This window comes from Podarcis melisellensis (assembly GCF_964234715.1).
Source record: "Podarcis melisellensis genome assembly, chromosome: 10".
Lineage (NCBI taxonomy): Eukaryota > Metazoa > Chordata > Lepidosauria > Squamata > Lacertidae > Podarcis > Podarcis melisellensis.
The window spans coordinates 70,850,295-71,134,916 of NC_138542.1; the positions used below are offsets into that span (position 1 = coordinate 70,850,295).

General features: G+C 47.4%; 7 protein-coding genes and 2 long non-coding RNA genes across 12 annotated transcripts; 6 read left to right on the plus strand and 3 right to left on the minus strand.

Annotated features, from left to right (window-relative positions):
- Positions 1-5,442: 5,442 nt before the first annotated feature.
- Positions 5,443-19,186, minus strand: LOC309379804 (carboxypeptidase A2-like). The gene is made up of 9 exons (XM_081929257.1): positions 19,022-19,186; positions 17,630-17,711; positions 15,091-15,225; positions 14,187-14,285; positions 12,763-12,864; positions 11,417-11,546; positions 8,922-9,166; positions 6,724-6,808; positions 5,443-5,674 (listed from the first exon to the last, which is right to left on the minus strand). The coding sequence occupies exons 1-9, from the start codon at positions 19,084-19,086 to the stop codon at positions 5,487-5,489; spliced, it is 1,131 nt and encodes a 376-aa protein (XP_081785383.1). The 5' UTR covers positions 19,087-19,186; the 3' UTR covers positions 5,443-5,486.
- A 3,666-nt stretch (positions 19,187-22,852) lies between these two features.
- On the minus strand, positions 22,853-27,045 carry SSMEM1 (serine rich single-pass membrane protein 1). The gene is made up of 3 exons (XM_081928810.1): positions 26,716-27,045; positions 25,311-25,368; positions 22,853-23,450 (listed from the first exon to the last, which is right to left on the minus strand). Exons 1-3 carry the CDS (start codon positions 26,911-26,913, stop codon positions 23,023-23,025), a joined length of 684 nt encoding a protein of 227 aa, XP_081784936.1. The 5' UTR covers positions 26,914-27,045; the 3' UTR covers positions 22,853-23,022.
- Positions 27,046-29,968: 2,923 nt separating this feature from the next.
- Positions 29,969-53,221, plus strand: TMEM209 (transmembrane protein 209). 4 transcript variants are annotated; one of them, XM_081927115.1, is made up of 16 exons: positions 29,969-30,045; positions 32,415-32,527; positions 32,610-32,749; positions 33,355-33,413; positions 35,690-35,821; positions 37,619-37,860; positions 40,663-40,867; positions 41,620-41,795; positions 42,979-43,050; positions 43,271-43,367; positions 43,677-43,802; positions 44,874-44,971; positions 46,310-46,424; positions 47,282-47,379; positions 49,264-49,337; positions 51,265-53,221. In XM_081927115.1, the coding sequence occupies exons 3-16, from the start codon at positions 32,613-32,615 to the stop codon at positions 51,317-51,319; spliced, it is 1,686 nt and encodes a 561-aa protein (XP_081783241.1). In that variant the 5' UTR covers positions 29,969-30,045; positions 32,415-32,527; positions 32,610-32,612; the 3' UTR covers positions 51,320-53,221. The 4 variants fall into 4 exon arrangements, with proteins under 4 accessions (XP_081783241.1, XP_081783244.1, XP_081783242.1 ...); XM_081927116.1 differs by having other exon boundaries at positions 29,971-30,045; positions 32,418-32,527; XM_081927117.1 differs by having other exon boundaries at positions 30,040-30,106; positions 32,418-32,527.
- An 8,113-nt stretch (positions 53,222-61,334) lies between these two features.
- On the plus strand, positions 61,335-108,049 carry LOC309378599 (uncharacterized protein). Its single transcript, XM_081926965.1, has 20 exons — positions 61,335-61,457; positions 69,254-69,415; positions 70,861-70,988; positions 74,351-74,459; positions 79,405-79,521; positions 81,656-81,717; positions 84,098-84,232; positions 85,648-85,833; positions 87,889-87,991; positions 89,171-89,312; positions 90,821-91,004; positions 93,789-93,888; positions 94,875-94,993; positions 96,991-97,028; positions 98,150-98,262; positions 100,048-100,196; positions 102,741-102,835; positions 104,208-104,286; positions 105,671-105,779; positions 107,484-108,049. The coding sequence occupies exons 1-20, from the start codon at positions 61,403-61,405 to the stop codon at positions 107,555-107,557; spliced, it is 2,259 nt and encodes a 752-aa protein (XP_081783091.1). The 5' UTR covers positions 61,335-61,402; the 3' UTR covers positions 107,558-108,049.
- A 3,530-nt stretch (positions 108,050-111,579) lies between these two features.
- On the plus strand, positions 111,580-112,032 carry LOC309378918. Its single transcript, XR_014172289.1, has 2 exons — positions 111,580-111,642; positions 111,905-112,032. It is a non-coding gene; the product is annotated as an uncharacterized lncRNA (long non-coding RNA).
- Positions 112,033-113,054: 1,022 nt separating this feature from the next.
- KLHDC10 (kelch domain containing 10) lies at positions 113,055-133,680 on the minus strand. The gene is made up of 9 exons (XM_081927291.1): positions 133,488-133,680; positions 126,710-126,931; positions 124,913-125,067; positions 123,696-123,844; positions 122,551-122,635; positions 119,870-119,936; positions 117,929-117,976; positions 115,217-115,356; positions 113,055-113,560 (listed from the first exon to the last, which is right to left on the minus strand). The coding sequence occupies exons 1-9, from the start codon at positions 133,618-133,620 to the stop codon at positions 113,351-113,353; spliced, it is 1,209 nt and encodes a 402-aa protein (XP_081783417.1). The 5' UTR covers positions 133,621-133,680; the 3' UTR covers positions 113,055-113,350.
- Positions 133,681-146,948: 13,268 nt separating this feature from the next.
- ZC3HC1 (zinc finger C3HC-type containing 1) lies at positions 146,949-164,718 on the plus strand. Its single transcript, XM_081927153.1, has 10 exons — positions 146,949-147,122; positions 149,107-149,217; positions 150,817-150,968; positions 152,556-152,639; positions 154,013-154,140; positions 155,688-155,842; positions 158,040-158,283; positions 159,870-160,085; positions 161,337-161,531; positions 163,940-164,718. Exons 1-10 carry the CDS (start codon positions 146,968-146,970, stop codon positions 164,006-164,008), a joined length of 1,509 nt encoding a protein of 502 aa, XP_081783279.1. The 5' UTR covers positions 146,949-146,967; the 3' UTR covers positions 164,009-164,718.
- A 20,558-nt stretch (positions 164,719-185,276) lies between these two features.
- Positions 185,277-250,985, plus strand: UBE2H (ubiquitin conjugating enzyme E2 H). Its single transcript, XM_081927488.1, has 7 exons — positions 185,277-185,662; positions 222,303-222,379; positions 224,251-224,325; positions 238,928-238,967; positions 240,258-240,310; positions 241,551-241,679; positions 246,588-250,985. The coding sequence occupies exons 1-7, from the start codon at positions 185,610-185,612 to the stop codon at positions 246,710-246,712; spliced, it is 552 nt and encodes a 183-aa protein (XP_081783614.1). The 5' UTR covers positions 185,277-185,609; the 3' UTR covers positions 246,713-250,985.
- On the plus strand, positions 218,988-219,933 carry LOC309378879. The gene is made up of 2 exons (XR_014172241.1): positions 218,988-219,127; positions 219,486-219,933. It is a non-coding gene; the product is annotated as an uncharacterized lncRNA (long non-coding RNA).
- Positions 250,986-284,622: the final 33,637 nt, after the last annotated feature.

Consider the following 284,622-nt stretch of genomic DNA (forward strand, 5'->3'; position numbering starts at 1 on the left):
CGTTCATCAGTATGCAGATGATACCCAGCTCTACCTCTCTTTCAAATCAGAACCAGTGAAGGCGGTGAGGGTCCTGTGTGAGTGTCTGGAGGCGGTTGGAGGATGGATGGCGGCTAACAGATTGAGGTTGAATCCTGACAAGACAGAAGTACTGTTTTGGGGGGACAGGCGGGTGTGGAGGACTCCCTGGTCCTGAATGGGGTAACTGTGCCCCTGAAGGGCCAGGTGCGCAGCCTGGGAGTCATTTTGAACTCACAGCTGTCCATGGAGGCGCAGGTCAATTTTGTGTCCAGGGCAGCTCCATCTGGTATGCAGGATGAGACCCTACCTGCCCGCAGACTGTCTCGCCAGAGTGGTGCATGCTCTGGTTATCTCCTGCTTGGACTACTGCAATGCGCTCTACGTGGGGCTACCTTTGAAGGTGACTCGAAACTACAACTAATCCAGAATGCGGCAGCTAGACTGGGGACTGGGACAGCCGCCAAGACTACATAACACCGGTCCTGAAAGACCTACATTGGCTCTCAGTACGTTTCCGAGCACAATTCAAAGTGTTGGTGCTGACCTTTAAAGCCCTAAAAGGCCAAGTATACCTGAAGGAGCGTCTTCACCTCCATTGTTCTGCCCGGACGCTGAGGTCCAGCGCCGAGGGCCTTCTGGCGGTTCCCTCCCTGCGAGAAGCAAAGCTACAGGGAACCAGGCAGAGGGCCTTCTCGGTGGTGGCACCCGCCCTGTGAAACGCCCTCCCACCAGATGTCAAAGCGATAAACAACTACCTGACATTCAGAAGACATCTTAAGGCAGCCCGGTTCAGGGAAGTTTTTAATGTATGACATTTTAGTGTATTTTTTGTCTCTGTGGAAACCGCCCAGAGTGGCTGGGGAAACCCAGCCAGATGGACAGGGTACAAATAATAAATTATTATTATTACTACTACTACTACTACTACTACTACTATAGGTGCGTCTTATGGTCAGGTGCTTCTTATGGAGCGAAAAATACGGTATGTTGGACACTGTCAGGAGGACTGGGGAAACCCAGTCAGATGAGTGAGGTATAAATAATAGGGATATCATTATTATTTCCATCTGTCTCCACTGTGGAACGTAGACAAAGAATCATAATTTGGAAGGGACCCTGAATAATAAATAAAAATAGTTATTATAATATCATATCATATAATAATTAATATAATATAATGATATTATAATCGTATGTATAATATGTTGTTTTGTTGAATAGGACGTACTTATTTTCATCAGATGTTGGTCGGTATGCACCTTTGGTTGGGCAAAACACAGGACAGGTCAGGGGAAAATTCCACCAAGTACCGTATTTTTAGCTCTATAACACGCACTCGACCATAACACGCATGTAGTTTTTAGAGGAGGAAAATCCGTAGGCATGCCACCCGTAGGCATTCCCTCCATAACACGCACAGACATTTCCCCTTACTTTTTAGGAGGAAAAAAGTGAGTGTTATGGTGCAAAAAATACGGTAATTCCATTCTTCAAGAACTTCTTTCTCATTTTGTCCTGTAATTTAGTTTTGCCCTCTCAGCATATTCCATCATCTTCATAAACCAGTCTTCTTCTGTTGGGATTTTAATAGTCAAAGTGAATATCTGATGTCCTCCACAGATTACATTTTTTCGTGTTCTAGTGAGTAACTCAGCAGCTGTTGCAACCAGGGAAGGACACAGAGAGATTAGCCACTAACGCTATTTTTGCCACTGTGCCAGAAGAAATGTTAACCTTCGGGATTAGATGATATACACCACCTTGGACTCCCTTGAGAGAAAGTAATAATAATAATAATTAAAATTCCTACCAGGCCCCCAGTGGCGTAGCGTGGGTTGTCAGCAACCGGGGAAAGGCAAGTAATTTGCGCCCCCTAACCCATGGATTTGCGCCCCCTAACCCTAACCCCCAGATGTTGTGCCCGGTGCGGCCGGCCCCCCCTGCACCCCCCATGCTATGCCACTGCAGGCCCCTGCCCCAAAGGCAGACGACCCCATGACAGGCCTAGCAATGTCAACGTAGCATCCCTAAAATTAGGGAGGGTGGGCAGGCGATCTGATGCACGCAGCAGAAGAGATTGCTCCAAGCTGCATGCTAAGAATATATAACCTTTGGGCCAAGCCTCTAAATGGTAACATCAAAATCTCCCCAACAACCCAAATTAACCCAGTCACAGTCATGGCCATCCAAACAGTCCTGCCCAGCAACCAAGAGGGGGTATCCTGCTAGACCCCACCGCAAGGAGAACACACTTTATCTGCCTGGGGGGAGAGAGAAGCAGTTCCCCACAAGGCTTGTCTTGAGCTGGCCCTGAGCGCAGGGGTCCCACATCTTTGCACTAGACCAAAAGCTTCAGACACTGGATGTTTGAGGGACACCTCAAAACTTGCACCGCTTTTGAGAGACAAGATAGACCCTAAAATCTGGCATGGCTCCATGCTTTGTGAGGCCCTGGGAGCAAATTGTGGAGCAGCGCAGTTTGTTTTCTGTGTGTTCTTCTGCTTTGACTGCATTATAATTCTATTTGTTGCTTCATTATTAAATATGCCCTGCGACTGTCCTTCAGTAATGAACAGAGTGAAGGATTCTGAGTCATGGGGATGGAGAGTGTATGTGCTTCGTTTATTATTTTGTTCCAATTTTGCTCATACAGTGGGACCTCGGGTTAAGAACTTAATTCGTTCCGGAGGTCTGTTCTTAACCTGAAACTGTTCTTAACCTGAAGCACCACTTTAGCTAATGGGGCCTCCCGCTGCTGCCGCACCGCCAGAGCCCGATTTCTGTTCTCATCCTGAAGCAAAGTTCTTAACCCGAGGTACTATTTCTGGGTTAGCAGAGTTTGTGACCTGAAGCATCTGTAACCAGAAGCGTCTGTAACCCGAGGAACCACTGTATTGTTAATATTGTTTTACAGATTATAAACGTACTGATTTGTTAATCATATAATAGGACTTTTGCCGTAATTGTGAGGTTTAGCTTATTTTTTAGCTACTGTTTTGCTAACAATGTTTTACAGATTGTAATTGTTTCACTGATGATTTGTTAATTATTCTCTAGGCTGTATTTGTGATGATCCATTACGTTCTATCAGGTTACAGATACATGACAAAGCCATTTTTCACCTTCTCACCCCTTGCTTTTTCCTGTAAGACCTATTGCAGTCGTTAAGAGTCGTCAACAGGCTCATCACAGCTATCTGCCAATCACCCATTCCCACCACCCTTCTGAGTAATACCCCTCCCCACCTTCTCACTATATAGAAGGGTCTGGAAACTTCTGTTTCAGTGTATCTGAAGAAGTGTGCATGCACACGAAAGCTCATACCAAGAACTAACTTAGTTGGTCTTTAAGGTGCTACTGGAAGGAATTTTTTTTGTTCTATCAGGTTGTTGTTGTTTATTGTTTGCAAACCGCTTTGGGATTCAGCTGAAGGAAAAGCAGCCTAGAAATATAATTACCAATCAAATCAAATATTGCGTTTGAGTCCAAATGCAGACCTCAGCGCCCATAATATTGCATTCACTGGATTAATTTACAAGTCCCTTAACAGCTGGGGTCCAGGATACTTTAATAAATGTCTGCTTCCTTATATCCCTGAGGACTTTGGGGGGTCACTGTTAAAAATCCCCCAGAGCCCAGTTGCACAGAAGCCATTCATTCAGTACTGGGCGCCCAATTCTGTGGAACTCCATCCCACATGAGACAAGACAGGCAGCCCCACTCCCTGTTGAACCTGCAATACTCTGGCCCAAAAATGGAAGCAGGAAGAACTACCGACTCTTGAAGAATGGAGAATGAAGTTAACGGACTATGCAGAACTGGACAAACTAACTGGAAAAATAAGATATCAACGAGATCACAAGTTCATTGAGGATTGGGGAAAATTTTCTGAGTATTTGAAAAGTGTATGTGATGAGCAAACAACGCTAGTGGGTTTTAAAGAAGCTTTGTGAAAGAATAAGGAATATTGCAAGAATGCAAATAGGTTTGTAAAGGTATCTTAAAAGGCGATATTAATTTTGGGAATGTGTAGATAATAAATTCAAATACGGATGATTGTCAGAGAAGCTGAGGGAAGTCCAAAAGAGAAAAATATATTAATTGGGTATTGTTAATTGGAGATATTTGTGTAAAATGTAATAAAAACTTATTAAAAAAAAAAGAACCTGCAATACTCGCTTCTTTTTCTTTCAACAGGCGTTTTAAAAAGCTTTCTGATGTTGTGGTTAACTATTTTGTTTCTATCTATCGCAACTTTACAGTACCCTGCTTAGAAACTGTGGCTGTGTACACACCTATTGAAATATACTTGGAGTCGAGTGTGAATTTCATGCTCTTTATTCAGCTTATAGTAGCAATGAATGAGTCTTTTCCCCAAAACGTCTAGCTATGTATACATTATTTACACAATGGGCCCCATGTGATTGGCTAATTCCGGGCTGCTCCTGTAGGCCAATCAGGTTGCTGATTCACTTCCACCTGGAGCTGGATTGGGTGGCTCCTGCAGGCCAATCAGACTGCTGCATTCTAGATCCTATTGTTCTAGGATTCAGCTCAGTACATAACAAATATATTTAAAGTACCCCCCTGCTCCCAAGGAATCTTGGGAACTGTCATTTGTTACTGGGAACTCTAGTTTGAAGGGCTAAACTGTAATTTCCAGGGTTCTGGGAGGGCAGAGGAGTGCTTTAAATGTATGGTATGTTGTTGAACTTTTATTATTCACTCATTTATCCCATCCTTTCTCCCAAAGGAACCTAAGGCGATGATAAATGGCTGAAATAAATGGCTGAAATAAATATACAGTGGTACCTTGGTTCTCAAATGCCTGGGTTCCCAAATGCCGAAAACCCAGAAGTACGGTAAGTGTTCCAGTTTTCGAACTTTTTTCGGAAGCCAAACATCTGATGCGGCTGTCGGCTATTGTTTCCCGGGCGCCTGCACCAATCAGAAGCTGCGCCTTGGTTTTCAAACATTTCAGAAGTCAAACAGACTTCCGGAACGGGTTCAGTTCGACGCTTTTAAGGACTTTTAAATTGCTGTTTTAGGGGTGGCTTTTAAAAGTCCGGAATGGATTAATTCATTTTGCATTACTTTCCATGGGAAAGTGCGCCTTGGTTTTGGAATGCTTTGGTTTTGGAACGGACTTCCGGAACGGATTAAGTTTGAGAACTAAGGCACCATATCCAGTCTAAATTTGGGGCAGCAGTTCTGTGCAAAATGTTTCCTATGGAAATGACCTGGAAAACTTGAAAGTTCCCTTGCTATTTTCTGGTATTTCAAGCCGGTCCCATTTTAAAAATATCGCCCATCCGTGGCGTTTGGCTTTTCCCCACTGCACCCTTTTTCTTATGAGACAACACAGCTGCTTTGGTTGTTTTTTTGAAGACGTTTTTATTCATCTTTAAATTGAAGCGTGTGGCTGATTTCTCTCCCTGTCCCTCTAGTCTCCAAAATCCCTCTTCTCAGTATGGATGGTCCCTCACGTGCTCCATAATGGTTTTCAGAGCCAGCCAGGTCTCTTGCGCTGTCGGAATAATCTGGTTGGCGGGCAAGAGGAATCCGTACCGGCCGGTGTCTCTGAGTTCGAGACCAAAGGAGTATTTGATGCCTTGGTCGTAAGTCCAGTCAATGCTGCCTCCACTGGCTTGATCTGGAAGGAAGAAAAATACTCAGGATGGAACTCTGGCTTGACAATCTGTACGAATAATAATAATAATAATAATAATAATAATAATAATAATAATTTATTTTTATTTATACCCCGCCCTTCCCGGCCAATGCTGGGCTCAGGGCGGCTAACACCAGTAAAATTACAATAAAAACTTAATAGGGGGGAAAACAATTTAAAATACAGGTTAAAAATACAATTTAAAATGCAGCCTCATTTTTATAATAGCCCATACATCAGCAGTTCTCAACCTGTGGGTCCCCAGATGTTGTTGGACTACAACTCCCATCATCCCTGAGCTCTGGCCTATTCCACAAAGTATTTAACATTTGCCGTGTTAAGGTGTCAAATAATATTGCTAAGCCTGTAAGCAGTTTATTGTTCAACTGAAAAACTGAAATATTTATCAGTGCTGGTAGCGAAACTTTGTTGTTGTTGTTTAGTTGTTTAGTCGTGTCCGACTCTTTGTGACCCCCTGGACCAGAGCACGCCAGGCACTCCTGTCTTCCACTGCCTCCCGCAGTTTGGTCAAACTCATACTGGTAGCTTTGAGAACACTGTCCAACCATCTCGTCCTCTGTCGTCCCCTTCTCCTTGTGCCCTCCATCTTTCCCAATATCAGGGTCTTTTCCAGGGAGTCTTCTCTTCTCAGGAGGTGGCCAAAGTCTTGGAGCCTCAGCTTCAGGATCTGTCCTTCCAGTGAGCACTCAGGGCTGATTTCCTTCAGAATGGAGAGGTTGGATCTTCTTGCCGTCCATGGGACCCTCAAGAGCCTCCTGCAGCACCATAATTCAAAAGCATCCATTCTTCGGCGATCAGCCTTCTTTATGCTCCAGCTCTCACTTCCATACATCACTACTGGGAAAACCAGAGCTTTAACTATACGGACCTTGGTAGCGAAACTACAAAAAGCAATTGAGGTGGGTGTGGCCTCTGTGGCTCCACCCTCTTTCGCCTCGGGCTGAAAAGCCGCCCCCATGCTGAGCTGAGGAAGACCTCTGATGACCACAATATCAGGCATATATACTCACAGATAATGTTGCAAATGGGGCCAACTTTATATACGGTGCCGTAGAGAGAAGCAAGGGCATCGGCCGCCTTTTTTCCTAGCGCATCCTAGAAGGAAATCAAAAGTCAGTCGGCGGGAATCACAAAACTGTTAGGATATTTCCGTTCCACCTTAAAAGGGAGCAGGCTGTGTGAGTCAGAGACTGCGTGTTTCCTGTTTCTCAGGATGTTTTATGTCTGCTATTGCTTTCGTTTTCTCTCTCTGCGCCAGAACACGATAGCGGTCGGTCATGTTTTTCTTTGTTCTGACCAACACTGAATAAACATTCTAAATGATACTCTCCTGAGTGCAACTTTTGCTGTGTGAATTCTGCTGATAGAGTGTGCATCTCAGCCCAGGAATGTGGCAATCTGTTTCTGAGGCTTGGTGCCGCTAATTGCTGATACTGCGTGACTACGGGACATCAACAGATCGTCCGGAGACGACGTGGAAGGCAGTGATGGCTTTTGTCTCCCTGGCAGTATCCCAACAAAAACAACCTTTGGATCCCTGGAACATCTCCTACCAAAGGTTGGGTAAAACAAAGCTAGAGGTGTGTTTGGTTGCTTGAGTTTATTCTATGCATCGCTGGATGGTAAAACAACATTGACAGCAACAACAACCACCTCGCAGCAGTTTGCAAGAGATAAAAACAGGAAAATCCAGACAGATTTACAACCCTGCTTTAAAACATACAAAAGTAAGAAAGAATGGGGAAAGCTTATAATTTATTTAGAAGACTACTGTAAATAGATGAAAATATTAGCAGGGTTTTAATCTCACTCGTAATGTAATAAATGCCATGGGCAGTATGAACTGATATAACATATAGATTACGAAACAATATGCGGTTGAAAATGTTGACAATAGGATCCATCGAGGGAGATTATATTTGTAAAATCAAATAAAAACCATTTCAAAAAAGCAAAACAAAACAAAACATGCAAAGGTAATGTGCTAAAACAGTTTCAAATCGCCTCGACTTTCTACAGATCTATGACAGATTCCTTTGTCCATTGCTCAGAAACGATGATATTAACCGGGTGAGTAAAGTATTAAAACGAATGGATACTTAAAAGAAATAAAGAATATGATAAATAAATTCAAGTAGGTAGCCGTGACGCAGTAGAAATATAGAAATAAAAAATAAAAAAACTGTCCAGTAGCACCTTAGAGACCAACTACCGTATTTTTCGCTCTATAAGACGCACAGACCACAAGACGCACCTAGTTTTTGGAGGAGGAAAACAAGGGGAAAAAATCCCTCTTGCTGTTCTGGCTTCTGGGATAGCTGCGCAGCCTGCATTCGCTCCATAAGACGCACACACATTTCCCCTTACTTTTTAGGAGGGAAAAGTGAGTCTTATAGAGCAAAAAATATGGTAGGTTTGTTCTTGGTATGAGCTTTTGTGTGCAAGCACACTTCTTCAGATATTTCGTGCATGCACACAAAAGCTCATACCAAGAATAAACTTAGTTGGTCTCTAAGGTGCTACTGGAGAAATAAATTGGGACCTAAGAGGAGTCTGGCTGTGCTTATCTCTGAGCTGCAGGTCCAGCATCCTTTTCTCACTGTGGCCAACCAGATACCTATGGAAACCCAAAGCAGGACCTGGGTGCAAGGGCAAGACTCTTCCAGACCTGTGATTTGCAGCAACTGGCATACAGTGGCACAGTTGTCTCCACCAGCGGAAGCAAACACTGCCCTTGCGGCTAGGAGCATTCTCCTTTGTGATTTTCACCTAATCCTTTTTCTTTTTTTAGCCATCTGAGTTGGTGGCTGTCCTGTGGCAATGAGTTCCACCTCTGCCTCTGGCCACTGGAGACAAAACCTTCGCCGCTGTCATCGAGCGGCCGGCCAGCAGCGGGTGTTGTTAAGTTGTGGGTGAAGATATCAGATTCTTCAGACAGCTCTTGTTTATTCACAGAACAGAATAAACAGAACAGAACAGAACTGAACTGAAGGGTTCAGCCAACCTGCTTATATAGAGCTCAACTACATAGCAACAGTAACAACTTTCTGTATCTATCCAATCACTGAATGTCACTTTCAATTCCTTATTTGAATTTGCGGACCTGAGTGAAAACTATCTACAGTATCCCCCTGCTGGCCCAGGGTGAGAACTTCGGTACATAACAGGCGTCTCTGCTAGTCCAGCCAAGTCCAGCCTGGGGCCTTACCAGTTCTTCGTAATCCTTGATGGCGGCGGTGCAATTGTAGCCGTAGGGGAACATCAGGAGTTGGGAGTAGCTGTGGATGCTGATGAAAGCCTTGAGGTTTCCGTGGCTCCTCACGAAATCCACGACGGACCTCACTTCCACCTCGGAGTTGGCGCTGGGGCCATGGTAGGAGTCTGAGCAGGGCTTGTTGCTGGCTCCGGGTCCTGCAAAGGTGGGAAGCCCAAGGAACAAGGTCAAAACGAAAGCTCACCACGAGGCTGGGATTGAAGGCCCTCCGAGGGTCCCTATTTTCCAGGGACAGTCCCTGGAAAATCCCAGTTTCTAAATAGATCCCGGAATGCCCCACTTTTCCTTAGGACGTCCCTATTTTTGTTGGAGAAATGTTGGAGGTATGGTAAAAGTAAAGGAAAAGGGACCCCTGACCATTAGGTCCAGTGGTGGACGACTCTGGGGTTGTGGCGCTCATCTTGCTTCGCTGGCTGAGGGAGCCGGCGTACAGCTTCCGGGTCATGTGGCCAGCATGACTGAGCCGCTTCTGGCGAACCAGAGCAGCGCACGGAAACGCCGTTTACCTTCCCGCCAGAGCGGTACCTATTTATCTACTTGCACTTTGACGCTTTAGAACTTCTAGGTTGACAGGAGCAGGGACTGAGCAACGGGAGCACACACCGTCGCGGGGATTCGAACCGCCGACCTTCTGATCGGCGAGTCCTAGGCTCTGTGGTTTAACCCACAGTGCCACCCACGTCCCGCCCACTTTTCCTTAGGAAGTCCCTATTTTCATCGGAGAAATGTTGGAAGGAGTTATGTGATCCCTGAGCCAAAGAGATGAGTAACTACCGTATTTTTTGCTCTATAAGACTCACTTTTTCCCTCCTAAAAAGTAAGGGGAAATGTGTGTGCGTCTTATGGAGCGAATGCAGGCTGCGCAGCTATCCCAGAAGCCAGAACAGCAAGAGGGATTGCTGCTTTCACTGTGCATCGATCCCTCTTGCTGTTCTGGCTTCTGGGATTCAGACGTCCCTGTTTTCATCGGAGAAATGTCGGAGGGTATATGCTGCACTTAAGGTCTCTCCTTGCTCCCACAACAGCTGCCAATGGCCTAGTGGTTAGGGCAGAAAGCGACAGTTTTAATATGTTTTATATGTTCTATAAGCTGCCCAGAGTGGCTGGGGAAACCCAGCCAGGTGGGTGGGGTCTAAATAATAAAATTACTATTAGTAGTATTAAGGAGAACTAGAATCTTGGCACTACCGTGGAAAAGGGCTGGGAGCCAAACTGATGGTCTCATGGAGGATAAATAAGAGCAGAATCCTTTGGGAATTTTGAAAGGGATTTGCACATCAAATAGACACCGTCTTCGTGGACTATCGAGGACTATTTCAATAAGCCTTTCTTTCTGTTTGTATTGGAATTTGTTTTTAATTTTTGTAGGTGGGATTTGTCCTTATTTGATTTTCGCTCTATAGGACGCACTTTTCCCCCCTTCAAAAATTAAGGGGAAATGTGTGTGCATCCTATGGAGCGAATGTAGGCTCCTTGGCTCCAGCGAAAGCAATGCGAAGCCTCCAAAGCGCAGAGGGAGTGCTCCTCCCACGCTCCGGAGGCTACGCGTTGCTTTCGCTGAAGCCTGGAGAGCGAGAGGGGTCGGTGCATACTGACCCCTCTCAATCTCCAGGCTTCTCCAGCGCTCCCTCTAGCTATTCTGGCTTTTGGATGGCCCCGTGAAGCCTCCGTAGGGCATGGCTTCGCGCAAAGCTAGATCAGCTATCCCGGCCGCACACCGGCCGCAACATCTTGGGGGGAATATATGCACATATTCCCGTTTACTCTGCATGCAGCACACTCTCACGGCTGGTGTGGGAAGCGATGCAGACACAGTGTTAGCCACAGTCCATATTTATCCTGTCTCTCTCGTGTTGTATCTAACCCAAGGGATAGCTCAGTCGGTAGAGCACGAGACTTAATCTCAGGGTCATGAGTTCGAGTCTCACGTTGGGTGAAGAATTCCTACATTGCAGGGTGTTGGACTAGGTGACCCTTGGGTTTCCTTCCAACTTTGCAATTCTATAATTCTTACGGAAAACTTCACTTAGATGCATTTTCCTCCAAACCAGCTTTGAGCATAGGTGTCAACATTTCCCTTTTCTTGCGAGGAATCCTATTTGGAATAAGGGAATTTCCCTTAAAAAGGGGGGGGGGAGTTGACAGCTATGGCTTAGGGAGGAGGGAAAACAGCCGTTCTGTGTTTTCAGCTGGTAATCCTCTTCACCTACAGATGGCCAGCTTGAGTCGGACCTGAGTTTTGGTGGAACTCCAGGCCAAAAGGGCTGCAGTGGAACCTCTTTCTGAGAAATAGTTCTATTCCCTTTTATTCTCCAGCGATATGTTTATGAGCATAGGTCTCACTCATTTTGGCCATGCTCACTGCTGGCATGCGGCCCGCAGAGGCACGCCGAAGGCTCAATGCGGCCCTTAGGCGAAAAGGGATTTGCCATAGTTCAGTCGGAAAGAACAGCCCACCTTCTTCGCAGTCCAAAGGGCAGTAGCTTGCGTGACCCATTCTCGAGCGTGGATGCCGGCATCGATCCAGATCGCAGGACGGCCCCTTCCTCCGGTGCTGAACTATTGGACGGAAAGGGATGTTTAAGGGATGTTTACTTGCTGGATCTGCACCCTGCCTTTGCACCAAAATGTGTGCAGGGTGGCTAACAGGAGCAAAATACAGCCATCGAAACTGTTGAGATACTGCCAGGGAGACAGTCATCTCCCAACGATCCATCTGTCTCCCGGAGAACAACATCAGTCAGTTAGCGACACGAGCCTCAGACACATTCCAGGACTCATGCGCACCCTTGCAGCAGACTCCGCAAGACTCCGCAACAGAAGATGCACCCAGAAGAGCATATTTACAACATTATTCAGCGTTGGTCAGAACAAAGGAAAAACATGACTGCCTGCCTTCGTGTCGAGGCACCAGACAGAAACAAAAACTATATACAAACCGGAAGCATCCTGTGAGCAGGAAGTACGCAGGCTTGTGACACACAACAGCCTGCTCCCTTTTAAAGGAGGAACGGAAATATCCTAACATCTCCCCCCCTTTCCGTGTAACCTGTAGTACCTGTGGTACAACCTCTGTACATAAACCTTAAGTTGTTCTTTGTTAACAACCTTAGACAACAGATCAGCAGGAATTTCATTTCCTGGCATGTAGGACACCTGAATGAGTCCTTTCTGAATACACTCTCTTGCATGATGTAGCTTAATCTGCAAGTACTTGGTTCTTTGCTTGCAACTCTCTGAGTTCAGCAAAGCCAAACAGGATCTATTGTCTTGATACACTTGTATAGGACACTTCACAGAAACTCTGATGTCCTGAAACAGTTGCATCACCCATTCACAATCCATGAGTGAAAATGACAGAGCCGGTCTCCCTTGGAACAGCATCAATCAGCAACACGAGTCTCAGATACGTTTAGAGACTTGTGCACGCTCCATCAGCAGAGTGTGCAAATCTTCTCACAGTAGAAGAGGCGGACAAAGAGATGTGCAAGCATGATGTACAGCATTTTATTCAGCATAGTTCAGGAACAGAAGAAAACATGTCTGCTTCCCTTCGTCTCCAGCAAAACAGCAGTAACACAAAAGTTATATACAAACGGAAGTTCCCAGCGAGAGTCGGAAGTAAACAGGCATGTGACACACAACAGCCTGTTCCCTTTTAAGGTGGAACGGAACTATATCCTAACATAAGTAGGCAAGAAGCAGCTAGCTGGGGGAGAAATTGCACCATTTGCAGTTAGATAATGATGTAGTAGTTAACATGAAATTGGCATACCTTGAGGACGAAGAGGGGTCGTTTTTCATAAGACTCCCCAATCTGATGTTTGCTCACAAGCTGGGGGTATTCAGCCACAATATCATCCATAGCGCTGTAAATCTAAAATACAACATTGTGTGTTTTATACCGTCGTCAGAGAGAGGAATGTTTATGAGAGAGAGGGGGGGGAGAGGGAGAGAAGGAGAAGGAATGTTGTATCTGGGGACAAGTGTTGGGTGTAAAGTGACAACGCTTGCAGTAAGTATTTTGCCTGTGTTATCCTGGCTGCTGCATGGAACAATGCATGACTGAGACCTTGAATCTGTAAGTAAAGCATGTTTAACTTACTTCGCAGTATGTGGTCCGTTCCTTGCAAAAGAGGGGAGTGTTGTAATGGGATAAGAAAGGTCTAACAAATTATATTTCTAACTCTACACCATTGGGCAACTTTTATGAGTTTAATTCTCTACTACTGGGGCTCTCTGTGTGCTAGCCCTTTCGAATCCAGGTGCCCAGCCGTTTCCTTTTGCTGCTCATCCACCCACATAAGTCCATTCAATTATTTAATTCCCCAGAAATACCGACTTAGGCAGGGCAACAACATCTGGCTCAGCACGAGGCATCTCCCTAACGTCTCTTCATCTTACAGATGAGTGACAGCACATCACCCTCGCTGTAACAGCGCGGCAGATTTGGCACGCCAGGCCAGGGCACAGGACTGGCTCTCTGGGGGCCCCTGACTGCCAGGATCAACCATCTGCAGTTGAAATGGCCATTTGGTGCAAGGGCAGGTCCATAGGTCTCTGCCTGCGATGGCCCGGGAATCTGATTCAGAGACTGAACCTGAGGAATCCCAGCCTGCACAGGAGTCTCCGCCTCCAGTGACTTGAACCTGTGCTGGATCCTCAGGAGCTGGCACCAGCTGAATCCGCTCAGGCTCCGGAGCTAATGGAGGACCCATTGCCTGCAGGTGCTCCACTCTCAGCCCCGTGAGGCGAAGAGGAGGTTGCCTCTGGGTCCGCTAACCCTCCAGCCTCTCCTGAGCTGCAGAGGCTCAGGGCAGAGAGGCGGAGGGAACTAAGTTCCCGCAGGAGGAGGGCTCGCCTCCTAGTCAGGAGAGGCGAGTCACCTGAGGACCGAGGCCGCCCTATGCCTCGGGACACATAAAGGCCAGTCAGCCCAGACCCAGGTTGCGGGAGCAACATTGTTGGTAGCCTGTTCCTGTCTGCACCCTGTCCTGATCTTCTGCCAGAGTTCCTGACCTCACCCGACTCCCTGCCTTGGACCCCGCTTCAGCCTTGGACCAGACACGGACACACCGCACGGTAACTCCCCCCCCCCCAGGACCAGCACACTGCCTCTCCACCATCTCCATCTTGAGTTTGAAGAGAAAGACAAAAGCGGCGGGTTAGAGGAGGTGATCAAATCTTTATCCCACTTACAGATTCCAAGGGGTGATATGCGGCGTAGTTGAAACTGTTGCTGCCACGCTCCTTCCGCGCGTTGAGGTTCATCTCTCGGGCTTCTTCATCCACAATAGCCTAGGGCAAGAACCAGTTCTAGATTTACGTATAAGATAAACAAGCTATAGCTTAGGGCCCCACTCTCTTGGGGGCCCCAAAAAAAATTGGAGGAAAAACCCACTGGATGTACATTTCCAAGATATAAGATAAAAAAGAAATAAAATAAAATCTACATGTGTAGGCTCCTATTAGGTCCATCAGTCATCATATAGCATATATTCAACACAAAAAACAGTGACAATTTGTTGTTGACAAAGGACAGCTGGACATATCAAGGGCCCCATTATCTTCAGTAGCTTAGGGCCTCATCAAACCTAAATAAAACCTACATACAGCAACAGTGTTTTGTGTTGTGTATGGACCTAGGCTCCTGTGGCGCTGTGGGTTAAACCACAGAGCCTAGGACTTGCCGATCAGAAGGTCAGCGGTTCGAATCCCTGCAACAGGCTGAGCGCCCATTGCTCGGTCCTTGCTCCTGCCAACCTAGCAGTTCGAAAGCACGTCACAGTGCAAGTAGATAAATAGGTACCGCTCCAGCGGGAAGGTAAATGGAGTTTCCGTGCGCTGCTCTGGTTTGCCAGAAGCGGCTTAGTCATGCTGGCCACATGACCCGGAAGCTGTACTCCGGCTCCCTCGGCCAATAAAGCGAGATGAGTGCCGCAACCCCAGAGTCGGCCACGACTGGACTTAACTGTCAGGGGTCCTTTACCCTTTTTTAAAAAGGTCAAATCCACACCATACTTTTAAAGCATTCTCAACAGCCTTAACAGACATAAGGCTTCATGGTAGATTTCCTCCCAGCTCTCCCCCCCCCTTTTCCTACCTGGACATCCTCAATCAGGATGGAGTACTTGATTTGATGGGACTCCAGGAAGGCTTTGACATCTTGCAGGCAGGCAAAGGGGACCTGGACATCCGCCGGGCGACCAGGATATGAAGGGAAACGCCAGAAATCCAGCTGACAAGCGAAAAAAGAGAGTTAATGAATCGTCAAAAGAAACAGCATAGGCTCCGATGCTCCTGAAAATGCGGGGACCGTCGCAAAACCCTGAAGCCATTGCAGCTTCTCACGGCCATGGAAAGCCCCAAATTCCCATCTTTGCTGAGGTACGCTAGCCAGAAATGACGTCATAATGATGGAGAAGCATGGGGTGGGTGCTGGGAGAGAGTTGCCTCCTTTGCCGCCACTCCTGGGAGTCAGAGAAGCCAGTCAAGTCGAACCCAACATGGGAGGGACATTTGGACCTGCAGGGACTGTGTACCTTCTTGTAATAAACAGAAATCTGCCCATAGGAGGGACACAAGAGTCCTTACAGAGTCCTTTGCAGGTTCTCCATCGGTTGGAGAAAAGAACAGAGGCCAACCAGAGAATATTGAGAAGCAAAGCAGCTGGTAAGCCTGATCTTTATTGCTCCCCTCACACGTAGGAGAAGGAGGAGGAGCCCAGAACCCAGGTGTGTCCGCCCTTATATAGACATTTTAAATTGCCTGCCCTGGAGTCCAAGACCACCCCCAGACACATCATACCTACATCACAGAAAAGGCGGTCTACAACAGAAATCTGAGTGCGTTGTTTACCTCCTGTCTGGCAGGTTACCTGTTAATGCTCACTTGACTGGATACCCTGGGGAGCCTGGCCAGTCTTTTGTAATGATAAATACTTAGTTCCTCAGCCAGGTCACAGGCTCACCCTATTCAAACACAGACATACCCTTAAGATAGGATTTGTGAAGGAAAAGACAATGGGGAGGCTTTTGCATTTCCTTCGACCTTGCAGAGAAAACATTTGGTCAGTTTGGGAGTCAAAATGGTTTCATGGCTGTTTTCCTGTGCTGCTTCAGACATGTGGTTTGTATATTTATGTACGTGTTTGCTTGGTACATTTATGAACATTTATTTTTTATATATAAGACCTTGATTATTATTTTTTTTAATTTCATGCTGATTTCAGATCCAGTATAATCAGGACTCTGAGCAGGAACCGGGCGATCGGGACTGCCGTACGCACCTAAGCATCTCCCTAATTACAGCCTCCCTCTTTGCGTGAGCTTGTGAATGCCTTGGAGAAGCAGCCCAAGATAAAAATGAAGTATAACAAGCAAAGGAAGAAACAGACGCTCCTCTGTGGAAGCCGGTGCAATTATAGGCATTATTACTTGTGCAACTTTTAAAGAACTGCAGTTATGCAAAGCGTAGCCTGAGCTTCTGAGCTGAGCTTCCAGGGTATTCTTTTTCCAGAGGCTCTGTCAGTCTCCGAACAAGCTGTTTCCAAAGGGGTCTGAACTTCAATGTCTGGAACTCCTGGTAGAGGACAAGGATCTAGAGATCACGCTAAGGGTGGCCAAATTCTGTGCAACTGCCATAAAACTTAGGGAACAAGCTGTACTACCAAAATGATTAAGGTTTTAAATGACAATTTTAGGTTATATTTTAGTGATCAAGATTTATTTATTTTTTATATATATAATTTTTATTAAATTTTCCGTTTTAACAATCCAATCAAATCACGTTAAACACTCCAAACTATCCAAATACATATCATATAGTCCAAATATTCTGCCAAATTATAAATTTTTGTTGGGGCTTCCCATGCTTCAAGTTCAGTGGGGCTCTAATCATCTTATGTTTCTACTGCCTTGAGTTTCCAATAGTTCCTTCTTTAAATCTTCCTGTTGTTATCCTTCCTTCTGGTGATCAAGATTTAATATATATTTTTAACTGCCGCTATATCTGAATTGTCTCTGTTCTACCCAATTGCAATCCAATGTGTTCCTGTAGTGTTTTATGATTTTTCTGATATTGTAATTGAGCCGGAACTGGTCTGTGACTGTCAGGGAACTGCCATCGGAGACAAGAGGAGAGGTAAGGCTCCCTAACGATGCCGGAGAGGGAACTAGCAAGGAGAGAGGGAGAACTTCCGCTGGGGAAGGAAACCAAGGTGACACCAGGAAGAAAGGGGAGGCTGAGAGTACTTCGGAGGGAAGGCTCCAAGACTCTTCCAGTGAGGTCAGTGAGGAGAGTGCAGGACCACCGCTTGGCACGCCCACTCTGCGCAGAAGGCTTCCGCGCAGAGAAGCGAGGAGGAGGTTGGCGGTTAAGGAATTTTTATGTTGGAAGAAGTTCAGGAAAAGCCCATTGACGGATTCTGCCAGTGACTGAGACAGCCGAGTTGTAAGGGCTGTCAAGCCAGGGAAAGGTTTAGCCATCCAACCAGCTTGGAGCAGTTTGTGGCTTACGCACAAGCAACCCCGATTCCCATTACGGTGACCTTAGTAATAAAATTCAATTCAGCTGTCACTCCCCAACCATTCACATTCAGGACGGAGAATTAGCCAACACACCCAAGAGGAAAAACCACACACCTGGAGAAGTTCCAAAGCTTCAAGCTGCTTCAGGATGCGAACCTGTTCGTTGTTGCTTGGCTCCAGCCGAAGAACTTGATCACTACAAGATTTTAAAAATGGTACTTAACTCAGCTTTCTGCAGCACTGCAATTTTATCCAAGGTAGATTTACCACACAGGAAAGCCAACGTGAGCTTTGGGATGGGTGGAGACATTTTGATGTGAACCTACCAAGTTTGATACAGTGGTACCTCGGGTTACAGACGCTTCAGGTTACAGACTCCGCTAACCCAGAAATACTACCTCGGGTTAAGAACTTTGCTTCAGGATGGGAACAGAAATCGTGCGGCGGCAGCGGGAGGCCCCATTAGCTAAAGTGGTACCTCAGGTTAAGCACAGTTTCAGGTTAAGAAGGGATCTCCGGAACGAATTAAGTTCTTAACCTGAGGTACCACTGTATTCTCAAAACACGACCTGGACCAAAATTTCCCCAAAATTTGCAGTTCCGCGGAATTCTGACCAGACAACATGTACAAAAATGTCTGCGTGCCTGTGCTATTTTTCTAGAAAATGAGGTGCTGGAACTCAGTGTGAACGCCTCCCTTGCTCTCTTATAATGACACCTGAGAGGTGCCAGAACTGAGCTCTGGTGAGTTTTGGCTGAAAAAAAGCCCGGTTGTGTGGTGTGCTGAAAAATATGCGTGGCTGAGAAAATCACACAGACAAATGCATTATATTAGGGAACCTTCATCTAAACATGTTATGCTTGAGGAGAAATGCACGGAAAGACGCTGACCGATTTCCATGGGGCCATGTCAAAAAAACAGTCACAAACAACTTGCAAACTGGAATGCTTTTTAGAGTTTTTAGAGCACCCCCTCCTCTTTTTGCGAGTGTTGGGGAAATACCCCGGAAAGTGTGAGATGATATTTGCTAAGTCATCCCTGTAAACGAATCAGGACGGATGCTTGCCAAACTAAGAAGCAATCTTCCTGAGGGCATAGGATGGTATTTTGAGGTTGCCCCAAACACAAACATACCCCAATCTCGAGACGAACTACAAACCTGCCATCAGCCAGCGGGGTCACCCTGAGCCCCGAAGTCTGCTGGTATTGCAGTGTTTGAGAACCACATACCCTCCAACGTTCCCCTGATGAAAACTGGGAGGCACACCTTTTGGCGCTGCCCAAGTCAGCTGGCTTGCATGGAAGAGTGTGACCAAAAGACATGCGTTCCCACTTGCAAGCACCAGAGCCAAAGCTGGCTCATCTCAGGACATCGCAGGATCAGATCAGAAGCCGGGATGGCTTTTGTGATTCCAGGAATTTCCTGGGGAAATAGGGCCGGTTGGAGGATACGAAAGCAGCAAAGAAAGCGTTCCAGAAACAGTGGGGTCTAAAGGATAACTCACCCAGCAAATGTCTGCAGTCCTTGGGAAGCCCCAACAAGAGCTACAAGAAGCAGAAACAGCCTCATATTTGAAAGTTGTTCAGAAGCGGGAGAATGACGATTCGGCGAGGCTGTATTTAAGCTGCGTCTAAGCCTTTCCAAAGTGGCTGCATGTGTTTAAATTCCCATGTCATGTCTGAAAGGTTTGAAGCACCTTGTAGATAAGGGAGTATCTCTCCTTTGGAAAGTCTTGCTTGCCTTGATGTAATCATATAATTAATGGGTGGACCTTGATCAGCAAGGCTGGGACGCAGGAGCCCTCAGGGCACGGTAGTAAACAGGAAAATTGCAGAATTGTCCAAGCGACTGGACGTGGCCCAGATATTCCAGAGACAGCCTATTCACAGGTGAGTCAGAGTGCTGGGGCAGCTAACCCTGGCGCGGGGGATTCAAACGTTCCTGAACTACAACCAGCTCCATCTGGTACGCAGGATGAGACCCTCCCTGCCCGCAGACTGTCTCGCCAGAGTGGTGCATGCTCTGGTTATCTCCCACTTGGACTACTGCAAAGCACTCTACATGGGGCTACCTTTGAAGGTGACCCGGAAACTACAACTAATCCAGAATGTGGCAGCTAGACTAGTGACTGGGAGCAGCTGCCGAGACCATATAACACCAGTCCTTAAAGACCTACATTGGCTCCCAGTACGTTTCCAAGCACAATTGGTGTTGACCTTTAAAGCCCTATACCTGAAGGAGAGTCTCCAACCCCATCATGCTGCCCGGACACTGAGGTCCCCCTCCGAGGGCCTTCTGGTGGTTCCCTCCCTACGAGAAGTGAGGTTACAGGGAACCAGGCAGAGGGCCTTCTCGGTGGTGGCGCCCGCCCTGTGGAACGCCCTTCCATCAGATGTCAAAGAGAAAAACTATCTGACTTTTAGAAGACATCTGAAGGCAACCCTGTTTAGGGAAGTTTTTAATGTGTGACATTTTAATGTATTTTTAATCTTTGTTGGAAGCCGCCCAGAGTGGCTGGGGAAACCCAGCCAGATGGACGGGGTACAAATAATAAATTATTATTATGATTACAACGCCCATCATCCCTAGCCACTGGTCATTATTGCTGGGGCTGATGGGAGTTGTAGTTCTGCAACCTCTGGAGCGCCAAAGTTTCCCCACCCAGAGGTAGCTCCAAATTGTCTACACTGACTGGCAGCATCTCTCCAGGGCTTTGGGCAGAAATTTCTACCAGTCCTACCTGGCAATGCCAGGGATTTGAACCCGGGACCTTCTGCAGTCAAAATAGTGATGCTTTGTGCACCCATGTCTAGTCTTCTACCTATCTAAAATGTATTATTGGTGTGCGTTTTCCTTTCTGTAAATCTACCAAAGAATAAAATAAAATCAGAATTAAGGGGTTTTCTCAGGACGGTGGGGGCACTTGTCCTTATTCTGACAGGCGCCCTCCAGAACTTGCTGTCATGGCCTGGGATTCGGATTCAGATGCTGAACCTGAGGAATCCCAGCCTGCACAGGATTCCCTGCCTCCAGAACCAGCTGAGCCAGGGCTGGGGCCTGAGCCTGAAGGGTCCTCACCTGTACTGTATCCTCAGGTGCAGGCACCAGCTGAGTCTGCTCTGGCTCCGGAGGGGATGGAGGACCCATTGCCTACAGGTGCTCCACTCTCAGCCCCGTCAGGGGAAGAGGAGGTTGCCTCTGGGTCCGGTAACCCTCCAGCCTCTCCTGAGCTGCAGAGGCTCAGGGCAGAGAGGCGGAGGGAACTAAGCTTCCGCAGGAGGAGTGCTCTCCTCCAGGCCAGGAGAGGCGGGTCACCTGTGGACCGAGGCCGCCCTATGCCTCAGGACAGATAAAAGCCAGTCAGCCCCAGTTCCAAGTTGCGGGAGCAACGTTGGTGGTTGTCAGTCTCTGCTTGAACCCTGCCCTGCACCCAGCTTCGACGTTTACGGATTGCCTTCATGTTGCTTCATCGACCACAGACTGGACTTGGACCTTGACTCTTGATTAACCCCCAGGACCAGCACACTTGGTGCCACTCGCCTCTATCGGTAAGACGCCCCAGAGGGGACCCTCCCTCCCCAAGAACTAGGAGATCCGTCCGTATTAGAGAACAAAGAATGCAGAGAGGAGAAGGAACTTCCCTTTGGCGCCCAGGATGTGGCTGGAGACAGAAGGGGGAGGATTTAGAATAGCCAACTCTAAATGTGGAGAGATGTCGATTTTTGCTTGCAACCAGATGACTGAATCAGAAAGACTATTGTCAGGGAACTGCCATCAGAATAGGGGAGGGAGGTCTTAGTTTCTGTTTGACTGAGCAGTGCTTTGGAGTCACAAGGCTCTGTTTACATTCCAGAGACAGTCCAGGCTATTGGAAGTCTCACAGGAGACGGGAGACGGATGTGACGTACTGGTTTCCTGTTCTTTGTTCCTTTGTTTCAGTTGCTCTCTGCTCTCACAGGGAGAGGATATATTTTTCTGTCTGCCTAGCTTAGTAATAAAGCATAGCAATGATGTAGCCATAAATCTCATCACTTCTGCGTGCTGTTTGGATTCTCTGCTGCATGGGATCTGCCTGGAGCCTTATCAGAGGCTCAGGTTGTCAATCTCATCGGGGGCGGTTCCGAAGGACTCGGAGGCTGGAGGAAGATGAGCTTTATCAGCTTGGTCGAACACAGATCCCGACAGGAGGCAGGGAGATACAGAAAGCCTCCGGCGCTTCTGAGGAGCAGCGTCTAGTCCAGTGGTGGTGAAAGCCACACCTCCAGTGGAGTAGAGGGGGAAAGGCCAAGCGAGGGGAGGGTTTGAAGATGCTACTGAGAGCCCAAGCGCCTCACCTAGTCCGGCTGACCAGGAGGCAGACACGCTGTTTCCGTCACCCAGCTTACGCAGAGGGGTGAAACATAAGGAGGTTTGGGGTGTCTAAGTTCTTACGTTGGGGAAGAAACCGGAAGGGGCCACTCCCGGAGTCTGCAAGTGACTAAAACAGATGTGAACTTTGTGGTTCTGCACTGTAAATAGTTTGCACCAAATAAATCCTGTTAAAGACACGTCGGAGTCCTGCCTGGTTACTCACGAGCAACCACCACCAGCACCTGACAACTATAAAATATAAACCGCTCGTTAATTCTTGTCTGTGAAGTTACCGAAGCAAGGGGAGGACTCTCCACGCCTGACACAGCGCGGCTTCTCATGGACGCACCATTCAGTCGGCAAATGGTGTTCCAACAAGCCGGCAGCCTTCCCAGCACGTTGCAAAGAGGAGAACGCTATGTGGTATGTTGTTGTTGTTTAGTCATTTAGTCGTGTCCGATTCTTCGTGACCCCATGGACCAGAGCACGCCAGGCACTCCTGTCTTCCACTGCCTCCCGCAGTTTGGTCAGAATCATGTTGGTCTCTTCGAGAACACTGTCCAACCATCTCGTCCCCTTTGCCTTGTGCCCTCCATCTTTCCCAACATCAGGGTCTTTTCCAGGGAGTCTTCTCCTCCTATGAGGTGGCCAAAGTATTGGAGCCTCAGCTTCAGGATCTGTCCTTCCAGTGAGCACTCAGGGCTGATTTCCTTCAGAATGGATCGGTTTGATCTTCTTGCAGTCCATGGGACTCTCAAGAGTCTTCTCCAGCACCATAATTCAAAAGCATCAATTCTTCGGCCTTGCCGTGGTGAAGGGGCTTGAATAACTCAGAGAAGCTATGAGCTATGCCATGCAGGGCCACCCAAGATGGACAGGTCATAGTGGAGAGTTTTGACCAAACGATATCCACCTGGAGCAGGAACTGGCAAGCCACTCCAGTATCCCTGCCAAGAAAACTCCATGGACAAAGACAACAGGCATATGTGGTATAGGAGCTTTATTGACACAACTCAGCCCTCAGTCACCTCTCAGAGGTGCGAGTCGCCCATCTTACCCTCCTTGCCCAGGCCAACAACCCTTGAAGGAAGCCTGGGCAAAAGCGGGTTGCGTGTGGACATGGTCTCCCTTCCCCGGAAGGGACTCCCCTCAGGATCATTTGCGCTTTCCTGGAGAACACCATTCTGGGTCAAAGAAGTGCTGGGCCAGCCATTCTCTGGTCCTCTTGGCTTTGCAGCGGGGACACGGTTCCTCGGGCATCCAGGGCACTCGCCTGGGGCTCCTCTGCCTCACCGCCATCTTCCTCCCTTTCGTGCTCGAGGCGCTGCCGTCTGTATCACCTGTCTGGCTGCCTTTCCACGAGGACACCTGCGATTCCGAGGTGCCCACGGAGTCGCTGTCGCAGAAGGTTTGCTGGCTGAGCTTGGAGAGGCGCTCCTTTGTCTCCTTCCTGGGAGGAGGAGAGCTGGGGGACGCCTCCTCCTCAGTGACGTCCCTGTCACACTCTCCTGTAAACAGCTTCCTCAGGCACCCCAGGATGCCGCACGCACTGTCTTGACACCTGTCGGTGGGGTCCTGGCAACCTAGCAGGCATCAGGTGAGAGAGAGAGAGAGAGAGAGAGAGAGAGAGAGAGAGAGAGAGAGAGAGAGAGAGAGAGAGAGAGAGATATGAGGGGGTTATTTCTGCGGTGGGTGGAGAAATAGCGAGGCTGCCATCCACTTTCGCCTGAGCTCAGTGGTTCTCAAAGAGCATCGCAACCATGCTGCCATACCCTCCAACGTATCTCCAATGAAAAGAGGGACATCCTATATATTTACACAAAGGCATCCATTTACAACATACCATGTTATTATTTGTGGGGCAAAAATTGTTAAGAAAAATTATAGCCCCAAAGGGGGGATATCGTGATAGGAATTTAGAGGTCTTAGATATATGGTAATGTTCATAACCGCACGTACATAGATCAGCCCAGGAAGACCGACCTGAAGCCATTTTGATTCCTAAACTGAGCAAATGTTTTCTCTGCAAGGTCAAAGTGGAAAAGCCTCCCCATTGACTTTCCCTTCACAAATCCTGTCTTAAGGGTATGTCTGTGTTTGAATAGGGTGTGAGGCTGTGACCTGGCCCAGGAACTAAGTATTTATCGCTACAAAAGACTGGCCAGGCTCCCCAGGAAATCCAATCAAGTAACCTGCCAGACAGGAGATAAACAACAACAGGAGAAAAACAATATTCAAATTTCTGTTTTAGACCGCCTTTTCTGTGATATGCGTGTGATGTATCTGAGGGGTGGTCTTAGGTTACGCCCCTTCTGTGATGTATGTATGATGTTTCTGGGGGTGGTCTTGATCTACAGGGTGGCAATTTCAAAAGTCTATATAAGGCCTTGTGCGCCATTGTTCTGGGTTCTTCCTCCTTTCCTGCGTGTGAGGGGAGCACTCTGTTGCAACAGTTCAATAAAGATCAAGCTTACTAGCTCCTTTGCTTCTCAATATTCTCTGGTTGGCCTCTGTTATTCTCTCCTACCAATAAGGAACCTATGTAAGGACTCTATATGGGCTCTTGGATACCCCATAAGGGAAAAGGGCATTTTTTCTTTACAACACTAGCAGGCATCAGGTGAGAGAGAGAGAGAGAGGGGGGGAGGGGGTTATTTTTGTGGTGGAGAAATAGCAAGCTTGCCATCCACTTTCGCCTGAGCTCAGTGGCTCTCAAAGAGCATCGCGACCATGCTTCCATACCCTCCAACGTATCTCCAATGAAAAGAGGGACATCCTATTCCGTGCCCTCCTCCATTTCTCCGGTGAAAACAGGGACACCCCAGCGGGGGACGTTCCGGGATCAAAATAGAAACTGGTTCAATCAATCGACCGGTTGGACATCCCTAAAATAACTCTAAAACGTCAAACAACTTTGGCCTAAACTAAAAAAAAGTTCTAGAATTTTGGCAAAAAAATAAAAAACAAATCGGAACAGCTTTGCCCCCAAAAAAGTTCAACAACTTTTCTGTCTGGATATGGCAACCCCAGTTTAATCCGCCTATTAAATAGATCACTGTTTTGTACTTGATCCCTTGCCTATTATAAATTCACTGGGTGACAGTGGAGAGCGACGCTCTCTCAGTCATTGCCTCACAACTTGATCTATTCTTATTTAATATATTTCTTACAGCTTACACACCATTTGATGGTAAAAAAAAAAACGACCCTTAAAGCAGGTTACAAAAGAACAAAGCAATAATGGGTTAAAAGGATTATTTTGAACATTCAAGATAGGATTCTGTGATTCTGGGATGTCCTGCTTAAAACGGGACAGCTGGGTATGTGGCAATCGTCTCCTCCAAAGCAAACAGCAGGTTGTTTTTAAACTCTGAGTTCCTGCTTGATTTTTGCTTAATAAGAAATGCTTTCTTTTTTTTTGCAGCAAATGAATTAAATTTTACCTTTCGTATATCTAACCTTCTTGCATGGCTGAATTCCACCACCGCATTTCGGGACGATCTGTTCTCGGAAAATATGGGAAAGAATTCCATTTAGAACCCAATGCATATGATTGGGGCTAAGTTTACATGCACACCAAGCCATTTGTAGCACAAATACACAGCTTTTCTCAAAATGGAACCGTTTGTGCTTGTCCTCAATGTGCCGCTTTCAGTCTAGAATCATTCCATTCCCAAAGGGTTAGGCTTTACACCTCAGCCACCCCCTTCTATAGCCCCCGGACAGCTTGCTCCAATCCAAAATCCCTTTTAAAGGGAGGTGGGAGGTGCTTCATGTTGGAGTTGTAGCAAACCATGGTGCCTTAAGCCAGGGTTTCCCAAACTTGGGTCTCCAGCTGTTTTTGGACTACAGTTCCCATCATCCCTGACCACTGGTCCTGCTAGCTAGGGATGATGGGAGTTGTAGTCCAAAAACAGCCAGAGACCCAAGTTTGGGAAACACTGCCTTAAGCAAATGGTTTTTGCTTCGCAAAGCTACCATTTCCAGGAATCTTTGGGATAAGGCATCTCCCATTCTTCAGCCCGGTCACTGAGGTGCAGCTCTGAGGGCCTTCTGGCAGTTCCCTCACTGCGAGAAGCCAAGTTACAGGGAACCAGGCAGAGGGCCTTCTCAGTGGTAGCACCTGCCCTGTGGAATGCCCTCCCTCCAGATGTCAAGGAGATAAAGAACTACGTGACTTTTAGAAGACATCTGAAGGCAGCTCTGCATCAGGCGGTTTTTTATGTATTTTTAATCTTTGTTGGAAGCCGCCCAGAGTGGCTGGGAAACCCAGCCAGATGGGCGGGGTACGAATAATAAATTATTATTATTATTATTATTATTATTATTATTATTATTATTAAATGTTTGATGTTTTTATATGTCCTGGAAGCCGCCCAGAGTGGCTGGGGAAACCCGGCCAGATGTGCGGGGTGTAAAAAAAAATATTATTATTATTATTATTATTATTATTACGTGCTTTATTTGTGCAATGAATAGATGCTTTGAATACTCAGTTTTATCTGCTGGCTGTTATGGTGGTAATCGTTTGCTGTCGCTGGATCTGCTCTCCGTATGTGTTGGCATATATGTGTGTTTTGGCATGATGTTTTCATTGTTCGTGCCATCCTCTGCCAGGCCCCTCAGATATTTTGGGGTACAGCTCCCATCAGACTCAGCCAGCACATGTCTTGCTGTTTTTAATCATCAGCTGGTTTGGAGTCTGCTGAACCTTTACCTTTACCTAAAAGTTCTGGACATCCAGCTGGCCGCTGTTGGAAGTTAAAGGCTCAACAAGACAGCGCTTTGGGCTCCCCTTCTGTCCTCCAGCCGCACACAAGAGGAATACGGCTAATAAAAGACTATTACCCAGTCTGCACCAATGTAGATGATCCTTATAGCAGCCACAGCCAGGCAGTAATAAAGCAAGATTTCTCCCAGGGCCCAGCAGACATCGTCTTCCTCGGGTATCTCCTCCTCGCACTCAAATTCCTCCAGGGAGCCGGTCTCGACAGGGTCTCTGGTACGTGAATAAACCCACCACAGGAATGGGAAAGGGAATGCCATGGACCGCGAGGGGCCAAAATGTCAGGCGAGGAAGCGAAGAGTCTGAAGAGGCAGCGGCAACATGGTACCCTGGCAACTGATTGTTGACAGGAGTTTGCCTCACAAGCCGTGGGCCAGGACCCAACAGAACCTTTTTCTCGCATCGTTCTCAGAACCGTGGCGATAGGAAATGGGAGAAGGGTGCCGCTGCCCTGGACCATTTCTGTTAGCGCGCCATCAATATAATAATAATAATAATAATAATTTATTTATACCCCACCCATCTGGCTGAGTTTTCCCAGCCACTCCCAATCAAGTGTTAAAAACAATACAGCATTAAATACAGTGGTACCTCAGGTTAAGTACTTAATTCGTTCAGGAGGTCCTTTCTTAACCTGCAACTGTTCTTAACCTGAAGCACCACTTTAGCCTATGGGGCCTCCTGCTGCTGCCGCGCCACCGCAGCACGATTTCTGTTCTCATCCTGAAGCAAAGTTCTTAACCCGAGGTACTATTTCTGGGTTAGCGGAGTCTGTAACCTGAAGCGTCTGTAACCCGAGCTACCACTGTATTAAAAACTTCCCTAAGCAGGGCTGCCTTCAGATGTCTTTTAGAGATAAGATAGCTGCTTATTTCCTTCACATTTGACGGGAGGGCGTTCCACAGGGCGGGCGCCACCACCGAGAAGGCCCTCTTTCTGGTTCCCTGTAACCTCACTCCGCGCAATGAGGGAACCGCCAGAAGGCCCTCGGAGCTGGACCTCGGTGTCCGGGCAGAACGATGGGGGTGGAGACGCTTCTTCAGGTATACTGGGCTATTTAGGTCTTTCAAGGTCAGCACCAACACTTTGAATTGTGCTCGGAAACGTACTGGAAGCCAATGCAGATCTCTCAGGACCGGTGTTATGTGGTTTCGGCTGCCGCCCCCAGTCACCAGTCTAGCTGCCACATTCTGGATTAATTGCAGTTTCCGGGTCACCTTCAAAGGTAGCCCCACGTAGAGCGCATTGCAGTAGTCCAAGCGGGAGATAACCAGAGCATGCACCACTCTGGCAAGGCAGTCCGCGGCCAGGTAGGGTCTCATCCTGCATACCAGATGGACCTGGTAGACAGCTGCCCTGGACACAGAATTAACCTGCGCCTCCATGGACAGCGGTGAGTCCAGAATGACTCCCAGGCTGCGCACCTGGTCCTTCAGGGGCACAGTTCCCCCATTCAGGACCAGGGAGTCCCCCACACCCACCCGCCTCCTGTCCCCCCAAAACAGTACTTCTGTCTTGTCAGGATTCAACCTCAATCTGTTTGCCGTCATCCATCCTCCAACTGCCTCCAGGCACTCACAGGCTCGGGGAGCTCTTCAGATGTTGTTGGGCCCCCAAGTTCTAGCATGGCACGCGGTTAAGAATGATGGGAACCTTTTGTTTCTGTAAAATTAATGAATGTTAGAAGGATGCTGGAATGAATCTAAGTGGTTTTAGCAATAATGTCATTAAGGGGTATGTAAAAATGGATTGTCAACAGGCGAAAAAGCAAAGTCATTATATATTAAGATAAAATTTCAAGATAAAAGCAAAAAGGGTAAGAACTTGCTGAAACAACTATTGAACTAGAATACAAAAAGGGAGGTGTGAGGAGGTCAGGGAAACAAGCAAATGAAAGACAAGATATTGAAAGACTGATTTGTTTTTAATTGCTTTTTATTTTTCCTGTGTTTTCTTTTTTCTTTTCTTCTTTTTTCGCCTTTTTATTTTTGTAATTTCTTTGAAACTTTAATAAATATTACTATATAAAAAAAAATGACGGGGACCTTTTACCATATGTGGTGGGAATGTAGAGAAGTTAAAAAACTTTTGGGAAATGATATATAATGAATTGAAAAAAATGTTTAAATTGACATTTGTCAAAAACAAAACAAAACACAACCAGAAGCATTTTTGCTAGGGATTGTAGGACAAGACCTGCCAAGAAAAATAAGCTCTTTATTTATGTATGCGACAACAGCGGCAAGAGACTTGATGGCACAAGGTTGGAAGAATGAGAAAATCCCAATGAAAGAACAGCGGCAAGAAAAATTGATGAGTTATGCAGAACTGGCCAAATTGACATACAAACTGCGTGAAAAGGACAACTGTGACTTCAAGGAAGAATGGGAACTTTTTGCAAACGATCTCAAAAGACAACAAAATGAACTGGGCTCTTTGGCAGGTTTTGAATAAACATTCACAAATTTATTCATTGAACATATAATAGATGCAGCAAGGATATGTACCATTTTATAACATGCAGAGAACAAGATATGTAAAAAAAATCAGGGAGGGGAACTGAGGAAAGTCCTTGGTGGGGGGGGAGAGGGTTGGGGAGGAATAAAGGGGGGGGGAATAATGTAACTGATTATGAGGATTGATAGATTGCTACACTGAAATTGGTTAATAAAAATACTTTAAAAAAAAAAGAATGATGGGAGCAACCACAAGAGATTCCTGCATTTTCAGGGGGTTGTGGTCAGTCGGTGGAGTAGACGGGAACAATATTAAAGAATACAAAACTGCAAAAAAGGACAGTATAAACAGTACAATGAGAATGATTGGAAGACTCGTTTTGTCAGAAGTCTTTTTTATTTAAGTGTTTATTTAAGTATTAATTAGGAAGATTAAGGTTTTTTTATGCACTTAAATCTGCTTTTTCTTTCTTTTTTCTGTATTTTCTTCTTTTCTTAAATTTTCTTTTTGTAGTATGAGACTGTAAATTCTTTGCATATGTGTGTAATTTAAATTAATAAAGATTTATTTATTTTTTTTAAAAGTGATAATAATATAATGAGAGGCGCCTAGAGAGAACTTTGCTCCGCCTCAGCGGTTTCTCCCGCCAAAACTGGAAAGCGACCGACCGAGGGAGGGGAGGGGCCACGTCGTGACGAGAAAGAGGGCGGGGAGGGAAACAGATGCGACCCAATCGGAGCCGAGCGCGAGAGCAACCGCCAACCGTCGCCTTCACCCTTCCGTCGCCCCGGCGACAGCTCCCGCCTCCGCCATCTTCTCCCACCTCCAATTGGTGCGAGCCAATCCCCTTCTGGTTGGATTTTTTTTAAAAAAACGGAGCCTGCCCCGCTGCGCATGCGCGCTTTAAAAAGGAAGCCGCGCGAGGAGCCGCCGGGGTGAGTGAGGGGAGACGAGCGCGGGGAAGTTGAGGGGGTCGGTCTGCCTTTGAATTGGGGGGTGGGTGAGTGGTGCGCATGCGCTCCCTGGGGCCCCGTTTACCGTTGGGCCCCAGAGGCGGGGGCGGTTGACCCTGTGGCCCTAGAAGGCTGCCGGACTCCAACTCCCATGAGCCTCAGCCAGCAAGGCCAGTAGCGAGGCATGATGGGAGTTGTAGTCCAGCAGCGCCTGGAGGGCCTCAGGCTGCCCCTGCCCTAGGGGGAGCGCGTGGGGCGCCCCATTTCTCGCTGTGGGGCAGAGCAGCCGGTGTCAGGATCAGTCCCTGGCACCTCCTGGTAGCTGGGCCAGGAAGTGGGGGCCCGGCTGGCCCCCTGGCATTATGAGGCAGCCTTGGCTAATAAGGCTTAGTCTGCCTAAGGGACCGTGTTCCCCTCATGGGAATCTGCCCAGGGAAGGCCCTGGGCTCAATCCTGCCACCCTCCCAGGCACGTTCAGTGGGGACAAGGGAGAGGGCCTTTTCGGTGGTGGCTTCTCCCAAACAACTGTGGAACTCCCTGCCAAGAGAAGCCAGCCTGGCTCCCTCCTTGTCTTTTTTTTTAATAAAGATATTTATTAAAGTTTTCAATATTAATACAATAAAAAGTCCAAAATAAAAAATAGCAAAAATACAGAAATAAAAATAATTAAAAACACACAAAGTTTCCATAACTTATTTTCCATTAACTTATTTCCCAGACCTCCTCATACCTCCCTTTTTTGTATTCCAATTCAAATTGTTAGTTCAGCAAATCCTTATTAAAGCATTACAGCTGGAAACCGCCTAATTTCTATCCGACATCATTCTAACATTCATTAATTTTGCAATATTTCTGTAGATAGTCTGGCTCCCTCCTTGTCGTCCCTCCGCTGTGCAGGTGGAGGAGACCTTCCTGTTCCAATGTTCTTTTGGTACCCGACTGTTTTAATGAGGGGACTGGCGGCATGCTGTTTTTATTGTAATTATTTGAATCGTGGAAGGGACCCTGGGCGTCATCTAGTCCAACCCCCTGCAATGCAGGAATAGGCAGCTCTCCCACACGAGGACTGAACCTGCAACCTTGGTGCTATCAGCACCACGCTCTGACCAACTCAGCTATGTTTTAATAGAACTTGTGCATGTGTTTAATTGTATTTTAATTATTGACACCCCCCCATGTTTTTAACTGTTCTTATATGTAAATTTCCTGGGGGGGGGAGGAAGAGTATAAATAACTATATAATGATCACAAGAGTGTATGATTTACATGGAGCTGTGCCCCAAGATTCCAGTTGAAAGCACCTTTCTGTCTTTTAAAACTCTCCTGGTTTTAAATTGCTTGCAATTTTACTGTTCCATGGTGTTTCAATGCTTTTCCCCTTCTGTAAAGCAGCTAATAATAATAATACTTAATATGTTCATTAGCTGTCCAATAACTTAATGTTGTTATTGTTATTTATTAAATTTGCATGCCACCCTTCTGAAGATCACAGGGCGGTGTGGTGTTCACAAAATTTAATCCATGAATGTGTTTCTGTAAATGGCATTAAGACATTTGGGATAAGACAAAGGGACAAAATTAACATTGGGTGCAGAGCAGAGACCCTTGTAATGTTGGTGGGAAAAATTGCTTTGCAGCTATGCGGCCCAAAGGAAGGTCACTGGTGGGCTAAGGCCCTTTTAAGACCCTGACGACAAACAACTATAATGTGCACCTATAATGTTTGCTTACTGTGAAAAGGAGCTTCAGATATAGTTCGGTGTGTTCTCTTTACTACTTATTTATATGGCTTCATCAGCGTGCAGAATGCAAGGAGAGGAGCTTGCAATATAAAATTTGGTTCAAGGTAAAGGACGCAGGTGGTGCTGTGGTCTAAACCCCTGAGCCTAGGGCTTGCCGATCAGAAGGTTGGCGGTTTGAATCCCCGCGACGGGGTGAGCTCCCGTTGCTTGGTCCCTGCTCCTGCCAACCTAGCAGTTCGAAAGCACAAGTAGATAAATAGGTACCATTCCGGTGGGAAGGTAAACAGCGTTTCCATGCGCTGCTCTGGTTCACCAGAAGCGGCTTAGTCCTGCTGGCCACATGACCCAGAAGCTTTCTGCAGACAAACGCTGGCTCCCTCAGCCTGTAAAGTGAGATGAGCGCCTCAACCCCAGAGTCGTCCGTGACTGGACTTAACGGTCAGGGGTCCCTTTACCTTTACCTTTTAAAGGAAGCACAATTGATATCCCGCAGTTCCCATCTGCAATAGCTGTGATTCCTACATTGCAAGGGGTTGCACTAAGTGAGCCTTGGAGGTCTATGAAAGGAATTTCTGCTTGTATAGTCGGCCTTTCCCCTTCCTCTCCCAGCAGCCCCCATTGGCTCCCCCCATCTGCCGTAGAAGGCTGAGAGACCATCTTGAGAAGATTTCGAGGGAAGAAGGGGACATCCAGTCGCACAGCTTTGGGGTAAACAGGAGAAGGTGCACTTGAATTAGCATTGAAATTTCTTTCAATGTTAAGTAAATGTTCTCATATAACTAGCTGTCCCTCTGCTCTTTCCAGACAATGAAGGGGGAACAAGGTCCAGCTGCTTCCCTCATTGACAGGACCATCGAGATGAGGAAAGAAACTGAAGCAAAAAAAGTGGTCTTGGCATGGGGGCTTCTGAACTTGTCCATGGCTGGCATGATTTATACTGAAATGTAAGAGAGGCAAACACCCCAACTTCATTCTGCATCCTTGCTGATGGTTTCGGTCCCAGCTCCTGCCAACCTAGCAGTTCGAAAGCACGTGAAAGTGCACGTTTCTCAGTGAGATAAACATTTATCAGTGAGATAAATGTTCACTGCTTCTCCCATGAATTCATCATTCATCATCCCATGAATTCATCAAGGATTTCAAGTCACTTTCCCTTGGTGTCAGCCATACAGGGGATGGTGATAATTGAGCTGCTGTATTTGGCAGTTTTAAAAATGACAGAGAGAATGTTTGTGGAAGTGCTTTCTGACGCTCTAAAATGCTATTAAATTTTAAAGGTGCTAGTAATGAGTAAACGTGTCTGCTCTGCTTTGGCAGATGACTGTTGGGTGGAAGACACAAATTTCTCATAGCTCAGATTTGGAGGAGGGAATCAGGGAGGCCACTGTGAGGTGCTGGAAATCCAGCCATAAAGTTCATTCTGGGGGAAATTGTTGTATCTTAATCATGGGGAGTGAGCTATTTATTGTGAACCACTGAAAAGTAGTTGGTGATTCCATGCTGTGGGGCTATGAATGACCTTTGTCTCCCTCTTCCCTCCGGCCCCCAGGTCTGGAAAACTAATCAGTTCCTATTATAACATTTCATGCTGGTTACTGTGGTATGTTGGTAAGTACTTTGAAACTCCAGAAGAATGTAGAAGTTGGTTGAATGGACTGGGAATGTCTCTGTATTTATGCCTTTAGGGAGAAAAAAAGGAAGTGAGGAGGTGATCCTCTGGGTTTTGTTTTTTCACAGAATTTATACCCCCCCACCCCACTCTGGATGACTTTCAGCAAAATATTAAAATACCGTAATGCATCAAACATTAAAAGCTTGCCTAAACAGGGCTGCCTTCAGATGTCTTCTAAAAGTCTAGTAGTTCTCTTTGCCTGGTTCCCTGTAACTTGGCTTCTCGCAGTGAGGGAACCGCCAGAAGGCCTTCGGTGCTGGACCTCAGTGTCCGGGTAGAATGATGGGAGTGGAGACGCTCCTTCAGATATACTGGACTGAGACCGTTTAGGGCTTTAAAGGTCAGCACCAACACTTTGAATTGTGCTTGGAAATGTACTGGGAGCCAGTGTAGGTCTTTCAAGACTGTGTTATGTGGTCTCGGCGGCCGCTCCCAGTCCCCAGTCTAGCTGCCACATTCTGGATTAGTTGTAGTTTCTCGGTCACCTTCAAAGGTAGCCCCACGTAGAGTGCATTGCAGTAGTCCAAGCAGGAGATAACCAGCACATGCACCACTCTGGCGAGACAGTCCGCAGGCTGATAGCATCTCAGCCTGCGTACCAGATGTAGCTGGTAAACAACTGCCCTCCACACAGAATTGACATGTGCCTCCATGGACAGCTGTGAGTCCAAAATGACTCCCAGGCTGCACACCTGGTCCTTCAGGGGTACAGTTACCCTATTCAGGACCAGGGAATCCTCCACACCTGCCCGCCTCCTGTCCCCCCAAAACAGTACTTCTGTCTTCTCAGGATTCAACCTCAATCCATTAGCCGCCATCCATCCTCCAACAGCCTCCAGGCACTCACACAGGACCTTCACCGCCTTCACTGGTTCTGATTTAAAAGAGAGGTAGAGCTGGGTATCATCTGCATATTGATGGACACCCAGCCCAAACCCCCTGATGATCTCTCCCAGCGGCTGCTTGTAGATGTTGAAAAGTTTTTCCTAATGTTTAGTTGAAACCTTTCTTGTAGTTTGAGTCCACTGGTTTGAGTCCTCCTCTCTGGAGGAGGAGAAAAGCTTGCTTCATTTGACATCCCTGCAGATAAAGATGGGCTTCTATTACCTCTCAGTCTTCTCTTCTCCAAGCCAAACATGCCCAGTTCCCTCAACCATCCCTCATAAGGGTATAAAGCCGTATTGTAGGATTTAAAGCCACCTTGCTGTCCCCATGCTTGCTTATCCCTCCGTCTAGGTTCCATCCATACTGGGTAAACATGGTCAGGTGCAGACGCAACACTAGCTTCCTGCAAACTCTGGTCTGTGTTTCAGGAGTTAGCTTCAGGGCTGCACCTCTCCTCCCTCCAGCCTCCCCCCGCCACCACACCTCGGTGGTGCAGATTTCTTGCCCTTTGTTCCCTTAAGAATAGTTCAGCATTACAAGTGCCATCATCTGTGACTGGTGCTACCTCTGGTTAGACCATTTCTCTGAGTTGCTAAGTGCATATATACAGTGGTGCCTCGCAAGACAAAAAGAATCCGTTCCGCGAGTCTCTTCGTCTTGCGGTTTTTTCGTCTTGCGAAGCAAGCCCATTAGCGGATTAGCGCTATTAGCGGCTTAGCGGGCGTAGCGGATCAGCTGATAAGCGGCTTAGCGGATCAGCTGATAAGCGGCTTAGTGGATCAGCTGTTAAGCGGCTTAGCGGATCAGCTGATAAGCGGCTTAGCGGCTTGGGAAAAAGGGGGGGAGGGGAAAAAACCCGCAGGAACTCGCAAGACATTTTCGTCTTGCGAAGCAAGCCCATAGGAAATTTGTTTTGTGAAGCACCTCCAAAACGGAAAACCCTTTCGTCTAGCGGGTTTTCTGTCTTGCGAGGCATTCGTCTTGCGGGGCACCACTGTATGTGACAAATTATAAAGTATGAATTGGCCTTGACTGCTCTGGTTGCCAGGCAACTGCATAAATTCAGTGAGATTGGAATTTCTATGTACCTGTGGCTTGCCGTATGTCTGTTAAGAATTGTCTGAATTCTGCCCTCCCCCCCTTTTCTGCTACAGACCGACACTTTTCATACTAAATTTCTTGATTGTTCAAATATTTTGATAATCCCCATTACCTGGTGAAACCAGCATCTTTCGTACGATAAAATCAATGAGTGGCTGGCTGTTTAAATTGTTATCCGTCTCATGCTGTTCACAAACTCTTAATGTAATCTTCTGTTTTGTTCTAGAACTTGCATTTGCGTCTTTGTTCAGCCTTAATGCCTTATTTGACTTCTGGAGGTATTTTAAATATACTATGGCCCCAACCAGTTTGGTGATGAGCCCTGGACAGCAAACCCTCCTGGGGTTGCAGAATGCAGGTAGGAATGCAGATTTAAAAACAACAACTCTGCAATTCAAGTAACTTATTCCAAACATTTAGAGCACCCATGCAAATACTGACACAATGGAAGTGGTGTGTAGTTGATATTTTCTACGGGGAAAGTCATGTATTTGACAGATCATCTTGTCGAGGAGGGCAAGGGGGAGGCAATAGGGTGGGTGTACCTGATCTTACGGAACGCGGGTGGCGCTGTGGGTTAAACCACAGAGCCTAGGACTTGCCGATCAGAAGGTCGGCGGTTCGAATCCCCACGACTGAGAGAGCTCCCGTTGCTTGGTCCCTGCTTCTGCTAACCTAGCAGTTCGAAAGCATGCCAGTGCAAGTAGATAAATAGGTACTGCTCCAGCGGGAAGGTAAACGGCGTTTCCGTGTGCTGCTCTGGTTCTCCAGAAGCGGTTTAGCCATGCTGGCCGCATGACCCGGAAGCTGTACGCCGGCTCCCTCGGCCAATAAAGCAAGATGAGCGCCACAGCAGAAAATTTAAAAAGCAAATAAAATGGCTGAATTCCTTGGCATATATACGATCCTGTGGGATGTGCAGAAACTTTCTTTCTTTTCTTTTTTCATTAGGTTTTATAAATAAGAATAACGTTATACAAGTAAACATACCAAGTTTTCTCATGTTATTTTATATCACAAAAATAGCATAATAAACGTGGGAAAATATCTACAACATATATTTCGTTATTAGTGGTGAGTGTATAAGTTCTTGGTTTATGAATTGGTTTAAATAATTAGCAAAAAGAAGAAGGAAGGGAAGAGGGCGAGTGGGGTGGTTATCCTATTATTCTACTTAGTGTGCGTGAGGGGTTGTGTCAGCGTCACTTGTATGGGTTCTCTTACGGTTCACTTGTTGTACAGTGGTGCCTCGCAAGACGAAATTAATTCGTTCCGCAAGTCTTTTCGTCTTGCGAGTTTTTCGTCTTGTGAAGCACGGTTTCCCATAGGAATGCATTGAAAATCAATCAATGCGTTCCTATGGAAACCGCCTTCAGACCAGGTCCAGGGACAGTCTGTCCCCCGACCTCTTCTGAAGGCTGGGGGGGGGGACAAGGGCTTTTCTTCCCACCCCCAGCATTTTAAAAAAACCCCGGGACAGCAGAGGACTTCTCCGCTGTCCCGAGGTTTTTTTAAATGCTGGCGGGCGGTCTCCGCTGTCCTGGGGCGATTTAAAAGCCCCCGGGAAGGCAGGCAGGGGGGACAAAGACTTTCGCCCCCCGCCAGCCTTCAGAAGAGGTCCAGGACCTCTTCTGAAGGCCGGCGGGGGGCGAAAGTCTTTGCTCCCCCCTGCCTGCCTTCCCGGGAGAGCGGAAAAACGCGCTGCGATTCTCCGCTCTCCCCGACGGCTTTTGAAGGCAGGCGGGGGGGAGCAAAGACTTTCGCCCCCCGCCAGCCTTCAGAAGAGGTCCAGGACGAAGCAAGCCCATAGGGAAAATCGTCTAGTGAAGCGACGCAAAAACCGAAAAACCCTTTCGTCTTGCGGGTTTTTCGTCTTGCGAGGCATTTGTCTTGCGGGGCACCACTGTATTTCCTCGGTGGTGAGAGAGGTTGGGAATGGCTTAGGGTGTGATTGGTTGTCTTTGGTTGGCTGTAGTGAGAATTGTATTTGTGTGTGAGCGGGGTGTGAGTGTGTATTTTTGAATCAGGTTAGCCAGATTGATTCGTATGCTGTCGGGCGATTCTTGTTGTTTTCCTGTTGGGCTGTGTAAAGTGATAAAGGTGCAGAAACTTTCTAAGGCTTAAAAATATATATATTTTAAAATTTCAATTTCAGCTGTCCAGACTACTCCACCCCGTGAGCTGACGCCAAAGAAAACTCCTCCTTCGACGCCTTCTCCTCCCATCCAGGGGCAGAGTGTGCTGAGTTACAGCCCTTCCCGCTCGCCGAGTGCCAGCCCAAAATTTGCCTCCAGCTGCATGTCTGGCTACAGCCCTCAGCTCCAGGCTCTGTCGGGCAGCAGCTCTGGTTCTTACAGTGCTGCTATGAGCTACTCCCCAGGCAGCTGCTACAGTAAGGTACAGAGCTTTCTCATTAGTCTTTCCTCCTATAATACTTTTGTTGTTGTTTAGTCGTGTCCGCCTCTTCGTGACCCCCTGGACCAGGGCACGCCAGGCACTCCTGTCTTCCACTGCCCCCAGCAGTTTGGACAAACTCATGCTGGTAGCTTCGAGAACACTGTCCCACCATCTCGTCCTCTGTCATCCCCTTCTCCTTGTGCCCACCATCTTTCCCAATGTTACGGTCTTTTCCAAGCAGTTGTCTCTTCTCATGAGGTGGCCAAAGTCTTGGAGCCTCAGCTTCACGATCTGTCCTTCCAGTGAGCACCCAGGGCTGATTCCCTTCAGAATGGAGAGGTTTGATCTTCTTGCAGTCCATGGGACTCTCCAGAGTCTCCTCCAGACCAGAATTCAAAAGCGTCCATTCTTCGGCGATCAGCCTTCTTTATGGTCCAGCTCTCACTTCCATACATCACTACTGGGAAAATCATAGCTTGAACTATATGGACCTTTGTTGGCAAGGTGATGTCTCTGCTTTTTAAGATGCTGTCTAGGTTTGTCATTGCTTTTTTCCCAAGAAACAGGCGTTTTTAAATTTTGTCACTGCTGTCACCATCTGCAGTGATCATGGAGCCCAAGAAAGTAAAATCTCTCACTGCCTCCATTTCTTCCCCTTCTATTTGCCAGGAGGTGATGGGACCAGTGGCCATGATCTTTGGTTTTTTTGATGTTGAGCTTCGGACCATATTTTGCGCTCTCCTCTTTCACCCTCATTAAGAGGTTCTTTAATTCCTCCTCACTTTCTGCCATCAAGGTTGTGTCATCTGCATATCTGAGGTTGTTGATATAATACCAACAAGTATTTATAAAAATGTTTTTTCATTTAGTGCTCAAAGCACTCTGTGTGGGCACTCATGCACACACATGCATGTTGCAGTTATTTTGCTGCATTTATATTTTTCCTCCAAGCAGCTCAAGGTGAAGAGCATGGCTCTCCTCACTCCTCATTAAAATGCTCACAACAAATTAGCCAAAATGTATAAAACAAGTAATAAATGTTGGAAATGTAAAGAAAAAGAAGGATCTTTTTATCACATGTGGTGGGAATGTATGAAAGTGAAAAGCTTATGGGAAATGATATATAATGAGATGAAAAAGATGTTGAAATATACATTTATAAAAAAACCAGAAGCATTTTTACTTGGCATTGTAGGGGAGGATATTAATAGACAGGGTAGTAAATTATTTTTATAATAATAATAATAATTTATTATTTATACCCCGCCCATCTGGCTGGGCCCCCCCAGCCACTCTGGGCGGCTTCCATAGAAACCAAAAATACAGTAAAATATCACACGTTAAAAACTTCCCTGCAAACTTTATATGCAACAATGGCCCCAAGAGTATTATTGGCATAGAAATGGAAACAAGAAGAATTACTGATGAAAGAAGAATGGCAGACGAAATTAATGGACTATGCAGAATTAGATAAGATGACAGGAAGGATCCGAAACCTGCGGGACCAGAGATTCTCAGAGGACTGGAATAACTATTTGAACTATTTGAAAAGCAATTGTAATAAACAGGTTATGCTAGTAGGACTGCAAGAAGTTTTGTAAGCAGGATTATGTAAAATATTGCAGAGAAGATTATGAAGAGAGTTATTAGTGAAGGACAATTAAAGGTAATAGGGAAATTAAGAAATATAGATTAAGTGATAAAGATTGAAAAATCTTCAGATGTGGTTGATGGAAGTCCAGAACATTGTATTCTTGGCATGATAGTGTAGGTCCAGCAGGCCCCCGGTGGGGGTCGCCAGCTGGCTTAGCCCTCCGTGGCCCAGGGTAAGTGTACATGGCTTGCATGGCCCACTTGCATGGGCCTGACAACAAACCTGTAAGGTGGGTTGAACTGAGAGGCAGCGACTGGCCCAGTGTGTTTCATGGCTGAGTGGGGATTTGAACTCTGGTCTCTTCCAGTTCAGCAGTAACCACTACACCACACTGTCTCTTCCCATTTTACAGTTGTGGATAGGGAGGCTGAGGCTGGAAGTGTGGATGTGTTCACTGATGAGGTCTGTTGCACCTCCTCCCCTTGACCGCTTCCCTGCTCCAACATGGCTTTGATTTCAACCGCCTCAGATGACATGAGCTTATCCTGTTGCAATGCAGAGCTGGAATCCTTTCCAGATTTTTCCCACCCTTTGGGCCAAGTGCCAGAGGCATGAATAAAAGTTAGTGTTTCTTTAAAAAAAAACCCCAAAAAACTTTGCAGCTCTCTGATGGAAAATAAACGGGGAGAGATCACTCATCCACGTGTTGGAATTCCCAGTATATTCCAGGGAGATAGGAAGCCCAGAGCACTTGTTCTTTAGATGTCCCTTTTATGAATAGTAAGACCATTGATTCCGTACTGGTGAGGCTTGCTGACCTCCCAGAAAAGCAAAAATTTGACCTTTTCCTGTTTGGCAAAGATCAGAAGACGACCCGGATGGTCGCCAGACATCTGTACAGATCTGTAGGCGCAGACCATCTCCCGACTCAAACTAGTTCGTTAAGAAAATCCCCAAACATTGTTCCATGGGTAACTCTGGGTCAGCTCTCTGCGGTAGTTTATCTTAAAGTTTATCACATTTATAAATTTTAAACTTATTGTTGTACATTGTTTTGTTTCTTTGTTTTCCTTCTGGGACTGTACCCCCAAGTGTGTTTTATAAGCTGGTCTCCGGCCGTAAGAAACTATCATCTATCTATCATCTATCTATCTATCTATCTATCTATCTATCTAATCTATCAGTATATTCCATTTTGTTTTGCCTAGGTCCCCCCTTTTAGCCCTTCCCCAAGCACTTCACCATACCCCACCAGCATCGGCCCAATGGATAGCAGTGGAATGAGGTCACGGTATCGCTCTTCGCCAACTGTATACAATTCCCCTACTGGCAAGGAAGACTATATGACGGACCTCAGGTCTCTGGACAACTTCCTTCGAATCGAGGAGGAGAAGCTGCACAGAGTTCAGCTGGGTAAGCAATTCTCCGCGTAAACAATGTCTTTGGCCCCACCTGATGGAGTATTTGTGTATGTTCATAGCTATGAAAGCCTTGCCAGCCAGTTCCCGTAGATTTGTAGATTCCCGTAGCCAGTAGATTTGTAATCTGGGGGACTGAGTTCGCTTCCCTACACCTCCACATGCAGCTGCTGGGTGACCTTGGGCCAGTCACACTTCTCTGAAGTCTCTCAGCCCCACTCACCTCACAGAGTGTTTGTTGGGGGGAGGAAGGGAAAGGAGAATGTTAGCTGCTTTGAGACTCCTTTGGGTAGTGATAAAGTGGGATATCAAATCCAAACTCTTCTTCTTCCCATAATTTCTTTTGCATGCTTGTGGTTGGATAATTACAGGGAGCACACGGTGGCGCTGTGGTCTAAACCACTGAGCCTCTTGGGCTTGCCGATCAGAAGGTTGGTGATTCGAATCCCCGTGACGGAGTGAGCTCCTGTTGCTCTGTCCCAGCTTCTGCCAACCTAGCAGTTCAAAAGCACACCAGTGCAAGTAGATAAATAGGTACCGATGCAGCGGGAAGGTAAAAACAACATTTCTGGTTTCCGTCATGGGGTTCCATTGTGCCAGAAACGGTTTAGTCATACTGGCCACTGACTCGGAAAGCTGTCTGTGGACAAAAGCCAGCTCCCTCGGCCCAAAAGCCAGATGAGCGCCGCAACCCCAAAGTCGCCTTTGACTGGGCTTAACTGTCCAGGGGTCCTTTACCTTTTACAGGGAGCACAGATTCCAGTTCTCCTTCTAGCAGCCCAACCTTTTGGAACTACAGCCGGTCCATGGCAGACTATGCCCAGATGCTCAGGAAATTCCAGTACCAACCTGCCTGCCGGTCCCAAGCCCCATCGGCCCACAAAGACGAAGCTGAGTTAAGCTCCAAGCAGGTCGCTGAAGAGGTAAATGGAAGATTGGCATTGGGGCAGTAGGGGATTGTTTCCTTCTGAATGGCATCTCTAGAGCATCAGTCTTCAACCTTTTCACACCCAGACCCACATTTAACCCAAACATGCTTTTGGGGAACCCCCCACCTCCCCCGATATATTTATATGGTGGTAGTGCTATGCGGGTGGCGCTGTGGGTTAAACCACAGAGCCTAGGACTTGCTGATCAGAAGGTCGGCGGTTCGAATCCCTGCGACGGGGTGAGCTCCCGTTGCTCAGTCCCTGCTCCTGCCAACCTAGCAGTTCGAAAGCATGTCAAAGTGCAAGTAGATAAATAGGTACCACTCCGGCGGGAAGGTAAGCGGCGATTCCGTGCGCTGCTCTGGTTCGCCAGAAGCGGCTTAGTCATGCTGGCCACATGACGCGGAAGCTGTACGCCGGCTCCTTCGGCCAACAAAGTGAGATGAGCGCCCAGAGTTGGCCACGACTGGACCTAATGGTCAGGGGTCCCTTTACCTTTAGTGCTACTCACCTTAGTTCAGGTCCCAATCCACCAGCTGAAGACCAGTGCTCTAGAGCCATTACAGTGGTACCTCGGGTTAAGTACTTAATTCGTTCCGGAGGTCCGTTCTTAACCTGAAACTGTTCTTAACCTGAAGCACCACTTTAGCTAATGGGGACTGCCGCACTGCCGCTGCATAATTTCTGTTCTATTCTGAAGCAAAGTTTTTAACCCAAGGCACTATTTCTGGGTTAGCGGCGTATGTAACCTGAAGCGTATGTAACCCGAGGTACCACTGTACACGTTAGTGGCAAATCACTACAAGTGCATGTACTTAATAGTGAACCGCATTGGGACTGGAAGACTGAATTCAGAGTAAAATTGCATTGGAGCGTGCATTTGGGAGTAGTAATAGTTGTTTACTATTAGACTCTAATGGGTTATTGATACTGCTTTGTTTGATTTAAGTTGTTTATTTTAAAGCTATTCTGACTTTTTTGTATTTGATCTGGTTGTTATTATTGTTTGATGGTTTATTATGTTTTTAAATTGGAGGGGTATAGATAAAATAAAAAGTTTAAAAGACTTGCGACTTTATAACTTGCTTACTATGTTTCAAGGAGGATGTAAATAATAATAATCATACAATGACTGGACTGAGTTGACGTACTGAGACCATCTGGTTTTCTCATTCAGGTTTGGGCAAGAGTGTCAATGAGTAGGCAACTGCTGGATCACATGGACTCCTGGACTGCTAAATTTAGAAATGTGAGTTCTGCCACTGGCCTTTGAAATCAAACAGGTGACTTCTTGTTTGATTTGGGGGTAAATAGTCAAATTAAGCTAAGAAGGGATGGCTGATAGATTGCTTTGTGGGACAAACAGAAATGGCTTGAAAGCCCAAGACGCAGTTCAGCTAACCTTTCTTTCTTTCTTTCTTTCTTTCTTTCTTTCTTTCTTTCTTTCTTTCTTTCTTTCTGCCATTTAGTGGATCAATGAAACAATTTTAGTGCCCCTCGTTCAGGAGATTGAGTCCGTGAGCACTCAGATGCGGAGAATGGGGTGTCCAGAGTTGCAAATTGGAGGTACGTTGACTTACATAAAACTTGTGGTCTGTTATCTCCTGTTGAAGGGGAAATAGCCCACTATATTTACCATTTGGTAATACCTGGGAACACCCTTTGGACGCCACATTTGTTTATATTTAGAGGGAGAGTCGGATCAGGTTGTTTTGATCTACCGGGACACTGTACAGATAAATTTGCATGTTTGTGGGTAGCAGAACATAACCTTGCAGATTAAATAAAAGGAAGCGAGCAGCCCTTGTCATGACTTATCTTAGAACTTTTGGGGCTTTTCCTGTCTGGTGGGCTCATGGCCTTTTGTTTTTGCAGATGCCAGCATCAGCAGTCTGAAGCAAGCAGCCCTGGTTAAAGCTCCACTCATTCCCACACTGAACACAATAGTGCAGTACCTGGACCTTACACCAAACCAGGAATATTTGGTTGAAAGGATCAAAGGTAAAGAGTCAAAGTGCTGGTGTTCATTTTGGGCCTTTTTTACGCTAGGTATAATTAGCACTGGTTTTCAGCAAGCTGCTGTTGCATCAGCAAGGCCTCTGCACTTTGGCCTCTGCTAAAGCAGAGCTGTGGTAGTGGAAGGAGGGTCTGAGTTTCAAACAACAATACAGTGGTACCTCAGGTTGCATACGCTTCAGGTTACAGACTCTGCTAACCCAGAAATAGTGCTTCAGGTTAAGAACTTTGCTTCAGGATGAGAACAGAAATTGGGCTCCGGCAGCGCGGCAGCAGGAGGAGGCCCCATTAGCTAAAGTGGTGCTTCAGGTTAAGAACAGTTTCAGGTTAAGTGCGGACCTCCAGAACGAATTAAGTACTTAACCTGAGGTACCACTGTGTTACAGATTGGCAGTGTAGCACTTAATGGTGATCCCGATGAAGTTTTCCCCAGGCTGAAACCAAATGTTGTAATAATAATAATAATAATAATAATAATAATAATAATAATAATAATAATATATTTATTTATTTATTTATACATACATACATACCCTGCCCATCTGACTCTGGGCGGCTTCCAACAGAATATTAAAAGCTTCCCTGAACAGGGCTGTCTTAAGATGTCTTCTGAATGTCAGGTAGTTATTTATTGCTTTGACATCTGATGGGAGGGTGTTCCACAGGGCAGGCGCCACTACTGAGAAGGCCCTCTGCCTGGTACCCTGTAGCTTTGCTTCTCACAATGAGGGAACCGCCAGAAGGCCCTCGGCGCTGGACCTCAGTGTCCGGGCAGAATGATGGGGGTGGAGATGCTCCTTCAGGTATATCATTCTAAACCAGCTTTTGCCAACTTGGCTCCCTACAACTCCCGTCAGCACCATCATCCAAAACATCTGGAGGGCACCAGGTTGATGAAGTCTGGTCAAACAGGTCTTGAAGGGAACAGCCCTCTTTTAGATCTGCCTCTTTCAGTCACTGAATGGTACTGAAGCTCCAGGAAGAGAATCTCTTTCGTTAAACCTTCCTCCAGTTCTATCCCCAAATAACGTACTGTACAATTCTGCCAACCCACAGAGCTTTCTCAAGGAGGGTGCATGAGCTCTTTCCGGTGGAATCGGGGCGGAGACTTCAAAGCACGGAAATGGGATACTGATTTGCCCACAGACTCTGCCGTAAGTCTCGTGTGTTGTCTGCCCTGAATATATTCCATTAAGGTTCCGTGGCTCAGCAACAGCACTAAGAATTAGATGGGAGCATAGATTGCAGTACTCAGAAGCAGGGGTTATACGCCATTAATTTTAGTCCTCTTGTACTTAAACGAGGTTACATGAAACGAATCACATTTGTATCTGAGCTGATTGCTAGGTTGCCTGTATTGGACTGACCTTGAAATTTTTTAACTAGTTCTACACTTTCTCAAAGCACTAGAATAAAATTGTTTTGAAGTGACGCAAACACATTAAGTTGTTAGCAGACATTAAGGAGTATGTTTGGCTCTGTCCCAGCTTGGTTGAATATGGATTGCATTTCCCTCCACCTCCTTCAGTGCATCCCAGCAAGCTGAGAGAGAGAGAGAGAGAGATGCACTTACCGTATTTTTTGGTGTATAAGACACACTTTTCCCCTCCTAAAAAGTAAGGGGAAATGTGTGCGCGTCTTATGGAGCGAATGCAGGCTGCGCAGCTATCCCAAAAGCCAGAACGGGCAAGAGGGATTGCTGCTTTCACTGCACAGCGATCCCTCTTGCTGTTCTGGCTTCTGAGATTCAGTATATTTTTTTTCTTGTTTTCCTCCTCCAAAAACTAGGTGCATCTTGTGGTCTGGTGCGTCTTATAAAGCGAAAAATACGGTAATTGCTTAGTATACTTTTGCTTCTATATACCGTATTTTTCGGCCCATAGGATGCACCAAGTTTTTTTGGGGGGAAATAAAGGGAAAAAAATTATTTCCCCCCCAGGCGCTTGTGGGGCCGGCAGCGGGGAGAAGTTCTCTTCTCCCCGCCGCCCGCCTGCAGACCAGGTCCGGGGACAGCGGGAAGATGCGCTGCGCTTCCCTGCTGTCCCCGGAGCTTGCAGGGCAGCAGCGGGGAGAAGCGCTCTTCTCCTTGCCGCCCACCTGCAGACCAGGTCCGGGGAGAGCGGGAAGACGCGCTGCGCCTCCCAGCTGTCCCCGGAGCTTGCGGGGCTGGCACTGTGGCTCTCCTGAAGCCTGGAGAGCGAGAGGTGCGCACCGACCCCTCTCGCTCTCCAGGCTTCAGCGAAAGCCTGCATTCGCCCCATAGGACGCACACACATTTCCCCTTCATTTTTGGAGGGGGAAAAGTGCGTCCTATAGGGCGGAAAATACGGTAAGTATTTGCTAGTAAGGGTCATATTCATGTCATTCTTTATTCAGTTGTCTGGGAACAGGGTTGTGTTTTGTATTAAGAAGAAGAGTGATTTTATGGCTTATTCTTGGGATATTTTCTTGCCAATGATGGTGAGGAAATGCATTTCTTTCCCTTTCTTCAGATTATCATGCACGTGTTCTGCACATACCTTGACTCCAGGCTACCACCTCATCCAAAATATCCCGATGGCAAAACATTCACCTCCCAACATTTCATCCAAATGCCTGATAAGCCAGGTAATGGGGCTCTTATAGCATTTTATGAACTGGGTGGGGCGGTGTTTTACCCTCACTCATCGGTGATGGTTGATCACGAGAGCAGAGGAAGCTCCACGCAAGCAGGGATGCCTCTGTGTACATGGAGCTCTGTATGCATATTGGAGCCTCATAAAACTTTTTGAGTATGGCCTTTAGATACATCCAGCAGTCTCCCACAAGCTATGGGTTGAGTAGCATTATCTTACTTTATATAAACAAACACAGGGTTGTATCAAGTGGTGATTCTCAACTGACAGTAAGGCCTCCATCAGTGGACTGGGGAGAGAAGGAATTTTCAGCGATTCTTCCCCCCCCCCCCCCGAAGCCCGCCCCCATCTGCTCCTGAGGTTTTGCAGAGTTGTTTCGGGGAGGCGAAGGGGAAATGGCTGGGTATTATTTCCCTCCCTCTACCACTTGTCATCAAGGGACGTGGGTGGCGCTGTGGGTTAAACCACAGAGCCTAGGACTTGCCGATCAGAAGGTCGGCGGTTCAGATCCCCGCGACGGAGTGACCTCCCGTTGTTCAGTCCCTGCTCCTGCCAATCTAGCAGTTCAAAAACACATCAAAGTGCAAGTAGATAAATAGGTACCACTCTGGCGGGAAGGTGAACGGCATTTCCGTGCGCTGCTCTGCTTTGCCAGAAGCGGCTTAGTCATGCTGGCCACATGACCCGGAAGCTGTACGCCGGCTCCCTCAGCCAATAAAGCGAGATGAGCGCCACAACCCCAGAGTCGGCCATGACTAGACCTAATGGTCAGGGGTCCCTTTGCCTTTTACCACTTGTCATCAGCCAAATAACTCCATTAATCAAGGCAAAATCTGAACTTGTTCACAGACGTCTCCAACGAGAACTTGTTTTGCATCTACCAGAGTAGCGTCAACCCTCCACACTATGAACTTATTTACCAGCGACAAGTCTACAGTCTACCAAAGGTAGGAATGCAGCAACTTTCCCATTGATGCCTCCAGGACAGTGGAGCAGCACAGAAGAAATTGGGTGGTGTTCCAAAACTGCTAGGGGTGGGGATATGAGCCGTCTGCTGTACAGGTATTTCCATGGCATGGGTCTCCACACACCTGTTGAGCCATCACCTGTCTTCCTCGCAGCAGGGTGGTGCATCTGTGGCTGGGAGAAGGGAGCAAAGTACAGTGGTAACTCAGGTTAAGTACTTAATTCGTTCCGGAGGTCCGTTCTTAACCTGAAGCACCACTTTAGCTAATGGGGCCTCCTGCTGCCGCCACGTCGCCGGAGCACAATTTCTGTTCTTATCCTGAAGCAAAGTTCTTAACCTGAAGCACTATTTCTGGGTTAGTGGAGTCTGTAACCTGAAGCGTATGTAACCCGAGGTACTACTGTACTGGTCGTCTCCATTAACGAGGCTTGCCAGTTACCCTTCATTATAAGCGACAATCCCTGCAACAAAATGTTGTGGTATGAAGTACTGCTGTTCAGGATTCCCTTTTCTAAAGCTTCTACATGACATTTCCCGCTCCCTTCCTGAATTTTCTGCTTCTTTCCCCTAATTGTCATGCAGTCACTGAGTTTGCTTAGTCCCCATCGGTGTGTTTTCAGCCTCATCGGTCTGTTTTCAGCTTTTTGGCGTTTTGGAGGTAGTTTCCCCCTGAAGATTTTTTGGTTACTTCTGCAACCCTTGGGGCTTCCCTGAGGGAACCTGCTGACCCCTCTCTCTTGGGTGTGGATGGTACAGCCTCAACTGCATAAGGACCCACAGTCCTGGGAACGAGCTCACATTTAATGTATAGGATACTTAGGAAGCTTCAGGGGGGAAGAAACAGTTCACTCTTGAGCTATCCAAAAGTGTAATGGGAATTGGGGTTGCTTGTGCGTAAATTCCAAACTGCTCCGAGCTGGCTACGTAGCTGGACCTTTTCCCGGTTTGACAGCCCTAAAAACGCGACTGTCTCAGTCACTGGCAGAATCCGTCATTGGGCGTTTCCTATTCCTCCAACATAAGAATTCCTTAACAGATAATCTCCTCCTCGCTTCTCTGCGCGGAAGCCTTCTGCGCAGGGTGGGTGTACCAAGGGGTGGTCCTGCACTTTCCTCACTGACCTCACTGGAAGAACAAAAAAAATTCCTTCCGGTAGCACCTTAAAGACCAACTAAGTTAGTTCTTGGTATGAGCTTTCGTGTGCATGCACATTTCTTCAGATACGTATACTGGAAGGAATTTTTTTTGTTTTGACTATGGCAGACCAACACGGCTACCTATCTGTAACTGGAACTATGGAAGGCACCACATTGAACCGCATGAAATGGAAGTCCATCGTATCTGAAGAAGTGTGCATGCACACGAAAGCTCATACCAAGAACTAACTTAGTTGGTCTTTAAGGTGCTACTGGAAGGAATTTTTTTTGTTTTGACTATGGCAGACCAACACGGCTACCTATCTGTAACTCACTGGAAGAGTCTCGGAGCCTCCCCTCCAAAGTACTCTCAGCCCTTTCCTTTCTTCCTGGTGTCACCTTGGTTTCCTTCCCCAGCGGAAGCTCTCTCTCTCCTTGCTGGTTCCCTCTCCGGCATCATTAGGGAGCCTTGCCTCTCCACTCGGCTCCGATGTCAGTTCCCTGACAAAAAGTATAGCTGCTTTTGGGTCTGGGAGATGCTGTGTTGTGCACTAGATTCTCAGTTGACCCAACCAGGTGTGTACATAGTGGTCTTACAGAGGTGCAAGCAATTCCAGTATTGCAATGTGACAATATACAAAGGGCAACAGCCCCTCATGCTTAGTCTAAGTCTTTGTCACGTGACTCCCCTCCTGTTCACTCGGACCCCCTTTTGTCTTTCAATTTAGGGCAGAAACAACTTGTTCCACACCTTGCTAATGTTCCTGTACATCATAAAGACGAAAGAATCTGGGATGCTTGGGTAGGTATGGCGTTCTGCGCATTGCTGAACCCAACACTAGGCTGGGAATGTCCACTGAAGAGCTTCTCTCTCGGTCAGTGTGGACAGTACCAAGATAGAGGAACCCGACAGTCTGGCAGCAATGACATAAGGCATCTTCCTGTGTCCCTAAACAAGGAGAAGTGATCTGCTCAGAAGAGAGCTTATCCCATCACATTGAGGGTGGAGGGGAGAGTGGTGGAAGAGAACAGATACTAGCCAATAGAGTGGGGAGGGATGGCAGGTGGAAATATTTAGCAAGAAGGACTGAAAATGAGCTGGAGTGGCCCCCATTGATTATTATTATTGCTGGCATGTGCATGTATTGGGGTGGAGGCTTGACGAACAAAACACCCTATTTTACCGTATTTTTCGCCCCATAGGACGCACTTTTCCCCCTCCAAAAATGAAGGGGAAATGTGTGTGCGTCCTATGGGGCGAATGCAGGCTTTCGCTGACCCCTCTCGCTCTCCAGGCTTCAGGAAGCTATCCGCAAGCCTTGCAAGCCCGGCAGGAGGGTCCCGCCGAGCGCGCGAGGCTTGGGGCGGCAGCCGCAGCTGGGGGGGGGAATATATTTTTTTTATTCATTCCCCCCCCAAAAAAACCCGAGGTGCGTCCTATGGGCCGGTGCACCCTATAGGACGAAAAATACGGTATCGTATTTTTCCCTCTGTAAGACGCACCATACCATAACACGCACCTAGTTTTTGGAAGAGGAAAACGGGGGGGGGGGGATTCTGAATCCCAGAAGCGATCCCGCTGGCTGTCCTGGCTTATGGGATAGCTGCGCGCAGCCTCTCGTGGGCAAGGGGAGCCTTCATCCCCTGCTCGGGAGAGGCTGCGCAGCTAAGCCAGAAGCCAGGACAGGCAGCAGAATTGCTGTGCAGCAATGCTGCGCTGTGCTGTGATCCTGCTGGCTGTTCTGGCTTTGCCGTGCGCAGCCTCTCCCGGGCAAGGGGAGCCTTCATCCCCTGCCCAGGAGAGGCTGCGCACGGCTAAGGCTCCCCCAAGAGCCACACTCCCTTTAAAGAGTGTGCGGAGTCTCCCTCCTCGGGGAAAAGCCCCCAAGAGCTGCACACACGCTCCACGCAGCTCTTTAAAGGGAGAGCTGAGCAGAGTCTCCCACCTGCATTCCCTCCATAAGACGCACACACGTTTCCCCTTACTTTTTAGGAGGGGGAAAGTGCGTCTTATAGAGCGAAAGATATGGTAAGTGGGAGTAGGAGAATGAAGCCCAGTTAATCAAATAAATAAATACGGACATTAGAATTGGCTTCTGTGTATCAGTAGCAATATACACAGAAATATATATACCTCCTCTCCTGGTATGTCCCACAGAGAAATTTACGGTCTGCAAATAAAAACATCCTGAAGATCCCAGGCCAGAGAGAGGTTAGGCTGGCCTCAACTAGAGCCAGGGCCTTCTCGGCCGCGGCTCCAATCTGGTGGAACGCTCTGTCACAAGAGACTAGGGCCCTGCGGGACCTGACATCTTTCCGCAGGGCCTGCAAGACAGAGCTGTTCCACCAGGCCTTTGGTCAGGGCGCAGCCCGACCCCCTCCTCTGACAATCTGCACAAAATTTTGCTTAATGGTTGCCATCAAATTGATTTTAATTTGATTTTAATTAATTTTATAATAAATGTTTTTAGAATGTTGGATTGTTTTGGCTGTTGTTAGCCGCCCTGAGCCCGGCTTCGGCTGGGGAGGACGGGATATAAATAAAATTTATTATTATTATTATTTCTATAGAGAGTCCTGAATGCAGTTATCGAATGGAGGGATTTAACTTAACCCTGCTCCTGATGCACTAGCTTCAAATGAGACTTTAACATTTTAAATTTCTTATTTAATGATGAATGCTATGACTTGCATGCCTTGATATGAAATGCATCAACTATTTTTTGCAGGCGGGTCAATCTTGGCTTATCTGGTGTGAACGTTTTGTGGATTTTTGGAGACTAGCTGCCAGTCCCTGTCGCAGGACACGTGGGGAATAAACACCCCGACTTGTTTTGGGAAGAGAACTCAGCAGCTTGCTGAACTTACTGCCTTGAAAGCATGGTTTGGATATATAAAGCAAGACTTTGTTTTTTAAAAACTGTATTTGGAATCATAATGAGAAACTTTCAGCATCAAAACCAAATGGTTTCTGTGAATGACTTGACTTGAGGATCACAGTGGGAAAGTGACGTCGTTTCTAGATGGACTGAATTACCTTTTTGGATATCATTCTATTGAATGTGACTGCTGCTTTTAGACGACAACAGGAGGGCTGTTTGCCACACAAACCATCTGCCTCTGGAGATCATGTAAGCATGACACCAAGTCGATAATGCATTGCTGAATTGGATCCAAACTATTCAAGTGAGGCTGTGTATTCTTGGAGGCTGCTCCCATTTTGCCACGTCAGAAAAAGAGGTCACATCAGTATATCTTAAGTACAAGGCCCCAAACCACAGAAATAGATCAAATCAGGTTTCATTTGAGTCTTGGTTACAAAGGTATGTGCCTTTCATCTCTAGAGCACGAGTGACTTTGTATGATCTACGTTGCCTTTTTTTCTTTTTTGAAGTGACAGTACCCCAAGCTCCTCTACCAACAGCACAGAACAGCAGGCAAACTTCATATGGACACGACCTTTTCTCAGGGACCTTGGGAGATGTAGTATTTTGGGTTGGGGGGGTTCAAATTTCATGTTTCTACGGGAACTGCATCTAAAGCATAGGGGTTTCCAATAGTTCATGGCATGGAAATGCTGCTGTCTTTCTTCCCCAACACAGTCTGATGAGCAGAGAGCTACAAGAGTGGAACATCACCCTGCCATTCCAGCAAAACTGCCCCATGAATCCTGTTGCCAAATAAACCAGTACAGTGGTACCTCTACTTATGAGCACCTCTGGTTACGTATCCTTCGGGATACGCATGCAGCAAACCCGGAAGTATTTTTCCGGGTTTCACCGCATGCGCAGAACAGGCACCTCCGGTTGCGAAAACCTCAGGATCCGACCGCAGCTCCGGAACGGATCCCGTCCGCAACCAGAGGTACCACTGTAGTTTATTTTCCCTCCTAGGTTAAGACTGTGTGGTGGGCGGGAGAAGGATTGGCATGGATTGGATGTCGCATGTCTTTGGATAATTTGGTATATATATATGTATTTTAATGAGCGAATTCTGCTTCCAGTCACATCATTGGGGCCTTTCCAGTCTGCAAACATCTTGGCTGCAGTTCTACTTCTCTTTCCTTTCAAGGGAACAATTTTGCTGCTCTGTGTGCCTGATGGTTTTGGAAAGGAAGTAGCGGCTGGAACAATTGCCGCACCTTTTTAAAATTAGGCTTCCCCTGCAAAAAGCTCCCCAGCCTTAGCACGTACATCTTGGTGCCCAGGCATTTGACAAACAAAGCTATTTCAGAAAACTGCACCCTCTTTTATAGAATAGGGTGTTCCAAAACAAACTCTCAGCATAAAATATAATTCATTTGCCTTGCAACCACAGCACGCAGGACAATTTGTAGGTCTAATTTAATTAATTTACCGCTAGAGGTCTGCAGCCCTGCATCTCTTAATTCAGTTCTGTGAAACCCTAACCCTCAACAGATCTTGTTGTGACCCAGAGCGGCATATTTTGTAAGCAAAGCTTCTTTTGTTGCCTTGACAAAGTGTGTTTGTGCTGGATTTTGCAGGAGGGAACAGGCTGGTGAGATGGAAGGGGGTGGCTGCTTCTGCTTCCGTAGCCACTGGTCTTAAGACCTATTGCTGTGACAGCAGCTTGTGTGTTACGTTTTTCTGATCCGAGTCATTCCTCAGGGAGCTGAAACCTTTGTTGACACCTGTTTTGGTGCTGCCATTAAAACGTCTGTTTTGATTTGTCTCTGTGTGACTCCTTTCTGGGTCCTTTCTCTTCCCTCTTTTTTGCCTGTCCTCTCACATCACAAAACCTGTGGTTCTTCGGATACTGTTGTACTACAGTTCCCATCATCACATTGACCATTGGTAGTGCTGGCCAGAACGGATGGCAGCTGCATCCCAGAAATCCCATTCCTGCCTTATACCTTTAGCTTCTTAGGTAGCCATTCTATTTAAGGTATCAATAGAATCCTTTTACAGCCTTCAGCTAGCTAGCTAGCTAACAGTCTCCCATCATTCTCTCTTTCTGCATAATTCCGTGTTACTAAGCAGTTTATGGGATGCGGGTGGCGCTGTGGGTTAAACCACAGAGCCTAGGTCTTGCCGATCAGAAGGTCGGCGGTTCGATTCCCCGCAACGGGGTGAGCTCCCGTCGCTCGGTCCCTGCTCCTGCCAACCTAGCAGTTCAAAAGCACATCACAGTGCAAGTAGATAAATAGGTACCACTCCGGCAGGAAGGTAAACGGCGTCTCTGTGCACTGCTCTGGTTCGCCAGAAGCGGCTTAGTCATGCTGGCCACATGACCTGGAAGCTGTATGCCGGCTCCCTCGGCCAATAAAGCGAGATGAGCCCCGCAACCCCAGAGTTGGCCACGATTGGACCTAATGGTCAGGGGTCCCTTTACCTTTTACCCTTTAAGCAGTTTATATCTATTGCACAGCCATTAAAAACACAAGAGCCCTGTGGGATCAAAGGCTCATTTAGCTGGTGGCATAGGCGCCGACTCCATGGGGCCTGAGGGGGCCTGAGCCCCCTCAAAAATTCGTTTGGGGGGGCTCTGCCCCCCCAATAATTTAAGAAAATTATTAATTATATTATGCTTTGTAAAATCACAAAATTATGTTGGTATTTTTTATTTTCCTTGTTTGACGATAGTTACCTTTTAAAATACATTCAGTAATGAGTTAAAACAAAGCCACTCCCGATCTAGAGAGGGGGTGGGGTTGCGGGCTCTCGACCCATCAACAATCTCGCGGGGCTGGCGTCAGCCCCGCGAGAAGCGGGGATTCCCCCTAGCTCATTAATATTTACCAACCACGGCGGCAGCCAATCGGCTGCCGCAAAGGGCGGGCCCTCACAGGTTCACTTAAGGTGGGGCAGCCCGGGGCTCGCCCCTTTCGTTCCCCCAGCAGCAGCGGTTTGGAGGTCTTGGGCCCCCCCCAATATTTTTTATAAGTCGGCGCCCCTGGCTGGTGGTCATCACTGCCTCTTATGGCAATAAACTCCAGAGTTCCTTCTGAACCCTACACAAAGTCGCTAGCTGCAGGGATGACTGGACAACTACCAGTTTTACTGTTTTACTGTACAGTGGTACCTTGGTTCTCAAATGCCTTGGTACTCAAGCAACTTGGAACCCAAACACTGCAAACCCAGAAGTAAGTGTTCCAGTTTGTGAACTTTTTTTGGAAGCCGAATGTGCTCCATTTTGAGTGTTACACTTCCGATTTGAGTGCCACGCTTCTATTTTGAATCTGTTTTTGCTATTTATTTTGTGGTTTTGTGGCTCTTTTTGTTTTGTTTTTGTAACCGTGGGGAACCCAGTTCAGCTACAGATTGACTGATTGTGTGACTGCAGTACATTGTTTATTGCTTTCATTTTATGGATCAATGGTCTCGTTAGATAGTAAAATTCATGTTAAATCGCTGTTTTAGGGGTTGTTTTTAAAAGTCTGGAACGGATTGATCCATTTTGCATTCCTTTCTATGGGAAAGTGCACATTGGTTTTGGAACGGACTTCCGGAACGGATTAAGTTTGAGAACCAAGTTACCACTGTACTCTGAGAAGACGACTGTTAACTTCAGCCTCCTCAAGCACAGCTTGTCTAGATCGTAGCCCACATGATATGCCCACCAATTGAGTAGACCCTAGGCAGCTGATTTTGGCAGGGGCCTCTGTGATTCTTGGTCCCTCCTAGTGGCTGCCCAGTTCCTTTGGGCCATTAGTTTTATAATATGACAGATGTTCTGAGGGGCTGAAAGCTAAATTTGAATGCTCTTCATATACACCTATGAATATATGTCAAGGGTTGATTTGAGACTTTAAAATAATAATAATAATAATTGCAGGATGGAAACCCTACGTAAAGTGCAGCCTTTCTCGGTGTAATTTGCCAGCCTCGATCTTGGTAAAAATGAACCCCTGACTGACCCTTAAGAGAAAAATGTGCTCCTCTTCTCCGGCTTAAAACAAATATTCCCTCTGCCTTTTCCTGCTTCAATACATTACGTGCTGCCTTTTTAAAGGCTGCTACCTGCCCGCAAAACGTTTGAAAATCATCCAGGATTTCTCTTTGGGAACTGCAGAGAAAAATGACCATTCAGTCTGGCTGCCAGAGTCTTTTGTCTCTCTGTTTTGGTATCCTGGTATAGATTTGTACAGGGTTGTCAGCCCTTGAAAGCTCAGCCCCTGGCAGATACAGTCTTGCTGGCTATACAGAAGAAGGAATTATGTCACTGGTGAGCTCTTGGGACGTATTCTATTTTGATGATTTTTCACATCAACTTAAGATTTAGAACATGTTAGCGAGACCTACATGTAGCAGCAACAACCAAAATGGGAGATAAGTGTATGAGTTTGGACAAATACAGAAATTGGAAAACTACAGAAGCGGAAAACACACTGAGGCCGAAAGTGTCTGTATAGCAGGGCCCACATACTGGTAGATTTATTGTTGGTCTCAGTACATCATGAGTTTGCACAGAGTGAGGCGGTCTTTGGTTCACTGACCGTGTCTGTACAAGATTTTTGGTGTCCACTGTTGTGAGCCAGATCCATTTTTATTGCCCAGGTGTGAGATTCCATCTAGTAGGAATCTAGCTCAGTAAGAGATTCACACCTGTAAAAGTGTGGTGATACTTCATTTTCCTAAATTAATGTGAGCTCAAAACCTGAACTAGCAGAAGACCTGTGGCTTATGCCAACACAGCATAGATGCCCACAAAGTGACGATATCGACAACGTAAACTTTTATTTGCTCATATGGTTTTGACCAACTTTCAGTGCTTATTACTCTTCCCCTGTGTATGAATGTCCAACACATATCAGTGTTCAGTTTGTGGGTTATGGGAAACACTTGTTTTATACCCCAAAAGGAATTGCTGATGGGACCAGAGGACATGGGTCTCCCCAGTTTGTGAGGAACTTGAAAGCTTGCTTGCTATTTTCTGGCACCTCAGCTGGCCCTAATAAAAAAAATAAATACTACTCTGCTGTGGTTTTTGAACTCTCGTTTTGTGTGTTCCCAAAAGCCGAAATGTGCCCCAGCCCTATGGAGGTGTGGGGTGACTTGATAACATGGATTTTGCCCACAGTTCTAGCTTCAGCCAAAGGGGTCGTCATAGTTTACAGTATAAAACAACACACAATACCCTACTAAAAACCCAGCCGAAACATCACTCCCCATTTTGAAGTTTAGCATTAGCAAGGAGAAGCATGTTCACAGTGGAAAATTTTCTTGCAACGCTTGCAGGGGCTCCGGGTGTCTCTGTAGGAAGTATAAAAGAGAGCCTTGTAGAGACTTAACGGATTTAAAAGGAGATAAGCTTTAGCTGATTAGTCCACATTTCATCAGCTGCATGAAATGTTATCCCTGAAGCGCAGATATACATACTTTAAAAAAAAACACACACACACATGGTGGACAGCTATCTGAAGAAGTGTGCATGCACACGAAAGCTCATACCAAGAACTGACTTAGTTGGTCTTTAAGGTGCTACTGGAAGGAATTTTTTTGTTTTGATGGTGGACAGCGGTATGAAATGGGTGAGGAGCAGCCTGTGACAATGCCAGGTCAGTTGTGACCATTGAGAATAACTGGGTGGTAAATGCAACTTTGAATACATCATGCAAAAGGCTGGCCTGGATGAATCCCTAGCCGGAATTAAGATTGCCGGAAGAAATATCAACAACCTCAGATATGCAGATGACACAACCTTGATGGCAGAAAGCGAGGAGGAATTAAAGAACCTTTTAATGAGGGTGAAAGAGGAGAGCGCAAAATATGTTCTGAAGCTTAACATCAAAAAAACTAAGATGATGGCCACTGGTCCCATCACCTCCTGGCAAATAGAAGGGGAAGAAATGGAGGCAGTGAGAGATTTTACTTTCTTGGCTCCATGATCACTGCCACGAAATTAAAAGACGCCTGCTTCTTGGGAGAAAAGCAATGACAAACCTAGACAGCATCTTAAAAAGCAGAGACATCACCTTGCCGACAAAGGTCCATATAGTTCAAGCTATGGTTTTCCCAGTAGTGATGTATGGAATGAGAGCTGGACCATAAAGAAGACTGATCGCCGAAGAATGGATGCTTTTGGATTATGGTGCTGGAGGAGACTCTTGAGAGTCCCATGGACTGCAAGAAGATCCAACCTCTCCATTCTGAAGGAAATCAGCCCTGAGTGCTCACTGGAAGGACAGATCCTGAAGCTGAGGCTCCAAGACTTTGGCCACCTCATGAGAAGAGAAGACTCCCTGGAAAAGACCCTGATGTTGGGAAAGATGGAGGGCACAAGGAGAAGGGGACGACAGAGGAGGAGATGGTGGGACAGTGTTCTCGAAGCTACAAACATGAGTTTGACCAAACTGCGGGAGGCAGTGGAAGACAGAAGTGCCTGGCGTGCTCTGGTCCAGGGGGTCATGAAGAGTCGGACACGACTAAACGACTAAACAACAACAACAAAATGCAACCTTCCTAGCTTTGCAGCCCTAACTGCGCCTATAGCAGGAGAGAAAATCGCAGTCTGGAGAGAGGGAGTCCTAAATGGATATAGCATCAGACTTGCTGATACACTTGATTGCAATGCTGGAGTCTCCCTTTGTGGAAGAATTGTGACTTTTGTGTTAGTAGCAGAACGCTCCGGCTTGCTATCCTGACATCATTGCTACACAGAACTATAAAGCCCCACCAACAGTCAAAGGTATAAAGCGAGAACATAAATAGCTGGTTCCCTTATCCAGTACAGCGTATCTTGCCAGACCTAATCAGATTCAATAAATCATTCGCCGTCAATTGGATTTGCACTACTGGCTAATCAGTTCAGAATTATCTCTTTGCTACAAACCTAGCTGAGGCCTAGTTCTGAGAGTTAACTATTGCAGCTTGAATTTAACTATTGCAGAAGTAAACAATAAAATAACACAGCACTGACAAGATCATTTCTGGTGAACAAAAAACAAAACAAAACAAAATTCATCTGTTACGAAATGGAGCGGAACCCCTATTATATATCACAGCGGGGGTTGGAGAATAAGTATGAAAATATAAATGTCAGAGCATCCTTGGAATTGAAACAGGCTTGGAAGCAGCAGGATACCAAGCATGTCTACTCAAAAGTAAGTCCCATTAAGTTAAACGGGATTGCTGCCAAAGATCGTATCCGCTGCAGAAGGAGCAGTTTGGGATCTGCTTATAGATCTCTGGGATTTGCTTGTAGTTCTACCTGGGGCACTTTTCTGCACCTGGCTATAGTTGGGATGAGAGTGGCACTGTGGGTTAATCCACAGAGTGTAGGATTTGCTGATCAGAAGGTGGGCGGTTCGAATCCCCGCAACGGGGTGAGCTCCCGTTGCTCGGTCCCTGCTCCTGCCCACCTAGCAGTTCAAAAGCAAGTCAAAGTGCAAGTAGATAAATAGGTACCACTCCGGTGGGAAGGTAAATGGTGTTTCCATGCACTGCTCTGGTTCGCCAGAAGTGGCTTAGTCATGCTGGCCACATGACCCGGAAGCTGTACGCCGGCTCCCTCGGCCTGAAAGCGAGATGAGCGCCGCAACCCCAGAGTCGGCCACGACTGGACCCAATGGTCAGGGGTCCCTTTACCTTTACTATAGTTGGGGATGTTGGGAAAGATGGAGGGCACAAGGAGAAGGGGATGACAGAGGACAAGATGGTTGGACAGTGTTCTCGAAGCTACTAACATGAGTTTGACCAAACTGCGGGAGGCAGTGGAAGACAGGAGTGCCTGGCGTGCTCTGGTCCATGGGGTCACCAAGAGTCAGACACGACTAAACGACTAAACAACAACAACAATAGTTGGGGAATATTGGGGAGCTAGTAAAATAAATGCCCAAAAGTAGATCCTGTAAGCCTGAAATCTGCACACCCCTACAGGAAGGAAACCTTGTTTGTTCCATTGTTGCTATTTAATGCCATGCAGAATGCTGCCATTCCTTAAAAAGTTAAAGGGACCCCTGCCCATTAGGTCCAGTGGCGGCGCTCATCTCGCTTTACTGGCTGAGGGAGTCGGCGTCATGTGGCCAGCAGGACTAAGCCGCTTCTGGCGAACCAGAGCAGCGCACGGAAATGCTGTTTATCTTCCCGCCAGAGTACCTATTTATCTACTTGCACTTTGATGTGCTTTCAAACTGCTAGGTTGGCAGGAGCAGAGACCGAGCAACGGGAGCTCACACCGTCACGGGCATTCGAACCACTGACCTTCTGATTGGCAAGTCCTAGGCTCTGTGGTTTAACCCACAGCGCCACCTGCATACCTTAGACCAGCCATATTGCCCAGGAAATTCATAAATAACTGCCAGTAACAGAAATGGGCTTAGGATATCAGACCAGGACTAGAGAGAAGGAATGAGGATATGTTATTATTATTTATTACATTTATATAGTGCCAATCAACTGAAGATCCTAGGGCAGTTTACAAAATAAAAAACAGGATAAAATCTGCATACACGTATATCTCTGCAGAAAAAGTGGGCAGGGGAACAATGCACCTTTGTACCATGAGTTGCATTCTAGCCACGCAAAAATCAAAACGAGTTTTTATTTTATTGCAGTTTTATCATGGGTAGCTCAGTTGGTGAGACCATGGTGCTGAGAACGCCAAGGTTGCAGGTTCGATCCTCATACGGGACAGCTGCATATTCCTGCATTGCAGGGGGTTAGATGACCCTCAGGGTCCCTTCCAACTCTCAGATTCTATGACCCCCCCCAGCAGCTCAAGGTGGGGTACATGGTTCTCCCCACTCCTCATCTAGCCCCTACAACGACCCTGTCAGGTCAAGAGAGGAGTGTTCCTGCACCCACACGCCTCTCCATCCTTTATTCAGGCAAGCGAGAGAAACTATATCACAGTTTGAGGTTTCTTTCTAGCCGGGCTAAAGCACTTGAGAAGGGGGCGGAGCACAGCCAGCGAGGGGTGTGGCCTAAGAGAGAGGGTGTGGCCTAGGGGAAGGTCCCAAGGGCCACCAAGGAAGGCCTAGGGGGCCGCCTATGGCATCCGTGCCTGAAGTTCCTCACCGCTGCTGGAAAGGGTGAGAAACAACAGTGTTTATGGCCGTGTGCAGAATGCATTCCCCTCCTCACTAGAACACAGTTAATTCTTGCCTTTCCTTAACCTGATTATAGATTACTTAATTTCCATACCGCTTAATATATTTAAAATATCTCTTAAGTGGTGCAAAGAGAACTAAAGCGACTACAGACAACTTTAACAAAACATTGCATAATAATAATAATAATAATAATAATAATAAATTATTTGTACCCCAGCCAGTCTGGGCGGCTTCCAACAAAGATTTAAAATACATTAAAATGTCACACATTAAAAACTTCCCTGAAAAATAGTGTTAGGTATAAAAATGTTCGTTTTGGGGACCTTTCAGAGTGACCAACACTCCAAAACAACTGCGCCCTAAAAGCACCCACATAGGCACGCCTGCTGCGCTTGGCCCCATTCACACGTTCCTCGTACACGGGTCCCTTTGCGCGCGCAACCCACCGCGCTCCGCTCCTTTGCAGCAACTCCCTCCTCCCCGGGAAGCTTCGCGGCCCCTTCGGCCAGGTCGCGGCGGCGGCGCTCGCTCCCGCGCGTAAAAGCCGCCCTGAGGACTGGCGCCTTTAAAAAGCCAAGCGCGCGCCGAGGAAAGCGCACGCTTTGCGCAGCGAGAGAGAGGAAAGGCGGCGCTCGCTGCCCCACCGCGCCGCTTGCCTGCCTTCCTGCTTTGCTGCCCCTCCCGACCCCCCCGACCCCCAGCCCCACCTCCTCCTTGGGGCTGGACCCAGACCCACCCCCGGCACGTGCTGGACTCGCCCGGGGAAGCGGAGCTTGGAGAGGCGCCCGCGGTCAGTTGCGCGCCGGAGCGCAGCGCTGGAGGCGGTGGCGAACCCGGAGCCGGTTTGCGCGGCGATGTCGGCGGACGCGGATCACGCGCGCAGGCGGAGGCACACGCACGACAACTGCGGTGAGGGGTCGCTTATCTTCCGTGGGGAAGGGGGCGAAGTAGGGGCCGGGCAGGAGCATCTCCCCTAGAGGAGGAGGAGAAACAGCTCTTCAGATTTTTTAAATAGTTATCCTTTATTACGCATAGCTCTCCAGATTTTCATGGGGATTTTTTGGAGAGGTCTGTTTTCCAGCCCCACCCTGGGATCGAACCGGCGACCTTCTCAGGCAGAGCCAGAGCTTGCACACTGCTGGAGCGATGGCCCTCGAGTCGCAGAGCTGTGGATAATATAGAATTGGAAGGCACTCCGAAGCTCATCTAGTCCAACCCCTTGCAACGCAGGAATCTTTTGCCCAAAGTCGGGTTCGAACCCACAACCCTGAGATTAATATTGTGCACGTGTGTACGCCTATATTGCTGGTTTAGGTTTCGCAGAGCACCTTGAGAAGGTGTATAGCTTTAAAGGTGGTATAAAAATATTTTTAAAGTCATCTTCTTCTTTGGCGATCACTCGTAGCCGAGTAAGATTGTCTTCCATAAACATGGTTTTAACAATGAGTCCATAAGTGGCTGTGGAGGCCAATTCTGGATCCACACATCCTTCCACAGTGGGGACATAGGTTTCCGGGCCGGAGTTGATCACAGTGTGGATTTGCCAAGCGTGCCTTCCTCTTAGCACGTTTCTGCCTTGTGTCCTGAGTTCAAGTGTCTTCAAAGCCCATGACACCTTTGGCAAAGGCTTTTCTCCAACTGGAGCACTCGCAGGCCAGTGTTTCCCAGTTGTCGGTGTTTATACTACATTTTTTTAGATTTGCCTTAAGACAGTCTTTGAATCACTTTTGTTGACCACCAGCATTACGCTTTCCATTTTTAAGTTTGGAAGAGAGTAGTGTAATGATTCTAAATTCAGCTTTTAAAATAAATTTGCACCGTGAAGCTAGAACGAACTCCCTCTGGAGATTGTGGACTCTCCTTCCTTGGCGGTTTTAAAGTAGAGTTTGGATGGGAACCTATCATCAATGCTTTAGCCAAGATTCCTGCATTGCCCTTGTAAGGTTAGCAGATTTTTTTCTATGAACATGGAGACACTTTAAATAAATAAATAGATAGATAGTTCGGGATGTTGATGCTGCAGCGATGGCAGTGGCAGAGGGGTGGCCATCGCCTTGACCTCAACCACCACATTCCCCCTTCCTCCGAGGCTTCTGTCTCCTTTCTCCATGAGCCTGGGCAGCCCCTGAGTTGTGGGTTTTTTGGCAGTGGTGGTGTGGAAGTGATGCGCTGTGGGTCATGCATGGAAGGCGGAGAAGGAGGGCCAAGAGCGGGAGCGGCGAGGCTCGGGCAATGTGATGCCTCCCTTCCCATCAGAGCAGCCCCGATCCCATTCCTACTTGCGTGCAAGCAGGAGGGGCCAGGGATCCCTCAGCCGGGAAGCAAGACTTCACACTGCCTTTTGGAGCTGAGGGCCTCATCAAACCGAAATCCGGCCCTGCCTTTATCCCATCTTAAAATGGGGCATGCGAGTGTCAAACGATGTTCATCTCTGGGTCTCGCCGGAGAGCGAGGGTCCTCTTAAATCAGGCTTCCTCAACCTCAGCCCTCCAGATGTTTTGAGACTACAATTCCCATCATTCCTAGAATCATAGAGTTGGAAGAGACCCCCAAGGGCCATCGAGTCCAACCCCCTGCCAAGCAGGAAACACCATCAGAGCACTCCTGACATATGGTTGTCAAGCCTCTGCTTAAAGACCTCCAAAGAAGGAGACTCCACCACACTCCTTGGCAGCAAATTCCACTGTCAAACAGCTCTTACTGTCAGGAAGTTCTTCCTAATGTTTAGGTGGAATCTTCTTTCTTGTAGTTTGGATCCATTGCTCCGTGTCCGCTTCTCTGGAGCAGCAGAAAACAATCTTTCTCCCTCCTCTATGTGACATCCTTTTATATATTTGAACATGGCTATCATATCACCCCTTCACCTCCTCTTCTCCAGGCTAAACATGCCCAGCTCCCTTAGCCGTTCCTCATAAGGCATCGTTTCCAGGCCTTTGACCATTTTGGTTGCCCTCCTCTGGACACCTTCCAGTTTGTCAGTGTCCTTCTTGAACTGTGGTGCCCAGAACTGGACACAGTACTCCAGGTGAGGTCTGACCAGAGCAGAATACAGTGGCACTATTACTTCCCTTGATCTAGATGCTATACTCCTATTGATGCAGCCCAGAATTGCATTGGCTTTTTCCTGACCATTGGTCCTGCTAGCTAGGGATCATGGGAATTGTAGGCCAAAAACATTTGGAGGGCTGAGGTTGAGGAAGCCTGTCTTAAGGGATGGATTCGCAAACTAAGGCCCAGGGGCCTTCTAAATCCAGGCCGTGGACGGTCCGGGAATCAGTGTGTTTTTGCATGAATAGAATGTGTCTTTTATTTCAAATGCATCTCTGGGTTATTTGTGGGGCCTGCCTGGTTTTTTTACATGAGTAGAACTGTGTCCTTCTCTTTAAAATGCACCTCTAGGTTATTTGTGGGGCATAGGAATTCATTCATTATTTTCCCCCCAAAATATAGTCCGGCTCCCTACGAGGTCTGAGGGACAGCGGACCGGCCCCCTGCTGAAAAAGTTTGCTGACCCCTGTCTTAAGGCACTTTGTACAAAGTCCCTCACCTGCTCATAGTGGTCCGGAGGATTGAAGGGTAATTAAGATTTCAGATTTGAAATGCTGGAAAGATGAGATCACCCTGCTGCCCATTGATCCAGCCAATCGCCCTGAATTCTTGGGGATTAGCGGACCTTGGCATTTCAAAGAGGGCAAGATAAATGCATGGAGGATAACGCTATCGCTGTGGCTACTGGCCACAGGGCGTACGGCTCTGAAAAATACTATTTGCTGGGAATTCCTAGTGGGGCAAGCGAGCTGTTATGGTCAGATCCTGCCCTTTGAGGCATCTGGTTGGCTGCAGTGAGAACAGGATGCTGGCCTAGACAGGCCTGATCCAGCTTGTAGGATTCTTCTTCTGTTCTTATTTAAAACAGAGCATCCATGAGGTTTAGCTCTGTCGACAGAGCACGAGACTCTTAACTTGTGGGTTGTGGGTTCGAATCCCATATTGGGCAAAAGATTCCTGTGTCGCAGGGGGTTGGGCCAGTCTACCATTCTGTGATTCTGTATCCTGCTTCTAGAAGCCAGACACCACAGGGAATTAAGGGAGAAGTTGCATTCGTTGCTTCACAACAGCGCCCAAGTTCTTGGAGCCAAAAGCACTCGTTTTTTCCCCATCTTCCAGAGTTGCCAGATAAAATCAGGTTTTATCTTGATAGCCTTTGACCCTAAATTCTTCCATTGTCTTGTCTCCTCTTGCACCTCCTTAAAAAGAAAATTCTGGGTCACCAACAGGGCCTCTTTCACGGCCTTGGTGGATAAGATCGTGTTTGCGTTGCGATTGCGTGGGGCTCTGCACGTCTCTGCTTCAAACCCTCACTTTGCGGGGGAAGCGAGTTCCCACCCATTTTCAGCTGGAACTACAACTCATTGGGCAGAAAACTCGGAGGCTGACAGTAGGGGGGGCTAAAGCCAATGGCACCATCTACGTCCGGCATAGGCAAACTCGGCCCTCCAGATGTTTGGGGACTACAGTTCCCATCATCCCTGACCACTGGTCCTGTTAGCTAGGGACGATGGGAGTTGTAGTCCCAAAACATCTGGAGGGCCGAGTTTGCCTATGCCTGATCTATGTTGTGCATTGAAACAGCATCTTACCACTTTAAACAGCCATGGCTCTCCCCGCAAGCATTCTGGGAACGGTAGTTTTCTAAGAGTGGTTAGGAGAACCCATTTTCTCCCTCTTAGCAGAACTGAGATTTCCAGAGTGCTTTAACAACTAATCCCTCTTCCCAGGGCGCTCTGGGAATTGTAGTTCTGCGAAGGGAGTAGGGGTCTCGTGGTAACGCTCGGCAGCTTTTGAACAAACTACAGCTCCCAGGATTCCTTGGGGGAAGCCATGGCAGTGATGGGGTGATTCTTTCAATATATGGTTCAGATGGGGCCTTAGTTGTGTTCATTCATTTCAGCGCTCCTACTCCTAGTGAAAAAGGGTGGTGCTGTGGGTTAAACCACAGAGCCTAGGGCTTGTTGATCAGAAGGTCAGCGGTTCGAATCCCTGCGACGGGGTGAGCTCTTGTTGCTTCGTCCCTGCTCCTGCCAGCCTAGCATTTCAAAAGCACACCAGTGCAAGTAGATAAGTAGGTACCACTCTGGCAGGAAGGTAAAAGGCGTTTCCATGTGCTGCTCTGGTTTGCCAGAAGTGGCTTGGTCATGCCGGCCACATGACCCGGAAGCTGTACACCGGCTCCCTCGGCCAATAAAACGAGATGAGTGCCGCAACCCCAGAATCGTCCGCAACCAGACCTAATGGTCAGGGGTCCCTTTACCTTACTCCTAGTGAAACTTAGTTAAATATGACCTGATGTTTTCATTTCTGTTCCTTGGATGTGCTTTTTTATTCTCTGCACTGGCTGGCAGCAGCTGTCCTGGGTTCCAGACAAGGGTCTCTCTCCCAGACCTACCCTTTGATCGAAGCTGGGGCCTTCTGCATGTGGGGCACACACTCTGGGTCAGGAGCGAGCCCCACCCCTGCTGCAGACCAGGGATAAGGCCTTCCAGGTTGCTGTGGGACTCCCAACTCCCAGCATCCTCGTTTCACGCGGCCGATGGCCACGGATGCTGTGAGCTGTAGCGCAACCACTTCTGGAGGGTGCCATGTGGGATAGTTGCTGCTCTAGGCTTCGGGGCAGGGCTAATGCATGGATAGGCAAACTTGTTGTTGTTTAGTCATTTAGTTGTGTCCGACTCTTCGTGACCCCCTGGACCAGAGCACGCCAGGCCCTCCTGTCTTCCACTGCCTCCTGCAGTTTGGTCAAACTCATGCTGGTAGCTTTGAGAACACTGTCCCACCATCTCGTCCTCTGTCGTCCACTTCTCCTTGTGCCCTCCATCTTTCCCAACATCAGGGTCTTTTCCAGGGAGTCTTCTCTTCTCATGAGGTGGCCAAAGTCTTGGAGCCTCAGCTTCAGCATCTGTCCTTCCAGTGAGCACTCAGGGCTGATTTCCTTCAGAATGGAGAGGTTGGATATTCTTGCAGTCCATGGGACTTTCAAGAGTCTCCTCCAGCACCAGAATTCAAAAGCATCCATTCTTTGGCGATCAGCCTTCTTGATGGTCCAGCTCTCACTTCCATACATCACTACTGGGAAAACCAGAGCTTGAACTGTATAGACCTTTGTCGGCAAGGTGATGTCTTTGCTTTTAAAGATGCTGTCTAGGTAAGCAAACTAAGGCCTTCTAAATCCAGCTTGCGGACAGTCTGGGAATCAGCGTGTTTTTACATGAGTAGAATGTGTCCTTTTATTTCAAATGCATCTCTGGGTCATTTGTGGGGCATAGGAATTGGTTCATTTCCAGCCCAAAATTAGAGTCTGGCCCCCCACAAGGTCTGAGGGACAATGGACAGGCCCCCTGCTGAAAATGTTTGCTGACCCCTGAGCTAACACATTGCGTCCCTTGGTTTCCCTGTGGGGAGGTGGTGGTGATGATTCCCTCTCTTCTCCCTCCTTCCTTTGTTGATGTTCATCCCAAGACGTCTTAAGGCTCTGAGACGAGACGGTTAAGCTGCCCTTAATCTCTCAGTGGTGTCTAATTGATTGCCTTGGTGCGCATCATGTGAGCCCCACACCCTACGGCCTGCGCATAATTCTCCTCGCCATCATCTGATGCTTGCGCCGGTCCCTTGGTGTCAGGTGGCAAGTCTGTCGGCTTTCTGTGGGGCTGTGATTTCACGGCTACAAGCCTTACAGCTCCCTGGTCCTGAATGGGGCAACTGTGCCCCTGAAGGACCAGGTGTGCAGCCTGGGAGTCATTTTGGACTCACAGCTGTCCATGGAGGCGCAGGTCAGTTCTGTGTCCAGGGCAGCTGTCTACCAGCTCCATCTGGTACGCAGGATGAGACCCTCCCTGCCCGCGGACTGTCTCATCAGAGTGGTGCCTGCTCTAGTTATCTCCTGCTTGGACTACTGCAATGCGCTCTTCGTGGGGCTACCTTTGAAGGAGACCCGGAAACTACAACTAATCCAGAATGTGGCAGCTGGACTGATGACTGGGAGCAGCCGCTGAGACCATATAACACCGGTCTTGAAAGACCTACACTGGCTCCCAGTACATTTCCGAGCACAATTCAAAGTGTTGATACTGTCCTTGAAAGCTCTAAAAGGCGTTTTTTTTCCCCGAGGCTTTTTTGAGGTTAATTTGTTTTTTGTGACTGTGTGGAACCCAGTTCAGCTACTGATTGATTGTGTGACAGCAGTATATTGTTTATTGCTTTCATTTTATGGATCAGTGGTCTCGTTAGATTCATGTTAAATTGCTGTTTTAGGGGTTTGTTTTTAAAAGTCTGGAACGGATTAATCCGTTTTGCATTGCTTTCCGTGGGAAAGCGCACCTTGGTTTTGGAACGCTTTGGTTTTGGAACCGACTTCCGGAATGGATTAAGTTTGAGAACCAAGGTACCACTGTATATCTAACGTCCGAAAGGTATCTTTTTAAAGGACAGGGCCAGTCCTTCGTTGCAACCTGGGAAACTGCGATTTCCCAAAGCTCTCTGTTCTTGTGTACACACAGCAGTGCAGAGAAACATCTGTGGAGCTATTCTGATCCCTTTGGAAACAGCCTGAGGAATGTTCTGTACATAGCAGAGTGGTGTCAAATTCCTAGGGGCTCACCATATTAGCAGATTTTTAATTCCGCCCCCCCCCCCCCGAGTACTGGACCACTTTCAAGGCTGGCTGACTTACCGGCACAAGGTTATAAAGACTAGGACTAGCCACCTGAGAAATAGTTTCTCTCCAAATGCGATTTTGGTTTTAAACGCAATGTAAGGAGTCTCTATGGGAGTATATTGTAAAGTGGTACCTCGGGTTACATACGCTTCAGGTTACAGACTCCGCTAACCCAGAAATAGTGCTTCAGGTTAAGAACTTTGCTTCAGGATGAGAACAGAAATCGTGCTCCGGCGGTGCAGCGGCAGCACGAGGCCCCATTAGCTAAAGTGGTGCTTCAGGTTAAGAACAGTTTCAGGTTAAGAACGGACCTCCGGAACGAATGAAGTACTTAACCCGAGGTACCACTGTATTTTAAAAAAGGGGTATCAGAGTTTTTAGGGGGCTAACCAGGTTGGGATAGCAGGCTTATTGGTTTTGAAGGTCTTATGTATATATTTTTTTTCCAGTTTCGTTGTTCTGTATGGGACAATGACAATAAAGATTATCTCTTTTTTCCCATTTTTTTTTATTAATTTCCAAATTTTTAACAACTACAACATAACATAAAAACAAAACATATAAAAATCAAACAAACACAGAAAAATTCTTCCAATCAAAATCCAAGCTGATTTCCATTGTTAAGTGACTTCCTCAAATCTTTACTCACAGATTTTCATTAAATCTCAGTTTAGCAATTTTCCAATATTCATTTTCTAATATAATTAACTAGTTCAAATCACCCACTTCTTTTCTTTCCATCGTAGTCTCAATGACAATAAAGATTATCGTATCATATCGTATTTTTCCATGTATAAGACTAGGTTTCCCCCCTTAAAAACAATGTCAAAAATGTGGGGGCGTCTTATACACGGAGGTCATATCCCCCCCCCCATTTTCTTAAACCAGAGTCCCCCCAAAATAGGAGGCGTCTTATACATGGGGGCGTCTTATAGATGGAAAATTACGGTAACTTCCAGCGTTTATCTGACAGCCATTCTGTCTCCCCTTCCAGACTTCCCCAAAGAACTGGAGCCCAAGGCTGACCCACATCGGAGGGGGTCTCTCTGCGACCGGCACTGCGCTGCCGTCAACAACACCCATGGGGACATGGGGGACCTCCATTCGGGGTCCCACCAACTCATGCATGGCATCCTAACCCCCAGGATTCTGCCAGGTAAGGTGTGGGGGGAAAGGGGGAGCTTCCATTGTAAAAGGTAAAGGTAAAGGGACCCCTGACCATTAGGTCCAGTCGTGGCCGACTCTGGGGTTGCGGCGCTCATCTCGCTTTACTGGCCGAGGGAGCCGGCGTACAGCTTCCGGGTCATGTGGCCAGCAGGACTAAGCCGCTTCTGGCAAACCAGAGCAGTGCACGGAAACGCCGTTTACCTTCCCACCGGAGTGGTACCTATTTATCTACTTGCACTTTGACGTGCTTTCGAACTGCTAGGTTGGCAGGAGCAGGGACCGAGCAACGGGAGCTTACCCCGTCACAGGGATTCGAACCGCCAACCTTCTGATCGGTAAGCCCTGGGCTCTGTTGTGGATTTCATGCTCTTTATTCAGCTCATCGTAGTGAGGAATGGAAGTTTCCCCAAAATGTCTACTTTATATACATTATTTACGCAATGGGCCCCACGTGATTGGCTAATTCTGGGATTCTTCTGTAGGCCAATCAGGTTGTGGATTCACTTCCACTTGGAATTGGATTGGGTGGCTCCTGTGGACCAATCAGATTGCTGCATTCTGGATCCCATTGTTCTGGGACCAATCAGAATGCTGCATTCTGGATCCTATCGTTCTAGGACCAACCAGACTGCTGCATTCTGGATCCCATTGTTCTGGGACCAATCAGACTGCTGCATTCTGAATCCTATTGTTCTAGAACCAACCAGACTGCTGCATTCAGGATCCTTTTGTTCTAGGACCAATCAGACCGCTGCATTCTGGATCCTATTGTTCTAGAACCAACCAGGCTGCTGCATTCTGGATCCTTTTGTTCTAGGACCAACCAGACTGCTGCATTCTGGATCCTATTGTTCTTGGACCAATCAGGCTGCTGCATTCTGGATCCTTTTGTTCTAGGACCAACCAGACTGCTGCATTCAGGATCCTTTTTGTTCTAGGACCAATCAGACTGCTGCATTCTGGATCCTTTTGTTCTAGGTCCAATCAGACTGCTGCATTCTGGATCCTATTGTTCTAGGACCAATCAGACTGCTGCATTCTGGATCCTTTCATTCTAGGACCAATCAGGCTGCTGCATTCTGGATCCTTTTGTTCTAGGACCAACCAGACTGCTGCATTCTGGATCCTATTGTTCTAGGACCAACCAGACTGCTGCATTCAGGATCCTTTTTGTTCTAGGACCAATCAGAATGCTGCATTCTGGATCCTTTTGTTCTAGGACCAACCAGACTGCTGCATTCTGGATCCTATTGTTCTTGGACCAATCAGGCTGCTGCATTCTGGATCCTTTTGTTCTAGGACCAACCAGACTGCTGCATTCTGGATCCTTTTTGTTCTAGGACCAATCAGACTGTTGCATTCTGGATCCTATTCAACTCAGTACATAACAATACCCCTGACGTGTCCTGATGCCTCTGCCCGCTTCCTCCCTAGTGTTTTCGAACCCTTCCTGCTGCCCCCACCACTCTGAGGAAGTGCCGACATGCGATGGCTGCCTGGTCAAGACCACCCTCACCGCAGAGAACGAGGTCGAGGCGCACAAGCTCTCCAACAATTACAAGGTGTGTTCCTGGCAGGGAGAGGAGGGCGGGCGATGGCAGACGGAGCCTGATTTGCCCATTTAGATTCCTGGGAATGGAGTTGAGAGATTCCCTAACCTGGGGAGAAAACAGCAAAGACCTGGTGAAGAGAGCACAGCATATTTTCTGAGAATCCTCCAGGAAAACAATCTCTCAAAGGACCTGTTGATGGCATTTTACCATTGTACTGTGGAGAGTGTATTAACTTAGGGTCTGTGTGTGTGGTTTGGGAGTTGCACGGTCGGGGAAAAAACAATGCTGTCCAGGGTTGTAAAGACTGCGGAGAGAATAATTGGGTGCACTCTTCCCACCTTGGATCAAATCTATGCTTCTAGGTGTCATAAGAAAGCTGCAGAGATAGCGCAGGATAGTTCGCACCCCAGAAATTATCTCTTTCAGCTTCTGCCTTCTGGAAGAAGGTCCAGGGTTATAAAGACTAGGACTAGCCGCCTGAGAAACAGTTTCTACCCAAATGCGATTTTGGTTTTAAACACAGTGTAAGGTAGTCTCTATGGGAGTATATTGTATTTAATTATGGGGTATCAGAGTTTCGTAGGGGGTTAACCAGGCTGGGATAGCAGGCTTGTTGGTTTTTGAATGTCTTAGGTAGATTTTTCAATTTCGCTGTTCTGTATGGGACAATGACAATAAAGATTATTGTATGGTATCAATTTTCGTATTGTAGAGCCGGCACAACCGTGAGGTGAGGCGAGGCGGTTGCCTCAGGCAGCAGATCCAGTGTGGCATTTTTTGTTTTGGCTCCAGCGGCAAAACGTCCTTGCTGCCATCGTTGCTGTCCGATCCCGCAGGCTCTTCTTATTCAATTATTTCTCAAAATATACACACTGCTTGGTTGCAAACAGCAACAGCAATCCTCAAAGTGGTTTGCAAAAAGATCAAGCAGGAAGGTTGAGGGAAAATGGCAACAGCATAATAAGAATAATAATTTTATTATTTATAGCCCTGCCCATCTGGCTGGGTTTCCCCAGGCACTCTGGACAGCTTACAGCACATATAAAAAATGTTAAAACTGCAAGCATTAAAAACTTTCCGATACAGGGCTGCCTTCAGATGTCTACTAAAAGTCAGATACAGTGGTACTTCAGGATGTGAACAGGATCCATTCTGGAGCCCCATTCACATCCTGAATAGAACGTAAGACGCGTCTGCGGGTCATGTTTTGCAGCTTCCATGCATGCGCGGGACGTCATTTTGAGCGTCTGTGCATGCTCGAGCAGCAAAACCTGGAAGCAACGCACTCTGTTACGTCCGGGTTGCCGCAGAGCGTAACTTGAAAATGCTCAACCTGAAGCACATTCAACCCGAGGTATGACTGTAGTTGTTTATTTCCTTGACATCTGGTGGGAGGGCGTTCCACAGGGCGGGTGCCATCACCAAGAAGGCCCTCTTTCTGGTTCCCTGAAACCTCACTTCTCGCAGGGAGGGAACCGCCAGACGGCCCTTGGCCTGGACCTCAGTGTCCGGGCTGAATGATGGGGGTGGAGACGCTCCTTCAGATATACTGGACTGAGGCCGTTTAGGGCTTTAGAGGTCAGCACCAACACTTTGAATTGTGCTCGGAAACGTACTGGGAGCCAATGTAGGTCTTTCGGGACCAGTGTTATATGGTCTCGGCTGCCACTCCCAGTCCCCAGTCTAGTTGCCGCATTCTGGATTAGTTGTAGTTTCCAGGTCACCTTCAAAGGTAGCCTCACAAAGAGCACATTGCAGTGGTCCAAGCAAGAGATAACCAGAGCATGCACCACTCTGGCGAGACAGGTGGGGTCTCAGCCTACTTACCACATGGAGCTGCTAGACAAACACGGACTAAAATGACCTCAACCTTTCTGCGCAGCGGGGTAGGTTTTTGGTTTTCTGTTCTTTCCTGTAGGCCCCACCCAAGTCTGCTGAGTGGTCCAGGGTCCAGTTTGAGTACATTGAGAATAATGGGGTGCAATTTAAGAAAGGCGAAAGCTGAGGGGGACTAGAGACCCAGATAATTGAGTTTTTGGATTCTGTAGGTCAGCAGTGGGGAACCAGCTCATGTACCTGGTAACTTTGAGGCTGGATTACTGCAATGCGCTCTATGTGGGGCTGCCCTTGGGTCTGGTTCAGACGCTCCAGCTGGCGCAGAATGCTGCGTCCAAAGTGCTGACAGGAGCTTCTGGTTGAGAACAGCTGACACGGTTGTTAAAACAGCTGCATTGACTGACCATCTGCTACCCAGCTGGAGTCAAGGTTCATGTATTAATTCAGGGACTGCCAGAACCCTTATATTATCTGCAGGAGTGTCTTGGGTTATTCCCCTACATTGGTGAGGCTCGTTTGACAACAGCAACAACAACCCGAGCCTTTAGTGCCACTGGCTCGGCCCTGTGGAACTCTCTGCCACTGGAGATTAGCATACGCCGTCTGTGCCGACTTTTAAACGCCCGCTGAACCTTTTCTGTTTCTCAAGGCCTACGTAGGCAATTAAGAGCGCGCACACCGCAGTCATCTTACTGCTGTTTGCTTCTGCTTTTAACTTGCTTTTAATCTTTTACGCTGTCGTAAACAACGGTGATATATTTCTCTGATACGGTGGTACATAAATATTTTTTATAAATAAATAAATGAGTTTGCGGGGATGGGGGGAGCAGGTTAGTTTCCCTCACTTGCCTCATATCTTGGGTTCTACAAATGCTAGAAACTTATCTCTTTATTTGAAAAAAAATAAGCCGGGGTTCTCGAGATCACAATTCATCAACCAGGGGGCAGTATCTCCCTTTGCCTTCCTGCAGACATTCATGGGAACATCACATTCATGGGAACAGCCATGGCTTCCCTGCTCAAGAGTCCCAGAAATTGTAGTTTGACAACCTAGAACCTCTGTCCTAGAACTTTGGTTCCCAAAAAGGGCTTGGTGATGCAACGTAGCTTTAAAAAGTAAAGGTAAAGGGACCCCTGACCATTAGGTCCAGTCGTGACCAACTCTGGGGTTGCGGCGCTCATCTCGCTTTACTGGCCGAGGGAGCTGGCGTACAGCTTCCGGGTCATGTGGCCAGCAGGACTAAGCCGCTTCTGGCGAACCAGAGCAGCGCACGGAAACGCCGTTTACCTTCCTGCCGGAGTGGTACCTATTTATCTACTTGCACTTTGACGTGCTTTTGAACTTCTAGGTTGGCAGGAGCAGGGACCGAGCAACGGGAGCTCACCCCATTGCGGGGATTCGAACCGCTGACCTTCTGATCGGCAAGTCCTAGGCTGAGTGGTTTAGCCCACAGCGCCACCCGCATCCCTAACGGAGCTTTAAGTAGCTTTAATAGATGTCCCTGTAACAGACGACCTCTTTCTCTCTCCTGCAGTTTGGCTTTAAGAAATGGAAGAGCCACGTGACAGCCAGACCCTGGGAAGACCGCTCGGAAATCGTGAAGGAGCTGTACTCTGACCTGAACATAATTAAAAGCCCTGCAGGTAAAAAATAGAAATAAATACCCGGTTAGTTTCCTACTGCTGTTCTTGCCTAACAATCACCTGGTCATAAACATCAGGACGGGCTTGTATTTTTTAAGAGGCCAAACCTCCTGAATCTTGCGGAAGGACAGACTTGTTTGATGAAACCTTTACCCCACTTTATCCATTAAACGCCCCCATTAAAAAAAAAAAGTGGAAAAAGTGCATATACAACTCTATTGAAAGATCTCAAATACTAGTAGAATTGTGAAGTTACAACAACAAGAACAATAATATTTATACACCGCTCATCTGGCTAGGTTTCCCCAGCCACTCTGGGTGGCTTCCAGCAAAATATTAAAATACAATAATTCATCAAATATTAAAAGCTTCCCTAAACAGAACAGGCTTCAGATGTCTTCTAAAAGTCAGATAGTTGTTTATTTCCTTGACATCTGATTGGAGGGCGTTCCACAGGGCAGGCGCCACCACCGAGAAGGCCCTCTGGCTGGTTCCCTGCAGCCTCACTTCTCGTAGGGAGGGAACCGCCAGAAGGCCCTCGGCGCTGGACCTCAGTGTCTGGGCTGAACGATGGGGGTGGAGACGCTTCTTCAGGTCTACTGGGTCGAGACCGTTTAGGGCTTTCAAGGTCAGCACCAACACTTTGAATTGTCCTTGCAACGTACTGTGAGCTAATGTAGGTCTTTCAGGAATGGTGTTATGTGGTCTCAGCGACCGCTCCCAGCCACCAGTCTAGCTGCCGCATTCTGGATTAATTGTAGTTTCTGGGTCACCTTCAAAGGTAGCCCCATGTAGAGCGCATTGCAGTAGTCCAAGCGGGAGATAACTAGAGCATGCACCACTCTGGTGAGACGGTCTGTGGGCAGGGAGGGTCTCATCCTGCATACCAAATGGAGCTGGTAGACAGCTGCCCTGGACACAGAATTAACCTGTGCCTCCATGGACAGCTGTGAGTCCAAAGATCATCCACTCTGCCCCTCTGCCAATGCAGAGAATCCACGGCTACAGCTTCCCTCATAGGTTGGCTGTCCAGCCTTCTTCAAAACCTTGACTGATGAAGAGTCCACCTCGTTCCAAGGCAACCTCTTCCACCAAACTGCTAGGAAGCTCTTCCTAGTTCTTAGTTGAAATCCTCAAACATGAGTTAGGCATCGGGCAAATGTTATCTGGAGAGTTTTAATTATTTGAGGGCCAGCACTGGAAAATTCCACTGCCCTGTAGCAACCCAAAAAGGTCTCTACCTACACTGACAAACTGGAACGTGTCCAGAGGAGGGCAACCAAAATGGTCAAAGGCCTGGAAACGATGCCTTATGAGGAACGGCTAAGGGAGCTGGGCATGTTTAGCCTGGAGAAGAGGAGGTGAAGGGGTGATATGATAGCCATGTTCAAATATATAAAAGGATGTCACATAGAGGAGGGAGAAAGGTTGTTTTCTGCTGCTCCAGAGAAGCGGACACGGAGCAATGGATCCAAACTACAAGAAAGAAGATTCCACCCAAACATTAGGAAGAACGTCCTGACAGTAAGAGCTGTTTGACAGTGGAATTTGCTGCCAAGGAGTGTGGTGGAGTCTCCTTCTTTGGAGGTCTTTAAGCAGAGGCTTGACAACCATATGTCAGGAGTGCTCTGATGGTGTTTCCTGCTTGGCAGGGGGTTGGACTCGATGGCCCTTGGGGTCTCTTCCAACTCTAGGATTCTATGATTCTACATCATATAGTTAAAAGTAGTATCCTACAACTTTAAAAAGTCATGGTTTCCCCGAAAAAACCCAGGGAACTGTTCGTTCTGAGAGTTGCCTTGAAGACCCTATTCTGCCCACAGAATTACAATTGCTGTAATAACAGATATGACAAATATGAGAAAGTATTTCACCAATATTAGTCTAAGTGGTATATAGCTCAAGTAATCTCTTTTTTCAAAAAACAAAACAAAGCACACACAGAGATGAATACTTACAGAGATTTACCAAAGAATCAGACTCTCAGAGACAAATAATGAACGACCCTGTAATTATGTGATGCCATCAAAAAGCTAAGAAATGAAAGGTACTGGGCTAGAAGGACTGTTGGCTTCTTACATCAAGTCTTTTGAAGATGTACTTTTACAACCCTTTCAATGGACAATGAACAATATTTTACAGAGCAGTAAGATTCCAGATAGAGAGAGGCCAACATGCAGCCACTGGGAGAGATCATCAGGGTGTTTGGGCTGGGTGTTCATCAGTATGCAGATGATACCCAGCTCTACCTCTCTTTAAATCAGAACCAGTGAAGGTCCTGTGTGAGTGCCTGGAGGCGGTTGGAGGATGGATGGCGGCTAACAGATTGAGGTTGAATCCTGACAAGACAGAAGTACTGTTCTTGGGGGACAGGAGGCGGGCAGGTGTGGAGGACTCCCTGGTCCTGAATGGGGTAACTGTACCCCTGAAGGACCAGGTGCGCAGCCTGGGAGTCATTTTGGACTCACAGCTGTCCATAGAGGCGCAGGTCAACTTTGTGTCCAGGACAGCTGTCTCCCACCTCCACCTGGTACGCAGGATGAGACCCTACCTGCCTGCAGACTGTCTCGCCAGGGTGATGTATGCTCTGGCTATCTCCCGCTTGGACTACTGCAATGCTCTCTATGTGGGGCTACCTTCTCGGTAGCAGCGCCCGTCCTGTGGAACTCCCTCCCACCAGATGTCAAAGAGAACAACAACTACCAGAGTTTTAGCAGACATCTGAAGGCAGCCCTGTTTAGGGAAGCTTTTAATGTTTGATGTATTACAGTATTTTAATAACTTTTTGGAAGCCGCCCAGAGTGGCTGGGGAAGCCCAGCCAGATGGGTGGGATATAAATAATAAATTATTATTATATTATTATAATTATTATTACACTTATACCTATAGAAGCTCAGGACTTGACTTTGGTGAAAAACCATCGACCAATTTCCTTACTGAACAATGATTATAAGTTACTTACATCAGTTTTGTCAGAAAGGTTAAAAAAGATTTTGCAGGATTCAATTCATCATGATCACTGTGAATTCCTGCCTAAAAGACAGTTAAGAGATAATGTCAGAAATATATTAGATACTTTGGAATAATTATTATTATTATTATTATTATTATTATTATTATTTATTATGTATACCCCGCCCATCTGGCTGAGTTTCCCCAGCCACTCTGGGCGGCTCCCAATCAACTGTTAAAAACAGTACAGCGTTAAATATTAAAAACTTCCCTGAACAGGGCTGCCTTCAGATGTCTTTTAAAGATAGGATAGCTGCTTATTTCCTTCACATCTGGTGGGAGGGCGTTCCACAGGGTGGGTGCCACTACCGAAAAGGCCCTCTGTCTGGTTCCCTGTAACCTCACTTCACGCAGGGAGGGAACCGCCCGAAGGCCTTCGGTGCTGGATCTCAGTGTCCAGGCTGAACAATGGGGGTGGAGACGCTCCTTCAGGTATATCTGAATTGCCACCAGAAACGAGCTGCTTTGATTTTTTTGGATGCAGAAAAAGCCTTTGACAAGGTGAATTGGGTATTTTTGTTTAAAGCACTGCAAGAAACAAACTTTGGAGATAACTTTATTAAATGGGTAAAAATGATTTACAAATCAGACAGCCCAGATATTTGTTAATGGGAAATTGACAAAACCCTGTGAGATAACAGAAGGGGACAAAGCAAAAGTGTCCATTGACCCCATTAGCTTTCATTCTGGTCTTGCTTAGAGATATTAGACAAAATGTGAGAATTATGGGAATAAAGATTGAAAAAGAAAGTTATGAGCCTTTGCTGATGACCTGATATTAGTTCTGGGAAATTTGCTGCAGTGAGTGGAGATTGTTATGAACAAAGTAAATGATTTTGGTATGTTAGCAGGCTTTAAGATTAATGACCAGAAAACAGAAATATTAACAAAGAATATGACAACAGAAGATCAGAACGTTTTGATGGAGAAAACAGGGTTTCCAAATCACAAAGAATTAAAATACTATGACAAGTACGAATTGTATGTTGTTTCAAAATAGCTATGTTAAGACACAGGCCGAAATAAAAAAAAGAGACGTCAAGATGGGAGATGCTAAAATTATCATTGTTGGGTAGAATCTCAGTGATAAAGATGAATGTTCTGCCTAGAATGACGTTTTTATTTCAAATACCGTATTTTTTGCTCTATAAGACTCACTTTTTCCCTCCTAAAAGGTAAGGGGAAATGTGTGTGCGTCTTATGGAGCAAATGCAGGCTGCGCAGCTATCCCAGAAGCGAGAAGAGCAAGAGGGATTGCAGCTTTCACTGCGCAGCGATCCCTCTTGCTGTTCTGGCTTCTGAGATTCAGAATATTTTTTTTCTTGTTTTCCTCCACCAAAAACTAGGTGCGTCTTGTGGTCTGGTGCGTCTTATAGAGCGAAAAATACGGTAGTTCCTTTTTCGACTAATGATTCACCGTTTCAACAATGACAAAAAGATTTATCTAAAATTCTATGGCAGAGGGGGATGACTGAGAGTCAAAATAAAAGCATTGCAGGATTCAAAGTCAAAACTGATGTGAATTTCAAAAACCATCTGATTAAGAATTTGGAACAGATATGAACCTCAATTATGTCCAAAGACACACGAGTGGATTTCACCACAAGAAGATTTTCGTGGAAAAGAGGAGGTTGCCAAAGAGAAACCACTAACTTATCAAGAGTTATTAGAGTGGAGTCAAGAAGGTCGTAAAATTAAAACAAAGGGAATGTTAACAGTGGAAGGTTATCGTTCCCAGCGGTTTTCTCATTTACGACTAGCGAGAGAGATTTAAGTTGGATAAAAAGACTTTTTGGTTAAGGTCCCCTCCTCTCTCCTGCGCGTCCTTGAGGCCTTAACCTCCAAGGTCCTCTGTGTCTAAAGGAAGGGGACGTGGGAAATGCGAGTCTGCGATAGACTTTGTGTGTTTTAAAAAGCGAATCTTCTACCTAGGCTCTATGCTGACATGTGGAAACCTTTTCTACCTCCTCTGTTTCGGATGGTGGCTGTCCTTGCTCTACGTCCTGGTCTCCGTCCTGATGTTCCTCACCATCCTGGGGGTGCCCTACGGTGAGTTCAGGGGCCTTAGCATAGAATCGTAAAATTGGGACCCCAGGGTCATCTAGTCCAACCCCAGGAATCTCAGAGCATACGAAAAGCAGTTGTTACTGCGCTCATGTTCAAGATCCAGTTTCGGGGAGGAGGGAGGGACTGAAGAGGCAAAAACAATGGATGAGTGGAAGATTCGGGACAGGTATGTTTGTAAGAACTCGATCGTTTAGTGTGGTAGCGTTTGGACTTTGGAACTACCTGCCAGTTGATACAAAGCAGGCACATATGTTGGATGTTGATGTCTGTTTTAACCGGTTTGAATATTTTAACATTTTGGCCAATAATTGTACAGTGGTACCTCTCGTTGCGGACACGATCTGTTCCGGGGTGCCGTTCGCACCCCGAAAAGTCCGCAACTAGAGTGGCGCTTCTGCGCAAGCGCGGAGCACAATTGAGCACTTCTGCGCATGTGCAAAGTGCACAGAACTTCCGGGTTTGCCGCGTTCGCAAGCCGAAAAGACGCAACGTGAACCTAACGCAACACGAGGCATGACTGTATTCTTTTATTCTTTTTCTAAACCGCTTCGAGGGGTTTTTTAATTTTAAAAAATAGCAATCAAGAAGTGCATACATTTTATGAAATAGGTAATTTTTTAAAAAAGGAAATCTGCCCCAGAAAGCCAGAGCTAATGTAACTAGTAGCCTAATTTTCGCCTTAGTGGCTGGGAATAGTCAGGCTAACCTAATGTGATGTAGCTGATTTTTCTGTGAGGAAAAGCCTGAGACTTTCATATACCACGCCCATTATCCCAGATGGGATCTTGCCAGTGGCGGCTAGTGGCTGTTGGGAGTCGTAGTATGCAAGGCAGAGCGCCCGGTCAGGGACAGATCTACTGTGAAACAAATCAAGCTGAACTGTCTGGTCGACCCAATTTGAATCACACGACTCAAACGGATTAATTTCTGGTGGTATAAATTCTGACAATCCCGGAGTATGAGATTGTCGGAATATTTTGTAAAACGTGCTTTGCGTAGTAGGTGTTTCAGCTGAAAGATTCTATCGACTGTGGTCTTTTCTCGGTTTCATTTCATCTTTCTAGGATGCATCCTGCATGTCTAGAACATTCCCCACATTTTCATCCCACCAACATAACTCAAAAACTATAAATCACAGGACGTTTTTATTCAACCCAGTGACTTCGGCACATGGGATAATTCAGTACAGTGGATGCTTGGGTTGCGAACGTGATCCGTGCGGGAGGCACGTTCGCAACCCGCAGCGCACGTGTGGGTTGCGATTCAGCGCTTCTGCACATGCGCAAAGCATGATTTAGCGCTTATGCGCATGCGCAAGCGCCAAAACCGGGAAGTAACCCGTTCCAGTACTTCCGGATTTGGTGCCGTGCGCAACCCGAAATCGCGCAACCGAAGCGTCTGTAACCCGAGGTATGAATGTACAACCATTTTAATTAAAATCTGAGATGTAGTTGTTAATTTTTTGAAAAATAAACGTGCCGATCCCTTGTGGGGCAACCCCAGTGAAGAAGGTCAAAGAGTTGCCCAGACCACGTTGCTGGTGAGAAGGGGGGCGGGTCATGACAGTTGGAGCTCCAGGGCCCAGTGGCGTAGCGTGGGTTGTCAGCACCCGGGGCAAGGCAAGTAATTTGTGCCCCCTAACCCGTGGATTTGCGCCCCCTAACCCTAACCCAGATGTTGTGCCCGGTGCGGCCGGCCCCCCCTGCAACCCCACACTACGCCACTGCCAGGGCCCCCCCAAAAAACTTAGAATAATAGGCGGAGCCAGCAAATTCTGATTTTTGTCCCTGTCCTCTTCCTTGACGAGTTCTGCAAGGGGCAACCCTGAGATTTAAGGAGAAGAGGGAGATAGCAACAAGAACCACCCCCTGGGCTGGTTTAAATTAAGAAGGAAGTGGGGGGCAGGGGGGGTGCTGGCTGAAGGCAGAGGACCGAGGTTGCTGGCGCAGTGCCCTATTTGCCTAATGGATCTTGCCCCAGCCTACAGAAAGGGGTAGCTTCGGCTGGGGAGGGCGGGATATAAATAAAATTTATTATTTATTATTCTTCTTCTTATTCTTCTTATTATTATTACTTATTTGCTCCGGGACCTCACCCGTCTTTCTCCCCTCCGCAGGTAAGCTGTGTTGGAAACTTGCGGGATATTTCCTCTGGCCGTTTGGGAAAGTCATTCAAAAGGTAGGAGACCCAAACGGAAGCTGGCAGCCGTCTGTCCAGGACACAGCCTGCAGCCGTTGATTTTTGCAGAACAGTGACTTCGGGCGTTTTTGAGAGATGCCGGCCAAAAATGGCGGCTGAGGAAGCTGCGTGACTTTAGGGCAGAGGGAGGGAATAAGGGGGTCGTGGTTTGTGAGGTGAAACCTGCCTGCTCCTCTGGGGTGGGGGGTGATTTCGGTCCTCACCTTACGGTCACTTCTGGAAATAATATGCAGGCCAAAACACAGCTGGCCTTTGAATAATAATAATAATAATAATAATAATAATAATAATAATTTATTATTTATACCCACCCATCTGGCTGAGTTTCCCCAGCCACTCTGGGCGGCTTCCAATCAAGTGTTAAAAACAATACAGCATTAAATATTAAAAACTTCCCTCAACAGGGCTGCCTTCAGATGTCTTTTAAAAAGAAGATAGCTGCTTATTTCCTTCACATCTGAAGGGAGGGCTTTCCACAGGGAGGTGCCACCACCGCGAAGGCCCTCTGTCTGGTTCCCTGTAACCTCACTTCTCGCAATGAGGGAACTGCCAGAAGGCCCTCAGTTCTGGACCTCAGTGTCCGGGCTGAATGATGGGGGTGGAGACGCTCCTTCAGGTATACAGGACTGAGGCCATTTGAAATGATGTTCACTTCTCCGAATTCTGTACTGCTGTTTAAAAAATTGCTTAGCCATGTGAAGATAGCAGTGCGAAAATACATTGGGGGGGTGGGAGAGAATTGCTTGCAAAAATACCGTATGTTCCGGCGTACAAGACGACTTTTTAGCCCTGGAAAATCACCCCAAAAGTCGGGGGTCGTCTTATACACCGGGAATACACATTGGGAAGGAGGAGAAGGAGCCGGTGAGCAGAGGTGCCCCTTCTGCTGTCGCTCCTCCTCCCTCCCCACAGAAGGGGACACAGAAGACCCTCGCCCGCCCGCCCGCCCGCCCGCCCACCAAACGCCTTGCCTTGGGCTGCTGCGACAGCAGAGGCAGCGGAGGGGTGTGCGCTCTGCCCCTGGCGGCTCTCAAACTCTATAACTCTAAAACTCTAAAATTGAACAGCAAATGTTGGGGGTCGTCTTATACTCCCCGTCATCTAATACGCCGGAATCTATGGTATGTTTATTAGAAGAAATGTGCAATGATAACACATCTTTGTGAGGATTCTACCACCTCCAGCACAGACCACCTCGAATGCGGTTTTAAAACCTATACAGCCGTACCTTGGGAGTCGAACAGAATCCGTTCCGGAAGGCTGTTCAACTTCCAAAGGGTTCGGAAACAAAAGCGTGGCTTACGATTGGCCGCAGGAAGCTCCTGCAGCCAATCAGAAGCCCCTTCGGAAGTTCGGCTTCCAAAAGAATGTTCGGAAGCAGGAACACTCACTTCCGGGTTTGCGGCGTATGGGAGCCAAAACGTTTGAGAGCTAAGTTGTCCGAAAACAAAGGTACGGCTGTGTTTAGTTTTGTTGTGTGTTGGCAAATCGCCTTAAGTCTACAGCGGATGCTTGGGTTGTGAACGTGATCCATACGGGATGCATGTTCGCAACCCGCAGCGGTGCGTCTGCGCACGCGCAGGTTGCGATTCGGCACTTCTGCGCATGCGCGACCGCCAAAACCCGGAAGTAACCCGTTCCAGTACTTCCGGGTTTCGGCGCATTCGTAACCCCCCCAAAAAAACGCAACCTGAAGCATCTGTAACCCAAGGTATGACTGTACAGTGGTACCTCGGGTTACATACGCTTCAGGTTACATATGCTTCAGGTTACAGACTCCGCTAACCCAGAAATAGTGCTTCAGGTTAAGAACTTTGCTTCAGGATGAGAACAGAAATCGTGCGGTGGCGGCAGGAGGCCCCATTAGCTAAAGTGGTGCTTCAAGTTAAGAACAATTTCAGGTTAAGTACGAACCTCCGAAACGAATTAATTACTTAACCCAAGGTACCACTGTAATGTGAAAGGTGATTCATAATCTATTTACAGATAGGTAGCCGTGTTGGTCTGCCATAGTCAAAACAAAAAAAATTCCTTCCAGTAGCACCTTAAAGACCAACTAAGTTAGTTCTTGGTATGAGCTTTCGTGTGCATGCACACTTCTTCAGATATATGTGTATCTGAAGAAGTGTGCATGCACACGAAAGCTCATACCAAGAACTAACTTAGTTGGTCTTTAAGGTGCTACTGGAAGGAATTTTTTTTCATAATCTATTGTTGTTGTTATTTTATTATTATAATATTTTGCCTAATGTACACATTTTTTGCAAACCGTTTCCCGCAGTAAAATAATGTCTTGGCTTTGATTTGGGAAACCCCCTTTCCCTCCCCTGACTTCTTTCTCAACTCCTGCATCTTGCAGACGAAATCTTACCACCGGAACTGCAACATGAAGTTCAGCAAATACGACGCCATCGCGGAAGTGAACGAGGTGAAGGAGACGACTCCCCTCGTCGCCCGCCAGGACTCGGCTTGCGAGGACAGTGGAGCGCACTGGGTAAGGTGGGGTGCTGCCTTCCTAGAATCATAGAATAGTAGAGTTCGAAGGGAACCCCAAAGGCCATCTACTCCAGCCCCCTGGAATCACAGCTCAAGAATCCTTAAAGGAGAGGGGGCAGACTCTCCCCCCCCCCACTAGAGGTTTTAAAACAGAGTTTGGAGAAAACAAGCGAGGTCCCAATTAAAGAAGAATGGCAAGTGAAGCTGACGGAATATGTGCAGCTTGCAGACTTAACGTATAGAATCAGAGAACAAAAAGAAGATAGGTTTAAAGAGGATTGGAAAACGTTTGTTGAATATATAGGGGAGAATTGTTTAAAGTGGAGCCTATGGATATGAATTTTATTCGTTCCGGGGGTCCGTGTGCACCCTGAAAAATCATTATCCAGAGGCGCCGCGTTTCTGCGCAAGCGGATGTGCGAGTGGCGAAAGCCGGAAGAAATACTTCTGGGTTTGCCGCTTTCGCAACCCAAAGTTTACATTAATCGAGAGTAACGTAACCCGAGGGTCTACCGTACATTTGAAAACGTTGGTAGCGTTAAGATACATTCAACAGTGTAAACAAGTTTGGATGGATGTAGTAATGGAATACAGTGGTACCTCTGGTTACGAACTTAATTCATTCTGGAGGCCCGTTCTTAACCTGAAACTGTTCTTAACCTGAAGCACCACTTTAGCTAATAGGGCCTCCTGCCGAGGTGCTGTTTCTGGGTTAGCAGAGTCTGTAACCTGAAGCATCTGTAACCTGAGGTACCACCCGAAGTACCACTGTACTGAATGGTTTAATTTACCTAAAATATGCAGGGATTTATGATATGTGTGCTCAGTACATCGATTCCATAAATCATATTTTGTTGCATTGTGCAAAATATGAGCAGGCCTGGGCTGAACTGATACTACCCTTGCTGGTGCCTTTCCCGGGAAAATCAGAGGCTCGCTATGTCAGGTTCCTACTGGAAGACCGGACAAAAGCTAGAACGTTAGCAGTGGCAAAGTGGTTGCAAGAACAAATGAGCCCTATATTCTAAACAAAATGCTTGATTAACCTGGAGGTAGTCAAATCAACTGTGTATTGATTTGTAACGATTTGTTGGGTCTCTGGACCGTAATAAAGATTGTTGTTGTTGATATGTAAGTCATTGATATTTTAAGGATGTTTAGGTAAGCGTTCTAAATTGTAAAACAGAAAATCTAATAGAATTATATTAAAAAAAAATAAAACAGAGGTTGGGTGCCCCTCTGCCAAGGAGTCTTTAGCGGTGATTCCTGTCATGTGTGAGGGCTGGACTAGATGGCCCTTGGCGGCCCCTTCCGCCTCTACAGTTCTGTAGTTCGGCCCCTGTGTGTTTCTGATCTGCCGTGGGGAAGCTCTCCCCCCTGACTGATCCCTCCCATTCCCCATTTCTCCCCCAGCGGCGTCCCAGCACCTACGTCTGGCTCCTTTTGGGCTACCCGCTCCTCTCTCTGGCCCACGGGCTGATCTGCTTCATCTCCTGGCTCCTCGTTTTCATCATCCCCGTGGCCAAGATGAATGGCCGCACCGTCACCAAGGTCCTCCTCCTGCCCCCGGAGCAGGTCCACGTCCAGCGGCTGCGGAAGGTAAAGGGGTTGGCAGGGCAGGGGCCACGGACATCGCAGAGGGCAGGGCCCCCGTGGAGAAAGGCTTGTGGCTTTTTAGCGTAAAGTCAGGCGAGCAAAAGACAGCACGGGTAGAACAGATTAACAAAGATATTTTGTCACACGGTTCGTTGAGAGCCAGTGTGGTGTAGTGGTTAAGAGCGGTGGACTCGTAATCTGGGGAACCGGGTTCGCGTCTCCGCTCCTCCACGTGCAGCTTCTGGGTGACCATGGGCCAGTCACACTTCTCTGAAGTCTCTCAGCCCCACTCACCTCACAGAGTGTTTGTTGTGGAGGAGGAAGGGAAAGGAGAATGTTAGCCGCTTTGAGACTCCTTAAAGGGAGTGAAAGGCGGGATATCAAATCCAAACTCCTCCTCCTACTCCTCCTCCTCCTCTTCTTCTTCTGTTAGCCTGTGGAACTCCCTGCCACAGGAGGCAGGCATGACCACCAGCTGGGATGGATTTAGAAGAGGATCACAGATGAGGAGAGGGCAATGTTTCTTGATCCCACTTGTAGGAAACCCGAGAAGAAGAGAGTTGCTCTCATGCTCGGATCCTGTTGCATATTTCCCTTCGGTTCGGCCCCTGTGAGAACAGGATGCTGGACTGTATGGGCTATTGCCCTGATCCAGCTGGCTTTTTTTTGTGTGTGCTTATGTTGCAACGCGGGTGGCGCTGTGGGTTAAACCACAGAGCCTAGGACTTGCTGATCAGAAGGTCGGTGGTTCAAATCCCCGCGACGGGGTGAGCTCCCATTGCTCTGTCCCTGCTCCTGCCAACCTAGCAGTTCGAAAGCACCTCAAAGTGCAAGTAGATAAGTAGGTACCGCTCCAGCGGGAAGGTAAAGGGCGTTTCCATGCGCTGCTTTGGTTCGCCAGAAGCGGCTTAGTCCTGCTGGCCACATGACCCGGAAGCTGTACGCCGGCTCCCTCAGCCAATAAAGCGAGATGAGTGCCGCAACCCCAGAGTCGGCCACGACTAGACCTAATGGTCAGGGGTCCCTTTATCTTTTTATGTTATAACACACACAATTCACACAGTTCCTACCCCGGAACTGAAGCTTTAGCACAGGCGTCCGCAACGTTTTTGTGGCTTGGGCCGGTTCACGGTCCCGCAGACGCCGCAATGGGCCGGTGCGCGCACGCATGCATAAAGGCTATTTCCGGCGTGGAGGAGGCGTGCGCAGCTTCTCATGGGCTGCAGGAGCTTCCCGCAGCCCATGGGAAGCCGGCCAGCGTCGCGGAAGGCGGTCCCCGCTCTGCTCTGCACCGGTTTAGCACGGCGCACGGGAGCCAACTGACCGAGCGGGTGGTGAGGGTCCATGCGCCGGTTAAACGACCCCCATGGGCTGCTTGCATAGCTGTCAACTTACAGATTTGAAAATAAGGGACCTGCAGCCAAAATAAGGGACCTGCAGCCTCACCTGCTCCAGGCACTCCAGTCTTCCTGTCCTCCTGCAGTCTGGTCAAACTCATGCTGGGAGCTTCGAGAACACTGTCCAAACAACTTTGCAACCAGAGGTTCAACTGACCAGAATCTGAATCACATGCACCACAAGGCCTATGCAGCCTCAACTTAAGATGGCTCCCCCGCCTGGCTTTGCACTGCAAAGTTTGCAGCAGCACGTGCAACAAAATGGCGTCCAGCATTCAAAAAACCCCTCAGCTTGCATTAACTAGCCACACACAAGGCATGCATGCTCCACCCCCCAGTCGTTCTTAGACTTCTTATTGGGTGAGCAACACAGCCAAGCAACACAGTTGGAGCCTCTCTCCTCCCTGGCCGGCAGGGAGGGAGGGAGAGGAGCTGCTTCCTTTGAAATTTAAGGGACATCATTTAAGGGATATTTAAGGGACATCTATCAATAAGGGACAGCAGCGGGACATGGCGCTGGAATAAGGGACTGTCTCTTCAAATAAGGGACACTTGACAGCTATGCACTTGTGGCCCATGGGCCTTCGGTTGCTGACCCGTTTTAGCAGCCTTGTGCATTAACTGGCGTCAGCTGATGGTCTCTTGTCTCTGTCGTCTGCAGACAGAAGTTCCCCTCGACGCTGAAGTGCTCCTTTGCTGCTACCGGGCTGTGAACGCTTATTACTACAAATACGCCGTGGATGGGATCAATGTGTTTGCCGTCAGTATCCTTTCGGTGTTGCTGCTTTGGGTTTTGCCTCCTTGATAGCCGGATTTGCGCGAGAGCTTTGGATCTGGATCTCTCTTAGCAGAGTAGGATCTCTTGAATGCAGCGATGCCCCTCCTTGATTTAGAAACCTCCATTGCGTTGCATTAAAAATAAAAAATTGAGCAGACTGAATCGGTTAAGCAAAACAGATGGGTTTTCTGCACGGAGTTGCTTCTGCAAATGTAGCAAGAGCTGAGGAGCAAAACCTGGACAGAGCTGAACACAGCTACTTGTCCAAGGTTGTAAAGACTGTGGAGAGAATAATTGGGTGCCCTCTTCCCATCTTGGATCAAATCTATGCTTCCAGGTGCCATAAGAAAGCTGCAGAGATAGCACAGGATAGTGCGCACTCCGGAAATGATCTCTTTCAGCTTCTGTCTTCTGGAAGAAGGTACAAGGTTATAAAGACTAGGACTAGCCACCTGAGAAACAGTTTCTACCCAAATGCAATTCTGGTTTTAAATGCAGTGTAAGGAGTCTCTATGGGAGTATATTGTATTTAATTATGGGGTATCAGAGTTTTTAGGGCTAACCAGGCTGGGATAGCAGGCTTGTTGGTTTTTGAATGCCTGATGTAGATTTTTTCAATTTCGTTGTTCTGTATGGGACAATGACAATAAAGATTATCGTAGCGTATCAACCGTTCTGAAAAACCTCCTTGCCCATCTTTAAACAAAGAGGTTGCACACTCTGCACATGCTTAAGAGAACTCTTGACTTTGCAACGGGCCTCCAGAGGAGCCTTGGCTCAGATCAGGCCCCAGGTGCAGCCCCAAGGTTTTGAAGTTTTAATGTCGTCCATAAGGACTAGAAACCTGTTTTGGTTAAAGCAGGAGCGTTGATAGGGAGAGTGTCAAAACTCTGGCTCTCCTGTCTAATTCAACGCTTGCACACTGCAGCTCAGCCTCAGCCAGTCATTGTATTCCTAGCATCTTCCCAGGAGGAATAGTAGTAGTAGTAGTAGTAGTAGTAGTAATAATAATAATAATAATAATAATAATTCATTATTTGTACCTCACCCATCTGGCTGGGTTTCCCCAGCCACTCTGGGCGGCGCTTCTCAGCGAAACCTCCTGCGCAGTTGATGCCACTCAAAAGAAAATACGCACGTTTTTCCTTTCAATACCTCTTGTCAGATCTGCTCCCTTTGGTTATTGTGACTCTAGTTCTGGGCTACGCGGATAAGCACAACCATTACACCAGCTCTGTGGTGAAGTTTACCTTGGCGCTGCTCTCCATCATGCCCCTCTCGTACTACATAGGCATGGCAATTGCCAGGTAAGAGGCGTTAAGAAAGAATTAACCGTGAGATCTAGAATCATGGAATCATGTAATGTGTGACCAGAAAGTTCGGTGAACATCCGCAGAAATCGGACGGCGAGAAATATTCGAACGTACAACCTTACAGGCCTTCAAAGTAGACCCCCTCTGATACAACACGCCGTTGACAACATTCGTAGAACTGTTGGAAACTTCTGGAGAAGTCCTCTTTTCGTACTGCTTTCAGTTCCCTCGTCACAGCACATTGGACATGTGAAATGTTGGGAAATCTGTGCCCTTTCAGTGCAGATTTCAGTTTTGGAAAAAGAAAGAAATCCGGTGGGAGAATATGGAGGGTGGGACAACTCAGTAACCTCAGTAACGATTTCGCACGGAATATGCAATTCTTCCACCATCATTCAGACAAACGCCGATCCCTCATCAATAACTCACAATCTCGTATTGACATTTGCTGCCGTTCTGCTCGCCGGCGGTCTGCCAGACTCAGGGTCATCTTTGATGGTTTGCCGCCCTTCACAAAACCGCTTCAACCACTCACACACTGTCTTTTGAGTTACAGCTTCGTCTCTGTACACAATTGTGAGCATTTTGTGTGTTTCTGATGCCGATTGTGTGTTCGAATACAGTGGACGCTTGGGTTGCGAACGTGATCCGTGCGGGATGCACATTTGTAACTCGCAGTGGTGTGTCTATGCATGCGCGGATTGTGATTCGGTGCTTCTGTGCATGCGCGACCTCTGAAACCCGGAAGTAACCCTTTCCGGTACTTCCGGGTTTCGGAGCGTCCATAACTTGAAAAAACACAACCTGAAGCTTCTGTAACCCGAGGTATGATTGTATTTCTCACTGTCCGATTTCTGTGACCATTCCATAGCTGTCAACTTACAGATTTGAAAATAAGGGACCAGCAGCCTTGAAAATAAGGGATCAGCAGCCAAAATAAGGGAATTTCTGGGCACAGGTATGTTTGACTTCTGAGCCCCTCTGAGCCAAAGGCAGAAAGCCCAGCCAGCAGCCAAACGAAGCCTCAAGCGGTGGTTCCCACAGCGCAGCAACCCAGCAAAGGGGATGCAGCAAGGAAAACCACCATCACCTCTCTGCTGGGAAGCGCTGAGCAAAGGCGAGTCCCTAGGCGATGCGGCCGATTTGATTGGCACAAGGCATGCAAACTCCACCCCCCAGTTGTTCTCAGACTCCTTATTGGGTGAGCAACGCAGCCAAGCAACGCAGTTGGAGCCTCCCTCCTCCCTGGCTGGCAGGGAGGGAGGGAGGGAGAGGAGCTGCTTCCTTTGAAACCCGGGAAATTTAAGGGACAGCAGCAGGACACGGCGCTGGGATAAGGGACTTTCCCGCCAAATAAGGGACGGTTGACAGCTGTGGACCATTCGCCGAACTTTCTGGTCACACCTTGTAGAATGGCTGAGTTGTGAGGGACCCCAAGGCTCTTCTGATGATTCTAAGGGCCAGCGACTTCACCTCATGGACCTTCTCTGTTTCTCCTACAGCATCTCAGCCCAGAGCAACTTTGCGGTGGGGGCCGTGGTCAACGCCACGTTTGGCTCCATCACGGAGCTCACTTTCTACATCACGGCCCTCATCAAAGGCGCCCGAGAAAAGAACAAGTGCTACGAGGAAATCGTCAAGTCCGCTTTGACGGGGACCCTGCTGGGCTGTGTCCTTTTCATCCCGGTGAGTCCAGCCCTCAAGTGCCCATCCAGACACTTGAAATAAACAACTACCTGACTTTTAGAAAACATCTGAAGGCAGCCCTGTTTAGGGGAGTTTTTAATGTTTGATGTATTTATCGTGTTTTGAATGTTCTATTGGGAGCCACCCAGAGTAGCTGGGGAAACCCAGCCAGATGAGCGGGGTATAAATAAATCAACCAGTAACAATTATCTATCTATCTATCTATCTATCTATCTATCTATCTATCTATCATCTATCTATCTATCTATCTATCTATCTATCTATCATCATCATCTTCCCTCTTGGAATTTGTGGCTTCTCTGTCCCGTCCCCTGCTTCCCAATCCCCTCGTATCTGTCGGGACTGTTCCTTCTGGCCTGAAATTCTGAATTCTGCAACTGAAATCTGCAAGCGGAACAGGGGAGCTTTCGGCCGCGGGAAGGGATTTTTTTTTTTTTTACTTTATTGGTTTCGTAACATTTGCATGCCCCTTTGATTTACAGTGGTACCTCTGGATGCGAACAGGATCCATTCCGGAGCCCCGTTCGCATCCTGAAAGGAACGTAAGACATGACTGCGCGTGCGCGGGTCGCGTTTCGCTACTTCCGGGCATGCGTGTGACATCATTTTGAGCATCGGCGCAAGCAGCAAAACCCGGAAGTAACGCGTTCCGTTACTTCCGGGTCGCTGCGGAGCGCAACCCAAAAACGCTCAGCCTGAAGCGTATTCATCCCGAGGTATGACTGTAATTAATCAATTGGTGAATTTACTAGACTCCTCCTCTCCGCATTAGCTTGGGGAAGGCTGTGCTAGAATAAGGCTCCCCTTTTCTGCATGCCGAATGGAGTTCCCAGCCTGGTTCCACAGTGGTCCCGTTCCCCGACCTCGCGACACGTTATTCCCCGACCATAACGGATCGGCAAAACAGCAACAGGCTTGCGGCGAAGTCGCACAGTGAAATATCGGAGGGGAGGTGCTCTGCCGTTGCGCCGAGTTCTGCTGCGTTACTGCAATGTGCTCTGCACGGGGCTTCCCTTGCGCTTGATCCAGAGGCTGCATTGAGTGAAGAATGCTGCAACACGATTGCTGACAGTAATGAGGCCTTCTCAGCATGTGACGCCTCTGCTCAGAGATCTGCACGGCTACGGGGCCAAGTTCATTGGCAACGCAGATCGGGGATGGTGGCATTTGGGACTCCCAGCAAGAGGTTTTTTTTTTGCCAGGGGTGGGCAGTTTGTTTGTTTTACTTAAAAAATAATTTCTATTAAATTTTACAATTTTATATTAATCACAATCATTATTCTCACAGTAACAATGTATAAATCCCTACCCCGCTCCCCTTGACTTCCCTCAATTTCCTCTTCTGGTTCATCATATATTTACTTCTCATGCCTGTTTTGTTCTACTTTAATTTACAAACTTCTAATTAAATATTGCTATAATCTTATCAATTATAACAATAACAAACAATAACAATACCATATCTCCACATTGCATCTTACCCTTTGTTATTTTCCCATTATTACATCTTAATTTTTTACACGTTTTCTTAATTGTAAGTGTTTAAAGAAGTGCTAGTAAGTCCACTTCTTTACAATAATTCTTTAGATATAACATAAACAGTTCCCAGTCCTTCTTAAAATCTCTATTGCCCTTGTCTCTTAGTTTTCCAGTTAGTTTCGCCACTCCAGCATATTCCATCAGCTTTTCTTGCCATTCTTCTTTCATTGGTATCTTGTCGTCCTTCCATCTAACATCCTAGCCGCCGTTGTGGCATACATAAATAGTTTTTTACATCCTTTTGGCAAGTCTCGCCCTGTAATACCTAACAGAAATAATACTAATAATAATTTTATTATTTCGGTTACAGACCAGTTCCAGCTCACGTACAATATCAGGGAAGTCATAAAACACGATAGGGATACATTTGAATTTACAGTTGAGTATAACAGGGACAATACAGATATAGCAGCAGTTAGAAATATATAATTTAAATCACTAAAATACAACCTGAAATTGTCATTCAAGGCCTTAGGGAACAAGCTGTGCTACCATATAGCTGCCAACGTTTCCCTTTTTGAAAGGGAAATTCCCTTATTCCAAATAGGATTCCTCACAAGAAAAGGGAAACGTTGACAGCTATGATAATGACTGAGTTTTATGGCAGTTGCACAGAATTTGGCCAACCTAACAGAAAAGCTTCTGGTCTTTTAACAAAAGATGCCTTAAATATTCTGTTCATTTTAGTTATTTTGCAATCCTGCCAATAACAACAACAACAACAACAACAACAACAACAACAACAACAACAAATACCGCAGCCACTCTGGGCGGCTTCCAACAAAATATTAAAATACATTAAAAGCTTCCTAAACAGACCCCCCCTTCTCTTTGCATTTCCAACACTTATTAGAGCTTGTCCTATCCATTTTTGCCATTTTCACAGGGGTAATGTACCATCTCTCAGGGGTGGGCAGTTTGGAGAATTCTGAGCTAGATCTTCCTGCTCTTTGGTTTTCTTTCATCAGGTTTTAATTGAACTTGCTGGATCTGTAAAAACTAATCTGTAGTGGTTTTTAGTTAAATGCAATAAATGACTGGAAGTTGGGTAAGGCTATCAATGGCTCCCTCCTACATAGCTGTCAACTGTCCCTTGTTTGGCGGGACACTCCCTTATCCAGTGCCGTGTCCCGCTGCTGTCCTGCTCGCTCACTGCCTCTTCCAAAGTCAGGCTGGCGGACGCAGGGATAGAGCCAATATCCTTCTCTCTCTTTCTCCTTCTAGGGGCTGTGCATGGTGATTGGCGGCATTCGGCACCAAGAGCAGAGATTCAACAGCAGGTCAGCCGGGGTCAGCTCCGCCCTCCTCTTCCTCTCTGTGGGAGGTAAGTTGCGGAGGTAGGTAGGTAGGAGGGCATAGCTGTCAACTTACAGATTTTAAAATAAGGGACCAGCAGCCTTGGAAATAAGGGATCAGCAGCCAAAATAAGGGATTTTCAGAGCACAGGTAGGTTCGACTTCTGAGCCCCTCCGAGCCAAAGGCACAGAGCCCAGCCAGCAGCCAAACCAAGCCTCAAGCGGTGGTTCCCACAGCGCAGCAACCCGGCAAAGGGGATGCAGCAAGGAAAACCACCGTCACCTCTCCGCTGGGAAGCGCTGAGCAAAGGCGAGTCCCCAGGCAACGCGGCTGATTTGATCGGCAGCCAGAATTGCCTTAACTCTCCACAATAAGCCTGAACATCCATATTAAAATGTGCTAGAAAATGATCCCATTAAAACAACACAGTACAGTGGTACCTTGGTTCTCAAACACCCTGGAACCCAAACACTGCAAACGGGGAAGTAAGTGTTCCAGTTGGCAAACTTTTTTCGGAAGCCGAACATCCTCCGTTTTGAGTATTACACTTCCAATTTGAGTGCCACACTTCCGTTTTGAGTGTTACGCTGAGGTCTGTTTTTGCCATTTATTTTGCACTTTTCTTTTCGCAGCCCTTTTTGTTTTGTGACTTTGTGGAACCCAGTTCAGCTCCTGACTGATTGATTGTGTGACTGCCGTACATTGTTTATTGCTTTCCTTTTATGGATCAACGGTCTCGTTAGATAGCAAAATTCATTTTAAATTGCTGTTTTAGAGATTATTTTTTTTTAAGTCTGGAACGGATTAATCCGTTTTGCGTTACTTTCTGTGGGAAAGCGCGCCTTGGTTTTGCAACGCTTTGGTTACGGAACAGACTTCCGGAACGGATTAAGTTTGAAAACCAAGGCACCACCGTAATGAAAATGGGAAACTCGGGTCAGGGGGAAAGATGTGGGCTGGAGGGATCCTGGGAGGCGATGGGGCTGATCTCCTCTTGCTCTCCTTTCCCCCCAGGTGTGTTCGCTCCAACCCTCTTCTCCAAAGTCTACGGGAGGCTGGTCTGCGGGGAATGCCAGAACGTCACCCAAGAGCCACCAGGGCACTATGTCTGCCAGAGCTGCCACTTCGACTTGGTGAGCAGCAGCTTCTGGGCCCCACATGGGGCTGGGATTTCACCAACCAGTCCCAGACGCATTGGCTATAAATCAGGCATAATCTCTTTGCTGCTCTGCAGTGGATATCAGCGGCGAAAACCAGCCTAGATGCATTCTGAGTTGCTGGTTACTTCAGATGCCACACGGGATTTTGGCTTTTTAAAGTTCCGAGTTGTTGACGATTAAACTTCTATACCACTTAAAGCCAAAATAACTTGCTGAGCTGTTTACCAAGTATAAAAACAGTTGCTTTTATGATCAATTAACATTTCTATATCGCCCTTCATCCAGAGACCTCAGGATAGTTTACATCTTAAATCGCAAAATTGTGCAGGGGTCATAAGGTAAATACCCCTAATTAAATTATTATTATTTATTCATTAAAATTACAGTGGTACCTCAGGTTAAGTACTTAATTCATTCCGGAGGTCTGTTCTTAACCTGAAACTGTTCTTAACCTGAAGCACCACTTTAGCTAATGGGGGCCTCCTGCTGCTGCCGCGCCTCCGGAGCACAATTTCTCTTCTCATCATGAAGCAAAGTTCTTAACCTGAGGTACTATTTCTGGGTTAGCGGAGTCTGTAACCTGAAGCATATGTAACCTGAAGCGTATGTAACCAGAGGTACCACTGTATTAGTTGCTTTTTTTTTTGCAATAGCAACTCAAAGCAGCTTCGCGACTTACAATAAAAGAACAACATCCAGTCATACCTCGGGTTGAAGTAGCTTCAAGTTAATTATTTTCCGGTTGTGCTCCGCGGCAACCCAGAAGTAACGGAGCGCGTTATTTCCAGGTTTCGCCGCTCATGCATGTGCAGATGCTCAAAATGATGTCATACGCATGCGCGGAAGCAGCGAAATGCGACCTGTGCACACGCAGTCACGTGTTACATTTACTTCAGGATGCGAACGGGGCTCCGGAACGGATCCTGTTCGTATCCAGAGGTACCACTGTATATTAAAACAACCCGTCTGCTCTAAAAGGTTGTAGATGGTTCAATCAGCCTTGTTAAATAGGAAGTTTAAATGAAGGCGTCAGGCAAGCATTCCACAAACAGGGAGCCGATGCAGAAAAGGCCCCGTCCTTGTTTTGCCACCATCTGGACGTCCCACGAAGATGATCTCAGGGTCTGGTGCTTTACCAACTGCACTGGCTCCCGGTGGAGTACAGGATCAGGTTTAAGGTGCTGGTTTTGACCTTTGTGGCCCTATGCGGCCTAGGACCCACGTACCTACAGGACCGCCTCTCCCAGTATGCCCCACGGAGGACCTTAAGGTCCACAAATGACAACACTTTGGAGGTCCCAAGTCGCAAGGGGGTTAGATTGGTCTCAACTAGGGCCAGGGCCTTTTCAGTACTGGCCCCGACGTGGTGGAACGCTCTGTCCCAAGAGACTAGAGCCCTGCGGGACTTGACATCTTTCCACAGAGCCTGCAAGACAGAGCTGTTCCGCCTGGCCTTTGGTGTGGACTCAGTCTGACCCTTATGTTTCCCCTCCCCTTATGGTTTTGACTTTTAAAACGAGGCTGCATTTTAACCTGTATTTTAAATTGGTTCCCTCCTCCCCCCATTATGTTTTTACTGTAGTTTTACTGGTGTTAGCCGCCCTGAGCCCGGCTCTTGTGTGGGGGTATAAATAATTTTTTTTTTTATTATTATTATTATTATTATTATTATTATTATTATTATTATTATTATTTTCAGTTCATATGGAGAGAGGCTGGCCTTGAGGTTCTGCGGTCTTAAAACTTTATAGGTCAAACCCAGCTCTTTGAACTGGGCCCAGAAATGAATCGACAACCTATTGAGCCAGGGTTGGTCTTATGTTCCAAAGACAGTCTTGCCTCGGTGAGCAAACTGGCTGCCAAACTCTGCTGAAGGTTCCGTCTTCAAAGGCAGCCCCACGAATAACAATATTTGCCAATGGATCACTTCTGGCACTGCAGGGTCTGATAATTCTATTATCTCTTGGTAGATGGAGAACAATGGGACCCTTTACTACAGCCATGTTGAGTAAGTACCTTATCGTTCATCCTTTTTAATTGCCTGTCCTGTTTAACTGCTTCTGGTCACGGGAAGCCTCGCTGGCTGGAGCTGTTGGGAGCCGCAAAATTCCACTCCGTCATGTGCCAGAGGCGCATAACATGCTCTCTGTCTTCCTCATCCTTGACTGTGGCAGATCGATTTTTCTAACGCAGCCCCATGCATGAGTCGTTCATCATCTGATCGGATCACCAGTTCCCTGGTAGCTTCTCTCCATGAGGCTTGCGACTCAAAGGAGCTTCTCAAAGAAACCTGTTTATTGAGCTATATAATCAAATTTAAAAATTATCCAGTAGCACCTTAGAGACCAACTCAGTTTGTTCTTGGTATAAGCTTTCGTGTGCATGCACACTTCTTCAGATAAGTTGATGGACTTCCATTTCATGAAGCTCAATGTGGTGGCTTTCATGGTTCTAGATTCAGGTAGGTAGTCAGGTGTTGGTCTGACGCAATCGAAATATTTATAAAAATTTAACAAAAAAGTCCAGTAGCACCTTAGAGACCAACTAAGTTTGTTCTTGGTATAAGCTTCCGTGTGCATGCACACTTCTTCAGATACCAGCGTTTATCCTGATTCGCTTGCACAAAGCTTACGGGGAGGTTAAATGGTATTTGGACTTTAATGAGCTTTTGCTCTGATTTGTTTGTGAGGAGGCTGAGTGATGATGAGCATTCGTTCTTCCCATTAATCATACCTCGTATCTCTTCACCCAGTATAACCAGTAAGAAGGCTTCTGGTTTTTTTAACAAAAGTGTTTTTAAACGTTGTCTTTAACTCATTACATATCATTTCCCAGAAAGCCTTTACCATTTTACAGGTCCACCACATAAAAGATACCTTCCTTTTCTTTACATTTCAAACACTCGTTAGATCTTGTCTTACACATTTCAGCAAGTTTTGATGGTGCAAAATACCATCTGTACATCGTTTTCATCACATTTTCTTTAAGTGCACTGTATGCATAGATCAGCTTCTCTACGCTCATCTCTGCCTCTTAAGGTTTGGTCCTGGGGTTGCCCTGGCAGGTGGGCCAGGTGTAAAGGGTAGAAACTTCCCCCACCTGCATATTTTAACCCTTTGTGTGTGGCAGGCCCCTGGTGTATACGGTGTCCCTGTTGCTCCCTGCGGCGTACATCATCGGTCTGCTCTTCACCCTGAAGACTCACTCGCACATCTACGACATCCATGTCAGCGACTGCCACAGTAAGTACCTTCCTGAGCTTTGCTTTTGGCAGGTGGGGAATAATTTATTATTTATACCCCCACCCATCTGGCTGGGTTTCCCCAGCCACTCTGGGCAGCTTCCAGCAAAATATTGAATGAATTTATTAATATGGTCACAGACCAGCGTCAACACACACAATATCACAGATCATAAAAATATCAGAAATACAAGGGACAATATAAATATAACAAGGCTTTAAATATAAAAATTAAAATTAATTGTTAGCGTGTCCCCTGTAATTAGCATTTAGGGGTTTGAACGTTATGGGATACCACTTGCTTCCTGCGATTGATTGCAGACGCACAGAATTTAGCTACATTTAATGTAGTCTTGGGATTCTTGTCCTCTAGCAGCAGTTTTAAACTATGGTATTCCAATTCTTTCCTGGACTTTTGCAAAACAGGTGTGATAAAAGTCAAATGTATATCCTCATAAAGATGACAATGTAATAGTACATGTGAAGCAGTTTCAACTTCCAGCGAACCACAAGGACTGTGTATGGTTTACCCTCAAATCTGCCCTGAAGTAAGGCAGAAGGAAGAACGTTAAATCTGGCGAGGGTAAAAGACCGTCTGTATTTGGGTACCTGAAGACCTGACAGATAGTTAGCTGGAGAGAAACCTCTCCCACGGTCCCTTATTGCTGGATGTTTGATCATTTCGCTCATGTGGCATTGTAATTCTACGTCCCAGATACGCTGGCGGATTGTAGTCCTAGCTTTCTCGAAGGCTGTTGCTATCAGGGTCCCAGCAAAATATTAAAATACAACAATTCATCAAATATCAAAAGCTTCCCTAAACAGGTCTGCCTTCAGATGTCTTCTAAGAGTCAGATAGTTCTTTATTTCCTTGACATCTGATGGGAGGGTGTTAATAATAAACAAATAAACACTCCTAGTAGTTTAAGGGTGAATTCTGGATGCCGTGGAGAAGTAAAAGATTTGGATCATCGTCACCAGGAGGAAATGTTTAATATAATAGGAGCCACAAAGGGGAGGATGGAAGTCCAGGAGATTCCTTGGAATCTTGTTTATGTTGAAAAACCAATTAAATAAATAAAAAATAAAATAATTATAGTTACCTGCAAAAAAGAAAAAGACATTTAATAAATAACAACTATGGTAATGTTGCTGGAAGTTTTGCTGTGTTCTTTATATTCTGTTGGAAGCCGCCCAGAGTGGCTGGGGCAACGCAGTTGAATGGGCAGAGGGGTGCAAGTAATTTTTTTCCCATTTTTTTTTTAAAAAATAATATTTAACATAATTGTTACAAAATATAAGCAAAATATTGCAAATAATAATAATAATAATTTTTTATTTATACCCCGCCCTCCCCAGCCAAGGCTGGGCTCAGAGCGGCTTACAAGCAATAATAAAAACAAGATGAATGGTTACAACTTAAAAACAAGAATAAAATACAACATTAAAATAATGGAACATTAATTTAAATACATACATACATATATATTTCAAATAAGCACATATATATATGAAAAAAGGAACAAAAGGAAAGAGAAAAGAAAAAATAAAGAGAAAAGAAGAAGAAAAGTTGGAAGTTTATTCTACAATTATCTCAATATGAAAATAATAATAATTCATTGATTGATTTCCATGGCTTACACTGCACTTCCTATATACATTTTAAGCAAGATTGTTACTCCGTATTTTCCCCATACAATCTCGCACAAATATTCTAATCAATAAATCTTTCATAAATCTATTCTAAACTAGTAATACGGATGTACGTTTCTCTCCCGTTCTCTAGTGCCCGGTCACCATCACAGCGCGGTGGTCCACTGGTCTCGCTGGAGAGCTTTGCTCATCTTACTGGTCGCCACTCTGGGCATGTCCGCCTGCGCAGACCTGGCCACGGAGCACATCAGCCCCATCTTGAACAACTCGGCGGTGTCTCAGGTGAGGAGGAGGCAGGGCCAGGGCTGGCGCAGGTGGGGGCCGCAGTGGGACGATGCTATCCTGGGCATGAAGACCTGATCATCTTCTCCATGTCCCCCACTCCATCTAAGGAGGTGGTTTCTACCGGGGCCTTTTTGGTGGTGGCGCCCCAACCGTGGCTTGCAGTGTCCAGAGGTTCTCTCCTGGCCATCAGAGGCGCATCTCTTAAACCTCTCTGTTCTCCCAAGCCTTTCAATGTGATTTTTAGTTTTTAGGATTATTTTTGTTAAATTTCTTTTTAAAGTTATGTGAGATGCCGTTGAGGGCAACGGCCCATAACATGGATTCGGAATAAAGTACAGATTCATACAGACAACTCCCCAGGGAAGGGAATTTACATGAATAGAATGTGTGCTTTTATTTAAAATGCATCTCTGGGTTATTTGTGGAGCATAGGAATTTGTTCATTATTATTTTTCCTTTTTAAAAAAACTTCTTTTTATTCATTTTCTATAACCAAACAACAACAAAGAGAGAAAAAGAAAAATAGCCAACACATACCAAAGAAAAAAGGAAACATCAACCAAAACACCTAAACCAACCAAAAAACAAACATTAATTAACAATAAATAACGATTGACTTCCCTCCATCTCGGTTTTGGGTTATGTGAATATTAAATCCATTCTGCAGTTTTTCATTTTTTAATGTAAACACGTCGCAAGGGTTATATTAAACCTACTGTGATTTTTATAACTCTAGAATTTGTTTCCATATATGTTATGAATTTAGACCAATCGTCAATAAACTTTGTACCTTTTTGCTGTCTAATGTTCTGCGTCATTTTTGCCAAATCCATATACTCAAATAATTTAATTTGCCAATCTTTAACGGTCGGGGTATTTGGGGTTTTCCAATTTTGTGCTAACAGAATCCTGGCAGCTATTATTTTTCCAAAATATAGTCTGGCCCTTCACAAGGTCTGAGGGACAATGGACCGGCCCCCTGCTGAAAAAGTTTGCTGAGCCCTGGTGTGGGTGAACCCTATTTTAGTCGCGCTGTGTGTATATATCAGTGTTTCCCAACCTTTTTTGGGCAAAGGCACACTTGTTTGATGAAAAAAATCTCAAGGCACACCACCATTACAGCCCCGTGACGTCAGCGCGCAGCGTCGCGCCGGGAGGGACACACGAAAGTGTAAGTTTCAATTTTTTTCCCTCCCCTCCTGTGTAAAGGGGAATGCACTCTGCTAAGTAAAGGCACTTGCCACAGCAGCGTCAACGTCACAGCACCCACCGGCACCCAAGAGAGAAGGGGTCTCAGCAGCCCTTTTGCCAGGAAGAGGAGCAAGAACGAGAGGAGGAGGAGGAAGAGGAAGAGAGTCCCCCCCCAAAAAACATTCTCCTTTTGATCTTCCTTATTTGCAATTCCTCATTGCAAAACAGCGGTTGATATAGAGCTGATTTTTTTGTTATTACAGTCCCCACCCCCTCACCTAGAAAAACACCCCCTGTCAATTTTATTATTATCATTATTATTATTATTCTCCGCCACTCTGGGAGGCTGAAGCCCTTTAAGGCTTCCTTCTGTCCACTCTCTGTGAATTACCTGCCCGGAGCGGGTTTCTGGGGGGGGGGGGCGCTGCTGCCGGTGTCCTCCCCGTCGAGTCTCGCCTTGCCCGGCGCGTGGCGGCCGCCCTTTCCCACACTCTGCCGGCTGCGCTGCCAAGCGGCTCGGCCTGTCAGCGTTACCGGGCTCGGCGGGCGGTAATTCCTGAAGAAAGCCGGCGGCGCTTGAAGAGCTGGCAAGCCCCCATTTGCATGTCTGTTTTCCGCAGCCCTTGGAGAGGATTAAGTTCCCTCCTTCCTGCTGGGGAACCTCCAAGCTTTGGGGGTGTGGGGGGGAGGAGGCAGCAAAGCGAGGCAGGAAGGAGAGCGCGGCTTGGCTGGGTGAGCTTTGGCAGGGGCAGGGAATGAGAGCCGCGAGGCGGGCGCTGCGGGCGGAAGCGCTGCCCGCCGAGCTCGCAGGCAGCCAGGCAGGCAGACGGCGAGAGCCCCGCGCTGGGCGACCTCTCCTCGCCGCCGCCGCCCCGCCTCTCGCCGCCCGACTCGCCCGCCTCCCTCCCACGGAGGTAGGCTGGTGTGCCGTGGGAGGGAGGCGGGCGAGTCGGGCGGCGAGCACACGCGGGGCGGCGAGCGAGCTCCCTCCCACATCCCATCGCCGCTCGCTTCGACCGGCCTACTGGGCTGTCGCAGGCGGAAGGCCTGCGCATGCGCGAGGTTTTCGCGCCTTCCTCCAGTAGGCCGGCCGAAGCGAGCGGCGATGGGATGTGGGAGGGAGCTTGCTCGCCGCCCCGCGTGTGCTCGCCGCCGCCGCCCCGCCTCTCGCCGCCCGACTCACCCGCCTCCCTCCCACGGAACACAAGGCAACGTTCCGCGGCACACTAGTGTGCCGCGGAACACCGGTTGGGAAACACTGGTATATATTGAAGCTCTGCACTGCTCGAAGCGAGTAGCTTATAATTTGGCTAAAGAACTAAATAACCAGGCTGCCTCTCCTTCCCTCAGCACTTCATTGGCGTGACCATCCTTGCCATGGTGCCAGAGCTCCCCGAGATCGTCAACGGGATCCAGTTTGCCCTGCAGAACAACCTCAGCCTGAGGTGAGTCTGTGGAAGCCTAGCCTGGAGGGTTTCCCAAGAAATATTCCTTAAATATGCCATCCTTCTGTGTTCCCCACCTCTTTAGACCAGGCTGCAGGTCGCAGCGGATGTGAAGAAGGAAAACCTTTTTCCAGCCCAATATATATAAATCTCAAAACAGTTTACAGCAATAAAAGCATGCAACAAAGACCGTTTAAAAGGTTAAAAACATTTTCAGCTGAAACTACAACTAATTGGAACCGATAGGGCAGAAAACTCGGAGGCTGACAGTAGAGGGCGCTAAAGCCAATGGCACCATCTATGTCAAGCATAGGCAAACTCAACCCTCCAGATGTTTTGGGACTACAGTTCCCATCATCCCTGACCACAGGTCCTGCTAGCTAGGCATGATGGGAGTTGTAGTCCCAAAACATCTGGAGGACCGAGTTCATAGCTGTCAACCGTCCTTTATTTGGAGGGACAGTCCCTTATCCCAGCACCGTGTCCCACTGCGGTCCCTTACTGATGATGTCCCTTAAATTTCCCGGGTTTCAAAGGAAGCAGCTCCTCTCCCTCCCTCCCTGCCAGCCAATAAGAACGACTGGGGGGTGGAGCTTGCATGCCTTGTGCCGATCAAATCGGCCGCGTTGCCTGGGGACTCACCTTTGCTCAGCGCTTCCCAGCGGAGAGGTGACAGTGGTTTTCCTTGCTGCGTCCCCTTTGCCGGGTTGCTGCGCTGTGGGAACCACCGATTGAGGCTTTGTTTGGCTGTTGGCTGGGCTTTCTGCCTTTGGCTCGGAGGGGCTCAGAAGTCGAACCTACCTGCGCTCTGAAAATCCCTTATTTTGGCTGCTGATCCCTTATTTTTGAGGCTGCTGGTCCCTTATTTTAAAATCTGTAAGTTGACAGCTATGGCCGAGTTTGCCTATGCCTGAATTAACCATTTTGGAAGGATGGAGTTGTCTTGAGTCAGCTCCCAGTGGAGCGGGAAAGCTTTCAGGAGGCATTTAAAAGCCAGTGGCATAGAGTTCCACAGGACTGTTCCGACGACATCAGTTTTCCGTTTTGCCAATTTGGTGCGTGTGTGACCAGCAACACTCCTGCAGATGATCTCGTCGACCAAGCTAGGATAGTATAAGGTGTTCAGGTGATCCCTGAGGTACCCTGGAACCGTGTATGGATTGTGCGATGTAAACATGACCGCCTCCTGCATTGTGGCAGGTGCCCTTGCCATCCTGTCAGAGAGGGACCTTTGGAACTCTCTGCTACAAGAGGCGATTTCTAACCAGGTAGTGGGAAACAGGAAGGCGGTGATGGTCCTTCTGTATGCGGGGAGGGAAACTTTGAGGGCAGCATTCACCTCCGCTCCCTCCTGTCTCTTTCTCTCTTCTAGCATTGAGATTGGGAACTGCATCGCGGTCCAGGTCTGCATGCTGCAAATACCCATCCTGGTGCTTTTCACAGTCTTCTATGTAAGTCATGGGCTCCACAACCACCTTGTATCGTCATACCGCCTCTCCCGGTCTGCCCCACGGAGGACCTTAAGGTCCATAAATAGCAACACTCTAGTGGTCCTGAGCCCTAAGGAAGTCAGATTAACTTCAACCAGAGCCCAGGGCCTTTTCAACACTGGCTCCGGCCTGGTGGAACGCTCTGTCTCCTGAGACCAGGGCCCTGCGGGATCTGATTTCTTTCCGCAGGGCCTGTAAGACAGCTGTTCCACCTGGCCTTTGGCTCAGAATCAGTTTGATTCCCTTCCCCTCTTTCTTTTTCCTTTCTCTTCCTGTGAAGAAATTGCTCCCTAATTGTTTTAATGTTGTATCTTAATCTTTTAAATTGTATTTTAATCAACTTGTTTTTATTATTGGTTGTTAGCCGCCCTGAGCCCGGTCTTGGCTGGGGAGGGTGGGGTATAAATAATAATAATAATAAATAATAATAATAAGCTAAATCTGGCCCTGTTTGGGGGTCCCTTTCAACACTATAATATAAATAATAATAATAATAATTGTTATTATTATTTATTATATCATAGTGTTGAAAGGGACCCCCAAACAGGGCCAGATTTAGGTTAATAATAATAATAATAATAATAATAATAATATTTTTTTATTTATACCCTGCCCATCTCGCTGGGTTTCCCCAGCCACTCTGGGCAGCTTCCAACAAAGATTAAAAATACATTAAATGATGAGGCCCTCAGCTACTGAAGGTAATGGGCCCCTTTCTATGTCCAGCTGTCCTTTGTCAACAACAATTGGTCGCTGTTTTTTGTGTGGAGTATGTGCTATATGGTAATTGATGGACCTCATAGGTATCTCAAGCCATTGGCACGTGTTGCCATGCAACCAGTCCATGCAGAATGTAGGCACTCTATATATAGAAATGAGCAAACCAGGGCCTTTTCAACACTGGCCCCGACTTGGTGGAATGCTCTGTCTCATGAGACCAGGGCCCTACAGGATTCAATTTCTTTCTGCAGGGCCTGTAAGACAGAGCTGTTCCGCCTGGCCTTTGGCTTGGAATCAACTTGATCCCTTCCCCCTCTTTCCTTTTTCCTTTCTCCTTCTGCGATGGAACTCCTATTTGGGGACTTCCCTGGCTTTTTTTCTGGCCCACGTAGGACCAGTCTGGATAGTTGGCCTGGGTGAAGACTTGACGTTTTCATCCCCAAAAAGTTTTTGAGGTTCCACTGAAATGAGGCTGCATTTTAATGTTTTAATGTTGTATTTTAATTTTGTTTTTAAGCTGTATTTCAAATCAATTGTTTTTATATTTGATGTTAGCTGCCCTGAGCCTGGTCTTAGCTGAGGAGGAGGGGGTATAAATAAAACTTATTATTCTTATTCTTTCCAGCCCACGGACTTCATCCTGGTCTTCAGTGACCTTCATGTTTATGCAAGCATGTTCAGCGTGGTCTTGATGAATTACATCTTTATGGATGGCAAGTGTGACTACTTCCAAGGTAAAGGTGGCTTATGAGCTGCGAGTTCCAGTCCTGCCTGCTGGGGGGGGGGATACTCGGACCCAGAAGACCACCGCCTCTGATCTAAGTTGGGCTGTGTACTTGCTGTAACCTTTAAAGGACATTCAAAAGGTAATCTCCACGCCACCTGTCTCCAGGTGCTGGGAATCGTAGATTTAAGCAATCTTAAGGGTATGTTCAGAAGGGACGCTGGTGGCGCTGTGGGTTGAACGATCAGAAGGTCAGCAGTTTGAATCCCCGCGACAGGGTGAGCTCCCGTTGCTCGGTCCCAGCTCCTGCCAACCTAGCAGTTTGGAAGCACATCGAGTGCAAGTAGATAAGTAGGTACCGCTCTGGCGGGAAGGTAAACAGCGTTTCCTTGTGCTGCTCTGGTTCGCCAGAAGCGGCTTAGTCCTGCTGGCCACCAGACCCAGAAGGAAGCTGTACGCCGGCTCCCTCGGCCAGTAAAGCGAGATGAGCGCCGCAACCCCAGAGTCAGCCACGACTGGACCTAATGGTCAGGGGTCCCTTTACCTTTAAGGGTATGTTCACATCAGCAGCTTAAAACGCAGCGAAGTCATTTCAGGTTTTTCACCATCTGAGTGCGAAGTTTGTCACCTCCCAAGGGATGCCTTCGCCAATGCACAGGACCTTTTGGGTTTCCTCTGGCCATGAACCTGTCATCTGCGCAGGTGTGCTCATCTGCGCATGCGCAGCGGCCGTCTCAAATGTTCACACAGTAGAAAGTGAATATGGCTTAAGTTTTCTAGTTGGATTGAAGTTGGGTTTTTTTGGGGGGGGGTGGAATCATCCAACAGCAGGATAGATCGTGGGTCATGCATCGTGTGTGCGGCTTTAAAAAATAATCTAGCACACTGGATGCAGAATAAGCAGTGGGTTGTCAGCACCCGGGGCAAGGCAAGTAATTTGCACCCCCTAACCCGTGGATTTGCATCCCCTAACCCTAGTTCTCCAGTTCTGCTGGATCTCTCAGCGGCGTTTGATACCATCAACCATAACATCTTTCTGGACCGTTTGGAGGAGTTGGGAGCTGGGGGCACTGTCCTACAGTGGTTCTGCTCCTTTCTCCTGGGCCATGTCCAGAAAGTGGAGGCTCTCACTTGTGGGGTGCCTCAGGGTTCCGTCCTCTCCCCCATGCTTTTTAATATCTATATGAAGCCGCTGGGGGTTTGGGCTGGGTGTTCACCCTGTGGAACTCTGAGATAATTTATTGCTCAGAGAGATAAGGTCTGGCACGCTTCTGTCGCGGCAGACTTCCGTTGCGCAGCACGCGTTCCAAAAGCTCTGAGCAAAAGCAGAGTCTCACAGCGGTCAGAAATAAAGCCTTCTATCTTCTGTGCGTCGGTGTGCATAAATGAAGCCCTCACGCAGAGTTACTAAAACTAAAAGCACTTTATTTACAGCTCAAACTATCCTCACAGGAACGCCCTCCCTTCAGATGTGAAGGAAATAAGCAGCTATCTTATCTTTAAAAGACATCTGAAGGCAGCCCTGTTTAGGGAAGTTTTTAATATTTAATTCTGTATTGTTTTTAACACTCGATTGGGAGCCACCCAGAGTGGCTGGGGAAACTCAGCCAGATGGGAGGGGTATAAATAATAAATTATTATTATTATTATTATTATTATTATTATTATTGGACCTGCCAACCTTTCCATGCTGACCTGCTCTCTCCCCCCGCAGGCACTGTGCTGGTGATGGTTTACTTCATCCTCCTCGCAGTGTACTTCTTCGCCCCTTCTCCTGCCGGCTGCTGATTCCTCGCACCGCGCTGGACCCCATCCTCCCGCCGCAGAATGTGCCTTTCTCTCAGGGACTTTAAAAACTGCCACCACCACCAAGGAAGGTCTCCTGCTGCATCTTGTCAAGGTGGTGGTGGTGGGAAGCCTCTCTGAGATTCCTGCCAGCTTAAAAGCTTGTTCCCCAACACGTTGGGTGTTTTTAAATTGAAGAGGCTGAGCCGGGAACGGCAGAAGGATGTTGTCGGACGTTGGATGGATGGGAGCAAGCAAGCAAGCTCCTTGCTCCTTTCCACACTCCCAAAAACTGTCCGGGATTCCCGACAGCTCCGATGTCTGCTGTTTTCTCGAAGGCTCTCGCGTTTGTGACTTTCTGGGGTTGTGTTTGCTCACAACGGCTAGCTACCTTGTGTCCCGGTGGCAGTGGCCGAGGTGGTGATGGCAGGGTGCTCCCAAGCAAAGCTGCCTCTGGCCTTGACTCCGAGCTCAATAAAGGAAGCCTCTTCTGAATGCGTCTCCCAGTTGGCCCTTGAACTTTTTTTGCAGTAGCCCTGAGTCGCCATCTTGTCTCAAGGGGGAGGCTGTGTGGTCATGAAATACCGTATTTTTCGCTCCATAAGACACACCTTTTTCCTCTGAAAAAGTAAGGGGAAATGTCTGTGCATCTTATGGAGCGAATGCATGGTCCCTGGAGCCAAATTGCCCGGGGCAAAAAGCAGATTGTGCTTTTTTTTAGAGAGAGAGAGGGAAGGGGGTGTTGAAACAAAGCCGCTAATCGGCAAGCAATCGGGAGGGGGATAAGGGACTCTAGCGATAAAGGAGGCTGCCTGGGAGGGAGGAGGTAAAGACAGCGAACTTGCAAGGAGAGGAGACAGGAATACTAAAACAAGCAATGAGGAGAGAAATTAGAAGAAAAGGAGGAGCAAAAATTTGCTCCAGCTAAGGAAAAGACACTAAGGCAAACAAGAGGGAAGGGAGTGTTGAAAGGAAGCAGCTGATTGGCAAGTGATTGGGAGATAAGGGAGGCAATAAAGAAGGCTGCCTGGGAGGGGGAGGTACAAGCTCATGGATCCTCAGGATTTTTGCATTGGGTCACCCCAAATTCTCCATCAGATCACATAGCATGTCCATGGCTACAGCCGGCCCCCCAAAAACACACATCCACTGTTTTGTGGGGCCGCAATGGCGCAAACACGTGGTTACAAAGAACAGATCCACATGGATCTTCAGGATTTTTGCATTGGGCTACCCCAAGCTCACAGTCAAATCACATGACTGTGGCCACAGCATGAACCACAAAAATCATACATCCACTGTTTCATTCAGAATATTTTTTTCTTGTTTTCCTCTAAAAACTAGGTGCGTCTTATGGTCAGGTGCGTCTTTTGGAGCGAAAAGGTCTTATGATACTTTCCCCCCCCCCCTCGGCTGGTCCACCCAACCTCTGAGAGAGGAAAAAAGTTGTGTGGGGCGTTTTTTTTTTTTGGGGGGGGGGCGTGTTTTGTGAAGGATCATGGAAAGTCTAGTGCAGTTTCCCAAACTTAATACAGGACCATCAGAAACAACCACTGGGCAGCCGCTTTGTTCATCAATCTCGTCCGCCGTTACTTGACATTGGCTTGCAGGATTTCGGACATTTGCAGCCCTAACTGCATATGAGTTTGGTTTTTACCGTATTGGCCTGAATATAAGCCACACTTTTTTCCAAATTCCAACTGTGAGAAGTTATAAGTGCGGCTTAAATTTACAACCTTACAAAAATTGGCTTTTACAGTATCACTGCTGAAACAGACATACGGTAAAATGGAAGGGGTGTGAGTGCCTGCAGAATTTTAAGGGAGCGGCTTATATTCGGGTGTTGTCTCCCACCCCCCTTGAATTTTAAAGGTGCGGGTTATGTGTGGGTGCGGCTTATATTCGGGCCAATACGGTATTTGTTTTATTTATATCCCTCTTTCCTCCCCAAGGAGCCCAATGTAGCAAACGGATATGCAATATAACCACAGAAAAGAAAGCGAAAACATTTTGAAATGGATTAAAGCATTCTAGAAGCTGTTAAAAGAGCATTATCCCATTCAGTGATCTCAGGGTGGCCAGGAAATGTATTTTTCAGAGACCCAATTGCCTGGCTAAACAGGAATGTGTTCAAACTCCTCCTAAATGTTAGTAATGATGGAGACAGGCACGCCTCTCTGGATCTGAATGACTGGCTTACGTTACTTGTTAGCGGCTCCCAATGGGTGGTTCGTGGACCACTTGGGGGTCTGCGTAACCCACCCAGGAGGTCTGCGACACATACCCATCAGCTGTCCCAGACTTCACATTTCGGGGGGCTGTGCTCCCACAAAGGTCACATGACTGGTGTCGGAGTGCGGCGCTGAAGATGTGCACCCCATTTTTGTGCTGGGACAAGTTGGAGGGTACGGTGGCACCATTCGCAAGAGGAAAACTGCCACAGAGGTGTCAATGTTCTCAAAAGTAGGAGATCTACGGCTTGGCTTTTGAAAAATGGGGGGTCCACGGTACTTAAGAACATATATTCATCAGAATTCCACCTGTGGGTCCTGCCAGGAAGGTAAGACAGTAAAATAAAATAAAAAAAACCTTTTCCCTGCCACTGGGTTAGACTTCCTCTAGCTAGGGTTTCTCTCTCAGCACCTGAGGAAGTACAGATTGAAAGCCATGCTGCTTCTCAGCTGAGCTTGCATCCTGCATGTCTGAATGACGCCAGAACACAGCCATTTGATAGAGGCAGTAGAGTCACGGGATAACTTCCTGCCCCTTCAGGGGGTTCCACACTTGAATGTTGTTGTTGTTTAGTCGTGTCCGACTCTTCGTGACCCCCTGGACCTGAGCACGCCAGGCACTCCTGTCTTCCACTGCCTCCCGCAGTTTGGTCAAACTCATGTTTGTCTCTTCGAGAGCACTGTCCAACCATCTCATTCTCTGTCGTCCCCTTCTCCTTGTGCCCTCCATCTTCCCCAACATCAGGGTCTTTTCCAGGGAGTCTTCTCTTCTCCTGAGGTGGCCAAAGTCTTGGAGCCTCAGCTTCAGGATCTGTCCTTCCAGTGAGCGCTCAGGGCTGATTTCCTTCAGAATGGATCGGTTTGATCTTCTTGCCGTCCATGGGACTCTCAAGAGTCTCCTCCAGCACCATAATTCAAAAGCATCAATTCTTTGTCGATCAGCCTTCTTTCTGGTCCAGCTCTCACTTCCATACATCACTACTGGGAAAACCAGAGCTTTTACTATACGGACCTTTGTCGGCAAGGTGATGTCTCTGCTTTTACTCCAGCATAAAGAACACAAACCTTCATGTAAGAAACAGCAAAGCAAAGGTACATGCTATTTGCCTTGATCACAGAGGACTATTCAAACATGTCAGGCGGGGTTTGGAAAACAAGTGGCTATCCAGACATCGTTGGAATCGCATCTCTCATAAATCCTAGGCAGCACGATCAAGAATGATGGGAACCGTTATCCAGCGGTTACGTTGTTTTGTTTTCATTATTTACTTGCTTTTGCTCTGTATTTTATTCTCTGAACCACCCTGAGATCTTAAGATGGGAGGACAGTATATAAATTTAATAAATTGATAACAGAGCCCCACACCCCACACCGGTCTGTCTCAGTGTCCCAACAGCCAAGAATGACTTACGTCTGCTAACCTAGAAAATCATGGTTTGGCGGGAACGGCAAACCATGGTCCCAGCTACTCAAATGTTGAGACACAATGAAAGCTTGCTGCTAAATCAGAATTGGAAATCCTGGATCATGAGGAGGGGGGACAGGGAATGAGATCCATGGTTTGATGCTACATGGGAATACTGTACAGCAGGGATTGCCAACCTGCGGCCCACAGAGGCCGCTTAACCGGCCCACGAGCCACCACAGAACTGACGCCCGCTTGGTGAGTCCCGGTGCGCTGCACTAAACTGGCGCAGCATGGCACGGGGACTCGCTTTTGCAGTGCCGGAAATCGTGTCTGTGCATGCACAGATGCTGGAAATTGTGTCTGCGCAGACGCCGGAAATTTCAGCCGCACACGCAATCCAGCCCACGGAGGAATCTTCGCAGGACCGATCCAGCCCAGGCAAGGTATCGTATTTTTTGCTCTATAAGACTCACTTTTTCCCTCCTAAAAAGTAAGGGGAAATGTGTGTGCGTCTTATGGAGCAAATGCAGGCTTCGCAGCTATCCCAGAAGCCAGAATAGCAAGAGGGATCGCTGCTTTCACTGCACAGCGATCCCTCTTGCTGTTCTGGCTTCTGAGATTCGGAATATTTTTTTTCTTGTTTTCCTCCTCCAAAAACTAGGTGCGTCTTGTGGTCTGGTGCATCTTATAGAGCGAAAAAATACGGAAAGCTTGTCGACCCCTGCTGTACAGCATTGAGCTTCTATCCACTTTCAAAGAAAGCTGTGATACTCCCACCAGAATTTTAAAGAAGACAACTTGACAAGGACTACCAATAATATTTCATGTACAGTTGTTTGTTTTTTAAAAAAACAAAAATTAAAAAGCCAGTTTCTCAGGCTAGGTATGACGCTTGGTTTGACGGCTGTTTTGGTATACATTCTACAGGACATTTCCGCAGCCATTTGGAACACAACAGTTAAGACACAGACATGGTTTCCTTTTCCAGCATTCTTTTTTAAAAGGCAAATACTGTCCACAGCAAAATGTCAGGCATTTTGCCTATGCTAAAGAAGAAGAACAGAAACGCAGCGGTGACAACATGGCATTTCCTGCAAATGAAGGAGCAGTTAATACGAAGGTTTTTGTTTCGGAGGAAGAAGACAGGCCGTAGAATGGGGTTTTAAAACAAACCAACTTGCAGGGGGTGGAAGCAAGAAGTGGGGAGGCCAGCAGAGGCCGGCCCCCTATCTACGTAAGAAAAACTAGCGGATAATAACAGCTATTGCACAGAGCATGAATTTCCAAATCCTCCTTCACTTACACACTCTCTCATGCACACAAACACACATAAACACACCTGCGACAGGAGAAAGAAAAAATAGCATCAGCTTATTCACGGTTCTCTTTCTCCGTTAACTCCTTCATTGTCAGGAATAACAGAAATGGTACTTGGGCAGCTCTCTATATCCCTTTCCTGCCACCATTCAGGATAAACTCTTGTGCTGAAGCCAGCCAGCCACATGGAAGTAAACCAGTCTTGGACCGGGCAGTTCAATATGAAAAGGCAATAAATGACACGCGTTTCAGAAAGTCACAACACAAGGCGCCAGTCTTTCCAAACTGTAGCATCTGTAAGAAGACAGATCAGAGAAAGCCAGCCCCCATTTAGGCCTTTTCTTTTTTTAGAGAGGCAGGGGATGTGGCAAGAGCTACTACGATGGGTTCCCGAGTGAGTGAGCAGCCAGCCTTCCCCTTTCGAAACTGCTGCAAGTTACGGCCATTTTACAGAACAGTAACTAGGAGAGACTGCGTCACGCCGTCCGCTTTGACTACAAAGCATGCAGCAAAAGCAGTACAAATCAGCTGAGCGACAGCGTCTTTCGTTCATGATGTATTTATAGGTATCCATAAATTAAAAACAAAAAAAGCTTGACTTCCATAAACTTTAAAATAAAAATTCACAGAAGGAAAAAAAAAGGCATCTGATGTATATTTGCCGAGTAAGGCTTTGGAGTCGGGCGTTGTCCCATCTCCTAGCAGCAGTCCTCCGCAGTGCTCATAAATAGAGAGAGAGAAAAGGAGAGGGGGAGAGAGAGAGAGAGAGGAGAGGGGGAGAAAAGAGGGGCGAGAGGAGTCGCTTTTTTAAAAGTAGTGTTTGAAGAGCAGGTGCTTTCTCATTTCAAGCGCTCGATGAGTCCCTGTGTGAGTCCAAGGTGCAAAAGCTGCGATCTGGTGAGGTTTGCTAAGTGGGGGAAAAACCCCAGAAGCTTCTCCCAAGACAGTTCCAAGAGGCTGGGCACTACCAGCCACATCTTAAAGAGAGAGCCAGTCCGTTTGTTCCTTTGGATGTCCACCACGCCTCCGTGGACGTACATGCAGCCGGCCTGCGTGGAAACAAGGGGGGAAAGGAAGATCACTGCTGGGTTTTCTTTTGAGCGGAACGGCAAGCACCTGGATTGCTTGCGAAGGAGAGATGCCATCCAGCCCCAAATATCTGTGGTCAGCTTGACATCGAGGTGGCATTCTGTTTGCAACCACAGGAAGCAGAGAGCAGTGGGGCTACAAGCCTGCCAGCCAGGTTGCCCAGTGCTTAATGACCTCAAGATCCTCAAGGGCAACTCATTTTGTAACTTGCTCTACGTGGGGCTGCCATTGAGACTGACCCAGAAACTCCAGCGGGTGCAGACTGCCATGGCGAGACTAGTCCTTGCCGATGCTTTTCCAGCTGCACTGGCTCCCGGTGGAGTACAAGGTCAGGTTTAAGGTGCTGGTTTTGACCTTTAAAGCCCTATATGGCCTAGGGCCCTCGTACCTACGGAACCCCCTCCTGGTATGTCCCACAGAGGAACTTACGGTCTTCAAACAAAAACATATTGGAGGTCCCGGGCCACAGGGAGGTTAGGCTGGCCTCAACCAGAGCCAGGGCCTTTTCAGTGCTGGCCCCAACTTGGTGGAATGCTCTGTCACAAGAGACTAGGGCCCTGCGGGACTTGACATCTTTCCGCAGGGCCTGCAAGACAGAGCTGTTCCACCAGGCCTTTGGCCTAGGCGCAGTCTGACCCCCTCCTTTGGTAATCCTCAAAGCACTCTAGCCCAATGGTTGCCATTAATTTGATTTTGAATTGATTTTAGAATGCTGTGTTACTTTTATTGTTGTTAGCCGCTCTGAGCCCGGCTTCAGCTGGGGAGGGCAGGATATTAATAAAAAAAATACTATAATTATAATTATAATTTCCTGGGCAACAGCTGATGGGCCTGACGTGCTTGCAGAGAAAGGCCCTTTGCCCCCACCCTCTGCCCCTCTTCCTCAGCCTGAGTAGCACTGAGGACATGAGGCAGAACAGGGGTAGAGAACCTCTGACCCGCAGGGCATCCAATTTGGCCATTTCCCATCAAGCAAATGCCCACCTTCCTGCCCATCAGCTGACATCGTTGGTCTAATCCTGCAGTGCCTGAGTGTTTGTGTTCCCAGCAGCGGGATTTCATCTCCAGCATCTGAAGGTGGCTGTTCCAGGGCCATTGTCCACCACCCCAATGATGGTCTTAGGGAAGCGGGTGGCGCTGTGGGTTAAACCACAGAGCCTAGGGCTTGCCAATCAGAAGGTCGGCAGTTCGAATCCCTGCGACGGGGTGAGCTCCCGTTGCTTTGTCCCAGCTCCTGCCAACCTAGCAGTTCGAAAGCACATCAAAGTGCAAGTAGATAAATAGGTACCATTCTGGCGGAAAGGTAAACAGCATTTCCGTGAGCTGCTCTGGTTCGCCAGAAGCGGCTTAGTCATGCTGGCCACATGACCCGGAAGCTGTACGCCGGCTCCCTCGGCCAATAAAGCAAGATGAGCGCCGTAGCCCCAGAGTCGTCTGCAACTGGACCTAATGGTCAGGGGTCCCTTTACCTTTACCTAATGACGATCTAGGTTGACAGAACTCCAGTATTTTCAAATACCTCCCACAGCTGGTTAATTCAGCCCCCCCCCTTCTTGCTGGCCATTTCTGTACCACGTAGGACCTTGCAGAGAGGCTGGGCGCTGGCAGCCGCTTACCGGAGTCACAGCAGCACAGTGGAAATAAACTGGCTCTGGCATGACGGCCGGTAGTTTCACCCACTGGAAGGTCTGCAAGCTCAGTTTCCAGATGTCTCCCAGGATCACTTCTCCATTGTATCCTCCGCAGATGAAGACATCTGAATCGACAAACGGCACAGGGCATTAGGCGTTGTTTTTTCACAATAAAGGGGCACACAAGGAAGGTTTGCGCAGTTCTTCACCTGGTGCGGAGAGAAACTGCCGTTTCCACAACTGTTTCTCTCACCAGACTTCCTCTGAGATCAATATGCTCCCCCACCTCCATCTTTTCAAGGAAATAACCGTACTTTTCCGTCTATAAGACACCCCCCTGTATAAGACTACCCCTATTTTGGGGGACTCAAAGAAAATGGGGGAAGATGGCACAGAGTTGCTGAGGATTTTTTGCAGAGGACTGCCAAAAAACGCTCGCCTGCAGGCATCACAAAATCCGCCTCCTGTCTGTCCCATTGCCTGCAGAAGCTGCCAATCGCCCGCCCAACTGCGGAAGCGTCAGCCAATCTACACCACCCATTGACGCGGCAACCAATAAGACGCACAACAGCCACGGCAGCAACCAATCAAATGCCCACCCTATGCACTACCCAGGTATAAGACGACCTCCACTTTTCAGCATGATTTTTAAAGGAAAAAACATCTTCTACATGGAAAAGTACAGTAACTTTTAATCTTGCCTGGGAACCTAGGAACAGTACCCCACCGTCAAGGAACGCCTCTCCCCATATGAACCGACCCAGACCCTGCCACCATCATCTGAGGCCCCTCTTGATGTGCCCTCTCCCTGAGAAGCAACGCAAGAATGAACCTTTTCTGCGGTGGCTCCCTGTTCGTGGAATGCTCTCCAGGTAGCCTCATCTGGCACCTTTATTACATATACTTAGGTGCCAGGTGAAAAAGTTTCTCTGCAACCAGGTGTTTGGCTGAGAAACACCCTGTGGCTTTTAAAATGTGTTTGTGGAAGGAGTTTGTTTTTGTCTGTGATTTATTATGTAGCTTGCATTCTTCTTTTGTGTTTTTCTGATGTGAAACGCCCCGGGATCGTCAGATGAAGGGCAGGATACAAATTTTAAAAATAACCCAGTGTATGCAGCGAGGAAGGCCCGGGTTCAAGTCTCCACTCAATCATTATAGCCTACCTTAGAAGGCTGTTGAGATGATGAATTGTTGAGGAGCGGGTTGTAATATGTATGCTTCCCTGAGCTCTTTGGGCTCAAGTAATAGTTAAATAACTAAGTAATAACCAAAAGCATTCTTAATTTTCCCACATCCACATCTCCTGGTATGTCCCACAGAGGAACTTACAGTCTTCAGACAAAAACATCTTGGAGGTCCCGGGCCACAGGGAGGTTAGGCTGGCCTCAACCAGAGCCAGGGCTTTTTCAGCTGCAGCTCCAATCTGGTGGAACGCTCTGTCCCAAGAGACTAGGGCCCTGCGGGACTTGACATCTTTCCGCAGGGCCTGCAAGACAGAGCTGTTCCACCAGGCCTCTGGCCAAGGCGCAGTCTGACCCCTCCTTCTGTAATCCTCATAGAACTCTAGCCCACTGGTTGCCATTAATTTGATTCTGAACTGATTTTAGAATGAAATGATTTTAGAATGTTTTATCGTTTTACTGTTGTTAGCTGCTCTGAGCCCGGCTTCGGCTGGGGAGGGCGCGATATAAATAAATTTTTTTTTTATTATTATTATTATTATTATTATTATTATTATTATTATCCTTCCTTCCCACTCACCACTCCAGGAGCACCCTATTTATGGAACACTCTTCACAGGAATACCCTCTTGACACTGCCAGACAAAGAAGTTTTTGTTTTTCCATTATTATTTTTCACTTTGGTTGTAAATAATAATATAATAATAATAAATTTTATTTATATCCTGCCCTCCCCAGCCGAAGCTGGGCTCAGGGCAGCTAACAACAATAAAACAGTAGAAAAGTACAGCACAAACAACATTCTAAAATCATTCATTATAAAATTAATTAAATTCAAGCCACTGGCACTGGGATACTCTTTTTTAAGCGGGAAGTGACGTGGACATTTGACAAGCCAGAGTCCATTTGGAGGAAGTGGCCCCGAGGTTACGATAATAATAATAATAGTAATAAATGTTATTTATATCCCGCCCTCCCCAGCCAAAGCCGGGCTCAGGGCGGCTAACAACAATAAAGTAGTACAGGATTCTAAAAACATTTCATTATAAAAATTAATTAAAATCAAATTGTTGGCAACCATTAAGCTAAAATTCTGTGGAGATTGCCAAAGGAAGGAGTCAGGCTGCACCCTGACCAAAAGCCTGGTGGAACAGCTCTGTCTTGCAGGCCCTGCGGAAAGATGTTAAGTCCCGCAGGGCCCTAATCTCTTGTGACAGAGCGTTCCACCAGATTGGAGCCGCAGCCGAAAAAGCCCTGACTCTAGTTGATGTTTTCCCCCTCAAGTCAAACCAGCCTTCCGTTTCTCTTGTGACAGGCTTTCCAACAATATGGCTGACGCTTCCACCTTCTGCTGTTAGAATGTTTCTGAACATGCTGAGGCACTGCAGCACCTCAAAGATGGACTGTTGTGTGCATACAGAAGTAGGCTCAAACCCTTCATCCCAGTTGGGATTTCACATGCCACAAACAGGAGCCTCTGCAGCTGAACGTGCCAAAGCGAGCCAGTGATTCTTACCATTTTTTATCTGTACACAACTGTGACATCTCCTGGCCGCCGGGAAATCTGTGGAACGAAAACCTGAGGGTGAGTGAGTGTAACGGAAGAGAAGACTGTTCAGTAAAAGCGGGTTTCTCATTACTGGGAAGGGGCCGGCCAGCCCGAAAAGGGGCTTAACATGAATTGCACAGAATTCTCCTTGTGCCTGGCCGTGAAGTACTCATAAAGGTAAAGGTACCCCTGCCCGTACGGGCCAGTTGTGTCCAACTCTAGGGTTGTCCGCCCATCTCACTTAAGAGGCCGGGGGCCAGCGCTGTCCGGAGACACTTCTGGGTCACGTGGCCAGCGTGACGAAGCTGCTCTGGCGAGCCGGCACCAGCGCAGCACACGGAAACGCCATTTACCTTCCCGCTATAAAGCGGTACCTATTTATCTACTTGCACTTAAGGGTGCTTTCGAACTGCTAGGCGGGCAGGAGCTGGGACTGAACGACGGGAGCTCACCCTGTCGCGGGGATTCGAACCGCCGACCTTCTGATCGGCAAGTCCTAGGCACTGAGGTTTTACCCACAGCGCCACCCGTGTCCCGAAGCACTCATAAGATCATTCAATACCAACTGACCTTTAGCCATCTTTTCCATGTGAAGAGGTGAAGTCAAAACAGGGAGGGAGGAAACTGCCTACTCCTAAAGCATATTTTAGCTTGTGTGTGGATAAAGATGAAAAGCCCAAGAACAAAAAAATAGTCCACTAGCACCTTAGAGACCAACTAAGTTTGTTTTAGGTCTAAGCTTTTGTGTGCATGCACACTTCCTCAGTGTGTATCTGAAGAAGTCTGCATGCACACGAAAGCTTAGACCTAGAACAAACTAACTTAGTCTCTAAGGTGCTACTGGACTATTTTTTAATTTTTTATTTTGACTGAGTCAGACCAACATGGCTACCTATCTGAAGCCTAAGAACAGTTTGTGCTCGCTTTACAAGCGCTCTGGAACACCCATTGAAGAGAGGGTTGTGAGAGCAAACCAATAAAAATGACCAGGGGAAAATAATCTGAACTGAAGTATGTTGAATGGCCACCTGGAGGAGGGAGACTTCATATCAAGAAAGGTTACAAGATCCTAACTATGAGCGTTGATTAGAACCCAAGTCAGGTGGAATCACTAAATCTGAGCTCTACATGACTACAGTAAGCCCACAATGTATGTGCATATAATTTGTGTGCATTTAAGTGCTTGGCTAAATAGATAATTAGGGGACAGGCATCTGGGGGGAAAGTCACTGGCAATCCCACCCACCACAGAACCCACGGTGTTTTGACTATATGCGATTTTGGTTTTAGGCATGATTTCTGGAACGTAACCCTTCTTGAAAGTTTACTGTACATTTTAAAAAGTGTTTCTGAGATGTCAGATTTCCACAAGGCACCAGAATCCAAAGAGAAATACTGTGGTACCTTGGGTTAAGACCTTAATTCGTTCTGGAGGTCCGTTCTTAACCTGAAACTGTTCTTAACCTGAGATACTATTTTAGATAATGGGGCCTCCCGCTGCCACCGTGCTGCCGCCATGCGATTTCTGTTCTCATCCTGAAGCAAAGTTCTTAACCCAAGGTACTATTTCTGGGTTAGCGGAGTCTGTAACCTGAAGCACCTGTAACCTGAAGCACCTGTAACCCAAGATACCACTGTATCTAGTTATTTAAAAAATTAATCTGGAACCAACTACTATACAGGAGACCTGGAATTATGCAACATTTTTGGTGTATATTTCAGATCAATCTATGGGTTTAATTTGGATTTTTAACAAAGAGTAAAGTGCAAAGGTTTTGAGAAGACTGACTTGTTTGCAAACTTCCTTTGAATCTCTCCCTGGGGCCCCCCACCAACATTTTATTTCTGGCTACAAATAGTTTTGTCTTTTCAACCCCTGCCAATATATGCTATTTCTCAAAAGCCTACCTTTTTTCTTATGAGGCTTTGTTGCAATTTCTTCCCAGGTGTTTGTTTCAAGGTTGTAGGCATGGATCTGAAGCAACAGAAATAATACAATTATATATATTTTTTTTAATGACAGAAATGGAACAAGGCAAAGGCTGAATTCAAGGCCTCTGGGAAACTTGGTTTTCAGAAGGAGAGGTCAAAGTTAGAAACAGAATTGTTAGAATCCAATACCAAAAATCTATCTAAAATGTATAATTTGCTGCTGAAATGGAATACATAGGATGAAACAGTGAAATCAGCTATGATTAAATGGGCACAGGATATTGGTCATGACATTATGTTTGACGACTGGGAACAGTTATGGACCACCGGTGTTAAATTTACGGCATGTAATGCCCTGAAAGAGAATATAATGAAAATGATCTATAGGTGGTACATGGCCCCAGTCAAACTTGCAAAGATCTACCATCTGCCCAATAACAAATGTTGGAAATGTAATGAGGCTGAAGGTACTTTTTATCATCTTTGGTGGACTTGCCCAAAGATTAAAGCCTACTGGGAAATGATCTATAATGAAATTAAGAAAGTCCTTAAGTGGACATTTGTAAAGAAACCGGAGGCTTTTCTCTTGGGCATGGTCGGCCAATTGGTACCAAAGAAGGATAAGACATTTTTTATGTATGCAACCACAGCAGCAAGAATCCTGTTGGCAAAGTATTGGAAGATGCAAGAACTACCTACTCTGGAAGAATGGCAATCGAAGGTGATGGAATATATGGGACTGGTAGAGATGACCGGCAGAATCCGTGACCAGAGGAAAGAGACAGTGGAAGAGGACTGGGGGAAATTTAAAACATATCTAAAAAACTACTGTAAAATTGTGGACTGATAAGATGTTAAGGGGTAGGAAACAAAGAATTACAGCTGTAAATCATAAACTTTAAGAAAACTCAAAAGGGACCTGACTAAAGACTGATCGATGAGTTGCTCGAAAAAATGGTAAAACAAGGATGTGGTGAAGGGAAGGCATGGGGAAGTCAATTTTTGTCGTTTGTTTTTAATGTTTATGTTTGTTTTGTTTGTTCTTATTATGTGTAAAAACCAATAAAAATATTTAAAAAAAAAATGAATTCAAGGCCTCTGCCAGCAAATTCACCCGTCAAGCCCACTCCATCACCCCACAAGAGATTTCCAAGTTAAATAGCTAAGCGCTGGAAATTAGGCAAGAGGCTGACATGACACTTGATTCATGATATCCGGGGGTATGGATTGTTGGGTTTGCAGAAAAATTGCCATGTCATCTGCCTGCTCCCGAAGGGAAACTTGAGCTGTTATAATTCTGTGCGCCTTGGCAACCTGTCAAATGGCTCTTACTGTCAGAAAGTTCTTCCTGGTGTTTTAAGTCAAAAACTGCTTTCTTATAACTTCAGTAATAATAATAATAATTTTTTATTTATACCCCGCCCTTCCCGGTTCAAAAACCAGGCTCAGGGCGGCTAACAACAAATTTAAAACACTTAATTATAAAAGCAGCATAAATACAGTATAAAGACATGAATAACAATAAAAATCAAAAATCAATTTAGGGGAAATAAGCATTAGATTATCCCCAGGGCTAGGTGGCTGAATTGGTCCTACTTGGGCCAGCGAGGAGGACAGGGGAGAATTAGCTGTGGGGTCTCAGAGCGGGTGATCTTCATAAAAGGGGAGGGGGAGGGAAGAGAAGGGAAATAAAAGATCAGGCTGAATTCAAATTAAACGCCAGGCAGAATAGCTCTGTCTTACAGGCCCAGCGGAAGGAGGTTAAATCCTGAAGGGCCCTAGTCTCATGAGACAGAGCATTCCACCAGGTCGGAGCCATTACTGAAAAGGCCCTGGCCCTGGGGGAGGATAGTCTGATTTCCTTAGGGCCCGGGACCTCTAAACCATGGTTATTCATTGACCTTTTCTGCGGGACATACCAGGAGAGGCGGTCCCGTAGATACGAGGGCCCTAAGCCACAAAGGGCTTTAAAGGTCAAGACCAGCACCTTGAAATCTTTCCGCAGGGCCTGCAAGACAGAGCTACACAGTCTGACCCCCTCCTTCTGTAAACCTCATAGAACTCTAGCCCAGTGGTTGCCATTAATTTGATTCTGAATTGATTTTAGAATTGATTTCAATTAATTGATTGTGATTTTATGTAAACTGTGTTAATTTTATTGTTATTAGCTGCTCTGAGCCCGGCTTCGGCTGGGGAGGGCAGGATATAAATAATTTTTTATATTATTATTATGTCAATTAACTCAACAGGAACTGTGCAAAAGTGTGCCATCTGTGTCAAAGGGGGCTTGCACAGGATAAATTCATCCCAGGTTGTGCCCTATTAGAGATCCAGGTGAAACATACTGGGATTCCTCGTGTGCAAATCTTTGCAAATTTTGTCTTCATGGCACTCTGGTGGATGTTCCCCTTTGCAAGAGATGGAAAAAAGGGTGACCTGCCACACAATCAATCAGAGCAGTGACTGGAACCCAGTTCTCCCAAACCAAACCCAATTCCATTCACTAGATCACTCACCAATCTGCATTAGGTGCCAAATACTCAAGACCTCAACATTCTGCTATTAAAATTCACCAGCTCTGGTCATGGGCTTACTTTCTGATCTCACTAGCGAGAAATCAAACTAATAAAAAGTATTTTGGTGGTTGATCCTATTACCTTGTCCAAGGAATAGGCTGTCCAAGAGGTTCCCCCTCCTAAGATGTAAATCCTCTGCCCGTCATGTGCAATTTCATGTCTGTATCTGGAAAGACAAAGTCAAAATTATTTGTAGTAGCTTCATCTGCCTGCTCATTCGTGTGTGTGTGTGTGCGTGTGTATGTGTGTGTGTGTGTGTGTGTGTATACACACACACACACACACACACACATGTGCAAGTTTCTAGCCCCTGTGGTGCATTCAGTTTTCTCAGTCTGTCAGCCAAGAATGCCATGCTATATAATAATAATAATAATAATAATAATAATAATAATAATAATGATGATGAAAATATTTATACCCCGGCCATCTGGCCGGGCCTCCCCAACCACTCTGGGTGGCTTTCAACCAAATATTAAAATACAATAATACATCAAACATTAAAAGCTTCCCTAAACAGGGCTGCCTTCAGATGTCTGCTAAAACTCTGGTAGTTGTTCTCTTTGACATCTGGTGGAGGGCGATCCACAGAGCGGGTGCCACTACCGAGAAGGCCTTTTGCCTGGTTCCCTGTATAACTTGGCTTCTCGCAGTGAGGGAACCGCCAGAAGGCCCTCGGTGCTGGACCTCAGTGTCCGGGTAGAACGATGGGGGAGGAGACGCTCCTTCAGATATACTCGACCGAGGCCATTTAAGGTTTTAAAGGTCAGCACCAACACTTTGAATTGTGCTAAGAAATGTACTGGGAGCCAATGTTGGTCTTTCAAGACCGGTGTTATGCGGTCCCAGTCCCCACATTCTGGATTAGTTGTAGTTTCTGGGTCACCTTCAAAGGTAGCCCCACGTAGAGTGCATTGCAGTAGTCCAAGTGGGAGTTAACCAGAGCATGCACCACTCTGGTGAGGCAGTCTGCCAGACATGCTAGTATTTTCATAGCAAATGTTTCCAAATTTAGGCATCCCATCTAAACCACACAAGCCCTACTAATATCTGGAGGGCAGGGGGAGGTGGCTGAAGAGACAGCCAAAATTTTTGAATTGGAATTGACATTTTAATCAGAACTTGTCTATCAAGAGACTATCATTTTGAATGAGGAAGACTTGAGGCTGGTCACCTTGCAGCCAGTTTTACGCAGCGGGCGCCACTGAGCAAGAGGCCAAGCTCACCTTTCCTCCGGCATGTCACAGTGCATGTTGTTTGGCTTCAGCTGGGTCCACTCCCTGGTGTTCAGGTCCAGCTTGTGCAGGTCTGTGCTGTAAATGTATCCTGTCGTGCCTCCGAATACGTACAAGGAGCCATTTATGATCGCCATCGCCTGGTAAGGGAGAAGAGGGGAGAGCTGCAGGGGAACTGAAGGGGCACCATAGGGAGGCAGCCGAAAGGCAGATATCCTCTGAAGAGCATCCATCTCCCCCTTCCCTGGATCCCCTTTGTCACACCACTTTCAAGGGAGCAGAGCCAGGAGTGACAGGATGCCACGGACAGCACTTGATATTGCCAGGGCAATGAAATCTGCCTGTAAGTCCGATCTCATTTTCGTGAACTGATTGAGCTTATGGTTGAAGTGTGGTACTGAAACACCGCAATGTGTACAGGCACAGGGTAGGGTAAGGGAACGGCCTCTAGCCTTGGATGTATGGAAGATGGTTGTGGTACCTATAATCGAAAAACACTCTCTACATGCTCCAGCATATTCTATTTTTCTCTTTTATAGGGCTACGCCATGGGTAGGCAAACTAAGGCCCAGGGGCCGGATCTGGCCCAATCGCCTTCTAAATCTGGCCCGCGGACGGTCTGGGAATCAGTGTGTTTTTACATGAGTAGAATGTGTCCTTTTATTTAAAATGCATCTCTGGGTTATTTGTGGGGCATAGGAATTCGTTCATTTCCGCCCCCCAAAAAATATAATCCGGCCCCCCACAAGGTCTGAGGGACAGTGGACTGGCCCCCTGCTGGAAAAGTTTGCTAACCCCTGGGCTAAGCCATCAAGACCTCGGGCTCAAATTAAATTCTTATCTCTTTGACTTTGTACAATGCAATCCCCCAAAGGTGCTCCAGTATACTTCATGCTCAGGAACTTGAGAACTGCTCCCCATTTTTAGACCCGAGGAGATAAGTGAGACCTGAATTAATAGCACAAGCCTCTCAGGAATATGGAACCACTCTCTGTCCTTGAAGAGTCTAATAATAATAATAATAATAATAATAATAATAATAATAATAATAATAATATTTACACCCTGACCATCTGAACAGGTTTGCCCCAGCCACTCTGGGTGCCTCCCAACAAAATATTAAAAACACAATAAAACATCAACCATTAAAAACTTCCCTGTAGAGTAGAATAGGGGCAGCAGTGGATGACACTCCCCCCCCCCAGTACCTGTCCATAGATGCGGTTGGGCTTCTTCCCTCGACAGTTGAAGAGGGCCCAGCGCTTGTACTTGACGTTGCAGACGTGGACGTCATTGCCATTGCTCTCGCCAAAGGGGATCCCGGTGCCGCCAAAGACCAAGAGGTTATTCCCATGCAACACAACTGGCAGAAAACAAGAAAGCAGAACAAAACCTTTGACATGCAGATTTGGTAGCCCTCAACTGCACCGTGGAACAGTTGTCTTCTCTGCTGAGCTCTTCACCAGTAACTAAAAGTCTAACGAAGGGATGGAGAGAGCTCTCTTGCCAGCGACACAGAACTAACAAGTTAAAGGTAAAGGGTAAAGGACCCCTGACCATTAGGTCCAGTCATGGCCGACTCTGGGGTTGCTTTATTGGCCGAGGGAGCCGGCATACAGCTTCCGGTCATGTGGCCAGCAGGACTAAGCCGCTTCTGGCAAACCAGAGTAGCGCACAAAAACGCCGTTTACCTTCCCACCGGAGTGGTACCTATTTATCTACTTGCACTACGTGCTTTCGAACTGCTAGGTTGGCAGGAGCAGAGACTGAGCAACGGGAGATCACCCGTCATGGGGATCTGAACCGCCGACCTTCTGATCGGCAAGTCCTAGGCTCAGTGGTTTAACCTACAGCGCCACCTGCGTTAGCGCTGGGTAAATGGGGCCTGTGCAGGTAGAGCATGAGCAGCAGACAGGTACATGTGCATACAATGGGCATGCAAATGAACAAAGCATACTAAAGGAACCGGAGCAACTCATATTGCTTTTCAGTCAAGCACTCACACAGCAGGAAAAGGCAATAGAAGTTGCTGACACTTCCCTGCTGACCTGAATTTCACAACAGAAAGTGGACTGCACTAATGGAAAAAAAAACCTGCCTGCAGAGCTGTGGATGAATCATGCAAAGTACATCCACCATGAAGACTTTCCAGGGTGCGGGGGAGAGAAGCAAAGAGAAAGGACAGAGCTCCAGCATTCAACACCTCCAGTGTCCCAAACTGTAAAGGTAAAGGTACCCCTGCGCGTATGGGCCAGACCGACTCTGGGGTTGTGCGCCCATCTCGCTTAAGAGGCAGGGGGCCAGCGCTGTCCGGAGACACTTCCGGGTCACGTGGCCAGTGTGACGAAGCTGCTCTGGCGAGCCAGCACCAGCGCAGCACACGGAAACGCCGTTTACCTTCCCGCTATAAAGCGGTACCTATTTATCTACTTGCACTTAGGGGTGCTTTTGAACTGCTCGGTGGGCAGGAGCTGGGACCAAAAGACGGGAGCTCACCCCGCTGTGAGGATTCAAACTGCCGACCATACGATCGGCAAGTCCTAAGCGCTGAGGTTTTACCCACAGCGCCACCCGCGTCCCTTGTCCCAAACTGTAGCAGTTCCTAAAGAAAAGGAATGGGAGGAAGCCCTGCAAAAACCAACCCCATGGCCACTGCTGGGTGATGGTGGCGGTAGTGCCACACCTCTTAAGACTCTTGGTAGCCACAACTGTGTAACATGAATTTATCCACAGTGCAGATCTGGCCAGCAACAATACGAAGCCAAGTCCTTCTTGGCATCTAAGCCTGGACTTTTATAAGACCCTATTTTAAGTACAGGAGTTACAAAACGGATCTCAAAATAGCTCACTCTAATCTTACTCAATTACTATCCTTATACAGATGGGACAGCTGATTATTATTAAATTTGTATACCACCCTTTCAGGGCAGTTCACAACAAGAATGCTATTAAGGCAAGGAGTTCCATTTATGCTTTACTACCGCAATAATTCATTCTCTACTCACGTGACATAGATGCTAACTCTCGAGGCATGTAACCCTCTGTGCCCATTTGATGCCAGGTGCCAGTAGCAAAGTTATATCGCCAAAGCTCCCTGAAGAGTGGGTAGTCTTCATTCTCTGGCCCTCCGGACTCATCATAGTCAGGATTGTATCCTCCGAACACGTACAAGTTGGCATTGTCTGCCACACAACGGTGGCCGCTTCTGGCTGGTGGGACTCTGTGGCCTAAAGCAGAGAGACAAAAGATTTTCATGAACTAAGGCGGGACAGAATATATTTTGCAAAGCTGGGTGGAGCAGCATAGAAAGATGACAAAGGAGGGAGAGAGGTGGGCATCACAGTGGATAAAGTCTCAGCACCAAGAAAGGAAGTTGCTCCAGTTCCATCTTGGATAAATTTCCAAGAACCAGTTTTCATTGGCAGGCATGGGAGCAGATAAGTCATGAAAGGTGTGGGCACACAGTTTGGGTAAAAAGCTACACAAGGAGATGTGGTGTTGTGAATGGTTACAGCTGATCTTCCAAACATTTCTGGCTTTCAGTCATACAGTGGTACCTCGAGTTACATACGCTTCAGGTTACAGACTCCGCTAACCCAGAAATAGTGCTTCAGGTTAAGAACTTTGCTTCAGGATGAGAACAGAAATTGTGCTTCGGCGGCGTGGCAGCAGCAGGAGGCCCCATTAGCTAAAGTGGTGCTTCAGGTTAAGAACAGTTTCAGGTTAAGAACGGACCTCCGGAACGAATTAAGTTCTTAACCCAAGGTACGACTGTATTGGCTTGTGGGCTTCTCATATGTATCTCGTTGGCCACTGTGAGAACAGGACTGGACGGATTATTAACTTGATCCAGGAGGCTCTTATGAACTCTCAACATTATCTCAGAGGGGTTTTTCCTGTGGTTTTAGTCCCTCCTAGAAGTTGGTTTACCAAACGTTGGTGGTAGAGGTCGTCTGCTCAACATTTTTTTCCCCATCTGGGATTCTATTTTGGCCCTTATGCTGTTTACCATCTACATGAAAATGCTGGGAGAGGTTTTCTGCACATACAAGGTACAGTGCCACCGGTACAGAAATAACACCGCCGCTCCTCGCTTTTCATCCCAATTCCAAAAAGGCTGCAGAGGTGCTGAATAAATGCCTGAGCTTGATAAGCGACTGCATCCTTACGGGTTAACAAACTAAAGCTTAACCTTGATGGAACTGGAGCCCTTTTCAGATGCCTCCTCGCCCAGTCTGATGAACCCTGTGGCAAGGGGACAAGATCACACTAGCTGGCCTGATTCACGGTCTCCGTGCACTCCCTAGACATGCACCCAGCAGTAACATGAAAAGGGGTTGAAGTACCTTGTTCGGATGTGGTTTAGCTACATGCACATAAACCAGTATGCATTCAGGCGCCCTGTCACATTAACAACAACAAAAAGGGTGGCCTCGCTAACAAAGAACATTAACAAAGAGTTAGATGTGCTGCTGGTCAAGAGGACCAATGATGCAGGGATGTAGGCACAGTGCTGTCTCAATAATAATAATAATAATTTATTTATACCCTGCCCATATGGCTGGGCTTCCCCGGCCACTCTGGGCAGCTTCCAACAAAATATTAAAATACAGTAATACATCAAACATTAAAAGCTGGATCAGGTTGATGGCCCATGTAATCCAGCATCATGTAATAAGAATAATAATTTATGATTTATACCCCGCCCATCTGGCTGGACTTCCCCAGCCACTCTGAGCAGCTTCCAAAAAAATATTAAAATACAGTAATACATCAAACATTAAAAGCTTCCCTAAACAGGGCTGCCTTCAGATGTCTGCTAAAAGTCTGGTAGTTGTTGTTCTCTTTGACATCTGGTGGGAGGGCGTTCCACAGGGCGGGTGCCACTACCGAGAAGGCCCTCTGCCTGGTTCCCTGTAACTTGGCTTCTCGTAGTGAGGGAACTGCCAGAAGGCCCTCAGCGCTGGACCCCAGTTTCCAGGTAGAACGATGGGGGTGGGGACCCTCCTTCAGATATACTGGACCGAGGCCGTTTAGGGCTTTAAAGGTCAGCACCAACAATTGTGCTTGGAAACATACTGGGAGCCAATAAGGTTGTTTATGGTGTGACTGTGTTCTTAGATAGCCAGTATAGGTGATAACTGTTTCCAGGAAGGAGCGCTTTTGCACATCTTAAACTAACACGCCAACTGCAACCAAACCTAGAGAGAGCAGATCCAGCTGCAGTTATGTACGCCCTTGTTACACCTGGATTTGCATTACAGTAACAAGCCTTGCATCAGACTCTCTTTGAAGGATATAACAGGACTCTAAGTGTGTTCAGTTGATGCAGCAAGAAGGAGTCAAGAGTTCTGACCAGCAACAAGTTCCTGAAGTTTGTTGCTCCACTGCCATACCACCTGCACTGATTTTCTGATTTCTTTTCAGACCCAACCCAAAGTGCTGAGTACCATTTTTAAAGCACTGTGCGGCTTGGAACTCTGATACTTAAAAGACTGTCTCCTCCAAAGTGAGTTCACCTGACTACTCAGGTGATACTGACAGACTGCCCTGGGCATTCCACCATCAGAAGACTGGTTGGTAGTGGAACATGAGGGAAAAGCATTCTCTGTGGCACACACCTTACGGGACTTCCTATCCTGGCTGTGTTTCAACAGCACCTGAAAAACTGCCGGTATCAGCAAGCTGGTCAATGTCCAGGTTTCTTTACATTTCCCCTCTTATATACTGCACCTGATTCTTTTAAAAGTTTTAGTTGCCCTTTTGACAGTTAATGTAAGCAGGAAACAGGAAGTATATAAACATTGTAGTAACCGAAAGTGCAACTCTATGCATTCTTGGGGTAAATACCAGTGAGCACCATGGGATTTATATCCAAGAAGCATGCAAGGGTTCAAGCAGCACGTTTCCAATGTAATGAACTTGGCACTGTTTTATGGGGTGGAAATAGTCACGAACGACGGGAAAGGTGCCAAAAGCTTGTGTGGCATACTGGCTAAAGCTATGAGTCAGGAAGTCCTGGTCTCACCTGTCAGGAACTCATTAGGGGGCCTTAAGCAAGCTGCTTGACCTCTCCCTTCACCCCACACCAGCAAACCCCAGAAGCAGCAACTCCAGGCTACCTTGCTGTTCAGGATCGGCCAAGGGGCTGTACACAAGTTGCAACGTACTGTACAGTGGTACCTTGATTCTCAAATTTAATCCGTTCCTGAAGTCCGTTCCAAAACCAAAGCGTTCCAAAACCAAGGCACGCTTTCCCATAGAAAGTAATGCAAAATGGATTAATCCACTCCCGACTTTTAAAAACAACCCCTAAAACAGCAATTTAACATGGACTTTACTATCTAACAAGACCATTGATCCATAAAATGAAAGCAAGAAACAATGTACCGCAGTCACACAATCAACCCATCAGGGGCTGAACTGGGTTCTACATAGTCACAAAAACAAAACAAAAAGAGCTGCAAAAACAAAAACGCAAAATAGATAGCAAAGACAGACAGACCTCAGCGTAACACTCAAAACATTGCACGTTCAGCTTCTGGAAAAAGTTCGCAAACCGGAACACATACTTCCAGGTTTGCAGTGTTTGGGTTCCAAGTTGTTTGAGCACCAAGGCATTTGAGAACCAAAGTGCCACTGTATATACACCCACGAAGCTCACCCCAAGGCAGTGACAGCGGCACCAGGCAACCTTGCAGGGCTGCTGTTCCGGATTTACACACAGGGCTCCCTGCATTGTGCACGCGCGGGGCAAATGTCACCTGAGGTGACTCCCCAAATGTCCCTCCGTAAAGCCCTTATCAGGCCAACATGGCCCCAGCGAGCTGCTTCCAACGGCGGTCAGCCGGAAGCCCCCAATCAAGCACAAAACATTCAGATTCAGCAGCCCCTTCTCCATATATATACTTGGGGAGAGCGCAAAATATGGTCTGAAGCTCAACATCAAAATACGAAGATCATGGCCACTGGGCCCATCACCTCCTGGCAAATAGAAGGGCAAGAAATGGAGGCAGTGAGACATTTTACTTTCGTGGGCTCCATGATCACTGCAGATGGTGACAGCAGCCACGAAATTAAAAGACGCCTGCTTCTTGGGAGAAAGGCGATGGCAAACCTAGACAGCATCTTAAAAAGCAGAGACATCACATTGCCAACAAAGGTCCGTATAGTTCAAGCTATGATTTCCCCAGCAGTGATGTATGGAACTGGACCATAAAGAAGGCTGATCACCAAAGAATGGATGCTTTTGAATTCTGGTGCTGGAGGAGACTCTTGAGAGTCCCATGGACTGCAAGAAGATCAAACCTCTCCATTCTGAAGGAAATCAGCCCTGAGTGCTCACTGGAAGGACAGATCCTGAAGCTGAGGCTCCAAGACTTTGGCCACCTCATGAGAAGAGAAGACTCCCTGGAAAAGACCCTGATGTTGGGGAAGATGGAGGGCACAAGGAGAAGGGGACGACAGAGGACGAGATGGGTGGACAGTGTTCTCGAAGCGACCAGCATGAGTTTGACCAAACTGCGGGAGGCAGTGGAAGACAGGAGTGCCTGGCGTGCTCTGGTCCAGGGGGTCACAAAGAGTCGGACACGACTAAACAACAACAACTTAAATGAAGAAAGTGGTTTTGCAGAAATGACATTAGAATGATGGAAATAAATGACTGAGAAATGGTGTGTGCATAGATGAACGATCTCTTCCTGGCTCCTTGGGCCTAAATCATGTTCTAGTATGGCTAGAACATTGTTAGCTATCACCACTTTTTAGGTGTATACAAATATCTTCAATTATCTGAAGGGCTGTCACATGGAAGATGGAACAAGCTTGTTTTCTGCCGCTTCAGAGGCTAGGACCCGAACCAAATTACAAAGAAAGGTGATTGTAAATAAACTTTAGGAAGAACTTTCTGGGGGCAAGAGTTGTTTGACAGTGGCATGAATGCCCTCAGAAGGTACAGCGGTACCTTGGGTTAAGTACTTAATTCCTTCCGGAGGTCCATACTGTTCTTAACCTGAAACTGTTCTTAACCTGAAGCACCACTTTAGCTAACGGGGCTTCCTGCTGCTGCGCCGCCAGAGCACAGTTTCTGTTCTCATCCTGAAGCAAAGTTCTTAACCTGAAGCACTATTTCTGGGTTAGTGGAGTGCAAATGCCATCCTTAGATTATTCAGAAGGAAAGGAGCTGGCTTTCTACCGATGGCCCTAAAAGTTTTTCAGGCAAAATCTTTAGCCCAACTCCTATATGGCACTCAAATTAGCCCCTCTGTCAACCTTAAGACCCTTGAAACAGTACAATCAAAATTCTTAAGATCACTATTTGCCACCCCAAAGTGTACACCTAATGCAGTCTTAAGGCAAGAGGCAGGACTACCCAGAGTGGAATTAAAAGTCTGGGAGCAAGCAATATCCCTCTGGCTGAAAATCCATTACAATCCTAAGGGACTGTTACCTTGCTTCCTGGCCGCAGTTCCCTATCCTCCTTGGCTTATGCAAATAACTAACAAGATCAAACAAATTGGCCTAAACCCCGAAAATCTCTTTCTTGGAACTCAGAACAAGGCAAAGGCAATTATCACTCAGAGACTTTACGATGTCGAATTACAACAAGAAGACGCCCTACTCCCGGAGACATATAGATGTTTAAAAGCTTGGCCTAACTTTGCAGCTGCCCCTTATTTAACTAACATCACTAACGAAGCTTATAGATGGGCTTTCTCCAGAGCCCGCTTTGAGACAATGCCCTCAGCAGTGCTGTACGGCAAATTCACGCGGGTACCGATGCATGCACGTCTCTGCCCCTGCATGTCTGATAGGGTAGAATCTGTTACACACATCCTTCTGTCCTGCAGATTTTATAGTGAAGAGCGAGCTCGACTTATCTTGCCGCTTTTGTCAAAATTCGTACCCCTACGGCATTATTTGGAATCCTCCCCCAAAATTCTAAGAAAATACCTTCTAGAAGATTCCTCGGGCTCAATATCATATGAGGTGGCCAAATTTTGCGCCTTAGCAATCAGGAAGCGTAGATTTCTGCTGTTGAATGGCACATAGCGAAGTTCCCTTGTGTAATCTTTTTTCTTCTTCTTCTTGATGTTCTTGTGGATCTCCTTTTTGTTTGACCTTGTGATGTTTGGTGTCGCTGGCTTTTGCCGCAACAAAACTTGGTAAACTTGGTAAACCTGGACTTCTGAAGCCCACCCCATATTGCTGTGTTAACCGATCTTTTAATTTTTCTTATAAATTTTTACTCACCCATTATCTATGCCTAATTAAGTATTCTATGTATATGTTTGGTTCTTGCTCTTATTTATTTAATAATTATTCACTTAGATTCATACTGTTATGCTACTTATTTAGATGTTTTGCTTATGCTGGTCTATGACCGTAATAAAGAACTTGACTTGACTTGACTTGTTAGTGGAGTCTGTAACCTGAAGCAAATGTAACCTGAAGCGTATGTAACCCGAGCTACCACTGTAGTGGACTGTCCTTTGTTGGAGGTATTTATGCAGAGGTTGGGCGGCCATCTCTCAGCTGTGAATTCTGCGTTGAAGGGGGTTGGACTAGATGGCCCTTGGGGTCCTTTACAGTTCTGTGGTTCTAAGACCGGCAACATTAAATGCCCGGCTTCTGGTTTCAACAGCAGTGGAGGACGTGCTCTGGTCCAGGGGGTCACGAAGAGGCGGACACGACTAAACAACCACCACTGGTGGTGGGCAGCGGGGCTCTGGCTGTGGCGGCGGCGCAGGCGCAGACGCTCCCTCCCTCCCCCCCCCCACTCACCGCCACGGCCCGGGCCCGGCGGGAGCCTGACGAAGCGGTTGAGGAGCCCCCCGCGCGGAGCTTGAGCCGCGGGCCCGTTCCCGCCGCCGCGCTGCCGGTTGCCGTCCCAGCCCTCTCCGTTCCCCGCCGACATCTTGGCCCTCCTTCCTCTTCTCGGCTCCCTCACAGTCGCCCAAACGGAGCGCGACGTGAGGGGCTGGAGGAGGGAGGGGGCAAACAAGAGTTTCCCGCTGCCACAGCCAATAAGCGCCGGCCTTGCACAGCGCCGGCCAATCGGAGGCGCGGTTGTTGGAGAAGAGGCTTGTGCGTCCCTGCGCGAGGAGTGTGTGTGGGGGGGAAACAGGAGTTTCCCGCTGCCATAGCCAATAGGCGCCGGCCTTGCACAGCGCCGGCCAATCGGAGCGCGATGTGAGGGGCTGGAGGAGGGACTTGTGCCTGCCTGCGCGAGGAGCGGTGGGGGGGAACAAGAGTTTTCCCGCTACCACAGCCAATAGGCGCCGGACTTGCACAGCGCCGGCCAATCGGAGGCGCGGTTGTTGGGTCGGCTTGGAGGAGGAGAGGCGAAAGGTGTGGGCGACGTCGTCATGGAAAGGAGAGGGAGGCGGAGGTAGCCAGGCCAGAGCAATCGCTCGCAAGATTAAGGCCTTTCTGCACAAAACGGGGAAGAGACGGGGAGGCAAGAGCAATCGAAATAGGAAATAGCGGATCGACAGGCGGAAGAGACGGTGGTTCTTCGCCAGGAACCTTGGGAGTTGTAGTTCCGCGAGGGGGGTCGCCCTCCCAGGAGTTCTGACGAGGCCGTGACAGTTTTAAGGGCTGCAGATGATGATGATGATGATGATGATGATGATAATAATAATAATAATAATTTTTAATTCATATCCCGCCCATCTGGCTGGGTTTCCCTAGCCACTCTGGGCAGCTTACAACATATAAAACACAACAAAGCATCAAACATTTAAAAAAACCAAGATATCCTATACAAGCAACATATAAACCAATAAATCAGTGAAAAGAGCAACAATAAATAGTTTATAGTTATACCCACATCAAGATGATGGATTGTTCGGAGCTAGCCGACCTAACTGGAAGAGTCTGCAACCAGAAGGAGGAGGAGTATCAGGAAGAGTGGATTAAATTTAATGATTACTTAGTTAAATATGTTACGTTATTTAACTGAAAACAGCTTGCAGATACTTAATTGGCTTAGGATTTTATTTATGTTACGGGATGAATTAATATGTTTAATTTCATAATGTCAAGATCTAAGGATGTTAATGTTTAAGTTAAATTTTATAAGAACTGTGATTTGGAAAACCGTTAAAAGGATATGCAATGAAATTCAACCAAGGGGAATCGAGGAAGTCACTTAACAAGTGTAATTTTCAATAAGGCTATGATATAGGTTTGTTTGTCTTATGTGTTTGTTTGTTTATAATGTTGAAGGCTGAACCTTGTCCTTGCCAGGGAATCGTTTGCCCGCGTCCCCAGTGCCGAAGAGAGAGCAAAAAGCACCAGGAAAGTTTCTTCTTTGGAGAAAAGAGTTTATTGCAAACTGCGCACAGTGACAACCAGCAGGATCGCTCCTGCAAACTGGCTGTAGAGAAATACATTTCAGCAAGCCTTCTTATACCTTTTGAGCATTTCCCCCCCTCCCATTCCTTCCTCAAATTTTCCCAAATCAGCTGGCAAATGTTCAACTTATTCCCTTATATGGCACATCTATTTTGCTTACTAAACATTCCTTATTATGTGTCTTCCTGCTAGCTAAGCACTTAACCTTTGCTTATACACGTCTTTCTTATCTTTGCATTCCTAGGCAGGAAGCGTACGGCAGGAAACATGGTGATGATTCACCGTGCTAGAGAAGAAACTAAAAATCTTTAAAAATCAGTTTCTTCCATTAGATTCACAAAATGTTTAGGGGTATGTGTCCCCCTAGAAACCACCTTTTTGCCAAGGTGCCCAAACATGGTTTGTAGTTTTGAAATATGAAAACAAATGCATGTTATAAAAGACAGAGTGAGTCCTCTTTTAGCAGGCTGGCTTAGATTTGCAAACAGCTGCAATTTCTGGCTAGCTGGTAAGGCAGGAAGATGGACTCTTGACCTGCCTGAGTTTAGCAAACACCCATTGTTTGCTAACTGCCACAACTGCAAAAACAGGATTAGTAAAGGAATTTGCTGCAGGAAATATTTGAGAGCAACCCTTACAAGGTACAATGGTACAGAGAAGGCAGAGAGAAATCCTTCCCATCTCCCTTCACTCCCTCCTCTTCTTATGAACAATCTATTACTTAGATTCGTTCTGGGGTAAGGGTCTATATTCTCTCATAAAAGCAATTACACGAGGTCCCATCGTGCGGGATATCATCTTTTCCATCATATGTTGCACACATTGCATCAAGCAGGGAATACAGAAGCAGAAAAGCAAAAGGATTATAAGCGGCCCTGCTATCAATACCATAATATGCCTAATCCAACCACCATCGGGGAGCCAAGAATATAACCAATTCCATGGATCACCTTCTGTAGTTTTTAACGGGTTTTCAGCTATCATTGTCTCCATGTGGTCGATTGTGGCCGAAATGCTGACATTATTATCTGGGATAAACACGCAGCAATGAGAATGAACTAACGCACAAACTCCTCCCTTTGAAGCCAACATTACATCTAAAGCATAACGGTTTTGCAAAACGACCTCCCTCATAGCAGACACCTCTTGATTGAGGTCCTTTAGTGCCTTAATGGTATCATTAAATACCCCTTCTGTCCAATTGGCGAGCAAATGAAGATCTCTATAATTCATGGCTGCCCCTAAGGAAGGTAGTAGGCCCCGCGATACCTGGGTCCCAACATAGTGGTTAATAGGTGTATTCACTGCCCTGCGGTTACGCAGTCTGAGAGATGTTGGTAACTCTCCTATCTTATATAAAAGGGGAACCACCACTCCTAGGGTACAAACTCCAGTAAGATCTCGGGGAATATATTTGAATGCTGCATCGCCACAAATTAGCCAGAGTTCTTCCGGAAGAAGGTGACTGGTGTTTCGTTGTTGCTCCGACCATTTGAAAGCTTGTGAAAACAGGAGGCTTACGTGCCATAACTCCTGGGTGAAATTTAATAGGGGCTGAACAGAAGAATTAGATCTAGAGCTTTTGTGGAGGTGGTGCATATCAGTCATTAACTTGGCGCTAGTGTCGGATTGATAACACCGTGAGGTATTTCCATAATTAACAAAGGCAGAGCAGGTCCTATTAAATACAAAATTCAATACATATAAGCAATCAGGATAAATCCCTCGTGGGGTTGACCCTTCAGAGAATTTTAAACAAATAAAAGCTGGCTCGGACAGGGCCAATTTTACGGGTGGCCACTGAGCTTCTTCAGGGTTTTTTCTATTTTTTACATTGTAGATATCATCAATGGGAATTCCATGTAGCATCAAACCTGGGCGTTGAGCATAAGGTGGTATATGCATACACAGCCAACAATTGGAGAGATTTAACATTGTGGTGAACTTAAACATATCCTTGATATAAATATTGTCTTTCCACATCTTATGATAATTTTCTCCTCGTGATGTTTTATTCAATAATCTAGTCCCCATCTGCCCATTTTCACCAGGTGCAGCACCTTCCTTGTCTCCTACAACTATGAGAACGAGGAATACTAGGAGGATCATCAAGGGGGTGGAAGGATTTGGCCGTTGCCTCCCGCAGAACCTGTGACGTTCATGCCAGCAAAAGAAAAGGCACATCCATATGGCAAGGGCGGTTGAGATAACTCCCACCCACCAACCCCAAGAATGCCAGGGCTCTTCCCACCAGCATTCGGGGGTCATTTCTAGCTTTTTCTCTTATCGCTGAAGGGCCCACTGATATTCGTATTCAATTATTCTCCGGACCTCAGGGGTGGCTTTCCACTTTTCTGCTGAGGCACCCACTATATGGAGCAATTTCCCTATAATCCCTTGTTGATGGGCTGGGCCCTCGTGCTGTCTTTCCAAAATATTATATCCAAAAGGGGCCTCTCCCTCTTCATATATTAACATGCACCCACAGGAATATATCCACCCCTGCAACAGCCTAACACATGGGGTGACTATATCAAGGGGTTCTGGTCCTAATACCAAAAGACCTATTGGTGCCTCTAAATTTGCTGGAGAGCAAGTTTCTACGTTGGGGACGCTGCCCGCGGGCGCCCCTCCCATCCAATTCTTCAGCTGTGCGTAGAGATATCAGCTTCCGGTGTGATATCAGCAGAGCGGTCGTCTGTCAGGCGTCTGGAGATAGTCAGCCGAAGGGAGTTCTCTAGATCTGGTGTAACTGTCCAGTCTGAAATGGCTTTCTTTACTCGAGTATGGTGGACCCACGGGGTGATGCCAGCAACCTTCACAGCAGTAGGTGTAGAAAGTAGCACAGTGTATGGTCCCCTCCAACAAGGCTGTAGGGGAGCTCGCTGCCAGTCTTTCACCCACACTTCGTCACCTGGCTCGAACTGATGAAGCGGTTCAGTTAACACACATGGGGTGCGAGCCTGGGTCCACCTGTGGAAACAGGAGAGAACTTGGGAGAGTGACTGCACATAGTTATTCAATTGCATATCTTGGCTAGCATATGGAGTTAACATTCTAACATATGGGACTGGTCTCCCAAACAAAACCTCAAATGGTGACAAGTGGGTCCGCTTTGAAGGGAGACTGCGGACCCTAAGCAATGCTAAGGGCAACATGGCCACCCAATTAGACCCGGTCTCCTGCGTCAGCTTGGACAGCTGATTCTTTAGAGTTCTATTCATTCTCTCTACCTTTCCAGAACTCTGGGGTCTATAAGCAGTATGCAGCTTCCAGTTGATCTGGAGCGCTTTTGCCAGTCCCTGTAGGACTGCATGAACAAATGCTGGTCCATTATCAGATCCTATGGACCTTGGCAATCCATAGCGAGGGATGATTTCCCTAAGCAGGCACCTGGTTACTTCAAGTGCCTTTTCAGTCTTGGTGGGCCATGCTTCGACCCACCCGGTGTAGGTGCACACTGCCACCAGCAGGTAGCGGTACAGTCCACAACGGGGTAATTCAGTAAAGTCCACGACAAGATCTTCCATAGGTGCAGTTCCACTGTGCTGAATCCCTGGGGGAGCCAGTGGTCCGGCTCTGGGATTATTCTTTTGACATAGCAGGCATTTCCTGGAGATCTGGGCTGCCAGTTGGTAGAGGTGAGCTATATAGAAGCACTTCCCTAGCTGCTTGGTTGTAGCATCTGGTCCTATGTGGGTTGAATAATGTACCTCTGAATTATCTGCCGAGAAAGAGACTCTGGAATCCATATCCTGTCATCAGGGATAAGGTACCATCCTTCTTTGGACAATGTCAGTTCCTGGGCGTCTGCAGTGTCCTTTTCCTGCTTTGTGTAAGCTGGCTTGTCAGCAGTGCTTAAAATCTCTTCTGGGACCAGTGCTCCGATAACCAAGGTGGGGGCCAGTTCCCGGGCTGTTTCCTTGGCCACTCTGTCTGCCAATCGATTTCCTCTGGCCACTTCCCCTGGTCCAGTCTTGTGGCCATAGCAATGGATAACTGCCACTGCCTCGGGCTCCCATACAGCATCCAGAAGGTTCAATAGAGCTTGTGGGTGGGCCACCTGGTTTCCTCTGGAGGTAAGCAAACCTCTTTCTTTCCATAAGGCTCCATGGGCATGTAAAGTCAGGAATGCATACTTAGAATCTGTGTAAATGTTTATTTTCTGTCCCTTTGCCAGGCTCAGGGCTCTGGTAAGCGCAGTTAGTTCTGCCAGCTGGGCCGATGTTCCAGGCGGGAGTGACTTTGCTTCGATCACCTGGTCCTCCAGGGCCACCACGGCATAGCCCGCCTTCCGCTGCCCAGCCTCAACAAAACTACTTCCATCTACAAACCATGAAGGCCAATGGGGGTTTGCTTCATCTTTGAGATCAGGTCTGCTGGAATATACCTCGTCCATTACTTCGATGCAATCGTGCGTCTGCTCCTCACCTTCTCCTACCGGCAACAGGGTAGCTGGGTTGAGGGCGGTGGTAACCTGGAACTTCAAGCGCGGGTGCAACAACAGCATCTGACACTTTCTCATCCTTGCTTGGGAGAAGAAATAGGTACCCTTCATGTCGAGCAGAGCTGGGACTGCATGCGGGGTCACGCAAACAGTGTCTTGGCCAAAAGTAAATTTGTCTGCCTTGTTCAGTAGGGTAGCTACTGCCACAACTGCTCTCATGCATGGCGGTAAACCTTGTTCTGTAGGTGTCAGGCGCTCAGATAGGTATGCCACAGGCTGTTGCCAGCTTCCCAGTTTCTGGCATAGTACTCCCTTTGCTGTTCCCTGGTCTTCATCCACAAACAGGGAGAAAGGCTTTTCTGGATTTGGGATACCCAGCGCTGGTGCTTGCTGCAATGCCATTTTCAAATCCTGGAAGGCATGTTGCTGCTCTTCTCCCCACACAAAGGGGTCCTTTTCCGTCCCTCTGGTTGATTCATGCAGAGGCTTGGCAATTGTGCTGTAATCTGGTATCCATATTCTGCAGAATCCTGCCGATCCCAGAAAGCCGCGAAGTTCTCTGCGATTCTTTGGTTCTGGGATCTGGATAATGGCTTGCTTCCTTTCTTCCCTTAGGGTTCGTCGCTGATAGGATATATCAAATCCAAGATATTTCACAGTAGGTTGGCATATTTGGGCTTTTTTCTTAGATACTCGGTATCCAGCTTCACCCAGATGGTTCAGCAAGTCCTTGGTGGCTTCCATACACGTGTCTTTGTCTGAACAAGCCAAAAGAAGATCATCCACGTACTGCAACAAGACTTTGCGTGGGCTGGTGGGGAAGCTAGACAGGTCCGATGCCAATGCTACCCCAAAAAGGGTTGGAGAATTCTTGAAGCCTTGTGGAAGCCTCGTCCACGTATATTGCACCTTGGTGCCTGTTCCTGGATCTGTCCATTGAAATGCAAACAGGGGCTGGCTTTCCTCTGCCAGGCGGCAGCAGAAGAATGCATCCTTCAAGTCCAATACTGTGAAACAACATGCAGTAGGAGGTATTAGACTAAGCAGCGTGTAAGGATTGGGCACATTGGGGTGGAGGGTTTCCACGGCCTGGTTGACCAATCGAAGGTCTTGGACCGGACGGTACGTGCCATCTTCCTTCTTCACCGGCAAGAGTGGGGTGTTCCACTGAGATTGACACTGTCTCAGGATGCCATGGCGAAGTAACCGTTCCAAATGTACCCATACTCCCTCTGCAGCTCTTCGGGGGATAGGATATTGGTTTACAGCCACAGGGTTGGCGAATGGTTTGGGCTTGACTATTATAGGTGGGATGTTCTTTGCCATTCCGGGCGGGTTGCCTTCTGCCCACACATCAGGGATAACTTCTTGCAGGAGGTCCTCTGAAATAATCCCCTCCTCTTCTTTTACCATCATTAAGCGCCAGTGTTCCCTTAAGGGTACCTCTAAGGAGAATTCCCCTGCTGGCCCTGTGGTCATTGTTACTTCTCCTGTTGGTTGGAAAGAAATCTGGGCTTGCAATTTTGATAGCAGGTCTCGGCCCAATAATGGGATGGGACACTCCGGTATATACAAAAACTTATGTTGGACCACTTGGCCGCCCAAGCGACAGGCAACAGATTGCAGGAATGGGGCTCTTTGTGATTTGCCTGTAGCTCCTACTATATTAATTGTTTGCTTGGTGGGCTTGGATACTGGTACTGGCAAAACAGAGTGGGCCGCTCCTGTGTCCACCATGAAGGGGATGGTTCGGTTCCCTGTTTGTATTTTGACCATGGGCTCACGGGAACCTAAATCAGCTGGGCCCGGTCTGTCCTAATATTCTTCCTCTTCCTCTCTCAGGCTCATTGCGCCGGACTGCCTTTGGGCTGGGGGGTGCCAGGGGGGTCCCTGTCCACGTCCTCTACCCCTGCCGACATTCGCCGATGTCCAGGGTCTCAGTTCCTGTCCAGGTCCCACGGGGGTTGGCCCTGGGATTCGTTCTCCTCGTCCTCTTCCACCTGAATGAGCCTGTGGGCATTCTCTTTTCCAGTGCCCTTCCTGCCTGCAGATGGCGCACTGGTTCCTCCCCAGACGGCCTCTCCCTCCTCCCCGGGCGCTTCCTCTTTCATGAGGGGTGGGTGTGGTAACCTGTAATGCCATCAACTTTTTTGCTTGATATTTCTCCTTCTTCTTTTGTGCCTCTTCCTCCCTCTGATTATAAGTGGTTTGAGCCAATTCTAACATCCACTCAAGGGTGTGGCCCATGAAAGCCTCGTGCTTCTGGATTTTTCGGCGGACATCGGGTGCTGCCTGAGCTACAAAGGCAGTTTTTATGATCGGGGCATTGGCAGCCTCATCTGGGTCCACAGGGGTATACTGGCGGTAAGCTTCCTTTAGTCTTTCCAGATAGGCGCCTGGGGGCTCCTCACTCCCTTGCATTATTTCCCTGATCTTGGCAAAATTAGTAGGCTTCCTGGCTGCCCTTCTCATGCCATTTAAGACATTCTGGCGATAGGTAATGAGGGAGTTCTGACCATTGGTAGTTTGGTAATCCCAACCTGGGGTTTCTGCTGGGTATAAAATGACAATGTTGGGCTCCTGTACTTGTTGTTGTCTCAGATGAGTTCTGGCTTCAGTATGAATTCGCCTAACCTCCTCTGTAGTTAGCAGGGCATCCATCAAATACTGTACATCATCATAGGTGGGATTGTAGGTTTTGAAAATTCCCTCAAACAGTTTAATTATTTTTGCTGGGTTTTCCTCAAATGAAGGGTTTTGGTTCCTCCAATTACAAACATCTGCACTAGAGAAGGGGACATGTTGAACTGTATAAGTTCTATTGGGCACCACTCCGTTAGGTCCCGCGGGGGCCGGAGGATCATATACTCTACGTAGAGGCATCATTCCAGCCCCACCCTTTTTCTGCACCTCATGGGACTTATGGAGGGCCGCCCTGGTTGCTGCTTCTATCCATTCCTTCTGCCATTTCTTCCCTTGTGTTGGGAGGCATTCTGCTGCGGCCAACAAGTGGGGACTAACATCTACTTCTTCTGCATAAGGTTGTACATACCGTTGCAATCTTATCGACTGGTACTGAGTCCACCCCTTTCCTTTCTTTGCTAGTTCAAGTAATCCCTTTAAAAATTCCTCATCATCTTCTTCTTCATCTGATTCATCAGCCTTGGAGGGTTCAGGCTGGGGGCTAGCTCTTCCCAGTGCCTGGGGACCTGGGTCTGATGGATTTGCCTGAGGGGCAGTTGGTGGAGCATAGGGTGGAGGTGGTTTAATAATTCCTCCCTCCTCTTCTTCTGGGTCTGGTATCACTGGGGGCCTTTCTGACTTCCCTGCCGGTCGAACTGTACAAACTGTACTTTGTGGGGCGTTGCCTCGGCAGGCTTTCAACCATGATGGGTTTTTCTCTACATTGGTTTTCCAAGTAGAAATATAAGGGATCTGGTCTGGGTGGACATTCAAGATGTTCTGATATAATGGGCTGATTAGCTGCAAATCAAAGCTTCCTTCTGAAGGCCAAGTAACTCCTTGTAAGGGCCAATCAACTTCACACAATGTCTTCATTCTCTGTCTTCTTAATTTAATTCCCCAGTCATCATTTTTTGCGGCTGCTTTCCAATTGTTTAAAAAGCACTCCAGGGGACTACATTGGCTTGCCCCAGACCCCATTTTTTTTTCTCTCTCTTTTTTTTTTTTTTCCTCAGATGCTCCGCTTCTAACCGGGTTATAAATTCTTTCACACACCAAATAATACAGATTGTGGCCTGCACGAGGTCGCCCTGGCAGAAAACGCACAACCCTGCAATCGCTCGGCCAAGGGGCACTAATACCCCGGCCCACACTTGACAATTCAATCACCGGAGCATCTGACATGCAACACACCACATACAAATCACATCAATATAATTTCCCCTCCTTCTTCTGTTCCAAAAACCAGTCCCCTTATTCCTGGTGGCTGGCAAGCTGCTGCACAACCAATCCCCTTATTCCTGGTGGCCCTTATTGCCTGTGACACCCTGCCACAACCAGGGGAGGTAGATCAAGCCTCCTGCCCTTTCCCTTGGGCTTTCCTGCCCTTTCCCTTGGGCTTACCTTGCTTCCGCTGCGGACCTGTCCCTCCTGGCCAGTTCTCTTTTCTCCCTCGACCGGTGTCTCCACTCTGGAACGGTGTGGCTGGTTCCCCCCACGAATTTTGCAGGGTGCGCGCTGGAGCCTGCGATCGTCGATCCAAGCTGTTCACCGCGGTCGAGCCTGGCCCTCCCCGGCCCTCTGGGGTGGGGCAGAAATTCCCGGCCAATGCACCAAACTGAAGGCTGAACCTTGTCCTTGCCAGGGAATCGTTTGCCCGCGTCCCCAGTGCCGAAGAGAGAGCAAAAAGCACCAGGAAAGTTTCTTCTTTGGAGAAAAGAGTTTATTGCAAACTGCGCACAGTGACAACCAGCAGGATCGCTCCTGCAAACTGGCTGTAGAGAAATACATTTCAGCAAGCCTTCTTATACCTTTTGAGCATTTCCCCCCCTCCCATTCCTTCCTCAAATTTTCCCAAATCAGCTGGCAAATGTTCAACTTATTCCCTTATATGGTACATCTATTTTGCTTACTAAACATTCCTTATTATGTGTCTTCCTGCTAGCTAAGCACTTAACCTTTGCTTATACACGTCTTTCTTATCTTTGCATTTCTAGGCAGGAAGCGTATGGCAGGAAACATGGTGATGATTCACCGTGCTAGAGAATAAACTAAAAATCTTTAAAAATCAGTTTCTTCCATTAGATTCACAAAATGTTTAGGGGTATGTGTCCCCCTAGAAACCACCTTTTTGCCAAGGTGCCCAAACATGGTTTGTAGTTTTGAAATATGAAAACAAATGCATGTTATAAAAGACAGAGTGAGTCCTCTTTTAGCAGGCTGGCTTAGATTTGCAAACAGCTGCAATTTCTGGCTAGCTGGTAAGGCAGGAAGATGGACTCTTGACCTGCCTGAGTTTAGCAAACACCCATTGTTTGCTAACTGCCTCAACTGCAAAAACAGGATTAGTACAGGAATTTACTGCAGGAAATATTTGAGAGCAACCCTTACAAGGTACAATGGTACAGAGAAGGCAGAGAGAAATCCTTCCCATCTCCCTTCAATGTTGTGAAAACTAATAAAAAAAAATTTGGGGAAAAATATTGTAATACCCAAATCAAAGTAACTGCCAACCCCAACTGAACATTTAACCGACAAAAATGAAACAAGAGGAACCAAAATTAGGGAGGGAAAAGACTGCTGTACTTCTAGCATTAGTAACTACTTGCATCTTGCCTTTCCTTCGAGGAAATAAAGGCAGCAATATGAGGGTCTCCTCTCCACCGCCGTTTTGGCCGCACAACAACCCTGTGAGGTAGGCCAGGCTGGCTGGACAGACAAATGTCTGCGCTCAAGCTCAGCCAATGAAACTCATGGCCAAGTGGCGACTTGAAGCTGGGATCCCCCTGCTTAGCTTAACACTCTAACCACTACACCACACTGCCTTGCAGCACAGAAAGTTTGATGCGAAGTTTTGCTTCTGCACGTGACTCTGGCAAAACCGTTCCAAGCTGAAACATTCCTTCTTCACCCTAGAATGTTCAGTTCACATTGAGTTCATGAAAACATTGTACCCTGACCTGTTCTTAATGCATGGTTGACTACATCTACGGATGAAGGCTATATCAATCACTAGTAATAGTTTAAGTCTTGCTATATTAATCACTAGTAATAGTTTAACAAGAAGGTTTTCACGCCTGTCCAATTCTGTGTTCCCTTTAATCTATTCATGATTAATGCTTATATGCAACCTTTGCATTGTATTTGTGTTAACCAATCAGCAACAAGCACATATGTGGCAATGCTGTAATATTCAATAAAAGGGGCTCCCCGAGACGTGCTCAGGAGATGCCTCCCATATGACACTCCTCACTCGTCTGTCGTTTATTTCAACTCCTTTTCTGACAGTAAGAGCTCTCCGACCATGGAACGGTGGTGGACTCTCCTTCCTTGGAGGTTTTTTAAGCAGAGGTTTGGTGGCCAGTTGTCATGGATACTTTAGCTGAGATTCCTGCTTTGAAGGGGGTTGAACTACATGACCTTCCAACTCTACGATTCTCTGATGGGCTACGCTGGGGCTGATGGGAGTTGGAGTCCATCAGCATCTGAAGGGCTGCAGGGTCCCTGTGTCCCATTTAGAATGTATCATTTTACTGTTGTTAGCCGCTCTGAGCCCGGCTTCAGCTGGGGAGGGCGGGATATAAAGAAAATATTTTTATTATTAAAGGTAAAGGGACCCCTGTCCATTAGGTCCAGTCGTGGCTGACTCTGGGGTTGCGGCGCTCATCTCGCTTTACTGGCCGAGGGAGCCGGCGTACAGCTTCCGGGTCATGTGGCGAGCATGACTAAGCCGCTTCTGGCGAACCACAGCAGCGCACGGAAATGCCGTTTACCTTCCCGCCAGAGCAGTACCTATTTATCTACTTGTACTCTGACATGCTTTCAAACTGCTAGGTTGGCAGGAGCAGGGACCGAGGAACGGGAGCTCACCCCGTCGTGGGGATTCGAACCACCGACCTTCTGATCGGCAAGTCCTAGGCTCTGTGGTTTAACCCACAGCGCCACCCGCGTCCCCATATTATTATTATTATTATTATTATTATTATTATTATTATTATTCCCCGTTTTTTGTCCCGCTGCGCTTTCTCAGCGGAGGATGGCTGCTAACCAGGGGAGAAGGCGATTGCTGCCATCCTTTGCCGTCCACTCCCTTCAAGACCAGCCTTGTGCAGAAGTCCCAGCAAAGGAAAAATGGATGCAAAAGTTATGGAATATGCAGAAAATGTCAAAACTTACCGGAAGAATGAGAAATCAAGATAAAAAACTTTTTATAAAAGAATGGAAATGGTTTATTGAGTAATTGTAAACAGATAAAAACCATTACCAGGATTATTGTAATAACCTGCAGTTTTATAAGAGTAGATAATTTAATTTATTACGGTCAAAGACCAGCTTGCATAACACAATAAAAACAGCATTCATAAGAGTATATATTTAAAGTAGATGAATAAATGAGCAAGCTAAGTTCATTTGGATATGCAGAAGATATTAACAATAAATTTAAGGAACCGCAGAAAAGAGGGGGAAGGAAGTTCGATTTTTTGAAATGTTAAAATGATTGTAAAATCAGTGAAATGTATAAAGCTGAAAAGGAGAGAGAGAGAGAGAGAGAGAGAGAGAGAGAGAGAGAGAGAGAGAGAGAGAGAGAGAGAGAGAGAGAGAGAGAGAGAGAGAGAGAGAGAGAGAGAGAGAGAGAGAGAGAGAGAGAGAGAGAGAGAAAATATGAATGAATGAGATCAGCCTTGCGGGTAGTGATGGGCGCGGAACCGAATTTCCCCGGAACCAATGTTGCTTTGGTGAGGAGGCGCGGCGGAAGGTTTATACCGAGGGACCAAGATGGCGGCGCCCAGCGCTACGGCAGCTGCTGCTGCTGCCTCGGAGAAGGAGGATGGCGATTCGGGGGGCAAGACGAAGTCTCCGGCCATCACGCCGCAGAAGATACGGGAGCTGATCGATGAGGGGATCGCTCCGGAGGAGAGCAGCCCGGAAGGGTGAGCGGGGAGGGGAGACGAGCAGCCGAAGCCCGACCGCCCCATCCGCACCTAGAAACGGCCTGCGCGGCGTCCGAGGCGGTTTTGGTGCCGGAGAACCTCGCCTTCCCCTCGGTGCTGCTTCAGGCCAGACGATGACGGGCAAGCGGGATCCCAGGGCTGAGAAGAAGCAAGGGGTCCGGGATTGCACAGGATATAGAAACCTGGATTTGATCAATACCTTCATGCATCCTGCCCCCTTTCCTCCCTGGTTCTCTCCTTCTTCCTCCCCATTTTTATCCTTGCAACAATTCTGCCAGGCGGGGTTAAAGATGAGTCGTACTGTAGGAAAAATAATATAATAATAATTTATTATTTATACCCCGCCCATCTGGCTGGGTTTCCCCCAGCCACTCTGGGTGGCTTCCAACAGAATACAGTGGTACCTCAGGTTACAGACGCTTCAGGTTACAGACTCCGCTAACCCAGAAATAGTACCTCGGGTTAAGAACTTTGCTTCAGGATGAGAACAGAAATCGTGCTCCGGCGGCGCAGCAGCAGCAGGAGGCCCCATTAGCTAAAGCGGTGCTTCAGGTTAAGAACAGTTTCAGGTTAAGAACGGACCTCCGGAACGAATTAAGTACTTAACCTGAGGTACCACTGTATTAAACTACAATAACCTATTAAACATTAAAAGCTTCCGTAAACTAAGGCTGTCTTCAGATCATAGCTGTCAGCCTTCCCTTTTTTTGTGGGAAATTCCCTTATTCCAGCGCTGTTTCCCGTTGCTTCCCACTGCTATCCTGGACTGTTAGATATCCCGTAAACTGTCCTCAGGACAGGTGAGGCTGCTGATCCCTTATTTTCAAATCTGAAAGTTGACAGCTATGCTTCAGATGTCTTCTAAAAGTCTAGTAGTTGTTTTTCTCTGACATCTGATGTGAGGACATTCCACAGGGTGGGCGCCACCACCGAGAAGGCCCTCTGCCTGGATCCCTGTAACTTGGCTTCTCACAGGGAGGGAACCGCCAGAAGGCCCTCGGAGCTGGACCTCACTGGGAAGAACTGCGCCGCTTTATCAAAGGGAAAACAGGAACATCCTGGGCATTATTCTGTTTCCAGCTGCCAACCTAGGGGATGCCCCCAAAGCAGGGCAGGTGTCCCCCGTTTTCTGCTCCCAGGACAGCTGTGGACTTAACATGTGGCTGATAATGCTTTAGTTTGTATCAGGAGTGGGGAACCTTTTGCAGGCTGAAGGCAGCATTCCCTTCTAGGCCAGGTGTGCTGGCGTGGATGCCTGTTCCAGCAGTTGCCACCAAAGCAGCAGCTGTCTGTAAAAAGTAGTGTTCCAAGCTGCTACAATGCTACCTTACCTCAGTTCCCAACTGCTTTCTACTTCTGCTCATGCTAATATACACTATTGTCATAAGTGTGAGGAAATAAATGAGAATAATTTTTTATTTTTTAAAAAAACCCTGTGCATGACCATGTTAATCGTGTGCCATTTGGTATGTTTGTATGGAAATTGAAAGCTATTCTGAGTACTGACTGTGAAGATTGAATGGTTTTAACACATTTGATCCTGTGCTTTGCACTGTCATTGAGCTACAGTGGTACCTTGGTTTGCATACGTTTTGGATTACAAACACGTCAAACCCGGAAGTGCGTGTCCTGGTTTGCAAACTTTTTTTGGATTACAACCCTTTTTTTATTATTACGAATAATTTTTTTTGGAGGCCCCATTGGCGAAAGCGCGCCTTGAGTTACAATCTGTTTTTGTTTACAAACGGACCTCCAGAACGGATTATGGTTGTAAACCAAGGTACCACTGTATATTGGTTCAGTGGGCCAAGTTTGCTGGTCTTCAACTGTTCAATTGTAGAAGCTTTATTTTGGTCTGGGTGGAGACATATTTGTGCTGATGAAAGATAGGAGTGAAATCGGTTCTTGCTGCCACCATGAACAGAAAATTGTCTTACTTTACTATCTCTTCCCTGCATTTCAGAAAGGATTCGTCCGCTTTCACTGAAGTATCAAATGGATCTCCCCAGATCGATGAGCTGCCTTTTGAGGCCACCAGTAAAGAAGCCTACTTTAGCAGAGTGGAAACATTTACCATATCCTTTTTCCCTTGTTTCTGAGACAACTATATCAAGCAACTCCCCAGTAGTCAAGAGTAATATCAGCCACTGGGAATTTCCCCATTTTGTAATTTGGAAACTGCCAAATACAGTGGTGCCTCGCAAGACGAAATTAATTCGTTCCGCAAGTCTCTTCGTCTTGCGAGTTTTTCGTCTTGCGATGCACGGTTTTCCATAGGAATGCATTGAAAATCAATTAATGCGTTCCTATGGAAACCGCCTTCCCCCGACCTCTTCTGGCGGGCGGCATTTTAAAATCGCCTGGGACAGCGGAGGACTTCTCCGCTGTCCGGGGCGATTTAAATGCCCCTGGGAAGGCGGGAAATCCTCCCTCCGCCGCCCGGCATCGGGACGATGCCCCGAAGCCGGGCGGTGGGGGGAGGCGTTCCCGCCCCGAAGCCGGGCGGCGGGGGGAGGCGTTCCCACCCCGCCGCCCGGCATCGGGGCATCGTCCCGATGCCGGGCGGCGGGGGGAGGCTTTCCCGCCCCGCCGCCCAGCTTCGGGACATCGTTCCGATGCCGGGCGGCGGGGGAAGCGTTCCCGCCCCGCCGCCCGGCATCGGGACGATGCCCCGAAGCCGGGCGGTGGGGGGAGGCGTTCCCGCCCCGAAGCCGGGCGGCGGGGGGAGGCGTTCCCGCCCCGCCGCCCAGCTTCGGGACGATGCCCCGATGCCGGGCGGCGGGGGGAGGCTTTCCCGCCCCGCCGCCCAGCTTCGGGACATCGTTCCGATGCCGGGCGGCGGGGGGAGGCGTTCCCGCCCCGAAGCCGGGCGGCGGGGGGAGGCGTTCCCGGCATCGGCTGCGCTTCCCCACTGTCCCGGAGATTTCCCTATGGGCTGTCGTCTTGCGAAGCAAGCCCATAGGGAAATTCGTCTTGCGAAGCGCCTCCAAAACGGAAAACCCTTTCGTCTAGCGGGTTTTTCGTCTTGCGAGGCGTTCGTCTTGCGGGGCACCACTGTAGTGGGGATTCGTAACAAGTCACAGTTGGGCATGTTCTGTAGGTTAGGTGAGTGAAGGTCTAAGTGAGAAGACTGTTCAGCAGTAGGGTAAGAATTGGGCACAGAAAGGCAGAGCCGGGGCTGGAAAACATACTTCTAATGGGGAAGTGCTGGCATTTCATATGCATAGATGGAACTAGGATTGGTCCCACCTGAAAAAAAATAGCTTAAGTAGATTGGTTCTTCTGACTTGCAGACAATTTTATTTATCCCCGGCTAAGACCGGGCTCAGGGCGGCTGACATCAGGTATAAAAACAATTGATTAAAATACAACTTAAAAACAAGATTAAAATACTACTTAAAATGCAGCCTCATTTCAGTGGAAGCCCAGATCAAAAACTCTTTGCTGGGAGAAAACGTCAAATCTTCACCAAGGCCAACTATCCAGACTGGTCCTACGTGGGCCAGAAAAGCCAGGGAAGTCCCCCAATAGGGGTTCCATCACAGAAGGAAAGGGACCTGGAGGTGCTTTAGACAGCTGGGAAAGTTGGACATAGTTTTAGATGCCATGGTAGGCCCTCGGAAGATGAAACCTTTATCCTAAGCATAAAAAGTTGAGCTCCTTAACGCAAACACTCCCTCAAGTGGGCAGGCAAACCCCACGAGTTGTCCCCTCTGATTTGTGCCAAGTATGGATGGACCAATATCGAGTGCGATATGTTGAAGTGTGCCAGCTGCCAGGCCTACCTCTGTGCCAGTCTACAGCTGGCTTTCGACTTCAGCAAGTGTAAGTGCCGCAGAGCCTCAAATCCTGACAGGGCCCAGTCTGTTAAAATCCAAAGGCAACCCTTTGTAACAATTTGCACAATTCTGTGATTTTCTTGGGCAAGTGTGGAATGTGGACAGCTGTGGGGGGGAAAGGCAAATTCAATGCTAGAGATCATTAGGAAATGAATTCTGGGGAGGGGCACACATTGCTTCCAGGATGAGGGACTGGAATGCTGGAAACCGGATGAAAAGAGTCCTACCAGCATCTCGTTGGCTGCTCTTAGAACATCCAGTATATCTGAAGGAGCGTCTCCACCCCCATCGTTCTACCCGGACACTGAGGTCCAGCACCGAGGGCCTTCTGGCAGTTCCCTCCCTGTGAGAAGCCAAGTTACAGGGAACCAGGCAGAGGGCCTTCTCAGTGGTGGCCCCCGCCCTGTGGAGTGCCCTGCCACCAGATGTCAAAGAGAACAACTACTACCAGACTTTTAGAAGACATCTGAAGGCAGCCCTGTTTAGGGAAGCTTTTAATGTTTGATGTATTACTGTATTTTAATATTTTTTTGGAAGCCGCCCAGAGTGGCTGGGGAAGTCCAGCCAGATGGGCGGGGTATAAATCATAAATTATTATTCTTATTACATGATGCTGGATTACATGGGCCATCAACATGATCCAGCATGCTCTTCTTATGTTTAAGAACTCCCATCAGTCTTAAACAGCATGATCATCATGGTCAGTGATCAGAGATTATTGGAGCTATAGTGCAACAACATCTGGAAGTCCAAAGGTTCCCAGTCTGTGATTTATAGCATTTTTTTTAACCCCTGCACCTCTCATACTGCTCTGCCCTGTTGGAATGGCTTCAGCTAGGTGATAGCTGGAGTCCCTAGTGAATTCATGATGTGGGCAAGATTTGAAGTGGGAGACTCCCAGTTCACCGCTCAGTCTCTTAGCCACCACCTTGCACCAGTTCCTGTGTGTCCCTAGCGATTAATAATAATAATAATTTTTTATTTATATCCCGCCCTTCCTGGTTCAGAAAACAGGGCTCAGGGTGGCTAGCAACAAATTTTAAACACTTAATTGACGCAACAAAAAAGAGCATAAAATACAGTATAAAACGTGAATAACAATAAATTCAGAATCCAAAAATCAATTTAGGGGGGGGGGGTAAATCCATCCAATAAACATTAGATGATCACCAGGGCTAGCTGGCTAAATTAGTCCTATTTGGGCCAGCGAGGAGACCAGGGGAGAATTAGCTGTGGGATCCCAGAGCGGGTGATCTTCATAAAAGGGGAGGGAAGGGGTTAGTCTAGAAGCACCTGCTGTTGTGGCAATGATGGCACTGAGTGAATATGGACTTGGTCACCCCCTCAGAGACAGTTCCATGTAAGAGCAGGTTATCAGCATAAAAAGCATTTGAACAAAACACTGAGTTTGCCTGATGTGAACTGTTGTCATAAACAGCTGGGGAGGTGCCAGGCTCAGGAGAGCTATTGAATGGGCATGGTTTCTTTGTCACTTAACCAGTTTTAAAGGATTTTTCAAGGGAGCTCCTTTCCTGGGGAGACCTGGCATTCAGGAGGTCTGTTTGCTTTCCAGACAAAGAGAGGTGCGTGGAGCTGAGGAAGGCTTTGTCAGCGGCTCACGAGAAGTTCTGCTTCTGGCCTGACAGCCCCTGCCCAGGTAAGCAGCGCAGCGCTTTGCTGATGGTGGGAAAAAGGAGCTAGATCATGCTAACAGGCGAAAACGTGTTTATTCTCCCAGGCATTTGGACCATCGATAATGGTCTGCATTTGGGGGGATGCTTTTTGGTGTTCTGTCTTAAGCTGGTAAAGGTAAAGGGACCCCTGACCATTAGGTCCAGTCATGGCCGACTCTGGGGTTGCGGCGCTCATCTCGCTTTACTGGCCGAGGGAGCTGGCGTACAACTTCTGGGTCATGTGGCCAGCAGGACTAAGCCGCTTCTGGCAAACCAGAGCAGTACATGGAAACGCTCGGTCCCTGCTCCTGCCAACCTAGCAGTTCAAAAGCACGTCAAAGTGCAATAATAATAATAATAATAATAATAATAATAATAATAATAATAAAGTTTATTTATATCCCGCCCTCCCCAGCCGAAGCTGGGCTCAGGGTGGCTAACAACAAACAAAATAGTTCAACATTCTAAAAACATTCATTATAAAATTAATTAAAATCAAATTAATGGCAACCATCAAGCAAAATTCTATGCAGGTTGCCAGAGGAGGGGGTCAGGCTGCGCCCTGACCAAAGGCCTGGTGGAACAGCTCTGTCTTGCAGGCCCTGTGGAAAGATGTCAAGTCCCGCAGGGTCCTAGTCTCTTCGGACAGAGCGTTCCACCAGATTGGAGCTGCGGCCGAGAAAGCCCTGGCTCTAGTTGAGGCCAGCCTAACCTCTCTGTGGCCTGGGATCTTTAGGATGTTTTTATTTGCAGACAGTAAATTTCTCTGTGGGACATACCAGGAGAGGCGGTCCCGTAGGTACGAGGGTCCTAGGCCGTATAGGGCTTTAAAGATTAAAACCAGCACCTTAAACCTGATCCTGTACTCCACCGGGAGCCAGTGCAGCTTGTATAGTACTGGATGAATATGATCTCACAGTAGATAAATAGGTACCACTCCGGTGGGAAGGTAAACGGTTTTTCCGTGCACTGCTCTGGTTTGCCAGAAGCAGCTTAGTCATGCTGGCCACATGACCCGGAAGCTGTACGCCGGCTCCCTTGGCCAGTAAAGCGAGATGAGCGCCGCAACCCCAGAGTCAGCCACGACTAGACCTAACGGTCAGGGGTCCCTTTACCTTTACCTTTTATGTGTGGCATGACTAAAAGCCTGAAAGGGAGCCAAGGGGAAATGGCCAAAGATTTCCCCATGGCTTTTGAGCATGCTGGAAGAAGTCATGAGAGGAGAAGGGTGGTGTCTGATCTGAAACTTGATTAAATGAGTCGCCACTGGCAAGCATTTTTGTTGACTGCTCTGCCTGCCCCACTGTGTGTTGGCCAACTGTTCTTAAGACTGCTATTTCTTCCGCCTTTTGATTAGATCGCTTTTCTGTCTTGCTGGTCGACGAGCCCCTTGCCCTTTTCAGTGACTTCCTGGAGCGCTTTCAGAACCTCTGCCAGTTAGAACTTCAGCTGCCTACTCTGAAATCAGAAGATCTCAAAAGCATGGTAAGAGTTCTCAAGCGGCCTGCGACCCTGCCGGGGTAAGTGAGACAAGCGGAGGGGAGAGTCCATGGATTAAAGGACTCGAGCATCAATCTGAATTTTTAAATGAGGGACACTTGACCTGTAACTCACCAGCTGCAACTCTCAGACAGGGTTTTAAATAGGAGCCAAGACGTAGCCATGCCTTGATTGTCTGAGCTCAGTCCAGGAAGTATGAATTGTTGTTGTTGTTGTTGTTTAGTCGTTTAGTCGTGTCCGACTCTTCGTGACCCCATGGACCAGAGCACGCCAGGCCCTCCTGTCTTCCACTGCCTCCCACAGTTTGGTCAAACTCAGGCTGAAGGGGTTATATCCAACATAGTGCCAAGGAACACATTCCATTTGTGCAAAGATTTCCACCTATGCAATGAAACTTGCACACCTACTAAATCTGGGGGGTCGTCTTACCCTCTGTAGCAGATTTGGGAAGAGTGCAAGTTGCAGGCGAGTTCCATGTGCGAATGGAAAACCTTGCACTTGGGTGTTTGTCAGGTGCCACCCAAGGTCTCAAAATCTCATGGAACACTGAAATAATAATAATAATAATAATAATAATAATAAATAATAATAATATATTATTTGTACCCCGCCCATCTGGCTGGGTTTCCCCAGCCACTCTGGGCAGCTTCCACAGAGACCAAAAATACACTAAAATGTCACACATTAAAAACTTCCCTGAACAGGGCTGCCTTAAGATGTCTTCTGAATGTCAGGTAGTTGTTTATCACTTTGACATCTGATGGGAGGGCGTTCCACAGGGCGGGTGCCACCACCGAGAAGGCCCTCTGTACCTTGGCTTCTCGCAGGGAGGGAACCGCCAGAAGGCCCTTGGAGTTGGACCTCAGCGTCCAGGCAGAACGACGGGGAGGAGACGCTCCTTCAGGTATACAGGACCAAGGCCATTTAGGGCTTTCAAGGTCAGCACCAACACTTTGAATTGTGCTTGGAAACATACTGGGAGCCAATGTAGGTATTTCAGGACCGGTGTTATATGGTCTTGGTGGCCGCTCCCAGTCCCCAGTCTAGCTGCCGCATTCTGGATTTGTTGCAGTTTCCGGGTCACCTTCAAAGGTAGCCCCACGTAGAGCACATTGCAGTAGTCCAAGCGGGAGATAACTAGAGCATGAACCACTCTGGTGAGACAGTCTGCGGGCAGGTAGGGTCTCAGCCTGTGTACCAGGTGGAGTTTGTGAAAGCTGCCTTCTACCAGGTCAGTCTCTTTGCTCTCCCAGCCTTGGATTTTCCACCTGGGGGGAGAGAGGCTGCCATTGGGGACTAAAGGAGAGTGGCGTCTCTCTGACCCAAGCTCTTTTCCATGAAGGCCCGTTGGCATTTTCTCTTCCTTCCTTTCTGGTGCTCCTGCAGGAAACTGGAGAGATCTCTGCTCCCCAGCTCACTTTGGGAAGAATGGGAGCTTTTCAGGTACAGAATCCCAAGTTTTCTAGGTAACCTGCAGAAAGCAGGCAGTTCCCTTTAGGGGGTGTGTTAACATGGTTCGTTTGGCTTCCCAGGGTTTGACCGAAGAGAAGATCAGCCACGTCTTGCAGCTGATTGAGGAGGAAGCCGACTGCAAAACAGAGAGTGAGAAGACACCAGTCAAACGTGCCTCAGACCTTCAGATCCATGTCCCGGCCTGCATCTTGGCCCTCTGTGGATGGACTAGTAGGTATGTAGGCAACCGGAATCATGGAATTGTAGAATTGGAAGGCGACTGAGAGAGTCAGCTAACCCGACCGCCTGCAGTGCAGGAAGCACAGCAAAAGAAATGGGACGCAGGTGGTGCTGTGAGTTCAACCACAGAGCCTAGGACTTGCGGATCAGAAGGTCGGCGGTTCGAATCCCTGTGACGGGGTGAGCTCCCATTGCTCGGTTCCTGCTCCTGCCCACCTAGCAGTTCGAAAGCACATCAAAGTGCAAGTAGATAAGTAGGTACCACTCCAGCAGGAAGGTAAACGGCGTTTCCGTGTGCTGCTCTGGTTCGCCAGAAGCGGCTTAGTCCTGCTGGCTACATGACCCGGAAGCAGTACGCCGGCTCCCTTGGCCAGTAAAGCGAGATGAGCGCCGCAACCCCAGAGTCGTCCACGACTGGACCTAATGGTCAGGGGTCCCTCTACCTTTTTTTAATCTCTTGTTTAAAAACCTCCAGTGAAGTGACATTCCACTGTCAAACAGCTCTTACCACCAGAAGGTTCTCCCTGGTGTTTAGTCGGAATCTACTGTCTTGTAATTTGAATCCAGCGGAAAACATGCTTGCTCCACCTTTCAGGGGATAGCCCTTCACATATATGAAGATGGCTATCACACCATCTCGGAGTCTTCTCTTCTGCAGGCTAAACATACCCAATCGAAAGATGTCTTTCTTTTTTAAAAAATTCGTCTTTATTAATTTAAAATGTCATCTTACATATATATTACAAATAGTTACATCAAAATTAAACACAAAAATATAATAGAGAGAAGGTACAGTAGTACCTCGCAAGACGAATGCCTCGCAAGATGAAAAACGCGCAAGACGAAAGAGTTTTCCGTTTTTTGAGTCGTTCCACAAGACGAATTTCCCTATGGGCTTGCTTCGCAAGACGAAACGTCTTGCGAGTTCTTGCGAGTTTGTTTCCTTTTTCTTAAAGCTTCTAAGCACCGCTAAGCCGTTAATAGCTGCTAAGCCGCTAATAGCCGTGCTTCGCAATACGAAAAAACCGCAAGACGAAGAGACTCGCGGAACGGATTAATTTCGTGTTGCGAGGCACCACTGTAAAGGAAATAAAAAAAAAAGAGTTAACAATTAGAAATGAAGATTGGTTATAACATCCTGTCTTTTCTAATACAGTGGTACCTCGGGTTAAGTACTTAATTCGTTCTGGAGGTCTATTCTTAACCTGAAACTGTTCTTAACCTGAAGCACCACTTTAGCTAATGGGGCCTCCTGCTGCTGCCGTGCCGCTGGAGCACGATTTCTGTTCTCATCCTGAAGCAAAGTTCTTAACCCGAGGTACTGTTTCTGGCTTAGCAGAGTCTTTAACCTGAAGCGTCTGTAACCTGAAGTGTATGTAACCTGAAGCGTATGTATCCCGAGGTACTACTGTAAAGTCTTCTGAAAGAAACTTCCAATCGATCTCGTTGTACTTTTTCTATTGTCTTAATTTTATCGTGCAGTTTGTTTTATAACTTTTCCTGTATATTCATCTAGTATATTTATTCCATTTGTTACCGTATTTTTTGCTCTATAAGACTCACTTTTCCCTCCTAAAAAGTAAGGGGAAATGTGTGTGTGTCTTATGGAGCGAATGCAGGCTGTGCAGCTATCCCAGAAGCCAGAACAGCAAGAGGGATCGCTGCTTTCACTGCGCAGCAATCCCTCTTGCTGTTCTGGCTTCTGAGATTCAGAATATTTTTTCTCTCGTTTTCCTCCTCCAAAAACTAGGTGCGTCTTCTGGTCTGGTGCGTCTTATAGAGCGAAAAATGTGTATATACAAGTACCATTCAGTTCTGCTAGGATAGCATCATTATTATAATAATAATATAACCTTATATATTCTTTGAATAGTTTCCGTTCTCTGAATTTTTTTTTAAAGATGCCAGGCACATTCATACATTCCCACATTCCAGTCCCGTCTCCCCTGCTCCTTCTGTACTGGCCAAGTTGTCCCGCAGCTGCCCTTGTAATCACCATCTGTCGCAGGACGGGGAAGCTGTGGCTCTCCAGATGTTGCTGGGGTTCCAAACATCTGGAGGCACTAGCTTGGGAAAGGTGAGCCTGGAGGAGCTTGGAAACCCCAGGGCTTTCCAGATAGGGCTAGGTTGATGTATTGGTATGGATCGCATTTCCTCTATCTCCTGATTTTAATTTTTGCGTCTTCCCTCAGCCCTTCCTCTGCATCCGTCCATCTCCCCTTGATCACCTGCTGTCGCTGCATGAGGAAGGTGGGCCTATGGGGTTTCCACCAGATCGAGTCGGCCATCCCTGAGATGGAGCCTCCCTCCAGCCTCACCAGCACTCCTCTCCCTTTTTCGGACGGGCGCACGGACAGAGTCCCCGCGGTGCCCACGTCCCCACGCCGGATGATGACCCGTAGCCGGGACACGAGCTTCCCTCTGGGCTCTGAGCAGGTCAGTCTTGGGGGGGGGGCAAGTTATAGGTCTAAGCTGGAAGGGGCTTCCTTTCACATTGGGGCCGGGGCTCCTCTTTCAAATCCCTGCCCTGCATTTGTTGTTGTTGTTGAGTCGTTTAGTCGTGTCCGACTCTTCGTGACCCCCTGGACCAGAGCACGCGAGGCACTCCTGTATTCCACTGCCTCCCGCAGTTTGGTCAAACTCATGCTGGTCTCTTCGAGAACACTGTCCCACCATCTCGTCCTATATCGTCCCCTTCTTGTGCCCTCCATCTTTCCCAACATCAGGGTCTTTTCCAGGGAGTCTTCTCTTCTCATGAGGTGACCAAAGTCTTCAGGATCTGTCCTTCCAGTGAGCACTCAGGGCTGATTTCCTTCAGAATGGAGAGGTTTGATCTTCTTGCAGTCCATGGGACTCTCAAGAGTCTCCTCCAGCACCAGAATTCAAAATTTGTACATTTTGTGCCACCTGCATTTGTACCACCAGCAAAAAAATTTATTTGCCTTCTTGGGCTCTGTTTAGATTTTCTGGATCTCCTCCTGTGAGTTTTAGAGCGTAATAAGATGCCATAAGAAAGCTGCAGAGATAGCGCAGGATAGTGCGCACCCCAGAAATTATCTCTTTCAGCTTCTGCCTTCTGGAAGAAGGTACATGGTTATCAAGACTAAGACCAGCCACCTGAGAAACAGTTTTATTCAAATGCAATTTTGGTTTTAAACGCAGTGTTAGGTTGTTTCATTGTTCTGTATGGGACAATGACAATAAAGAATATTGTATCGTATCGATTATCGTATCGTAAGGGTGTGTGTTTACCCTATCATAGAGTTGGAAGGGACTACAGTGGTACCTTGGTTAGCAACCATAATCGGTTCCAGAGGTCTGTTTGTAAACCAAAACAGATTGTAACCCAAGGCGCGCGTTCGCCAATGGGGGTCTCCAAAAAAAATTGTTCATAATCCCCCCCAAAATGGGTTGTAATTCAAAAAAAGTTTGCAAACTGGGACACACACTTCTGGGTTTGACGTGTTTGTAATCCAAAACGAATGCAAACCAAGACATACGCAAACCAAGGTACCGCGGTACGAGGGTTGTCCAGTTGAACCCGCTGCCATGCAGGAAGCACAGCTGAAAAATTCTGGCCTCTGTTTAAATACCTCCAATGGCCTCTGTTTATATACCTCCAATGAAGCAGAGCCCGCTACCTTTAACAAAAGAATGCTGCTTGCTAAAGTAACCCATAAAGGAAATCTGTGATCCGTATAAATTAGGTAAGGTGGGCATATTCTGCCGGTATGGGCTTATTTCTACTGCTCTCATCTTTTCATTTCCCTTACTGCAAATCTACTGACCCTGTGTCTTTTTTAACTTGGTCTTCATCTGTTGTCTCTGTCTTCATTGTCTCTGTCTTCATCTCTGTCTTCATTGTCTCTGTCTTCACCTCTCTCTGTCACTCGCTGCCTCTGTGTAGGAGTGGGATGGAGGGAGAATAGTTCCTGCCCCTCTGGGACCTCTTCTGAGTCCCACTGCTTGCTTTAATGCAGGGGGACGGCACACCCAGCTAATGCCTCCTTTCCCTTGCGCAGCACGAGAAGAGCCTGTCCCCCGTGATCAGCCGCATGCGCAGCTGGGACAGCTCCAGCTCCAGCGAACGAGCCGAGGCGGAAGCAGCGAGCCCCACCACCCGCAGCCGTCCCGTCACCCGCAGCATGGGGCAAAGCGATGGCAGCCTGGGGGCAGAGGTCTCCTGCAGCCCTCACCGGAGGACCAAGCGGGCGCGACTGTGCTCCACCAGCAGCTCGGTGTGTGCTTGGCAGGGGGAATGGAGGAGGAGAAGGAAGAATAAGCCAATCCTTCAAGAGACAGAAGATTTCAGGAAGGAGAAAGCATAAATTAGAACAGGGGCCAGCAAACTTTTTCAGCAGGGGGCTGGTCCACTGTCCCTCAGACCTTGTGGGGGGGCAGACTATATTGGGGGGGGTGAACGAGTTCCTATGCCCCACAAATAACCCAGAGATGCCTTTTAAATAAGAGCACACGTTCTACTCATGTAAAAACACCAGGCAGACCCCACAAATAACCCAGAGATGCCTTTTAAATAAGGGGACACATTCTACTCATGTAAAAACACACTGATTCCCGGTTTCTCTTCTCTGCCATGGCTTTGAACGCCTGCTTTCTTTTGTCCTCCTCCCATTGAAATTCCCGACTCCTCTCGATAAATTAACAGGAAGAATTTGAAACCTGCGGAATCAGAGATTCTTAGAAGGCTGGGGCAAATATATGAGCTACTGTATTTTTCGTTCCATAAGACGCACTTTTCCCCTCCTAAAAAGTAAGGAGAGATGTGTGTGCGTCTTATGGAGCAAATGCAGGGGGGGGGGAGGCAGGCAGGAAAAGCCCCCAAAAGCCGCACACAAGCTTCGCACGGCTCTTGCGGGCTTTTCCCCAGGAGGGAGAAGGGACTGACGCGGCCAGTCAGTCCCTTCTCCCTCCTCGTAGAAAAGCCCGCAGGAGCCGCGCGCTCCTTAAAGGGTGCATGGCTCCTGTGGGCTTTTGCGGGAGGTGGGGGTATTGCCATAGCCGCGCGCAGCCCCTCCCGGTCGGAAGCCATCCCACTTGAAGTCTTGGCTTCTTTGCTCTTTGGGGCTTGGGGGGGGGGGATAAGATTTTTTTTCTTGATTTCCCCCTCTAAAAACTAGGTGCACTTTATGGAGTGAAAAATACGGGTATTTGAAAAGTAATTGCAGTGAACAGATTATGCTAGTAAGACTGCAAGAAGTTTTGTAAGGTGAACTACTCAAAATATTGTAAGAAAGACTACGGGAAAAATTATTAGTTCAGGATAATTAAATGTAATAGTAAATTGAGAAATGCAGATTAAGCGATAAAGAACGGAAAATCATCAGAGGTGTTGACGGAAGTCAAAAATCTTGTATAAGATGTGAAGATATGTTGTATGACTGTTGGAACTGATATGTTAAAAAATTAATTAAAATGTATATATCAAAAATAATAATAATAAATTCCCGACTCCTCTCTCTCTCTCTCAGGATTCATCTATCCGGAGCTTCTTTGACCCCATTTCCCAGCATCGCGACTGGTGCCCATGGGTCAATGTGATGAAGGAGCCTGTGAGCTCTGGAGGGACCCAACAGGAGGAAAAGGAAGACCTTGGCTGGCAGGTCACCTTGAAGGCCCTCCTGGCTTCTAGGCAGTCTGACCGGCCTGTGGATTTGGAGTCAGAGGTGAGAACCCGTCTCCCAGTGCCCGTGGCGTGCTAGGTGCTGTACAGAACAAGGAAAGCCCTTTTCCGCACAGCGTGTGGTTAGCCTGTGGAACTCCCTAACACAGGAGGCAGGGATGGGCACAAGCCTAGATGGCATGCGCAGAAGTGGCAAATTGCGACCCGCGGACGCGCAGATGCAGGTCCGTTCTGCTCGTGTTACGAACGGGGCTCCGGAACAGATCCCGGTCACAACCAGACATACCACCGTATATGATCAGCATTTTTCCATCATTACTAGGAATCATAAAATGTAAAAAAAAGAAGAAAAAGGAATACCCTTCTCTGAAAATACCTTGTTACATACAGATGTTCCTCATGTGCTTGGGTAGTGCACTCTGTACATTAATTTTATTAGTAAATTAATTGCGGCATTTACCGTATTTTTTGCTCTATAAGACTCACTTTTTCCCTCCTAAAAAGTAAGGGGAAATGTGTGTGCGTCTTATGGAGCGAGTGCAGGCTGCGCAGCTATCCCAGAAGCCGGAACAGCAAGAGGGATTGCTGCTTTCACTGCGCAGCGATCCCTCTTGCTGTTCTGGCTTCTGAGATTCAGAATATTTTTTTTCTTGTTTTCCTCCTCCAAAAACTAGATGTGTCTTGTGGTCTGGTGCGTCTTATAGAGCGAAAAATACGGTACATCCCGCCTTTTCCTCCAAGGAGCTCAAGGTGGTGTGAATGGTTCTCCCCCTCCTCATTTAATCACCACAACAACCCTGTGAGGTAGGTTAGGCCGAGAGGCAAGGACTGGCCCAAGGCCACCCAGGGAGCTTCATGCCCATGCCTTTGATTTCTGATGCCCATCGTTCCAAATTAAATTCATGCAATGCACCTCATAATCTTTTCCACCCCTATAGAGCCCCATCAACCTCAGGAGGGGTCAGTATCCACCTCTTTGAGAAACCCAGGGGACTGCTTCCATTGTGGAACTGCTCTGATCATTGAGTTTCTCTTGGTGTTCACCCAGAATCTGTCCCCCTGGAACTTCAGCCTGTTAGTTCTGGTCCTTTGCTCTGTGGAGCGGCAGAGAACAAAGTCTTTGCCCTGTTCTTTCTGCAGGGATTTGAGGAAGGTTTCATGTGTCCATCCTTCCCCAACACACCTCAGCCTTCCGGTAAAATGTACAGTGGTACCTCGGGTTAAATACTTAATTCGTTCTGGAGGTCCTTTCTTAACCTGAAACTGTTCTTAACCTGAAGCACCACTTTAGCTAATGGGGCCTCCTGCTGCTGCTGCAGCGTAATTTCTGTTCTCATCCTGAAGCAAAGTTCTTAACCCGAGGTACTATTTCTGGGTTAACGGAGTCTGTAATCTGAAGCGTCTGTAACCCGAAGCGTCTGTAACCCGAGGTACCACTGTATCTGACTTCTATAAGACACCTGAAGGCAGCCCTGTTTAGAGAAGTTTTTAAAATTTGATGAATTATTGTACAGTGGTACCTCGGGTTAAGTACTTAATTCGTTCCGGAGGTTCGTTCTTAACCTGAAACTGTTCTTAACCTGAAGCACTACTTTAGCTAATGGGGCCTCCTGCTGCTACCGCACCACTGGAGCACAATTTCTGTTCTCATCCTGAAGCAAAGTTCTTTACCTGAAGCACTATTTCTGGGTTAGCGGAGTCTGTAACCTGAAGTGTATGTAACCCGAGGTACCACTGTAGTCCTTTCCTACATCCTTCCCTTCTTTGATTTGTTCCCCACACCCCAGCCAATCTTTATTATCATCTTCTGAAACCATTCAAAGTTGTCTACAAGAGCATCCGCCAACCTGATTTTTTGACTACAACTCCCGGATGTGATGGTTGGGACTGCCAGGAGCTGTAGTTTCTACTTGCGAGATGGAACGATTCCCCCCCAAACGACCCCCTGCTCACCATTCTGGGGGTTCCTCTGACACACACCCCCAAGATCTAATTTGGGGGGTAGGGGAAAGCCTCATTGCTCCAGGGCTTTTGCTGACAGAGAGCCAGTGTGGTGTAGTGGTTAAGAGCGGTGGACTCGTAATCTGGTGAACCGGGTTCGCGTCTCCACATGCAGCTGCTGGGTAACCTTGGGCCAGTCACACTTCTTTGAAGTCTCTCAGCCCCACTCACCTCACAGTTTGTTGTGGGGGAGGAAGGGAAAGGAGAATGTTAGCCGCTTTGAGACTCCTGAAGGGGAGTGAAAGGCGGGGTATCAAATCCAAACTCTTCTTCTTCTTCTGACAGGGTTTGTTCAGGGAAATCCCACCTGTGGAAACTACTAGTAATGCAGCCTGAAATTGCATTGTCCATTTCTGCTGCAGCATCACACTGCTGCCTCCAGAGATAACACTACACGTTTTTGCCTGCGCTCGTGTGAATGCTTAAGTTTGTCTCTCCTTCCTGCTACAGAACCTCTCTGTGAAATCCCGCAAGGTCTTCCGGATCTTCCGGCAATGGGAAGCTCCCTGTTCCTCCTGAGAACTTCCGGCCTTTGACAGCATTGTGGAAAGGAACCTGCTAAGCATAATGGATGGAATTCTCTCTCTCTCTCTCTTTGTTATCAATGGAAAAAGACTTTATTATTTGCACTGGTGGCAAGGCTGTCCCAGGAAAACTTGCCTTTGCTCCAAACTTGTAAGCTGGAGTAATCCTCAAGGGCAGCAACCAGCTAACAATGGGAAGAAGACGCGTCAGTTGCAGCCACGGGGAGCCATCTTTTTCTATGCCTTCTTAGGGTTTACATTATGGTTTCCTGAGTCCTTTGCACTGGTTCCCAACTGCCATGGGCGATTCTCCATCTTAGGTGGAGCTGAATTCCCCTGATGTGCCCCTGGCTTGAATTGAACTGAGAGAAGATGGGTGAGACGGCCCACTTTGCATGTGGCAGATTTGGGTACATCTCAGCTTCAGAATTCAATTGGTTTTGCAGTTGAGGCTCACTGCCTTCCTGCTGCAAGGGATCCTGGGAACTGTAGTTCTGCAAGGGGCCTAGGGCTATCTGACAAACCGTTCTCAGCCCCTGCACAAAAACTACAACTTCCTGCCATCTTTTTTTGGGGCGGGGGAGAGCCATGCTATTTAAATGACTTTAAAACCAATTTATGTTTGCAACGTCAATGTGGCTCTCGTGTTGAGTTTTGTACTGAGGTCTGGAGAACTTGACATTAATAAAACATTTTGCTGTCTTTTTTTTTATTATCATAACTTCGTCAGATTTCCATTTGCGTGTGAGACTGCCAGGAGCCATAGGCATTCTCTACCAAATAGCTTTTTGTTCCTTAGCAGCCTACCGTATTTTTTGCTCTATAAGACTCACTTTTTCCCTCCTAAAAAGTAAGGGGAAATGTGTGTGCGTCTTATGGAGCGAATGCAGGCTGCACAGCTATCACAGAAGCCAGAACAGCAAGAGGGAATTCTGCTTTCACTGCGCAGCGATCCCTCTTGCTGTTCTGGCTTCTGAGATTCAGAATATTTTTTTTTCTCGTTTTCCTCCTCCAAGGACTAGGTGTGTCTTGTGGTCTGGTGCGTCTTATAGAGCGAAAAATACGGTAAGTTGTACAATCTGGACAGCCAAAGAATTGATTTTGAGTAGGATGCACTTATGAAGATCATGCGTTCCTGTCTAGTAAGGGTGAGGAACTCAGCTTGGCTCCGTGGGCCAGATTTTTATCTCCCTCAAACAGCTGAGCCAGAAGGCTTTGGTTCTACCGCCAAAGCCTGGTTTCTCTTGTCAACATAGTCACCAGGCTCCCGATCGTGCATTGGCAGCAGTGTCGCCTACACCTGATATCCCCAAAGCACTGAGCAACTTGGATCCAGGATACCTGAGCACTTATATCCCAGCCTGATCACTGAGATCATTCAGAGGAGTGTTCTTAGTTGCTCACCTGTGTTACAGAGGCCTGAGCGGCTTCAGCAGGAAGTTGGGAATTTAGTCCAGAACTGGAGGGTTGGAAGGGATCGTCAAGGGTCATCTAGTCTGTCCCCCGGCAATGCAGCAATAGCAGCTAAAGAATCTCTGACAGGTGGCCATCAAACCTCCACTTAAAATCTTCCAAGGAAGCCTGGTAATAACAAATATAAGCAACACCTCTAACAAATATGCAAATTTGTTTTGCGTGTGTAATTGGATTGCAGAATCCCGTTTTGAATTGCAGGGTGCTGATTTTTTAATTCCCTTCTCCTTAGACAAAGTGCAGGATCTGCCCCTCGCCGTCCAACTGCGTTCATCTCCATGTGCTACCCAGTTTGACACTCGGCTGTCTTGTTCCTTGCTTTAAAAAGTTCCAGATTTTCTGAAAACCCGAATCTTGGAGAATTCTTGGAGAATTCACCGTGAAGATTGAGGGCATTTGGTGCTCGACTTGCCTAATACCATATTGCAGCTGTTGCTTGAGGAGCGTTACTTGACACACAGTGCAGAAGGGTAAAGGCATCTTTCAGTGGGAAAGCCATCTGCTTTACATGCAAACCGTCCCGCATTCGACCCCCAATGGCATCTGCCTTGCCTAAAACTCCAGACAGTTGCTGCAAGTCAAGAGGAGACAATAAAATCCCCCCCCCCAAATTGATTTTTGAATTCTGAATTTATTGTTATTCACGTTTTATACTGTACTTTATGCTGTTTTTTGTTGCATCAATTAAGTGTTTTAAATTTGTTGTTAGCCCATTGAAGCCCGGGGTATAAATAAAAAAAGTATTTTATTTATTTATTGTAATACTGAGCTAGATGGAGCCTGCGGGGTCCGTCCAGTGGACCATCTAGTCCAGGATCCTGTTCTCACAGTGGCTAGCCAGATGCCTGTGGAAACCCGCAAGCAGGATTCGAACACAAGAGCAACTCTCCCTGCTGTTTCCAGCAACCGGTGCAGTGGTCCCTTGGTTCTCAAACTTAATCCGTTCCAGAAGTCCGTTCCAAAACCAAAGCGTTCCAAAACCAAGGCGCGCTTTCCCATAGAATGTAATGCAAAACAGATTAATCCGTTCCAAACTTTAAAAAACCCCTAAAACAGCAATTTAAGATGAATTTTACTCTTTAACGAGACCGTTGATCCGTAAAATAAAAGCAATAATGCACTGTACTATAAAATAAATAATACAGTATTGAAGATGATAAAAATTAAAATTATTATTTTTTCCTTACCTGCACTGATGAGAGTCATTGTTTGGATGGGGGGGTTTTATCCATTTCCGCAGTCGCACAATCAATCAGTAGCCGAACTGGGTTCCACACAGTCACAAAAACAAATTAACCGAAAAAGCCTCAAAAACCAAAGCACAAAATAAATAGCAAAAACAAAAGCACCAAATACAGTATTCAGAAAGGGACGCAGGTGGCGCTGTGGGTTAAACCACAGAGCTTGGACTTGCCGATCAGAAGGTTGGTGGCTTGAATCCCCGCAACAGGGTAAGCTCCCGTTGCTCAGTCCCTGCTCCTGCCAACCTAGAAGTTCGAAAGCATGTCAAAGTGCAAGTAGATAAATAGTTACCGCTCCAGCAGGAAGGTAAACGGCGTTTCCGTGTGCTGTTCTGGTTCGCCAGAAGCGGCTTAGTCATGCTGGCCACATGACCCAGAAGCTGTACGCCAGCTCCCTCGGCCAATAAAGCAAGATGAGCGCCGCAACCCCAGAGTCGGCCACGACTGGACCTTATGGTCAGGGGTCCCTTTACCTTTAGGAGAGGTATATCAGCTATATAAAAGCAGGACAGAATGGAAATCTATCCTCTGTGTTTTTTTTATTGTAGTTTAAATCTGTATCTAAAAGAGTCTGGTGCCCTCCAGATGTTTTGGACCGCAACTCCCATCTGCCTCTGGAGGGCACCAGGTTGGGGAGCGCTGGCCTGATCTGTTGGCCGGGAGCAGAGAGTGCGAGCCTTTGCCGGAAAAGCCATCTGGACGTAAGGTGGGTGGGGGACTTTGCTGGTCTGCTATCTGAAGTAGTCCCATGCCATAGCTGGGCTGGCTGCATTTTGGTAGATAGTTGGTTGGGAGGGGCTTAGTGTGGGGGTTTTGCACAGTTGTCAAGGAAAAACAGCTGTTTGCTTTCCAGACCTCAGCCGGTTTCATAAGACGCCGCTGCTGACGTTGCAAGGTTTTATCAGTCCTCTCCAACATCTGCTGAGGAACGCTCCCCGTCATTTGTTGATTCCCTGGGAAGTACCAGGCGCTCAGCGCTGAATGTTGGCAAGAAAAAAATGCAGGCTAGGGAAGGATCCAGTAGCTGAGGGGTGGATATGTTTATTTCTGTGCATTTAGTACCCAGATGGGCAGCCTGTGGCTGAGGAGCTGCATGTGGACCCCAGACTCATTTTACGTCATGGGTAGGCAAAGTAAGGCCTGGGGGCTGGATCCGGCCCAATCGCCTTCTAAATCTGGCCCAGGGACGGTCCAGGAATCAGCATGTTTTTACATGAGTAGAATGTGTGCTTCTATTTAAAATGCATCTCTGGGTGATTTGTGGGGCATAGGAATTCGTTAATTTTTTTCTCTCCAAAATGTGGACTGGCCCCCTGCTGAAAAAGGTTGCTGGCCCCTGTTTTATGTAGTCCCTGTTTTATGTGCACTGATGATAGTCATTGCTTGGATAGTGGGCTTTTATCCATTTCTGCAGTCACACAATCAATCATTAGCTGAACTGGGTTCCACACAGTCACAAAAACATTCACCGAAAAAGCCTCAAAAATGCAAAATAAATAGCAAAAACAAAAGTGCCAAACTTAATCTGTTTTGGAAGACTGTTTGACTTCCGAAATGTTCAAAAACCAAGGCGCAACTTCTGATTGGTGCAGGTGCCCTAGAAACAATAGCCGACAACCGCATTGGACGTTTGGCTTCCGAAAAACGTTCAAAAACCGGAACACTTACTTCCAGGTTTTCAGCGTTTGAGTACCAAGGCATTTGAGAACCAAGGTACCACTGCAGTTGAGTTGGACTATGAAAAGGAAAACAAAACTCTTCGTATGCTCATTTAAGAGTAACCCCACTAAACTTGGAGGGCCTTGCTTCCAAGAAGGCCTGCATGGGCTTGGGAATTTCAATCTGGCATAGCAATAGTGAAAATTGAAGCATAGTGGTCTTTATTCCAGATTAGTGAATCCAGAATGTTTGTGTTTTGGGCTCCACCTTCCCTTGGGGAAGGTCACGTTCTTTTCATGCAGAAGGGCCTGGTTTCAACCCATAGCTGTCAACTTTCAGATTTGAAAATAAGGGATCAGCAGCCTCACCTGTCCTGGGGACAGTCTACAGAATATCTAACAATCTGGGATAGCAGCGGGAAGCAGCAGGAAACGGTGCTGGAATAAGGGAATTTCCCGTAAAAAAAGGGAAGGTTGACAGCTATGGTTCAACCGTCCACATCTCCAGGTAGGTATAATGGGCTGGTTGGACGCAGAGGAATGGTGGGAGAGACCCAAGATCTACCCACTCTGGAAGAATGGCAGATGCAAGTAATGGACTACATGGAAATGGCGGAAATGACTGGCAGAATCCGAGATCAGGGAGAAGAGTTGGTGGAAGAAGATTGGAGGAAATTTAAAATTTGCTTACAGAAACATGGTAAAATTTCTGAATGTTGATGACATTGAAATGAACTGAAGGGGTTCTAGCAACAAGGGAAAAAAATAAGATTGGATTGATAATAAATTGGATAAATTAATTGGATATGAATTTGCTGAATTAATTTTTAAAAGGGATACAAAAAAGGGAGGCGTGAGGAAGTAAGGAAAATAAGTGAATCAAAGATGAGAAATTAAAAAGAGGGATTTTTGTTTCTTTTTTGTGTGCTTTTTGTTTTTCTTGTTTTCCTATGTTAAATGATTGTTTTTTTTGTATTTTGTAATTTTGTATTTTTGTGTCTTTATATTTTTCTTGTGCCTTTTCTTTTTTCTCTTTGTTGTTATTCTTAAAACTTAATAAAATATTATTATATATATATAAAAAGGAATGGTGGGAGGAACCAGCTGGGGAAAGCACCGAGGGAAGAAGGCTCAGAGCCTGGGGAGTGGTAGTAGGACGACCATGAAAGAAGGTGAAGACTGGGAAGAGGTAACAGGGCTTAGTGAGCGAGGGGAGTCTGTGGCAGACAGAAGTCCATAATTAGAGACAGAAGCTGAAGCGGGAGAGGGGAAACTGGGAAAAGGTGGGGTAGCAGAAAAAGAAAAGGCAGCTGTCAGATCAGGAGGTATCAGAGAGATTAAAAGGGGTGACAGAGCGGGGGTGGGTGGGCTCCCATTAGGTAAATTGAGGCAGCCACCCTTAGGCAGCTAGCTTGGGGTGGGTGGCAAATTGGGAATTATTTAATAGGTTCTGTTTTTTCTACGCAGACAGTAATGTTGACATCAAGGCTGACATTTTCCCCCCTTTTTAAATTCATCACTTTCGTCTCCCTAAGAAGACATGCCTGCCATTAATGCCCCTTTTCTTTAGATGCTGTTACAAAAGTCTTATTTTTTATTGTATTTTTAATATTTTGTTGGAAGCCGCCCAGAGTGGCTGGGGAAATCCAGCCAGATGGGTGAGGTATAAATACTACTACTACTACTACTACTACTACTACTAATTATTATTATTATTATTATTATTATTATTATTATTATTATTATTATTATTATTTTATCCTTTAATATATTTCTAATCAGCTGTGATATTTGGGGATATTGTTGGCAGAAACACAAATTGGAGGGAAAGGGGCGTGGAGAGAGATTTCATCAAGTCCTGTTGGGGTGAAAGGGGGTTGGAAGGGATCTGCGCTCATTATCTGCCAGCATTTGGTATTTCCTCACAGTCGTCCCACTTGGCTTGGAGACTCAGCTGGCAGGAGGGAGACTCAACGCTCTTCACAATATGTTAATTGTCACACTTCCCAATTACGCTCATAGAAATGTGCAAATATGAAGCGAGCTCCCTGGCTTGTGTTGAGCTCCTGGTGTGCCTCTTCGCTCTGGGCCCGTTTCCCGCCTCTGCCCAAGGGAGACATCATATGGCCTTTCCCCTGTTACGACAAGTACCATCACGGGACCCGGGGCCAAGCGTGCTTCCGCGCTCGGCATTTGCAGTGGAAGAGCCACACCATGTTTGTTATGTACTGAAGTTCTCACCCTGGGCCAGCAGGGGGATACTGTAGATAGTTCAGGTCCACATATGCAAATAAGGGATCGAAAGTGACATTCAGTGATTGGATAGTTACAGAAAGTTGTTACAGTTACGTTGTACTGGAGCGCTATATAAGCAGGCTGACTGAACCCTTCAGTTCAGTTCTGGCCTGTGAATAAAAAAGAGCTGTTTGAAGAATTGCTGTGTTGTCTGATATGCTCACCCACAACTTAACAATGTTCACACACTGTTTACGGGGCAGCCGCACGGCACTGGCCTGGTCCACTCATAATAGATTGCTTAACAAACCACAAGTTGCCCCACAGATGATTACACAAACCTTGAGTTGCTTCTCCAAAGTTTGGTATGTTTCCCAGTTTGGTGAGCGTTTGGGGTTGGGTGGTCAAACAAACCATGGTTAAGTAAAGACTGAGCCACATTTAAGGCAAGCCAAGGTTCTTAAACCAGCAATAAGCCATGGCTTTGGGCCATGAAACAAACCATAATTAAGCTACTGTGCTACTTTCTCGTTTTAGTTGCATGTTTTTTCAATCAGTCATTTTCTTCGAAGATTGATTGCCGAAGAATTGATGCTTTTGAATTATGGTGCTGGAGGAGACTCTTGAGAGTCCCATGGACTGCAAGAAGATCAAACTGATCCATTCTGAAGGAAATCAGCCCTGAGTGCTCACTGGAAGGACAGATCCTGAAGCTGAGGCTCCAAGACTTTGGCCACCTCATGAGAAGAGAAGACTCCCTGGAAAAGACCCTGATGTTGGGAAAGATGGAGGGCCCAAGGAGAAGGGAACGACAGAGGACAAGATGGCTGGACAAGTGTTCTCGAAGAGACCAGCATGAGTTTGACCAAATTGTGGGATCGCTTGCACCTTTATATCCCAGCTCATTCATTGAGATCATCTGCAGAAGTGTCTCTGGCTGTTCTGCTGAGTTGGTGAGGCTCGTTTGACAATGAGCCTCAACAACTATGTATCACCAGCTCAGTCCTGTGGAACTCTCTGCCACTGGAGGTGCAACAGACACCTTCTGTGCCAACTTTTAAACACCTGCTGGAGACTTTTCTATTTCTCAAGGCCCATGTATTTATTTATTTATTTATTTATATTAATTTTATTAAATTTCTGAAATCTGGCGAGCACAAGGTTGGAGAAGTATTGCCTAGTGACACCCCCCCCCCCCAGGATCTCATATGCAAGGACCTCCCAATCTGGGTGCCTATGATTTTATATATATATTTTAATGCCATAGTGGCAGGATTCAAACTCAGAAACTCCGGCATGCAAACCTCCAAGCCCGGGCCACTTCTCATAAAACGTGGAAACTCCCAGCGTTAACTGGTGATATTTCAGTTGGATGTCTCCCCACTGACTTGCCTCTCTTGCTTTTCCACCCAGCTGGTGGGAAAGTCCCTTATCCCAGCGCCGTGTCCCGCTGCTGTCCCTTATTGATGATGTCCCTTAAATTTCCCAGGTTTCAAAGGAAGCAGCTCCTCTCCCTCCCTCCCTGCCGGCCAGGGAGGAGGGAGGCTCCAACTGGGTTGCTTGGCTGTGTTGCTCACCCAATAAGGAGTCTAAGAACAACTGGGGGGTGGAGCTTGCATGCCTTGTGCCGATCAAATCGGCCGCGTTTCCTGGGGACTCGCCTTTGCTCAGCGCTTCCCAGCGGAGAGGTGACAGTGGTTTTCCTTGCTGCATCCCCTTTGCCGGGTTGCTGTGCTGTGGGAACCACCGCTTGAGGCTTCGTTTGGCAGCTGACTGGGCTTTCTGCCTTTGGCTCGGAGGGGCTCAGAAGTCGAACCTACCTGTGCTCTGAAAATCCCTTATTTTGGCTGCTGATCCCTTATTTTTGAGACTGCTGGTCCCTTATTTTCAAATCTGTAAGCTGACAGCTATGCAGCTATCTCTAGGCCCCTTTCGTAAATCAGCTTGCTTGTCCATCTGAATCCAGTAGCCAAATCTGAACGGAAGGGAGTCAGCCCTGAGATGGGCTGCAGGGCAAAGACTCCATTCCCCTGCCAGTCAGATGGAGGGGAAGGGATGAGTAAGGCAATTCTGCCTCCCCCCCCCCCATATCCTATTTATCTCCTAAGATCTTAACATGGTTGTATAGGGAGGTGAGCCATATGTATGGCTCAGATTTCCCTTTGTGCTGAGCCAGGCTGGAGGTGGAGGAGGCTGCCCAGGCTTTTCCTAACATGAGAGGGAACAAGCAGCCAGAGGTCTCTCTAGGCCACTCTAGGCTCCCTTAATGAGAAGGAGGGCTTCATTAAGCACTGTTTATACAGATGAGCCTCAGAGAGGATTTTGCTGCTGCTGGTGTGTTTTTTTCCAGATTGACTTCCTTTTCATCTTGTGAGCTCACAGCCATCTTCCTTTCCTCTTCCATCTCAACGAGCTCCTTCTTTCCCTCCGTCTTTCTCTCTCACACACATGACCATAAGAAGAGACTGCAGGATCAGGCCCATGGCCCATCTTGCCCAGCACCCTGTTCTTCTCACAGCGGCCGACTGAGGGAAACCCAGAAGCAGGATTCGAGCGCAAGAGCAACTCTCCCTTCCTGCCGTTTCCAGCAACTGGTACAGTGGTGCCTTGGTTCTCAAACTTAATCCGTTCCGGGAGACCGTTCCAAAACCAAAGCGTTCCAAAACCAAGGCACGCTTTCCCACAGAAAGTAAGGCAAAACGGATTAATCCGTTCCAGACTTTTAAAAACAACCCCTAAAACAGCAATTTAAGATGGATTTTACTCTCTTAACAAGTCCATTGATCCATAAAATAAAAGTAATAATCAATGTACAGTGGACACTTGGGTTGCGAACATGATCCGTGTGGGATGCACGTCCACAACCTGCAGCGTCCACAACCTGCAGCGGCACACCTGCACCTGCGTGGGTTGCAATTCAGTGCTTCTGCGCATGCACAAAGTGCGATTTAGCGCTTCTGCGCATGCGTGACCCCCGAAACCCAGGAGTAACCAATTCCAGTACTTCCAGGTTTTGGCAGTCCGTAACCCAAAAAAACACAACCTGAATATATAATACAGTATTGAAGATGATAAAAATTAAAATTATTCCCCCCCCCCCTTATTTGCACTGATGACAGTAATTGTTTGGATGGGGGGCTTTTATCCATTTCCGCAGTCACACAATCAATCAATCAATCAATCAATCATTCAGCTGAACTGGGCTCCACACAGTCACAAAAACAAATTACAGTGGTGCCCCGCAGGACGAATGCCTCGCAAAACGAAAAACACGCAAGACGAAAGGGTTTTTCGGTTTTTGCGTCGCTTCGCAAGACGAATTTCCCTATGGGCTTGCTTTGCAAGACGAAAATGTCTTGCGAGTTTGTTCGCTTTTTTCCTAAAGCCGCTTGAAGAGGCGCGGTTGCGATGGACCGTGCTTCGCAAGACGAAAAACATCGCAAGACGAAAAGACTCGCGCAACGAATTAATTTCGTCTTGCGAGGCAGCACTGTAACAGAAAAAGCCTCAAAAACAAAAATGCAAAATAAATAGCAAAACCAAAAGCACCAAATACAGCATTCAGAAGCATTGTCACCTGCAACCATGGAAGCAGAACACAACCTTTATGGCTCACAGACCTCAACATCCCTCTCCTCTGTGAATGTGCCTCATCTGCATTTAATGCCATCTAGGTTAACGATGTAATGCATGAAAAAGTCCTTTCTTTTATCCGTCCCAAATCCACCAACATTCATGATCATGAGTTCTAGTGTAATGAGAGAGGGAGAAAAGCTTTTTTTCCCTATCCACTTTCTCCTTGCCATGCTTCTTTCTTACTCTCTAAACTACCGTATTTTTCGCTCTATAACACGCACCCGACAATAACACGCACATAGGAGGAGGAAAATTCGTAGGCATGCCACCCGTAGGCATTCCCTCCATAACACACACAGACATTTTCTCTTACTTTATAGGAGGAAAAAAGTGAGTGTTATGGTGCAAAAAATACGGTAAATACAGTGGTACCTCAGGTTAAGTACTTAATTCGTTCCGGAGGTCCGTTCTTAAACTGAAACTGTTCTTAACCTGAAGCACCACTTCAGCTAATGGGGTCTTCCGCTGCCGCCGTCGCGCCGCTGGAACACAATTTCTGTTCTCATCCTGAAGCAAAGTTCTTATCCTGAGGTAATATTTCTGGTTTAGCTGAGTCTGTAACCTGAAGCGTCTGTAACCTGAAGCATATGTAACCCGAGGTACCGCTGTAGTCCCAGACGTTGCAACCCTTTCTTCATAGAGGAGCCATTCTGTGCCTTCGATCATTTATTTTCAGTTCTGTTCCTACTGAATTTGCCTTATTTATGGCACCACACACTGGTTCAGAATTATGACCCCAAGGTGTCATTCCTGGTCTGATGCTACGAGTTCAGACTCCATGAGCGTATATGTAAATTAAAAAAAAAACAAATCTTATAAGTACGACAAATAAATTAAGGGAGGGAGTTTTCATGGACACAATCTCTGCCTCTTTTCTCCAACCAGGTAGGCAGGACCAGTGTTCGAAACTCCCATTGTTCCAGGTGCATTTTGTGACAGAATTTCATTAATGCAAGCAGTTTCTGAGCTCTGGGTACAGTACTGCGCCTAAGATTTCAGACTGAAACTGCAGAGCATTTTCAGCTTTGTATTCTTGTTATTAAAGAAAGCCTGCCTAGACATATCATTGTTGCGCCCATTACCTAGGTTTAAGGCGCCCTTTAGGCTCCTAGCTTTGCTATCTCAGTTTCTAACACTGGTCAGGATATGCCTCGCCCGCACTGCTTCCTGGGCGGCTCAGGCCACCCGTTCCTCCTGCCCAAACTCTCGCCTCTTCCTTTGCAAACTCATAGCAGTGGTGTGCCAAACAGGTGTATGTATGCTCCCTCCCTCGGGGCATTGTTAAGCACCCGTCAATTATGACAGAGATCTCCTTCCTCTGTGTTGCACCTGAACTCCTAATCCACACTGCTCTGTGCATCCTGTCTCTAGCCATAACCCTGCACCTTAATTGTTGTGGGGTGGTGGTGTTTTTTGCAACATTCGGCTCCGTGCCCAGAATGCATTCAAAGCACACGGCTTCTCCCCCGAAAGGATCCTAGTAATTGTAGTTTACCCCTTACAGAGCTATGATTCCCAGCACCCACACAAACTATGGTTCCCGGGCCTCTTTGGGGGAAGTCATGTGATTTAATGACTGGTGTGTACATAGTCATTGCCTGGACAGCTTCCAGGAGTCCTAAAGGAATGGAAGCAGGTGTTTTTCACTGGCATTGAAGAGAAATGTCTGGCGTGACCTGGAATCTGCTTGAGTCAGCCGCAAGGAAGTGTGGCAACCTGTGATGACATGGAAAACGCCCTCCAGCGCAACAACAGCAGGATGCGGCTACAAAGAGGTTGTTTTGGTGGCCTTTCCGGTGGAGCATGTGCCTCTCTTCTCCATCGCCCTCCTCTTCAAGGGAATGGGTGTCCTTGCTTTGTTTTCTCGTGTGATTCACCACCGTGCCTCTGAGCAACATCCCTAATCCAGGACGCTTTGGGATGTGTGGCTCTTTTATCATCATGAAATCCAGTGCAGCTCCCTGTTCCCTGGGCAATGTGGGCAGCCTTCTTAAGGCAGCCTCGCCACTGAAGTCACAGAAGTTTGTTTGTGCATCTCCTTGCAGCATTTTTAGCCTGTTATTCAAAGCAAGTACTCAAGGCAGCAAACCAGTGTCACAGAAGTTTGTTTGTGCATCTCCTTGCAGCATTTTTAGCCTGCTATTCAAAGCAAGTACCGTACTCAAGACAGCAAACCAGTGTCACAGACAGTACGTTAAAAAAAGTATACGGTCCTAGATTTCAGAACTGCAGGCCTGCGTAATCAAATATATATTCTGTTCTTTACTTGTGCAGCTGACCACACCCACCTTTGATAATCCTTTGTGGCCAGGCGCATGTGTGTGTGAGAGAGTGGCTTGGCTAGTGATTTTGCAGCTGAGGTGAGGTTTACAGAGCAGTTTTAGACGTATCTACTCAGAAGTAGGGACGGTGGCGCTGTGGGTTAAACCACAGAGCCTAGGACTTTCCGATCAGAAGGTCGGCGGTTCGAATCCCCGTGACGGGGCCAAACTAGAAGCTTGAAAGCATGTCAAAGCACAAGTAGATAAATAGGTACCGCTCCGGTGGGAAGGTAAACGGTATTTCCGTGCGCTGTTCTGGTTAGCCAGAAGCGGTTTAGTCATGCCGGCTCCCTCGGCCAGTAAAGTGAGATGAGCGCTGCAACCCCAGAGTCGGCCACGACTGGACCTAATGGTCAGGGGTCCTTTTACCTTTACCTTTACCTAAACTTCAGAACTCCCAGCCTATTGACATCTTTTTGGAGTTCCTTCTGTTTGGGCAAGCTGACCCATCTATTTAAAAAGTTGATGCAAGTTTCAATCTGGTTTTAGTTTATTGTTATCCCGGTAACATTATTGACTGCTGTTGAAACCAGAAGTCGGGCATTTAATGTTGCCGGTCTTAGAAGCACAGAATTGTAAAGGACCCCAAGGGCCATCTAGTCCAACCCCCTTCAACGCAGAATTCACAGCTGAGAGATGGCCGCCCAACGTCTGCTTAAATACTTCCAACAAAGGAGAGTCCACTACCTTCTGAGGGCATTCATTCCACTGTCAAACAACTCTTGTCCCCAGAAAGTTCTTCCTAAAGTTTATTTACAATCACCTTTCTTTGTAATTTGGTTCGGGTCCTAGCCTCTGGAGCGGCAGAAAATAAGCTTGCTCCATCTTCCATGTGACAGCCCTTCAGATATTTGTATATACCTAAAAAGTGGTGATAGCTAACAATTTTCTAGCCATACTAGAACATGATTTAGGCCCAAGGAGCCAGGAAGAGGTCATTCATGTATGCACACACCATTTCTCAGTCATTTATTTCCATCATTCTAATGTCATTTCTGCAAAACCACTTTCTTCATTGAAGTTGTTGTTGTTTAGTCATGTCCGACTCTTCGTGACCCCATGGACCAGAGCACGCCAGGCACTCCTGTCTTCCACTTCCTCCCACAGTTTGGTCAAACTCATGCTGGTAGCTTTGAGAACACTGTTCAACCATCTCATCCTCTGTCGTCCCCTTCTCCTTGTGCCCTCCATCTTTCCCAACATCAGGGTCTTTTCCAGGGAGTCTTCTCTTCTCATGAGGTGGCCAAAGTCTTGGAGCCTCAGCTTCAGGATCTGTCCTTCCAGTGAGCACTCAGGGCTGATTTCCTTCAGAATGGAGAGGTTTGATCTTCTTGCAGTCCATGGGACTCTCCAGAGTCTCCTCCAGCACCAGAATTCAAAAGCATCCATTCTTCGGCAATCAGCCTTCTTTATGGTCCAGCTCTCACTTCCATACATCACTACTGGGAAAACCATAGCTTGAACTATACGGACCTTTGTCGGAAAGGTGATGTCTCTGCTTTTTAAGCAGCTGTCTAGGTTTATCATTGCTTTTCTCCCAAGAAGCAGGCATTTTTTAATTTTGTGACTGCTGTCACCATCTGCAGTGATCATGGAGCCCAAAAAAGTAAAATCTCTCACTGCTTTCCCCTTCTATTTGCCAGGAGGTGATGGATCGCTAAGATACCCTAGACCTATGTTGTTCAGAGCCTTGTAAATTAATACAAGAACCTTGAACCTGGCCTGCTGGTAGATGGGCAGCCAATGCAGGGGCTTCAACCCTGGTGTCACATGTTCTCAACTAGAAGCTCCCGTCAGCAATTTGGCTGCAGCATTCTGCACCAGCAGGAGCTTCTGAAGCAGCCCCAAGGGCAGCCCCACATAGAGTGCATTACAGTAATCCAGTCTTGAGGTTGCCAATGCATGGGATACAGTGGTCAGGCTATCTCTGTCCAGGAATGGTTGTAGTTGGCAAACCAGACGAAGCTGGTAAAATGGACATTTGTTCAGCTGGTCCTCAAAACAGGGGACCTGTGGCGTAGCGTGGGAGGTGCAGGGGGGGCCGGCCGCACCAGGCGCAACATCTGGGGGTTAGGGTTAGGGGGCGCAAATCCACTGGTTAGGGGGCGCAAATTACTTGCCTTGCCCCGGGTGCTGACAACCCATGCTACGCCACTGCAGGGGACTCATGGTGAACTGTACTACAGCAAGCCTCCAGAGCCTTTGGGAGTACTGTGAGTTAATCAAGAATATTAAGGGAGGAAGGGCGACCAGGTGGGTTTAAAACTGGGCAGGTGGCAATGTACTCTGGACATAACAACTTCTTTGAAAGCAAAGCCGAGAAGCAGCAGGAGTGCCGTTTCCCAGAATGCAACTCTCAAAGGTCACCCGAGGCTGTACACCTGTTTCCTCTGCACACAGGGACTCTCGGCGCTTACCTGTTCTACAGGACAGCGCTCACCTGCTGTCTGTTTGTGTTGTGCTTCCGAGTAAATATTTTTGAGGTCATAGCACTGCCACGAATGCTTTTTCTAAAAAGGAAGAAAGAGCTGTTTGTTTTGTCATGCCAAAAACATATATCTAGACTTAATTGAAAGCATTCCTCTTGGCCACAACGGGCTGCACATTCCCAGGATGTAAGTCAGAGAGGCGTGGAGCCCAAGAACACACAAAAAAGTTATTTACAGTTCATGTCTCGGGGACTCAGACTGAGATTCTTCAGGTCTGAAGGAGGTGAGGTAGCCTGGTGAGCTCCTGAAAACTATGTGTGATAAGGCCGTTTTTCAGAAGCAGCAGAGAATTGGGAAATGCAAAATCATCCCTTGCAACTGGAAGGTGAAATAAAGTCTTTTACCTAGTATGATTTCTGCAAGCAGACCATCTGTTGTTGTCTGGTCAAGGGGAACAGTAACTTCCCCCTTGCTGTATTCCAAACTCCAGCAAAAACTGCTGATGTCCTGGACTCTGAGCTGAAGAACAATCTCCTAGTACATCTGGCCAAAGCCACACCCCAGTTTTAGTACACCATACATTTAGGTCCCTGTTATACCGCTTTTAACAGTGACTGAGAACTTTGAGAACTGTAGTTTGCTAAGGGTGCAGAGAGCTGCAGCTGTGTGAGGCCGGCACTCTTTAAACTACAGTTTCCATGATAATTCGGGCGGGGTGGCATCATGACTCATAAAGCAGTGTAAAAGTCCTTTAAATGCATGGTGTGGATGTGACCCACATTTGACACATCATTGCAGGCCCAGCTGCCAATGGAATTTGAGTAGCTGGTGCCAGCCTGACGCGATGCAAGTGTGTCACAAACGCCCGGCTGTTGATGGATGTGGTAAAGTGCCATCTTCATGTGGAACAGGAGCAGGCGGAGAGGAGGGCAGGAGGGAGGCTCATCTACGAGCCACGCGACTTAATACGTTGCAGGAAGTGCTTAGAAAGGAATTGGAAGTGGCAAGCTGCGGAACAGGATCCATTCACTTGCATCACCCGAGTTGGCACTTCAGGAGTGGCAGCCATGATGACTGACAACTACACTCATATAAATTTTTATTAATCTTCCAACACAATTGTACAATTTTATCCAAATTTTAACAAATTACACTTTTTGGACCTCCTTCAGTTTCTCTGGTAATCATCCGTAATTACTCTTCAATACGCATTCCCTAGAATGTATTGCCATTTGCCTTCCCTCCCTTTTCTATTTCTTTTCAGCAATACCTCTTAAACTTTTACAGTGCTTCTTGAAACCCCACTAGCGTTGTTTGCACATCACATACATTTTTCAGATAATCTACAAACTTCCCTTAATCTTCGATGAACTTTTGGTTTCGAACATATCTTATTTTCCCAGTCAATTTATCCAGTTCCACAGAGTCCGTCAATTTCATTCTCCATTCTTGAATCGTCGGTATTTCCTCTTGTTTCCATTTCTGGGCCAGGACTGAAAGCTACACTCATCTCTAGGATGAGGGCCTTCTCGGTGGTGGCACCCTCCCTGTGGAACGCCCTCCCATCAGATGTCAAGGAAATAAACAACTATCCGACTTTTAGAAGACATCTGAAAGCAACCCTGGTTAGGGAAGTTTTAATTGTTTGATGTTTTGTCATGTTTTTAATTTTCTGTTGGGAGCCGCCCAGAGTGGCTGAGGAAACCCCGCCAGATGGGCGGGGTATAAATTAACATTATTATTATTATTATTATTATTATTAGACTAGGTGGCAGAGGTGGCAAGGCCAGGGACGTGTCATGTTTGGGCCCCCCAAAAACATAGACCACTGGAAGATCTCCTCCATTCATTAAAGGTAAAGGTACCCCTGCCCGTACGGGCCAGTCGTGTCCGACTCTAGGGTTGTGCGCCCATCTCACTTAAGAGGCCGGGGAGCCAGCGCTGTCCGAAGACACTTCCAGGTCACGTGGCCAGCGTGACGAAGCTGCTCTGGTGAGCCAGCACCAGCACAGCACACGGAAACGCCGTTTACCTTCCCGCTATAAAGCGGTACCTATTTATCTACTTGCACTTAGGGGTGCTTTCAAACTGCTAGGTGGGTAGGAGCTGGGACTGAAAGACGGGAGCTCACCCCACCGTGGGGATTCGAACCGCCGACCATACGATCGGCAAGTCCTAGGCACTGAGGTTTTACCCACAGCGCCACCCGCGTCCCTTTGGACAAACATAATTATGACTATTATCTATTTAGTTATTATTTCGTTCTTTTAAATTTGCTTTCCTTAAAAGCACTCTGCTAATACAGTAAAAGAAATCGATAGCCGCAGAAAGCAAAATGCTTAAAGCATATATCTTCCTTTTTAAACAAGTTTCTAAATAGCTAGCAAGCAACCATAAAAGCTTTCAAAAGCCACCTTTCTTCCTAATATATATGTTCCTGAGTGATTTTGAGGCAATCAGCTTAACCTACCTCACATGGTTGTGGTGTGAATAAAATGGGAAACAGGAAGAGCTTTATGTTTCAGAGAGTTAGATCTTGTTTTTTACAATGAATGGAAAGGTGGAAAACTTCAAAATAAATTGATACCTCTCTGTCTCGACATCTTCATTTTTATTTGTCCCTCAAAAGCTGTTGTGGTATTTTAGCGTGTGAGAGAAAGGCTTGGATCAGGACCTCGCCCCCCCATTTTGCCACCTTAAATAGCCCACTGTAGCTGTGAACCATTCAGGGAAAGAGGGGTGACAGACACACACCTGTATTGTACCTGTCTTTCCCCTATCCTATGCTGCTAATAGCAGCTGGGGGGGGGGAATAAGTTAAAACAGGAAATCGTACAAGGAAAAGAAATTGCTCCTCTTCTCCAAAGCACCAGGGCCTCTTCCGAATCAGGGCCTTCCCATCACTGCATTTCCTGTAAGACAAACACAGCAGGAGATGTGATCACAGGTGCCCCATGGTGGTACCTCTTAGCTTGGCCCAGAAAGACAGACAATACAGCCAGATTGGGGTGCATGTATTTAACCTCCGTGGCATGTCTGGAAAACAGGTTTTGTAGGGGGTTTTGGTGCTTAAAAAACCCTGCAAAACCTGCTTATCAGAGGCAAGAGTAGCAAAACAGAAATGCGTGTGTACACTGCCTTCGGCTCTGGGTGCCTCCAGTTTCAACAAGCCAGGAATACCTCCCTAAACACACAAAAAAAGAGGCCGGCAAGTTATCCTTAGCGCCTGAAGCTGGGTTTCAAAAGGAGAGCCTTATTGCCTTCAGAAGGCTAATGAAGAGAAACATCACCAAACTTCTTCCAGTTCCCTGGCTATGGGGCAACCACCGAGAAGGCCCTGTTCTTAACGCCCTGATCTATCCACTCAGCTTGGTCAAATGTTAGGGATAAAGGGAAGGGGTCCCAAACTCAGTTTCCGAGAGTTATTTCCACCAGAAGGGCTGCCACATTTCCACGTGGAGTGGCCTTGTTTTCTGCTGTTCCGGAAGGGAGGACTCGAACCAATAGATTCAAATTACAAGGAAATTCAGACTCACCTTCCTGATGGTAAGAGCTGTTTGACAGCAGGGCTGGGTCCCTCAGAAGGTGGACTCTCCTTTGTTGGAGGTTTCTGAGCAGAGGTTGGATGGCCATCAGTCATGGATGCTCCAGCTGCTGATTCGTGTCATAGGCGGTTGGAATAGATGACCCTTGGGGCTCCCTTCCCACGCTACAATTCTATGATTCCATCCCTGCTCCTGCCCAACAGCAGATCAGTGTTATGATAGCAGTAGCTTACTTTTGCCAGCATTTAGGTTGGGCAGCTGGCCTGGACCTCAAATGGCCAGGCTGCAGCCTCAATTCATCCAAAGGGTCTCTTAAAACCGCGACTTTAAAACAATGCATTTAAGACTTTGCTTTCTGCTCTGAGTCAGTAGCAGTTCTTCCCAAACTGATATAGTATTTTATTTTATGCTTTTTAAATGTGTTTGTAGGAGGGCGGGCGGGTGTGTGTGTGTGTGTGTTATTGGTTTGCTTTTGCGTTATGTATTTTGTATTCTCATTTTGCATTTTTCTGTTGTTATGAGCCACTCGGATCTTTGGATGAAGGGTGGTACACAAATTTAATAAATAAGAGCAATACTCTCCTTTATTTCACTGACTCGCCTCCAATGAATTTGAAGCACACTTGCAAGAAGCCTAGTTTTCGAAAACAAGACCTTCAGAAAAAGAAGGAAACTCTACTTTCTTATCCTAGACCCAGGTGGGGGGGACGACGACATGTGCTCAGTTTTGCTCTTTTTGCCAATCAATCAGGAGACGTAGAGAGGAATTAGATCACTCTGCTATTTATTTATTTATTTACCGCTTTATATCACTGCCTTTTTCTCCAAGGAACTCAAGGTGGGGTTCATAGTTCTCCCTCTCTCCTAGAATCATAGTTGAAAAAGGTCCTGAGGGTCAACTAGTCCAACCCGCCCTGCCATGCAGGAAACTTTTCGCCAGCATGGAACTCGAACCCACGACCATGAGATATTAAAAGTCTCTCGTGAGGGCTTAGTTCAGATATAGGCAAACTCGGCCCTCCAGATGTTTGGGGACTACAATTCCCGTAGAATAGAATTTATTATTTATACCCTGCCCACCTGGCTAGGTTTCCCCAGCCACTCTGAGCGGCTTCCAAAAAAGTATTAAAATACAGTAGTCTGTTAAACATTAAAAGCTTCCCTGAACATGGCTGCCTTCAGATGTCTTCTAAAAGTCTGGTGGTAGTTCTTCTCTTTGACATCTGATGGGAGGGCGTTCCACAGGGTGGGTGCCACCACCGAGAAGGCCCTCTGCCTGGTTCCCTGTAACTTGACTTCTTGCAGTGAGGGAACTGCCAGAAGGCCCTCAGTGCTGGACCTCAGTGTCTGGGCAGAACGATGGGAGTGGAGATGCTCCTTCAGATATACCGAACCGAGGCCATTTAGGTCTTTAAACACCAACACTATGAATTGTGCTCGGAAACGTACTGGGAGCCAATGTAGATATTTCAAGACCAGTGTTATGTGGTCTCGGAGGCCACACCCAGTCACCAGTCTAGCTGCCGCATTCTGGATTAGTTGCAGTTCCAGGTCACCTTCAAAGGTAGCCCCACGTGGAGCGCATTGCAGTAGTCCAAGCGGGAGATAATCAGAGCATGGACCACTCTGGGGAGACAGTCTGCGGGCAGGGAGGGTCTCATCCTGTGTACCAGATGGAGCTGGTAGACAGCTGCCCTGGACACAGAATTAACCTGCGCTGGTGGTTAAACCAGTGAGCCTAGGACTTGCTGATCAGAAGGTTGGCGGTTCGAATCCCCATGACATGGTGAGCTCCCGTTGCTCGGTCCCTGCTCCTGCCAACCTAGCAGTTCGAAAGCATGTCAATGTGCAAGTAGATAAATAGGTACCACTCCGGCAGGAAGGTAAATGGCGTTTCCGTGCGCTGCTCTGGTTCACCAGAAGCAGCTTAGTCCTGCTGGCCACATGACCCGGAAGCTGTACGCCGGCTCCCTTGGCCAATAAAGCGAGATGAGCGCCGCAACCCCAGAGTCGGCCACGACTGGACCTAATGGTCAGGGGTCCCTTGACCTTTTACCCATCATCCCTGACCACTGGTCCTGTTAGCTAAGGATCATGGGATTTGCCTCTGCCTGGCTCAGTTGGTAGAGCACGACAACCCTGTGCAATAGGTCAGGAAGAGAGGCTGTCACCATCCACCAGCTTCATGGCCGAGTGGTGGAGATTCGAACCCAGACCTCTCCCAGGTCCTAGTCGCACACTCCAACCATTGCACCACCACTGGCTCTCAGTTAATGAAAACAGGCTCCGGGCCTCAAGCAAGCCATTTGTGGAGTGCCGCCCTGCAGAGCGCTCTGCACATGCTCAGATGCCCTCACACCCAGGGCCGAGCCTTGGCGTCCAGAGAACGGCATTCAGACAGGAACATCCGCCTGGAGAAATGGTTATGGTGGGCTTAATTTAAAAAAACCAGGCCGGGGGGGGAAGCGGGGGCTCGAACCCTCGACGGGCCGAACCAGTCGGCGGGCCTAAGAACGCGGCGAGCAGCTTCTCCTTCGCCTCAGCTGCCCAACTTCGCCTCAGGCCCGGCGGACTACACCTCCCGGCATGCCGAGCGGCGAGGGAGGCGGGCTTGCGGGGCGGGGCCCGGCGCGTCTCTCCGCGTCACGCGGGGCCTGGCCCAATCCGGAGCGGTCTGTTCGGTGAGGTCACTGTGGGTGACGTCAGGGGTCCAGAGAGAGGCTTCGGCAGAGCCGAGGCAGCGGCCGGAGCAGGAGCAGCAATCCGGGAGCGGGAGGGCGCAGGAAGCTGTGAGGGGGGTCAGGAAGCTGAGGCTGAGGAGAGACGCGGAGGAGGGGGGAAGCCCGCGGGGCAGGAAGAGCCGGCTCGTGAAGGGAGGGGCCGCGGAGGCGAGAAGGGCTCGGGCGGCGGGGGGGGGGGAGAGGCCTCCGCGCAGGCGCAGAGCGGGGCTCGGACCCCCACCTCCTGAAGCGCCCCCCCAGCGGAAAAGGGGTCCTGACAGGACAAGAGAGGCAGCTCCAGACTCCGCCCGGGAGGGGCCGCCGGCCGGGGGGCCACCATGTCCTCCCCCAGCCCGGGCAAGAGGCGGATGGACACCGACGTGGTCAAGCTGTATCCTTACCTGGAGAGTGGGGGGGGGGTTGTGAGGGGGGGTGGCAAAATGGGGGGCAGCCCCCCATTCTGGAATGTACTGGGGAGCAAGACACAGACACCCCCCCCCACCACACACACAGTTAGTGAGAGGCAGGAACAAGGAGATAAAGGAAGACTTTGTTGGAAAGGTTGGGGGGCAGGGAGAGAGAGGGGGCCCCCCTCAAAAAAACTGGACTGGGTGTCTTCAATAGAACTTCATATTGGGGGGTGGGGGGGTCTAGAGAATAGGTTTCCTTCCTCCACAAGGCCAAGGAATGATGGGGAGAAAGCAGGTACTTTTGGGGGGCGGGGGGCAGTGCCCTCCACTTGCTGAAGACGAATGCCTATTCCATTGCAGAGAATAGATGAACGATGATTGTTTCTGTTCTGCTTTGCTTCTCTCCGCTTCCAGGTGAGGGGCGCAGAATCAGGGACCCCTTAGAACTGAGGAGTGTACAAAGGCTCTCCTGGAATATGGGGGTTCGGGAAGAAAAGCCCTTCCCTCTCCTTTTCACCAGCAGGAGAATGGAATTATTCTCACTCATTAGAAGAAAGCAGCCTTCTCCAGAGTAAAATGTTTAGAATAGGGTTGGAGAGTGAGGGCACCCCAATAATCTTAGGGGAGGGGAAGAGACTTGCAACTCCTGGAGAGTAGTAAATTTTAGCAGCTCCAGGTGATTTTTTTTTGTTCTTGTTGGGCTCTAGGAAATGGGGGGAGGAGAGAGGTGAGGCACCCCAGGTTTACACAGAGCAAAATCTTTTCTTCCCTCCCCCCAAAACCCCAACAACGCCATCATACCATTGAAGGGATATCTCATTTTTAGGTAAAATGAGGCCTTCAGACACCCCCCTTTGAGGAATGAGAACACAGTTGTTGACTTTTCATTCTAGTATTTTTTATGGGGGGGGTCAGGAACTCATTCCCTACCCTCTTCTTCCTTGCCCCCCAAATATAGAGCTCTTCAAATCCATTCTTTCTTCTCTCTCCCCAAAGAAACTGGTTCTTTTGGCGGATTGGGGGGGGCTGCTCTCTGGTCTGTAGAGGCCTGTATCTAAAGCCAGACTCTCTTGGGGTGATCAGGACCCCTTGTTGCCTTCAATAAAGAAATCCCCTTTGTCTTGGAGAGGAATCCCAAAATATTTTCGTAGGGAAACAATATAGGCCGGGGGGGGGGGCGCGAAGCACTTATTCTCTGTCTGCCTCACTAATGATTGTGACCAGAGTCAGTGCTCCCCCTTTCAGGTATTGTGACAATGCTTGAATAATAATACAACTCCCTCTACACCCACTGATTCAGATGTGCTCTCTTTCCTTCCCCCTCCCCAGCCAGAATTAATACATGCTTTGTGGGGTGGGGGGCAATGGGCCAGATTTAGCTGGGGACAGAAGGGAGGGTAGTTGTTGACAGTTAGCAATCCAGTGATCAGCTTCTGGTGGTGTGTTACTATTTACTCAATCCAGTTTTAGTCTCCTGTTCGGGAAGCTTCTGATGGCAGCTGGGGTGGGGGGAGAGTTAATGCGGGTGGGAGCACCTGGAGAACAACATTGACGTAGTAATAGTGGAGAAAAAGAATCGAAATGCCGTAGAAATCCATCACCCATTTTTCCTTTTTTGTGCTGCCGGTTTTGTTTATGTAACACTTCAGTTCGGTGAAGATTTTCCTTTATCCCTTCGTAAAGGATCTGTTTTTGTTTTACAAATTATGTTTTGTTCTTGCCTCTCAGTAGAATGTTACCTTGTCCCTGTGTGCATATTTGAAGATTGTGAAGCTTCTGAAATAGTGCAGTGAATTTGCGTTTAGAATAGGTTTATTAATAGTTCTGTTTATCAGGTGGTGGGGAGGGAAGGAAAGATGGGTTGGCGTTGACATAGCCAACTGAAATGCATTCAGATATGTTTATTGAATGTGTTAACCTCCCCCAGGAGAATTTAATCGGGAAGGAATTAACTATGTAGAAGGGCGAGAGGGTTACAAATAGCATTTAGTTTCCAGAGATAAACAAACTTGTTTAGATTAGGCCTGCTGGGGTGAAATTATTATAGTCAATTGTTGACGCTGCACAGCGAGTTCCCCAGTCTCTTGCTTAACTGTCTGTCTGTACATTTTTAAAAGCACAAAGCCTGTGTTTGATAACTGTCTATAGATTCCCCCTTTAAAAATGTTGTTTTTAATAAATAGGAAGTGGCTTGTGATTGCTGTGGAATCAAAGCTATTTTTATCCTCTGCCTCAGTTGCATATGCATGACATATCCTTCCTCGGATACAAACTTCATTCGATGGTTAATTTTTACTGGTTTGAGGGGAGGCTAGATAGAACTCCAGCTGTTCAGTGACAAAAAAAAGAGAGATTCTCATTATATATAAATTTTGAAAAGGCAGCCGGATTATGGAGCGAGTGATGAGGCCCACTGTGACCTCCTGGTAGGGTATCCTTTTTCTTTTTTGCAGCTCCCACCCCCACTTTCTGTTCACTTGGTAGCTGGCATGTTGAAAGATCATAGCATTTTAGGAGACAAAGAGCAGGGGTTGTTTTTCTCTCTTTTTTTTAAAAAATGACTTCATTTGGCTTATTGGTACTGTGGTTGCTCTTTAATTTGATGGTGGATAGGAGAAAAGCAAATAGCCTGGCATTCCTCTCCGGTTCATGGTTAGCTGCCGATCCTTCTGTTTGACAAAAGAAACAAACTAAACGGCTAAAAAAAGACCTCAGACCAGAGTTCTTATTATCATTCCTGGTATTTTAAGTGATGTGGACTCACTGTGTCCTGTGAGTGCGATGAACAAATAGGTCTTTTTGTTTCCTGTGGCTTTCCTGGCCTCCTTCGGCATCTGTACAGTCAGTGTTTTGGGTATGTGACCCAGCCTAGTCCTCACTGTTTACTTGGAAGTCGTGTTGCTTTCATTGGGGGATTACTCCCAAGTCATTTTGTGCTTGGGAGAGCAGCCTTAATTTATGTATGAAGTTTGCTCACTGGAATCCAGAGGCGGAGGGGAGCCCAGCACACCTTCTGGTGGCTTCCAGTAGAGGAGATGCCTTTTTCCTCATCTTGTCTACCTTGTATTCTGCAGCTACTTGTAGGACTGCCTCTTCTGCTTTCAAAGTACCTCTTTGCCTCGCATCTTGATTTGCAGCCTTTGACTAACTTGGGGATATAGGGTGGGGAGCAGAGGCATGGCACCCCAGAAAGTGTCTGGAGCTGTCGACTTAACTGCTCTGACAGGTTTGGTGGGGTGGTGGTGCTGCTGTCATTCCCCCACCCTTTTCTGGGCCTTGTGTACTCACATCTGTGCAACCCAGAGAGGGAGAGGTTGGTTGGCCAATGTCCTGTATTACATGGGTGAGTTGTTAGCATGCCTAGCTAAAAAGAAATGAGCCTCCTCTTGGTAATTGCATGACGGTGATCTGAAACTCTGAGTCACTCAGTTGCTTTTTTGGACGCTTCTCTAAACATTGTGCAAACCTTTGAAAGAAACGAGAAGCTTGTGTGTGTTGCATTTCAACCTTGTGAGGGCAATCGCAGCTCCAGCCTTTTTATTTTTGGTCTTTGCTGACTTGTTGTTGAGTTCCTTTCTTGCATTGCAGAGTTTCTAATAGAATGTGTTGAGGGTTTTTTTATATAAAAAAACAACGACAACTCTCAAGACCTTTCTAGTCCTGGCTAGGGTGCCTTTCCTAAATCTCCAAGAACTGGCATCAGTGACCTTAGTGTGTGATCTTTTAAAGTTCCAAATCTGGAGGGATGCCTCTCTCCTCTTTCCAGCACCCCCTTTATTTATTTATTTTATGGTTCTTAGCTCCCCTCCTTGCTCCGGAAGAACCCCGGGGACTGCTTGTTTTGGAAAAGTGTTTGCAGGCAAAAGGCCTCCGGACAGAGCCTGCGAGTCAGCCGATTGGCTGTTCTGTTACTACCCGGAAACTGAGGCTTGGGCGGAGCAACCCAAACAGCTGATGGAGTGTGTGACAAGAGTGTGTTTATATTCAGGAGCGTGGGGGCTGGGAAGGGGGAGGCCTGGGCTGGAAGGCGTAGGAGAGGAGAGAGCAGGGCAATCTGTGCCGGGTCAAGGGGTTGCTTGGCGCAGGAAAGGGAGAAAAGTGTCCTGCAAGCAAAAGGAGGTCGCTGTTAATCCAAACTCACGTTAATCCGAGGGACATGACTGGCTGCCAGGGGTGGGACAGGGTCTGGTTTCTCCACCGACTGATTTTTGAGGCAGTCTAAAGTTTGGGCTGAATGACAGTTCAGCAATTTACTCTTAACAATCTAAAATACCTCTGGATCACAGCAGTAGTGTGCCTTTAACTTCCCCAGTCTGAACCAGCACCACGACACGGTTTATTTAGTTTGTTTTTGCCCTTCTCCTGGGGCCCCGGCTGGTCTTTAAATATATATTGTACAGTGGTACCTCGGTTTAAGAACTTAATTCGTTCCGGAGGTCCGTTCTTAACCTGAAACTGTTCTTAACCTGAAGCAGCACTTTAGCTAATGGGGCCTCCCACTGCCGCCGCTGCTTCCAGAGCAGGATTTTTGTTCTCATCCTGAAGCAAAGTTTTTAACCTGAGGTACTATTTCTGGGTTAGCGGAGTCTGTAACCTGAAGCGTCTGTAACCCGAGGTACCACTGTATATATATATTGGGCCTCATTGACCTGGTCACTTGCACAGGGATCAAAACGGCCAGAGAGTTCCACAACAAATGGAAAGTTGGTGCAAGAAACTGGATTTGTTTTTGCGAGCTTGAAAATGGGGCACCTAGTGTGATGCTAAGGCTGCCTCGAAAAAGGGCTAGCACTTCTGTGGCAAAGAAGCCGTGCCACATGTGATGAAATGGAGAGGTGTGGAAGTAACTCCACACTCTTGAACTGGCCTTGGATATGGAAGTGGGGAGGGGAGCTCACATTGGCAGCTGGGAATGTATCGCTGCTTGCAGAATTATGCTGCGTTGGCTATAGAGAACCAAATTCCAGAAGAGTGGCCATGTCAAAGCCTATGAATAGAGAGATTGGATGTGGATTATGGGAGCTGGAGGCTCGTGTCTCATCTCTGGGGTAGTTTTGGACAAGACACAGTTTTCTTGGTCTTGGTAACCCCCTCCATAAAACGGGTGAGAGCGAACACATAGTTTTTGCAAGGGCAAAAGGTTGAAATGTGCTCTGGGAATCTAAAAGAATAAATTACTAGCAGTGAATCCAAAAGGCTGTATAAATGGTAGTTAATATTGAACACCAAACTGCAACTAGAGGTCTTTCTTCCATGAAATCTGTATTATGTCTGATGCACCTGTGGCATCTCCCATTCCAGCGGAGTTCCCTCAGATCCTTCGCTGCAGCTTCCCCAACATCAGCACTATGTCCAGAAAAAATACCCACAGCCTTGAAAAGAGAACACAGGAAACACGACACTCCATATATTGTGTGCTTGTGTTGAGCTTGGGTGGATTAGAGGAACCTGAATTCAGAATTTTTGTATGCCACAGACTCGCTTGATAAGCTTGGGCAAGTTTGTTAGCTGCCTTTTCCTGTAATCTAAAACGCCGGTACTAATTTCACTTGGCATTTATACATTTGCAGCAGGTCAGCGTGTTGGATTAACTATAATATATACTTAAAACACGGATTGTGGTTGTTCAGCCTAATCCTTTGCTTCTCTGCTTGGAAGTATCTTTGATCAGTTAGGAGCCGAGGAAGCTCCCTTCCCCCTTCAGTGGACTTAGATTTCTAAGGAAGCGTGTGTGAAATATTTTGGGTGGGGTGGATGGCTCTGTCATATCTGAACTTCACAGTTCTCTTATACAGTGAGGCCTCGTTCTCTGTGAGGTGCTAAATATGTGTCTGAGTGGTATATTTCAGACCAGAAATATTTTGTTGTTTAGTCGTTTAGTCGTGTCCGACTCTTCGTGACCCCCCTGGACCAGAGCACACCAGGCATTCCTGTCTTCCACTGCCTCCCGCAGTTTGGTCAAACTCATGCTGGTAACCTCAAAAACACTATCCAACCATCTCGTCCTCTGTCGCCCCCTTCTCCTTGTGCCCTCCATCTTTCCCAACATCAGGGTCTTCTCCAGGGAGTCTTCTCTTCTCATGAGGTGGCCAAAGTACTGGAGCCTCAGCTTCACAATCTGTCCTTCCAGTGAGCACTCAGGGTTGATTTCCTTCAGTATAGAGAGGTTTGATCTTCTTGCAGTCCATGAAATATACCAGAAATATACCAGACCAGAAATTCCTTTGCATAGAAAACCAGTGTTTGCGGGGAGAAGGTAGACTACAATTCTTCTGCCTGATATGCTTGTTTCTTTGTGAAGGGAATCTCTTGAACGGAGAGTCATTGAGTCACGTGAGCCCCCATCTGAAATGGTACGAAATGCAATCCAGGCGTATGTTTATCGCCCTGGTGAGAACCTAGGCTAGGCTCTAGCATGAACCCTGGTTGCTGCTGCATTGCCCAGGTTTGTTATATTCCTCCAGGGAGCTCAAGGCATACAAGATCTTCCTAATCTTATCCTTGCAAACGGAGATAGGTTAAGCTGAAAGATGGTGACCAACCCATGCCAGATCTCGCTGGCCCCAGTCTATGACACTAAAATTGGGACCCATATTAAATGAAGCGAAATCTTTTTTTGCGTATTAATTTTTAACCCATGCTGGATTATATATAGGATAAATATAAAATACACCCCCCCAAAAAATAATCCCATACCTGCGTAGCCCCTGCATTTTACAGCTGTTAAATTCCTGCCCAGACAACAAGGTCTTCGGTATGTACAGACTTCGATTCGCTTTGGCTTTCAAAGCTCTCAGGGTCCATCCATGGCATTTAAAGCAAACAAACTGTCTGGCTTCAAAGGCAGTGTTATGCTGAAGTTTTCAGATGAACAAAGAAGCCATGGAACAGGAAGCAGTTTACTGAAAAAAATAACTTATCCTGGTTGTTACAGGGTAGTCAGCTCTGGAAATCTCCTGATTCAGAATGCAAAGTTAGAAACCTGGTGGAATGCTTGTTGTTGTGTTGGGTCTCCTTTTATGAACAGATTGAAAGCTGGGGAAAGGAAAGATTTTTTTGGGGGGGGAGTCATATGTGCGAAACATCCTTTGAAGGCTTCGTCACAGTTGAGGTGTTCAGAATTAATGTTCAGATTCCCCCCACCTCCCACCCTTGTGTGGTGCTATAGCTGATTGTGGTGACACAAGAAACCCCCTCTTAACTCACAGTTTGAGTGAGTCACACTTTGCAATCCGGTCTTTATTTTTATTTTATCCAGGAAAATAACCATGTCACTCTGTAGCTGCAGAAAACCCCAAAGTACTCAGAATGCTGGTTATGAATACCTTCCGTAAACACTGGAGCCTCCATATCTCATTTTGAAAATACCGATGTTTAAATGCACTGCAATTTGCATAGGTTATATATACCAGGCAATTTTAAAAGCTTATAGTTTGTTTCGTGGAACAGCCCAAGTAAGGATTTGTTTTGGTGGTTTTAATTTAAATCCATTTTTTCTTGGCCAGACACAGGCAAATCACATATAACGTGGCAAATCGTAACTGTATTATCTGAGTCGTTGTTTACAACAATATCATAAGCATTGAACACCATTTCACAGAGGGACAGCTGTGATTAAAAATTCATATTTTTAATCTGCAATTAATGAGTTGCCTGAGCATGTTGATTAATTGCTTATGTGATATCCGCTGTGCATAAACGATAGCTTTCCAAGATCTTACCTTGTTGCTTTCAGAAATAAACTTACTAGGCTGTGCTGAGTTCCTTGCTTGTGTGGAAGGCGCAGGGCTTTGATTTTAAATTCACTGTCTCATTGTTGCTTTGTCAGTTTGATTGCATAGCCCATTGAAGCTTAGTCTTGTAACACAGACTTGAAAGAGTGCTGCATCTACTTATAATATCATTAAAATGGTTATGTGGTGCTGGAGCTGCCTAATATGAATTGGCTTAGAATGGCTTGCAATACAAGGCCTTAGCAAGCTTTTCATTCTGGTCTGTCTTATAATAAGGGCTTGTTTGTGTGGATTCAGCTTAATTAACCAGTAGAGCTGAAAGCAAGAACTGAGTTAGCGCAATTAATGCATTAAGCAGATTTCAGAGATATGAAATCTGTTGGTTTTTTATGGGGGTTTTGTAAACCAGTTAGAATTGAAGGGTCCCTAGCTAAGACGTTACTCACCGAAAGAGTTGCACAGCTCAAGTTGAACGATGTTTGCTGTGACCACCCTGAGATCTACAGATGAAAGGCAGTATTACAAATTTAATAAATAACAAACATAATCATAATAACAACAAGTAATTGCAGATTGGACTCAGAATACATGACCACTAATATCCAAATACTCTTTCTGGTGGATGGGTTGAAAGCTGGCTTGACCACACAGTATTTTTACCTCGTTGTCTTATTCTTATGCATTAAGAATTAACATGCCGGGTCTAACCACTCACCGACTTGTTGGCAGATGATGACTTTGAGAGGCTCACATGCAAGATGTGGTGGCAGCATCAGACTCCTGTCTCTTGGTAAGCAGAGATGTAAAGAACGCCTGCCATTTTCTGTTCGCCTTTACTGGGGCCAGAAGCTGCCTGTGGATCCACCCCTTGGTGTTTTCTTTTCCAAGCAAGTGATGGTCAGGCTTCTTCCAAGGAACGATTCGGAAGCTTGTTGTGGGCGTGTTAGCGTGGTCACTTAAGTCAGGAAGCTTCACCGAAAGAGAGACTTGTTGCCCTATTGCCGGTGAATTATTCCCTGGTGTAACCATTCCTTTATCAAACTGAGGACCAGGGTGACTCCCTGGGGGAAGGGAGTTGTTCCATTCTGCAGTGCTCACAAACATGGTCATGGGCAATGGGGACAGGACAGATTCCTGGTGAATAATTCAGTGGATTGCCCTGGGTGCCACAGAGGAGCGAGTAGCATAAAAAGTTTGGACTCATGGCTTAGTGGGTGAAGTGGAGATCAGTTCCTCTTTAGCGTGTTCTGGTATGACCTGTATGGCTCCTGAAAACTAGGAAAGACCAAACTGGAATTCAATAGCTTGGAATGGAGACAGTTAAGTCCACGTCTCATTGATTAAACAGATCGAGTGCACTGTTGCCTTACCGTTAAAAAAATAAATCACACATTTTTTTCAAAAGCGTAGGCCTTTGTGCAGCACAGAGCCCTTATACCAGTAAGGCTCTGGTTACGATGCGAGATCTGCCTCTAAGCTTGTAAAGCAGGGGTGCCCAAACTTTTTCCAAAGAGGGCCAGATTTGATGAAGTGAACATGCGTGAGGGCCGACCAAAGTTGTGGGGCTTTATTACGGATTTTACCCCAGGACATATACTGCCACGGGATTAAATTGACCGGCAGGCCGGATCAGGCCCCCAAAACGGACTTTGGACATGCCTTTTGTAAAGCATTTGAAGTTGGCTGTGTCGATGACTTTGCAACTCAATCAAACTGCCCTCTCCTGATGGACCTAGTGATTTGGGCAGCCGCTGCTCCTTAAGAGGGCACTCACTACCGTAAAGGTAAAGGGACCCCTGACCATTAGGTCCAGTCGTGACCAACTCTGGGGTTGCGGCGCTCATCTCGCTTTATTGGCCGAGGGAGCCGGCATACAGCTTCCGGGTCATGTGGCCAGCAGGACTAAGCTGCTTCTGGCAAACCAGAGCAGCGCACGGAAATGCCGTTTACCTTCCCGTCGGAGCAGTACCTATTTATCTACTTGCACTTTGAAGTGCTTTCGAACTGCTAGGTTGGCAGGAGCAGGGACCGAGCAACGGGAGGTCACCCCATTGCGGGGATTCGAACTGCCGACCTTCTGATCAGCAAGTCTTAGGCTCTATGGTTTAACCCACGGCGCCACCCGCCTCCCACTCACTACCTTACCTGTGTATAAACACGAGTTGTTCTGGAGCAGTGGTGGGAATTATATATAAAAAAACAAAAAAACAGTTTAATACTAGTTCGATGACCCACTCCATGGAAGCATTTGTCTTGCATTTCCTTAGGGTCTCTGGATTGCGTTTCATTGCCCGTGAAACTTCAGAGGTAACATCCTCTTTAAGTCCCGGGACCTGATTGCAAAGCTCAGCGGCTTGGCTTCTGTTATTGCTAATGTAGCTGTGTTAAGGTGGGGGGAAATGGGGGGAGAGGGGGAAATAGCTGAGCTCACTAAAGAGAGACTCCTGAAAGGCCTATTCATGAAAGTGAGGCCTTGAAGTTTTCTGTGTCCTTGCTCTGTTGCTATTATGGTGGTTTTTCCCATGCCTCGCATAATGATGCTGGAGTGGTTTTGCTAAGACGCTCTCTTGCTCTCAGGCTGCGGATGTCAAACGGCTTTGCCAGTCCCAGCACCAATAGTCGGGGCACGGTCACAGTGTGGTGACCTTTGGTCAACAATATGGTAAGGTTTTTGAAGCACTAGAGGGTTTTTAGGGGGGAGAGATTTCTAGAAAAGAGTATTTTAGACTCCCATCATTGTGGGTACCCAAGTAAGATAGAGCTGCGTCTGCCAGAGCTTATAAGCTGAACCATTGTTCTACCAGTGGTAATTGGGGGGCCCCAAGTTGATCATTAATCTGAAGGCCTGGGTGCCAGAACTGCACTTTTTCCAAGTGCTGTGTGCCCTTGGCTCTCATTAATTATGGGGTTGGGGGTGGGAGGATTCTAGGCAGGGCTGTGCCCACAGCAGATCTTCATGTGATATTGTCACAGTTGATCTAGAGAACAAGGGAGCAGTAACAAGGTGAAAAGAAAATGCATTTGTATGTGTGTGTTGTTTTAAATGGTCCTGTTCGTGTGTGTGCAGGTTTTCAAGCTATATACATATTTTGTTCATCAGGCGAGATTGAAAGATGGTGACTGCTTAACTAAAACGTACTTCCCATGTAGGTAAAGGTAAAGGGACCCCTGACCGTTAGGTCCAGTCGTGGCCGACTCTGGGGTTGCAGCGCTCATCTCGCTTTCTTGGCAGAGGGAACCGGCGTACAACTTCCGGGTCATGTGGCCAGCATGACCAAGCCGCGAACCAGAGCAGCACACGGAAACGCCGTTTACCTTCCCGCCGGAGTGGTACCTATTTATCTACTTGGACTTTGACGTGCTTTCGAACTGCTAGGTTGGCAGGAACTGGGACTGAGCAACAGGAGCCCACCCCATTGCGGGGATTTGAACCACCAACCTTCTGATCAGCAAGTCCTAGGCTCTGTGGTGTAACCCAAAGCGCCACCCGCGTCCCCTCCCCCCCCTTGTAGCTAGAGATACTAATATATCGTATTGTCCCGAATATAAGCCGCACTCCCCCCCCCCCAATTCTGACAGTGAAAAGTTAAAGTGCGGCTTATATTTGCAATCTTACACTGCCGGGAAGGCGGCATGTCTCCCCTCCCCAAGGAAACAGCCCAGAGTGTGGGGTGATGGCGGCAGTCCGCCGGCCGCTCTCAAGCCTCCCCCGACACCGGCTTGTGGAGGGAGTGCTGGGAGGCGGTAGTGTTCGATGGCGAGTGTGCAGCACACTCGGAAGCCGGCGCCCGCCCCCCCGTCAGGGCGGTAAAGCCGGGAGATGGGCCACACCCCCAAACAAGCCTTGAATTTTAAAGATGTGGCTTATTTGCGGGTACGTCTTATATTCGGGCCAGTACGGTATTTGATAATCTAAGGTAGTGAACCGAATGCAAATGGTTTGGCTTGTAAAAACGCCCAGTAGCCTCAAGAGCTGGAGATTATGGGTCGTCAATTGCCCTTGCTTAAATACAGAATAAATGATGACAGATTATTAAGCTTTGTGCAAGTTCACGATAAAGAAATTGGGAGTATTGCAACCCTTAAAACCCCAGGTACTGCTTGCGAGTAGCAATAATAACTTGAGTCAGAAAGCTGGGTTACAGTACTCCTTTCTCCTCCAAAACACCATTGGGCGGGGGGCAAGACCAAGGTTCCAGGGTGTCTCTGTGTGATGGGGTGACTTGGGCAGCCTGCCCCCACTCACGTTGCATCATCTCGGAAGCAAGTCGACCCATTTCCTCTGAAGAGCTCTGTGGACTTGCTGCCAAGTGAAGTCTCAAGAGTGCCTATCTGTAGCAAAATTCCCACAAGGTTTCCCCACGTTGCTAGAAATCAAGGCTGAGGACTCAAGTTTTGTGCTTCCTGTAGCCTTTGCCCGGGGGTGTATGTTTAGATTACTTTCTCGGGTGCTCAGGGTGAATTCTTCATTTCTTCCTGCAAAGCTTCTGTGATGGAAGAATACTGAAGGCTGTGACTGAAAAGGCTGTGTACAGAAGGAACCAGATTAACCACCCTCCTTGAACCAGTGTGATGCACACTTCTGAAAACGGTTGCTCTGTAGCACTTATTGGCTACTGAACAAGGCAATTATTACTGCGGCCTTCTATTTACTTATTTTATTTTATTTTATATTTTATTGTTTTTTAAAAAATAATATTTTATTAGATTTTAGGAATAAAAGATTTAGAAAGATACAAAAAAGACAAAAATACAAAAGTACAAAATCACTGAATACAAAAATACAAACATTAAAGCATAAAAAAGAAAAAGATAAGTATAAAAAGCCACATGCAAGAGAGAAAAAAGAAAAAAAAGAAAGGAAAAAACAAAAATCCCTCTTTTTTAGTTTCTCATCTTTGATTAACTTATTTTCCTGACTTCCTCACATCTCCCGTTTTTTGTATCCCTTTTAAAATTTAATTCAGCAAATTAATTAAATTTAATTATTTAGTTTATCTATTTATCTGTTATAAGTCCAATCTTAACCTTATTACTAGAACCCCTTCAATTCAAATCAATACCATCAACATTCAAAAATTTTACAGTGCTTCTGTTTATTTTATATTTTATTTTTATGCCGCCCTTCATCCATATATCTCAGGACAGTTCACAGTATAAAAATGCAAGATAAAAAGACAAAACTCATAATAAATACAAGAACCATCTCTCTCCAAACCCAGTAACTCCTCCCCAACATTTGCAATTTGCAGTCTTTTATTGCACCTTCTCAATAACTCTGTGAGGCAGCCCATGTTCTCATCTGATAGACAGGGGATGCGGTGGCAGAGGTGGAACTTAGTTAATCTTCCTGGACTAGACCAGATGAAAGTCCGCTTAGTTCAGCATCCTACTAGCCAGTTGCTCCCGGCAAGCTCCCAACCACTTCTTGTTCTTTCCAAACATTGTAGGGGAAAATGGAGGGGGCACATACCCTCCATATGGATGCTCCATTTATAGCTACCCCGGGGAGTATATTGATCATAGCCATGCTTTGATTTAATTAATTTTTTTTAAAAAAAATCCGAACTTGAAAGCCCAGGTCTCGCAGGTTCAAGTCTGTCTCTGTATCCACTGGACTAGACTGGCTGAACAACTTGGAAGCCCTCCAGCTGATTTCTTTTCCTGACCTGGCTTCATTTTCATTCAACTTTGCAAAAAACAGTGGAAACTGGCAATTGGAGGATGGGCGCTCCTGATATCGAAACGGGAGGCTCTGGGCTGGCCGTGGGGCAGTGGCCGCCTGTTGCTAAGTAACTACATTCTTTGCACCTGTTAATCTTTGTGCTCTCCTGAAATCGCGCTCGACCACACGTCATAACTAAAGGGGACTTAAACAAAAGGCAAGTGTTTGCAACTTGTACACAGGGCAACCAGTGAAGCCCTTTTGAACCTAGTGGGTTTTCCCTTTCTTGGGGATCCAGAGGTGTATCTGAGAATATGGGCTGAGAAGAGGAGAAACTGGTTAGAACCGAGTAGGCTGTTTTCTCTCTTAATTTCCTGGACCTCTGCCCATTCTCTTGGCAAGAAAGATGAAAAGGCACTGTTTACTGAATTGCTTGTGAAGACTGGATATGGCTGTACAGCTCGTGTGTGTGTGTGTGTGTGTGTGTGTGTGTGTGTATTTTACCAGGACATTGTATACCTTTATTGTCTGTCTGCAACCCCCCTGCTGCTATTGTTTCTTGTTTTCTTGTGGACTCTCGGCATACAACAAGGACACAAAGCACTCACTTGGGTGTCTCTCGCGTGCGCAACTAATTCTTTCCTTTTTTACTGCTTCTGTTCGGTCGTTTGACCGATCCTAGCAGAGTACTTGAAATCAGAAAATGCTCAGGGTGACGGTCTTCTGCCGTGTACCTCGGGGAACCTGTCCCACCGCCGTATAGATGCTGCTATTTCATAGCATGTGCCTGAGATGGTGCACCCACAACTTCAGCCAGTTTTTTTCTTGGCTCTGATACCTGAAATTCTGGCTGTCACGCCACCGATTTTTTGTCTAGCCAAGACTGTTTGATTTATTTACCCCAGACCTTGTAACAGAGCAGGCCATTTGCTCTAAATGTAAATATTCCGATGGCAGTGACTTTTGCAGGGCTCCTGTGCATTTCAGCAAGGATAACTTGGGTCCTCATTGTTGCTGAACTTCAAGATCAAAGTCAGATTAATTTGTGTCCGACGCACTATTGATGTCACCAGTCACTTGTGTTTTGGCTGAGGTGGTGAGTCTCTTGCCTTCTGTGCAACTTGCACTTTTTTTAGTCTATACGTTCTGGATAGAGCAATAGGTCTAGGATCTCTTGAGTGGATCACAGAGCTGCAGCTCTAGAAGGAGTCCACTCCTACCCCTTGCAGCAAGGTATCTAACACAACCTTCCATCAAAAATTATCAAAGGCAGCCATCTTGGTCCCTCAGATAAAAATCCAAAACCCGCCATCAGACAATATCTTTATTAAGACAAAGCGAAATTTCGCAATGCTGTGGCAAGCTTTTGAGTTCTTCAGAGCTCACGATAACAGGCAAGATAGCCTCATGGCTACAACACACAGCTTAACATTTTGTACTTTCTAAAAATTTTCCATGTCCACTCATTTCCTGCATTGTGTAACATCTTTGCCTCAGCCTACCTACTGCTACACAAACCAAATTCATTCCTGGTTTTGTTAAATGAAAGGCTGCTATGTTTGTCTTCTTCACCACTGTGCCTACCCAGGAACCTGTGTTTCTCATTTATAGTTTGGACCAGGTCCAGGTTACTAGCAAGGTGTTTGTTCTATCAAAAGCAGGGAGCAGCCATTGCTTCTTTGCCCCAGAATCCTTGGTGCAGCACCTGAGAGGGACGTGTTATCCTACAATCTCCCATCTTGGAACTGAACCTGCAGCCTGAGCTCATGCCTACAGCACCCGTCATAATTTCTGCACTTGTTCTATTTTTCCTGCTTTTTGTAACTGGCACTGCCTCATGCCGAGTGCTAGGGAACCCGAAAGCTGGGTTTGTGACATTTTGGTTGGTCCATGGATGCTCTAGTTGAGATTTCTGCATTGCAGGGAGTTGTACAAGGCTCTACAGTTCTTTGATTCCATGATACAGGTATTTTTCCAGGTGTGGAATTCAGAATTCCAGCAAGACATCCAGTTCTCTAGATAAGTGCGAAAAAGGTTCATTTTTAAAAAGTCAAAGGTATGCTTGCATTGTATTTATATTCTGTTCCTTCTCTCTGAAGCTCAGAGCAGCTTCCCCGAAGCCTCTAGCAGCCTATTTGCAAAGGAAAATAAGCCCCCGTTTTCTTGTGACTTCTGCTTGTGGAATCAATTTAAATTGCAGAACTGTCATGAATTGGGAGTAAGTGCATAAACACTTGTGAGTTTGGCTTTTAGCGACTTCCAAATGCTGCTGGGATGTTTTAATGAAGTAGGTGCAGAGGTTGTAAGAAAGAGCCCTCTTTCTGAGTCTCGTAAAGATTCAGGTAGCATCAGAAATCAGACAAACAGCTTCACTGAGCCTGGCCTTGTTCCAGAAGAAGTTGTTTAATTAATTTTAATAATTTCGTCTGTTTTTAAATGCTGCTAGTTAGAAAGGGTCGCGCGACCTGAAAATCATTGGAGCCCCAAGGAGTTATTACGATACGGACACTGACTTGCTTAATTATTGCTTCATATCTGTGTTTGTATGACAGGTGTCCAGCAGCTGTCTCCCATCCAAGCCTTGATCAGGTCAACACCTGCTTAGCTTCAACAGTGCTGTAGCACTAAGCTGTGCTCAAGTCAGCGTGGCTCTTTCATTTGCTTTGCAAACAAAGGGAAATTTAATTGGAAATGCTCAAAGCTGAGGTGGAAGTAGGAAGAATTGTGAGATGCTACTAGTCATCATCAGGGACGCGGGTGGCGCTGTGGGTTAAACCACAGAGCCTAGGACTTGCCGATCAGAAGGTCAGTGGTTCGAATCCCCGCAACAAGGTGAGCTCCCGTTGCTCGGTCACATCTCCTGCCAACCTAGCAGTTTGAAAGTACGTCAAAGTGCAAGTAGATAAATAGGTACTGCTCCGGCGGGAAGGTAAACAGCGTTTCCGTGCACTGCTCTGGTTCGCCAGAAGTGGCTTAGTCATGCTGGCCACATGACCCAGAAGCTGTATGCCGGCTCCCTCGGCCAATAAAGCGAGATGAGTGCCGCAACCCCAGAGTCGGTCACGACTGGACCTAATGATCAGGGGTCCCTTTTACTAGTCATCATTAATTGCAGGACTTCTGCTGTGAAGATTTGCTTCGCAGTCTTTATTTTGTGGGCCTTTGCAATGACTCTGTGAAGTACGTCAGTGCTCCCATTATACAGACGGTGCACTGAGGCACAAAGAGTGCCCCGTCCAAGGCCACAAAAGGAGGCCATAGTCTGCAGGTGCAAGTTTATCCTTCGATGAATTGGAAGAGAGAAATATGCAAACTCACCATCTAGCTGCAGGAGCACATCCCACTCTGTTTATGCCGGGCCAGGAATGCAGGTGACATATTTGCAGACTTGAGTCTCAAAGAACGCTCATTCGGCCTATCTTATTTCCAGTGTGAGTGACAGCTTGGGAACGGCCTTTTCTCAACAATTCATCTTACCCATTCTGTTGTAACAACTTCTTTTTCTTAGGCAGTGCTTATTGCAGTAATCTTATATAGTCTACTTTGTGAGGTCTGCCTGAAAAGTGGTATATAAATTTAATAGAACAGAAATAAAACCCATATATGCTTGGAAGAAGAGCGGAGTATAAATGCAAGGAACAATTAAACTCTGGTGACTGAGGCTTGTATACATGCTATGGGTTACCCATGAATTTTGGAGCTAATGAGAGATGGGATGGCCATCTGTCATGGATGCTCTAGTTAAGATTTCTGCATTGCAGGGGGTTGGACTAGATGACCCGTGGGGTCCCCTCCAACTCTACGATTCTATGAGGTTAGGGACCCAGTGGTTCCATAATTACCAGCAAATTCACTACTGACGTGAGATTTGAACCTGGTTTGGTCCCCCCCCCCTTTCCATTTTTGGCTGTTGGGATTCTTACAGCTAAAACAATGTCTCTTCCACAAACACCTTCCAATCAACTCCGGATTTTGGCTCTCATCTCTTGTATTTCGTTCATGACTTTCGCCGCTTAACTGGTCTCCTTTTTAAACCCATGCTTGGGGAAGGTGTGGATCTGTGGGGGGCGGGAATGCAATCTTGTTGACCTTTCCGAAAACCTTCAAACCTGGCCATGCCAAAGATTACACCTGCCAGGTATTGATTACATGAAGCGGCAAGGAGAGGATTAAGCCATACAATGTCTTGGCAGCCTCGTTGCTTGGCTAATGTCTTGGGCTAATGATCTGTCCAGATCAGAGGCGCTCTCGGAATAGGCATCTCTGGGTTTGCTTCTATATTTGCGTGAAAGGTTATCTGTGGAAGGGGTGGGTGGGTGGTGTAGTAGGGAGCAAGTGGCGTAGGACAACCTGTGTGACTAGGGGCAGCTCACATAGCTATGAGAAGCTAAATGAAACGAGAGATGACACCGCTTTAGCTTGTCCCATTTCCAAGGAAAATGAAGGGTACCAACTCCGGTAGCTTCAAAGTTCAAACCTTGTCTGAACTGCAGAATCAATTCAGACAAATGTCAGACTTTCCTATCTCTCCCCCCCCCCTCCAATTTTTTAAAAATAATTTGTGAATTTTGGTGGTTCCCTCGCTGCAAGAAGCCAAGTTAAGGGAACCAGGCAGAGGGCCTTCTCGGTGGTGGCACCCACCCTTTGGAATGCCCTTCCACCAGATGTCAAAGAGAAAAACAACTACCAGACTTTTAGAAGACATCTGAAGGCAGCCCTGTTTAGGGAAGCTTTTAATGTTAGATGCATTACTGTATTTTAATATTTTGTTGGAAGCCGCCCAGAGTGGCTGGGGAAGCCCAGCCAGATGGGCGGGGTATAAATTATTATTATTATTATTATTATTATTATTATTATTATTATTATTATTATTATATCAGGACAACATTTGCCTTACCGTCTTGATTTATTTTGACATTCGGATACTTGAAAACATGCCCTATAAATGCTCCATGTTTTTAACGTGCAAGTACATCTGCACCACCCAAACTACTGGAGTAGGGAACACACCATTAGATTACATTGATAGGCTTGACCCAAAAGCCCTTTCCCCCACATTTCCTGGAAATATTTGTCCGAATTGAGCTGCATTGTTCACAGCAGTGCAGGGCCTCCCCTTCTCTAGGGGACATTTGCAGCACTCTTTGTTGTATGCTGGCATAGTGGCGAATCTAGCAGCTCGACAGCAGGTGGTCTGCCTTTCTTGGATCACATGATTCATGGTGTCCTGGCTTGAACTGACCGCAGTGCAACGGAACAGTGGCCCGGGGAGTATGAAATTAGGTGCCTGAACCTCAGGGGCTCCTGACACACACACACACACACACACACACACACACACACACTTGTGTTGCCGCTTCAGAAGATAATCTGTATCGAAAAGATAATGTTTGCTAACATACGACGAAGAACCTTTAGACTGCAGAGAGGCTTGCCATTCCACTCTAATTATTTACTTAATCCCGTGCTGTCTGGTATGTGTGTGGCACCTAATTCCCCCCCCCCCCTTTGAATCCAGGACAAAATCATCTGGATATCCCTGAACTGAAATGGGAGCAATTTCTTTGGATGTTTACAAGGCTTATTAAACTGCTGCTGTGCTGTCTTCCTCTGTAGCTATTGCAGACTAATATTGCAGACTCCTGTCGAGAAACAGGAGGTGAAGCCTTTGGGGGTGAAGTCAGATGATTGGAGAGTTGCAGCATCTGCTGTGTCGGTACAGACCAATACGGAGGAGACATGTTTTTTTGCAGCTGGGGCACATGAAGGTGTCCAGTTGTGCTAATGCAGATCCACCGCGACATTTCTTCTCTGCATTCCCAGCGGCCATTCCTCCTCTGGTCACTGCTGCGGATGCACGACCTGACTGTCTCCGGGTACTGATACCAGGTTCCGTGTTTGGGATGAGCTGCCTGTTGAGTGCAACCTTCTCCTACCTGATTCTCTCCAGATGTGGTCCAAAACATCTGGAAGGCACCAGGTTGTGGAAGGCTTGTTTAAGAGTCTCTAGGACCTGGTGGCCATTCGCCTTCAGGCATTGCTGCTCTTGACCTTCATCACTGGGACGTTGTGAAAAGCCAGCCTGGTGAATTTGTGTCTGCAGAAGGCTGCCCCAGTTGAACCAGATTCAGGTAGGTAGCCGTGTTGGTCTGCAGTAGAAATATATATTTTTTAAAAAATTGTCCAGTAGCACCTTAAAGGTAAAGGGACCCCTGACCATTAGGTCCAGTCGTGGCTGACTCTGGGGTTGCAGCACTCATCTTGCTTTATTGGCCAAGGGAGCCGGCGTACAGCTTCTGGGTCATGTGGCCAGCATGACTAAGCCGCTTCTGGCGAACCAGAGCAGCGCACGGAAACGCCGTTTACCTTCCCGCCAGAGCAGTACCTATTTATCTACTTGCACTTTGTGCTTTCGAACTGCTAGGTTGGCAGGAGCTGGGACCGAGCAATGGGAGCTCACCCCATCGCGGAGATTCGAACCGCCGACCTTCCGATCGGCAAGTCCTAGGTTCTGTGGTTTAACCCACAGCGCCACCCGCGTCCCTAGCAAGTAGCACCTTAGAGGCCAACTAAGTTTGTTCTTAGTATCTTGTTCTTGGTATCTGAAGAAGTGTGCATGCACACGAAAGCTCATACCAAGAACAAATTTAGCTAGCGTGCTACTGGACAATTTGTTATTTTTAAAATATATTTCCAGTTGAACCAGGCATGGAAATGCCTCTTGTTCAAGAATGCTCAGAGCTGAACTTGGTTGAGGGTCGTCTTGAACTACTTTCTCAGGCTCCTTCAAAGTAAAGGCATTTGACGAACACCAGCTTAGTGTTAACTGTGAAGACACCCTTGCAAGTAACGGTAGTCAGAAGTCAACTGCAAACCTGAAGCAGTGGCCAAAAAAACTTCCCAACCTCTTAAATGTACTCTCAGCAGCAAAGCCAACTTGGCCTTTCTGTAACGAGGAATGCCCGTTAATGTTGTAGCCCTTGTAGAAGTTTCTAACAGTAGCCTTAGAAATAGCTGCGTGTGTTCTTATATTGCAGATTGGCACTTCTTTAATGGTTTATCTTCTGCAAAACCTGGAAGCTGTCTTGTCTCCCTCTTACCTAACTAAAGCTGCAGAGAGCCAGTGTGGTGTAGTGGTTAAGAGTCTCGTAATCTGGTGAACCGGGTTCGCTTCCCCGCTCCTCCACATGCAGCTGCTGGGTGACCTTGGGCTAGTCACACTTCTTTGAAGTCTCTCAGCCCCACTCACCTCACAGAGTGTTTGTTGTGGGGAAGGAAGGGAATGGAGAATGTTAGCCGCTTTGAGACTCCTTAAAGGGAGTGAAAGGCGGGATATCAAATCCAAACTCTTCTTCTTCAATGTTCTGCAGCTCTTAAATTTTATAGACTGCCTTCTACAAATCAGCTTGCAAAATGGTGCACAGATAAAAACTTAACAAATTACAAAGCTAGACATGTATTACATAAGTAGGGCCTGCAACAAAGTGTTGCAGTTTGTCCTCCATCCCGAAAAGAGAGCTCCTGTTCAGTATTCCAGCAAGCACCCCCAGGTCTGTTTTTCCTTTTCCATTTGTCACATGGCCTAGTGGGCATGATTGGTCCTCATTGTGTTGTTTGTGGCTTTGTTTGGTCTTTAGGTCCCCCTCAGGTATATTCCATGTTTTTTATACTTCCTCCAAGCGTATCGACGCCTCCCTCTTGTTTCTTGACAGCCCTATCCTTGGCTGCAATCCTGGAGGTACTCACCCATCAGAATTTTTCTATTATAAGGAGTTATAGTTCCAGAGAAATACACAGAGTTAAACAGCAAAACAGCAGTGGTGGTTCCTGTTCTGCAAATCACAGCATTAAGCACCTAGGCCTGGTGAACAAAAGAACGCTTACTTTGTCAGAGCAGTTCTGACCAAGAATGGTCGATGCTGCTCTCAGCCAGAGCGGCCTCTCCTGTCCCTGCTATGTGGTCCCTTGAGAACTTTATGCGCCAACACTGAATTTCCCTCCGTTGTCATGTAAGGAAGTTTAGCTGCAAGTATTTTTAATGGATTGCGCTATAAAAGTCATAACAATGTTTGGGATAAACTTAGCAGTGAGTTTGCCTTGTCTCAGTTTGGGATGAGTTCTCCCAAGAAGGGAGAAGGGACCCCTGACCGTTAGGTCCAGTCGTGACCGACTCTGGGGTTGCGGCGCTCATCTCGCTTTATTGGATGAGGGAGCCGGTGTACAGCTTCCGGGTCACATGGCCAGCATGACTAAGCCGCTTCTGGTGAACCAGAGCAGTGCACGGAAACACTGTTTACCTTCCTGCCGGAGCGGTACCTATTTATCTACTTGCACTGGTGTGCTTTCAAACTGCTAGGTTGGCAGGAGCAGGAACCGAGGAACGGGAGCTCACCCCGTCGTGGGGATTCGAACCGCCGACCTTCTGATCGGCAAGTCCTGGGCTCTGTGGTTTAACCCACAGCACCACCTGCGTCCCTTTTAAGAACAAGATACCTTGAGCTTAATTCAGGTTGGGGCCGAATCGGCTCACTTTAAAGCTTGCCCCATTCTGAACTCCAGACCTTGCTGTGTTCCCAGAGGTGTCATTTTCCAAATTACCAGGTCTGTGGCCATTTGTGTGTGCCCCCCCCCCCCGTTTTTGCAGGCCTTCTTCCACTTCCGTAAAACATATCTTCTTGTAGCAGCAGTTGGGAAGGGCCGCAGTGAACAGGCTGCTCCTTAAACCTTCACCAGGTCCTAAAGCCTGACTGGTACTCAGCACAAGGACCCTTGCCAATGGATCCCAAGGTACAATACCAGGGTTCCTTGCTGCTAGAAAGGTAAATGGGTTTCTCCCCCCATGGGGATGAATTGAAAAGGAGCCATACTTGTTTTTGAGCTGAGCTGTAATTCAATAGTATTTTGGCTTTGATTGCAGTGACCTTAACATTTCCCACCTGGAAGCGTGTGGGGTGGGGTGTGTGTTTCCAAAACTATTCATCAGCTTTAGATTTGGCAAATCACACGCTGTGTACTGGCAGAGGTGGGGGGGGCAGGTGTCAGGGAACTGCCATCGGAGCTAGAGGTGGAGGGAAGGCTCCAGAGGGATGCCGGAGAGGGTCCCAGTAGGGAGAGAGGCAGCCCATCTGCTGGGGAAGGAAATCAGCGTAGCACCAGTGGAGAAGGGGGGCAGATGGGGGAATCGGCGAGGGGGCTCCAGGACTCCTTGCCGGAGACCAGCGGGGAGAGCACGGGTCCTCTGCTGCCCACACCCTCCCTGCGCAGAAGGCTTCCGCGCAGGGAGAGTAGGAGGAGACTAGGCGTCAAAGAACTTCTTTGCTGGAAGAAGTTCAAGAAACGCCCACTGACGGATTCTGCCAGCGATTGAGACAGCCACGGATGGGTGTCTGTCCGGACAGAAAGGGTTCACCCAGGTAACCCAGCCAGGTGTGGTGACGACTTACGCACGAGCAACCCCTAGAACCATTACAGCAGGGAAGTATAAAGAACAAGCCAGAGCACAACTGTGTATCTGACAGCAAGAGCCGAAATCCCTATAGAAAAAACTGCACTTGCCCCACACCCCTCCTGGCGCTCGGTATGGAACTGGCTAGGGCGGAAGGCTCTCGGCTTTCGTTTTTAAAAATAGCATGTTCCTAGAGCTCATGCTTGGGGGTCCTGTTGCAGGTGCTGCACTTCCCAATCTCTGGAAAGTCCTGTCAAACCCTGTGCTGTCTGAAGGCGTTGTGTATTTTCCAGTTCCCAGCACAGCTACAAGCCTCATTGCAAAGTACCCTCCCGGGCCAGATGGTTGTGGGCAGGTGTGGCGCAGACCCTTCTGTGGAATCCCGTGTCTTGCAACTATATGCTGTGTTTTATTTGGCTTGGCTTGGCAGCCCTGCTAGTAATGCTTCCAGAGTGTGCTGAGCAGCTCTTGGAGGCAAGTCTGATTTTGACAGAACTGTTGCCTTGCCATGGGAGCTCCTTGCCCGCCATTCACACAGTTTTTCTTGAGCGGTGCTTGTGTAAGCTGGTCACATCTGCTGGCTTACGCAGGTGTGGTGTAGAATGTTGGACTAGGACCTGGGAGGGTTCAAACCTCCACTTGGCTATGTAGCTCATTAGGTGACCTTGCGCCAGTTGCAGTCTCTCAGCCTGAACTCCCTCACAGGATTGCTGTGAAGATAAAACGGGGAGGGAGGGGACCTGTGTGCCACCTTGAGCTCTTTGGAGGTAAGGTGGGGTAAAGGTAAAGGGACCCCTGACCATTAGGTCCAGTTGTGACCGACTCTGGGGTTGCGGCGCTCATCTCCCTTTACTAGCCGAGGGAGCCGGCGTACAGCTTCCGGGTCATGTGGCCAGCAGGACTAAGCTGCTTCTGGCGAACCAGAGCAGTGCACGGAAATGCTGTTTACCTTCCCACTGGAGCGGTACCTATTTATCTACTTGCACTGGCATGCTTTCGAACTGCTAGGTTGGCAGGAGCAGGGACTGAGCAATGGGAGCTCACCCCGTCGCGGGGATTCGAACCGCCGACCTTCTGATCGGCAAGTCCTAGGCTCTGTGGTTTAACCCACAGCACCACCCTCATGCCAAGGTGGGGTATTCATGCAATAAATAAAAATAAACACTGTGTCTTATTGGCAGGCCTGTCCAGGGTAGTGGTGCCCCGCAAGACGAACGCCTCGCAAGACGAAAAACCCGCTAGACGAAAGGGTTTTCCGTTTTGGAGGCGCTTCGTAAAACGAATTCCCCTATGGGGTTGCTTCGCAAGACGAAAAAAATCTTGCATCCCCCCGCGGGTTTTTTTCGCTTTTTCCGCCCTTTTCTTAAGCCGCTAAGCCGCTTATCAGCTGTTCCGCCGATAAGCCGCTTAACAGCTGATCGCTGGAAGCCGCGTGACAGCTGTAGCGCTGATCCGCTAAGCTGTCAATGGGCTTGCTTCGCAAGACGAAAAAACCGCTATACGAAGAGCCTCACGGAACGGATTAATTTCGTCTTGCGAGGCACCACTGTATATGCAGGAGGGCAGGGACACAAAGCATGTCCTCTGTTGCCCCACTTTTTGGGAATGAATGTTGGTGATCAGCCTACATCGGGCGTTTGCTGCCCAGCTATTAGAGCAAATGCTTGAAGGCCATCTTGCAACTGCTTGGCCTGAGCCATAAATGCCTACACACCTCTCCTCTTGAGCTTACTGGGTTTTGTGTTGGTTTTTTTTTTTTTTAAGGATCAGTAGCATATTGAAAAACATTCCTTTTCTTGTCAACAGCTCTTCCAAAGAGGAAGGAAGGGAGGCGGTGTGATGCCAGAGTTCACTCTGACCTTGGAAATAGCTATTCTTTTTAGGATGCTGGTCAGGAGAAGAATGTGTGTCTATGTGTGTTTTTCTCATGTTGTGCCAACTTCCTGCCTCCAAACAGTGAGTTCGGTCTGCTTGGCAGGTGCACTGAAAGTCCATACAATCTGGGGGGGGAAGCCTACATTTTCCAGTGGAACAGCTCTACAGAGGTCTTGGGCAAAAGGGGATTATATCTGTCCATAGAGAATAGGCCTATCACCCACTATCAGCATGGTAACTCAATGGAGCCTCCATCTGCAGGAGATGTATACCCCTGAATCCCCGTTGCGTAAGGGGCAAAAATGTGTGGTGGGATTAGGCCTCCATGCTCGGCTTGTGAGCTTCCCAGAAGCACCAAACTGGCCACTGTGGGACCCCGGGGCTCTCTCCTTCTGCTTGTCTCTCTCTGCTCCGTTCTAGCCTCACTTCTGCGCCTGTTTACATAGTTGTCCTGAGATAATGCCGCCTTAATTCTCTTCAATCTGCCTTTTTCCGTGACCAGAGGGTTATTCAGGGCCACTTCAGGCATTAATATGTTTATCAGAGCTGCTCTTCAGGTTTCCCAGGCTGGCCCATTTTTCGGGAGATCGCATCTACTGCTCAAAAAGCTCTGCGCTCTGAAAGGCACCCCGCTCCTCGTGGACCAAAGGGGGAATGAGAAGGCAGCCATTAATTTATTGGACCTTAAAACGAGGAGCAACTGGAAGCAAACCACTTTGATCTCCTCCCCTCAAATCCTTCATTTTGGAGTTTCTATGAAATATGGAGGCAGGTGATATATTTGGAGTTGGTTTGCTAGAGCCATATCTCGTGTGCACACATTTTTCCTGTCCCACTGTTGTCGTAGGCTAAGCAGGTTTTGCAAGCTCTTCCCCAATAGGGATTCGAAAGCTTGTAGGACCTGTTTGACCAGAGACAAAAGAGATGAGTGTGCACAGCATGGAAAACAGCGTCTGAAAAACACTACCTCCAAATAACTCTTTGGGGAAACAAATCATTTGATTCCCATGATAGCTTTCGGGAAGAATGCATCATTCTTGCATGAGCACCTGTTGGGCTTCCATGAAAGAACCGGGTGTTCACCAGGGCTGTCATCTTTATCTGGAGGTGGACTCTACAGATACAGCAGAGAGCTGAAACTGCACATTTAATCCTGACTAGTAGGGGGAAAGGGACACGGGTGGCGCTGTGGTCTAAACCACTGAGCCTCTTGGGTTTGCTGATCGGAAGGTCGGCGGTTCGAATTCCTGCAACGGGGTGAGCTCCCGTTGCTCAATCCCTGCTCCTGCCAACCTAGCAGGACGTCGAAGTGCAAGTAGATAAATAGGTACCGCTCTGGCGGGAAGGTAAATGGTGTTTCTGTGCGCTGTTCTGGTTTGCCAGAAGTGGCTTAGTCTCATGCTGGCCACATGACCCAGAAGCTGTACGCCAGCTCCCTTGGCCAATAAAGCGAGATGAGCGCCGCAACCCCAGAGTCAGCCACGACTGGACCCAATGGTCAGTGGTCCCTTTACCTTTTAGTAGGGGGAAAGGCTCTGAGACACTGCCTGGCAGGACTTAAGAAATCTTGAAAAGCTTCTGGGAGGACAGAGGCGGAGAGTGAGCTTGTTCCAAATGCTGTCAGCTTGGATTCAGCCCCAGTGTCCCCATGGGTGGGGTGAAGAGACTCAAATTTGCAGTCCCACCACCCCCAAGCTGCATTTCAGATTTTAAAGATATAGGGTGACTGCATGCCGTCCTTCTACTCTGGAGCACAGGAAATGAGAAAGCCTCGCCTCACAGGCTGCTAAGAAGCAGCTGCTCCCCTGCTCAGCTTAGAATCTATGGACATTTCCCGCAGGCCTCCATGGAGGGAGTCTTTGTGTTATTAGCATTTATTAAGTTTTGTATCCCTCCCTCCCTTCCTCCCGAAGGAGCCCAGGGCGGCAAAAAAACAAAGCAGTGAAAACAGTGCAATTAGAAACGAAAACGTACTCGCGGCATTCGAAACTGTTTAAGAACATCTGCAAACATGTTAGATCGAAAACATTCTGCTCAGAATACGCAGCACAATATTCTGCTATAAGACGCAACAGCTGGTTAACTCGAGGTGTCCGCAGACATTTCACAACAGCCGTCAGAATGTTATCCAGCCGCCATCGGGCAGAGTTGGAGGCAAAGCAATGAGAGCAAGAACCAGGAGGGAAGGGGGGGTGTCAAGTGAAGGTTGTTCCTGGGAACTGAGGACACTTAAGCAGCACCTAAGGTTTTCTTAGGGACGCGGGTGGCGCTGTGGGTTAAACCACAGAGCCTAGGAGTTGCTGATCAGAAGGTCGGCGGTTCAAATCCCCATGTCAGGGTGAGCTTGGTCCCAGCTCCTGCCCACCTAGCAGTTCGAAAGCACTACAAAGTGCAAGTAGGTAAATAGGTACTGCTCCGGCGGGAAGGTAAACGGCGTTTCTGTGCGCTGCTCTGGTTCGCCAGAAGTGGCTTAGTCCTGCTGGCCACATGACCCGGAAGCTGTACGCCGGCTCCCTCGGCCAATAAAGCGAGATGAGCGCTGCAATCCCAGAGTAAGCTCCTGCCCACCTAGCAGTTAGAAAGCACTACAAAGTGCAAGTAGATAAATAGGTACCACTCCAGTGGGAAGGTAAACGGCGTTTCCATGTGCTGCTCTGGTGTGCTTGCCACATGACCCGGAAGCTGTACACCGGCTCCCTCGGCCAATAAAGCGAGATGAGCGCTGCAACCCCAGAGTCGGCCGCGACTGGACCTAATGGTCAGGGGTCCCTTTACCTTTACCTTTTAAGGTTTTCTTAACATAGACTGGCTTTCTCAAACCTAGGTTTCCAGCTGTTGTTGGACTACAACTCCCATTGTCCCTAGCTAACAGGACCGGTGGTCATGGGTGATGGGAGTTGTAGTCAAACAACAGCTGGAGACCCAGGTTTGGGAAACACTCCCGTATGTGGTGGACGTTGTGGAACACTTTAGATGTTCTGGATTTTATCAGGAGACATTTCTTGTGGGGGTGCAGTGTAGCTTCCATGGTTCAACTGGGACTGCGTCTGCCAGCCTTTTACAACTTGCGGTTGTCCCCCAGATGTTTTGGGGCTACATCAGCCTCAGCCAGAGCAACCAATAATAATAATAATAATGGAAGTTTCACCAAAACATCTGGACGGCAGGCACCAAGTTGGGGGAGGCTGTTGTAAACAGAGGAATTTGAGGACAGTGACTCTTCCGGTATTGTATTGCATATTGCTAAGAATTTCAGCAATCTCTTTCTTCTACAATCTCTTTTGCTACAGCTAATGTAGCAAAAGAATGTTACTGGGGAATTCAGTATGCAGATTCAGTCTGTTTTTGATATCTCCTACCTTGGACAAAATGTACTTTGGTTTCGAGCCTGCAGAAGTTCAGCTCCCCTGGGATCACACAAACAGACACACGCTTTTCTCCCTGATGTTTCCTTAAAAAACTATTTCTGCATGCATGCGTTTGTGCCAGTTCTTTCACTATTGGGATTCTCCTACCTGCTAAGAATGAGGAAATTTCTCTGAGTTGGTCAGTTTTTGCAAAAGGGGAAAATGCCCAGAATATCCTGCTGCTCCCACTGAAGCTGTCCCTTGTCCAAGACTGTGTTGGAAGTGGGATGTTGGGTGTACACAGTTGCCCTGAGGCCATTGGCACTGTTCTCTGGATGAGCAAGCAAGTGGCATATTACAAGGCTGAACCAACTCCCCTGGAGCTGTTGCTCAGGACCAGAGAGGCATCGGTTCTCCAGGATTAGGACAATGTCCAGGTCTAAATTCAGAATGGAAAACAGTGTGCTAAAAGCTTGCAGGAAACCTAGTCTTAATTGTACAAATCTCCTGTTTAGCGCTTAAGATACAGTGGTATGAAATGTCTTTAATGCTGTTTTTTTATTATTTTTAACCAAGGCTGGCAGAATGAATCGACTCTTAATCTTCCAGCACTTGACAGAGCTGAACAAATATTTCAAAATCCATTACATATCTTAGCAGCTAGGTATCTGGGATTTTCCCAGTTCTGGATTTATGCCTTTAACCTGCACTTAGGACTCTCGCTTGGATGAAGTTAAGCCTTAGAATGTTTGAACTGCTGGTTTTTGGCACGCTGGTTTCGACTTTCCTCGTGGGTTCGGGTAGGAAAGGGAACAGAATCACGTTGGCTCAGTCAGATAGTGCTGTGCGCAATCAGATTTGCCATTTTTTGTATGTTGTGTTATTACCATGGTTGCCTGTGGACTGCCGCGGGCCCTTATGGAAAGACAGTTTATAAATAGAGAAGGAGAGCTTTGTATTGCTCTCGCTGGCTCGGTGGTACAGTGTGGTGGAAGAGAGTAAAATGCAGTTTGCTGTAAGTTTTTGGTGTGTATCTGTCAGAGAGAGTCATTCAGAGGCCCACACCCCAGGAAGTCTGCTGGTAGCAAGGACTTGGGTGGGCTCTGCCAAGCTAGTAGAAATTACCTTATTTTTCGCTCTATAACACGCACCCGACCATAACACGCACATAGTTTTTAGAGGAGGAAAATCCATAGGCATGCCACCCGTAGGCATTCCCTCCATAACACGCACAGACATTTCCCCTTACTTTCTAGGAGGAAAAAAGTGAGTGTTATGGTGCAAAAAATACGGTATTTGCTGTATCAAACCTCTTGTCAGTGAAAGCTACTCCCTTCAGTGGGGAAGTGGCCATAGCTCATTGACACTTCACTTACTTTGCATGCTGAGAATCCGGGAATCTCAGACAAATTGAAAGAGATTTGGTAGCAGGGCTAGGGAAGACTGCTGGTGTGACTATTAATAGAATTCCACATAGATCATAGGTGGGAAACATTTATGGCTCCGCAGACCCAGTCCTTAGCTTTCCTCCCTGCCCCCTTCTTTAGGGCTGCCATCACACCCACAGTACGTGGACCAGCAACCACTTGGGGGAGCCACCTTATTGCTACTGGTAGGAAAGATGCCCTGGCTTCAGTGCCAGCACTGTGACTTGCTGTGCAATTTGCCACTGCCTGTCTGTCTCCGGTGCTCAGAAGTTTTTGTGTCGCTTACTCTATTTTTCCTGCTTCCCTGGCTGCAGGGCTTGATGACCCCATGATCTGATCCAGCAAACCCAACGCAGTTTCAGTTTCTGAGCTTTTTCGTACAGTTTCTGAGCTTTTTGGAGTTGGGCAGTCTGGAGCCAGTATGAACACACCTTGTGTTGAATTGGACTGTTGAGCCTTCTCGCCCTCTTCTCTGATGGGCAGTGGCACTCTAAGGCCTTCTGCAAAAAAATAAAAATAAAATTCTCAGCTCTGCTACCTGAGAACTTTTAAACTGCAAGTACCACAGATGCATACGGGACGTGGGTGGCACTGTGGGTTAAACACAGCCTAGGACTTCCCGATCAGAAGGTTGGTGGTTTGAATCCCCGTGACGGGGTGAGCTTCCGTTGCTCGGTCCCTGCTCCTGCCAACCTAGCAGTTCGAAAGTACGTCAAAGTGCAAGTAGATAAATAGGTACCGCTCCGGCGGGAAGGTAAACGGCGTTTCCATGCGCTGCTCTGGTTCTCCAGAAGCGGCTTAGTCCTGCTGGCCACATGACCCAGAAGCTGTATGCTGGCTCCCTCAGCCAATAAAGCGAGCTGAGCGCCGCAACCCCAGAGTCGGCCACGACTGGACCTAATGGTCAGGGGTCCCTTTACCTTTACCACATATACATAGCTTATGCACTCCCACTGAACTGTGGCTCCTCACCTGAGGCTGAGTCTTGTGCTGACTCCAGCATGATGGAAATGGTATTTGAACCCACTGCTCCATGGATGCAAGCTTGGGGCAGCGACCCTAAATAAGGCACTGTGGCATAGGAGCCGAGTGCTTAGTATAATAGAGTCTTGCAAGAACTGGGGCGAGGAGGCCTGCGTTTTCATTTTAAGTTGTGGGTCAGTTTCATGGGGTTCTGTTCAAAAGATGTTGGGGTACAGGGTCCCTTGGGCACTAAGTACATGTGCTGGGCTTTTGAGGACGCTAGCTCCAGGAACATAGAGCAGGGCACACGGCTCCCCCCCTTAAAAAGATAAAGGGACCCCTGACCATTAGGTCCAGTCGTGGCTGACTCTGGGGTTGCGGCGCTCTTCTCGCTCTATTGGCCAAGGGAGCCGGCATACAGCTTCCGGGTCATGTGGCCAGCATGACTAAGCCGCTTGTGGCGAACCAGAGCAGCGCATGGAAACGCCATTTACCTTCCCGCCGGAGTGGTACCTATTTATCTACTTGCACTTTGACGTGCTTTCGAACTGCTAGGTTGGCAGGAGCAGGGACTGAGCAATGGGAGCTCACTCCGTCGCGGGGATTCGAACCGCCGACCTTCTGATCAGCAAGCCCTAGGCTCTGTGGTTTAACCCACAGCGCCACCCGCTGCCTCCCCCCCCCACTTAGGAATGCACAAAAATACAGCGCTCTGGTCTTCCCCTTTAGTTGCCTTTGCTTCAGCTACCGGAAGCCAGCCTGTGTCAAGTCTTACAGCACTTCTGCGGAATGCACTTTTGCATTCTCTCTCCATTCCTCCCCCCGTCCCCTGCAAGATAAAAAAAGGGGGGGGGGAATCATCTCAAAGAAACAGAAATCAGCAGCTGCCTTCTCTGAAAATAACACGTCTATTGTCTCATGGATTGCTTCAGATTTGGCATGATCTGTACTTTCGGAAAAGTCTCTTTCAACAGGTTATTTGAGGGCAAAGGAATTTCTTATACTTGTAAGCTTAATTCTTCCTAGCTCAGCTTAACTGCTGCTTTCTCCTGCAGACCCTTTACCCGTGGGGTGGGGGGAGCTGTGTACTTCTCATTTTTTTTTCTTTGTGTGTTAAGGGATCAGTTTGCTGGGGGTTTTGATAGGCCTCTGGTAGAAATCTCAGCAGGCGGTGAAGTGCATTTGCTGTGGGCACCACAGTTCAAGAAGGACAAACTGACAAACTGGAACGTGTCCAGAGGAGGGCAACCAAAATGGTTCAAGGCCTGGAAACGATGCCTTATGAGGAACGGCTAAGGGAGCTGGGCATGTTTAGCCTGGAGAAGAGGAGGTTAAGGCGTGATATGATAGCCATGTTCAAATATATAAAAGGATGTCACATAGAGGAGGGAGAAAGGTTGTTTTCTGCTGCTCCAGAGAAGCGGACACGGAGCAATGGATCCAAACTACAAGAAAGAAGATTCCACCTAAACCTTAGGAAGAACTTCCTGACAGTAAGAGCTGTTTGACAGTGGAATTTGCTGCCAAGGAGTGTGGTGGAGTCTCCTTCTTTGGAGGTCTTTAAGCAGAGGCTTGACAACCATATGTCAGGAGTGCTCTGATGGTGTTTCCTGCTTGGCAGGGGGTTGGACTCGATGGCCCTTGGGGTCTCTTCCAACTCTATGATTCTATGATTCTAACGTAATGTAGAAGTCATGTCTTGTAATCCGAAGAGAGAACAATGTACACAGCAGCCTCATGGCGCTTTCATCGCTTTGAGCACCTTCCTCCTTGGCCCTCTTCTTTCTAGATCGGAGGAAGAATGAGACAGGGCCTTTTCCTGCTCCCTCATCTAACCACTTGGGAAAGCAGTGGGGACCAGCCTCTTCCCAGCCTGGGAGAAGAGCAGAGCATCTTTTCTCCGCTGGTCGTTGCAAGGCTTTGTGGGTGAAAATCCTATCCTGAGTTGCATCTGCAAATGGTTGAGGAGCTGTGAGGACTCTGGAGCCCAGATTGTAGAACTTGGTTGCATCTTGTGGTTTGTTGGGCTCGTGGTTTGTCTCACCTCAAGCGCATTGCAAGCTGTAACCATGGTCTGCCTTGCCATGCATCGTTTGTTAGGAAGAACAACCCTGGGCCTGGGTTCGCGTATACTGCTAAGCCATACTGTGGCTTATCTTCTGGTAGCGCTTCAGGAGTGGGCGAGGAGCAAAGCTTATAAATAAACTGGCCACAGTTTTCTCACTGTTCTAGCTATTTGCACTAAGCACAGTGAGAAGAACGGACCTCGGGAACGAATTAAGTACTTAACCCGAGGTACCACAGTGGTACCTCTGGTTGCGAACGGGATCCGTTCCAGAGGCTCATTCGTAACATGAGAAGAGCGCAACCCGCAGCAGCGCATCTGCGCATGTGCGGGTTGCGATTTGCCGCTTCTGCACATGCGTGTGATGTCATTTTGCGTTTCTGCGCATGCGCGAGCGGCAAAACCCGGAAGTAACCCTTTCCGGTACTTGCGGGTCACCGCGGGACGTAACCTGAAAGAACGTAACATGAAGCAAATGTAACACAGGTATGACTGTATATTAGATATTTTGCAAGGGGTAATGTTCTGGGTGTTTATGTTCCTGCAGTGCATTGTAAACACGGACTTTGATCAATAGTGTAAAATGCTTCTCATTGGGGGGGGGGGCGTTAGTGCTTTGCTTCTCACTGGCAGTCTCTCATCTAACCCTCATCTCAAAAAGAAAAAGAAAAAGGGTTCATTGGAACAACATTCCATGTGGCACAGAGGACTGCAGCTGCAATAGGGGAATATCAGAGTTTCACGCACACATGCATGAACACACACATCCATGCATAAGTTTAGCTTCTACTCGCACAAGCATGCTTTGAGCCATAGTTATGACATCCGGCTTGCAGTTGTGCGGGGCCTGGTATCGCTTGCCCCTCGTCCACAGCAGAGCAAAACTTTTCCCAAGGTCAAGAGACGGTGGCTTACAATCTACAGTGGTGCCCCGCAAGACGAACGCCTCGCAAGACGAAAAACCCGCTAGACGAAAGGGTTTTCCGTTTTGGAGGCGCTTCGCAAAACGAATTCCCCTATGGGGTTGCTTCGCAAGACGAAAAAAATCTTGCATCCCCCCGCGGGTTTTTTCCGCTTTTTCCGCCCTTTTCTTAAGCCGCTAAGCCGCTTATCAGCTGTTCCGCTGATAAGCCGCTTAACAGCTGATCGCTGGAAGCCGCTTGACAGCTGTAGCGCTAATCCGCTAAGCTGTCAATGGGCTTGCTTCACAAGACGAAAAAACTGCTAGACGAAGAGAATCGCGGAACGAATTCTTTTCGTCTAGCGAGGCACCACTGTAGTCAGAATTCATCTGGAGTCTCTTCTTTGCTTCTCTTCCAAGAGCCGTACGTAGATCTTCTCCTGCCGGCAAATATTTGCACAGGCTTTTTTGCATCCTTCCGACGGCATCAGAATCCTGGCTGCGTTACGTTGTGCAGACACATTTCTCGGAACAATGTTTGGCAGAGGTGGTGTGGAGAGCTAGAACAGGTTTGGGTGGGAGAGTCGAGCAACGCCACAGAGCTGTTTGCACTAAGGCTGCCTCGTACGAGCACGTTTCCCCCGAGTGGCTGAAGCAACCTAGTCAGATGGGCAGCAAATAAATAAATTATTATTATTATTCTCTAAAGCTCTGAGATTGGAGTAAATCTGCACTCTGATCAGTCTGTTGGTTTTTGTTGGGACATTTGACTTGTGTCTGAATTTCCACTTTCTCCAGATTTGAGTAGTGCTTTCTTAAGCGGACCAAATGGACACCTTTTAGAAGGAGTTGGGGCAGAACTGAAGTCGCACACCCTAACCTGGCCCAGAACCATCTTGTGGTTTTATTTCAAGCTCCTGCAGCGAGTAAGAGATCACACAGAGAAGCTGTGCAACATTTGATTACCTTCCTCTCCTCCCCTTTTTAAGAATATCAGTTAATAACTTAGGTATGGGCAGGCAGGCTGGTGAGAATTATTGTGGCCTACCAGCTTTGATTATTGGTTTAAGGCTTGCTTATGCTGTAGCCAGTTGTTTCTCAAGACTCAGGGCAGTGGGCATTTTATTACTATTATCATTCTAACCATTAAAGCACAATATTAAAAAAACCAACAATTTAAAGTAATGTGTACAAGGATCAGATGCAAAGGATGACTGGATAGTTGGTTTTCTTTCAGAGCGCTGAAAGTTGTATGGCGTGTTTTGGGTGTTCGGGATTTCTTGGCTAAACGGTGTGTTGCCAAAGGTGACTTCTGGTCTTTGCATTTAAAGCATTTCCTTTCATTGCCTTTCTGCAGAAAGCTCAGATATACCTGCACAGTAAGAGAGATAGCATAATGTGGTCTCTTCCTTCAAATTCCACCCGCCTTTCCCACGAATGAATGGGCAGTAAAATGGCAAATATAATTCATTGTGAACAGGAGTAAGGCGATGCATGCTGGGGCAATAAATAAATGAATGAATCTTTATTTCACTGGTGGTGATTGACCAGGGATCATAGTGGAGAGTTTGATGAAGTTGTCGGCCCAGTGTTCAGCAGCTTTCAAAAGGGGAAATTCCATACTGGGGATCATCAGGAAGGAAATTAAAATAAACCTACAGGTACCGTAATGCTGTTACACAGATCTGTTGGAATACAGATCCCATTTGGAATCCTGTGCGCAGTTCTGGTCAGCTTCTTGAAAAAGGTTTGGAAAAGAGACAACCAAATGACTTCTCCGCAAAGAAAGCTTGAAGCGTAGGAGATTCTTTAGTTTTAGAGAAAATGCGAGTAAGAGGTGACATGATAGAATCTTGTAAAATTATGCATGGCATGGAGAAAGTGAATACAGTGGTAAAAAGGTAAAGGGACCCCTGACCATTAGGTCCAGTCATGACCGACTGCGGTTGCGGCGCTCATCTCTCTTTATTGGCCAAGGGAACTGGCGTACAGCTTCCAGGTCATGCGGCCAGCATGGCAGCAGCTTCTGGCGAACCAGAGCAGCGCACAGAAACGCCGTTTACCTTCCCGCCGGAGTGGTACCTATTTATCTACTTGCACTTTGTGCTTTCGAACTGCTAGGTTGGCAGAAGCTGGGACCGAGCAACGGGAGCTCACCCCGTCGCAGGGATTCGAACCGCCAACCTTCTGATCGGCAAGTCCTAGGCTCTGTGGTTTAACCCACAGCACCACCCGCATCCCTGAATATAGTGGTACCTCGGGTTAAGAACTTAATTCGTTCTGGAGGTCCGTTCTTAACCTGAAACTGTTCTTAACCTAGAGCACCACTTTAGCTAATGGGGCCTACTGCTGCCGCCGCGCTGCTACTGCGCAATTTCTGTTCTCATCCTGAAGGGAAGTTCTTAACCCAAGGTACTATTTCTGGGTTAGCGGAGTCTGTAACCTGAAGCGTCTGTAACCTGAGATACCACTGTAGAGAAAAGCTTCTCTCCCCACCCTTTCGTAGCACTGGGAACTTGTGGGCACCTAGAGAAGCTGAATGTTGGAAAATTCAGGACAGATAAAAAATAAAGTGCTGGTTCACACAGCACATAGTTAAAACTATGGGATTTGCTCATGCGGGAGACAGTGATGGCCATCAACTTGGAATGGCTTGAAAAGTGGATTGGACAAATTCATGGAGAGGGCTAATGACGGTTGCTAGCCGTGATGGCTTTGCTTGGCCACGATTTGAGGCAGCAGATCTGAAGACCAGTTGTTGGAAATCACAGGAGGGGAAATCACGGGGTCCTACTTGCGAGTTTCCCACAGGCATCTGGTTGGCCACTATGAGGACAGGATTCTGGACTAGACGGTCCACTGGCCTGATCCAGCAGACTCCTCCGATCTTAAAGCTCTCGATACAGAAATGAAGCCAAAGCTAGAATCTGTAACCTGAAGTCATTTACGGATTTCAAGCCTTTATAGCCTGAACTGTGTTTCACCTGTGTTGTCTGGCCAGGTACTTTGGGTCTGCTTAAACCACGGCAAACAGCCTCAGACGTATTTTGAATGGGCTTCATTTATGAGAGGATTATTTCAGATTTGCCGGTAAAGGAATTCTAACAATCTGCTGTTCCCGGGGTGCCAGGGTTCTCGAGAGGCAGGTTTGATAAGCCTTGCGCACGTGACAAACATTTCCTTGACTTGCGTGCACTTAGTATTGAAAGTAAACATGAAGTCACCATCCTAGGAGGACTCAACGAATTTGTAGTGAAGTTCTATGGACCACAAGGAAGTAAGTATGCAAATATCCCCCACCATTTGTGATACTTAAGCTGTTGTTGTTTTTAAAGCACTTTCTACATAATTTGTTGATTTGGCAGGAAATTGTACCACTGAGAAGAAAGGAAGGGGTTTGGGTGGGCTTTTTCGGTTTTTTCCTGTTCCTTTTTTTTACAAAAATGCCCATCTCCTGTGCCTCTCATGAAACATGTCCTGTCTTACTGTGAGGCTGGGGCTAACACTTTGGCACCTGCGAGTGCAGGGGTGCCCTTCCAGACTTTGCCTGGCACCTACAAAAGCCACCAGGTTCCCATTCCTTCTGCTCGCTGCTCTGGTCACCATGAGGTGGCAAGGGTGGTTTACTCCCCAGCCACCTCGGAAAAGTACACAGAACCGGAAGAGGAAGCTGAAAGAATTATACCTTTCCCCCACTTTCCTTTTTTTTTTTTTATAAAATGATATTTATTGAAATTTTACAGACAAAACGAAATTACAGAATAAGAAAAGAAAAAATAAGAATAAAAAAGTACAAAAATACAAGGAAAAAATGCAAAATACATAAAAAAAAATTAAAAACAAATCAATCTTTTCATGTCTTATATTTCATTTACTTGTTTCCTGACCTCCTCACACCTCCCTTTTTTGTATTCCAGTTCACATGGTTAATTCAGCAAATCCTTTCCCTCTTTGTTTTTATCTTAATTCTATATCTTTCCCCCACTTTTCAAAGCTCAGGTTAGCACTAGAGCTGTTGGATGGAAGGCAGAGTGACCAAGAAGATGGCGGGGAATAATAATAATAATAATAATAATAATAATAATAATAATAATAATAATTTATTTGTACCCTGCCTATCTGGCTGGGTTTCCCCAGCCACTCTGGGTGGCTTCCACAAAGACCAAAGACACACTAAGATGTCACACATTAAAAACTTCCCTGAACAGGGCTACCTTCAGATGTCTTCTAAACGTCAGGTAGTTATTTTTCTCTTTGACATCTGATGGGAGGGCGTTCCACAGGGCAGGCGCCACTACCGAGAAGGCCCTCTGCCTGGTTCCCTGTAACCTCACTTCTCACAATGAGGCAACCGTCAGAAGGCCCTCGGAGCTGGACCTCAGCGTCCGGGCAGATGCTGGGAAGGGAAGGAAACTGGGACTTAAGGTGGAAGAGGAAAAGGAAACAGTTGAGGAAAGGAGAGAAAATTGGATGAAAGAGAGATGGGGCACCTGCACGCACTTTGGACCAAGTAGAATGGATCCTCTTAAAATGGCATACTATTTTCTCCAGAGGTTCCCTGCTGCCACCTCCCATCAAATCACAGGTCACCTCTAGCTCCACTGACCAAACCCTAAGAATCATGGATCTGGGGCACCGATCCTTATGGATTCTCATAAGTGATCCCCTCAAAAGCACCATCAAATCGTAGGTCACCTCTGCATACACATTTGTGTTCTGTGATCTGCTGGTGGCTTGGCTTTCACAATCCTTTGTCAAAATCATGAGGATCCATTGCTGTGGATCAATATTTTTATGATGCTAGCAAGCACCAAAACTGATCTTTGTTGTGTAGTCCATCACTGTAAGCTTTCATTTGAAGGTGAGTTTTGGGAGGACCCTTTGTAAATACGGAAATTCACAAGGCTCTGTATTAGGTTTTTACCCAGGCCCCTTGGAAAAGCCAAGTATTTGTGTGTGTGTATGGCCATCAAATATAGGGTAGTCCAAAAAGCTGAAGGCACAGTGCCATTGGGAAGGTCTCCTGCAAAAGCACCATTGGAAGCAAATGGGTCCTTTATGTGCCTTTATGGTTAAGAATGCAAACCATGCTTGAAGATGTTTGTTCAAGTTTGTGCAGCTAACACCGTGTTCCTTCCCTGAATGCAGCACCGTACGAAGGTGGCGTGTGGAAAGTTAGAGTGGACCTTCCTGACAAATACCCCTTCAAATCCCCATCTATAGGTAATGGATTCAAATTTTTACCATTTTTCTTGCTTGTTTAACTCCTAGGAATTGCACAGCCCTTTCCAAATTATCGGTAACTCTCTGGCAAGGTTGCTGCTGTTGTTTAAGTAAAGAGGTCTGAACAATGTCTGAACAATGGTCAGATGTTCCAGAGCTTGGACCCATCCATCCAGGAGCTGAGAGAACGAACCTCAGGTCTCTAGACTACAAGCTTCATATATGTAGCTGATGTGCCCTCATCTTTGATCTTCTCCCTGCACTCCTTCTACTCACCCCTGCCTCTCTGCATTTGAGCAACACCAGGAAGCTCCAGACTAAGAAATTGGAAGTGGCATTTAGCACTACTAGTCCCCGCAAAACACACACACACACACCATCAGAACGGTGCAGGTGTGTTGACTGGTCCATGCGTCTGAGCAGGACAATCAGTCCATGTGCAGTCCGCACAGCTGGCTTTCTGCAGTGAACATGGCATCGTCCAGTGAGAGGGGAAAGCACCTCTGTAGGCCTGAGAACTAGAAGCTTGTATTTTTGGGAACCATGCATTTTTCTCCAAATGGATGCAGGAGATATTGTCGCCCTGACTAACCAGGCTCTCTTAAAGGTAAAGGGACCCCTGACCATTAGGTCCAGTCATGGACAACTCTGGGGTTGCGGCGCTCATCTTGCTTTATTGGCTGAGGGAGCCGACGTCCAGCTTCCGGGTCATGTGGCCAGCAGGACTAAGCCGCTTCTGGCGAACCAGAGCAGCGCACGGAAACGCCGTTTACCTTCCCGCCGGAGTGGTACCTATTTATCTACTTGCACTTTGACGTGCTTTCGAACTGCTAGGTTGGCAGGAGCAGGGACAGAGCAACGGGAGCTCACCCTGTTGCGGGGATTTGAACCACCGACCTTCTGATTGGCAGGTCCTAGGCTGTGTGGTTTAACCCACAGCGCCACCCAGATCCCAACCAGGCTCTCTTAAGTATTGCCAAAGTTGAAAGCTCAGTGGCTCTATGCTCGCTGAGGATGGGGTTGCTTCCTTGTGGTAAATGATACAGGTGTTAAAAGTATATGGTGTTTGTCTCGCTCTCCCCCAAGGGTCTTTATTCTTCCCTACAAAATTCTACTCATTGTGACCAAAATAAGAGCCCATAGAATTCAGGGCAGGGCACAGTGTGGTTATTTCTCTCCACCCCCCATCACTTGGGAGAGAGCTTTCCTCCACCCTCCTTGGTGCCCCCCACTGCCAGACCTCCTGTATGAGTCATCAGCTCTTGCGTACTTGAGTGGGAGAAGGCAATATGATGATATGTGGGTGCCACCTACAGGACAGGAGGGCACAACAGATTGGAAGCCGGGGTGACCAGGCAGTGAGAAGGCTCACCCCCCTCCCCTTATTGAAAGTAAAGGAGTTCATCTAAGGACACAAGTGGGCCACAGGCTAAATCTTCTCTCGGTCCACAGTGACACAGCACCTGAGCATCTACGAATTCTCACCCTGGGTTCTGTGTCTTGGTCGGTCCCATTAGAGCAGGCACCCCCAACCTGGGGCCCTGCAGATGTTTTGGCCTACAACTCCCATGATCCCTAGCTAACAGGGCCAGTGGTCAGGGATGATGGGAATTGTAGTCCAAAACATCTGGAGGGCCGAAGGCTTGGGGTGCCTGCATTAGGGTACAACAGAGCACTGGGACTTGCCTTCATTGTTTTCTTAGCAGGTGCAACTTTGAGTATGGGACAAACCCATGTTTACAGTTTCCAAGCAGTGGGTTTTGTTGCTAAACTTCAGTTTTAAAACATGAAGTTGGGAGGCCGCAGTGAATTGCGGCAAAGTCTCGACATGCTTTTCCTGGAGTTTTGAAAAGGGAGGTGCCGTCTCAGCAGTGACTGTGCATTTCCACTTAAGGGCAGGTTTATATGTCAACCCACAGAGGTGCTTATGAGGACTCTTCCATCTAGGGAACGGGAGACGCTTGAGGGAGAAGCGGTGTGGAGACGTCATGCGTCTCTTCAAGATGCTTGGACAAGACAGGCGGCCTCCTCTTCCAGCCCAACATCCTTGTTTGAGTCAGCAGGCCGTGGCTGTTTTCATTACTTAAAATAGACCTTTGCATAGTGTATCTGCATTCTATTTTCAGTGCGCTTTGCTTCTTCCCTAATTTGCTTTTCAAGTACTGTCAGCCCACTTAACACACGGCGTTCTCTGGGGCGGGCCCAGGCTTGCGTCCTCAGCCAACTCAAGTGACGCCACTTGGGAGAAAAACCCACCTAGGGTGGAGCTGGGTTTGTGCAGCTACAGGAAAGCCGGCCACACATCTGCCTGTTAAGAAACCCAGCGATGCATTTGCTGAACGGAAATGTGTACAAATGCCAGATTTTTAGTAGCACTCGGAACTAAGCGCTCAAGTAGATAGAATCATAGAATTGTAGAGTTGGAAGGGACCGCAGGAACATCTAGTCCAACCCTCTGCATTGCAGGAATCTCAGCTAAAGCGTCCATGACAGATGGCCATCCAACCTCTGCTTAAAAACCTCCCAGGAAGGAGATTCCACCACATCCCAAGGGAGTCCGTTCTACTGTCAAACAGCTCTTACTGTCAGAAAGGTCTTCCTGATGTTGAGTCAGAATCTCTGTTCTTGTAACTTGAAGCTATTGGTTTGAGTCCTAGAATCATGGAATCATAGAGTTGGAAGAGACCCCAAGGGCCATCGAGTCCAACCCCCTGCCAAGCAGGAAACACCATCAGAGCACTCCTGACATATGGTTGTCAAGCCTCTGCTTCAAGACCTCCAAAGAAGGAGACTCCACCACACTCCTTGGCAGCAAATTCCACTGTCGAACAGCTCTTACTGTCAGGAAGTTCTTCCTAATGCTTAGGTGGAATCTTCTTTCTTGTAGTTTGGGTCCATTGCTCCGTGTCCGCTTCTCTGGAGCAGCAGAAAACAACCTTTCTCCCTCCTCTATGTGACATCCTTTTATATATTTGAACATGGCTATCATATCACCCCTTAACCTCCTCTTCTCCAGGCTAAACATGCCCAGCTCCCTTAGCCGTTCCTCATAGGGCATCATTTCTGAAGCAGGAGAAAACAAGCTTGCTCCATCTTCCATGTGACAGCCCTTTGGATATTTGAAGATAGCTTTCATAGCTCCTCTCAGTCTTCTCTTTTCCAGGCTAAACATCCCCAGCTCCCTCAGTTGTTCCTCGTTAGGCTTGGTTTCCAGACACCTGATCTTCCAGCTTGTCAACATCCTTCATAAACTGTGGTGCCCAGAATTGGACACAGTATTCCAGGTGTGGTCTGACCAAGGCAAAATAGAGTGGGTCTATTGCTTCCCTTAAGAGACGTGGGTGGCGCTGTGGGTTAAACCACTGAGCCTAAGGCTTGCTGATCAGAAGGTCGGCGGTTCGAATCCCCGCCACGGGGTGAGCTCCCGTTGCTCAGTCCCTGCTCCTGCCAACCTAGCAGTTCAAAAGCACGTCAAAGTGCAAGTAGATAAATAGGTACCACTCTGGCAGGAAGGTAAACGGCGTTTCCGTGCGCTGCTCTGGTTCGCCAGAAGCGGCTTAGTCATGCTGGCCACATGACCCAGAAGCTGTATGCCGGCTCCCTCGGCCAATAAAGCGAGATGAGCGCCACAACCCCAGAGTCAGCCACGACTGGACCTAATGGTCAGGGGTCCCTTGACCTTTTCAACAGCTGCTAAAAACATCTTTGCCTGGACAAACCTCCCCTGACATTTAGAACACTGATGTGTGCTTTAATCTGTTTTTAGTTTATTGCCAATTTGAATTTTTGGAATGCTTTAGCCGTTTTTGCTGATGAATTGTTTTCTTCCTTTTGCAAACTACTTTGAGTGTTTCCACGCAGTGTATAGATTTGACAAAAAGATTTGACAAAAGGAGGAAATAAAATGAAAATGAGGTGCAATTCCCCCCCCCCCGGAGGCTCACCTGGTGCCCACGCCAATGTTGTTACAGCACCAGACAAAAGTCTTAAATTTTTTCCCCTTGAGCTGATCTATTTATTGCAATATAGGGACAGTTGAGTGGAAAATTCCCAAGATTCTGCAGAGTCACACCTGTAAAGTGCCTGCTAAAAGGTAAAGGCGGTTCGAATCCCCGCGACGGGGTGAGTTCCCGTTGCTCAGTCCCTGCTCCTGCCAACCTAGCAGTTCGAAAGCACATCAAAGTGCAAGTAGATAAGTAGGTACCGCTCCAGCGGGAAGGTAAACGGCGTTTCCATGTGCTGCTCTGGTTTGCCAGAAGCGGCTTAGTCATGCTGGCCACATGACCCGGAAGCTGTACGCCGGCTCCCTCGGCCAATAAAACGAGATGAGCACCGCAACCTCAGAGTTGACTGCGACTGGTCAGGGGTCCCTTTACCTTTTATTACTTCGCTTGATCTGGACGCTAGACTTCACTTAGAAACAAGCTGGGCATCCGAGCCTTGAAATATTTGGACAAGAATGAGGGCAACTTCTTCTTTTCCCTCAAATGTTTGCCGTTTTGTACGCATGTGGCAGGCACTTTACAGGGGTGACTCTGCAGAATCTTGGGAATTTTCCACTCAGCTGTCCCCATCTCACATCCAGTTTCTGAGTTGTTGGCACCTACAGCTCAGTATGTCTCGCACATCTGCAGGAGACTAAAGGATCTCCCCAAGCCTTTAGCTCCTGACAGAACCTGCATCTCAGTATTCTTGCCACGTTCTTCCCAACAAACACAAATGGTAGTTCGGCAACCTAAATGGAGAGGTGATTCACATCTCTCTGTGGTAAGGGCAGCCTGCACAGTTACCCTCCTTTGGAATTCCACTGTCTTTGGAATTGCTTCTCTACCAACTTTAGCAAACCCAGGCTAGGGAACCAATTGATGTGTGTAACTGTCAGTTTGCTCTTTTTAGGTGGGTTTTCAGGGGTCAGCAAATTTCTTCAGCAGGGGGCTGGTTCACTGTCCCTCAGACCTTATCTTGAAATAAGACTGTATTTTGAAGGGGGGGACACAAATTCCTATGCCCCACAAATAACCCAGAGATGCATTTTAAATAAAAGCACACATTCTACTCATGTAAAAACACCAGGCAGACCCCACAAATAACCCAGAGATGCATTTTAAGTAAAAGCACACATTCTACTCATGTAAAAACACCAGGCAGACTCCACAAATAACCCAGAGATGCATTTTAAGTAAAAGCACACATTCTACTCATGTAAAAACACCAGGCAGGCCCCACAAATAACCCAGAGATGCATTTTAAATAAAAGGACACATTCTACTCATGTAAAAACACAGATTCCCGGACCGTCGGTGGACCGGATTTAGAAGGCGATTGGGCTGGATCCGGCCCCCAGGCCTTAGTTTGCCTACCCATAGTTTAATTACAGGAATTGCCCAAGGGAGAGCATTTGTGGTTCATTTCCCTCTGCTGATCTTCCTGCTATTCACTTGGTCTGGCTTTTTAAAGAACCTGTAGTCTTGGCTTTTCTTGCTTTCCATAAACATACCTGTAGAAGTAGCCGGATAAGAGCACCAGAAACAAGCCTTAGTAAAAAGGCAGTGGTGAGATGCAACCTCGTTCTTTAAGGAATCCAGCTCCCATACTGCCCCCCTCTCCCTCCCCCCCCTTCTGGCACCATCAGGGCAGCTGAAGGAACATCGTGCCCCGAGGGAGAAATCAAGACGATGCCGTAGCAGCTTTTTCCAAACAAGTTGTCTTCTCCATTCCATTGTAGCATTTTTAAGCAATTCTTACCATTGTAGTAATCTTACGTAAACCTCAGCTTTGTGAGGTCTGCCTGAAAAGGGGTATATAAATACTCTAAACAGAATAAATAACAAGGAGGGAAGTCTTCCTTGGGGCTGGACTCAGGAATAATAATAATAATAATAATAATAATAATAATAATAATAATAATTTGTTATTTATACCCCGCCCATCTGGCCTAGTTTCACCAGGCACTCTGGGCGGCTTCCAACAGAACACCAAAATACAATAACCTGTTAAACATTAAAAGCTTCCCTAAACAGGGCTGCCTTCAGATGTCTTCTAAAAGTCTGGTACAGTGGTACCTCGGGTTACATACGCTTCAGGTTACATACGCTTCAGGATGAGAACATAAAATGTGCTCCGGTGGCGCGGCAGAAGCAGGAGGCCCCATTAGCTAAAGTGGTGCTTCAGGTTAAGAACAATTCAGGTTAAGAATGGACCTCTGGAACGAATTAAGTACTTAACCCGAGGTACCACTGTACTATACTATTTTTTTAAAAAAATAATAATGTGAGAGCAGCTCTGTGGGAAGCAGCAGAGCCCGTGTATGAAGGCACTGAGAAGTTGCGCCCAGAGCAACAGGTGGCGTTGAAAGCCTGTGTTAAGAGAAGCTGCCAGAGGGTTTAGCTAGGCCAGAGAATAAGATTGTAAGAACAGCCTTGCTGGGTTAAGGCCAGTGACTCATCTAGTAAAGGTAAAGGTAAAGGGACCCCTGACCATTAGGTCCAGTCATGACCGACTCTGGGATTGCGGTGCTCATCTCGCTTTACTGGCCGAGGAAGCCGGCGTACAGCTTCCGGGTCATGTGGCCAGCATGACTAAGCTGCTTCTGGCAAACCAGAGCAGCGCATGGAAACGCCGTTTGCCTTCCCGCCAGAGTGGTACCTATTTATCTACTTGCACTTTGACGTGCTTTTGAACTGCTAGGTTGGCAGGAGCAGGGACCGAGCAACGGGAGCTCAGCCCGTTGTGGGGATTTGAACCGCCAACCTTCTGATAGGCAAGTCCTAGGCTCTGTGGTTTAACCCATCTCATCTAGTACAGCATTCTATTCTCATAGCCCAAACAACACTAGCAGAAGTTGAGCACATCTGCACCCCTTCTATTTGTGATGCCCAGCAGCTAGCATCCAGAGGCTTCTCTAGCCTCCCTAAGTGATGGTAGAACATAGACATTGTGGCTCGTAGATGTTAGGGACGAGAGAGAGGAGCCAAGACCCTCCAGAGTGGCAAGGCCAGGGAAGTGGTCCCAGATGTGTTGCAGCCAAGAGGAGGAAGAGGTGGCAGTGAGGAGCAAGGATGCAGGATTCCTCTTGGAGGGTTTCATAAGAGAAGGGAGGGACGCCGAGCAGCGATGGCTGCAGGCAAGATTCAGTGCCTGAGGAGGAGAGGGCAAAAGCTACAGCTGACTACAACCCCCATCACCCTCGGCCATGCTTGCTGCTGTGGCTGATGGGCTTTGGAGTCCTAACATCGAGTGGGGCTGCAGAATCCCCAGCCCTGGTTGATGGCTATAAACCAGCGTTTCCCAAATTGGGTTTTTTCTTTTTGATCCTCTGTTCCAAGCATCCTATCACCCCTGGGAGCCACGAGGGGAGCTATTAGTGCTCTGTTTTCAAAAATTCTTAGTAGCTTCATCCTTTCGTTTTTGAATACATTTCTTGCTCTAAAAATAAACTTTGCCAGGTTATGATCTAGAAACGTGATCAGAGCTCGTACCGAGTGACTGTCTTGATATAAGTACTCTATGGCAACTATGTCAGATGTTTTTACCACCCCTGGTAAAATACCATTTAAAATGGACAAAAGGTGCTTCATGCGATCCATCCCAGCACGTGGGCCCAACGGCTTTGGATAATTAACGAGCTTTTGAGGCATTAGAACCAAGTTCCATCCTTTTTTTTTACACAAAGCTAGCCGATCCTGCGGTGAATTCACATCAGTGTTTAGGGTCACCGTCTTGCTTCTATCTGCGGTTTTTGGAGATGCCCTGGAAGGACTCTGATGGGGCATGGCCGTGGATGGCATAGTTTCTTTGATCACGCTCGGAGTTGTTTTCTCAGATAGGCGCTTAGATTTTGTCTTAGATGTGCCCGCTTTGCATGTCTCTCTAACTCCTCGTGAGTTGGCTTTATTTGCTCCAGTTGTGTCAGGAGATGATAATAGATTAAAAAGTTTGAATTACTATTTGTGGTGAATTATCCTGGACATCCTTAAATTTGTAATGTTTTTGGATGTGAGGGCGATCTGGCTGCGACATCGGTCACCCCATTAATCGCCAAGGTTGATTCGTCTGATCTGGCTGGCTAGGCGGGTTTCCCATTCCCCCGCTCCATGTGCATCCCTCCCGAAGCTGCGCGCTCGGTGGACGAGGACGACTGTCCCAGATAGAAGGAGTGTACTGTTCTTCGGTCAAGGGTATACGATAGCTGCGCTCCCCTGCTAGAACCTCCAAAACAAGCTCAAGGTCCATTTGTAGGAGAACGTAGGGTAGTCAAGCCAAACTTGGGTTTCCGGGTGGTTTTTTTTGGACTACAACTCCCATCATCCCTAATGAGCAAAAGGGATGATGGGAACTGTAGTCTGAAAAACAGTCAGATACCCAACGCTGATATAAGCGGCGGGGTTGCCACCCTTCTTTGCAGAAGGGCAGGTGGTGACAGAGGGGCCTTGTGACGTAGAAGAACTTCCTTGGGGAATTGTGGCCCCTGCGGCTCAGGTGTCTCCCCCTCTTATCTTCACCGCCTTCAGTAGCGTGCCACATTCATTGCCTGAAGCCATTGGCCTCCATGCAGGACTGCCTCTGGTTCCAGCGTCGCTGCCTGGACGGCTTGCCCTTCTGCAAGCTTGGCTTTGTGCCTCTCCTTGCACTTCTCAGACACTCGGCAGAGTCGCCTGCCTGCCTCTCAGAGCCTCTCTCTCTCCCTCCATACGGATTCTATAAAAAGATCCTTTTATTTATTTTTCAAAAGAGCTCTGATAACGGAGGAGGTTGGGAGGCTGGTGGCCAGGAAGAGGGACAGCGGCGGCATGAGGCTCTGTCTAGACTCCCTGAACCAGCCCGCGCTGCTCAGCACCTCATTAAGAGAGGCGCCACCAGCTTTTCAGCAAGGGAACCCAAGGTAATCGGGCAGAAAAAGGTGGCAGGTCTCCGTGGTGACGAGATGCTAATTGCTTCCCAGGCATTGCTGCTGCTAATTACTGTTTGCGCTGCAAATGCCTGTCATTGTGATGGGCAGCTTGTCAAGTGGAGGTGTCCATTGAGAGCTTTGGGAGTGAGTGCACCTCTGCAGAAACGCACATTCTCCCACCCCATACACACTTCACAGGTTCTGTGTGGGGGCAGATCCAGCATCTAGTTGGTGCTGGAGGGCTGGTTTTGCCCTTGGCACAACAGCGCCCCCCCAAGGGTAGCAGTTCCCTTGGCAGCCACCCCACGGAATTCCTGGGATGGAGAGCTACCTTCCCTGATTGATCCCAGCCGTTGAAGACTGAAGCTTTTTTCTCCTTGGTCACTCTGCGTAACCAAGGGTTTTAAATGCGTATAAATGCATATAAATATGTTGTTGTTTAGTCGTTTAATTGTGTCCGACTCTTCGTGACCCCCCTGCACCAGAGCACGCCAGGCATTCCTGTCTTCCATGGCCTCCCGCAGTTTGGTCAAACTCATGCTGGTCGCTTCGAGAACACTGTCCCACCATCTCGTCCTCAGTCGTCCCCTTCTCCTTGTGACCTCCATCTTTCCCAACATCAGGGTCTTTTCCAGGGAGTCTTATCTTCTCATGAGGTGGCCAAAGTCTTGGAGCCTCAGCTTCAGGATCTGTCCTTCCAGTGAGCACTCAGGGCTGATTTCCTTCAGAATGGAACAGTTTGATCTTCTTGCAGTCCATGGGACTCTCAAGAGTCTCCTCCAGCACCAGAATTCAAAAGCATCCATTCTTCGGCGATCAGCCTTCTTTATCAGCTCTCACTTCCATACATCACTACTGGGAAAACCATAGCTTTAACTATACGGACCTTTGTTGGCAAGGTGATGTCTCTGCTTTTTAAGATGCTGTCTAGGTTTGTCATTGCTTTTCTCCCAAGAACCAGGCGTCTTTTAATTTTGTGGCCGCTGTCACCATCTGCAGTGATCATGGAGCCCACGAAAGTAAAATCTCTCACTGCCTCCATTTCTTCCCCTTCTATATTACCAGGGACTGTCCCGGGGCGATTTAAATGCCCCAGACGGCTTTTGAAGGCAGGCGGGGGGAGCAAAGACTTTTGCCCCCCGCCAGCCTTCAGAAGAGGTCCAGGACCTCTTCTGAAGGCCAGCAGGGGGCGAAAGTCTTTGTCCCCCCTGCCTGCCTTCCCGGGGGCTTTTAAATCGCCCCGGGACTGTCCCTGGGCGATTTAAAAGCCCCCGGACAGCTTTTGAAGGCAGGAGGTCCAGGACCTCTTCATTTTAAAATTGCCCCGGACAGCCTCCGCTGTCCCAGGGTTTTTTAGAATGCTGGCGGGCGGCAGCGAAGCCTTCGCTGCCGCCCGCCAGCATTTTAAAAAACCCCGGGACATTCTCCGCTGTCCCGGGGCGATTTTAAAGCCTTCGCTGCCGCCCGCCAGCATTTTAAAAAACCCCGGGACAGTGGAGGCTGTCCGGGGCGATCTTAAAATGCTGGCGGGCGGCAGCGCTGTCGCCCGCCAGCATTTTAAAAAACCTCGGGACAGCGGAGAAGTCCTCTGCTGTCCCGGGGTTTTTTTAAAATGCTGGGGGTGGGAAGAAAAGCCCTTGTCCGCCCTCCCCCCCAGCCTTCAGAAGAGGTCGGGGGACAGACTGTCCCCGGACCTGGTCTGAAGGCGGTTTCCATAGGAACGCATTGATTGATTTTCAATGCATTCCTATGGGAAACCGTGCTTCGCAAGACGAAAAACTCGCAAGACGAAAGAACTTGCGGAACGAATTCATTTCGTCTTGCGAGGCACCACTGTATATCATTTCTACCAAAACCACAGTTTTCTTTTTCCAACATCTTTCTAACAATCCTTAATTTTACAATACTTTTGAAGATATACTTTAAATTTTTTCCAATCTTCTTCCACCGACTCTTCTCCCTGGTCTCAGATTCTGCCAGTCATTTCCGCCAGTTCCATGTAGTCCATCACCTTCCTCTGCCATTCTTCCCGGGTGGGTAAATCTTGTGTCTTCCAATACTTCACAATGAGTATTCTTGTTGCTGTTGTCGCATACATAAAAAAAGTTCTATCCTCCCTTCGCACCAATTGGCCGACCATGCCCAGGAGAAAGGCCTCTGGTTTCTTCTGAAAGGTATATTTAAATACCTTTTTCATTTCATTATAGATCATCTCCCAGAAGACCTTAATCTTAGGGCAATTTTTTATTTTTTAAGTCTTGAATAAATGGCGGAAGTTCAACAGGGAGGGAGACCTCAGTGTGACCTCAGCTAGAAGCGAGTTCCACAATACTGCAATAATAAGTGCTTTCTCCATCTGGTGCATCTGAATTGGAGGGAACTGCCAACAGTGGCAGTGGGAAGGTTTTGCTGTAGAGCTTTTCCCCATAGGGCTGGATGTCAGCCCTTGTTGCTTGTAGGGCAGGAAGTAAAAGAGCCCAGTTCAGGGCTGGAAGGAGGTGGGCCTGATCCTGAAGCCCTGAGCACACCCTCACCTCCAGCCTGGCAATTGTACCCTGTTGTGCCAGTTCAAGAGTTTCAGTCACTCTTGTTATGCACTAAAAAAAATTAAAATAAAAACAATGGCTACCTTTCCACCGAATTTGCTTCTCCAGTGTTCCTGCTGAGGCTGTCTAATCTTCTTGATCCAAGTTTGGAATACGAGAAGCTTTCAGTTGATGGGTTGAGTTTTGCAATGCTGTGAAAGGTAAAGATAAAGGGACCCCTGACCATTAGGTCCAGTCACGGACGACTCTGGGGTTGCGGTGCTCATCTCGCTCTATAGGCCGAGGGAGCCGGCGTTTGTCCGCCGACAGCTTCCAGGTCATGTGGCCAGCAGGACTAAGCCGCTTCTGGCGAACCAGAGCAGCACACGGAAACGCCGTTTACCTTCCCGCCGGAGTGGTACCTATTTATCTACTTGCACTTTGACGTGCTTTCGAACTGCTAGGTTGGCAGGAGCAGGGACCGAGCAACGGGAGCTCACCCCATCACGGGGATTCAAAACGCCGACCTTCTGATCAGCAAGCCCTAGGCTCTGTGGTTTAGACCACAGCGCCACCCGCGTCCCTTGCAAGGCTGTTAGCTTCCTTTAACTACAGACAGGATCTTGCCTTGCAGCCAGAAGTTGGTGAATTGGAAATCGGATGTGCCTTGCTGTGCAAGGGGCATGCTAGATTTCTGCCCAGGTAGTCTTCTACCTATGAGAATCTCTCAACATCCGTGGGGGTAGGGTGGGGAGACAGAAACCCTGTTTGGGGTGGAGGGAGGAGAAGATAATATAATAATATGTGCAAGCAGAGCTGCTTGGATGTTCATAGCAGGTTCACAGGGCAGCCAGCCAGTCCTCCTGATCATCTGATGAGGCTGTTGGAACATTAACGGCCGTGCTTGCTGTGCTTTTGGAATGGGCTGGCAAGAACGTGTCCAGCACTCCCGAAAAGTGTCTTCCTGCTTGTCAAAAGAACAAGGCAAAACGCCGACACGATTCCACGCGAGGGTGTATGTCCTTCACCCTGTTCCGTTGCTTGCGAGTTGAAACTCTTTCTGTTCTGAATGGGGAGTGGGGGAAACAAGCCAAAACAAAAAACCCAGTGCAGAAAAGAACTTGACCTTCAGCTCCCAAGAGGAGCATGGCAGCTGCCTCTGGCTCACCCAGTCAGCTGGACACTTGCCCCACCCCCCGCCCGTGCCATGGCAGTTGCGGGTCAGGCCGGGAAGTCCCAATGGCAAGGCCTTCAAGCAGTATCCGCTTGGCACTGGATCCTAGGTGACCAAGCAAAGGTTCAGGGAGCTGGTGCGCACATTTCACCTAAACAGTGACTCGAGTTGGACAGAGCCCAAGGAGTGAGCCAGTTGCAGGCCGAGCTTAATTGGGAGTTGGTAAAAGAGGATGCGGGTGGCGCTGTGGGTTAAACCACAGAGCCTAGGACTTGCCGATCAGAAGGTCGGCGGTTCGAATCCCCGTGACGGGGTGAGCTCCCGTTGCTCAGTCCCTGCTCCTGCCCACCTAGCAGTTCGAAAGCACGTCAAAGTGCAAGTAGATAAATAGGTACCGCTCTGGCAGGAAGGGAAACGGCATTTCCGTGCGCTGCTCTGGTTCGCCAGAAGCGGCTTAGTCATGCTGGCCACATGACCCGGAAGCTGTACGCTGGCTTCCTCAGCCAATACTGCGAGATGAGTGCCGCAACCTCAGAGTTGGTCACGACTTGACCTAATGGTCAGGGGTCCTTTTACCTTTACCTAAAAGAGGATGGAGGACTGGAACGAAGATGTGGCAGCCAAATCCTCTGCTCTTGAATGTTTACATCTCTTACAACGCTGCTGCAGCCTCTTCCTCCCATGTAAAGGGAGGTTACTAGCCTGTGATGCCTGCATCCTGCTCTTTTGCTTTCTGTTGCTACGTAAAGCTCTGCACCTGCCAAATGGCCTGGAATGTGGTCGATTTGGCCCCTGTCTGATAACCCTCAGGCCATGGGTTCAAGGCGGACAAGAATTCTGAAACCCCAGGTGCTTTCCTGTGTTTGTGAGCCAGGAATTCTAGAGTTTGGCAGCAGCAGCTCCTGTGATTTGGAAGTGACGTGTAGGGTTGAGTTTTCCAAAAACAGAGGAACAAACGCACCTTTCAGTGGTACGAGTGTCGAGTCTTGCATGTTTTGACGCTGCCTGTCAGCTTCTCATTAAATCAGCATCAGATTAGCTCCCGTTGCTTAGTCCCTTTTCCTGTCCACTTAGCAGTTCGAAAGCACGTCAAAGCGCAAGTAGATAAATAGGTACCGCTCCGGCGGGAAGGGAAACGGCATTTCCATGCGCTGCTCTGGTTCGCCAGAAGCGGCTTAGTCCTGCTGGCCACATGACCTGGAAGCTGTACGCCGGCTCCCTCGGCCAGTAAAGTGAGATGAGCGCCGCAACCCCAGAGTCAGTCACGACTGGACCTAATGGTCAGGGGGTCCCTTTACCTTTACCTAATGGTTTTCATGGAAATGGATACAGCTGCTGAGCCTGCAGCCATTTTTGGGCTTCAGACAGGGGCAGCTACTAAGGTTCTGGGAAGCGCAAATCAGTGAATTGTGTCTCTCTTACTAAGCCTTGGGAACTCCCAACCATTGCATCTCAGCGTGTTGTGTTAAGATAGGCTTCATGAGATGCAGTGAACATAACGCAGTGATTTCTGATTTCTTGAGTGCCTCTAGTCTGCAACGTCTCCAAAGCCAGCCCCTATCTGCTTGGTGGTGCTTGGCTGACAGTAGGTTTTGCTCAACTTCAAATGGGAAACTGTAGTTTTGGATTCCCCCACCCTTCCTTTCCATGCGTGAATGACAGAATTCAGGAGCGGAGCAACACATTGCGCTTTAGGGACCAGTGGCTTTCCACCAGAAACTAGAGACATGCATGCCATTTTTTAAGATGTTCAGCGCAACAACATTCCTTAAAATATTTTCATTTAGGCATGCCTGTCCGGAAATGTAAATGTTGATTTGTTTTGATCTTCTTCTTTTTTTACAGTTAATTTTAATTACTTTTCAGCGTTTTCAGCTTTCTTTATTGATCATTTTAATATTTCTTGTAAACCACTTAGAGGCATCACTACAATCATATATAAGCTTTCTTAAGTAAATAAAAGATAACAGTGATAAAGGTTGCTAACATCTCCTTTGTTTGTCTCCATTGCAGGATTCATGAATAAAATTTTCCATCCCAATATTGACGAAGCGTAAGTGATTGAAGATGTTTTGTACTAAACAAAATTATTTAGGGGGGAGGGTTGTCTCTTAACCTCGGTGCATAGCTTCTTTTCTAATTCAGGAAGGGGAAGAGAATGGATATGTGATGAGTTAAGATATTTTTTTTGTGAAGAACAATTTATTCACCCTCTCTGTTGAGGGTAAGGCAAGCAGTCAGGGGCTTACACAAGTTTTCAGACACCCTGCCCTTAGAGAATCCTTTCCATTTTCTGTTCTCTACTGGAGATCTCCTTAATGTTTTAGAAGATTCTTGAGACTCAGTTTAGGGTTCCAGCATCAGGCAGGTTGCTCAGTCCGGGCACAACTTTGGATAAACCCTGTGCCCTGCAGGGCTAAATGGAAGATGAAGCGCTATGGCTTAAAATGGTAACCCATGTTCATATTGTCTGGATTTATCAGTCTGTGTGGATAGGCATTTATATGTAATCCATGTAAACTGTGGCTTTGGGGGGCTCTCTTGGTTAAGACTAAGTCAAATGCTCCAGCATACCTGTGGGCAGACTTCCAGCTTGCAGGATCAAAGTCTACCAACTGGAGCCAGAGGCAATAACAGCACATGCTCAGCCCTGGGACTTTTTTCAGTACCAGAAGTGAGCTGTCTTTTTACACAAAAAATCTACTCCTGAATCTTCCTTCCCTCTCCTTCCTTCCTTCCTTCCTTCCTTCCTTCCTTCCTTCCTTCCTTCCTTCCTTCCTTCCTTCCTCTTTCTTGATTTTTCACCCCCCCCCAACAAACCCTTTACAGATTTTAACATAGACCATAAATTACTTTATCCATTGTCTTCCAATCGTCCCATTCCATGGTTCCCATATTTACCCTTGAATCCTGCGTAATTTCACGTAAACTATTCAATTTTTTACCTATTTATCTTAATAATTAACGCTGTTGCTCATATTTCAAGTCCTGCACTTTTCTTTTTTCTTTTCTTCTTGTCTGTCTCCCTTTCTCTCTCTCTCTCTCTCTCTCTCTCTCTCTCTCTCTCTCTCTCTCACAAACACACACACACACACACACACACTCCTTTCTGTGTTTCAGCAACTTAATTAAGGGGAAGGGAACTAGGTAAACCATTGAGTGCCATAAACCATTACAGTTTCCCAAAGGTCTTCCTGCAGATTCCAGTCTGCCTTTTTTGCCCGCTTTCGTGAAATGTATTGGAGGTTAATAGGGAAGGGGAGATCTGAACTCGTTTAGCCACTGTACCAGACCAGCACTGCCTAACTGCAAATGGAAGTCAACCCTTGTTTGTCTCTTTCAGGTCAGGAACTGTATGTCTAGATGTAATTAATCAGACTTGGACAGCTCTCTACGGTGAGTTAAGAAATGTATGGCGTTGGTGGTTTAGTACTATACAAGGGTGGGTGTGCATGCACACATATTTTAGCTTGCTGTCTGAGAGCACAGTCTTGCACAGTCTTCACATGTGCTTTGAAGTGTGCAGATTGCAAGATCCCCCCCCCCCTTGCAGCGCGGGCACCCATTTTAGGAATGGGTGGTGTAGTGTGGTGTAGTGGTTAAGAGCGGTAGTCTCGTTATCTGGGGAACCGGGTTTGCGTCTCCGCTCCTTCACATGCAGCTGCTGGGTGAGCTTGGGCCAGTCACACTTCTCTGGAGTCTCTCAGCCCCACTCACCTCACAGAGTGCTTGTTGTGGGGGAGGAAGGGAAAGGAGATTGTTAGCCGCTTTGAGACTCCTGAAGGGGAGTGAAAGGCGGGATATCAAATCCAAACTCCTCTTCTTCTTCTTTCACCTTGAACATAGCATGCTCTAGAATTTGGCAACCCAGGGGTTAATGCTCTCAAGGACAACGAAGATTGCTTCTATAGTACCAAAACAGAGTTGGCATATTCATTAAAATTCATTAAAATTGTGTTAAACAAATTCAGCTGATGTACAGACCTTCACAAGCGGTAGACTAGCAATAGGATAGTTTAAAAAGAGTTAGCATTTACTTCCCCCACGTACAGTGGTACCTCAGGTTAAGTACTTAATTCGTTCCGGAGGTCCGTACTTAACCTGAAACTGTTCTTAACCTGAAGCACCACTTTAGCTAATGGGGCTTCTCGCTGCCGCTGCGCCGCTGGAGCACGATTTCTGTTCTCTTCCTGAAGCAAAGCTCTTAACCTGAAGCGTATGTAACCTGAAGCGTATGTAACCTGAGGTACCACTATACCAAGGATGAGCAAATACCCACTCAGCCATGAAGCTCACTGGGTCACCAACTCTCAGCCTAACCTGCCTCACAGGGTTGTTGTGTGAGGATAATATGGAGACGCATGTGCACCACACTGAACTCCTTGAAAGGAAGGCAGGAAATAATTGATTGATTGATTGATTGATTGATGGATAAGATTAGCTAGCCGGCCGTCTGGGCGAGCAGGGCCATCTTACTGGTTCCATCTTACTGGAATGGTATGTCCTGTGAGGTGGGGGCACAGCCACTTTGGCCGAATAGATGTTGTAGTGGTAGTAGAGATCGTGGCAAATGGCGCTTTCAAAGGCCAGCTTCAGGCGTTACATGTCAAGTTCTTTTTGTGTTGCTGATTTTCAGATCTTACCAATATATTTGAGTCGTTCCTGCCCCAGTTGCTGGCGTACCCCAACCCCATAGATCCCCTTAACGGTGACGCGGCAGCCATGTACCTTCACCGACCAGAAGAATACAAACAGAAAATTAAAGGTAAGGGCTTTGGAAGCGTGAGAAACCATTAGCAGCCTGTCTTGGAACTTTGTCGCGGAGAGCATTTGGGTCTGAAGAACTCACCAAAGTCTTGCGTATGCTGTGGCTTTGGCAAGCCAGTTGCTAACCTCCCAGGTTAGCAACGTCTAACTGAGGTGTCCATCTCACTTGGGAGAAGCCAGGCGGGGGGGAGGGAATCACCAGGCCTTATTTTGGGAAAAGGCGGCTTGCTCAGTTATGAAACAAGCAAAACAGAACAACAAGCTTCGGTTTGGTGAACCAGTGCCTAGCGTGGTGGATTTCTTGTGTAACCACACCACAGTGATGTTTAAAGCAACTTTTATTTGGTCGTAGCAAATAAATATATTCAGTTCAATAAATAAATAGCAGTGGCCACTGGAGAACCCACAAAAGGGGAGATCTCAGCACACCTCCTTCCAGCAACTCCTGCAGCCCAGCTGGTGCCAAACGTCTTGCTCTGCTTTCCTTTGGACCACATCAGTGAGGCTGGGGGGGGTCTTGTCATCTATGCAGCCCAGGACCTCCACACACGCTGCCCAGGCTTGCTCCCGGGAGAGATCACCTCAGTGTTGCTGATGCAACGGTTTGACTTCATCCCCAGAGACGCACTCCCTTGTCTCTCGAGACAGACAGATGCCAACAACAGGCCTATAAATTGCATGAGCTAATAGAAAGGCATTCCTTCACCTTAGCTTTGCACACGCATAGGAATTTTTCGCTCTATAAGACGCACCAGACCATAAGATGCACCTAGTTTTTGGAAGAGGAAAATGGGGTGGAGGAATTCTGAATCCCAGAAGCCAGGACAGCAAGCAGGATTGCTGTGCAGTGATCCCGCTTGCTGTCCTGGCTTATGGGATAGCCGCGCGCAGCCTCTCCCGGGCAAGGGGAGCCTTCACCCCCTACCCAGGAGAGGCTGCGTGAGGCTAAGGCTCCCCTGAGAGCCACGCTCCCTTTAAAGAGTGCGTGGAGAGTGTGTGCGGCTCTTGGGGGCTTTTCTCTGAGGAGGGAGAAGGGCAGTCCTTCTCCCTCCTCGGGGAAAACCCCCCAAGAGCTGCACACACGCTCCACGCGGCTCTTTAAAGGGATCGCTGAGCAGAGCCTCCCGTCTGCATTCGCTCCATAAGACGAACACACATTTCCCCTTACTTTTTAGGAGGGGGAAGTGCGTCTTATAGAGCGAAAAATACGGTAAGTCACAATCTCAGAGGCAGAGTAGGCCTGGATTGACCTGAATGCTCAGCTCAGTGCGAATAACAGGGGGCCTGCTTTATCTCAAGCTAGCTCAAGACTGGGGTTTCACCGCACAAACCTTCTTGACACATTCGTAATAGAACATGAACAAGCAGATTCTTCCAAGGATATCTTTTCACACTCCCTTTGATGCTTTTTAGAGGTTGTAGGTTGTGGGACTGTGGTGTAAACCACTGAGCCTTGGGCTTGCCGATCAGAAGGTCGGCGGTTTGAATCCCCACAACGGGGTGAGCTCCCGTTGCTCATTCCCTGCTCCTGCCAACCTAGCAGTTCGAAAGTGCAAGTAGATAAATAGGTACTGCTCCGGCGGGAAGGTAAACGGCGTTTCCGTACGCTGCTCTGGTTTCGCCAGAAGCGGCTTAGTCATGCTGGCCACATGACCCGGAAAACTGTCTGCGGACAAACGTCGGCTCTCTCGGCCAGTAAAGCGAGATGAGTGCTGCAACCCCAGAGTTGTTCACAACTGGACTTAACTGTCAGGGGTTCTTTACCTTTTACAGGTTGTAGGCTATCTAAAGCAGGTGCTATAACTTCCACTACACTAGCTAGGGGAGAGAGAAGATTTGCCCCCAGCCCAAGATGTGTGTAAGACTGGTGAGAGAAGGAACTAATGGACGGCTGTGTCCTTTTCCCTGCTACACCACTGAGTATGCACATCAAAATCAATCTGGGACTTCCACAGCCATTCCCCATCATCACCGCCACTATGAAAATATCCCTTGTTTTAGCTTTGCTATGCATGACATCAGCTGGTAGACCTGGGATGCCCTGCCACACCTCTCCCCACACACCCCAGTTGCGTGACAGGCGGGCAGCTACACGTTGGGAGTTGCTCAGGCACTGACATGATGCAAAGAGCTTTCTGGCGACAGTGGCACTTAAAAATAGCCTCCGCGCCGATGCCTTGAGTTGCAGCAACTCCTCTGCGCTGGGAGACAAGGTTCTGTAAATGCATAATTTATCTCGTCTTCCCTTTTTAACTGATGGAGCCGTAGAAGTCTTTCTGGTGTAACCCTGGGGGAGGGACCACAAGGCCCCGTTGCTTTAGAGGAATCAGCCCACAATGTGTTGGAGCTAGAATTCAGGAAACCTGCCTCTTAACTGGTTGCAGCAGTAGATGGCCAGTGGCAAGTACCATATTTTTTGCACCATAACACTCACTTTTTTCCTCCTAGAAAGTAAGGGGAAATGTCTGTGCGTGTTATGGAGGGAATGCCTACAGATGGCGGGGGGATCTGCTGCAGTCGTGAGCAGAGGATCCATGGCTCCCCTTTCTTCCCTCCTCCGTGGCTCGCTTTGAAACAGCAAAGCGGGAGAAGAGCCGCTGAGTGGGGAGGAGAGAGGGACAGAGAGCCTGCTTCTTTAAAGGAGCAAAGCGGGAGGGGAGAGGAGCCTTCTCTTATACCCCTCTTCTGCATTATTAACAACATCCTTCTCCACCCACCCCACGTGTGTTCCTTGTCCCGTGAGTACTTTTCCTTCCCTGCCCACTTAAAACGTAGTTACAAAGCATGGATCCACATGGATCCTCAGGATTTTTGCACTGGGTCACCCCTAATTCACCATCAGATCACATAGCATGTCCATGGCTACAGCTTGCACCAAAAAAATCACACACCCACTGTTGCCTGGGGCTGCAGTGGTGCAAAAACGTGGTTACAAAGCATGGATCCTCAGGATTTTTGCATTGGGCTACCCCAAACTCACTGTCAGATCACATGTCTGTAGCCACAGCATGAACCACAAAAATCATACATCCACTGTTTCGTTTAGAATATTTTTTTCCTTGTTTTCCTCCTCTAAAAACTATGTGCATGTTATGGTCGGGTGCATGTTATAGAGCGAAAAATACGGTACTTCTGTGACGATTGCCTTCTCCAGTTCTCTAGAGAGAGGCCCTTGCGCTCAGGCCTGCTCAGAAGGACTCTGACACAGCTGGGCCACATTGTGGAGAAGCAAGCAGCAATCTTTGGTAGCCGTTCCTCCTCCCAGGTCTCTCTCGGGTGCAGAGTGAGCTCTCGTCCCACTGGCACTGAGAGGCAGGCTGTGAGATTTAGGCCTCATTTGCGTAGATACGACATCCACAGGCCGCTGAGCATCTTTTCTTAACATGGAGCTTCGTAACACACATCCTTCCTGGGATATATAGTAATTGGTGCAAATTCCTGAAACTGGAAGCCCTTTCTTGCTGAATGGCATTTTTAAAGAAGGGATATGGGCCCTGGGTTGTTCTGACACACACCAAAATGTGTATTTGAGAGTCTGAGGCAATGAATGGAGCCGTCTTAAGATATTTGCACCCAGTGGCTAGTTCTGAGCATCACCCAGCGCATTGAGAACATGCAGAGATTACATTGACACAAAGGGAACCGGTAGACTGTACCACTTCAGAGCTCAGGAGGAGGGTGCGTGCCACTTTTCTGAATGCTCTCCTATGTAAAACAAAACACAGAATACTGATATTCTGGCTGCCCCCCACCTGTCCTGCTGCTCCCCCACCATTGGTTTTCCTTACGTCCTGGAATCCATCCTCCCATTTTTATAGTTAGACACCAGGCTTTAAAAACTCACATCTTGACTCTGTCGTTTTCCCGCTAACTAGTCTCATTCCACTATCTCTTCTGCCCCCCTCCTCTCCCCAGTCCTTGTGTCTCTTGGTCTGTCTTAGGCCCCTCCCCTCAGCCTTGCAATCTCTGCCTTCTGTCCTGTTTGATGTCCAGCACCCAGAACACGCGTGTGCTTTAGAAATAATTCAGAAATGTGTTTCTGCACCTCCCTACAGTTTTGAAGGTTTCTACCCTCTCCATTCACGGTGTACTCTGCTGAGCCTTTCCTCGCTCTTCCCACCCCCTCCAGCTTCAGGACTTTTCTGTGTTTCGCACAGAGATGCGTTCCCAAGCCGAGCACTTCATGAGAGTCCCAGCTGTCTTACGCCAGTGGTGGTGTACTGGTTAGAGCATCGCACCAGGACCTGAGAGGCCAGGGTTGAAATCCCCACTCTGCCACAAAGTTCGCTTGGGGGGTCAGGCACTGCCCTTAAGCCTAACCTAGCCTTTCTCAACCTGTGGGTCCCCAGATGTTGTTGAACTACAACTCCCATCACCCCTAGCTAGCAAGGCCAGAGCTCAGGGATGATGGGAGTTGTAGTCCAACAACATCTGGGGACCCACAGGTGGAGAACCGCTGGGCCCTAACCCTACCTCTCAGGGTTGTGGTTGGGGTCAAATAAGGAGGGGGTGAACCAGTTACAGGATCTCTTTGGAGAGGAAGGTGGGGTTATAACTGCAGTAAATAAATAAATACACTGGAAGGCACAAAAACACAGGAAAAACAGGCAATATTATCACAGGTGCAAATGTTGACTGTTTATTATTGTTGTTATTATTATTAAATCTTGCTTTTTAAGATTTTTCAGACAAGTACTAATGTTTGAGCCAGGGGTTTTCCTTGCTGACATCTGGGGGTCATTTTGGTGGGCGGGCATGTGCAGGCATGTGGAAAAAGCACATCAAGCAGTTTGTGGTCTGCTTAGCCATGTTGTTTTGAGGGACCTCAGGGTGTTCCTTTAGTGTCTGTGTTGATCGTCCCTCTTTTTCTTCCCCTGCCCCCACCTTTCTCTTTCACCCCATCCAGAATACATTCAGAAATATGCAACAGAGGAAGCGCTAAAAGAGCAGGAAGAAGGCACTGGGGACAGCTCTTCGGAGAGCTCCATGTCTGACTTTTCAGAGGACGAGGCCCAGGATATGGAGTTGTAGTAGAAGCAGCACCCTGCTTTTCAGAGAGACTGACTTCCTAACCACGCGCTGAGAAGCAGACTATAATATTCATATTTAAACAAAGCAATTTTTTATTACTAAACAAGGTTTTTATGAATAATAGCATTGAGATATATATACATATATATATATCACCCTTTAGATCTTGATTTCTTTTGGTCATTTCTCAGAGCCCAAAAGTGCATCGTAGCGCATTTCCCACATTCCACTTGGTAGCAATGTGCAGCTCAGATGCATGCGAGGCATCCGTTTATAATTCCATTTGAGCAAAGGCAACCTGTGGGCTACTGAACTGTCAACCTAAAAACAACAACAACAAAAAAAAAACAGCTGCTTTGCTAGGGAGAGGGTCTGGATGTTCCCTTTTTTTTCCTCCCTGCCCCCCACTTTTATTATTATTATTATTATTAATGGTTCCAAAGATGGCAGGACACCCTCAGATGCAGAAGCAGAGCATCGCATGCAGAACGTCGTAGAGAAATATCGGGGGATAAACGCGAGAGGCAGTGAAGTCGGAAAGGTGTTCTTTCGATTCAGCTCGGCCGCTTTACACTTTAAACGGAGTTGCAAATTTTAAGAAACGAAACACCGTCGCCAGAATACGCCGAGTTCTTCGAAGTGACCGGTTCCGACGAAGACGCCTTTCTTTGGCTTAAAGAACATTTTGCGCGGACTTCCTGCCCCGCCGCTAGAGACTGGCGATTGGTCTGGTTTGCTCGGGGGACCTTTTGAAAACCTGCGACTGGACAGTCAAAAGTCAACTTTACTGGTCTGGATCCTCGGTGTCCGTCTGCCTCTGTCGCCGTTACTACTCTTAAGGGACAGAAAGCAAGCAGAGTCCAACTTTGGCTTAGCTTTCCTGGAGCGCGTCACACCCAATCCATTTTTGGCCCCACTGTTAAAACCACTGGCAGTTGTAATTATTCCACTCATTGATGTCTCTTCAAGCACTGTGCCCAGGGCCTCCTCCGGAGAGGTCTTCTTACAAGTCGGGTTTGTCAAGAGCGCTGCAAGCCCATGGACAGTTTCATCGCCCCCCACCCGAGTTGCCGCTGATCACGACTCCATCGGTGGTCTCCCAAGTTTGCTAGTTCCTTCCTTCCTTTGCTCACTTGTCGCCCTTCTATAAAGCAGGCCAGACAATCTAGGAAAATTCAGTATACTGGGCTTGGGAAGTGGTTTTTTGTTGTTTTGGAAGGGGAATTGATAATAAGAGTGCTGGTTTCAGAGATTTTCTTCCGAATTAGATTCTTCCTCCCTTTTCATTTCTTGGGCGTTTTTTGAACACACAAATGTTCCTTCTCTCTTCCCCTCCACCCCGTCCCCCCTCCCCAAAAAATGGAATGGTAAGAGAACGCCCCCCCCCAATACGTTGAATGCCTACCTGGGATGCTGATGTTACTTGAACATGGATAACGGCAAGGAAAACGCCCGGCAAGATGTGGATTTTGCAATCTGGACATTACCTCTGATGTATTTGTAAAGAGTTTTTTTTTTCCTTTTTCTTTTTGGACAGGATGTGGGGAGGGCAGTTTTGGTGCAATGTCTGTGGGTGGGGGCAGTGAACAGAATTCGAACTCGGGTGACGTGAGCAGAATTCTGAATATCAAGCTAAGCCCAGTCCGTTGTATTTGCTTCCCAGATTCCCCTGAAACGCCGTCAGAATTTTGTGGATTGTTCTGGGGTGTGCGAGGGGAAGACGCGTCAAGAGAGTACAATCTTAAAGCCTAATCAGTTTGCTTCCCCCCCTCCCCCTTTTGAAAAGATCTTATGTAAAGTAGAATTTAAATTTGGCATGATAATTTTCCTTTAATAAAGCAAAAACATACCAAGAAGTTGAATTACGGGCATGAAGAAAAAAACAACAACAACAACCAAGAACCTTTTATTTTCTTTCTTTCTTTCTAAATTAAAAAAAAGAGCAAAACAGTAATGTGGTTATAGTAGCTGAGATGAAGTTCTCTCCTTTAAGCAAGTATGGCTTGTTTGGGGGGGGGCAGGCGGGTTAGTATTAATATGGAAGATGTAACTCTGTGCCATTTCCTTGACTCCGGAGGAGCGTGGGGAGAGCTCTGTTACTGCTGCAGGGCTCCTGAGACCAGCCTTCACCGACCTCGTGCCTTCCAGAGGTCGATGGACTACAATTCCCATCAGCCCCTGCCACCGTGCTGGTTGAAGCTGATGGGAGTTGTAGTCCCAGCAACCTGCGGAGGGCACAAAGTTGGCGAAGTTGGCCTTAGAGATGCTCTCTGCTTGAGTGGTGGCCTCTTAGGTGCTATTTAGGTCTAGATTTTGAGTGCTGAGGTGGCAGTGGTGATGGTGGTACCAATTTAAACAAAATAAATTGTATTTTTTCAATATTGTATATACAAATATTAGTGTTCTAATTCCCTTTACTTTATGCAGGTAACTTTTTCCTGGGGGGGGGGGGGAAGAATCTCAATCTTGGTGCACAGTCAGTTTTTAACAACTCTGACGTACACAGCTCTTCTAAGCAAACACCCGTTCTTAATTTCAACAGTCCTGGCTTTTAAATTAAACGCACGGAAGCGGTTCCAAATGCAGACACGGTCCGTGTTCAGTGGAATCCCACCCACCCCCAAGAAAAGGCAGCACTGACTCTCATCTCTATCCCCACCCAATATCCACACACTTTGCCCCTGGAGTGCAAAAAACCCATTTTCGCAATTCCTGTTTCATCGGATCCCTTGTTTGTGCGTTGCAGTTGCAAAGATCTCTTCTTCTGCATTTGCTTTCCGGGTGTCAGGGAAGGCTGGCAAAATGCCCTTAGTGGAATGGGATCTACCGGGAGAGATGAGTTTGTGAGGACCTTATGAGTTAACTAGACCAGGTTCCCTTCTCCTTTGGTACCACTGATCTAAGCGCAGTTCCTTCTTGTCCCCCTCTCTCTCTCTTTTTTCGGCCTTCCAAGATCCCCTTTGCTCGCAGAGCTGCTCCGCTCTCCGCCAGACCAGACGGAAAGGCCACTTCCAGTCGCCAGCCCCCCTGCCGTCCCTTCCGAAACGCCCGCGTTCCTTTTGAAAACCACCTTTCAGGCTTCAGACCCGACTCCCAACGCAGCCGCCCCAGGGAAGCTGCAAAGCTGTGTGTGTTTGTTGTGAGTTGCCTTGCTAACGTGAACACACTCTGACGGGATCTCAAGTGATTGCACCGGCTATATTGCCCTTCTCCCTCCCCACCCGTAAAAGTCCGTTGTGCTTTTTGAGTATTTCGGCACCGGTAGATGAAACTTCCCACATCGACCTTGGCGTTTGATCTGCTCCCCTTCCTCAAGATTTAAATCACCCATGGAGACGTACCTCCGAAGCACACTCTTTTTATCCCACTCTGCCCTCCGTGCCGGTCTCCCAAGTCCACCTGTCGACCTTCTTGTTAGTTCTTCTTGCCACACCATCTTGTGCTTGATATAAGAGAGCGAGGACCTGGAAACGGAGGCAGAGAGCAGCATGGATCAGAGCGGCGCAGGGTTTTACCCAGGTGACGGCTGGTGGCGAAAGTAAATGGCCCTGGAGCTTTTCGTTGACTAGGTCAGCTTGTAGAAAAATCCCAAAGTTCCCTGGCTTGTGTGGTCGGTAGATGTTTTCCTACCTTTGGGGCAGCGGGTGGGAACTCCCACAACGGAAAGGGGGTTTGTAGGGGAGGGGGTGAAGCTTTTGTCCTCTTGGGGAAGGGTCCATGCTAGCTTTCTGCAGCTAGATCTGGAAGGGATAAAGTAGTTAAACGTGTGGAGTGTCCGAAGGCGACTCCTGTGATCTGAGCGTGCGCTGGTTTTATATAAATATATATATAATATTTGCTCGCTCGCTCGCTTCCTTTTGCTCGTCTGAGTTGCTGTGGCACCTTGGAGCCAGAAGTCTCTTGCCGCATGAGAAATGGCCATTTCCCTTCTCTCCTTTTTCTTTTACTGACTGTGTTTGGTACATATTGTGTGAATACTTGAACAGGTAAGCTGGGCCTCCAGCCCCTTCCATTCGAGTCCTTGCTTTTTTCCCCCTTCGGGGTTTTTGTTTTTTTTTTTGGTTGGTTTGTCCCCCCACCCCCCATTTCTGTTTCCGCTTCCTCTCTTATACCCCCCCCCGCCCCCCATCCTCTTTGCATTGTGATGATGTTAGTGGGCATGCCTGGCGCCACGGCAATTGCCTCTTCTAAGAATTATAACCTCTCAAAATAGTTGTGTATAATTAAAGAAACTGTAAACTTTTTTTAAAAAATAAAATATGTATATACCTTGGCCCCTCGACTGGTAATTGCCCCAGGAGAGAGAGAGAGAGATATTTGGGGTGTGGGTCACTGCTGCTGACACTTCGTAGGGCTTTAAAAAATTTGGAATAAATTGCATCTCTCCCTCCCCGCCACAACCACTTTCTGATTCCGTGGCACCACCCTATTTCTCTCCTAACTCGATATACACTACTGATACACGCATCCCCTAAAACGAGGTCCCAATCGGTGGGTTGGGTGTACTTTTTGTGACAAATCCACATTTGCGCCAGCTGTGCCTGTGACCGTACAAAAGGAGGCAGGAGGGCAATGTGGAGGAAACGGTTTGGGGAAATGGGATAGTGAAGACGATGAATGGATTTTTGTATATTGATTCTCAACTTGCCAGCATGGAACTTTCATTGCCTCCCACTGGTTTTTTTGGGTTTTTTTTCTTTTGAAGAATGTTGAATCCTAGAATTGCAGAGTTGAAAGAGGCCACAAGGTTCGCAGGAATCTTGCCCAACATGGGGTTTGAACCGACATCGCTGAGATTAAGAGTCTCATGCTGTACAGACCGAGCTATCCCAGCCCAATATGTAAGTGACCAGTTGAAAAACAACAACAAATGGTTACTTGTTATGGTCACAGATGGGAACTGGCAGAGCGCAAGCTCAGGAGATGATGTGGGAAAATTGCAATGCTGGAATTCTTAATAATAATAATAATAATAATAATAATAATAATAATAATAATAATAATTTTATTTATATCCCGCCCTCCCCAGCCGAAGCCGGGCTCAGGGCGGCTAACAACAATAAAATTATACAACATTCTAAAATCATTTCATTAAAATTAATTCAACTCAAATTGATGGCAACCATTAGGCTAAAGTTCTGTGAAGACTGCCAAAGGAGGGAGTCAGGCTGTGCCCTGGCCAAAGGCCTGGTGGAACAGCTCTGTCTTGCAGGCCCTGCGGAAAGATGTCAAGTTCCGCAGGGACCTAGTCTCTTGTGACAGAGCGTTCCACCAGATTGGAGCCACAGCCGAAAAAGCCCTGGCTCTGGTTGAGGCCAGCCTAGCCTCCCTGTGGCCTGGGACCTCCAAGATGTTTTTGTTTGAAGACCGTAAGTTCCTCTGTGGGACGTACCAGGAGAGGCGGTCCTGTAGGTACGAGGGTCCTAGGCCGTATAGGGCTTTAAAAGTTAAAACCAGCACCTTGAACCTGATCCTGTACCCCACTGGGAGCCAGTGCAGCTGGTATAGCACCAGGTGAATGTAATCTTAAGAGTTGAGCCATCCCAATGCTCAACAAAATGATAACTCAAAATCATATGAACAGCAGTTCAACATCCGCTTTGCTGGCCTGGACTGATGTGGGTTGTTGTCATCTTTGATTAACAAAAAAATGTTTTTTGCCATGGTAACTGAAAGCAACTTACATACACACATTAAACCACCATAAAAAATATCTAAAAGGCAAATTTTAAAAACTGCGTAAAAAACATCCTGCCCGTGCAAAAAGGCCTCAGTTAAAAGCCAAAAGGCCTGGTGAATATAATTTTTGCCTTGTGCCTAAGATGTGCATTGATGGAACCAGCCCAGTCTCCCTTGGGGAAGGCATTCCATAAGCTCGGAGCCACCACTAAGAAGGTCTGTTCTTGCCAGGTCACCTCCTAGAGGCCTCTGATGACAATGGCAGGATCTGGGTTGGTTCCTGTGTAGAGAGGCAAACCCTGGGGTACGGGGATCCTGAGCCACATAGGACTTTAGAGATCCAAACCAGCATTTTGAACTGAGGCCGGAAAATCACTGGCAGCTAGTACAGCAGGACCAGGATTGGTTGCAGTCTAAAATAATCTGGATGGCATTAGGTTTGAATGACCATTTGAAGCCACACCTGCCCTCCCTTCTGGTTGGTTTGCTTTTTCAAATGGTCCTCCTGCCTTCACACTCCTTAGGCTTTGATCGCAGGAGACATGTACCTTCTTTCAAGAGCAGCTGTGTTTTCTGCAGAGAACTTTCCTTCCTGCCGAAAGGGCGATGCGCTGCAGTTCTCTGTTGCTTTTGACTCTGTGTGCGTTTCTAGATCTTGCGCCACCTTCCTGAAGAGGCAGAACCTCAGGAAGGAGCGCAGGAAGATGACTTCCATGTGATCAGGCTGCTTGTCCCATCTAGCCCCAAGTTGTCTGGCAGCAACTGTCCTGGGCCTCAGGAAGAAAGAAGTCTCTGCCATTGTCAGCTGCCTGAGAACTGAAGGTGCCAGGGTTTGCTAAATGGGATCTTCTGGATGCCCTGAATGGGGTAGCTGTGCCCCTGAAGGACCAGGTGTGCAGCCTGGGAGTCACTCTGGACTCACAGCTGTCCATGGAGGCGCAGGTCAATTCTGTGTCCAGGGCAGCTGTCTACCAGCTCCATCTGGTACACAGGATGAGACCCTCCCTGCCCGCAGGCTGTCCTCCCAGAGTGGTGCATGCTCTGGTTATCTCCCGCTTGGATTACCGCAATGCGCTCTATGTGGGGCTACCTTTGAAGGTGACCTGGAAACTACAACTAATCCAGAATGCGGCAGCTAGACTGGTGACTGGGAGCGGCCGCCAAGACCACATAACACCGGTCCTGAAAGACCTACATTGGCTCCCAGTACGTTTCCGAGCACAATTCAAAGTGTTGGTGCTGACCTTGAAAGCCCTAAACAGCCTTGGCCCAGTATACCTGAAGGAGCGTCTCCACCCCCATCGTTCTGCCTGGACACCGGGGTCCTCCAGGGGCCTTCTGGTGGTTCCCTCCCTGTGAGAAGTGAAGTTACAGGGAACCAGGCAAAGGGCCTTCTCGGTGGTGTCTGATGTTTTATTGTAGTTTTAATATTTTGTTGGAAGCTGCCCAGAGTGGCTGGGGAGACCCAGCCAGATGGGCGGGATATAAATAAAATTATTATTATCAAAGACGAGGCTTCTAAATCTTGCCAACTGGCATTAGCAGAGCCCTGACAACTCCCGTAATGCTTCACCATACTGCCTGGGGCTGATGGGATTCTCAACTCTCAAGAACATCTCGAGGACCAAACATGAGACGCCCTTACAGGTCAGGATCTTAAAAGGTGTCAGGGGGAGGCAGGGCCAGATTTCGGTTTAATGAGGCCCTCAACTCCTGAAGGTAAAGGGGCCCTTTATATGTCCAGCTGTCCTTCGTCAACAACAAATTGCCGCTATTTTTTATGTTGAATATATGCTACATGGTGATTTATTCACATAATCGGTATCTCAAGCCATTTGCACATAACAAAATATGTATTTTATCATAAAATTCATATTTTATGTAGGCACCCTATATATAGAAATGAGCAAACCAGTGATAGGGAGCAGGCTAGCAGGTGGGGCCCATGACTTACATCATAGGAGCCTACACAACACAAAACACGGTTGCTGTATGTAGGTTTTATTTTATTTGTTTTTATCGAGAAGCCAAGTTACAGGGAACCAGGCAGAGGGCCTTCTCGGTGGTGGCGCCCTCCCTGTGGAACGCCCTCCCACCAGATGTCAAAGAGAAGAACAACTACCAGACTTTTAGAAGACATCTGAAGGCAGCCCTGTTTAGGGAAGCTTTTAATGTTTAATAGGTTATTGTATTTTAGTGTTCTGTTGGGAGCCGCCCAGAGTGGCTGGTGAAATCCAGTCAGATGGGTGGGGTATATTATTATTTTGGAAATGTACATCCCGTTTTTTCCCATTTAATTTTTTTGAGGGCCCCCAAGAGAGGGGGGCCCTAAGCTATAGCTTGTTGAGCTTATACGTAAGTCTGACACTGGGGTCAGGGAGGGTCACCCAATTACTTGCGAGAAGTCCAGCATGTTTCAGGACAGAGTTGTTGGACTTTACAAGGAAGCTGTGTGTGTTACCGATCTTTGAACTTCCTTGACCAGGCGAGGTGGAAATTTCCAGTGGAAGGCAGAGAGTGGTTACATGACATTTAACTTCTCAATCTTCTTTCTTTAGAATCATAATAGTTGGAAGGTAATCTGAGGGTTGTCTAGTTCAGCTCCTTGCAATGCAGGAATATGCAGCTGTTCCGTATGGGAATCGAACCTGCAACCTTGGCATTTATCAGCCTGCTAGGGATGCGGGTGACGCTGTGGGTTAAACCACAGAGCCTAGAACTTGCCGATCAGAAGGTCGGCGGTTCGAATCCCTGTGATGGGGTGAGCTCCCGTTGCTCGGTCCCTGCTCCTGCCCACCTAGCAGTTCGAAAGCACGTCAAAGTGCAAGTAGATAAATAGGTACCACTGTGGTGGGAAGGTAAACGGTGTTTCCGTGCGCTGCTCTGGTTGTCCAGAAGCGGCTTAGTCCTGCTGGCCACATGACCCGGAAGCTGTACGCTGGCTCCCTCGGCCAATAAAGCGAGATGAGCGCCTCAACCCCAGAGTCGGTCACGGCTGGACCTAATGGTCAGGGGTCCCTTTACCTTTTCAACAGCTGCTAAAAACATCTTTGCCTGGACAAACCTTCCCTGACATTTAGAACACTGATGTGTGCTTTAATCTGTTTTTAGTTTATTGCCAATTTGAATTTTTTGGAATGCTTTAGCCGTTTTTGCTGATGAATTGTTTTCTTCCTTTTGCAAACTACTTTGAGTGTTTCCACGCAGTGTATAGATTTGACAAAAGGAGGAAATAAAATGAAAATGAGGTGCAATTCCCCCACCCCGGGAGGCTCACCTGGTGCCCACGCCAATGTTGTTACAGCACCAGACAAAAGTCTTAATTTTTTTCCCCTTGAGCTGATCTATTTATTGCAAGATAGGGACAGCTGAGTGGAAAATTCCCAAGATTCTGCAGAGTCATACCTGTAAAGTGCCTGTAAAGGTAAAGGTAAAGGGACCCCTGAGCATTAGGTCCAGTTGTGGCCGACTCTGGGGTTGCAGCGCTCATCTCTCTTTATTGGCCAAGGCAGTGGCGTAGCGTGGGGGGTACAGGGGGGGCCGGCCGCACCGGGCACAACATCTGGGGGGGGGCGCTCGCCGCCTCCGGAGTCGCCGAAGAGCCTCGGACGCAGGCAGAGCCCCATGTCTCGCGGAACCGACGAGCTGTGCGCGCGTCCGGGCTGAAGGCGTCCGGCAGGCAGCGGCTCTCAGCGCTCGTCGCGGTCCCCGCGCGTCAGGGCCATGGAGGGCGCGTCAGGCAGCCCCTCCTCACAGCCCCGCCGCCGCTGCTGCAGCGGCTGGGCCATGTTGCATTTTCCTCGCCTCTCTGCCCTCCTCTGGGCAATCGGTGTCGTTTAGGCGGCAGCACCAGCAGCAACTCGCCTCAGATCATCTGACACGGACCCGCCGCCGCTGCCGTGGCTACCTTACCGTAAATACCCCAGCCCAGGCAGCAGCAAGAAGAAGCTGGCAGCGGCGGCAGGTTAGGGGTTAGGGGGCGCAAATTATTTGCCTTGCCCCGGGTTAGTGGGGGCAAATTACTTGCCTTGCCCCGGGTGCTGACAACCCATGCTACGCCACTGGGCCAAGGGAGCCGGCGTACAGCTTCCGGGTCATGTGGCCAGCAGGACTAAGTCGCTTCTGGCGAACCAGAGCAGCACACGGAAACCTAGGCTCTGTGGTTTAACCCACAGTACCACCTGTAGCTGTTGAAAAGAGTATACAGTAAAGGACCGCCGTAGCTCAGTGGCAAGAATGTCTGCCTTGCAAGCAGAACATCCCAGTTCAATTTCTGGCATCTCCAGGTCGGGGGACCCTACATGAACCCCTGGAGAGCTGCCAGTCAGTGTAGGCAGCCCTGGGCAAGAAGGACCAATGGTCTGACTCCGTATAAGGCAGCTTCCCTTATACTGATTTCTTGCGGCATGCAGATCCTTGGAAGCAATTGCTTCTCACCACCGCAAGGTGCCTCTCTCTCCCCACAGCAGTCTTTGCTGCCAGCTGACCAATCAGGTTGTCAGCATCTGGAAGATGGAGATTTAAAGCTTGCAGGAGTGCGTTAAAAACAACAACCAAGAACCCTGAAGCTGCCAAACAGAGCCTGGTGCACAATGTGGGTGGTTGGGGCCTTGGAGAGACTGTGGCTTGGCGGGTTATTGACGCGGCCTGGGCACATAGCTGTCAACTTACAGATTTGAAAATAAGGGACCAGCAGCCTCGAAAATAAGGGATCAGCAGCCAAAATAAGGGATTTTGCTATTGTACATACATTGGTAGGATTGACAGATGCTGTCAATCCGGCATGAGGTGGTTGCGGCAGCACCACAGCCGCTGAAGCGCCACCCTTCTGCGTCCCTCCCCATCCCTCCTCTTCCTCCTCCCTCAGGCCGCCTCCTCAGCTGCCACCACCGCTGCCGCCTCCGGGCTCACGGGCGGCCTGGGCGAGAGTCTCTCTCTCTCTCCCTCCCCCCCTCTCTCTTGGGCAGGGAAGGGTCGATGGAACTCCTTGCGCCAGGACGAGGGTGCCAGTGTGTGCTCTCTCGCACGGCGGAGGACCCCGAGCCGCTGCTTCCCTCTCGAGCATGAAACCCGGGAAATTCAAGGGACATCATCAATAAGGGACAGCAGTGGGACACGGCGCTGGGATAAGGGAGTTTCCCGCCAAATAAGGGGCAATTGACAGCTATGGGCCTGGGGAGCGGGTTTCCAGGCTGGCAGAACCTAAGGAGGATCACGAAGGCTGCATGGAAAGGCTTAGAAGCCTGGGCTGGGCTGCCAGGCCTGAGGTTCCCCAACCTGGACAACATGGGTCCTTTGGGCATCCCTCGGAGGCTCCTGTGCCCTCCAGAGGGGTGGGCAGTCTTCCAGTCAGCCGATAGATGGTGCTCACACTCCACCTGTGCCTAGATCTCAGGTGAAATGTGTGTTTCGTTCATCAAAAAAACGGAAAGGAAAACGTTTGTTTTCTAGTGTGAATGAACACCAGAATTCTTATTGTTGGTTGCATCAATAGTGTTTAAATGTTATAGCTGCTGTCATTGTGTCTTTGAACTGTGATAATCACGAGTCTTGTTTTTGTGCTTGCAGGATGGAGAGATGCAAACTTCTTGAGTTTTGCACAGACGGAATATAGGGTCCCAATGTACTGCACAGCAGCGCATAGCTAGTTTCTGGCCCCACTGCTTTCCATCTCTTTACACACACACACCCATTGCAAGTAAAAATAAAACAAAGTGTGTTCAAGAACATTTTTGGTCTGTATTATTCGCTACAGTGCTGGATTTACGTACAGTGGTACCTCAGGTTAAGTACTTAATTTGTTCCGGAGGTCCGTTCTTAACCTGAAACTGTTCTTAACCTGAAGCACCACTTTAGCTAATGGGGCCTCCCACTGCCGCTGCGCCGCCGGAGCACGATTTTTGTTCTCATCCTGAAGCAAAGTTCTTAACCCTTAGCACTATTTCTGGGTTAGTGGAGTCTGTAACCTGAAGCGTCTGTAACCTGAGGTACCACTGTATCAGCTAAAACAAGCTATAGCTTAGGGCCCCACTCTCCTGTGGGGGGGCAAAAAATTAAAGGGAAAAAAACTGGATGTATGGTACATTTCCAAAATATAAGATAAATATTACAGTGGTACCTCGAGTTAAAAACTTAATTCATTCCGGAGATCCGTTCTTAACCTGAAACTGTTCTTAACCTGAGGTACCACTTTAGCTAATGGGGCCTCCCGCCGCCGCTGCACAATTTCTGTTCTCATCCTGAAGCAAAGTTCTTAACCCGAGGTACTATTTCTGGGTTAGCGGAGTCTGTAACATGAAGCATCTGTAACCCGAGGTACCACTGTACTTTGATAAAATACATATTTTATGTGCAAAGGGCTTTAGACAGCTATTAGGTCCATAAATTACCATACAGTATATATTCAACACAAAAAAACAGCAACAATTTGTTGTTGACAAAGGACAGCTGGACATATAAAGGGCCCTTCAGGAGCTGAGGGCCTCATCAAACCGAAATCTGGCCTTGATTCACTATCACAGTTACAGAAGTGGGACAACTCAGGGACATCCGTCTCCTCAAGGACTTTTGCTCCTGACCTCCAAAGGGAAGACTTCCTTTTGGTTCTAACCCTTCAGATTTGGACAGAGGCAATGGTTTCTTCTTTCACTATGAATGCTCATTTCTTTAGCAACGCTGAGATAATGGTGGCAGAATCCTGCACAATTTCAGTGAGAGGAAAGACGCATGTCTTAAGAGCAGAAGAACGAACCTTTCTGGAGGATGGAAGCAGGTTGGAGGATGGATGGTGGCTAACAGATTGAGGTTGAATCCTGACAAGACAGAAGTACTGTTTTGGGGGGACAGTGGGCGGGCAGGTGTGGAGGATTCCCTGGTCCTGAATGGGGTAACTGTGCCCCTGAAGGACCAGGTGTGCAGCCTGGGAGTCATTTTGGACTCACAGCTGTCCATGGAGGCGCAGGTTAATTCTGTGTCCAGGGCGGCTGTCTGCCAGCTCTATCTGGTACACAGGATGAGACCCTAGCTGCCCGTAGACTGTCTCACCAGAGTGGTGCATGCTCTAGTTATCTCCCACTTGGACTACTGCAATGCGCTCTATGTGGGGATACCTTTGAAGGTGTCCCGGAAACTGCAATTAATCCAGAATGCGGCAGCTGGACTGGGGAATGGGAGCAGCCGCCGGGACCACATAACACTGGTTCTGAGAGATCTGCATTGGCTCCCAGCACGTTTCCGAGCACAATTCAAAGTGTTGGTGCTGACCTTGAAAGCCCTAAACGGCCTCAGCCCAGTATACCTGAAGGAGCGTCTCCACCCCCATCGTTCAGCCCGGACACTGAGGTCCAGCATCGAGGGCCTTCTGGCGGTTCCCTCCCTGTGAGAAGTGAGGTTACAGGGAACCAGGCAGAGGGCCTTCTCGGTAGTGGCGCCCGCCCTGTGGAACACCCTCCCTTCAGATGTGAAGGAAATAAGTAGCTATCCTATTTTTAAAAGACATCTGAAGGCAGCCCTGTTCAGGGACGTTTTTAATATTTAACGCTGTATTGTTTTTAATACTTGATTGGGAGCCGCCCAGAGTGGCTGGGGAAACTCAGCCAGATGGGCGGGGTATAAATAATATATTATTATTATTATTTCTGGATCAAGCCATTGGCCCACCTAAGTCCAGCATCCTGCTCTTGCAAGGGCCAACTAGACCCAACAAGCAGGATTCGCACGCAAGAGCGGAAGTGAGTTCCACAGTTTAACTTTCTGCTGCAGTTTTGCGTTCCCTGTCCCCCACCCACCTAATTGCCCTAATTCTTGGTTGCATAAGAGATGGGGACCGTGTGTGTGTGTGTGTGTTCAGCTTAACCTGCTTCCTTTGACAGGCCTGTCTCCTAATGAGCAGCGGGAAGCCAGCAGGCGGCTTAGAGGCTTATCAGGGTGACGACAGGTTGCTTTGGCTGGGTCACGGATCCTGAGAGGGAAGGAGAGGTGGGTGGTGGGGTTAGGAGGGGGGGTGAAATAGAGAAGTGGGGCAATTCGTCCTGGCAAAACGGAGCCCTCCCCTCCTTTTGGGCGCTGCCCAGAGCGGCTGGGGAAACCCAGCCAGATGGGCGGGGTATAAATAATAAAATTACTATTATAAATTATTACTACCGTATTTTTCGCTCCATAAGATGCACCTAGTTTTTAGAGGAGGAAAATAAGGGGAAAAAATATTCTGAACGAAACAGTGGATGTATGATTTTTGTGGTTCATGCTGTGGCCACAGACATGTGATTTGACGGTGAGTTTGGGGTAGCCCAATGCAAAAATCCTGAGGATCCATGTGGATCCGTGCTTTGTAACCACGTTTTTGCGCCATTGTGGCCCCACAAAACAGTGGATGCGTGGTTTTTTTGGTGCAGGCTGTAGCCATGGACATGCTATGTGATCTGACGGTGAATTTGGGGTGACCCAATGCAAAAATCCTGAGGATCCATGGGCTTTTCCTCCCCACTCCCAGGCAGCCTCCTTTATCGCTAGAGTCCCTTATCTCCCTCCTGATCGCTTGCAGATCAGCTGCTCAGTGGCTTCGTTTCAACACCCCCTTCCCTCTTTCTAAACAAAAAAAGCACGATCTGCTTTTTGCCCCTGGGCAATTCGGCTCCAGGAACCAAGCATTCGCTCCATAAGACGCACAGACATTTCTCCTTGCTTTTTAGGAGGAAAAAAGTGTGCCTTATGGAGCGGAAAATACGGTATTATCTGGGACCTTTTACCAGGAAGCCCATCAGCTGAGGGTCATTCATTTGATCAGCTGGGGAGGCCAAAACTTCCACACAGACCTTGACAGATTAGAGAACTGGGCCAAAACAAACAAGATGAATTTTAACAGGGAGAAGTGTAAAGTATTGCACTTGGGCAAAAAAAATGAGAGGCACAAATACAAGATGGGTGACACCTGGCTTGAGAGCAGAACATGTGAAAAGGATCTAGGAGTCTTGGTTGACCACAAACTTGACATGAGCCAACAGTGTGACGCGGCAGCTAAAAAGCCAATGCAATTCTGGGCTGCATCAATAGGAGTATAGCATCTAGATCAAGGGAAGTAATAGTGCCACTGTATTCTGCTCTGGTCAGACCTCACCTGGAGTACTGTGTCCAGTTCTGGGCACCACAGTTCAAGAAGGACACTGACAAACTGGAACGTGTCCAGAGGAGGGCAACCAAAATGGTCAAAGGCCTGGAAACGATGCCTTATGAGGAACGGCTAAGGGAGCTGGGCATGTTTAGCCTGGAGAAGAGGAGGGTAAGAGGTGATATGATAGCCATGTTCAAATATATAAAAGGATGTCACATAGAGGAAGGAGAAAGGTTGTTTTCTGCTGCTCCAGAGAAGTGGACACGGAGCAATGGATCCAAACTACAAGAAAGAAGATTCCACCTAAACATTAGGAAGAACTTCCTGACAGTAAGAGCTGTTCGACAGTGGAATTTGCTGCCAAGGAGTGTGGTGGAGTCTCCTTCTTTGGAGGTCTTTAAGCAGAGGCTTGACAACCATATGTCAGGAGTGCTCTGATGGTGTTTCCTGCTTGGCAGGGGGTTGGACTCGATGGCCCTTCGGGTCTCTTCCAACTCTATGATTCTATGATTCTATGACCCCCACAAGCAGGCGACGCAACGTAGACTGTATGCTTGTACACTGCTTAGATTTCCTGCAAACCGCTTAGAGTTTTCTACTACCAGGGGCGTAGTGCTCTGGGGTCTCAAGCAGGGTCCCTGCAAGGTCTCCAGCCTCCGAGTTGACCAATTAGTATGAATGAAGAGCAGCTTATTTTTTCTTTTACCCACTTGATGCTCCAAAAGAAAACTGAATACTCCAGGCATTTCACTTTGAGCAAGTTCTCTGGCGTGCAACGGAACGTCATGGAAAGTGCAACCCAAGTCACTTTAAGAAAGAAGATATTGGTGCACTCCTAAAAAGGGGGGGTGTTTGTTTATTTGTTGATTGATTTATCTCGCTCTTCTTCCCGGGGTATAAATAAATTGTTATTGTTGTTATTCCTTTTACAGTCATACCTCGGATTACAGATGCTTCAGGTTTTGTTTTTTCGGGTAATGGACTGCCAAAACCCGGAAGTACCGGATTGGGTTGCTTCCTGGTTTTGTCGGTCGCGCATCCGCAGAAGCGCCAAATTGCAACCCGCGCATGCGCAGATGCAGGTTGCGAACGTACATCCCGCACGGATCACGTTCGCAACCCGAGCGTCCACTGTATTTACCTGCATGGAAAAACCAAGTAACGTCTCCCATCATCTCGATTCATATGCAGTACTCACTGTTGACATGCCTTTTGGGATGTTCTGAGAGTAAAAAATACAGTGGTATCTCGGGTTACAGATGCTTCAGGTTACAGACGCTTCAGGTTACAGACTCCGCTAACCCAGAAATATTACCTCGGGTTAAGAACTTTGCTTCAGGATGAGAACAGAAATCGCGCAGCGGCAGCAGGAGGCCCCATTAGTAGACATTAGATAAAGTGGTACCTCAGGTTAAGAACAGTTTCAGGTTAAGAACGGACCTCTGGAACGAATTAAGTTCTTAATTAAGTTCTTAACCCGAACTGTAAATGTTTGTATCCATGCAATTTACCAGCTTGTTTGGGTATTCCTTTTGCAGTTGTGCTGGGCTCTTGCCCCCTTTCTTCTTTAAAACAATAAATAAAAGAGCACTCCAAACCATTTGGTCATGTTGTACATGCACAGAAAATAGCAGGATTCAGCTAAAAGGGCAGCACAGGAAGTTCTGCACTGATCATTGCAATGTATCATTGAATTATAATTCTTGTATAATTACAAGTTTATTGGAAGGCTGCTCAATCTTAGAAGGGGCCGTGGCTGTGACTTTTATATAGCGACACTGCACTGCTGAATTTGCCACTGGCCTAATGTTTACAACAAGCAAGCCTCACATTGAGATGCAGAGGTGGTGTAATGGTTAGAGTGCTGGCCTAGCGCCTGGGAGAGACCTGGGTTCGAATCCCCACTCAGCCGTGAAGCTCACTTGGGTGACCTTGGAGGCCAGTCACTCCCTCACTCCCGGCCTGGCCTACCTCACTGGGCTGTTGTGAGAACAAAATAGGTAGGAGAAGTGCGTGAGTCCACCTTGAGCAGTCATCCCTCATGTTACGTTTGCTTTGGACTAGATGAACCTGGGGGTCCCTTCCTGCAACTCTACGATTCTATGATGCAATCATTTCAGGCAGCAAAATCCAGGTTATGCAAGCAGAGAAATCAGTACAGATAGCAAGAATGCACAAAACCGGTTCAAATATATGTTGGAAATGTAAGGAAAAAAAGAAGGGACTTGTTATCATATGTGGTGGGATTGTAGTGAAATTTAAAAATTATGGGAAATGATAGACAATGAATTGAAGAAAATGTTCCAATTAACATTTGTAAAAAAAAGCCTGAAGCATTTTTGTTAGGGATTGCAGGAAAAGACCTGCCAAGGAAATTGAAGCACATATTCATGTATGTGACAACGGAACAAGAGTCTTAATAGCACAAGGATGGAAGAACGAAGAAATCCCGACCAAAGAAGTGTGGCAAGGGAAATTGATGGACTATGTGGAACTGGCGAAATTGACGCACAGACTCCGCGATAAGGACAACTGTGACTTTAAAGAACAACGGGAACCTTTTACAAAGTACTTAAAGAAACAACAAAATGAACTGAATTCCTTGGCAGGTTTTGAATAAACAAACAAAAATTTACTATTGGTAACATAGAGACAGATAATTTAAGGATCTTTACAATTTTATAATATGCAGAGCATACTATGTGCTGTAAAACCAGATAGAGGAGCTGAGGGAAGTGTTTTTTTCTTGGGGAGGGGGGAGGGGGAAATAGGGGGAGAATGAGGATGATATGTCTTTGATAAATTGTTATGCTGAAATTCTTAATAAAAATTATTCAAAAAGAGTCCACGCTGGAAGAATGGCAGATGCAACTGATGGACTATATGGAATTAGCAGAAATGACCTGCAGAATCCGAGACCTGGGAGAGGAAGCAGTGGAAGAGGATTGGAAGAAATATAAGGACTATTTACAAAAACATTGCAAATTGTATGAGTGCTAAGGAAGATGCGAGATTGAAAATAACATGGCACCATTAAGCTAGTTGAAAAGAATATGAGAATGAGTGAAGTTTAAGAGAAAGATAAATTTTGAATAAATATCATGCTAAATCAGGGATTTAAGACTTAGATAAAAGTATTCAAAGTTAGGGACATAATACTGGAAATTTATAGAATAAGAATTGAAAGAAGGTGATAAATTGCTGGTTAAAATTGTATAAATTTGGAACGCAGGAGCGAGAGATGTGAGGAAGTCCAAAAAAGTGAAGAAAATGTGGTTTCTAAAAGATGTTAATTTTATTTTCTTTTTTCTTGTTCTGTTTTCTGTTTTTTCTGTTATCAGTTCTATTGTATTCATAAAAACCTTTAATAAATTATTATTATAAAAAATAAAATTATTCAAAAAGAGAGAGAAATCGCAATCCCTTTCCATCACCTGCAGGGATTTTATTCCATCTGCTTCCAGCAAACACACAATAGCAGCCATTGTGGCATTTGGCAAATTCACTGTATGGAATTCGGACTCTGGAAATTTTTATTCTTTGAGAACATAACGATGTGCCTTGTATGAATTGTTCAACAGTGAAATGGGCTCCCTTCCGGAAGGTAATGGACTGTCCTTCTTTGGAGGTTTCCAAACAGAGATTGGAGGGCTACCGGTCAGGGGAGCTGCAGCTTCAATTCCTGCGTTTCCGGGGTTGGACTAGATGACCCTGGGGTCCCTCCAGGCAGTCCTATGATTCTAAGGGGGTACGACTCTGCCCCTGCTGCCACAGACCGCTGGCATGCCAGTCCCGCCTGTTAACACTCGCCTTGGATCAAAACCAGCCAGGAAATTGAGACCTGCCATGATACCCGAGCCGGTCCTTGAGCCACGAGTTCGGGTTACGTCTTCTAACCTTTCCGCCAGCTGGAAAAAAAAGGCTGTCAGAGCTGGGCCAGATCAGTGGCTGTTATTAATGCATGATGTTCTGATGGAGGGGAGGCGGTCGAGAAGAGGGAGGTGGAAACTGGAAAAAAAGAAAAAACCAAAAAGAAGGGGAGGGTATGGAAACAAATTGCATCGTTCAGCCTAGTGTTGGAAGAAACATGCATATGGCGGAGCTGAGAGGGTCCCTGATGGATGGGGGAACATTATGCAAGCATCTCCTTTGCTGCCCCCAAAAGCTATTGCACCAGAAATTCAGCTTCTGCAATCAGAATAAATGATGCGCCGGAAGCAAACATAACACTTCAAGGTGTTGGCTGGTTTGCAAAAAAATAAAAATGGTTATATTACCAGCACAATTGGGGGGGGGGCGGAATAATATTGCACATCAAGTGCAAGTAGATAATTAGGTACCACTCCAGCGGGAAGGTAAAGGGCGTTTCCGTGCGCTGCTCTGGTTCGCCAGAAGCGGCTTAGTCATGCTGGCCACATGACCTGGAAGCAGTACGCCGGCTCCCTCGGCCAATAAAGCGAGATGAGTGCCGCAGCCCCAGAGTTGGTCACAACTGGACCTAATGGTCAGGGGTCCCTTTACCTTTACCTTTACCTTTGCCCCTCCTCCTTGAATCCCCACAACAAGCCTCTTGCCCTGCAACTCAGGCAGCAAAAGGTTTTGGGCCAGCCCTGCTTAATATCGGGCTGCCAACTTGAATAAAATATTGGAGGTCTAGGTAAGCTCCACCCCGCATAACTGATCACAAGATGTGTCATGCACACACCATTTGAACGGCAATGCCCATTCGCTTTGGAGCGGCCCTGGCCCCCTCAAATATTACCGTATTTTTCGCTCCGTAAGACATACCTGACCATAAGATGCACCTAGGTTTTAGAGGAGGAAAACAGGGAGGGGGGGGGAATTCTGAACGAAACAGTGGATGTATGATTTTTGTGGTTCATGCTGTGGCCACAGACATGATATGTGATATGACGGTGGGTTTGGGGTAGCCCAGTGCAAAAATCCTGAGGGTCCATGTGGATCCATGCTTTGAAACCACGTTTTTGTGCCACGAAACAGTGGATGCGTGTTTTTTTTGCTGCAGGCTATAGCCATGGACATGCTATGTGATCTGATGGTGAATTTGGGGTGACCCAATGCAAAAATCCTAAGGATCCATGTGCTTTTACCTCCCCCCTCCCAGACAGCCTCCTTTATAGCTAGAGTCCCTTATCTCCCTCCCGATTGCTTGCTGATCAGCTGCTCAGCGGCTTCGTTTCAACACCCCCTTCCCTCTTTCTTTAAAAAAAAGCACGATCTGCTTTTCACCCCTGGGCAATTTGGCTCCAGGGACCACACATTCGCTCCATAATACGCATAGACATTTTCCCTTACTTTTTAGGAGGAAAAAAGTGTGTCTTATGGAGCGAAAAATACGGTATATTTGGGGACCAAGGGCCCTCGGGTGTTGGCTCCTCCTGTGCTTAGTATAATCATAATTTAGCATCTCTTGGGTTGATGCACAGAGACATCTCTGCATTTCAGAGTGGGGATTTTATAGAAGGAATGAAGATGGAGGAGGGAGAGCTATCTTTTTTTTTTGTAAATAATATTTATTGATGTTTTGAAAGATTACAAAAATAAAGGAAAAAATGGAAAAAAGAAGAAAAACAGAAAAATAAAAACAATTAAAAAAAGACAAATCAATCCTTCCATAACTTATCTTTCATTTGCTTGTTTCCTTGACCTCCTCACACCTCCCTTTTTTGTGTTCTAGTTCAATTAGCTATTTCAACAAATCCTTTCCATCTTTGTTTTTATCCTAATAATTTATCTTAATATAATGTAACTTTACATTCTCACCAATTAACAATCTATTTTTACTTAGTCCTTTATAACATTTCTGCTAAAACCACGTAACTTCATTCCAACATCCTTCTAACATTCCTTAATTTTGCAATGTTTCTGTAGATAAACTTTAAATTTCTTCCAATCTTCTTCCATCGACTCTTCTCCCTGGTCTCGGATTCTGCCAGTCATTTCCGCCAGTTCCATGTAGTCCATCACCTTCATCTGCCATTCTTCCCGGGTGGGTAGATCTTGTGTCTTCCAATACTTTGCAATAAATATTCTTGCTGCCGTTGTAGCATACATAAAAAAAGTTCTATCCTTCTTTGGCACCGATTGGCCGACCATGCCCAGGAGAAAGGCCTCTGGTTTCTTCAGAAAGGTATATTTAAATACCTTTTTCATTTCATTATAGATCATCTCCCAAAAAGTCTTAATCCTTGGGCATGTCCACCAAAGGTGAAAGAATGTACCTTCAGTCTCTTTACATTTCCAGCATTTATTATCAGGCAAGTGATATATTTTTGCAAGCTTGACTGGTGTCATGTACCACCTGTAAATCATAGAATCATAGAGTTGGAAGAGACCACAAGGGCCATCGAGTCCAACCCCCTGCCAAGCAGGAAACACCATCAGAGCACTCCTGACATATGGTTGTCAAGCCTCTGCTTAAAGACCTCCAAAGAAGGAGACTCCACCACACTCCTTGGCAGCAAATTCCACTGTCGAACAGCTCTTACTGTCAGGAAGTTCTTCCTAATGTTTACGTGGAATCTTCTTTCTTGTAGTTTGGATCCATTGCTCCGTGTCCGCTTCTCTGGAGCAGCAGAAAACAACCTTTCTCCCTCCTCTATGTGACATCCTTTTATATATTTGAACATGGCTATCATATCACCCCTTAACCTCCTCTTCTCCAGGCTAAACATGCCCAGCTCCCTTAGCCGTTCCTCACAACACATCGTTTCCAGGCCTTTGACCATTTTGGTTGCCCTCCTCTGGAGGGCATTTTCATTATATTCTTTCATTATATTTTCTCTTAGGGCATTGCATGCCGTGAACTTCATACCTGTGGTCCATAACTGTTCCCAGTCACCCATCATAATAGAGGAGGGAGTACAACGTTAGTGGGATTTCAAGAGGCACTGTAAAAAACAAATAAGTATTGTTTATTAGAAATAATGGGAGTAAGGTGGAACAATGGCAATACGAAAGAAGGGAATGTGTATTAAAGGTATAAATATGGATGATTGTCAGAAACGCTGAAGGAAGTCCAAAACAGTCACGATTTGTTGTATTCGAGATAAAATGTATAACTGAATGAAAACTAATAACATTTATATATTAAAAAAAATAATAGAGGAGGGAGATCTATCAATGGCTGCTCAATGGAGGCAGCGATGCCCATTTCTGGAAACCGCCGGAGAGAAGAGTTCTGCTCTGGTGCTCAGATCTTGCTTGCGGGTTTCTCAAGGCCGTCTGGTGGGCCTCTGTGAGAACAGGGTGCTAACAGATGGTACTTAACACCAGTGAAGTTAGCAAAAATATATCGTACTCATGATAATAAATGCTGGCAATGTAAGGAAAAGAAGGAACTTTTACCACATGTGGTGGACGTGCCCCAAGGTAACAGACTTCTGGGAAAGGATTTATAATGAGCTGGGAAAAGTGTTGAAAAACACATTTATTAAGAAACCAGAAGTGTCTTTACTTGGTATAGTGGGGGGTGAAATCTCCAAAAAGGATGTTACTTTTTTTCTTTATGCCACAACAGCTGCGATAATATTACTAGTGAAGAATTGGAAGAAACAAGATTTACCAGCTATAGAAGAACGGCAGAGGAAGATGATGGACTATATGGAACTGACTGGGAGACTCCGAGACCAGAGAGAAGAGACGGTGGAAGAAGATTGGAAGAAGTTTAAAGAATATTTGAAAAAATATGTTAATATTTAAATCTTAGAATAGCTCTGGAAGTGGATATAGGCTGTAGGGTTAGAAGATAGTGTATTTTAAAAGAGTATTATTTGTAAGTGATAAAATGTGAAGAGTTTTATGGTAAAAGTAAGCGTGACCAAAAAAGAGGCTAGAAATTATGATATATGTAAACTGCTAAATGAAAATCAGATAGGAGGAGCTCAGCTAAGAATTTGTATTGTTTGTTTTTCTGTTTGTGTTGTTTAGTTGTGTTATAAAATGAATAAAAAATTGGGGGGGAAGAACAGGGTGCTGGACTAAATGGGCCGTTGGCCTGATCCTGCAAGCCTCTTACGTTCTTAGCTTGCCCATCCATCCTCCGTTGCCAGCGGAGACCATCTCTCATTCCCTGGCCTGTGCGATATGATAGCCTTGCGGTCGTGAAATATTGATGGAGGCTCCGTTGCACAGAGAGGGAATGAAGTCACTGCCTTGAGGAGGCAAGGGAAATGGGGAGAGGAAGGGGGAAAAGGCAGGCTGCAAGAGATGGAGGGTCCGGACAGCAGATTGGTCGGCCGGCCAACCAGACAAGCTCTTGCAAGTGAGGGGAACTGGGGGCATCTTGCCACAGGAGAGGGTGGTGTCTGGTCAGCTGAGCAAGGATTCAGGAGGGGATCGGACAAATTCACAGAGGAGGAATCATCCTGTCAGAAGGGGAACTCACAGGTCATCCAGCCCAGCCCCGCTGCCAGGGAAGGGATTCCTTCAGCCTCAGCAAACTGCTTCATGGGGGCAAGACCTACTGGGGATAAGATAAACTTTATTGCTGTTGTCCTATACAGAACAACGAAAATGAAAAAATCTACATCAGACATTCAAAAACCAACAAGCCTGCTATCCCAGCCTGGTTAGCCCCCTAAAAAATTTATACCCCATAATTAAATACAATATACTCCCATAGAAACTACCTTAAAGGTAAAGGTAAAGGGACCCCGGACATTAGGTCCAGTCGTGGCCGACTCTGGGGTTGCAGCACTCATCTCGCTTTATTGGCCGAGGGAGCCGGCGTACAGCTTCCGGGTCATGTGGCCAGCAGGACTAAGCCGCTTCTGGCGAACCAGAGCAGCGCACGGAAACACCGTTTACCTTCCTGCTGGAGCGGTACCTATTTATCTACTTGCACTTTGACGTGCTTTCGAACTGCTAGGTTGGCAGGAGCAGGGACCGAGCAACAGAAGCTCACCCCGTCGCAGGGTTTGGAACTGCCAACCTTCTGATCGGCAAGCCCTAGGCTCTGTGGTTTAACCCACAGCGTCACCCGTTTCCCTAGAGACTACATTACACTGCATTTAAAACCAAAATCGCATTTGCGTAGAAACTGTTTCTCAGGCGGCTAGTCCTAGTCTTTATAACCCTGGACCTTCTTCCAGAAGGCAGAAGCTGAAAGAGATCATTTCCGGGGTGCGCACTATCCTGCGCTATCTCTGCAGCTTTCTTATGGCACCTGGAAGCATAGATTTGATCCAAGGTGGGAAGAGGGCACCCAATTATTCTCTCCGCAGTCTTTACAACCCTGGGGATGAGTTGCTCTGCTCATTAGGCCTGCCAGTCCTGTGCAGATTCTGCTTTTGCTAGTGAAGCGTGAACTCGTAACTTGCTGGGTGTGATTTACTGCTGGCTCTGTCAGCTTGTCTTGTGGTGGTCCCCCTTTCTGTGGAAAAACTGAGGTGCCCGTTGAATTTAATTTCTGTGTAGGCAGGAAGGCTAGTTTATAGAAATTGCCTCAGTTCACCTCACAGTTGCTGTGGGAGGCAGAGCATAGCACAAAATGGCTTCCGCAACTGAGCAGAAAAGAGTCACAAAATGAGCAGATTGAGCTCCGCTTTGCAGCTGGAGTGGCACACGTCAATTACATTTTGAAGTGAAGGGAAGTCCTGTTTTATTTGGGACCAGGATACCTAAAAGGTCACCTCACCCCCCCCATCCTCTCTCGGCAAGAGAGGGCCTCCTGCAGTTACCATCTTATCAGCAGGTCTATACCATATGGTATAGAAACAGGGTCTTTAGTGCGGTGGCTCCTAACCTTTGAAAGTCCCTCCCTTTTCACAGGCTTGCAGGCTTCTCATTGGGCCACCTCGTTGGCCACTGCGGTAACACGATGCTGAACTAGATGGGCACCTTTTGGCCTGAACCGGCCGTCAAACACTTCTGATATTCTGAAACACCAAACAGGCAGGTATCGTCTTTTTTTGGTGTCTACTGAAGTTTTTCCTTTTTCCCCAACAAGCTTTCTAAGTGGAGATTTTTATCTCTGTCCATGGACCAGATCCAGCTAACAGTGTGGTAGTGGAAGGTCGCTAGCCTGACAGGGCTCCCCTCCTTCTTCTTCCCGCCGTGTCTCCCCCAAATCAGCTCGGGGGGGAGGAGATGTACCCCCCCAAAAAAAACAATACACAGGGCAAGGAGAAAATATATTGTTCCATCTTTCAAGCAGAAATCTTTGGACCAGTGGAATGATTTTCACGGCACGATGTTGAATATCTGTGGGATGGGTTTTAATAGGTAGGAGAGGATATATTAATTGCAATTTTTCCTTCCAGGCATCCACACGTGGGTGCTGAACATACGAAGAGATTAGCTAACCGCTTTGTTGGAAACGTAGGGCTGAGTTTGAAGTCCCATCCTTAGCAGAAAAATTGGAAGCGTGGGAATAGGCTCTTCGAACTAAGTCCAGCTGCAAAGCAAAGTGGCTCCCCCTTTCTTAGCCTGCTTAACAAAGAATCAGACAACAGATTGTGAAGGAAGTTTAAAAGAGGATTTACTTACTCATAAATAATATTTTTTTTTTATTTATACCCCGCCCTTCCCTGTTCAGAAAACCAGGCTAAGGGCGGCTAACAACAAATTTAAAACACTTAATTGATGCAATTGTTTTCAGCAGCAACAGCAGTAAAATAAATGCAGGAAAAATGCTTATATTTACAGTATAAGTAGCCTCAGGCATGCTGCAGGAGTTGGATATAAGTCTAGTCCCATTGCTGGTTGAAGAGAAAAGGAGAGATGGGGAAGGAACAGGAAATTCTTCCCGCCCAAGAGAGGAGGGGAAATGACATCACACAGAGACTTCTCTACCAGCTACATTTCTATGGCCTGTCTGCCTATCCGCAATGTAGCTCTGTGGTCTTAACCCCTTCACATACTGACTCGCAAGAATATGCATTGCTAGATTTCTCTGCAAATCTCCCGCACAACTGGATTTGGAATTGTATTTGTATATGAAGTTAATTCCTTTTTCAAATGTGAAATGGTTTCAATTGCTTTCGTATGTGAAATCGTTTTACATCTTTTTTTACACATGAAATTATTGCTCTTGTTTTCCTTGCCAGTGTTTTTGTTGTCAAATGGCTTTGAGATATTTCACATGAAGCGATTCATAAAGGGGATACAAGAAAACCCGAATAAGTAAGGAAATAATACCCGTCGCCATCTAAAGAGCCGGGACCTCTATAGGATCACGAAGTCCAGAATCTAAAATTATCTGACTGTGACACTGGCGAAGAACAAGTGTAAACAATCGATACTGAAAAGGGGAAAAGGAGGAGTGTTTGCAACCTCTACCTCTCCTTTAAATCAGAACCAGTGAAGGCGGTGAAGGTCCTGTGTGAGTGCCTGGAGGCGGTTGGAGGATGGATGGTGACTAACAGATTGAGGTTGAATCCTGACAAGACAGAAGTACTGTTTTGGGGGGACAGGGGGCGGGCAGGTGAGGAGGACTGCCTGGTCCTGAACTGTGCCCCTGAAGGACCAGGTGTGCAGCCTGGGAGTCATTCTGGACTCACAGCTGTCCATGGAGGCGCAGGTTAATTCTGTGTCCAGGGCAGCTGTTTACCAGCTCCATCTAGTATGCAGGATGAGACCTTCCCTGCCCGCAGACTGTCTTGCCAGAGTGGTGCATGCTCTGGTTAGCTCCCGCTTGGACTACTGCAATGTGCTCTATGTGGGGCTACCTTTGAAGGTGACCCAGAAACTGCAATTAATCCAGAATGCGGCAGCTAGACTGGTGACTGGGGGCGGCCGCCAAGACCACATAACACTGATCCTGAAGGACCAACATTGGCTCCCAGTACGTTTCTGAGCACAATTCAAAGTGTTGGTGCTGACCTTTAAAGCCCTAAATGGCCTCAATCCTGTATACCTGAAGGAGCGTCTCCACCCCCATCGTTCTGCCCGGACACTGAGGTCCAGTGCCGAGGGCCTTCTGGCGGTTCCCTCACTGTGAGAAGCTAAGTTATACAGGGAACCAAACAGAGGGCCTTCTCGGTAGTGGCGCCCATCCTGTGGAACACCCTCCCTTCAGATGTGAAGGAAATAAGCAGCTATCCTATCTTTAAAAGACATCTGAAGGCAGCCCTGTTCAGGGAAGTTTTTAATATTTAACGCTGTACTGTTTTTAACACTTGATTGGGAGCCGCCCAGAGTGGCTGGGGAAACTCAGCTAGATGGGTGGGGTATAAATAATAAATTATTATTATTATAACCTGGACAGAGAGCTGCTCCGAGGCCTTTGCGAGAGAGTCCTGAAATGGCCGTTGCGGATGTGCGGGGCATTGCCACCTGAGAAATGTTATCAGTATAGTTTTCTATCCTCGCCCCATTAATATTATATCCCTGCCATCTCTGCCGCCTCGCTCCTTCCATTTGAGCCCAGTGAACAGGCTGAACGGCGGATTTAATCCTCTCCCCAAAGGACACAATGGCTTAAAAACTGGGGGACGGACACACACAGGCACACAAATGCAACACAACAAATCCACCCTCATCTTCTCTGTAGCAGCAACGCTATCCTGTGGCATCTGCCGTCCATTCAAAAGAGGAGATGGAGAGGGGCAAAGAACAGAGAATAAAAGACTCTGGAGAGCATGGCAGTAACATTATATGATCATCACTCAGACCAGGAAGGGGAGGGGGCGGGGGGGCTGACAGCGCCGTCAGGAGACCCACTCCGCAGCCGAGTCCATTAATCCGTTTAAATTTCTGCCTTCTCCTGCTAGCCTGGTAATAGCCTGCCCTTTATTAAAATCCAAAATTACAGCATTCAAATGCCATTTTACACACACACACTACCCCAAGACACACACACACTTTATTCTAACATAAGGATAGGGGAACGTAAGTAGAGCACCTGTTGGATTGAGCCAAGGGACCACACACCATCCCTGCTCTCACAGATGCCTGTGGGAAACCCGCAATCAGGATTCGAACACAAGACCAAGTCAAGGATAGACAAAAATGGAATGAAGAGTTAGGGGTACAGATAACAAATGATATATGGGAGTCAAGTATAAAATCAACAGAAATAGTCTCTATGGATCTAAGACTTATTCAGCAGAAAATAATATTCAGAGTCCACTGGACTCCCGCAAAACTATACCAGAAGAAAATAACAAGTGCAGACAACTGCTGAAGATGTGGGAGTGAAAATGCGAACTTAGTACATATGTTGATTAACTGCCCGATGATAAGATCGTTTGGGTGCAAGGCAAGGTTATTTATAGCAAGAGTAATAAAAAGAAATTGTTATTTAGGGGAATTGAATTTAATTCTAAATTATATTCCGGAAACGTGGGAGATTACAAGGGGTCAAAAAAAATGGATGTACCGTGCTATATTAGAAGCAACAAAACGTGTTTTGTTGAATTGGAAGAGCCGTGAAAAGATTCCATTGAGCGCATGGATTGATAATATGGACAGATTAGCTGCATACGAATGAATTGCATGTCGACGCAAATTAAGAATGGATAAATATGAAGAAATCTGGAAGGAATATTTAAGCGATAAGGCGGACAGTAGTGGGAAGCTGGGGAAGGAGAGAGAGGGGGGAAATATTGTTTAAAAAGGTGTAAGAGGTATATCAGTGTATTCAAATCTGAATTATCAAAGAATTGTGGAGGTGGAAGGGACTACCAAAGGTCATCTAGCCCCCCCCCCCCCTGCAAAGAGCCTTGTGACAGCCGGTAGCTGGCTGAGTTAGTGACTTCACAGGCAAGAGCCTACTGCGTCAGATGCGGAGAGAGCTATTTCCCCTCTGCTTTTATTGATTTCTGCTGAAAGCAATTGCCTTTTTCTATTTCTGAGTCTCTCCCGCAGGGGTTAGCAGGAGAGCTGCCGCTGCTTATGTAAGAATCGTTTGGGGGGATGCAGTGGTACCTTGGTTCTCAAACTTAATCCATTCCAGAAGTTGGTTCCAAAACCCAAGCGTTCCAAAACCAAGGCGCCCTTTCCCATAGAAAGCAATGCAAAACGGATTAATCCCTTCCAGACTTTGAAAAACAACCCCTAAAACAGCAATTTAACATGGATTTTACTATCTAATGAGACCATTGATCCATAAAATGAGACCATTGATCCATAAAATGAAAGCAATAAATGATGTACTGGAACCCAGTTCAGTTCCAGATTGATTGATTGTGTGACTGCAGTAATCAAAAAATTGTGCATCAATTTTTTGATGTACAGTGGTACCTCGGGTTAAGTACTTAATTCGTTCTGGAGGTCTGTACTTAAGCTGAAACTGTTCTTAACCTGAAGCACCACTTTAGTTAATGGGGCCTCCTGCTGCTGTCACGCCGCCGGAGCACAATTTCTGTTCTCATCCTGAAGCAAAGTTCTTAACCTGAAGCACTATTTCTGGGTTAGCGGAGTCTGTACCTGAAGCGTATGTAACCTGAAGCGTATGTAACCCGAGGTACCACTGTACTGCAGTCACACAATCAATCAATCAGGAGCTGAACTGGGTTCCACACAGTCACAAAAACCAAACAAAAAGATCCGCATAAATAAAAAGGCAAAATAAAGAGCAAAAATAGACAGACCTCGGGGTAACACTCAAAACGGAAGTGTGGCACTCACATCAGAAGTGTAACACTCAAAATGGAGCACGTTCGGCTTCCGAAGAAAGTTCGCAAACCAGAACACTTACTTCCGGGTTTGCAGCGTTTGGGTTCCAAGTTGTTTGAGAACCAAGGTACCACTGTATAGGAACTCACTGCAACTCGGTTGTTAGAGCAGGTGCTTTGCATCAGAAAGCCACAGATCCCATCCTCATTCCATCTCCAGGCAGGGCAGGAAAGGCCCCTTTCTTGAAACGCCAGACAGCTGCTTCCAGTCCGTGTAGGCAGTATTGAGCAAGATAGACCTCAGTGGTTGGCCATGGGATAATAATAATAATAATAATAATAATAATAATAATAATAATAATAATAATTTATTATTTGTACCCCGCCCATCTGGCTGGGTTTCCCCAGCCACTCTGGGCGGCTTCCAACAAAGATTAAAAATACATTAATATGTCACACATTAAAAGCTTCCCTAAACAGGGCTGTCTTCAGATGTCTTCTAAAAGTCAGATAGTTGTTTATTTCCTTGACATCTGGTGGGAGGCCGTTCCACAGGGCAGGTGCCACCACCAAGAAGCCCTCTGCCTAGTTCCCTGTAGCTTGGATTCTCATAGTGAGGGAACTGCCAGAAGGCCCTCAGAGCTGGACCTCAGTGTCCCGGCAGAACGATGGGGGTGGAGACGCTCCTTCAGGTATACTGGACCGAGGCCGTTTAGGGCTTTAAAGGTCAACACCAGCACTTTGAATTGTGCTCGGAAACGTACTGGGAGCCAATGTAGGTCTTTCAAGACCGGTGTTATGTGGTCTCGGCGGCCGCTCCCAGTCACCAGTCTAGCTGCCGCATTCTGGATTAGTTGTAGTTTCCGGGTCACCTTCAAAGGTAGCCCCACGTAGAGCGCATGGCAGTAGTCCAAGGCTCAGTGATAAAGCAGACTTTGGTAATAGGTGCCCTGAACAAGGACAAAATTTGGCACCACCTCCCTCAATATTTATTATTTTCACACCAAAAATTGCTTTTGGTACGGTTGCTTTTTTGTGGATCTTCTCAGCAGCTCTTTCTTTCCTTCCTTGGAGATATTTAAGCAGAGGTTGAATGGCCATCTGCCATGTATGCTTTACCTGAGATTCCTGAAGGAGTGTCTCCACCCCCATCGTTCTGCCCACACACTGAGGTCCAGCACCGAGGGCCTCCTGGCGGTTCCCTCCCTGCGAGAAGCCAAGTTACAGGGAACCAGGCAGAGGGCCTTCTTGGTGGTGGTGCCCGCCCTGTGGAACGCCCTCCCACCAGATGTCAAGGAAATAAACAACTATCTGACTTTTAGAAGACATCTGAAGGCAGCCCCGTTTAGGGACGTTTTTAATGTTTGATGTTTTTAACATTCTATTGTGAGCGGATCAGAGTGTCTGGGGAAACCCAGCTGGATGGGTGGGGTACAAATTAATAATAATAATAATAATAATAATAATAATAATAATAATAATTTATTGTCTTGCATCTTTCATTACTCATTTGAAAGGGATTTTTAATAGCACTGCGCTGTTTTTATCACCAGTTTTTAAAAATATTTTTTAAAATATTGTTTTGATTATCTTACAGTTTACTTTTTAGCAATTATCTCTTATACGTTATTCGCTTTTCAAAAAACGTTTTTTAACGTTTTTCGCTTTCTGTGTTTATTTTGTGTAAGCCCCCCTGAGTCCTAGCTGGGGGAAAGCGGTAGGGGGAACAAACAAACAAACCATGCGCTAACCAATGGAGACCAGTGCTCTGTGCATGTCTACTCGGGAGTAAGGCCCCCTCTGAGCTCACTGACACGCCCAGGTAAGTGCGCAGTAAGACCTGCCTGTACTTAGCTGAACAGCCGTGATAGGCAAATACCAAGCAGAAAGGCTAGAGGAAAAATGGGAATCGTTCCTTAATTTTTGCGAACAGGTGGGTCAGTTTTCTCCAGCCGGAAGCCCATCAACCTGTTTGTCATTCGGGTAAAAAATATCGCATATATGTCTGTTTTGGTGATGTTGTTGCTGTTGTTGTTTTTTAAAATCTAGGTCATTTACAAAGTATTTTATTTTTCTGCCTCTGCTTTTTTTTTTAGCATTTTACTTGTTTGGATTCCTTCTGCTGCCAAAACCTCACCAACGTCTTTCGAGGCGAGGGGAGCAAAGGAGCCTTCAGTGGCGAAGGGGGAGGAGGCGAGAGAAGAGAGATGCTTCCCAAATAATCGAATTATTTGTCTCTGCAGCGGATTCCACCCCCGCCCCCCGCGCGCGTCTGATGCTTTTCCGCTTTAATCCTAAACGGCAGGTCAGGCTTTTAGCAACCCGATCCCTCCTCGGGCAGCGCGGCCGCCTCTCCACGCCGACTGGTTCGACTGGTTTGCTTTTCCTGAATTCCCAGGGCCTTCCTGGACACATTTCTATAGAGACCAACACAAACCAGGTTCTCTTCTCCGCCATATATTCCTCCCTCTCCCCCCCCCAACCCCCCACCTTACCCAAGCGCGCACAGAGGCCACAAAAGACACCCAGTCTGGCGAGACGCAGATGCGCAACGGAGCTAGACAGCTCTCCAAAACGTATTCCTTCTCTTCCCGATAAAAAGCGACGAGGCTGATTCACACACCTCTAGATCTATCAGAGCCTTTCATTTCATATTGATGTATTTATTTTACCTTTTAAAAATACATATATAATATAGATTTGTTTGCTTTTTCAGGTTTATCCGTCGCCAACTCAGACCTCACCAAATCCTTTATTTAGATACTTCAATAATAATAATAATAATAATAATAATAATAATAATAATAATAATAATAATAATAATAATTTATTTATTATACCCCTCCCATCTGGCTGGGCTTACCCAGCCACTCTGGGCGGCTTCCAAAAAAATATTAAAATACTGTAATACATGTTGTTAGTATCGTTATTAAAATACTAATACCATTTTTCAGTTTTTCATGTAGGAAATTTGGGGGGCGGGGTGTTATCTATTTATTTCGAGATTTGTTTGGTCATTTGGGGTGTTATTTGTTTTTTTCGACATTGCTTTGTTGGGATATTTCTGTGCGGTCACAAGTTGCGGGTGCCATCGGTTAAAAAAGCACAGGCTGCGCCTAAAATCAATTGGGGTGCGTGGAATCGGCGCAGGGTCATATAGGATGGGAGCCTGGATAGGATGGGACGTTTTCCTTTGCAAGACGAAGGCAGGTTCCTCGAGAGAAATGATGGGTACAAAATATAAACCCTCATAAATTATGATAGGCAGTAAACAGACAGGAGCTAGGCAGGAAACCCTCCCACGTGGCGAAGTGTTGGTGTGAATGCTATGACAAAAAGGGGAATATACATTTAAAAAAATAATTAAAACACATATCGGGTTATTCTTGCTCTCCTGTTGTGGAGCAGCGGCTGAAACCTTATGTCAAGTTATTACTGACATTGTTATTATTTTGTATACCGCTTATATAGCAACCATGGCTCTTAAGCGTTTTACAACTATAAGATCTATCTATCCATAATTAGAATATACAAAACATTTAAATAAAATATATAATAACACGGACAATTAAAAGCAATAAAAACCCACACTTAGAATATACAAAAACATTAATATTAAATGTTTAAAATTAAATATATTAAAATATCCTTAATCGAAATATACAATTGACCAAATATACAATAAACCAGACAATTAAAAACTTTAAAAAAAATAATAGAATATACAAAAACATTAAAATATCCACAATCAAAATATGCAATAAAAGTGCAAACAATAAAATCGAATGTTCAGTTCAGGTGTGTATTTTATCTGCAGACGATGAGATCTGAGGCCAGGGGAACCTTAGAATAAGAAGCTGTTTATTATGTTCCATATATATATATATATATATATATATATATATATATATATATATATGTAGGTTTTGGTGTCCTCGGGTGTCTTCCCGTGTAAAAGTTGGGGTGTCTAGGCGACGTTTCGACGAGGTCTCACTCGTCATCTTCAGGCTGGTGCTTTCGGCTTCTTGTTACTGGAACAAGAAGCCGAAAGCACCAGCCTGAAGATGACGAGTGAGACCTCGTCGAAACGTCGCCTAGACACCCCAACTTTTACACGGGAAGACACCCGAGGACACCAAAACCTGCATATATATATATATATATATATATATATATATATATATATATATATATATATATCAGTAGCACTTTAAGTGACTGGCTTTCCATGGCGAGTGGCGCTTTTTACCAGGGTCTCCCAGGTCCCACCCTGGCTAACTCTCACAGGCAGCAGCTACCTCAGAGAACGGCCAACTCTCTCCATGCGCCGTGTTTTGGAACTCAGCCCATTCACACGTGCGCCGAGCCCTGCATGCGCGCACGTGTGAATCGGCCTAGATCCGTGAACGGGAAGGGAAACTCTCCTTTGCTCGAAGTGCTGGGCTCCCCGGCTCTCTGGGGTGGGGTGGCGTCCGAAGAAAGCAGTAGATTGAGGAGGAAAAGCGAGGAGGAAGGACCTCAGGCTGAAGGCTTATCCGTGTCAGAGAAGTCACCGCATCCCGACGCAACTGGGCTCACTCCCTTCCTTCCTCACCTCGGAAGGACCCGATGAAGGTCTTCAGAAGGAGATCTCAGCAACCCTTGGGAAGAGGTGGTCCTTTAAGCATCCGAGGTTGACCACTGCAGTCGTTCCAAACATTAGCATCGTCAGGATCCTTGATCAGGATCCCCACGATCGTGCGTGGCAGTACTAGTGTGAGGGCTGTTTGCGTGTCCTGCACTGACGAGGAGCGAGATCAAGACAGACAAGCCGTCTGTCAGCCTGAGGGCCGGACGCACAACTCGACCCCCCTCCGCGGACCAGATCCCCATTTAATGAAAAGTGAAGGCTTTTTAAAGAGAAGGTTAGGCAGACCCAAGGAGGACAGCGCTATCAATTGCGCTCCTAGCCAGAATGGCTTACATTCGCTGCAGCTGGGGACCACAGGAGAGGAGAGTTGCTGTGGGGCAGAAATCCATTCTTGGGGTCCCCCTATGGGGGCATCTGGCTGGTCCTTGAGGGAACAGGATGGTGGGAATTGATGGGCGGCCTTTGGTCTGATCCAGCGGCCAGTCTCTTCTGATGGAACCTCCTGGTGCCGGAGCAGTCTGTCTTGTTCTCTAGGTTCTTTGGGGGCGTTTGGACAACTGTGGAGACAGGGTGCTGGCTTTGATGGGCTACAGGCCTCATCCGGCTCTAGGGCTGTTTTTGCTTTCTTCCACCACTACTCAAAACTAAGCCCCAGATTCCCAGGGAAGTGGACATAGGATGGCAGCCTCCTAGGCAGCAGATTTTTTTGAAAAATTAGTATTTATTAATGGCTTGTTTTTTGTTTAGCTACAAAACAGATAGACGGGATACACCTATCGTTTCCACATTCAACGCATACTCTTTTACACAATTCATTTCCATTTAGTGAGAGGCGCTTTTTAAAATCAACTATTATTTGGGGAGGAGTGGGTTTGCATAGACTCTATAGGTAGATATGGAGCCTTCGAAAGCCTGCGACTCCTTTCCAGATATTTTAGGGCACAACAGCTGATCTGCTATGATCTGATGATCTCTCGCTCACACACAAACTCTCTCCCTCTCCCTCTCTCTGGAAAACATCAATTCTTCTTCCTCAATATGGTTCCCCTCTCTTACCCATGCACAAAATTTCCTTTTTTTCCTTCCCTCTGTTCTCGTCCTTGATGGCAGAAAGTGAGGAGGAATTAAAGAACCTTTGAATGAGGGTGAAAGAGGAGAGCGCAAAATATGGTCTGAAGCTCAGCATAAAAAAAAAAAACCGAAGATCATGGCCACTGGGCCCATCACCTCCTGGTAATATAGAAGGGGAAGAAATGGAGGCAGTGAGAGATTTTAATTTATTGGGCTCCGTGATCACTGCAGATGGTGACAGCAGCCACGAAATTAAAAGACGCCTGCTTCTTGGGAGAAAAGCAATGACAAACCTAGACAGCATCTTAAAAAGCAGAGACATCACCTTGCCAACAAAGGCCCGTATAGTTCAAGCTCTGGTTTTCCCAGTAGTGATGTATGGAAGTGAGAGCTGGACCATAAAGAAGGCTGATCGCCGAAGAATGGATGCTTTTGAATTCTGGTGCTGGAGGAGACTCTTGAGAGTCCCATGGACTGCAAGAAGATCAAACCTCTCCATTCTGAAGGAAATCAGCCCTGAGTGCTCACTGGAAGGACAGATCCTGAAGCTGAGGCTCCAAGACTTTGGCCACCTCAGGAGAAGAGAAGACTCCCTGGAAAAGACCCTGATGTTGGGAAAGATGGAGGGCACAAGGAGAAGGGGACAACAGAGGACGAGATGGTGGGACAGTGTTCTCGAAGCTACCAACATGAGTTTGACCACACTGTGGGAGGCAGTGGAAGACAGGAGTGCCTGGCGTGCTCTGGTCCAGGGGGTCACGAAGAGTCGGACACGACTAAACAACAACTGTTCTCGTCAGCCCCTCCGCGCCCCTCTCCATCCCTCAGTTTCCTGCGCCTGCGCCCCGGGGGAGGGGGGCCTTGCGGAGCGGCCCTCCACGCCCGACGGCAGCAACTATCCCACCGCCCTCCGTCCCTCCCACCTCCCCCTCTCCCCTGGCCCCAACAAAGGGGGTGGGTTGGGGGTCCCGAGGCCAGACGGGCGGTGGTGCGCTCGTGTTTCTGGCGACGCCTCGGGGCGCATACAAAGGCGCTGCCCGGGCAGCCTCTGAAATATTCAACGCCTTCCCAGCCGCCCTCCTGGCGCGCCGCCTCTAAGGTTGCCCGACCCGTCGGGGGTAGAAAGAAGGCAGCCTTAAATTTTTAAACACCTCCCTTTTAGACCAAAAAAAAGGATGGGGGAGGCAGAAGATCTCGTTTCCATCCTGCCCCCCTCGCCGGTTTTGCTCCAAAGAGATGGAAAGTGGTCCACAGCCCCGTCGAGGAAACCGGATCCGCCGGGCCGGGCCGGCTCAGGTGTCAGCCGTGGGGATCTCTTTTCTCCTGCCAAAGGTGTCCGGTTTGCGACAGCAGGTAAGTGGACACAAAGCGGAGCAAAGGGGAGGAGCGGGCCCCCTCCTCGGGCTTTGGGGAGCTGTATAAATTCCCCCTGGACCGAACCCCGAAGGCAGCCAGGTCGGCGAGCCGCAGGGACGAGCAAGAAGGGCCGTCGGGGGCCGTTCCGGAGATGGCTCCGGCCCTTGACTTTTCTCTTTCTCTCTCTCACGCTCGTCTCCTTTCCCTCCCTCCGCACGCACAAGGGCCCCTCGGGCCGCCCTCGGGGGCCACCCGCTGGATCCGCTGCCCAGCATCTCCCGGCTCGCGGGGGCCACGAGGCGGCCCGCGCCTGCCCAGGGACAGGTAAGACGCGTCCGCCTGTGGGCAGGTGGCTGGGGACCCGGGCTTTTAGAGAGGCCGCTGAGCGCAGGAAGCAGCGGGAAGAGAGACCGGCCTGAGCAGCTTCCGGGGGGGGGGGTCTTTTTGGTAGGTGGGGCGGGAGGAGGGCTGGGCGTGAGGTGGAGCCCAGTGCCAAGTGGGAGGGAGTCTGGACCGCGTTGTTGCTGCTGCGCCAGAGATGGAGCCCTTGGGAAAGAGAGGAAAGGGGAGGGAGGGAGATGAGGGATGTATCTGGGGGGGCGGGGGGAGAGGGAGAAGCGTGGGAATAAAAACGGGTAAATACATAGGTGCCAATTCCTAGGGGCCGAGGTCCCTTGGCACCCCCACCCCAATAAAATATTTGAGTTCCCCACTCCAAAGTTGAGAGGCATCGCCATTCAAAAGGTGTGTGTGCTGCGTCTGGTGATCGATTACGCGCGGGGGGGGGGGTGTTACCTGCCCCCCCGCAATATTTTCCTCCAAATTGGGCACCCTTGGGTGCATATGGATGTGGAGAAGGAGGGAGGAAAGGGGGAAGAGAACGAGCGCGCTGATAGTTTAAATATAATTTTGTATACTTCTTCATTGTGTTTGTGTTGTTGTTTTTTGGAAAGTAGGTAGACAAATAAACTATAGAAAACCGGCAGGAACTCACGCAGCATGCGCCCCCCCCCCCCTGAACAAAGCACAGACTAGGTGTCTCCCCCCAAACCAGCGTCTCGAGGAAAGAAAGATTTGGGGATCATTTTACGCGCCCGCAGTGACCACCCATAATCCGCGCGCGCTGCTTCTGTGCCAAAGTCTGTGTCCTTTGCAAGCCAGCGCGCGCCAGTGCGCGGGACAAATCCTGCGCGGGGCTATGCTTCCGAGAACCGCCTTGAGTTCACATGGGTTGGGGCAGAACGTTAGCCGAAGAAACGAAGGGAGGGAAACAGGATGGGAATGATACAGGAAGGGGATGGATGCATGAAGACTGGAGAAGATGGATGGAGAGAGGGGGGGGGGAAGGGATGCGTGGAAAGAAAGTGGAAAGCCCCCCCCCCACTGTCAAGATAACACGCGTGCCCGGAGCGAGGCCGAGCAGGGCGCCCCCTGAAGGCCACACGTTTGAAAGAAAGGAATAAGCCTTCGCGTGTAAGCGCTTCCA

Bases quoted from the DNA above. Each gene is read 5' to 3' on its own strand.
- LOC309379804 (XM_081929257.1), bottom strand. From the start codon at position 19,086: ATGAGGCTGTTTCTGCTTCTTGTAGCTCTTGTTGGGGCTTCCCAAGGA. The intron at 15,226-17,629 runs GTGTGTGGTTTT...TTCGCTTGTCAG, and splicing joins AAGCTTTGGAACTTCTCCAG to CTGGATTTCTGGCGTTTCCC. The intron at 12,865-14,186 runs GTAAGTGGGATA...GTTGTATTTTAG, and splicing joins CATATCACCCCTTGGAATCT to ATTTACAGCGCTATGGATGA.
- SSMEM1 (XM_081928810.1), bottom strand. From the start codon at position 26,913: ATGGCATTCCCTTTCCCATTCCTGTGGTGGGTTTATTCACGTACCAGA. The intron at 25,369-26,715 runs GTAATAGTCTTT...TTCCGAGAACAG, and splicing joins TCTACATTGGTGCAGACTGG to ATCGTCCCGAAATGCGGTGG. The intron at 23,451-25,310 runs GTAAAATTTAAT...GATGCCTGCTAG, and splicing joins GAAGGTTAGATATACGAAAG to GTTGCCAGGACCCCACCGAC.
- TMEM209 (XM_081927115.1), top strand. From the start codon at position 32,613: ATGAAGGGGGAACAAGGTCCAGCTGCTTCCCTCATTGACAGGACCATC. The intron at 35,822-37,618 runs GTAGGAATGCAG...TTTCAATTTCAG, and splicing joins CCTGGGGTTGCAGAATGCAG to CTGTCCAGACTACTCCACCC. The intron at 41,796-42,978 runs GTAAATGGAAGA...TTTCTCATTCAG, and splicing joins CCAAGCAGGTCGCTGAAGAG to GTTTGGGCAAGAGTGTCAAT.
- LOC309378599 (XM_081926965.1), top strand. From the start codon at position 61,403: ATGTCGGCGGACGCGGATCACGCGCGCAGGCGGAGGCACACGCACGAC. The intron at 91,005-93,788 runs GTGAGTCCAGCC...TTCTCCTTCTAG, and splicing joins GCTGTGTCCTTTTCATCCCG to GGGCTGTGCATGGTGATTGG. The intron at 100,197-102,740 runs GTGAGGAGGAGG...TCCTTCCCTCAG, and splicing joins ACAACTCGGCGGTGTCTCAG to CACTTCATTGGCGTGACCAT.
- KLHDC10 (XM_081927291.1), bottom strand. From the start codon at position 133,620: ATGTCGGCGGGGAACGGAGAGGGCTGGGACGGCAACCGGCAGCGCGGC. The intron at 123,845-124,912 runs GTACTGGGGGGG...CTCCCTTACCAG, and splicing joins CCAACCGCATCTATGGACAG to GCGATGGCGATCATAAATGG. The intron at 115,357-117,928 runs GTAAGAATCACT...TTGTCGATTCAG, and splicing joins TTGTGTACAGATAAAAAATG to ATGTCTTCATCTGCGGAGGA.
- ZC3HC1 (XM_081927153.1), top strand. From the start codon at position 146,968: ATGGCGGCGCCCAGCGCTACGGCAGCTGCTGCTGCTGCCTCGGAGAAG. The intron at 149,218-150,816 runs CATATCCTTTTT...TTAACGCAAACA, and splicing joins AGCAGAGTGGAAACATTTAC to CTCCCTCAAGTGGGCAGGCA. The intron at 150,969-152,555 runs GTAAGTGCCGCA...TTTGCTTTCCAG, and splicing joins GGCTTTCGACTTCAGCAAGT to ACAAAGAGAGGTGCGTGGAG.
- UBE2H (XM_081927488.1), top strand. From the start codon at position 185,610: ATGTCCTCCCCCAGCCCGGGCAAGAGGCGGATGGACACCGACGTGGTC. The intron at 185,663-222,302 runs GTATCCTTACCT...GCGTGCACTTAG, and splicing joins GACACCGACGTGGTCAAGCT to TATTGAAAGTAAACATGAAG. The intron at 222,380-224,250 runs GTAAGTATGCAA...CCCTGAATGCAG, and splicing joins GTTCTATGGACCACAAGGAA to CACCGTACGAAGGTGGCGTG.